We start from the raw sequence: 227,532 nt of genomic DNA, 5'->3' as shown, positions 1-227,532 counted from the left end.
CTTATAATGGCACTCATGGTGAAGCTAATGAAAGAAAAATCCTGGCCTGAAGAGAGTCTAGCTCTATCTTCCCAGTGGAATTAAGAGTTAACGTTGCCACTTCCAGGACCAGACTGAGCTTGAAGAATGTGTTGAGCACTAGTCTCTCACACTGTCCTCTACTTGGCCTGAGACTGACCCCGATTAGCCTACCATCCAAGTAAGGAAAGATCTGCACATGCCTCCTTCAAAGGAAAGCTGCCACCACGGACCTGCACTTTGTAAACACACAAGAGGCCGAGAGGCCAAAGGGGAGGTGTGTGAACTAGTGATTTGTCTTGCCCACTACAAACTGAAAAAAATTTCTGTGGTACAGGTTGATGTAAATATGAAAATAGGTCTCCTTCAAATCAAGAATGGCATACCAGTCTCCCAGATCCAAGAAACAGATAAGAGAGACTAGGGAAACAATAAGGAACATCAATTTCTTTATGAATATGCTGAGATTTCACAAATCTAGGATAGGTCTTGGGCCACTCTGGGTCTTGTGGATTAGGAAATAATGGGAGTAAAACCCCTTGCCCCTGAAGTCCAGAAGAATGTCCTCCACAGCTTTAAGTTGCAGGAGTGACAGTACCTCCTACATGAGGATATGCTCATAAGAAATACCCCTGAAGAGGGTCACAGAGAGTGCATGGAAAGGAACAGAATTGGAGAGAATATCCCATTCTACCATGTAAGCAGGGGCTGAACTGCTGCTTGCTATCAGCCAGCTAAAAGGAGAGGTGGGTATGCCCACTACAATTGTTTAGCTCTGCAAGGTAATTAACTGTTAACTGTTGATATGTAAATACAGCTCAGGAGAGAATACGAGGTGTGGCTATGTAAATCCCATTCAGCCAGGGCTGATGGAGGGTCAGTGTTGGAATGGAATATGGAGAATTGTAAATAATTTGGGACTGTTGTGGGGGTCACTAATCATGCTACCCCTAAATGTGGGAACTGTAAAACATGCCACCAGTGCTTGCAGGAGACACACCACCATCATGGTAAGAGGTCTCAGAGGAACAATCCTCCCCCCTTCCAGACTTGAGTGAGATGAGCTGGGGGGAAGGGTTAAAGGACTTGAGTCAGCCTGTTTTGCACCTGCCAGCTGTGAGACTGGCCCAACCTGCTCCTTTCCCCCTTTGTTTTAAGGACAGACCTAAAGCAGACTCCTTGGCTACGTCTAGACTGGCATGATTTTCCAGAAATGCTTTTAACAGAAAAGTTTTCCGTTAAAAGCATTTTTGGAACAGAGTGTCTAGATTGGCGCAGAGTTCGCGTTGTACTTTTGCGGAAAAGTCTCCGTGGCAATCTAGACACACTTTTCTGCAAAAAAGCCCCGATCGCCATTTTCATGACTAGGGCTTTTTTGCGGAAAACAAGTCTCAGCTGTCTACACTGGCCCTTTTGCGCAAAAGGACTTTTGCCTGAACAGGAGCAGCATAGTATTTCCACAAAAACACTGAGATCGTCAGTGCTTTTGCGGAAATTCAAGCGGCAAGTGTAGACAGCTGGCAAGTTTTTCTGGAAAAGCAGCTGATTTTCTGGAAAAACTGGCCAGTCAAGACACAGCCCTTGAGGAGTCTTTTCTTTTGCTAGTCCAATGGAAGCTGGATTCCTTGGCCAGTCCAGCTGGAGGCTAAAGAGTTTTTCATGGAGAGCTGAAATCACTGGTTTGGCTGAAAGCCAGACCTATTGCAGCTAGTGAAGTGGCGGCGACCAGCGGCATGGCGTGGAGTGGCGACCGGCGGCGTGGTGTGGAGCGGCAACTAGTGGCGGCAGCAGGCAAGGAGTGGCGGCAGGTACACAGCAGAGTGTCCAGTGGTGTGGGACAAGACAGCTGGTGGAGCATGGCGGAGTTTCGTATAAGGTGCCCCCTATATATTCCCCCACCCCCATTTCTACCCAGGTTGGGAGGTGAAACCCTGTGGGTGAACTTTGGAACTCTGGGTGGCACGGACCAGGGACAAAGACTTTTGGGGTCTCAGACTCTTTGGACTTTGGGTGATTCTTGGCTGGGAGGGGTGGGGAGGAGGCTTGGCTCATGTTTGGGTTATGAACTCTGTTTGTGGTGTGTGACGGACCCGGCAGGGTCCGCACTAGGGGCGGGGGAGGCCCCCCCGCTCCGGCAGAAAGTGGCGGCCAGGGACGGCCAGAAGCCGCTCGGCGCGGCGCCGCCGGCTCCGCCGCGGCTAAAGGCGGGGGCAGGCGCGCGCCAGAGGGGAACGGGGGAAACACCGGGGGCCCGGGAGGCGTCCGGCGCGGGCGCCCCGGTTCGCGCCCCAGGCGGAAGCCGCGGGCACGCTCCGGCCGGAGCCGCGCGGGGATCCGCTGGAGGGGGCGGGGCTGACGCCCCCGACGTCACCTGGCTGCGCCCATAACAGGGGCACTGGGACGCCCAAGGGGGGGGAAGCGAGCGGGCAGCCACCCTAGCTTCCCGGCACCCCAAGCACCCGGCTTTCCGGGCGACCAAGGGAGACGACCCCGGCAATTGGAGGCTCGCACTGGGACGAACCCGGCGTCTACGACGGGGTAAGTGACCCGACTCTGCACCGGCCCAGGGGGCCGGAGCAGCGGGGGTGGAAGGAGTCCGAGGCGGGGCCGTTCTGGCGCCCGTGGGCAAGCGAGTTTCGGGCGGCTGCCCCGCCTGCTGTGAGGGGAGCGCCTTAAAGCACCCATCTCACTTAGGGCCTCGGGCTGGGACCTGGTGGTGAGGGTGGGCCCGGGTCCCCCACTCCCCCACACCCCGACCTCAGCGCAAGCCCAAAAGGCGGCGAGGGTCGAACGCAGCACCCCCCCTTCCCCCGCAGAGAGGGGCAACGAGGCGAGGGGGCAAAGAATAGAGGGACGGCTCAAGAACCCCGGTCGGGCCCCCGACCGGGGGCCGCCCGGGAAGATACAGGTCCGGGTCCGCTGAGCCCCCTCGACCCCGCAAGGGGCGAGGGGTGATCGCACCCGGGGCCAGACTCGCCCGTGGACCCCGGAGGGCGGGGCAACTGGGCATTTGGAAGGCGGTGGGTACGCGGAGCCCCACCCCACCCCGCTGGCTCAGCCCGGGGGATTTCGGGGGTGCGGGGCTCGCACCCTTAAAACCCGCCACACTGGTGGAGAACATGGGCACCGAGGTAGTTCCCTCCCCACAGACGAACGTGAACAGGCCAACCGGCCGACAGAGCCCACGTGGGGCGAAGAAGGAACGGGCGACCCGATGGAGCCCCGACCGTTCCTCGAATGGTTCAGCGAGAACCAGCAGCAGCAACGCCAGGCCCAGCAAGAGCAACAGGCCCAACTAGTCCAACAGCTGACCACGCAGTTCCAGGAACATCAGAGGCTGCTGATCCAAGAATTAGCAGCCCAACAGGAGCGGTGGCGGCAGACAGTGGAGAGGCGATGGGGAACCCCGGTCGGAGCACCGGGGACATCGGGCGAAGGACCCAACTTACCCCTGCGCCTGACGAAGTTGGGACCTCAGGACGACCCAGAAGCATTTTTAACGACTTTTGAAAGGGTGGCGACGGCTGCCCGGTGGCCGCCGGACCAATGGGCGACACTGTTGGCCCCCTACTTAAGCGGACCCGCCCAACTCGCCTACGGCAGCCTGGCCGTAGCGGACGCCTTGAATTACCCGAAGGTCCGCGAGGCGATTCTAGATCAGGTGGGGCACTCCCCCGAGACTTGCAGGCAGAAGTTTCGGCAGGAGGTGTTTAGAGGGGGCGACCGGCCTCGGGCGGTAGCCCAGCGACTAAAAGAATGGGCCAACCGGTGGCTAGAGCCCGAGCACAAGACGGGCAGCCAGGTCTCAGAAATGGTGGTGATGGAGCAGTTCATCCACATTTTACCGAGGGACGGGCAAAGGTGGGTCCGCCGGAACCAGCCCGCAACGCTCAATGAGGCCGTCATGCTGATGGAAGCCCACCTCCTCGCGGAGAGGGAAGAGGGCGGCGCCGGACGGGCCACCCCGCCCGCCCCGAAGGTAGGGGGGTCCCGGCCCCAGGGGAAACCTCCAGGGGGAGAACCCTCATCAGGGGGGCGCAGGGGACGCGATACCCCCCCCCCGGTTGGCCCCGGTCTGGCCCCGGCCCCCGCCCGAGAGAACAGACGCTGAGCAACGACCCGAAGGCGGGCCACGGGAGGTCCGTCAAGGAGGAAGAGGGCCCTGCTTCCAGTGCGGGCAGGAGGGGCATTTTAAGCGGGAATGCCCCTTAATGGACTGCACCCTAAGCCAGGGGGCGGCAGCCGAGCCCCGGGAGGACGGGGGAACCAGAGGGGGTCCCTTGGTCCATCGAGTATGGCTCGAGGGCCGCCCCGTTCAAGCATTGGTGGATTCGGGCTCCACCGTCACCCTCGTGAGGGCCGACCTCGTCCCACCTGGGCACCCAGAAGGCGAGCCCGTGTGGATGAGGTGCGTCCACGGGGACGTGAAGGCATACCCCACGGTCCAACTCCGCCTGACCGGAGGGGGACAGGACCGGGTTTGGCCGATAGGGAAGGCCAAAACCTTGCCGTACCCCGTCCTCATCGGCCGTGACTGGCCCGGGTTCGAGCTGTTCCTAAAAGGACAGGACCCTCCGGCGGAGGAAGGAGGCCGAGGGGGGGTGGCTGGCGACTCGACGCCGGCAGCAGCAGAGAAGGAGAGAGCGATCTGCCTGGAGCTTGAGACGGCGCCAGACTTCCTGACCGAGCAACGGATGGACCCCACCCTCCAACATGCCTGGGACCAAGCGGGCACCCCTGACGAGCAAAGGCAGGGTGAAGAGAGGGCACCGCAGGGACCACAGTTCCAGGTATGGGGCGACCGCCTATACAGGGTCACGAGGGAGGCAGCAGGGGGGGTACGAAAACAACTCGTGGTCCCCACCCGCTTCCGTCGGGAAGTCCTGGAGTTGGGGCACGCCGTCCCCTGGGCAGGGCATCTCGGCCGGGAGAAAACCTTAGACCGGGTCCTGCAGCGGTTTTTCTGGCCCGGCGTTTTCAGGGCCGTGCGAGACTTTTGTGACTCCTGCCCGGAATGCCAGAGGACGGCGCCAGCCAGAGTACCAAAAGCTCCCCTTGTCCCCATGCCAATAGTGGCGGTGCCATTTGAACGGATTGCCATGGACCTGGTAGGGCCACTGGAACCCTCGGGGCGGGGGCACCGTTACATTATGGTAGTTGTCGATTATGCCACCCGGTACCCCGAGGCGATCCCGTTAAGGAACACAAAAGCCCCGACGCTAGCACGGGAACTGCTCCGGATCTTCTCTAGGGTAAGGCTACCCCAGGCCATCCTTACGGACCAGGGCCCGAATGTAACCTCCAGGGTCATTAAGGAGTTGTGCAAAATGTTAAAAATCCAGCGGCTGCGAACCTCAGTCTACCACCCCCAAACCGACGGATTAGTTGAGCGGTTCAACAAAACGCTCAAGGAAATGCTGCGACGATTCGTGCTGGAGGACCCCCGGGGGTGGGATTTGATGTTACCTAGCCTGATGTTTGCAGTGCGAGAGGTCCCGCAAGCCTCCACGGGTTTCTCCCCCTTTGAGCTGCTGTACGGCCGCCGGTGCCGTGGGATTCTGGACCTCCTGAAGGAAGGATGGGAGAAACAGGCTTCTACCGGACGAGGGACAGTGCAGTACATTACGCAGCTCCGGGAGAAGCTGAGCCGGCTGGGGGAGTACGCCCGACGGAATCTGGAAGACGCCCAACATCGCCAAGCCAGGTACTACGATGCTAACGCGCGACGTCGGGAGTTCCAACCGGGTGACCGGGTTATGCTACTCTTACCCACAAAAGAGTCGAAGCTCCTGGCGCAATGGCAAGGCCCCTTTGAGGTTATCAAGAAAGTGGGGGAGGTCGATTACGAGATCAGACTGTCGGGCCGGCGCCAGGGGACCCAACTCTTTCACGTTAATCTATTGAAGAAATGGGTACCCCGTGACACCCTGCTGATCGCACCCCCGTCCGAGGAGGAGGACCTAGGACCATGGAGAGGAACCGAGACGGGGCCCGTAGAGGCTAGCCTGAACCCCGAACTGACTCCTGCCCAGCAGGGGCAACTGCGGGGCCTCCTCCACCAGTACCAGGAGACACTCACGTCGCGCCCGGGCCGAACCACGATGGGGGTCCATCAGATCATCACAGAGGTAGGCCGAACCGTGCGGGAACCTCTGCGCCCCCTCCCCCGAAAAGCGTGGGACACCGTGAGGCGGGAAATTCAGTTAATGCGGCAATGGGGGGTTATAGAGGAATCGGTGAGCGAGTGGCGCAGCCCCATCGTACTAGTCCCCAAGGCGGACGGCTCCACACGCTTCTGCATAGACTTCCGGAAGGTCAACGCTATATCCCAGTTCGACGCTTACCCCATGCCAAGGGTGGACGAACTATTGGAACGGCTGGGACAAGCGGTCTATATATCGACATTGGACTTGTCCAAGGGGTATTGGCAAATTCCGTTAGACCCCCAGGCCCAAGAGAAGACCGCCTTTTCGACTCCGTTCGGCTTGTTCCAGTTCCGGACGATGCCGTTCGGACTCCACGGGGCAGCGGCGACCTTCCAAAGAGTGATGGACCGGGTGTTGGCCCCCTACGCCGAGTTCACCGCCGCCTACATCGACGATATCGTCATCTATAGCCGGACATGGGAAGAGCACCTGGGACATTTACGAACGGTATTATCAGCCTTACAGAAGGCCGGCCTCACTGCCAACCCAAAAAAATGCCGCTTCGCGCAGCATGAGGTTTCTTACCTGGGGTACACGGTGGGGAGGGGGAGGCTAAAACCTATTTTCAGCAAAGTGCAGGCACTGAGGGAATACCCCATCCCGGCGACCAAGAAACAGGTCCGCCAGTTCTTGGGACTCGCGGGGTATTACAGAAAGTTCGTACCTCAGTTCGCGTCGGTGGCGACCCCCCTAACTGAACTGATACGAAATTCAGAGCCCACCAAAGTACGTTGGAACCTGCAGGCGGAGCGGGCTTTTTATACGCTAAAAGAAAAACTAGCCGCCGCCCCCGTGTTAAGGCAGCCAAACTTTGATGAACCCTTCATTCTTTATACAGATGCCTCCGAGGTGGGACTTGGCGCCGTATTGACGCAGGAGGGACCAGATGGGGACCACCCCATCTTATACCTTAGCCGCAAGTTGCTGCCCCGGGAGCAAGCCTACGCAACTATTGTGAAGGAGGCATTGGCGGTAAAATGGGCGGTGGACTCCTTGCGATACTATTTGTGGGGGAATAAATTCAAATTGGTGACGGACCACGCTCCACTGGTCTGGCTTAACTCAATGAAAGAGACCAATGCGCGTATTATGTGGTGGTACCTGGCCCTGCAGCCCTATTGCTTTGAAATAGTGCACCGACCCGGGGCCACCCACCTTAACGCAGACTTCTTTTCCCGGATAGGAGGACCCCCCCCGGACGGCGACCTTTCCAAAGGGGGGAGGTGTGTGACGGACCCGGCAGGGTCCGCACTAGGGGCGGGGGAGGCCCCCCCGCTCCGGCAGAAAGCGGCGGCCAGGGACGGCCAGAAGCCGCTCGGCGCGGCGCCGCCGGCTCCGCCGCGGCTAAAGGCGGGGGCAGGCGCGCGCCAGAGGGGACGGGGGAAACACCGGGGGCCCGGGAGGCGTCCGGCGCGGGCGCCCCGGTTCGCGCCCCAGGCGGAAGCCGCGGGCACGCTCCGGCCGGAGCCGCGCAGGGATCCGCTGGAGGGGGCGGGGCTGACGCCTCCGACGTCACCCGGCTGCGCCCATAACAGGGGCACCGGGACGCCCAAGGGGGGGGAAGCGAGCGGGCAGCCACCCTGGCTTCCCGGCACCCCAAGCACCCGGCTTTCCGGGCGACCAAGGGAGACGACCCCGGCAATTGGAGGCTCGCACTGGGACGAACCCGGCGTCTACGACGGGGTAAGTGACCCGACTCTGCACCGGCCCAGGGGGCCGGAGCAGCGGGGGTGGAAGGAGTCCGAGGCGGGGCCGTTCTGGCGCCCGTGGGCAGGCGAGTTTCGGGCGGCTGCCCCGCCTGCCGTGAGGGGAGCGCCTTAAAGCACCCATCTCACTTAGGGCCTCGGGCTGGGACCCGGTGGTGAGGGCGGGCCCGGGTCCCCCACTCCCCCACACCCCGACCTCAGCGCAAGCCCAAAAGGCGGCGAGGGTCGAACGCAGCACCCCCCCTTCCCCCGCAGAGAGGGGCAACGAGGCGAGGGGGCAAAGAATAGAGGGACGGCTCAAGAACCCCGGTCGGGCCCCTGACCGGGGGCCGCCCGGGAAGATACAGGTCCGGGTCCGCTGAGCCCCCTCGACCCCGCAAGGGGCGAGGGGTGATCGCACCCGGGGCCAGACTCGCCCGTGGACCCCGGAGGGCGGGGCAACTGGGCATTTGGAAGGCGGTGGGTACGCGGAGCCCCACCCCACCCCGCTGGCTCAGCCCGGGGGATTTCGGGGGTGCGGGGCTCGCACCCTTAAAACCCGCCACATGGTGTTTTCCCCAAGTTAATGCCATATGACTTCTCTCTCTGTTTCATTAAATGTTTCTTTCCTACACTAAGATTCTGTGCTTGCGAGTGGGGAAGTATTGCCTTTCAGAGGCGCCCAGGGGTGTGTGAATTTCCCAGATTACTGGGTGAGGACTTGTCAGGGGGCAGCCTCTCCCTCGGGGCGGGCCGCCCGCCTCTGGGGCATAGTTCACTCTTCCCCGGCCTCATTTCAAAGGTCCACTGCCCCTGTATTAGGGGAACTACGGCCTTCAGGTCTAGTCCAAAAGCGCACTGCACCTGCATTAGGGGAACTACGACCTTCTGGCCTAGTCCTTCAGCCGAGCCCCCACTCATTGAGGGTCAGGGAAGGAGGAATAGGAGGGCCCAGGCCCTCCCTCTCCACTGGGCCCCAACCCAGGGCCCTATCAGTGGCGGGTGGCTCCCACCACTGGCTTGGCGGGGGTTCCTCCCTGCAACGCGCCGAGCCCTCATGGGCTTCTTCAGTTCCCTGCCCTGAGTCGCTTCCTACCCCCTTACGATAGCGGTCTCACCGGTCGGCGTGAGTCGGGTGGTTGTCACGGCACTTCCCAAGTTGGCATCGGGGTTGGGAGTGGCTGGTCCAGCACCTGAGTCACAGGGGGTTGGCCCGTGGCTCCATCGTTGGGGTCGAGCCTGGCTTGGGCCTGGTGGTGGCAGGTCCACCAGGCCTGGTGACTCCCTCTCTGGTGGTGCAGTCTGCGCCGCGGGCGGTTGGGCGCTAGCTCCAGCCTGCCCCCTCTGAGTAGGCCAGCAGCCTTTTATGCTTTGGCTCCCCAGGGAGCATGCCCAGTAGGGCTGTATGGGTGGGGCCCTCTCCGCCCCCGGCACCACGTGGTTTCCCTGGGCTTGAGTGCAGGGCGGGGCTGCCCCGTCACAGAGCTCGAGCCGGTTCTATGTGAGATGGATCCCAAGATATTGAACCCAGCCCTGGTTACTGCCAGGCCTTCCCGGCAGAAGGGTTACACTTAAAACATGGATCTGAGACAAGACATGGCTGATATCATATAAATCATATAAATGATTCACAAACATCAGGAAAAGAGCCAAAGTTTGAGCTGGTGCTTTGCCCACAGGACAACCTTCAAAAGTTCTTTTAGTGGATTGCCTGACTATTGGAGGGCCTCCTTCTGTTTTTGCGCCTTTCCAATTATAGTTAAGCCTCTTTTGGTAGAGTTGTCTCATCCATAGGATGGTTCAGGACAACTGCCCCAGACCACATCGTTTGGGTGGCCCTATGCTTTGGAGTCCCCAATGACAGCTGCCTCAACTGTCCTATGGATGGGACAGTCCCCCATGTTAGCTATGAGGCCCAGGGCAGATTGGGAGCCTGGTGCAGAGTGGCAAGAGGGGGTCAGTTCCATCTGCACTCACATTAGCAGCAGAGCCAGAGTGACCTGGTTGCCTGCTCTGCTCCAGTGTCCATCTCCCAGGCAACTATGTTTCACTTAACTGTGGTGGCAGTCCAACCCACACTGCTACCCCACTTAGGCCCCCAGTAGTCCCTGGACTCGTGTCACTTGGGGGACTTCAGGCAAGGGTTGCAATGGGTATTGGAAGAAATTGGGCTGGGGCAGAGCAAGGGTAGGATTTGGGGAAAGTGATGGAATAGGGGAAGGGCCGGGGTTACAGCAAGAGGATTGTGCCAAGTCCTGTGCCTATGCCATTGGAGGAGGGGTTGCCTTAGGCCCTGTGCCTCCCTAGGGATGGCCAAAAGCGAAGCAATGGCTGTAGCTCAAAAATCTTCCTCTGTGGGGCTGGTGTATGGAGGCCCAGAGATTTCCCTACTGTCCTTCAGGCTATGCAGCCTGGAATTGATCTAATCCACAAAGAGCCTCAAGCCACTGAAGGACAAGTCTTGAATGGTCTGCTGAACCTCTGGTGAGAGGTCAGACACCTGATGCCATGAGTTTCTGTGCATAACAACGCCTGTAGATATCATATGAGTGGCTGAGTCTGAATTCAACTAGGTTTATAAGGAGGTTCTCACAATAAGTTTTCCCTCCTCAATAAGAGCTCTGAACTCTGAACAAGAATCTGCCAGAAGGAGCTATTTAAATTTGGCCATAGAGGCCGAGGAATTGGAGATACAGAGGTTGAGTAAAGCTTGATGGTTTGAGATCGTAAGCTGGAGCCCCCTGCAGAGCAGACCTTATGGCCAAAAAGTTCCAACTTTTTTGCATCGTTCAATTTTGGAGTGGGGCCCTGCTGCCACACTGAAAGCCTTAGAGAGAGGCACAGGCAAACTACCATCACAGTTCTTTTTCCTCCACACCGACCTGAGACAGAATTTCATCAGTGTCTAAGCTGAGTTTACCTCAAGTTCTTCCTTTGCATAGCTTACTTAAGTTTTATTATAACAGTAGTTAGCAATTGTTAGTGTTAGTTAGATTCAAAATTAGTTTGTAAGAGCCATTGTTTTTTCAGTTGTTCCCTTCCTGCAACTGCCCTTGGCTGTAGATGATGAACTGGAGCCAATGGGAGCTGTGAGGATCTGTGGCTATGGATCCTTTAGGTAAACAAAGCAATGCAGGCTCACTAGCAGTTTTCCCAAAGAGAGCCCATGGCCCACTTTGAGAAACACTGATTTAGAAGCACATTTCTACTTTAGTAATTGCTATTTAAAATAGCTCAAACCAAAAGGATACAATAATAATTTCTAGAAAAGTAGTAGAAGTCTCCTTTTTTTCCCCCAAGAAAATCTATCAAGGATATTAAGTCTTAAAATTGCATTAGGGTTTTCCATATTGGAAGCCTTACCTTAGAGAGCAGTTTTACTTTGGAAAAGGAGACTATAAAATAGCATTACAAGGTTCTATGATTGCTATCAGAAGTAATGGTATGCACACTGATGATTTAGAAGCGAGTAGGAGAATGAAAACCATGAAGAGTGATGTTGAAGAGAAGAAAATGGAATTTAATGAATGTGTAGGAAGATGCAGAGAAAGGTTAGATTCAGCAAAGAACCTCTATTGTTAAGAGGCAAAATTGGTTTTGAAGAGGCAAAATTGGTTTTGAAGAAAGTGACAACATTCTGTGCAGAAGAGTCCACTGGATTTGGATGCATAAGAATCATATTAATGCAAAGCAGAACCAAGACAATACATAAGAAGGAGGAAAACAGTGTGTTCATGCTTTTGCCAAATAATGCTGCCAAACAAACAAACAGCAACAACATAACAGAATGGGGCAGGAATGTGGTAGGGGAAATTAGGGAAAGCAAATATTAAAAAATTAGAAAAAGTGGTTTGAGAAGCAAATGTAAGAGAGACAGAGATCTGAGATGGAGCTGAAAGGCCATGGTATTATAGGGGAGCATGTTTAGAAATGAAGAGAGGGATCTCCAACCAACGCAAAAAAAGTCAGAAGCTGACAAGGTAATGAAATAAGTGACAATGAAGATAATGTGTGATGTTTAAAACAGCCGAACAGATATAAGTGTGTTAATTTTGAGATAGAATACAATGAAAACAGTTTGGAAAATACTAGTCTACTTAACTAAAATGGTGAAAGGAAGAGTTATTTCCAAGTTGGACTACATATTAACAACATTCTTCAGCGAGAGGTTGTGGCATGTAGAATTTATGAATTATTTTCCACATCCATCACTTCTTTATGGCAAGATGGTTTATTAGGTGATGAGCTTTTGTGGGCCAGACCCACTTCCTCAGATCAAAAAAAGTGAACACATATAAGAAGGACAAATCAAATTTCAGAACAGAGGAGGGATGGGGGGGGGACTTTCCCATTACAAAGATAGCTTCCCCAATTATCACCTCTAATATCATTAACTCACAGACATTAACCTCTCCCCATCCCCCCGTTCTGAAATTTGATTTGTCCTTTTTATATGTGTTCACTTTTTTTGATTGTATCCCTTTGGTATATATGGTCATGCCAATTTTCTTCCACAATTTGATCTGAGGAAGTGGGTCTGGCCCATGAAAGCTCATCACCTAATAAAACAGGTTTGCTTAAGTGATACATATTGGGATGGCACCAAACTGATGTGACCATACTGAATGAACGATGTGACCATAACTTAAAAAATGGCCAAATACCAAAGTATTCTGGGAGCAGGTCCTCTCTAAGCAGAAGTGAGCTGAAATAAACGTAATAAGTCAACCCGGCAAGGATTGCAGCATGGACTGCATGGACAATCAATACTGGATCTATTTGTCAGTAAATATGGGACAATGCAAAAGTTAATATGCGAGGAAAAATCCAGTGTGGAACACAGGCTGAATTGATCATCATAACAGCAAAATGTCATGCATAAGCCAGGATAAATGACTGAGTGAGTGAAAGTGGGATGATTTTGGGTATTCCCACAGCCCCTTCTAAAATACTAATTAGGTAAAAATTAGTAAATACATGCCAACTGGACAGGCTTCTAAGATATGAAACTCCTTTGGAGAACGAGAGAATAAAGAAGAACTGGAAGTGCTAATAAATAAGTACAATTATGACATTGTTGGCATCACAGAAGCTTGGTGGGATAATACACATGATTGAAAAGTTTGTATAGAAGGGTACAGCTTGCTCAGGAAGGATAGACAGGGAAAAAAGGGAGGAGGTGTTAAAGGGATTAAAAACAAGGGTGATGTCATGCTAGGAGTCTACTACAGGACTCCTCTCCAGGTGGAAGAAGTGGATGAGGCTTTTTTTAAACAACTAACAATATCATCCAAAGCCCAAGATTTGGTGGTGCTGGGGGACTTCAACTATCCAGATATATGCTGGGACAGCGGGGCACAGACTTTTTATTTCAGAAGGTTGAAAAAGCTACTGAGGGTATGCTGTTCTAGATTTGATCCTAACAAACAGGGAGGAACTGGTTGAGAATTTGAAAGTGGCAGCTTGGGTGAAAGTGATCGTGAAATCATAGAGTTTATGATTCTAAGGAAGGGTAGAAGGGAGAACAGCAAAATAGAGACAATGATAGGCAAGATGATAGGGAACAGCCAGGATGGATTTGTAAAGAACAAATCATGTCAAACCAATCCAATAGCTTTATTTGATAGGCTAATGAGTCTTATGGATAAGGAAGAAACGGTGGATGTGGTATACCTAGACTTTAGTAAGGCGTTTGATATGGTCTTGCATGATATTCTTATCAATAAACTAGGCAAATACAACTTAGATGGGGCTACTATAAGGTGGGTGCATAACTGGCTGGATAACCGTACTCAGAGAGTAGTTATAAATGGTTCACAATCCTGCTGGAAAGGTATAACAAGTGGGGTTCGGTAGGGGTCTGCTTTGGGACAGGCTCTGTTCAATATCTTCATCAACGATTTAGATATGGGCATAGAAAGTACGCTTATTAAGTTTGCAGATGATACCACGCTGGGAGGGGTTGCAACTAATCTGGAGGATAGGGTCATAATTCAAAATGATCTGGACAAACTAGAGAAATGGTTTGAGGTAAACAGGATGAAGTTTAATAAAGACAAATGAAAAGTGCTCAATTAGGAAGGAACAATCCTAATATTGGGAAGCGACTGTCTAGAAAGGAGTATGGCAGAAAGGGATCTAGGGGTTATAGTGGACCACAAGCTGAATTTGAGTCAGGAGTGTGATGCTGTTGCAAAAAAAGCAAACATGATTCTGGGATGCATTAATAGGTGTATTGTGAGCAAGACATGAGAAGTCATTCTTCCGCTCTACTCTGCGCTAGTTAGGCCTCAGCTGGAGTATTGTGTCCAGTTACGAGCACTGCATTTCAAAAAAGATATGGAGAAATTGGAGAGGGTCCAGAGAAGAACAACAAGAACGATTAAAGGTCTAGAGAACATAACCTATGAAGGAAAGCTGAAAGAATTGGGTTTGTTTAGTTTAGAAAAGAGACAACTGAGGGGGGACATGATAGCAGTTTTCAGGTATCTAAAAGGGTGTCATAAGGAGGAGGGAGAAAACTTGTTCATCTTGGCTTCTGAGGATAGAATGAGATGCAATGGGCTTAAAGTGAAGCAAGGGAGGTTTAGTTTGGACATTAGGAAAAAGTTCCTAACTGTCAGGGTAGTCAAACACAGGAATAAATTGCTCAGGGAGGTTGTGGACTCTCCATCTCTGAAGATATTTAAAAGTTGGTTAGATAAATGTCTATCAGGGATGGTCTAGACAGTATTTGGTCCTGCCATGAGGGCAGAGGTCTGGACTCGATGACTTCTCAAGGTCCCTTCCAGTCCTAGTGTTCTGTGATATAAGAATCAAACACATTAGTTTATTTGGTGGTGGTGAGTTCTTAATTTGAGCAATTGAAGAAGCCAATGATGCTCTGTTTTGAGGATTATGGGACTGTGAACCAGAGGGCTTTCAAGGTGATCAAGACCTTGCTTTGGGAGATCAGACCAGAAAAGTGAAAATGGACAAGAAAAGGAGCTGTCTATAGACTGGTAACCACCTTTTCTGTTTGGCAGGGAGGCACTGTGTGGGATCAGCACAGGAACTATCTGTATGTTTGTGAAAGTGAGACTTATTTAAGGGCATGTATAGTTTCTAATGTATTGCTATGTCTAACATAGAAGCTATGTGCTTGATGTATCCCTTTCACTGCTGGTTTAATTTCATTTTTAATCTTGCCACACGTTTGGGTTAAATTCTCTGGTTTGACCTTTTTCACTGACAGCAAAGCATAACCAGCTCTTCTGGGAGCCGTTGAAGATCCAGGAGGCACACATGGGGGAGACACAGAGAGGAGGGCAGGGAACCGTTCACTGTTCAACTATTAGTTAATGTTTCTTGTTAAATTTAAAAGGAAAGAATTGGCTAAAAGTCTGTGGAAAAAAGGGAAAGTGTCCATGAACATCTGAAGAAGAACAGAGTTTGCGTGGCACATACATTCAGGGAGAATATTAAAGGAGAGTGGCAGAAAGATCAATTATAATCCATCATGATCTATGGAAACTTCTGAAATCTTTTTGCATGGCCATGCATCACTATTACAGAATGTATTTCTATACAAAGGGCAGATCAACCCAGACAATCTGTTTTAGAGAGCTTTATCAACCAGTGATTTCAGTTACACTGAGTTAAAAATGCCCTAAAATGAGCCAGTTTGCTTAGATCTTGTGATAGCTACAAATTTGTAAATATGGAAAAAAAAGATACAAAAATTTTTGGAAATGTTTAATATGGTTAAAACATATGTATATTTTTTACAAAACATTTTTAGTCAATGACAAATTCCAACTGAAAGCTAATACCATAACAAAAATGCCATTTGATCTCCTTTTAATGTTCTAAACAATGTATGGTCAAATTATATGTCCAGATGTATACAATAAAACTTCTATTCATTGCCATAGGAGTTCTAGGTGCACATACAAATCCAAAACATCACCCTTACTTCAGTTTTATTTGAAAATTACTCCTTTGTCTGTCAAACTTTTTATAATGACCTCTTTTTAATAAACATTCCTAATGTATTATGAGAAGATGTGTTAAAAATGCCATTTATTTAAAAAACTTTCAGTAAATATGCAATTGTACTCACTTCCCATTACTGAAAAGTAATTTTTATATAAACATACATTTTCAAAATATTTGAATTCATGGTATTAGAATTTTCTCCCTTCTGACAAAAAGAGTGTCTGCAATCCTCTGCGAACATTCAACAGCTCCTCTTCATGCTGTGGTAGAATGGTATCACATTTACTATACAATTTAAAACATATTTTAAAAATATCACAGAATTCACACAGATCTTGCAACATTAGAACATTTCTTTTCTTCTTGTGCTAATATAAACTCTATTAAAATTCAAATAAGGGCTACATAACCATAAAACTAAAAGAGTGTGTATATATACACACATACATACATATATATATTTTAATGTAATAAAAATATGCCTTGTTTTAATTCTATTATACTTTGTCTTTGTTTCCCTTTTACTTCAAATGATGGTGCATTAGAAACTGCATATTAAAAGGAACTTTTAAAAAAGTGTACAGATAACTAAATTCTTTTAGGAAAGCATAAACAGGCAAATAGACAAAATAAATGTATATACCATTTCTTTAAGAAGTTTCTCTTGAAGTCCTTTCATGTCTTCTCTCATTAGATGCATCTATAAAAATTGATACCACATTCCATGTACACATTTTTTCACAACTGACAGTACATTGTTAAGTAGACAATTATTATTTCAAAGTAAATGTAAAATCAGATTGTATTAATGCAGTTCATTACCATTGGTCAAAATAAGGTGGTCCAAGGTTACTGGTAGGAAATATTAATCTTTTTAGTGCAGAAGCAAATAACTACTATGGCATCCATTCCAAATTCTGACACTAAAATCACTTGGTGCCATCAGTATGTAAACAACATGATATTTTACATTTTTTTTATTGTGCTCAAACAATCGTTCCCCCCTTATATTAGCTGAGACAGGGGTTTAGGGACTGATCTTGCAAGGAGCAGGCCTTTATGTAACACAACTACTTATTTTTAAACTATTACAGTAGTTCCATTTACTATAATGAGACTACATAAATGTGTAAAGCAAAGCGCATGCTTTCAAGATCAGGGACCTAGATATGCTACAAGTGTCTGAGACTCAGTCTACAAATAGAAGATGTATCAGATAAAGGTAAACATCTAGGCTGTGTCTAGACTGCATCTTTTTTCTGGAAAAAGGTACACAAATTGTGAACCGCAATTTGCGTACTTTTTTCTGCTTCTTTTGTCGGAAGAGGCTTTTCCGACATTTGGCCCGTCTACATGACCAACCCCCTTTTTTTTGGCACATCTCTTTTTCCTCACGAAACAAAGTTTACAGGGATGTTGAAAAAACACGTATGCTCTTCCGAAAAATTTTTTGGAAGAGCAGATGCGTTCCTTGGATGCAGCAGAGTTTTTTCGGGATACCTCTGGTGTCCCGAAAAAACTCTGCAGTGTAGACATAGCTCTAGAGATCCCTCTCAATTGAGAAAGTATAGTTTCCCTTTTGTCAAAGGACTTAATAATTTAAACGAGTATCTGCAGCTTACAGATTTTTCAATATTTTTGAGACCTTGTGTGATCTTTGCAGTCATATTTTTTCTCATCTGTCTGTAAGTACTTCTTTCTCCCATGTATGGACATGGTCATTTATGATTTTCAGATTAGATTACTACAATGGTCTCTAAACAGACTTCAAGATTAGCCTGTTCCAGTCAGGAAACAGATATAGTGCACAATAAAGTGATCTGTTCACTAAGCAGTGTTAAAGGAACATATTACACCATTATTCCAAAGACTGCAATTACTTCATCATCACTCTCTTCTGTAATCAGGGATAATAATAATATTCTCCAAAGAACAACAAGTTGGATGTCTAAAAGAGGGTAATTATGACAGGAGTGTTTTCTTAATGATGCAGGAAAAAAATCTGGAGGAAGAGAAATCCTGAGAAGTTACTTGCCAAACTCTTTCTAACTGGTTCTTGACTGCATAACTGAAACACTGATAAACAAACTGCAAAATTGACTATATATTTGAGAGAGTTTGTGCATTTGCCTGTCTCTGTTCATTTGTCCAACTGTGAGTCCATTTGTTCAAGAACTCTTCTTAAATCAGGGGTGGCCAATAATTTTTGATGGGGGGAGAATCCAAGAATTTGGGAAGTGGTTGAGGGCCGCACTCTTCCATGATATTAATGGAGGAGATGTGGGGTCTGGGATGCAGGTTGGGTGTAGAAGGGAGCTTGGGTGAAGGAGGCAGTTGTGACCTGGGGCACTGGACTGTGGTACAGGGGATTGGATTGTTATCTAGGGAAAGGAACTGAGGTACAGGAGGGGGTGCAGAGATTTGGGTTATGAGCTAGGGCAGAAGGGGACTATGATCTGAGGCAGGAGTGCCAGATCTGGGAGGGGATATGGGTGCAGGAGGGGGACAAATTATTTGGATATGTGGAGTGGAGGGGGGGCAGAGGGTTGGGGAAGAGAGGGGTTGGAGTGCCAGGGACAACCTCTGGCCAGACTTACCAACCAGCAGCTGTTCCTGAATCAGCCTCCTTGCCTGCCAATGTTCCTGCTAAGCTGTGCAGCTTCACAGGTGATTAATCAGCCCTGCCTAGTCAGTCAGCTCCTTGTATGGAGCCCTGAGCCTCTGACAGGGCGGGGCTGATTAATCACCTGTGAAACTGCCCTGCTGTCCAATTTTGAGGGAACACTGCTACCTGTCCCACTCCCTCACAAGCTGCAGCCATGTACTCCGGAGCCCCTTGTGCTTCGTGGCTGACTGTTAGCCAGTTACTGTCCAGAAGTTGGCCAATGAAATTGTTCTGGAGCAACTCCTAAACCTCCCCCCATCCCTTCTGGACTCTCAGTTTTTAAAGAAAAAACACCCCGCAGCCGTGTTTCTGAGCTGTGTGCAGGTGAGGTGAGGTATGCGGGGAGCCTGCTTGGGCTCTCTGCAGCATCTGTGGAGATCTGGCTTGCGGGCAGTATTTTACACAGGCGTGCACTGCCTTGTCTCCTGCACCCCACACCCTGTTCTGAGTCCCCATCCCCCAAGCTCCCTAACACATCCAACCCCCTGCTCTAAGCCCCCCACCTCCTGCCCTGACTCCTGCACTTACCATCACCTCCTGAACCCCCCCCCCCCCACCTCCCAAATCTCTACTGTGATATAAACTATCCTGCCGGACCATGAAATTTCTACCACAATTATCAAATTACGTGTTCATTTCTTCTAAAGGGTAAAGTTAAGCCCTTAATGTTGCACAGTTATTGTCAAATTAAGGAAAAAGTTTTTTAAAAGTATCAAGAGAACATTAGTGAAATGCTGAAGGTCAAGAGCTGAAGAAAAGCATTAGGTAACAATGTAGGAATTAAAAAGAAAACTAAGGACGACAAATGCCATACCTCAGAAGTAAAAATATTTTCCTCATAGTTAACACTGTGGGAGATGTGCTTTTCAAATGAAGTTTTAAGAATCTGAATCCTAACAACAAAAAAAGAGGTAAAAGGAAGTTACTCACCCTGTGAAGTAACGATTGCTCTTCGAGATGTGCCCCATGGGTGCTCCACTCTATGTGTCGGGTCCCATCCCGGTGCCGCGGCTCAGAGATTTCTCATAGTCGTGCTTCGCTGGCTCGCGCATGCATGCTTCCCCAGAGAGGCGTTTGCGCCTTTGATCAGCTGCGCGCGAGCTGGCAACCGTCAGTTCCTCTCACCCGCTCATCTAAAAGAAACAAATAAACAATTCTGGAGCGGGGAGGAAGGGCGGGTTGTGGAGCACCCACGGGGCACATTTTGAAGAACAATCGTTACTTCACAGGGTGAGTAACTTCCTTTTCTTCTTTGAGTGGCCCCGTGGGTGCTCCACGCTAGGTGACTCTGGAGCAGTACCTAGAACAGAGTTAGAGCGCTCTTGAATCAAGACTACCAGCACGATTAAGTCCTGCTGTAGCTACAGAAGAGTCTGCAGCAAACTGATTGATTATAGCATAATGCTTCATAAGTCACATTAGAAGACCATGTTGCTGCTCTGCAAATGTCATGAAGAGACACTCCTCTCAGAAAAGCTGTGGTCGTAGCAACTGCTCTAGTAGAATGAGCCCTCGGAAGAGAAGTAAGAGGCTTCCCTCGTAGCGAGTGACACATGGATATGCATGAAACTATCAGCCTGGAGATGCGCTGAGAAGTTAGAGGTTGTCCCTTTGAACGGTGTGCTAATGATACTATTAAGCAGACTGCCTTTCTAAAAACCCGCGTTCTATCACCGTAAAACGCTAAGATTCTCCTCACATCCAACGTGTGTAGCAGTGCTGTTTGCGTTGAGGTATGGGGTTTAGGCGAGAAACATGGTAAAACCACCGGTTCATTTATATGGAATTCAGAAGAAACCTTCGGAATAAACGCCCAAGGTCCTCCACATCACCAAATCCTTGGAAAAAATTGTATATGGAGGTGAGGCCATAAAAGCTGCTATCTCACTCACTCTGCGAGCAGATGTGAGGGCTAGGAGGAAGAGAAGCTTGACAGTAAGTAAATGCAACGGTGCTGTAGCCAAGGGCTCAAAGGGAGGTCGAGTCAAAGTTTGTAGGACTAGATCCATGTCCCATAGAGGTGAAGGAGGTCTCCGTGGAGGATGAAGGTTCGAGAGCCCCTTCAAAAATCTTTTTGTAATGGGGTGCGCAAACAAGGAGACATCCCCATCCCTACAATGGAATGCATTAATTGCTGCCAAATGTACTTGCAGAGATGCGACTGCCAGGCCGTTGTCATGCAGTTGCAAGAGGTATTGTAATATACAGTGTAGAATTGCGTAACGAGGATCTACAGCATTATCCATGCACCATGCCTGGAACCTGGACCACTTAGCTGTATAAGCTGATCGGATAGATTATTTCCTACTATGCATTAAGACTTCCCTGACTCGCTGAGAACAGGACTGCTCAGAGTCGGTAAACCAACAAGCATCCGCGCAGTGAGGTGCAGAACTTCGGGTCTTGGGTGATTGAGAGATCTGTTGTCTTGGGTCGACAGTCGGAAGAGAAGGCAGAGGATACGGTGCTCTCACTGACATACGGTGGAGCATTGAAAACCAGGGCTGACGAGCCCACGCCAGAGCTAGAAGGATTACCCGGGCTCTGTCCATGTTGATCTTCTTGAGAACCTTGGAAATCAAGACTACTGGGGGAAAGGCATAGAGTAATGACCTTCCCCAGTGGAGAAGGAAGGCGTCCCCCAGAGAGTGACGTCCTATTCCGGCTCTTGAGCAATAGGTGGGACATTTCGCATTGCGTTCCATCGTGAATAAATCTGTTGCCGGAAACCCCCATTGGGCAAAAATACGAGTCAGTACATCCGTGTGAATCTCCCACTCGAGGTCATGAGGGAAACACCTGCTGAGAGAGTCCGCTATTAAGTTGTCAACACCTGGAAGATACGAAGCTGTTAGAATGGTGTTGTTGCTGATACACCAATTCCACAATCGAATGCTCTCCACACAAAGAGAATGAGACTAGGCACCTCCTTGTCTGTTGATATAAAACATGGTTGCCATATTGTCCGTCAAAATCCTGGTAGTTGTATTCTGAATCTGCAACCGAAAATGCTTGCAAGCATGGCGTATTGCTCTCAACTCAAGGACATTGATATGCAATAGCATTTCCTGTGTCGACCATTGTCCCTGGACTGTGCAACTGTCCATGTGAGCTCCCCGACCCATTAGGGAAGCATCTGTTATCTGTTTTGTAGGTTCTGGGCGATGAAACGGGACGCCCACAAAAAGATTGGCCGGGTTGACCCACCACTGTAGGGACTCCCAGACATACTGTGGCACCACTATTGTCCTGTGAACGCTGTGCTTCACTGGAACGCAAATGGTGACCAGACAGTGCCGGAGGCAACGAAAACGTAACCTTGCGTTGTGTACTACGACGGTGGCAGCAGCCATATGCCCCATCAACTGTAGATAGACGTGCGTGGGAATTGTTGGAGCATGTACTACGGTGTGCACCAGATCTTTGATTGCCGTAAAACATTCCGTTGGTAAGTATGCTCGTGCCATGGTGGAATCGAGTCGTGCGCCTATAAAGATGAGGTTCTGGGATGGAACTTGGGATGATTTCTTCACGTTTATGAGAAGGCCCAGAGCAGCAACTGTGTTGGACACTGTTCGAACCATATGACATGTTTCCAAAAATGTTGTGCCTCTGATGAGGCAATCGTCCAAATAGGGGAAAATTGTTACTCCCAATCTTCGCAGATGGGCCGCACATGCCAGACCAAAGGGCAGAACTTTGTATTGATAGTGCTCGTTCCCCAATTGAAAATGGAGGAAACGTCTGTGAGCCACGTGGATAGCTACGTGGAAATAAGCGTCTTGTAAATTGAGGACTGCAAGCTAATCCCCTTTGTTCAATGAGGGAATGATAGTTATTAAGGTTACCATCTTGAAACGAAACTTCCGAAGGTGTCGATTTAGCTTCGAAGGTCTAGAATAGGTCTCCAGCCTACCGACTTTTTTGGTGTGAGAAAATATCAGGAATAAAAGCCTTTTCCCAGAACTGCTTGGGAACTCTCTCTATTGCCCCAATGTCAAGCAAACATTGAACTTCCTGTTGTAGCAGTTGCTCGTGAGAGGGGTCCCTAGAAAAGGGATGGGGTAGGGGTAGCGGTAGGGGGAATAGAGAGAAAGAGGATGGAAAGGCCGGATTGCACTATTTCTAGTACCCATCTGTCTGTGGTGATGTCAGACCAACAATGGTAAAATGACCGTAGGCAATGATGAAAAAGATGGATAGTCTCATCTTCCATTTTGATTGTGGGTAGCTGGCTTGCATCCTCGACAGACAAGTCAAATTTGCTACTTAGTTGATGATTGATTAGTCAAACATCCCTGTTGGGGTCCTTTGCACTGAGGACGCTGTCTAAGGTGTTGATTGTCGAAGGGACGTGATTGTTGTCTGGAGAAATTAAAATCATATCTTCGTTGATAAGGAAAATAACATCTACATTTGAAGGAGGAAGTGTACATCCCAAGTGTACGTAGAGTGGTGTGTGAATCTTTTCCCGAGTGGAGGACTTCATCGGTGTTCGCCGCAAAAAGCTTAAGCTTGTCAAACAGTAGGTCCTCAACTGTGCTTTGCATCTCCTTTGGGGCTCCTGCAGATGACAGCCATGATGATCTCCTCATGGCAATACCTGTGGCAGTAGCTCTAGCCGCTGTGTCTGCAGTGCTGTACTACATGATGCGTACCCTTTTTGGACTATTGCCTTCAAGAGTGGCTTCTTGTTGTCCGGGAGATCATGAAGTAACCCACTAATTTGGAATAATTATCAAAATTATGTTTGATAGATGGGCTGCATAATTTGCGATGTGCAGTAGAAGTGTGGCTGAGGAGTAGACCTTCCTACCAAAAATGTCCAATTTTTTATTGTCCTTGTCCGGAAGCGTATTTTTGTACTGTGGCGCTTTAGCCCTATGTTGTGCTGCGTCCACTACTAACGAGTTAGGCTGAGGATGATTGAACAAGAAGTCCAATCCTTTCGCCGGTACAAAATATTTTGTCGGCCTTTTCACTCATAGCTGTAACCGATGTTGGGGTCTGCCATATCGCATCTACCACTTCCATGATCACATCATCAATAGGTAAGGCAATCTTTGCACATTGTTGTGGATGGAGGTTTTTCAAGAGACGGTGCTTTTTAACCGGAATATCCGTTAGCTGAATTTCCTGTGTGCCCGCCACACGTTTAAAGGGGTCTTGGAATGGTCTCAGATCATCCGGTAGAGAGACATCAGCTGGAAATATCGCCTCATCCGGAGATGACGAGGAGCAGTCTACTGGAGAAGTTTCCAGTTTGGGGTCTTCAACATTAGACAACTGCCCCTCTTCCGGCTTGGACTGGTCTAGTTGGATCATTAGACTCTTAGATGGAGAAGGTGAGTCTAGGTGCCGTGATTGATGAGGTAAGTATTTTTCACTCAATGGTTGACAAATGCAGGAGGATCCCCTATGGGAGGACGACATACGATCACACCAGGGACAATCATCATATGGTCTATGATAGCTGTCATAATAGCGCTCAGAATGCAACGGAGAGGAGTGGCGTGATGAGCGTGCACTACCATGCTGGATATAATAGATGTGGCATGGGGAGCGTCTACCAGGTTCGTATCTTGAGGATCGACCGGGTAAGCGGGACCGTGAACGGGACCGACATGTTTCTAGATACACTGCGTCCCTAAATTACGCTGTCCATATGTGACCTGTGTAGGAGAAACACTATAGTCACGATAGCGACCGTACCTTAGCGGTGAAAAACCTGGAGACAGGGATCCGTCTCTGTAATGAGTCTTTGATAATGCCTTCCTATGTAGGGAGGTGTCTTCCGCCCTAACAGCCACAGGACAGCCAGGCACCTAATAGCAGTGGAGCGGTGCCGGGGAAAGCAGCTGTTGATGTGTTGATGCCGGTGCCGGCAGAGTGCCTGGTTCTGGAGTCAGCAGCGGTGTTGGGGCTGATGCATCAAGACCTTCTGCCTTGGATCCCGGTGCCAGAGAAGATGGTGCTGTGGAGGACAGTGCCGCCGTAAGCGGGGCCAGTGAGGCAGGCGCTGTTATAGCTGGTGCCGCTGAAGCCGGTGCAGAGCAGCTCGTCAATTGCGGCACCAGCGTCAATTTCACAGAGCACACAGCTGAGGCTGGTGCAGACTTGCTGGCTAGCTGCAGCACGGCTCCCGATGCCGTCGCCGCTCTCGCTTTCAGCGGTGAGGGCTCTCTGATCGCCGCCCCAGCAGTTTGTCCAGACCCCATTTTGGATGCCCCTGAAGCCGTTGCAGCCGCTGAAGGGAGGGATAGTGCTGGGGACGGCTTAGATCGCTTCGAGCCGACTGGTTCCGGGGAAGCCGTCCTGCGTTTTCGTTCGGGGGCTTTTGTGGCTGCGGGAGGGATCGGGTCAGGCTGCAACGCCTTCCCGAACATCAGCATTCTTATCTTCATCTCCCGCTCCCTTCAGGCTCTCAATGTTAATTTTCTACAGTGAGAGCACTTCTCGGGGACATGAGCTTCCCCCAGGCACCTAATGCAGGTGTCAGGGCTATCAGCCGTTGGCATGGGCTCATGGCATGCCAAACACTTTTAAAACCAGTTGATCCAGGCATTTTCAAAACTAGTACAGAATAAATACTTGTATAAGCCCCACGTGAAACCTTGCCAATTTCACTTTTAGCGCTTTGCGCAGCGCTTTAAGAGAAGCGGCTTGAGGAAAAAAACTTCTTTTTCTTTTTTAACTTTCTTATGAACAGAAGAACAAACTAGCAGGAACACAACTAATACTAACAAATTTAACTATTTACAGATGCAAAAACTGACTGAAAAACATTCTGAAGAGAAATATTCAGGGAGCTCAGACCGCGACCTGAGGTGGTTAAGAGGAACTGACAGTTGCCGAATCACGCATGGCAGATCAAAGGCACGAACGCCACGCTGAGGAAACACGCATGCGCAAGTCGGCGGAGCACGGCTATGAGAAATCTCCGAGCCGCGGCGCCAGGACGGGACCCGACACCTAGAGTGGAGCACCCACGGGGCCACTCGAAGAAGAAATTAAAGATCTTTATTATACATGAAAATCCCACAAAGATCTTGAAGAGGGCAATATACTATTGAAAAACATTGATGACTATTATTATTCCTATTAGTATAATAATCCACTAGCCTCTGATATGAATAAGTAATGTTATCCACATAATTTTCTGTTTGACACAGACAGCACTTTTCATCTATAGATTTCAATATGTTTTACATATGTGTGTATATTATTTTCCTCATTTTACATATTAAGTTACTTGGCTCAAAATCATATATTAAGTTAATTGCAGGGTTATGAATAGAATCAAGGCCTCATAACAACATTAACAAACCCTACTAACCTCTGCTGTTCATTTTTCTTGCATACACTAAATGTATGTGCATGTTTTTTCCAAAAGTTCTGAAAAGAAATATAATAATTAACTGAATGAGTAAGAAGTTAATCCACAAAATGTAGGACTTAAAAATAGGTTTCTCCTGTTCTCAAATAACCTGGAACGACAGACGTAAAACTGAATGATTAGGTATTCTACGACAGCCCATATTCTCACATGCAATAAAAAAATTAAAAGGCTCAATGAGAGAAGATGAAACTGTCAAACAAACACTCACCTTTAACTCAACCAACGATATTTCCCCAAATATTTTCCATATTTCCCCAAATCTGTTTTGAATGGCTATTTCTACTGCTGGCAAATAAAAGACCTGAGACACAATGATTAGACATTCCAAGTAGGATTCAATATGGCTAAAATAAGACTACATTTGTTCTAATGTGTGATTTGAGTTTGATTTTAAGCTCTTTGCAGAGTAAAAACCTATTGTACTAATCCACTTTGTGTCTTCACCTGAATGTGAATATCCTTAATGTTAACTATCCATTATAGCTAGCAGCAGACTCACCAAGTCCAAAAATGAATAAACCATTTTGACACTAAATAAAAAGTTTACAGCTGAGTTAGCTAAGGCTAGGTGACTTATTTAGAATATACAGTAAACCAAGTTCAAAGGCTGGTTTTGTTTACCCGAACCATTCTAACCTCTTTGTCTTATTGATCATTCTGGGAAAGGGCTAACCTTACATAATGAATAGGGTGGCTTTTTTGTGGCTGTGCGAGTGGTTTTCTCGAGTCTAAAGAGTTCATCTGGAATAGGGACTGAGCAATTAAGTGCATAACAGTAGCCAAGCATGAAAAGCATTGAACTAAATTATTTGTAATTTGACTGTTAATTTCTCTGAAAATAAAGTCAAATGTCAGGAAGATTGTAAATTTTTTACTTTACATAAAATGCATGGCTCTTTTTAATAGCAAGTTACAAACATATTTCCTCAGAGTCAGTAGTAATGGTCCACAGTTAAACATCCTATAAATAAAAGAGAAAAAGTCAGTGTTTTTAGAAAACAGATTCTTTCATTAAATTATTTAAATACAAACCAATAAGTCTTTCTCCATATTTTTCAAGGATTGGGAATCTTTCTCAAAACTCTCAAGCTCCTCTATGACGGTGAAATGAAATTTGTCCAACTGCTTCATCCTACCAAAAAAGAAATAAACTACAAATTAAAAAAAGCATTTATGTCATTCAAATAAACTTTTGAATAAGTATTCTGTTACAGACCTGCAATCATGCAACTGACAATTCACTGTTGTCAAATGCTGATGAGCTGTTTTTAAAGATTGTTTGGTAAAGTGGTCCATTCTTCTTGAGCGGCTCTAGAAAGGCATGTTTTAAAATTACTGTCAGTTTATTCGACTGAGAAGAAAATGATAAAATATTGTATTATAAAGCATATCCATAGTAGTTACAGTACTTATATAAGATCATAGGTTACAGTAGACAAACATGAAATTAATTCTCATTTTCGGGGCATACTTTTTGCTTTCCTTGTGAAAATCCATCCAAATGTAACGAAAGTATAAGTCTCAGAAAAACCACTGCTTGCATGTACTTAGTAGAGGTTTATTAGAGACTATTAGCAAAATTCTACAAATGTTCTGTCTTTACTGAACATATTCCATCTCCAGAGAGCTTACTGAACCTGCTGTAGCCTGGGACTGAGCAGGTATTTTCTTCTGTTTGTTCATGTCAGAGGCTTCTGTGTACCAGGCTTAAGAACAGGGAAACTGCCTTTCCTGCATTCTGAATCCTCTCCTGTCAGTGCCCAAGCAAATGAAGAAAGAGGAAGTAGCATGACTTCAATGCAGAGAAGGGGCCACAGAGCAGGAGGAAGTTGGAATTGGAGAAGGAGGACAGGCTGGAAGGGGACAAGAGCAGACAGAAGCACAGACACATGGGACACAAGCTGGAGGAAGACATACTAGGGACACAGATAAAAGAATCTGTAACCAATGGAATATGCCCTTCCCTCTACAACTTGAAATGGAAGCCAAGATTCAGTTTCAACATTCCTTTTCTGTCAGCAAATACTGTGAAACCAACTGGTAAAGTGTCTCTCATTACCCTCTAGTAACTACCAGGAACCATAACTCACAGAGGCCTCTGCTGCGGATTTAAAAGTTCCAACTCTGCCGATGGATTAATTTGTAAACACAGTACTCACATGATGTAATTTTTTTATACTGTGTTTTTTAAAAACTAGGAAATTGTTTTATAATAGGTTTTTAAATGTAATGTTCAAGTTACTAAGTCACATCATGCCAGAATTGAGAGTTCTTGACCAACCATAATTTTTCTTCCCTGTTCATATAGTTTTTAATTACATGATCACGTAATTTTTTCCCACAGGATTCAGGCTTCTTTCAATGCAGAGGCTGAACAGAACTCAGGCAGTGAAACAGGGTTATCGTAACATATGACGTTATTGTCTATATGGAAAAATGTCCATTAGTCTCCCATCAGAATACTGGGAGCAACAACTACCTCAACCAGGTGTGTTGTTAAGATAAATTAATTAATATTTCTAAACCACTCACATACAGCAGTGATGAGTGCCAAAAAAAACCTGGGGGAAATTAATTCTGTATGCTGGGCAGGGTTTGAATGGTATGCAGTAAATAAAACATGGGGCCTCCTTTGAAGGACAAAAACAAATGGTGAAGAGTTGCCTCAGTCCTGGAGCAGAGTAGAGTCCATACTATGCTCTGAATGAGGGCGGGGTCAGGAGGAATAATCATGTAATTAAAAGAATGCATCATAATACATATGTAAAAAGGAAGCTCTTAATCTGGAATTTACTAACTTCTCTAGCTACATCTACATTGGCATGATCTTACGCAAATACTCTTTAACGCAAGAGTCCTTGCGTTAAAGTTTTTGCGCAAGAGAGCGTCTGCACTGGCAGGGGCTTTTGCGCCAGAGATGTGCTTTTGCGCCAGAGCATCCATGCCAGTGTAGACTCTCTCTTGCGCAAGAAAGCTCTGATGGCCATTTTAACCATAGGGCTTTCTTGAGCAAGAAATTCATGTTGCCTGTCTACAAGAACAGTTGCGCAAGACGGCTTCTTCCTGAGCGGAAGCATCATAGTACTTGAGCAAGAAGCACTGATTTCACACATCAGAATGTCAGTGTTCTTGCGCAAGAACTCGCGGCCAGTGTAGACAGGCAGCAAGTTTTTGCGCAAAAGCAGCTGCTTTTGCGCAAGATCGCACCAATGTAGACACAGCCTCTGTGTTTGACATAGCAGCCTCAATATTTTGTTCATATTTATTTTTGTATGCAATAATATATAATGTAGCTCTGTTAATGATGTTTCCAGCTGAACATGATTATATGAGGCAGAATTAATGAGAAAGAGAATATTTTTTCTATACACACATACATGGCTTACCTGAATTTTCCTAGTAAATTCCTTATGTAGCTTCTGACCTATCCCTACACTTGAATAACCAGCCTCCCAGACCTCTCCATCCAAAACAGACAGTTCATTTACAGACATAGTAGACACACTCTCGGACACTGAAAAATTGTAAAAATCACATGTAAAGTTAGAGAAGTAGGATCATATTAATGTATTGTATATATAGTAGAAGTTATTGCAATTCCGATGACTAAATTCATAAATCCTAAGACTAGAGCTCATGTCACCTTCTACTGCACCCAGTTTAAATTCAGGAATTAAATTATTCTCTATATTTTATTACCCCCTCTCTCACTTTAACTGTTTTAATTTGTATATGGTTGATCTGTTTCTTTCTAATGTTTTTAAACATGTTAAATGTTTTGCTTGAGCTATTATTTATAGAGATTTTAAATCTATAATTCTTAAATATACTATTTAGAAATGTGCTAAAAAGCCTATTATCTAGTCAATCACTGAAACATCTCCAGAGATTTATCAAGTACACATATATTATATACATACTCACTCTCTCTGCCTACCTCCTCAGTTTACTCTAAACACATAAATGAAATTATGTAAAAACCAAAGCCCATAGGTAAGTGAAAAATATGGAGACCTGGGAGACAGGTCAGAAATTGGGGGGTGGGGGAGCATGGGCTATAATATCAGGGATAAAGAGGAGATAAAGCAGAACGGGGTGAGGGAGCAAAATCAGATGAGTTTCTTAATTGTCTATGTACAACTACAAAAATTATGAGGAATGAACAGGAAGAACTTGAAATGCTAGTACATAAACACAACTATGAAATAGTTGGTATCACAGAGACTTAGTGGGATAATACACATGATTGGAATATTGGTATATAAGAGTACAGCTTGTTAAGGAAGGACAGGCAGGGAAAAAAGGAGGAGGTATTGCCTTATATATTATAAATGTATATACTTGGACTGAGGTTGAGATGGACATCGGAGATAGATTTGTTGAGTGTCTCTGGGTAAGGTTAAAAGGAGTAAAAAACAGGGATGATATCATGACAGGGGTCTACTGCAGACTACCTAACCAGGAAGAAGAGGCGGAAGAGGCTTTTTTAAACAACAAAATAACCCAAAACATGGGACTTGGTGGTGATGGGAGACTTCAACTATCCAAACTTTTGTTGGGAAAATAACATAGCAGGGCACAGATTATCCAACAAATTCTTGGAATGTATTTGAGACAAATTTTTATTTCAGAAGGTGGACAAAGCTACTGGGGGAGATTTTTAGAGATTCAGTTCATAGTCATGCTGGAAGAACATAGTGAATGGGGTTCTGCATGGGATCAGTTCTGTTAAATATTTTCATCAATGATTTAGATAACTGATGTGAAGTGCCGGCCCATTAATGAGGCATCCGTAGTAATCAGTTTGGACAGCTGCTCATGGTGGAAAGGCATCTTTTTGCATAGGTTCTACACCATCGGAGGTAAGGAACCATAGAGGAGGCAAGATGTGGCTGTGGATGTGGTGGCTGGCTGGAGTGTACACTGAAGAAATCCAGTGCTGGAAACATTGAAAGCGCAGCCTGGCATGTGGAACTACGTATGTGGTGGCCGCCATGTGTCCCATAAGCTTGAGACAAGTGAGGATGCATATGGTTGAGCTCGTGCTAAGGATAGGGATTGCATAGGGCATAGCATGGATTTCTGCTCATTAATAATGAAGCCTAGCGATTTAAGAAAGGCCTTTGTAAACCTGATCATGGCGTGTTGTGAGGGACCCTTGATTAGGCAGGAGGAGAGGGTTGAACTCCATCCGTACTGCAGGGCAGCAAAGGAGGAACTGAGGGAAAAGCAGGGGCTGCGAGTGCTACTTCAAAGGCAGGAATGCTGCTCTCCGCTTGCACATGCGCAGCCTGCCTGATGGCTGCTTGAAAGTCTCCGATCTGTGAAGCCGGGATGAGCCCAATACCAACAGTGGAGCACCCACAGGGACATCACTCGAAGAAAAATAAGGTGGTAAGTAACAATCAGCATGGTGTCAAGAACAAAATCAAACCAACCTGATAGCTTTCTTTAATAGGATAACAAGCCTTGTGGATAAGGGGAAAGTGGTATATGTGGTATATCTAGACTGTAGTAAAGCATTTGATACAGTCTCACATGATCTTATCAATAAACTAGGGAAATACAACACAGATGGGGCTACTGAAAGCTGAGTGCATAACTGGTTGGATAACCATTCTCAGAGAGTAGTTTATCAATGGTTCACAGTCATGCTGAAAGAGCATAGTGAATGGGGTTCTGCATGGGATCAGTTCTTTTCAATATTTTCATCAATGATTTAGATAATAGAGAGAGTATGCTTATAAAATTTGCAGATGACAATAAGCTGGGAGGGGTTGCAAGTACTTTGGAGGACAGGGTCATAATTCAAAAGGATCTGAACAAACTGGAGAAATGCTCTGAGGTAAACAGGATGAATTTCAAGAGGACAAATGCAAAGTACTCCAATTAGGGAGGAACAATCAGTTTCACACATGCAAAATGGGAAGTGGCTGTCTAGGAAAGAGTACTACAGAAAAGGATATAATGATCATAGTGGACAACACGCTAAATATGAATCAACCGTGTGACACTGTTGCAAAAAAAAGCAAACATGACTCTGGGATGCATTAAGAGGAGGGTTGTGAACAAGACACGAGAAGAGGAGGTTACTTACTTTGTGCAGTAACTGACATTCTTTAAGATAAGTGTCCCAGTGGGTGCCCCAGAATAGGTTTTGGTGCGCCCCTGTGCTGTGGATCTTCAGAGCAGTGTCCCCAAGGCCATACAGCCTGTACCACGTGCACTCAGTGTCCTGGTATTCTGCATGCATGAGTCCCCCGACCCCTTGCAGTTCCTTCTCTACCTCAGAGAAAAAACTCCCAGTGAGAAAAATCTCCCAAGTAGAGGGGAGGATAACAGGGACACTCATCTCGAAGAATGTCAGTTACTGCACCAAGGTGAGTAACCTCCTCTTTTTCATCAGGAGATGTCCCTGTGGGTATTCCACAATAATACATACAGCTTTACAGTCACATAAAGACGTAGGGGCTTCAAATCTAGTAAAAAGCCCATGAACAGGACAGCCTTGGCCATTCTGAGGTCAGATAGTGGGCCCTGTATTAGTGTGTAATGTTTGCCAAAGTCTAGCCTCAGGCCCATATGGCAGACTGACAAATGTCTGTGACTGGATCCTTGCGTAAAAAGGCTACTGAGACATGTACAGCCCTGGGGGAATGCACTCAAATGATTGTAGAGGGATTAGCACTGGCTGAATTGTAACTGAGTCAAATACAATTGGAGATCCAGTATGAAAGTCTCTGCCATGAGATACCTTGACCTTTGTTATGGTCCACGATAGAGACAAAGAACTTGATGGACGACCTGAATGGTTTCATTTGATGTATAGAAAAAGAGAGTGCTCTGCGTATGTTGAGTGTGTATATTGTTGACTCAGATGGGTTCGCATGGAGTTTGAGGAAAAAGGTAGGAAGGTATACTGTCTTGTTCAAAATGAAGAAAAACATGTATCTTAGGCAGGAATTTCAAGTAAGTATGTAATCACCTTGTCTCTGAAAAAGGTTGTATAAGGGGGATCCATCATGAGATCAGCGATTTCTCCCACTCTTCTAGTGGATAGGATAGCTCCAAGGAACACTGTTTTCATTGATAGGTGTAAAAGGGAGGATGTAGCCATTGGTTCGGAGGGTGGACATGTGAGTGCATTTAAGACTAGGTGAAGATCCCAGGGTTCGGGTGGTGAAATGACATCTGGGTAAATGACATCTGAAAGTCTTTAAGGAATCTTTTAGTAGCTGGGTGTTCCAAAAATTGATGAATCATCTATCTTTTGATGGAAGGTAGTTATAGCAGCAAGATATACCCTAATGGAGTTAAGGGCGAGGTTTGAGGCATAATAAGTATTCAAAGATCATAGGTAGGGATGCCGTAATTTTGGAGGCCTTGTTGGTCAGAGTACCAGAGTGAAAATCTCTTCATTTTTGCATATCTATTTTATGGGTGTTCTGAGTTCTGCTGTGAAGTAAAACTTGCTGGACAGATTCAGAACATTCTGATTCTTGTGGATTGAATCTCCTGTGGGAAGGAGGCAGAGTTAAACCACGAGGCACATCTTGCAATGACTGCTGTGGATCTCGCAGCTGTATCAGCTACATTGAGAGCTACCTGTACGGCTGTTTGGGAGATGGTATGATAGTCAGTAATCACAGCCTTGAATTGTTGCTTCTTTGCTTCTGGAATGTCACTAATAAAATTGTTGAACTTGGAATAGTTTCTGTGGTTGTATTCGCTTAGTGAGGCCACATAATTAGCTACATGAAATTGGAGTATGGATAACATGTATACTATATGGCCAAAAAGGTGAAGTCTCTTACTGTCACGTAGAAGACTGTTGCCCTGATGTGGTCTTTAGACTGGTGCCTATAGTGTGGAGCTCATGAGCTCCAGTATTGCCACTGTGGTAGGTGGGGCATTGGAGGGTGGCATCCATAGTTGTACATATTGTGGAGGAAGGTCTCTATGTTCGGTGCATCTCAGGCAAGTTCTGGCATAATAAATGAAATGATCAGTGGGAGGAGAATTCTGGGATGAGAAAACTACCTCCACATCATCGTCGTCTTCCTCACTTGAGACCTGTCCCTGAGATAGCAGATGGTGTGGTGCTGGAGTGTATGATGAATGGTCAGTTCCAAAGAAGGGTAAATTGAAAGTCAAGGAGACCACAAGGTCTCTATGATGGACAGTAGGCTGTACTGAAGCAATTTGTAACGCTATGGTTTGTATCTGTGCCGATCATGCTGTTGAATGCAGTGCTAGTGTTGAATGAAGCAGAAACAGTGGGTGCCAGAAGAAGTGCTAGCGCTGTTGGTGAGGCAGAATTGGTGCTGGGTGGTGTCGTGTGTTATGAGGCAGGCAACTTGAAGTCTATAGCCTCAGCACGGGGTTTGCATGCACTGGATTTTGTTGTGCCGGAGATGTCTGAGATGCTCGGAGCATCATGGGTCCTGAGACGTGACTCTGTGGACAATTTCAGCACTGAAGTTGCCAGGGACTGCTGTTTCAGTGGCGGAGCATTTCGTGGTACTGAAAAAGTGTGCTTTTTAGCGTTTTTTTTTAAATCTCTGGTGGCCTGGGGGGTTTCAGATACTATGAGCATGAGGCAAAAATCTCTGTACTAACAAGCTTGTGTTTTAAGTTTTGAGCAGTGGACATTTTTGGGAGACATGGGATTCCCCGAGGCAATGGATGCATTGCGAATGCCCATCCAAGACTGGGATTGGGTCATTGCAAGAAGTGCAATATTTAAAGCCTTCGGAACCAGGTATTCAATCTAACAGGGAAGGAAAAAGAAAAAACAATTTGGGGTGGGGGAGGGTGGAGAGAAGAAAAGGGAGAAAACCTGTAACTAGGAGGAAAAAAACAGTATTACTTATCCATCTACTGAAAATAGCAAAGAACCAGGTTAGCTGAGGAACATTGCAGAACTCGGTCTCTGAACTGATGGGGAGGGAGGCTCGCACATGCATGATACCAGGATACCATGCCTGGGCAGCCCAGGGGATACTGCTCTGAAAATTCTGACACATGGTGCAGGGGCTCACTGACACCTACTGTGGAACAACAAGAGAGACATCTCTGGAAGAATTCTTCCCCTCTACTCTGCGCTGATTAGGCCTCAACTGGTGCATTGTGTCCAGTTCTGGACACTTTCTGGACAACTTCAGGAAAGACATGGAAAAATTGGAGATGGTTCAGAGAAGAACAACAAAAATGACTGAAGGTCTAGAAAACATGACCTATGAGGTAAGACTGAAAGAATGGGGCTTGTGTAGTTTGGAAAAGAGAAGACTGAGAGGGGACATGATATCAGTTTTCAAGTACCTAAAATGGAGGGAAAAATTTATTTCCCTTAACCTCTGACTATAGAACAAGAAATAATGGACTTAAATTACAGCAAGGGAAGTTTAAGTTGGACGCTAGGAAAACATTAACTGTCAGGGGGATAAGTAGTGGAATAAATTGCATATGGGGTTGTAGAATCTCTATCTCTGGAGATATTCAAGTGCAGGTTGGACAGATATCTGCCAGGGATGATCTAGATGGCACTTGGTCTTGCTTTGAGGGCAGGGGACTGGATTTGATGACATCTCATTGTCCATTCCAGTTCTAGTATTCTATGATTCTATGAAAACTTTAAAAAGTTGTGCCTGAACAAAAGCAGGCCAATATTAGACCTTTTGGAAATCTGCTCAAAAAACACACACATTTGGCATGTATGTTTCATATTTGAACATTATGACCCAAATGGATAGATCTCTAAGAAGGCAGAGATCTTGTGTTCAAAGCAGGTAGCCCTCATAAGTACATAAGAATATGACCCAACCATACCTTGAATTTTCATAACACATTTCTACTAAAAGATTTCAAAATGGTTTAAAAATTTAAAGATATACCAATACTAACATAAAACAGGTATTGTCATGTCTAACAAAGAGACTGCAATAACTTCTTGAATGAAGTTAGCTACTATTATGCATCGTAAAACAAGAACAGGTAGCAATTTAGGATAGAAAGTGAAAATAAAAGATTGCTTACCCATTATTTCTGTTGTTGCAGCACACTTCTTCCCTTTTCTGGAAAAGGAATCAGTCCTTGCACACTGCATTAAGGATTTACCTAGCAAGAGGAAAGGACACAACAAATTCTATGACTCAACAGAGGTTTACAAAGTGCCCTCCCCAGCTCTAGGACTTTTTTGCCTCATTTTATTAAAAACATTGAATCCATGCTTCAGCTCACTCCCCCCTATTAATTTAACAGGAGAGGGACTTTAGGGAGTCCTCTCTAAGCCAGGAGAGAGGGAAGCATAAACAGAAACCCAGCACTCCTGCAAGGAGGTTTAACGGTAGTTCGAATTAGGAGCTTTAATTCGAACTACCTAGTCCGTGTAGCCACAGGCAGGGAGTTCGAACTATGGGGCATTTAAAAATGGCGGCGCCCAGGAACATGCAAACGAAGCCTGGGATATTTAAATCCCGGGCTTCATTTGCAAGTTCGAATGCCTACATTAGCTGCCATAATTTGAATTAGGGTAGCAGTGTAGACATACTCTTACTGTGTCTTTCTCCTGCACCTACCCTTGCTTCTGCACCCTCTCTCATGGCCACTCACTGTACCTTCCCTTGCTTTTGCCTCCTCCCTCTGGCCAGACACCCTGCTTCCAGCCTGCTCCTGCACTCTATATCACACCCTCTCCACTTCCTACCCAGATCCTGCATCCCCGTACTTTTCCCACTCACTGGCAGCCCTGTTCCATATACTGAACCCCTCAGTTTTGTCCCCATCTTAGAGCCTACTGGAGGTCCACAAAATTTACTAACCCTGGAATTTTGCTGTTTGTTCTAAATTTAAAAATTAACTTAAAATATGACTTTAATTAGTATTTGTTATATTTTTTCTTTATATAAGAATTAGTAACACTGTTTGTATCAGTTAATTTCTAAGTTATCACCTGCACACAAAAAATCATGAGTTTTTCAAGTGCCTAATTAGCTTCCGGAATGGAATCATGGGTTAAGCTGTCCACCTACCAAAATATGAAATGGCACCCCTGCATTTGAGAATAGGGGGCACTCATTTATCCAATATACCTCCAGTGACTCAGAATTATTTGCCCCCTTACTTCCTAATACATAGAGACATAACACGGTTTATGGAAAATGTGTTCCTATTTCAATAAGAAGTGATGTCATAGAATAATGTACTCAACTGATAAACTACTGCAAATTTAGTTAGGCAAAATATAAACATTCAAATTCCAATTTGGAGAGAATTCTTGGAAACATGAAAGTAGCCCTATATTGATCACAAGGGATAAAATTTCAGTTTCTTTTATTCATCTGAGTGATAATAAGCCAATTGCTATATTTCTTGAACATTTATGTTAAGGTAAGGAAAAAAAATTCCACAGCATTCTCAAAGAAAAATCAGGTGATGCTTTTTTCTTAAATGGCTGCAATAAAAATGGAGCTTATTAAGAGATCCTAAGCATTTTAATTAGAATTGCAATGTTATCTTCCATAGTTAATACTTTTAACAGTTTTCTGGTTTACATTTCTAGTATGACTATTGCTCCAACTAACCTTGATATGTAGTATCATCATCTGCTTTAAACAATTTTCTAGGGAGCAGCTTTGTTTTCTTTTCTTCTTCCTTCCTCATTTCTACTTCATCAGAATCACTTTCTGCATCATTGTGGTACATTCGTTTGAGATTCACTTGTACTGTAGGCCCTTCAAAGTATGAAAAAAAATTCTGAACTAGAGAGAAATAAATGAATGTTGCATTTGTAAGTGGACTTGTGCACAGCCCTGAATGATTGGTGCATGTCAATATAAGAAGCTGCAGCCCCACTTTCAGTATCTTTATTCCATATACCATGCAAGGACTCCAGTGAAGCAGAAAAAGATGAATGATATGGTTGATGTAGGTCTGCTGACATAATATACTTAGAAATCAGCTGTTAAAATAAGTAGTCTTCCTTTCTCTGCTGAGAATTGCTTCTTCATATCTTATTCCTGAAAGACTTATGGCAGAAAAACCCTCTGGAGAAAGACTGGGTACTTAATCAAATCAAAATGAAAGGACTATTCTCACAAAAAGCACAAAATTTGGCTGATAAATTAAGTGCAGCAGTAGGGCACCACAAGATGTAATAGCCTACACAGCCTTTGTGTAATGGTGGATCCATAGCTATACATATGCACCTTTACCCAATTACATTCCACAAATGGTCCAGTTTTTGTCCCTTATCTGTACATGTGTCTCTCATATAAACAGTCCAACAATCATAGAAGTGCTAAAAAAAAAGGTTACTCATCTTGTAACAGTTGTTCTTCAAGATGTATTGCTCATATTTATTCCAATTAGCGTATGCACACCATATGCACAACTGCTGGAAAGTTTTAACCCTAGCTGCTACTTGTTTGGTTGGCTGTGGAGTCCTTTATAGTTCCTTCTTGACAGCTACTCCAACAAAGGGGAAGGATGGGTAGATATGTAATAAATATGAGCAATACATCTCTAAGAACAACAGTTAAAGGTGAGTAACCATTTTTTCTTCTTAGAATACTTACTCATATGAATTCTAATGAGGTGATTCACAAGCCAATACCCAGCAGGAGAGGGAAAGAGTTACAGTCTGGCTGACTCCAAAACATTGATAGCAAAGGCCATGTCCTGACGTGACTTTTGCATGATAGCAGAATGCAAAGTAAAGCTAAAGATATGTACCAATGATACATGTTGAGGCTCTTCAAATTTCTTGGATGGCTATATAAACCAGGAATGCTTCCAAGGAAGCTTGTGCATGACTTGTGCATGATCTCTCCATTAAATGCAAGTGGAGGGATCTTGACCAGGTCACAAAATGTGCAGATACACGCAGTAATCCAGGATGAAATGTGTTGTGATGATCGGTTGTCCCTTCACTCAATCCACCTCTGCAAAGGCTTACAGAAGCGCTTGGTCCATCCAATGTAGAATGCCAATGCACTTCTTACATCAAGGGAGTACAAGCCTTGCTCCCTGGTGCTATGACATCCTGCCCTGTGTGGAAAGATATCCTACCTCGTGTGGAAACCAGAGATCACCTTCAGAAGGAAAGTCGGGTAAGGGCAAAGCTGGATTTTGTGCTTAAGAAAAAACACATTTGGGGGTTCTGACATTAGGGCATGGAGTTCCGAACACTGCAGGCGGAGGTGAGAGCCACCAGGAAGGCTACTTTCCAGGATAAACAGAGAAGAGAACATGTGGCTAACGACTTGAATGGTGGGCCCTTGAGAGCAGACAGGACAAGGCTGAGGTTCCAAATACAGGCAGGGCGATGGGTCGGAGGCTGGAGCCTGTCCATACCTTTGAGAAAGCGCCCTACAAGGAAGCTCAAAAAACATCCTGTGTGACCAGCTTCTCTGGGATAGAAGGCAGAGATAGCCATCAGAGGTACAGGAAGCAACAAGATCGCTAGGCCTTGTTGGTCCAGAGATACAAGATAATCCAGCACCTAAGGTATGGAGGCAGCTAAAAGGGTCATGGTCACACTCTAGGCGTGCTGTAGGCATGTGTCCATTTTGCCAGGTAAGTAAGCCTGGTAGGTGATTTTTGACTATTAAGAAAAAGTTGTTGAATCCTCTCTGAGCAGGTGTGCTTTGCGGAGTTTAACCATGGGGCTGCCATACTGTGAGATGGAGCAAGCACAGGTCTGGATGACACAAACGACTGTAGTCCTGTGCGATGAGACCATGTGGGAGACCACTGCTAATGGGCCCAGGCTAGGGCTATCAGGATGACATCTTCCCTGTCCCTGTGGATCTTGAGAAATACCTTTTTCTGTCAATGAGAACAGAGGAAAAGAGTACAGAAGGCCAGTGTGCCACAGAATCAGGAAGGCATCTACCACTGACCCAGGGCTGAGATTTCAGAAGGAGCATAAATGGTGGCATTTCTGGTTCTAATGAGTCATGAAAAGATGTAGCTGGGGAGACCTCCACCACTGGAGGATGTCCAGCCAAAGCAAACATTTGTGGGCAAAGAACAGCCGGTTGAGGAGGTCGCCAACTGCTTCTGGACCCCTGGGAGGTAAGAGGCCTCCAGGTGAATGGAATGGACTATGCAGCAGTCCCATAGACGAAGGGGTTCCTGGCAGAGCAGAGCTCTGTTTATTTATGTAATAGATGGCAGTCGTGTTGTCCAGCACGCACTAGCCATCAATATGGGGAAGGAAAGCCTGACACATCAGGTGAACTGCCCTGAGATTCCCACTCATTGATATGGAGGAAATGCTGCTCCCATGTCCACATGGCTTGCGTGGTAATGGTCCCCGGGTGTGCCCCCCAACCCAAATTTTATGTGGCTGTAACCAGCGACATCGTAGACTGCAGAGCATGGAACAGGATGCCAACAAGGACTGACGACAGGGGATTCAGCCAACACCAGAGACCATGGGTAACGTGCTGAAATCATGACCACTATGTTGAGATTGTCACGGCTCAGGCAAAACAATGATGTGAACCAAGACTGGAGAGTTTGCAGATGGAGCCTCACACACAGAACTGCATACATACATGTTGCCATGTGACCCAGAAGCTCAAAGTAAGTTCTGGCCATGGTGACCAAAAAGTCTGTGAGTGACTGCAGCACCTGGATCATTATTGAAAAGCAATGCTCCAGAAGGAAGGCCTGTGCCCGGTGGTGTCAAGAACCCCAGTGAATTCAGGGAGGGTTGCAACTCCCTCTGGAGCGTCTATGAAGTTGACATTGGCATCAAAATGAAGTTGGCGCTGGTATCACGGCTGTGCCGTCACTGATGTGGAGAACTTCAGAGTTGGTCATTATGGGAGCAGTTGGAACAAAAGGGGGGACATCTGGACAAGGGCTGGGATTGGGATGCCACAGATACGGGGGTTGACAACAGTGCCACCGACATAGATTTGGTTACTTTTGAGGGTCATGCTGGGGATCAAGAGCAGCACTGAGCTGTGGCCGTGAGGACTTCCCACTGCAAGAATCCTTTTTCGGTGCTAACACTGAGAATTGAGCACTGCGAGCAGAGGTGCTTAGTGCTGGATCTGGATGATGTGCATCCAGGGCAGATTCTACAAGGAGCAGTTTCAGATGAGTGTCCTGCTCTCTTTTAGTCTGAGACTTGAAGGCCTTGCAGATCTTGCACCGATCCAGTTGCTGAGCTGCCCCAAGACACAAGTTGTGGTGGTCACTGTTTGGCATATGTTTCAGGCAATCACTGCACTGATTGAAGCCCCGAGACTGCGGCATGCCCCAAGTTCCTGAAGGATAGGGGAGAGAAGGGAAGGCCCCTTCGTTCACACTTCTAAGTACTATCTAGCTAGCTAATAACTATTCAGGCCTGTATGTGGGGGAGAGGGGTACAAAGGCTGTGAATGCACATCCCACAGTCCCCCCATGGGGCCGATTATGGCCAGAATGGAGTGGTGCACTGCATCAGCCTCCCTCCCCCATGCTCTGGCCAGCTGCAGGAAGTAGGAGTGGCATGCTGCACCAGCCTCCCTCCTCTGTGCTCTGGCTGGCTGGAGGAAGGCTGGATAAGTCATCAGCCTCTGGAGCCTGGAATTGTGGGGTCAAGTCCCACCCCTTCTACCTGCCTCCACCCTGGGAGCAACCAGGTAGCCACCATCAGCGTCCCCAGGGCTGGAGCTGGTATCAACTGAAGGCATCCTCCCTCGGGATTCAAAGCTTTGACTTAGGGCTTTCAATTAGTAGGTGTTAACGAATGCGATTAACACAGGGCAGAATTAATGCGTTAAAAAAATTAACTTTCCTTAATCATAGAGGTCAGCAAACCAGCACGAGCTGCTTCAGAGACCATCTTCTGGTAAGGTGCAGTAATTCAAACTGCCACCACAGGGCGCACGGAAAAATAAAGCAACCAGAAAGGAGGAAAAAACCCCTGAAGCTGTTGTTCCAGCTTCAGGGAAGAAGTAAACAAGAAAAGTAAAGACACTGACACCCGTCCCTCTCCCCTCCCAGGAGACCATATATTTTAAAATAAAACAGCCCGGGGAGGGGGGCTTTCCCAAACCATTTCCCTCCTCCCCCTGGCAGGGCTCACCCAAGCCACCTTCTCTTTGCCTCCTGGGGCTGAGACTGACACTCTTGAACTCTGCACTACCCATGGTGGGCATCTAGCCCTCCCCCAGCCCAGGGGCTGACCCCTCCCCTGAGCTTGGTGGCTGACCCGACCCCCAAGCCCTATGCCACCTGCAGTTGGGGGCTGATCCCCCCTGAACTCTGCACTGCCTATGGCAGAGTCTACCCTCCTTCCGGCCCTGCAGCTGACGTAAAAAAGGACTCTTTGAATAGAACACAAATATATTGACTGTATAGAAGAATTTAAGTTCAGCTTTCATGATAGAATTTGCACTACAATATTTCAGTGAGGTGAACCAAAGTTTTTGTTTACAGTGTAAATGTTTTGTAATAAAACATAAATATAAAGTGAGCACTACACTTTGTATTCTGTGTTGTAAGTGAAATCAATATTTTAGAAAATGTAAAAAACATCCAAAAATATTTAAATAGATAGTATTTCTTATTGTTTTATGGTGCAATTCATCACAATTAATTTTTTTAATTGAGCGATTAATCTTTGTAATCGCTTGACAGCCCTACTGCAACTGTTCTGTGCTGATATAGCTACAGCCAGCGCTCTTCACTGAAAGTAAGGAACAGCTTTCCTGAGCTAGTCTGTCAGTGAAGGGCAGTGCACAAGAATGCCCATCCCACCTACTCACACACCATGTGACTTGGACCATCCTGTAGTTTGCACAGACATAACGTGGGCAGTAGTTTGGGCTTTTTAAAGATGTTTGTTATTTACAAACAATAATTTTACAGAAGTACAGTGCAGGTTGTCCTTACACAGACTAAATAAGGAACTACAGAAAACTATATATGCCTAATCATGTCTCCTTTCCAAATACTGGGGTCTTAGGGAGAGCGGTTTTGGAATGAATATTGGAGATAAGACTCTGTGAGCAGCTGGAGCATTGGGCATGGAAGATGCCATTTCAGTGTCTCTGCACAGGGTTGGGTTGTACAGCACAAGGACTTGTTAGCCACAGCAGCAGCTCACAACATTGTTTCAGAGACATGCTTTCTGCAGGAGGGGAGGGCAGGAAGACATACATCAAGGTTCATTAAACAGAGAAGCTTAATATTTACAGTACAGGCACACAATAATAACCAGGCACATCTATTAAATCCAGGGCCACATTCTCCTCCTCAACCTACCAAGTCAGTGGATTTACTATGATGATGACTTGCTGCTGAGAGAGGAAATCTGCCCAGGCGCCCTTTATGAGCCTGCTTTGCAGAGATGCTGATCAGAAGAAGAAGACAGAAAGTGATTTTTCATAAGAGAAACTTACCAGATTCATGTATGGCACCACAGGGTTCTTCACACCATGACCCTTCTCTGCTTCCTATAGAAGAGCATAACTGAGACGGAGGTACAGATTCCTAAAAACAATAAAAGTTACATATTAACAACCTCCAGGATTGTGAACCCATTTAGATGGTCTCCAGCATAAGTGAGCAGTTAGTGTGTTTATTGAAAACTAGAAATATGAAAATCAAAATATGAAGAGGAAGTTACTCACTTTGGTGCAGTAACAACAGTTTTTCCAGATGTGTGTCCCTGTGGGTGCTCCACTGTAGGTGTAGGGCTTGTCCCGGCACCGCAGATCGGAGATTTGTCAGCAGTGGTTTGTTGGACCGTGCATGTGCATTAGGTGCCTCATGCCATTCGCGTGATTTCTTGACGCGCGCGGTCCGGCTCCTGCCAGTTTCTCCTAAATGCCAAATATCTGAAAGATATAAAGGAGAAACTCCGAAGAGGAGAGGAGGGCGGGTAGTGAAGCACCCATGGGGACACACTTCTCAAAGAACCGCTGTTATTGCATCAAGGTGAGTAACTTCCTCTTCTTCGAGTGATGTCCCCGTGGGTGCTCCACTGTAGGTGACTTGGTAGCAGTACCCAGAAATAAAAAAGGCAGGATTCAAAGTCAAGGATTCACCACTGTGGATAACACTGTGGAGGTAACCCTCATGAGGATGTTGGAGATGGTGTAATACTTTGCAAAGATGCAGTTAGAGGACCATGTGGCTGCTTGACAAATGTCATGAAAAGACACTCCCTTGAGGAAGGCTGTAGAGGCTGCTACTGCGCTGGTAGAATGGGCTTTTGGGGATTCTGGCAGAGGTTTATTCTGTAATGAGTAGCGGCAAACTATACATGAAACAATGAGGTTGGAAATACATTGTGCAGAGAGGGGCTCACTCTTGGATGGGTTGGCCGTGAAATCAAGAACTGCTGAGACTTTCAGAAGTCCTTCGTCCGATCAATGTAGAAGGCCAATGCCCTGTGCATGGCTAGTGTGTGGAGCCTAGCATCATGTTGGGAGGAACGTGGCTTGGGGTAAAAGGTTGAGAGGATGATACATTCGTTGATATGGAACTCAGAGTTTATTTTTAGTAGGAAGGTCGATTGGGGGCGGAGTATGACCCCCTGACTTGTGAACACCATATAAGGGGGTATAGCAGAGAGGGCAGCGAGCTCTCCTACTCTCCGTGCTGATGTTATTGCTAGTAGGAAGGTGACCTTAATAGTTAGGAGAGAGAGTGTGAAGTCGCCAAGGGTTCAAAGGGTGGTCGTGTTAGGGCATCTAGGACCAACTCTAAGTCCTATGCTTGGGGCAGTGGTCTGCCAACCCTTTAGAAAACCTTCTAGTGATCGGGTGAGTGAACACTGAGTAGCCATCAACCATGTGTCGAAAGGCGGTGATCACAGCAAGGTGAACCCTGAGAGATGATAGAGCTAGACCAGCATGCTTCAGATGCAGAATATAGTCGAGAATGCAGTGGATCTGGGCAGAGATTGAGTGTAGACCATTAGTTGTGCACTAGGAGCAAAATCTGCGCAACTTATTTAAGTAAGTGGTTCAGGTGGTAGGTTTTCTGCTTTGTAGCAGGACCGATTTGACTTCTTGAGAACAGTTCATCTCCTTGCTCTTAAACCAGTTAGGAACCAGGCCGTGAGGCGGAAATAGTCGGGTTGAAAGTGCACTAGGGTCCCATGGTCCTGGGTGAACAGATCGTGGCATTTGGGTAGGGGATAAGGTGGGTAAGGAGACATGTGAAACAGACATGGGAGCCATGTCTGATGAGGCCAAAATGGAGCTATGAGGGTTACTGTTGCATTGTCCCTGGTGAACTTTTCTAAGACTCTCGGTATTGGGAGTCGGAAGGAAGGCATACAGTAATTGCTCGGTCCAGCGGATAAGAAAAGCATCTCATAGAGATTCCTGGAGCAGTAATATCGGCACTTCACGTTTCAATGCGTGGCTAACAGGTCTACGGTGGGGAAGTCCCAAAGACAAAAAATATCCTGTAGTATTCGATAATCTAGTTCCCACTCATAGTCCTTGACGAAGTACCTGCTGAGTGCCCAGAACATAAACTCTAATTACCCAGTGCTGGAGACAGCAGAGATGAAGTCATGCATGCGCTACGACACATGTGGTAGTCGCCATGTGTCCCATGAATTGAAGACAGATAAGTATGGGAACAGTAGGGCTTGTGGAGAGAATCTGTATAAGGTCCTGAAAGCCTGAAATCTGAGCAACAGTAAATATGCTTGGGCAGTAGTCGAGTCTAAACGTGCACCTATGAACTCCAGGGATTGCTGAGGCGACATTAAAGATTTTTGGAATCTTGATTATAAGCTCGAGAGCCTTGAAAACTGCCCTTGCTGTGATGGTGGATTGGAGAGTGTCCTCGAAGAACGGACCCCTGATCAAACAGTCGTTGAGGTAGGGGAAGATAATGATCCCAGCTCGACGGAGGTGCACGATGACCGCAAGTGTCTTCAAAAACACTCTGGGTGCTGAAGACAGACCGAGGGGCAAAACTCGGTATTGAAAGTGTTCAGTTCCGACTATGAATCTCAGGAAGCGCCTGTGCGCTGGATGAATTGTGACATGAAAGTAGGTGTCCTGCAGGTTGAGGGACGCAAATCAATCTCCACTGTCAAGAGCTGGGATAACAGATGCTAAGGTCACCATTTTGAAACTCTGTTTGCGAAGGTGTTGGTTGAGTCGACGGAAATCTAGGATTGGCCTCCATCCACCTGACTTTTTCTGGGTGAGAAAATAATGGGAATAAAAGCCCTTGCCCTTGTGCTCTTTGGGTACTCTTTCTACCACTCCAATGGTGAGGAGATGTAAGACCTCTTATCTCAGCAAAGACTTATGAGAAAGGCCCCTGAAGAGGGACTGGGAAGGTGGGAATGGGGGGGAAGGAGAGAGAAGAGAATTGAGTAGCCTGATGTTATTAGCTCAAGAACCCATTGATTAGTGGTGATGGTGGCCCACCATCTTTGGAATGGTCTTAGGCGGTGATGGAATAACCAAACCTCTTTGCATTGATGACCAGACAGTGGAACAGCTTGCAGACCCTCGGCCAACATGTCAAACTTGCTGCCGCTTATTCTTCTGGTTGGGCATCCTGATGATGTTCTGGGGACATTGTTTTTGTGGTCGCTGTCTAGGACGGTGTTGGTTGGTAGCCTTATGTTGAAGCACCGAGTAAGGCATCCTGCTCCTCAGCCTACAGCTCAGCCTGCACTAGCACAACCATCGGCGCCAACTAAAGCCCAGTGCAAGTGACACAGGGTTATTACTCCTTCACCCAATCCGAAGTCTATCACCTTTTCTCCTGAGCCTCTGTCTCCCTCACCCATGCCCACGGTCCCACCTGATGACCATTTGCGGCACCGTTCTATCACAGAACACTGCAGTCCTCCATCACCCCCTCACTATTATTGGCACCAACATATATCGACATCTCCTAGATCGCCAAGGCACGGATCCAGGTCGCCCAGATCACCTATGCATTCTCTGTATGTCTGCTATCATGATGATCGCACTGCTCAGTGCTTATCCCCTCTAGCCGGGCTGCATGCCTCAAGAAACCATGCAAACAACACGAGGCACCTAATGCACATGCGCAGTCCGACAGACTACTGCTGACAAATCTCTGATCTGCGGCATCAGGACAACCCCAACACCTACAGTGGAGCACCCATGGGGACATCATTTGAAGAAGAAGGAACAGTTACAACAAACAAATCAATTTGTAAATACCAGTTTTATCAATACCAGTTTTATTGGTCCAGTGGCAAAAAAAAAAAAAAAAATCTCTAGCCCTAATATGTTAAGCCTAAAAGTACAAGGAACTATCTAATTTTGTAAGTTTCTGCAGGTAAAAGAGACAAGACATTTTCTTTTTGACATTTCCCCCCAAAGGCACCATTTTGGGAGAGGGGGGGGGGGCGGAGGGGCAGCAGCTTTGCGTGCTGGGACGCAGCTTGTTTTTCTTCCCGTTCCCCCTGACTATTAGGGAATGAGGGGAAAGTACTTGGATTCAGTGCACGCCTCTCACTCCTGGCTAGTGAAGGATGGGGGCAAAGGAGTAATTTATGGAATCAAAGTACTTTCCCCTCACTCCCTGATAATCCAGGGAACAGGAAGAAAAGCAAGCCACATCCTGGTACACATGGCGGCTGCCCTTCCTGATCTTCTGAAATTACACCCTTATTTTTTCAATTTTAAAAATTCAAAGCGAAAGCAAGGGTGTATTTTGTATTCTTTGTTTTAAAAATACAAATTATCAGTGCTTTTGCTGGGATGAGAGATTATTTCTTTTCAATCATAACACAAGCAAAGTCTGATCATTTCTAACAATAACATCCCCCAAACGACACTGTTTTTATACTAAACTGAAATATGCAGGCAAGATCACAAGATTTGAAAACAATGATTAAAATGTAAAGCAATAAACATACATTTTCCCTAATGCTACCAACTGTAAAATAAACAAACATAAAGCTGCAGCTTTTCAAAAGGATAGATTGTTTATATCATACCTCTCCTTTATTTTGCATATTCTTAGTGAGATCTTGCAGTTCTGTTTCAATGGAGAGTTTGTCTGAAAGGTAATTTGTAACATTAACTGCCTCATTAATATCACATACTTCTGCTTCAGGTTCAGTAACTTCAATGTCTTTTCCACACACAACTTTGTCCGTAGTTACTGGAGTCAGGCTAGGCTACACAAAAGAAAACATTAAAACTATTACTGAAAATGGATATTCAAATATACTAATTTTACAGACCTTGTACACTCTATGGTCAAGTATTTTTCATTACAATAGATCAGAAGTAGTCACACTTAACTTACTGATATCCAACTAAAGACTGCAATGTGGAAAAAGAACACCTTCACATCCAGCAGGACCATAATAACATTCCTCACCACTGCTTGAAGTCTTGTAATCCCTTTTGGACTCATGCTTTTAACTTTCAGCATTCCAACTTCAACCCTGATGAAGCTTGGAAAGCTGAATGGAATTTACGAAATGTCACAAACACCACATGAAAGTTCAGATGCAGAAGATCCCTGGCTCTGATCACCCACAGAGACCATGAGCAATTGTAAACTGTATCTACACAAACCCTGGTAAATGTGATACTTGCGGCATAAATAGAAAATTAAAGACTCTTCAATGTGCGACTATGGTCACCCAGCACAGGTCATGGAGCATTTAACAACTTCCAAATAAGAAAGAAGGATCACAGCAATACCCTGTGTTACTCCTGATGAAATTATCTGGTTTACCCATCTAAATGTAACATTATAGTTGTTGCTCTACATTTACATCAGCCATATGAAGATGATTTTATCAATGTAAATAACAATATAGAAACCAAACAAGTTTTTTTTTTAAAACGTCAGCATGCCAGGATGAATAACTAGTGGCTGTAAACATGTTTATTATCCTATTAAAGTTTAAGATAAAGATGAGCCTGTTGTCTTTACTTTTCTAATCATTAAGAGACAGATCATAATTTCATGTCTATGAATGAAGAGGTCAGATAGCCAATAAGTCAGAAAGTCACATATGAGATGGGGATATAGACGCAGAAAATATCCACTCTATGATATTTTCACTTCCCCACCAAAACACCCATCTGAGACTATACTCCAGGGTCTGAAATCGATGACAAGGGAAACAGACTTTCTACACAGTTCACTCCACAAACCATGCAGGAATGCTCTGATCAAATTAGAATAATAGAATACTAGAACTGGAAGGGACATTGAGAAGTCATCGAGTCCAGTCCCCTGCCCTCATGGCAGGACCAAGCACTATCTAGATCATCTCTGATAGGTGACTTAATGCTGACTTAAGTTCTTTTGAAAATCCCACCGTAAGTGATTTAGAAACAGAGGTCTCATTGAAAATCATTGAGGTTTGTGTTTCTAAGTCATCATTTTTGAAAATTCCACCCACAGTCTATTAATTTAAATGTGTTTTCCCTCCAAATCCCTAAAGCAGAACTTGGAGAAAAAGGCTAGTGTGAGGTTCCTATGGGAACATAGAACCCTAAGCTTTGTTGCCATGAGGAAGGGAGAACAGCCAAGGAGTGGGAGGCAATTTGAAGGCACTTTCAGATACTCCCGGCCTCCACTAATTTAACATCAATTTAATTGATTCAAGAGTTATGTAGGCTTAGCCCAATGCCAAGTAAACAGGACTTCCAAAAGCTCTGTGAGTGCAAACTATTGCTCACACTTGTATATAACACCTACTGGTGAGAATCTAGCCAGCAATTCGGAATATGCATCTGCAGTTTAGGGAAAATCTCAATTCATGTCCCCAGCTGGAAATTCAGTAAAGTATACATACATAAGTATGTGTTCGCACCACTCTATTGAAATGAACATATGCAACTGAATAACCAATTAGCAGAAATGTATATAAATAGTGCTGGAAGATACTCAGTTTCATTTCTCTTGGGGACATTAGTGTTTGTTTCAACTGATCAATGAATAAACAGATGGAAGAGAGAGAAAGTATGGTCTTGTGGGTAAGGCACTAGCCTGGATTTCAGGAATTCTGAGTGCAGGTCCCAACTCTGCCACAGACTTCCTGTGTGACCTTGAGCTAGTAATTTAATTTCTCTCTGCTTCACTTCCTCATCCGTGAAATGGGAATAATATTTCTTTTCTCACTCCCTTTGCTTGGTCTATTTAGATGGCAAATTCTTTGAAGCAGGGACTACTAACTATGTATGCAGAGAGCACCTAAAAGAAGAGGGCCCCAATCTTGGTTGGAACCTCTTCTCAATACTACTATTTGTTTTACTGTACATTTTTATATATAATTTAGATAATTTCTCCGATGGCTGTTACACTTGTATTCCTGATTAGATCACTACTTGATTTTCTTGATTATGTACTTGTCCTACTCATGACACGAAAGATATGTCTAAACTACATCCCACTGTCAAAAGAGGGATGCAAATTAGGCAAATTGAAAGTGCAAATGAAGCGGAGATTTAAATATCCTGTGTTTCATTTGCATAATCGCATCATAGCACTTTTTCGAAAAAGGGTTTTTCGAAAGTGAAAGCGCCATCTATACGCGATTCTTTCAAAAAAACCAACAACCATTTTTTCAAAAGATCCTGTACTCCTCATTTTGAAAAAAAAGTTTTTTTCCTGAAAGAACCGCGTCTAGATGGTGCTTTCACTTTCGAAAAACCCTTTTTCAAAAAAGTGTGGTGATTCGATTATGCAAATGAAGTGCAGGGTATTTAAATCCCAACTTCATTTGCATTTTCAATTTGCCTAACTTACATCCCTCTTTTGACAGAGGGATGTAGTCTAGACATAATCCAAGTGAAAAGACACAATACAATAAACCTTAAAGTTAAATACTTCAATTGAATAAACATAAAAGAAGAGAAATGATATTAATCTTATCTCTGCTTTAAGGTTAAGAGTGCCTGGTTTAATACAATTTTACCACCTTTTATAGGACTAATTTCTTGTTAGAATCATCTATTAATTCTATTCCTATTAAACAGAAGTAATTTTTACTCACTATAAATTAAATAAGCTGTTCATAAAACATCACAATTAAGAAGCTGTTCCAATTAATTAAATTTTAATTGAATACTGTATACTTAAGATAGCAGACACAGAAATAATTATAAAGAGTTACTTTAAAGTTTTACCAAAGAAAGTGGACTTAAAACTGGTGATAAACTTTCATTTCCAAATACCAGCTGTTTGACATTTTCAGGGGATTGTTTTAGATGTGAACTTTGATTATTCTTTTTTGTTGCGTTAAGCTTGTTTGCTGAAATTCCTTTCACGCTGCTTAAAGATTCCCTCTTTTCTGGTGTGGAGTCCTGAAGATAGGATGATGTTGATCTTTTCAAGGAAACATGTTTCTGGGTAAATGCTTCCTCTGGCACTTTTTCAGAACCTAGTAAGTAGAAACACTTCATTGAGGCTATTAAGACTTAACACCTTCTTTTTCTTTTATAAATCATATAACAAGTCTTTTCTTTGTACACAATTCCCATTGATGTAATTGAGAGTTCCATGGAAGGATAGCCACAAAATCATGTTGCTAGCTTTTAAGGGGTTGTTTTAAATATCTTTGAGCACTTACAACTCCAGTTACCTTGAATAGGACCTGTGGGTTCTCAATGAATCAGATCTGACCTAAGTACTACAAACACTTATTAGAAAACACAGTGCATAGTGTTAGGAAAAAAGATCTGCAAACTGAATGGATTGGGATTTCCCCATGAAAATCCTATCCTTTAATAAGACATATTTCATATAAAAATTGCCTTTCAAACTTTAATAAGCAGTCAAGTAAATTATATGCTTGAACTTCCTTAATAATCATATAAAGAAGAAACAGCTATTTTCCCATGACTATATAATATTTGGGTTTTATAATACAATGCAAAACTTTTCCCAGGGCACATTTGGATATTCAGAAATATATTTTCATGTCACAATTGGGTTACTCTCATGCAAGTGTCTTGTCCTTAAAGCCAACACAATAAGAAATGAATTGCTTCTACTTACTATTGCTCATCATTATAGCATGTTTTAATAGCAAGAAGAATACCAACTGTTCTTTTTGCGGACATTGGATTTTTACTGCTCTCTGGTATGAAATACAGGTTAGACCTTCCTGGTCTGGCACTCTCAGGACCTGACCACTCCCAAATGAGGGAATTTGCCCGATCAGGGGAGGTCCACTGCCACTAGTTTCCCAGAATACTGCCCCTTCCTCTGGCTGGTTCTGTTCCAGCCCCACTACCACTGAGCTCCAGCCCTGCTGCTACAGGGCTTGGTCTCTGCACGCTGGCGCCAGCCGGCTGGGGCTATCTGAGGATGGAGCTCCTCCGCCACTGCGACCCCATTTCTACCCATGAAGTCAAGGCTTCTCAGGGAAAGGGCTCCGCAGCTGCCTCACTGCTGCTGTACCCCACCAGGGTTCCCCTGGGACAGGGTTCCATGGTTGCCCCATTGCTGCTGCGCCAGGATGGGGCTTCACGGAGACGGGGCTCACTGATCACACTGCTGCCCTTGGTGGCTGGGGCTCCCTGGGGATGGGGCTCCACAGCTGCTCTGCTGTTGCAGGACAGGGTTCCACAGGAATGGAGCTCACTGTTCCTGCTGCTGCCCTGTCTGCCTTAGGCTGTCTGAGGATGGGGCTTACCTTTCTGATGGTAGGGCTCCCCTCCACTGGACTCCCTGACTGGCTCGCATTCCTGGGCTCCAGGGCTCTCTGGTCCAGCAACATACATGATCCTGCCAAACCACAGATGTTGCCGGACCAGAGAGTCATGGATTTTAGAGGTTCAACCTGTACCAACCATAATACAGCTTGAACCTTTAGTTCAGCATCCTTGGGACCTGACTGGCGCCAAACCAGAGAATTCCATGGGAGATCAATATTGTCTAGCAGCATTACCAACACTTGCACTGCTTACTGGGCTCCTAGAAGTTATTTAGGGGTAAATTAGAGCTAATTAACAGCACAGAACACAGAGTCAGAACGGATGGCAGTAAATAAACTTTATGGGACCATGAAAATCTTGGCCACACTTATGATAGGTATCCATCCAGCTAACTAAAATCATGCTGGACCACGGATAGTGCCAGACTAGATAGTTCTAGACCAAAGAGGTTCAAATTGTGTCTCTAATGATGATGTATTTTCTTCATTTTAACATATAATGCTGTACATTAAATGGATATAAAGAGGATATTGTATGTTTCTTAAAGTAATAATTTGGAATGAAATGATATTACAGAGAAACATTCCATAATTCATATCCAAAACTTGAGCTGACAACCTTAAAAATGAAAATACAAAAAATACACACATCTCAATGTCTCAATAGATTCTGGGCTTTCAGGTGAGTATACTTGTGACATTTCCAATTTTCTTTGTTTTATAGGATCTTTTGGTTTACTAAATATTTTCTGTGGATTTCTTGATATTCTCTTTTTTGGCTCTGAAGAAATATTATCCTGTAGTTCCTTCCGTTGATTCACAGCTTTGTTTAGGCCATTTTTGTGCTCTTGCTAGAGGAACACAAATCTACGTAAGTATTACATTTAAACACACTAGGTATTTTACACACACACATGCACGTATGTACGTACGTACACAATGCAATATAGCTACTTGTCCAGTTAGACACGTGGTTAATCTGGAGAGGTGTTGAGTCCCTCCTTTGGTTCTAAGGACCAAAATTACAGTGGTATTTAGGTGCCTAAGGATGCAGACAAGCACCGAGTGGGATTTTAAAATGTGTCTAGGTGTCCTCAACTCCCAAAACTTCACTGCAAATTAAGCATGTTTGTCATGTCGCAGATTTAGTCCAGTATACAACCTTTACTTGATATAATTTTAAAATTATACAAAAAAGAGCGAAACATATCTTTTTAACATACCATTGGTTAATAGATCTGGAACTGGTTTAGGCATTCAACAAATTAATGTACACTTCTTTATTAAATCAACATATTTTCTGTTTTAAACAGAATAATGTTAAAATTTCAAAAGTGTCTAAGTCATTTTAAAGAACGTACTTAGGGACTTTTAGGTCCCAAAGAAGCTTAGGTGCTTTACAAAAAAAAAAAAGAAGGAAAATATACATTTTTGGACCACAGAAGATTCCACATATATAAAACTATGTACTACTTTAAAGGTAGAGGAAAAGAAATAGGAAGTAATTTCCAGAAGGTCTGAGCATCCACAATTCCAGTTAATGGAAAGTACAGGTGCTTCAGAAAAATCTAGCTCAAGGTTCTCTAACTTGGGAATTCAAAATGTGAGGCACCTAAAATTAGTAGAGATGTTAGTGGACAGCCATTTAAACAATTAACTGATAAATCTAGGCTCATCGGTTAATCCAAAAGACTACATGCAACCTCCCCCCTGTATCAGAGGCAGCAAGGGGCCAATCTGCACAGGGAGCTGATTTTTTAATAGGTTCTACCCTCGGGGAGTATTTTAGTAACTGTGTAACTACTTAAAATTGTTGCACCTACACAAGTACCAAAACACTCAATATCTAACATCCCTAAAAATCAGTGTCCACTTTTGAAAATTTTGACCCTACTTTCATGGAGATTATACAGAATATCAATAATACTGTTTACCTCTACTCTTAATTTTTCTTTCGTATATAAGTACTCTGAAGATTCCTCTTCACCCTCTGACTCTGAATTTGAGTAATCCTTATAACTTTTTTTTGTTAATGTTGCTTTTCGAGGCCATTTTGGTCTAATTGTCTGTTTTATATTCTCCTCGGCCTTTGCATTTTGTTTTTTAGTTACAGGTACCTTTGGACAAAATAAATGTACATCAATATCACAACTACAAGAATAATGTAAAAGAACAAATTACAGGGCACCGTGGCATATATAGCAGGAACCAAATACTTTGAAAAAAGAAAGCACATATAAGCATTCGAATTTTACCTGTTTCTTGTATAGAATATAGGGCTAATAATACCTCTGACGTAGTTCCACTGACCATAGTAGACTCACATTAGAGATGAATTTAGCAAGTAACTTTAATGGCAGTTTGCCAATGTTTAAACCTGAAAAGTTAACAAGCTGAATAATAATTACTTATCAAAAAGGTTCTCTCATCCCCATTCTCCTAGGTAGAGAAGGATCAAAATGTATTTATTGAACTGGACAACCTAGACATTCCATGGACTTGTAAATAGAACAGATGAAAATGTAAGTTGTAATAAATGAAGGTTAAAGATCTTCTGCTAGGTGTTATGAAAAAGAAAAAAGAAGAGCCCAGAAAAGCAACAGAAGACTTCAGGGTGAGGGCGAAGTGAACATTTCTCCATCCAACTTCTTATTTATGGCATGAGGAAAAACCAGTTACTTACCTTTCATAACTGTTGTTCTTCGAGATGTGTCACTCATGTCCATTCCATGTTGGTGTGTACACCGTGTGTATGCATAGTCAGAAGTTTTTCTCTTAACAGTACCTATTGGGCCAGCAGGGGAGCCCCCTGAAGTGGCACCATTATATCAGCTAATATATACCCCTGCTGGGATTTGGAATAGACATGAGGAACAAATCTTGAAGAACAACAGTTACGAAAGTTAAGTAACTGTTTTTGTCCTTCTTCTACTGTTTGCTCATGTCCATTCCATGTAGGTGACTCCAAATCAGAAACCCAAGAGGTGAGGTTCGAGTTCTAACCTATCACGGAGGGGAGAACAGACCTAACAAGAACTGTGTCCTCCCTCGCCTGGTGAGCCAGCACATAGTGGTTGGCAAAGGTCTGGATCAAAGACCATGTGGCAGCCTGTGACCGAGCCAGGGTGGACTTTCGGGTTGCCTTCTCCCCAGCCCGGCGGACTGTCCCACATGTCCCACCACCTCACCCGTAGTTTTGTTCTTGGCTGGCTTCCCCTGCCTGGCTGTCTATATTTTTCGCGATGCAACGTCCTTGCTTTTCAGGGGTGAGACTAGAGAGGGGGGCCCGGGCCCGCCCTCATTCACAGGCCCCAGCCCAGGGCCCTAAGGACTCGGACCTTCCAGGGTCCGGTCCGTCTGATGGGGGCTTCCCGCCGAAACTCATCAGCCCACAAACCTGGTATGGTCCTGTCCTGGGCTATTTCCTCTCTCTCTGTCTTCCCCACTGGTCTTCCCGTCCCCGCAAGGGGCCTACCTGAGCTCCAGCGGGCCGGCTGCTTGGCTTCCCTGTCGGGGCTCGGGCCCTCATTGCCTCACAGGGGACCTGATGGAGACACACTCACACCTACGTGCGCTGGGTTTGGATCCCCGTTGCTCCACGGGGGGTTCTGCTAACCCATGCCCGCCTTCATCCCTTCCCGGCGTGGCTCGGCATTTTAAATCTCCCGCTGCTTCCGGCGCAGGATGGGACATCATCCTGATGTCCTGGGGGCAGCTCCGCCCACCCTGTCACATCTGGGCAGCATCTCGGCTGCCATGCCTGGGGCTGCCAGATGCTCAGTGGCCCGCAAACACCCGGCACAATGCCAGTGCCCTGCTCCTCATGCCCCGAACAAGGCGCTTACGGCGGGAGCTTCAGTGTGGGGCTGCAGCGCCCTGTCACACAGCCCTACTGATATCCAGGATGGGGACCTGAGCCACAAAGGCCTGTGCTCTAGTGGAGTGGTAATCGTGGCCAGACCATAACACTCCTTGATGCAGGAAGTTATCTGTGAGGAAATCCTCTGAGCGGACACCGGCTGGCCCTTTAGCCTCTCCACGATTGCCACAAACAACTATGCGGACATACGAAAGGGCTTTGTCCTGTCTAAATAAAAGGCTAAGGCCCTCCTAACATCCAGTGTGTATAAAGCCTGTTCTTTGCCCAAGGCATGGGGCTTGGGTAAAAGACTGCGGAAAAAATGTCTTGAGAGACTTGAAACCAAGACACCACCCTCTTAAACAATTCCTGAAACTGTTGAAGGTCATCCATCTGTAAAGGCATCACTAGTATCACTGCGTCAACCAGAGACTAAAAGAAATTATGATGTGGGAAGGCTTCTTTGGCTTGTCTGTCTGAAGTGTCATCTTGGTCATGAATACCAGAAATGCATTTATAAGGGTAGGATGCTTGTAGCTCATGGAAGTGCCCATTTTGTTGGGATGGAAGGAGCTGTATATTGTTCCTTATAATTTGCCCATGGAGGACACTGCATGGAGTAAGATGAGGGTAGGTATATATCCACAGTAGAGCACTTGTGAACTATAGTGGGCTTTCACTCAGTATGCTTGCCATCAGGGTTGCCAATGTTTTGGGGAGGAATGTTGAGACAAGAATCTGCATCTATGCTCTTCTGTGACCCCCCTCACTATGGATGGAGTAGAGAGCAGGAGATAGTGGAGAGTAGTTTGAGGCTTCCTTTGGTGACTGTGTGTTTCCCTCAGGCAGCAGACATAAGACAAATGGCTGTTGGAGAACGACATCAGTTCGCAAGAAATGTTGTATTTCTTGAATCCCGGGGATCCTGCCATTGTTGAGAAAAGATTATTTTCAGTGAATTGGTGGAGTGCCCCAAACAAAAAGGGGGAAACAATCACAACTAAACTATTTTCTATGTGGGTGGAGGGAGTCAATCGGAACTACACTTGATGCAAAGGATTTTTTTCTTTTTTGATAGAAGAAACAGGTACTGGTTAAACACTATTTAAGGGATTTTCAACTACCTATCTCTAAATTTTTCTTTTAGATGCATGAGAACAGCACTCCATCTGCAGCTGAGGATGGTAAAGAAGGAATTGAGGAGGGTTGGGCCATGTGCAGTATGCTAAGGTGTGAATGCCACAAGACAGCTATGGTGCACAGCCTAACCAGCCACTGAGGGAAAAAATCTGTGATCTGTGGTGCCAGGATGACCTGACACCTACAGTACAGCACCAAGGTTCCCTCCAAGCTGCACAATAGTGTGCATAGTGTGGACATGCAGATACTTAATAAGCCCTACCCAGTGCTGGCCAGAACTCAATGACTAAAGAGTTAAATTCAGGTAGTTAAAGGTGTTGTTGGCAGGGAGCCAGAAGAACCAATGGGATATAGTGCTGAAATTTAAATTGTAAATATATACCTGCTGTGTTTTTCTTGGTGAGTTTTTTAAGCCTAAAATTGGGGGAAAGGGAATGATTTCAACCCAGGCAGGACTACCACGCCTCCAGGAATTCAGAGCATGGAAGTGGACTGAACCATAAAGGGATTATGAGTAAATAAGTGGAAAATATATATTTAGTCATGATCAGGATATTTTTCTTTGCTTTGGTCATTTGGTTAAACTACTCAGTGGAAATCCATGCCTTCCCTCCCCCACTCACCATATTTAAGCTTTAGCCCAGATATACCATTTTTTTCTGTTTTAATTTGTTCTTTTCTCAGGCGCTATGTAACACCTAGCATCCAAGAATGCTTTATCAAGTATCTCTTTTTTCTTTTGTTAATAAAATCCCCTCCTTTAAGATGATGATTTGATTCTTGTGTCCTGGAAGGTAAAAGGAGGTCTGTGTGGGCCTGCCTAGCCTGAGAGGTCAGCTATCAGGGACGCAGTTTGTTTTCGGGGGGGGGGGGGGAGGGGGGTTCAGAGTGTCAGAGTAGGGAACAGCCTTTCTGACTCCCATTGTTGACATTTCATAGCCACATTGCTGGCTCCCCTGTTGACAGAGAGTAAAAAAAATGCGGATAAGCACCCCATAGAGCAATGTTGTGAGGAGGTAGAATTGATCCCTGGGCTTCTTGGATTTCTCTTTAAGTTCTCCCACACCATTCTCAGATACTAGAGCAGCATCATGAGTAGTTCTGCGAAGTCTCTGTGCTAAAGTATGTCAAAGCAGCACAGCAGTCATTCCAGCCTTATCCCTGCAGCAGCAGTCTGTCTGTTGCTATGTTTCTAGCAGGACAGAATGAGAGAATTCCAATTATTTGCTCTTTTTGTTCCCCAAAGGTAACAGCTCACTCAGCGGTCAGACACTTCCTGGAGCTTTGAAAGAGGAGAGGTGCATGCCTGCAGGCAGCAGAGATCACAAAACAAATCAGCAGAGATCAAAAACACTGAGAACAGTCATCAGAGCAGGCGCTGTGGGATGCTAGTGGAAGTCAGTTCTCTCAACAAAACAGCAGAATCCACACTGGCTCTTTGTCAACAACAAAGGGAAGGGAAAAGAAATAAGTCTTTTGCAGGGCTGGAAGTTTGTCGCCAAAACTAGGTGTTTTTCCAACAAAAGTTGCATTGTAGTGTATATGTTCTCGGCGGTTTTTTGGCGACAAAACATGCCAGTGTAGACAAGGCCTCACAAATAATTCAGAGATACTATAATTCAGTGAATAATTCTGTGTTGAAAAGCTACCTTAACAAACCAACCACCAAAAAAGTAAATAATTTAAATACAATAGCTTATCTTGTCATTAACCAGTAACTAGTTATTACCAAAAAAGATATATAACACCTTAGAACACAAAATACAAGCATCAAAATGCCATAATCATTCCAACTCTCAGTATTATCAAGCATTAGGAATTGTAACCAGTGTTCCCTCTAAGTCACGCAAGAGCACAGCCCTGGAGCTGCTTAATGAGCCCCACCAAGCCAGGGACTCAAAATCGTGCACGGGGGGGGGGGGGGGGGGGTGAAAGCACTTCTCCTTCAGCAACAGCAGCAGCTCTCTACTGAGAAGAGAGCAGTGAGTTTCCCACCGCTGGTAGGGACACAAATCCTGAGCTCTTGGCTGGGCAGGGCTCATTAAGCAGCTGCAAGGAGTGCTACCTCACAGTTTAGAGGGAACTCTGATTATAACTGGCTCTATTGTATTACTGAAGCAGTCAGAACAACTTTTAATTACTATGATATGAAAGGATTTTGTTGAAAGTTAACAATGCAGTAATATAATATTTTTAAAAATTCCTATGGCCAGTTAAAATAGATTTAAAGTATCTATTAAAATTAAATGAAAAATTTACTTTACCTTTTTATGTATTATTTTTCTCCCTTCAGATTTCTCCATCAGACATGCAGAATCAGAGAAGACATCTGCTGTTAAAATCAGTAGCATTTAGAAAACTAGTTTTATATCCAAAAAAATGCTAACCTTCTACAATTTTTAGTTGACAGAATAGGATATCATTTATGTATCCACATATCTTTATCAATGCATTAAACTGCTTTTGGATTATTATTTGGACAGTAGTACAGTTTTTCAAAAAATTGTTTTGTCCAAAATAAATACTTTTTATTTTCAAAATTCAGAAATACTTCACAAATACTGAGGACAAGCACATTTCAAAGCCTATAATTGATAGAATATAGCAGAACAAAACATATTATATAATGTGTCCGACAGAAATGGCAATTTCCTGCTATATCTTCAGGAGATTTTATTTAATTAAGTTTAAATATCTTTTAGGTCTACTATTTTAACGTATTATTGTGGGCTAGGACTATGTGTCAGCTCTCAACCAAGGAAAAGAGACAGATGTGACACCTAGGGGTTCAAAATATTATCTTAAAGAAGGTGCCAGACAAGAATGGAGTTCTGGGACAAAACATGCTAAGTGGTTTTCCTGTGGAATATCTACGGGGAGGTGATGATATTCACCTCCAGTTATACAAAAAACACAGCCATTTGAAGCTACACCCTGAGAAGTAAGCCATTATCTGCTTATCCCCTGTTACATGAGACCAAGATCAAAAGCCCAAGCTATACTAAGGAAAGACTGAACTATTCATGATTGTTCTAGTTCTGAATCTGAGACAAATTATGTACTTTTAACCACAGGAAAACCCAGTAATGGGTTCTAAAGATTGGCATCCAGAAGAGCCTAATGTTGGAACTGGGTAACCCCTGATAAGCTTTTCAGCACACGTGCGTTTCTTGTATTGTTTTTATGTTTTCTCTGTAATGCTTTCACCTGAAGGAATATGCTCACTTATAAAGAGGTGTGCGGTAACTTATAAATGTGGGCAAAATACTGGGTAGACCATATGGAGAAAAAGCAAAGTACAGATGCTGACTTTTTAGGTAGTTTGTATTGCTGGGAATATCACAATGCAGGCAGGGAACTGTGCAGTCTTTAAAAATCCCCTTGATCAGGAAGGAGAAACTGTCAGTTTCTGCCCAAGAGAGTTTCAGAGGGGTAGCCATGTTAGTCTGTAACTGAAAAAAATATTAAAAACAACAAATAGTGTGGCAGCACCTTAAAGAATAACAAAATTTGTAGAAGTGGGTTGTGCCCATGTGTGACGTAGTGGGGGTACCTGGCTGGTTTCTATGCTGCTGGCTCTGGGGTAACCCCCACTGGCTGCCGTGGGTACCACGACCCAGCAAAACAGGATGAGTCACTATGCAAACGGGTATGGCCAGCCACCCCCCATGGAGAGGAACAAAGGAAGGTGGAATGCTGCCCTGGCTGGGGGGCAGGGCTGGAAGAGGGTGAGTGAGTTGGTGGCTGTCGGGGAGCATGGTGGAGACAGCCTAGGGAGAGGAGCTGGAGTTTAGGGGCCCAGTCTCCCCCCAACTCAAGGGGGCCTGAGGCATCCTAGCCCAGCTCTGTGACCAGACTACATCTGTGCTGTGCTGTACCCTGGAGAAGCAATAAACTTCCTCTACTCCACCGGCTGGTGCGGTCTGTTTGTGCCATTTCGGGGTGCAGGAGATGGGGGACCCCAACGCGCCGTCACACCATGAAAGCCCATGATGCCCTCTACAAATTTTGTTAGTCTCTAAGGCTATATCTAGACTACAGGCTTCTTGCACAATAAGTTTTTTTCCGAAAAAACTTCTTGCAAAAGAGATCATCCACACTGCAAACGTGCATTGAAAAAGTGATGCACTTTTTCACAAGATAGCATCCATCTCACATATAAGCAGTAATTGCTATGGACAAAATGGCCACCAGGGCACCTGTGGTTTTTCCTCTTCCCTCTTCTTCTGAAAAAACTCCCTCTTCCCCATCCACACACCCCTTTTTTCGATAGAGCTCTTTTGCAAAAAGGCGTTCTTCCTCATACAATGAGGATTACTAATACTGCAAAAACTCCTCGGTTCTTTCGATTTATTTACAAAAGAACGCAATTGCAGTGTTGACATTCCTCAAGTTTTGTCAGAAAAACGGCTGTTTTTCCGACAAAACTCTGTAGTGTAGACATACCCTAAGGTGTTACAAGACTATTTGTTATTTTTTAAGTTTTTTCCCAAGAGAGTTGACACCTGAGGAACTGAGAGGTAGTCAAGAGTGGTTGCCCTCAAGGGACAAGTGCATTTAACATGAACTGTGACTCACTGCAACACAAAAACCTTATGCATGGCAAATATAATTAAATAATTAAAAAACGATTTAAGTGAAACACCATTCCTAAATGTATAATCTGTTCAACAATTAGTTTCTTACTTGCTTCTACACTTTTGGATTTCTTCAGATTTTTAGTTCTGCTATACTCTATTAGTTGGGGTTTAGGTTTTCTGCTAGACTCTCGTAGCCAGCTGATATCTGTCTTGCTGTCATCACCTCTGAATTCTGTGTCAGTGTCACTAAAGAGATGCTTCTTATTTTTATTAGTTCTATTCTATAAAACAAAGAAACAAAATGCTTACAAGTCATTTATTCTATTTAGAATTATAATACATTTTTTCCCTAAATGTATGTGGTACTGCTTGAAGAAGCAATTTGAGCTACAAACCCAAGTGTAAAACTATCTTTACAGGGCTTTTCACTATTACATTCAATAACTTCAGGCTGCTTTATTTCAAGCATAGGACCATTGGAGTGGAAAGATGGCTTAGAATTTTTATAATACTTTGCATTGTTTTAAGGGGAAAAAAAGGAGTATTTTCCATGTTGAAAATTTGATCTTTCAAGTATCAGTTTCCCTCAGTTTTAAGAAACTTACTTTTTTATCTACTTTTTTCTGTATGGTACTTTCGCTTTCATCGGGATTCCTTAAACAAAGAGATATTCACATTAATAAATACATCCAAAACGGAAGACATCTGCTGGGGTTATTGGTATGTCTGTGTGTGGGAGGGGAATTATGAGGCACATGTATTCGAGCTCTTTTTAGCAAGTTTTTAGACCATAGTTCACTGTAATATCTAATGGGGCAGCCTCTGAGTTTGAGCCAAACAAGGACACACAACTAGAATTTTCTTGTAGCGATCTCTACTAATATGAGGATGACACACTGCAACTATTAGGTTGCCTTTCCAGAGTGCTTCATGAGGAGTGTTTTCTTCATTAGTAAACATCATATACTAAACTAGTAATCTGATGAAAAACGAAAGGATTACAGAGCATTTTGCCAAAGGAAAACAGTAAAAAAATGCAGCCGAGGAAGCCATTGGAGCTGTCTTTACCTGTTGCAGAAAGGAAAATAAATGATGAAGTTAAGACAGCTCACTTTACAGCGAAAGTGAGACAAGAGTGTTTTTTCCTGTCTATATCTATTAGAAGAATTTAAATTTGCTTTCTTCATTGGCAAAGAAGGATGTTGGAGAATGCAAACAGAACTATTCATTATGAGCATCCTTAATGACAATTTTTTTCTGATTATTTTAATATAGTGTAACATGCTTACATTTTTTCTGTTGGATTTGTACAAGCTTTCAGATTGGCAACATACAATTCTTGAACCTAAATGTAAGTACAAATGAATTAGAAATAACTGCAAATGTATCTTTATTTATATCTATCTATAAGCATAAAACTCCCAGGAAAATTCTGCATCATTGCACATGCACAAAATTCATGTCTCCATAGATTTTTTTTTTTTTTATTTCTCACAGAAAAATGGTTTCAGACAGGGAACCTAAGGGAAACTGCAAGAGCAGTCATGCAAGACACTGTCCCTCTCATTATTGTAGCATACTTGGCATGGAGAAGGGCTTCAGGGTGTTATTGAGGAGCTAGGTGTGAGGCAGGCTGCATATCTTCAGGTAGAGCACAGTAGCAGCTTGCCTGCTTAATGAATTGCTCCCACTGTCTTTGAGAATACCCTCAAGAGTATAAAACAGATAAAAGTTTGAAGGCTTTTTAATATTGCCAGAGTGGTATAAAGGAAATTTTTGGTTTATAAATGGTTATGATGCATTAGTGATTAGAACTAGCCTAGTTTTTTGGACTGAAATAATTTCTTATTAAAATTTGTTTCATGAACTGTTTGCTGCTGACCTTTCTGAAGATGCTCTGTAGCTAATATAAATTGCAAGTATGGTTCCCCAGCCCCCAATTGCTTGTCAGTTGGCTGTGATGCAGCACTGAGCATATGGCTGCATACATTTGTTGATTAACAACTAGAAATAAAGGGTCAAACCTAGCTATATTACTGTTAGGCAAAGAGGTTTGGGGATTTCCTCTAATGCTCTCCACTCCCATTCTCCATCCATTGTATTGCAGTTTAATTAAATTACTGAAATAATTGAAACCAGAGTGATATCTCATTAGATCACATTATTTTGACAAGTAAAGTGTAGCATTTTGCAGAAATTTAAAATATTGTGCCCAGAATTTTTATATTTTGCTACAACATTTTTATTTTTTGGCACAAAATACCCCTGGAGTTTTATTTATAAATAGATGGATAGCTAGATAGATATGCGCGCGCACGCACACACGCACACACAGTATTTACAATGGTTAATTTAGACAAAGAATATTTCACATAATCACTTTGAATAGTTTAGTGCAACCTTCCTAGATTTCACATAAATTATTACTCTTTTCACAGGCATAATTTAATCTTTTTCTTAAAAATTGGTCCATATTCTCCATTTTGCATTTGGAAATGTTTCAGATGTGTGGCTTGTATACTACTACTTCATAGTTTTTTCTTAAGATAGGGCTGGTAGCAGAGTAGAAAAGGCAGAGAATGGATCTGTCAGATTTCATGGACCTAAGGGAACCAATGCCTACTCTTCTCCCTTCCAAAAGGCTTAGAGTATGTCCAAACCCACAAAATATATACTGAGGATGAGGTGTTGCTCCCCCTTATAACTCTTGATGTCAAGAAAGCTAATCACATATTGAGTTGCATTAGTAGGTACACTGCCAGCAGTTCAAGGGAAGTGATTATTCCTCTCTATTTGGTGCTAGTGAGGCCACATCTGGAGTTTTGTATCAAGGTTTGGACCTCCCACTACAGAAGGGATGTGAACAAACTGGAGAGTGCGTAGTGGAGGGCAAAAAAAATCATTAGGGGGCTGGCGTGCATGACTTATTAGAAAAGGCTGAGGGATTGGGGCTTTTTTAGTTTGCATAACAGAAGGATGAGGGAGGATTTAATAGAAGACTTCAAAGAGGGTGGTACTAGTCTGTTCTCAGTGATGGCAGATGACAACAAGAAGCAATGGTCTCAAGTTGCATTGGGGAGATCTAGGTTGCATATTAGGAAAAACTATTCACTATGAGAGTGGTGAAGCTCTGGAACTGATTACCTTAGGAGGTGGTGGAATCTCCATCCTTACATGTTTTCAACAAAGCCTTAATTGGGATGATTTGTTGGGGATTGGTACTACTTTGAGCAGGGGTTGGACTAGATGACTTTCTGAAGCAACTTCCAACTCTAATCTTGCATGATTGTATGATTCTATGTTTAAGCATTAACCCAGAATGTGGGAGCAAAACTGTGTTATCGGGTATTCTAGGGAGAGTCTCTCAGGGTTTGTTTACATTGCCCTACAGTTTGGACTACAAAGATCAGAAAAGCAGTGTGAACCACAGTTCTGTGCTCTAACTCCTGCATGTGGATCCTGCAGACATGAATTAAAAGGTTCCTAAGTTTGCATAAACAAAAACTACCGGAATCTTACACCAAGCTTTATTGTAGGTTCATCAAATCCACTTAAGTTAAAATTGTAGACATCATCCCTGTCAAAGCAGATGGAGATAAAACTTCAGTTAGTGAATCATGAAATATTCTTAATATAGTTGAATAATTAAAACATTTTCAGATAAATTGACTAGATACTTACACTATATGTCCTGTAGTTATATTAAGCATAGCTGTAGTTTTTACATGTTTAAAGCTTGTATTCTGAACTTTTCCCTATACAAGAAGAATTAAACAAGTCATATTCAAAACATGTTCATCTATAGTCATCAATACATCAGGAAGCTCTTCAAGACAAGCAAAGGTGACAAATTAATTGCTTTTAACTCTAAATCTCAATAATAATAATTTACAATATTCAAATATGATATTAGAGATCAGGGGTTGCTGGAAATGTAAAACACAAGTTTTTATCATCTGTGGCCCTGAAAAATCTTGTGGTACTTATTCCAAAAAATGGAGGTTACTCACCTTGTGCAGTAACTGGTGTTCTTCGAGATGGATGTCCCTGTGGGTGCTCCACTGTAGGGCTATGTTTACATTCGTGGCTTCTTGTGCGAGAAATATGCAAATGAGGCTAAGTGTGGACTATCGCCAGCCTCATTTGCATACCTTATGAGCCACCATTTTTGCAGAACAGGCTCATCTGCCAGAAGGAGCTGTCTACACTGCCCCTTTTTGCGCAAGAAAAACCCTCTTGCGCAATGCCGTTATGCCGATTATTTTCAGGAATAACGGCATTGCGCAAGAGGGTTTTTCTTGCGCAAGAAGGGACAGTGTAGACAGCTCCTTCTTGAGCAGGAGCCTCTTCTGCAAAAATGGCGGCTCATGAGGTATGCAAATGAGGCTCGGCGATATTCCACGCTTAGCCTCATTTGCATATTTATCGTGCAAGAAGCTGTGAGTATAGACATAGCCTCCATGTCTCGGTGCTCCTGTGCTTGAAATCAGAACTTTTTAGCAGCAGTACCCTACCCCCCGTGTGCTGCAATTAATGTGCTGACGCACGTGTGCCATCAACTGTCCCTCAGTTCCTTCTTTATCATGGAGTGATGTTCCAGCTCCAAAACAGAGGGGAGGAGGGATGGTTGTGGAGTGCCAACAGGGACACCCATCTCAAAGAACAGCAGTTACTGCACAAGGTGAGTAACCTCCCTTTTCTTCTTTAAGGAGTGTCCCTGTAGGTGCTCCACTGTGGGTGATTATGGAGCAGTACTCTAAGCATCTGGAAAGAGGGGCTTCGGACCTGATTGGTGAATGGTGGCAAGGACCGCCTCCCCAAACGTGGTATGCTGTGAAGTGTAAGTGTCTATAGCATAACATTTTGTAAATGTGTGTTTAGAGGCCCATGTTGCTGCTCTACAAAAGTCCTTGAGGGACACGCTGTGTAGAAAGGCCGTAGAGGTGGTCATTGCTCTACTGGAGTGTGCCCACAACTGGGCTGGTAATGGCACTTATAGTAATTTTTAATACGATTTGTTATCCATTTTGAAAGTCTCTGTTTTGAGATTGCGTGGCCTTTGGAAAGATCTGCTATGGAAATGAATAGTCTGGGAGAACGCCTGAACTACTTTGTTCTATCTAGGTAAAAGGCAATCACCTGCCGAATGTCCAAGGAGTGGAGCCATATTGCACTGGTGTCCAGATGACACTTTTGGTGAAAAAAGCGAAGTTACTCACCTTGGTGCAGTAACTGTCGTTCTTCGAGATGGTGTCCCCGCGGGTGCTCCACTATGGGGGTATTGGGCTTGCCCCAGCGCCGCAGACGGAGGCTTGTCAAAAGTAGTATCCAGCCGGACCATGCATGTGCCGTGGGGCTCGCGGCATTTGCGCTCTTTTCTTGGCACACGGTCCAGCCTCCCGCCAGTTCCTCAAGATCGCCTCAGAGTCTGTAAGACACAGGAAAAAGCGGACTCCGAAGCGGGGAGGAGGGCGGGTAGTAGAGCACCCGCGGGGACACCATCTTGAAGAACGACGGTTACTGCACCAAGGTGAGTAACTTTGCTTTCTTCTTTGATGTCCCCACAGGTGCTCCACTATGGGTGACTGCGTAGCAGTGGTCGCCAGAACAGAAGGAGTCCCTATTTATCCGCTGTGGAGAGCACCGCAGTTGCCACCGCCCCATCCAGGTGAGTGCCCAGAGACAAGGAGTAATGCTTAGTGAAGGTCTCATGTGATGACCAGGTGGCCGTCCTACAAATGTCCTTGAGGGAGACCCCTTTAAGGAAGGCCATCGAAGCCGCCATGGCCCTGGTGGAGTGGGCAAATGGTTGGGCGGGAAGGGGTAACTGTTTCACTGCATAACATTGCATTATGCATGAGGTTATTAGGTTTGAAATCCTTAGGAAAATAACGGTTGTCCTTTTGATCTATGTGCCAAGGAGACAAAGAGGTGGTCCGTACATCTGAAGGGTCTGGTGTGATCTATATAGAAGACTAAGGCCCTTCGGGCATCTAGGGAATGCGGGGCCACTTCCTGTGGCGAGGCATAGGGTTTTGGATAAAATACTGGTAGAATTATTGGTTCGTTGACGTGGAAATGGGATACAATCATTGGAATGAATTTCGGGTGCAGCCTCAGCACTACCCCATCCTTTCGGAAAATTGTAAATGGTGGCGTAACCATCATGGCCTACCCTCCGTGCCGATGTTAAGGTGAGTAAGAAAATTGTTTTCATAGTCAGGAGGTGAATCTACGCCACTTAAAAACCACTTGTGGTTTGTCATCTACTGTGTATGAGGACATGCTGAACTGGTGCCAAACAGAGGGATTCGGATGGGTTCAACCAGTTAAGAACCATGCTGTGAGATTCAAAGTGTATATCTGGGGGTGTTCTAGGAGTCCTCGGTCCTGGGTGAGAAGGTTCGGGAGGGCCGGGAAGTGAATCAGTGGGCGTGCAGAGAGACTATGGAGAAAGGGGAACCAGTGCTGGTGCGGCCAATCCAGTACTATGAGGATGAGCCTCGCCCTGTCTGCCCTCACCTTCTGAAGAACCCTTGAGATCAGTGGTATGGGAGGGAAGGCATAGAGGAGGGGTCCATGCCAACTGATGAGAAAGGTGTCTCCCAGGGATGCATGGCCGAGGCCCGCCCTGATGCAGTACTTGTGGCATTTCACATTGCAGGAGGTTGCGAAGAGATCTACTCGGGGAGTCCCCCAGCGTCAGAAGAGGTCGAGTAGGACTCCCTCATGCATTTCCCACTTGTGTTTCACATAAAAGTGCCTGCTTAGGAAGTCTGCGGTCATGTTTGTGGTCCCAGATAAGTAAGATGCCGTAGGTGTTATTCCGTGGCGAATGCACCAATTCCAGAAAAGGATAGCTTCCATGCATAAGGAACGGGAGCGAGTGCCACCCTGGTGATTCACATAATACATGGCTGTGAAGTTGTCCATGAGTATCCTCACTGTGGTGTTCTGGATGTGGTTGAGGAAGCATTTGCAGGCATTGAAGATGGCGCATAGTTCTAAGAGGTTTATATGTAGTTGTGCTTCTTGTGGGGACCAAGGCCCGACTAAGGGGTGGGCTAGCCGGGCAGCTGCCCAGAGCTCCAACCTATGGGAGGAGCCTGGCTCCCGGTGGGCTGCAGCGGCTGCCCAGGGCAGGGGCCGTGTCAACCCCTGCAGCACTGGCCAGCAGCGCCCTTCCCCCCACGGCAGCAGGTCCTGCACGGCCAGGCACAGCCCGCCCCAGGTGGCCCCGGGCTGCGCGCCATCGGCGGTGGCTGGGCTGACAGGGCAGCGCATGCGCCCCGGGGATGGGCCCACGCATGCGCCGTGCACCCGGGAGGTGGGGCCAGGCGCCCCAGGGGTGGCGCTGCACGCCTGGGACTCGGGGTCCCAAAATCGCTCGAGCCGGCCCTGGTGGGGATCATTGGCCCTGCACTTGGAGAGACCCCATGTGTGCTCCCCATCCTAGCAGAGAAGTGTCTGTCGTAATTTGGTGGAAGGGCTGTTGTTGACGGAAAAGTACCCCGATAAGAGATTCTTGCGGCTGTTCCACCACAGGAGTGATTGCGTAATGGAAGGTGGAAGCGCTACTGACCTGTGGAGGTCGTATCTGATGTGGTTGTAGACCAGTGTCAGCCAGTATTGAAGGGCGCGAAAGTGTAGTCTGGCGTATTTGACCACATATGTTGTGGCAGCCATATATCCCATCAGTCTCAGGCGTGTTATGAGTGAGACAGTGGGACTGACGGTAATGGTGTGGATAAGGTCCTGGATAGCCTGAAATCTTTGCAGAGATAGAAAGGCTCTGCCTGCCAAAGAGTCCAGGCGGGCCCCTATGAACTCGACATTCTGGGTAGCGTGCAAAATGGACTTTTGGTCGTTGAGGAGGAGTCCGAGTGATAGGAAGGCTCGCCTGGTGAGTTGAACCATATGAGAGACCTCGAGTGCAGAAGGACCCTTGAGTAGGCAATCGTCCAGGTACAGGAAGGTGACTACTTCTTGTCATTGGAGGAAGGCCACAACTACCGCTAGCACTTTTGAAAATACCCTAGGGGCTGAGGAAAGCCCGAAGGGAAGGACTTTGTACTGGAAATTATCCTTTCCGACGACAAACTGTAAGAACCTTCTGTGGGCTGGATGGATAGGGACATGAAAGTAGGTGTCCTGGAGGTCGAGGGTGGCAAACCAGTCTTGTTGATCCAATGTAGGAATTGTGGCAGCTAAGGTGATCATTTCGAATAGTTGTTTCCGCAGGAATTTGTTCAGACAGCAGAGGTCCAGGATGGGATGTCAACCTCCGGACCTTTTCTGGGTGAGAAAATAGTGTGAATAGAAGCCCCTGTTCTTGTACTCATTTGGGATTGACTCTATGGCACCCAGAGAAAGAAAGCGGCCAACTTCTGCTTCTAGGAGGACCTCGTGAGAGGGGTCCCTGAAAAGGGACGGAGTGGGAGGGGTGGTGGGTGGAATGGAGGTGAAGGGAATGGGGTAGCCCGTTCAAACAATTTCCAGTACCCATCTGTCTGTGGTGATTTTGGCCCATTGGTGGAAGAAGGGCCTCAACCGGTGGTGAAAGAATTGGGTAAGATGATCCGCGGTGCTGCCTGTGACTATTTGCTCGTCCCTGACCAAGGCATCAAACTTGCTGCTTGTTGTTGGGAGCCATGTTTGTCCTGCCGTTTACAATGTAGAGAATCAAACTTGCTGCTTGTTACTGGGAGCCATGTTTGTCCTGATGTTTACATTGTGGAGTTGCTGGGGCCTCTGGCGTGAACGTTGGTTATCGAAACCCCTCTGCTGCTAGTGTTGCTGCTGCCATTGGTGTCTAATGTAGGAGTAGTTGTATCTACGTGTATACATCCCCAGTGTTCAGAGAATTGTTCTGGAGTCTTTAGAAGAGTGTAGGATTGTGTCCGTATTTTCCGTGAAAAGCTTGTCTTTGTTGAGAGTTAAGTCCTCGACCCTGCTCTGAAGCTCTTTTGGGACTCCCGCTGCTTGAAGGTAAGAGGCTCTCCACATAACGATGGCAGTAGAGTGTGCGGCAGTGTCAGCAACGTCCATGGCCATTTGAAGGGATGTTCTCGCTGATGTATAGCCCTGTTGGATGACTGATTTCAGAATAGATTTCTTTGAATCTAGTAAGAGGTCCATGAGAGGAGTCAGGCGTGAAAAAGTGTCGAAGATGTGATTGGATAGGTGCACCAAGTAATTGGCGATTGTAAGGAGCAGCGTTGCTGATGTGTAGACCTTCCTGCCCAGAAGGTCCAGCCTCTTCATCTTTTTGTCGGAGCCCTGTTGTTTAAAGTGTGGGGCTTTAGCTCTCTCTTGGGCTGCATCAACAATTTGGAATTTGGTTGGGGATGGGCAAAGTGGAATTCCATGCCCTTTAGGGGCACAAAATATTTTCTGTCGGCCCGTTTGTTCATCGGTAGAGTGGAGGCCGGAACATGCCATATTTCATCGGCAATTTCCAAGATGCCCTCATCGAGGGGAATGGCCAGGCGCGACCTGTGCTGCGGCTGGAGGTTTCTGAAGAGTTTGTGTTGCTTGTCCTTGAGTTCCTGCAATGGTATTTCCTGGGTGATCGCTACTCGTTCGAACAACTCCTGAAACTGACAGAGGTCATCTGCTGGAGAACTCTCGTCTGGAATGAATGCTTCGTCTGGCGGGGAGGAATCCATTGGGGAGACCCCAGTTGGCTGGTCCGCAAAGGGAGTGTGCTCTGGTTCCGATTGAGGCTGAAATGGAGAAGCTGAATGTTCTGGAGGGCTGAGGGGAGCTGGAGTTGGGGAGAGCCTAGATGAAACATAGTCGTAGGCAGACCATGAGCGGTAGGAGTACTTGCTGCGAAAGTCTCGTGAGTAGCGGTCATCGTGATGATATAGACCAGGAGTGTCCAAACTTTTTTCAAAGAGGGCCAGATTTGATGAAGTGAACATGCGTGAGGGCCGACCATTTTGCTGACATTCTTTGAACCATTAAAATTAAATGCAAATTAACTATTTTATGCAAAGTTTATTGCAAACGGCATACTTTTCATTTCGTCACATGGATGACAAATCTAAACAGGTGTTAAATCACTCTGCCTTTCATATCTGAAGGCCAGATGAAAAAAAATCCAGGAAGCTGAAATATATGTCAGGAACATTGTAAAGTACATTACATATTATTGGTAATAAAGGTTGTCTGTCAACTTTTAAGTTAAAAAAATAAGAACAGGAACATAACACCAAGTATACATGTTGTGTCCAAATATATTTATAACTGATTTAGACCAACTGACATTAACTGAGATTTTACAATGTATTCATCTCAATACATATGGATTCGTTGGGGGCCATAAAAGATAGATATTGCCAAATTACCTGTGGGGCTGTTTTAAACCGGAACACGGGCCGCAATTGGCCCGCGGGCCGGACTTTGGACATGCCTGATATAGACTGTCCAGAGGTGAGCGTCTGTCCGGACAGTAAGAATGCGAGCGGTATCGATGATGGTGTGGAGAGCAGGGCGAATGGAAGCGGTTGTATGATGCCCTGGAAGAGGCAGGAGCGGGAGAGAGTTGCCTGTAATTATGTCTTTGGTGAGAGGGTCCAGCAGCCAGGAATGAGGATGGCAGTCTGGAGGAAGGATGCGGAGACCTGAGGCGGCCAGAACAGTAGTGTGGGGAGCGCGATGCCGGAGGAGATGGTGACAGTGCCGGAGAGAAGAGAAGGGAGCGAGAGCAGCTCCGGTGCAGTGAGATAAGAGGAGCGGGGCTCGCTGCTCCCACTCTAGAGGTGCGAGCTGAAGCACTAGCTGGTGCTGGCAGCTCAGGCACCGCAGCAGTCGGTGACGTGGTGGTGGGGGTCGGTTGTGTCGGCACCGTGTGCTCCGGCACCACACAGTGATTTAAAGGTGGTGAGGGTGCCAGCGCCGCGATATCTGGCTCCGGGGAAGCCCTTACTGTTGGCTCAGAGCTCAGTGCCAGTGGCAGCAGTACAGGCGGAGCCAGTGCTACCTGGGATGCTGTGGTCTGTGCAGGCTCCCGTGGCCGTTTTGGCTTGTGTGCCACTGAGATTGTGGGATGTGGCTTTGTGATGCCAGACGTTCCCAGTCTGTCCCCCTGGCTCTCCCTGCCGTGTCAGGCAGTCGGCAGAGATCTGGTAGGGGAAAGCCTGGGTTTCTTATGCATGCCAGTAGTGGTGGATGAAGCCCATTGTTTGGAGGGCTGTTCCTCAGTCGCAGTACGTTGTGGCTGCAGGGCTTTATCGAAGAGGAGCATTTGGAGGCGCTTCTCTATCTTTCCTAGCACTGGAGGTAAGTTTAGTGCAATGAGCACATTTCTGGGAAACATGAGATTCACCCAGACATCTGATGCACTCAGAGTACCCATCAGAGGCTGGCATTGCCTCCCAGCAAGAGCCGCATTTCTTAAAGACGGTAGCCGCTGACATGGTAAGTTTATTCCGTGTGTAAGTGAGGTCTAAATCAGTTCTTTATATCAACAGAAAAAAAGTCTATTTCTCTGGTTTTCCTCTTTTCTTCTTTGTTTTGTTTTTAAAAGCTGCAACTATGTACAAGGAGCAGAATCGGGGAAAACAGCTGAGGGGGACGTAGGAGGGTAACAACTGTGTTAAGTCTCTCTCTTTTTTTTTGTTAAGAAAACTAACGGGGCGGAGTGTGGAAGGAACAGAAGGTTGGAATATATACAGAGGGTAACTAGAGCAAGTCTAGTCCCACAACTGAGGTGAAGAGCACAGTTCCAAGTGTCTGCAGCCTGAGGCGGTCTAGAGGAACTGGCAGGAGGCCGGACTGCGTGCCAAGAAAAGGGCATGAACGCCTACTCTATTCTAACAACTATGAACAAGAGATTTTTTTAAAAAAAATTTTAAACTAACAATTAATTTGGGGAAGGGAATCCATGAACAGGAATAGGAGCTAAACTATCGAACAGTAATTACTAGCAGAAGTACACTATCTAGGATCTAATAGAGAGCACTACTGTATTCTGACTAAAATGGGAGTGGTTGAGAAGATCTGAGACACGGTGGAAGTGTGTGTGCATCAGCACATGCGCAGCAGTGCAGGCAGTGCCGCATCTGTGCGCCAGCACCTGGAGAGAATACTGCTGCTAAAAAGTTGAAGTTTCAAGTGCAGGAGTGTCAAGACACCTACAGTGGATCGCCCACAAGAACACTCCTCGAAGAAGAATTACACTGTTGCTTCCTGTGTCATGGCCAAATTTCATTTGAGTAATGTGTTTTCCTACCTATTCTCACATACATTTAATAATACTTTGATCTAGATAATGTATCTTTTAGGGCTGCCAAGCAATTAAAAAACTTAATCACGACTAATCACCTGTGCCTCTCCTTTGCAACGCCACCACAGCGTTTCAATGGGGCAGCGCTGTATGGAGCCCAGGATCAGCTGCAGTCTCCAGCTGACCCCTGGCTCCATGTAGTGCTGCCCCTTTGAAGCGCAGGGGTGGTGTTTCTAAGGGGCAGCACAAGGCATTCCATGCTGCATTTCAGCAGAACCCGGGGTCAGCTGAAGACTCCCCAGCTGACCCCGGGCTCCATGGCAGCTGCCCTTTTAAAATGCAGCCTCCGCGGATTTCAAAGGGGCAGTGGAGCCCACGGTCAGCTGAGCACTCCCCAACTGACCCCAGGTTTTACTGCCGCACAGAGCCCAGGATCAGCTGGGCAGTCCCCAGCTGCCCCTTTGAAACACCAGAGATTGCATTTTAAAGGGGCAGCCACTCCACAGCTGATCCCGCGCTCCCCGCGACATTTCTCTAGAACCCAGGATCAGCTGGGGAGTCCCCAGTTAACTCCGTTTCCACATGGCACTTTCCCAGGGTCAGCTGGGGACTCCAGCTGTGAAATGCTTGCCCCTTTGAAACACTGCCTCCGAGCATTTCAAAGGGGCAGTGGAGCCCGAGGCCAGCTGTAGACTCCATGTTGTGCTTCACTTGGCACTTCAAAGGGGCAGTGTAGCATTAACATCTGTGATTAACATGTTAAAAAATTAACACATTAATCCTGCCCTGCATTAATTGTAGGCATTAACACATGTAAATTGGCAGCCCTAGTATATTTTAAACTGCTGAATAGTGTTGCTATGCATAGCATGGAAGAATGAACCTCAATCAATAATTAAATGATCCCATTTTATATATATACACAGGGCTTGACAAATTATGGAAAACTCTACTCACCAGACAAAAAAGGGACTAGCCACCCTCCCCCACCAAAAAGTGCTTTTTTAATGGCATAAATTCCTACTAAGAATAAGAACAGTAATTACTAATAAGTTATTAACAAATATCATCCAAGTTATTAATAAATAACTTATAAACCTCTACCTTTTCCCTCTGCTGCCATGTCTTCTCCCCTTGTTCCATCAGCTCCCCTGGTGCCTGCTGCCCCCCAACCCCTCACCTCCTCTGCTGTCCTGACTCCTGCCCTTCTCACTGCCCTCAGCCTTCCTGAGACCTGCCCCCCTCCACCAGCCCTTCTCTCCCCCATGCCCACTCCTCCAGTAGCCCCACTCTGATCATGTGAGCTACCTCTCTTCATCCCCTCTCCTAACACCTCCTTCTACACAACTGCCCTGCCTCTCTCCTCTGGTGCTGGTCCCTCACCTGCAGGTGTCTGCCCTTTTTTTCCCATAAAGGCAAAGGCGCTTCAAGTGAATTCCCCCTTTCACTCCCTGCTGGGTCACAATAGCCTTTTCCCTGCCCTGTCAAGCTCCGCCCTATGGACAAGCACCCCTCACTCCTGACCCACAGGGGGAGCAGGATGCAGGGACAGCACAGAGCCAGAGGGGTGCAGGGAACAGTGGGAGGGTACAAGGGTGGCGCGGGGAATAGGATGCACAGAACCAGAGGGACGAAGGGATCGGGGGGAGCAGGGTGTGGTGGAGGCACGGGGAATGGGATTCAGGGAATGGGAGGGGCAGAGGGATCGGAGTCTAGAGGAAGTTCGGGGAACAGGCAGCACAGAGCTGGGGGGGGCAGGAATTGGGGGGGAGCAGGGTGCAAGGGCAGCACAAAGCCAGAGAGTCGCAGGGAAGAGGGAGAGCAGGGGATCCGGGGTGCAGGGTGCGGGACACAGGGGCAGTGTGGGGAACAGGCGGCGCAGAGACAAAAGGCTGCGGGGTGGGCACAGCAAGCCGTGCGGTCGACAGGGAGCAGTCTCTCACCAGTGAGGGGGCTGTGGCTGTGGCAGGACTGGAGCTGGCGGGATGGGGCGGCGCCTGACTGCGCCGCAGCCAGCTCCCAGGGACACGCGGACAGAGCCAAGCTACCGTGGCCCCTTAAAATCGGCAGAGCCACATCATGCCAGCGTCCTGGCGTCTGCTGGCGTCCCGCCCTCTGGCTCACGCCCCGTCTCCTCATGCCAGAGCTGCACACAGGCAGCCTAGTGGCAAGAATCGCCGCACTTCCATGTCCCCGGCCGGCGGATCGGATGGGGCCACACCATCCATAGTGTGGGCTTTGGCCTGCCCCTGCACTTGCCAGCTGGTAAAATCTACTCGCCACGGGCGAGCGGGCGAGTGTGTTTGTTGAGCCCTGTATATATATATGCATATGCATATGCATGCCATGCTTTGACTTGTCTACATGACCATTTAGTTCACCGTGAGAAAGGTGTGATTCTACTCCACACTAGCCTGCTGCATACTAATTGATCATTAAGACCCTACTGATGCACTCTAATCATTCTTTAGTTGTTTTGAAAAGGGGGTGATCAAAACTAAGGCAGACCAAAGTACACTAAGAAACTTTTAGTCATAACTCCAGAGACAGTTTGCAACAGACTATCACAGGGTAGATTCACACCTCAGTTTGCTATATTCTGAATGTTCATGAACTTAGAAATTAGTTTGTAAAATTTGTCATGAGTTTTGAGAATTCTAACTAATGAGTGATGAGGAGTCCTGTGGCACCTTATAGACTAACTGAAGTGTAGGAGCATAAGCTTTCGTGGGCAAAGACCCACTTCGTCAGATGCATGTAGTGGAAATTTCCAGAGGCAGGAATAAATATGCAGGCCAGGATCAGGCTGGAGATGACCAGGTGGATCCAATCAAGGAGGATGAGGCCCACTTCTAGCAGCTGATCTGGAGGTGTGAATTCCAAGAGAATAGAAGCTGCTTTTGTAGTTAGCAAGCCATTCACAGTCTTTGTTTAATCCAGAGTTGATTGTGTCAAACTTAAAGATGAACTGTAGCTCAGCAGTTTCTCTTTGAAGTCTGGTCCTGAAGTTTTTTTGCTGCAGGATGGCTACTTTTAGATCTGCAATTGTGTGTCCAGGAAGATTCCTGCCTCTGGAAATTTCCACTACATGCATCTGACGAAGTGGGTCTTTGCCCACGAAAGCTTATGCTCCTACACTTCAGTTAGTCTATAAGGTGCCACAGGACTCCTCATCGCTTTTGCAGATTCAGACTAACACGGCTACCCCTCTGATACTTAACTAATGAGTGTTACATAAAATCAGTCATTATCTTAGAGGTGGTAACAGCATTACTGAATAGCTATAAAATCACACCCACACATAGCACTGCTGTGAAGAAATAAGGTGGGCACATGCTGCAATATACCAATTTTGGATGTGCCAGTCACTCTTGTATATCCAGACGGAATTGCAAATTAAACAGTACATGATCATTCTCAAAAATGGCTAGGAAAAAACCTTGCGATTTGGTTATCAGTCATTTTTAAATAAGAGCGATTTCATAAACAGGAATGCTTGTGATCTACTGCAGAGCATCTACCAAGTGCCATGTTTTTATATAATTGTACTTAATATTGTTTTCTAAAGTACATTAGGATATTTCAAGTATGAAAAGTGCTGTAATGAACAAAATGTATTGTAAATTCTAGTAGATTATATCACTCTTAAGGTGAAATTTCCATGCAAGAAATAGTAAGCATACCTTAGAGACCTTGGAGCCAGACTTATTTAAACATGACCTAAAAAAGGATTTATCAAATATCAAACAAAAGTATAACAAAAATGTGTTCAATATATCAGTAACATAGTTGAAAGCCTTACCGAGATAAGAAAATATCTGCTTGTATCATAGAGTTCAACAGATTCTAAAGTTAACATATGATTTTATATAGTAAAGTATGTTGTAATATTGTAGTAACTTAGAACTAAGTCTACAATCAATTGCACAATTATAAACCAACTAGAAGATTTACCTGGTTTTGCTTGGGTCCTTAACTCAAATAAGTTATGTCTTTCTTCATTAAATCATTGTTCTGGGTTGGGAATGAGGAGGTTCAATATGCAGGTTGCCCTGGGGAGAGAGGACAATTTCAGCCCTCTCTCAATGCAGCAGCTTGTGGGCCAGGTGAAAAACGCCTGTCCATGTCTTCTGCAGCAGGTCCAGCTGGGGGTCAGGTGCATGTCCCCTGGACTCCAAGCATCATTGCTGGCAGTTACAAGGAACTCAGAGGAGAGCTAGCAGCAGCAGACCGGTCCTGTCTGGTTTAGGATCCCCTTGGTTGGGAAGAGAGGAGCTTAAAATTTCTCTCTCCCAGCCTTGGGGACATACAACCCCAGGGCTTTTAGAGTGGTCCAGGAGTCCTTAAGCCCATGCAGTTTTGTGTCTGTGTGTTTTGCATACAGGGTCACCCCATAGAATGGGAGGTCCTGGATGAGATGCTGGGACTTCATGGACAAGCCTACAGGAGTAGCCATCTGGCCTGCACATGGACATTGCTGATGCCATAGAGCATGCTGCAGAGTACACCATATGAGAAGCTGCTTGCAGCACTGTCCTAGCCATTGAGACCCTCATTGGTAAGAGCCCAGAGCTCCTTTCTGGTGTTATCTGGCAATAAGAACTAAACCTTGGACATTGCCTGCCACATGTTTAAGTCATACCAAGAAATCAGAGCCTGGTGGTTGGCCACATGCAGTTAGAATCTTATGAAGGAATAAAGTCTATGTCCAAAAAGATTGAGGTGTCTCGAGTCTTAATTCCTCTGGATAAGAATGGGTTGACCCAGTCTCTCTCTCTGATTTATGAGTAAATTCAGGGCATGATGTCTATACAGATACATCCTCCCAGCCAAAAGCCATGAGTATTTGCATTCCGCTTTTTGAGATTGAGGGGATCGAGGAATGTGTCTGTCACAATGACTTGGCAATCTTGGCGATCCCCTCAGGCAGGAGTAAGGTGACCACAGCCATTTGGCCCAGTACCCCATATAGGGTATCCCTGGATGCCTCCACCTCTTCTGCTTGGAAGTGCAAGTTCATGGCCACCCTTTTAAAAAGACGTTGTGAGCTCTATTGTCATCCTGTGGGACCACTGGAAAAAGTGCCACTATGGCCTCTGGCAATGATGATGAAGAGGCCTGGGCAGAGTGTTCCTCCTCAAACAGTGGGGGCTGACCCTCTCTTCCTCCACCTTAGGGATGCCCAGCTTAACTGAATCAGGTACTGGAGGGTGGCTAGCAGAGGGGCCCAGCTGAGTCTCCAGTGCTCCAGCCACCAAGTGTATAACCTGAAACCACATGGGAAAACCCCATGGAGTCCAGGAGCATCATTGCCAACGGCATGGTACCAGAAGTCACAATGTAGGCTATGCAGTCATCTGTGGTGATGAAATGAGCGGCACAGGATGCAGAGCCAATGATTGCACAGGAAGGAGGAAGGCTCTGAAGGGACACTGGTCGATCTCTCACTGGCCAGTGCCCAGGATGGAGAGCAGGTGCTATGCTCTCTCCGCCGGCAGTAGCTACTGGATGAGGCCGATCTTGGAGACTGCAAAAAGCATCCATAGCGGTGGACTGGGGTCCTGTGGCAGTCTTTAGACCTACTCTGAGACCAGCAGCTGAGGGACAATGCCCTGCTCCAAGAGAAAGATCGGGACTCATGTCCTAGATAGCACAGTGCTGGCAGATAGTGGTGCTGTGGAGAACAGTGCCATCCATATGGGGATCTATCTCTAGAACAGTAACTCATGCATAACGAGCAGCCGGCTCCAACATGCCTCAGCTGCCAGGGCGGCATGCCTCCAAAGGTATCTGGAGACATTTGAGCTACAATATGCAGTCTGTGTCTCCCTGCAGTGATTATGCAGGATTGTGAGGGGTTCTTCCAACCAACCTTATGGGAGAGTGAGAGCACTGTGAGATTGGTGATTGAGCCACCAACTTGGCTTCCATCTATCAAGGCTCTGGTGCCAGCAGCATTGGCAGGACCAGCAGGCAAATGATGTCCAGTACCACCTGCAATGCCTCTGGGGTGGAAGGAAAGACTTCATGCAGTAATGATTGTTCTTTAAGATGCATGTCCCCGTGGGAGCTCCAAAGTTGGGGTCAGGCTCATCCTGACACCACAGATCGGAGGCTTTGAGAGCAGTGATCGCGCGGGTTGTGCATGCACAAGCAGCGCTCCTGCCTTTGAAGTAGCTCTGTTTTTTCTTTGTGGGCTGCTATTATTGCCCAAAGAAGTGGGGAGGAGGGTAGGTAGTGGAGCACCCACAGGGACACACGTGTTGAAGAACAATTGTTACTGCACAAAGTGAGTAAACTTATCTTTCTTCTTCGAGTGATGTCCGGGCAGGTGCTCCACATTTGGTGACTGTGTAACAGCGACCATTCAGATGGACAGTGGGCTTCGATCCATTGCTACAAATTGTGAAGAAAACCACAGTGGCTATTGCGGTATCTGTTGTGGAGCATGGCAGAATAGTGTAATGCTTTATGAACGTGTGATTAAATAACCATGTCGCTGCTCTGTGTATTTCCTGGAGTGAGACTCCCTTTAGGAAAGCAGCTGATGTTGCCATAACTCTGGTAGAGTGGGTCTTTGGATTCATTGGTAATGCCCTATTCTGGAGCGAGTAGCATATAGTAATGCATGATGTTATCAGCTTTGATATGCGCTGAGAAGACAGTGGTTTTCCCTTGGACCTTTCGGACAGGGATACCAGCAATCTCTGGGATGATCGACAAGATTTAATCATATCCATATAGAAAGCAATTTGCCTTTTAACATCCAGCGTGTGTAATATGGCTTCTTCCTTGGAATGATGTGGTTTTGGATAAAAAGTGGGAAGGGTTATCAGTTCATTGATATGGAGGTCACTTTGGGTAAGAAGGATGGGAGTGGTTGCAGAATGACCTTGTGAAAGGTTGTGTATGGAGGTGAGGCTGGGACAGCTGCAAGTTCACTGACCCTCCCTGCAGAAGTGGTTGCCAGAAGGAACAACGTTTTCATGGTAAGAAAGCTAAGTGGTGAGGTTGCTATTGGTTGGAAAGGTGGTCTTGTGAATGAGTGTTGGACCAGTTCTAAGTCCCACATGGGGGGAATGGGTTTTCGAGGTGGGTGAAGGTTCTGTAGACCCTTCAAGAATGTTTTAGAGATGGTGTGTACAAATACAGAAAACCCATGAACGGGAGGGTGTAATGACCACCATGTACACCCGGAATGAGGAAACTGACACATTTTGTTGTTTCAGGTGCATGATGTATTCCAGTACTTGGTGGACTGGTGCCCTGGATGGTTCGATTGCCCTATGCGCGCACCACTCTGTAAACTGCCACTTGTATAAGTAAGTCTTGTGTGTTGTTTGTCTCCTGCTATGCTATGTTTGGTGGTGAAGAGATCTATCTGTGGTAGCCCCCATCAGTGGAACAGCTTGTGGGTGATCTGGTTATTTAGTTCCCACTTGTGTTCTGTGAGGAAATTGTGGCTGAGGGTGTCCTCCATAATGTTGAGGAAAATTTCCACTTCATCTTTTAGTTCAAATAATCTCAAAAGCATGTTACCTTTGGAAAGCCATCGTATCTCCATGTGAAACAAAAGAGTTTTATGATCCATTCCCAAATCCATGCAAAGAGCATCAAAAAGTTTCGTATTTAAAGCACTGTTCTTCTCAAAATTGACAACTTTGATGGCCAAACTCAATGAGTCACGTAAGTCATCTGGAAAGGTTTTAGCAGCCAATGCTTGTCTGTATATGACACAGTGAGTTGTGGTTACGGCTGGATTTTTTTCTTTCACCAATGTCACAAATCCAGAGCAAAAGCCAAGCACTGCTGGAGTACCATCTGTGCATACACCAAACAGTTTTCCCCATGAAAGTCTATTTTCTTCAAAAAAGTCAGAAATCATTTTCATATCATCAGAAGCCTTTGATGTAGTCATCAATTCCTTTGAAAAAAGCAGTTCTTCTTTCACAGTTCCATTGTTAATTAATGGAACGTAGACAAGCAACTGACAGCATTGTGTTACATCACTGGCATCGTTGCACTGAATTGCAAAAAAAGGAGAAGCCCACACTGCCTCCACAACTTGAAGTTTAAGATCTTTCGCCAGCTCATCAATGCGACATTTCACGGAATTGTCAGAAAGAGAAATTTCCAATAGTTTTTTCTTGCTTTTAACACCAACCACAATATCAGCTGCTTTCAACAAGCAAGGCTTCACAAGAGTTTCTCCGATTATGTGCGCTTTCTTGGCTTTAGTGATGAGCAATGACAGTTCATAAGATGCTTCTACTGCTTTGGCCAACACTTGATGAAAAACTCCAGTAGTGTCCAGCTTCATGTGTTTCAAATTTTGAAGTTTAGCAACACGCTACTTCAAAGGCGGGAGCGCCTCTCTCCGTTCATGCATGCACAGCCCGCTCGATCACTGCTCTCAAAGTCTCTGATCTGTGGTGCCAGGATGAGCCCGACACCAACTGTGGAGCACCCATGGGGATATCACTTGAAGAAGAACCTAGATGCCTGGAGAAGGTGATAAGGAACAAGGAGCACTTCCCCATTCTACTTAAGGTGGTACTTTGTCTGGCACTCAGTCCTTGTCTGTTGGTTGTACGGACTTCTCCTTGCATGAAGGACTTGACCTTGCTTGCCTTCTAGGTCCTCTTTGCCCCATGCTGATTAGTCGATGGCACCGGAGGAGTGCTCCACAGCAAGGTGCTAGTGCTCAGCACTGAATCTGAGCACTGGTTCTGGGGAGCTAAGGTGGACTCCATAAGAAATGAAGATTTTCTGTCCTTTATGGTCCTAGTTCGAAAGGACTTTCAGATGTAGCATATGTTACTGATGTGGGACTCACCCAGACAATGAAGGCAGTTACAGTGTTGGTTTCCTAACTTTCATAGGCCTGCAACAGCTAGCACATGGTTTAAATGTGAGCGATCAGGGCATGCCGCATCCCCAGGCTGTGTCCCTGCAAAGGGACTATCTGCAAAGTTCTAACAACTGCTAAAGAACAAAAAATATTTACAATAAGAGGGAATTAACAGAAAAGAAGCTGCAGTTAAAGGCTGGAGCAACAGTTCCAAGCACCTCAAGATGAAACTGAGGGGAGGTTGGTTCCTGGCGGTGCACTATATAGTATGACACGTGTGCACAACTCCAGGGGGCTTTGGAGCCAGTCCCTGCAGATACTCCCGAGGGAAAATCTCCTGGCATCAATGGATGTGGCGAGCATGAATAGACATGAGAATTCTGCATAGCAGAAGAGAACCAATTCCAGAAAGAGTTGAGCAGGAACTGCCTGCAAAAAAATAGTCCTTAAAGTGAACTAAGTTACAATCCAAATAACTAAGTAACTGCCAAATATCATGAGTTAGGATACAAGCATAACTTCAAGATATGTTGTTTTACTGTTTTCATTTCTTGAAATACTTTTCATAACCAATTCTACATTTTTTCACAATTAGATCAATATAAAAATTATTTAAATTGTGATTCATGGCCTGATTCTCATAGGTGCTGAACAATAATTTCTCCCATTAAGCCAATTTAAGATGCAAGTATTAAGCATCTGTAAATATTGGACATTTGTATGAATACATTTAGAAATAAATAAATTATTGTAGGCTTTAAAGAAACTCAGACTTACAGTTCCTCTGCTAGTGCTCTAAAAATAGCAGAATGGGCAACATTTTAAAGCTGCAGTTAGGTTGTCTATAGTCATTTTGAGAGCACTAGAGCAAGCCCAAGTCTGTCAACCTGGGCTGAAAGGTTTGCTTCAAAATCCTTATTTACAAACTGAGAATAGCTCTGTTGCCCTCCACCTTCTCACAGATTTATGATCTGGACCAAACTCTATTGATTCTTTCTTTGCAAATGCACAAGAAAGTAACTATCAGGCTTTCAAACTATTATAAGAAAAAAAATGTGCACCATACCTGTTAGCTAAAAATTGTCCTGCTTTGCTTGCATGTTCATGATCATCCTTTTGTTTGTATCTGTCACTGATTTTATTTATCATTGATTCTGTTGTTTCTGCTACTTTTTGAGATTTTGCTTTCTGTAACAACAAACTTTGTAAATAACTTGCTAACTTTGGTAGTAAAACATTCAATAAAAGGGCAAAACTGCAGTATGGTGCTACCAAGACTCCATGCAGTTGGCATTCTATCTATGAATCCCTCTGGATTGACCAGGCTTGAGGGCAGTTTTTCCATATGAAGAAAATCAGACCTTTTTACTTGAGCAATGTAAGGAAGCCTTCACAGAAATTTCCCCACAAAATGACTACAGATTTTGATGCAAGTGGCAACAATGCAGACATTTTTATTAGCAAACCAGCTGCATTTAACAGTCAAAGCTTAAAATTCTGTGTCTGACCCGAGATTTAAAGACTTGGGCTTGCTTTGAGGTGTTTCATCAGGAATCTTGTTTTAAATTGTAATACAGTATTCAAAATCATGCCCAGAATAAAAGACTGGTTCATATTTTTAAACAAAAGTAACCCTGTGAAATCAAGATAAATATTTTTAAATTTTACCACAAACCATAAAAGAGTTACATTTGAAACTATGGTATACCCCTCATTCTTCTGCATAAGTATAAACCAAATAATGAACAAATTCAGAAATAAGTAGAATTAAAAGCATTCTACAAAGTTTATAGGGAAATTTTTAAAATATAAAACTATTCCCTTTATGTCAGAGGAACCAAGATGAGAATCTATCACCTTCTCAGATTTTTTCTGATTTGTAGTTCCTTTTCTAAAAGAAACATCAACTTCCTCCTTAGAATTTCTGGCCAACACTGATTGCGTGGAATATCCCAGAGATTTTTCAGTCATTTTAGTTAGATGAGCTGATTTAAAAGATGTTTCAGGTGCAGTGGACACTTCTTCTGTCTGTGTATTTAGTATTTTCTGTTCTAAATGCTTAGAACTATTTAACATTTGTCCTCTCTGTACCATGCAGTTTTCTTCCGGTTTAACAATTTCATTTTGTTTCTTCTTTGATATTTTTCTATTCTGAGCTTGTTGTTTTGGAGAAGTACTTTCAAATATTGAATAGAAAGCTTTTTGTTTGACAGCTCTTTCACTGAGAACTGGACCTAATGCAAACAAGAACATCTTTTTAAGATAAAAAGGTATTTTAAAACATTTGAATATACAAAAAATTATTTGCCATTCACAAATACTTATTACTAACAGGGCATAAGCTTAACCTTGTGGGAATGTATGTCCTGATGATGTACTTCTTTTCTGCTTGTCACACTTTGTTATAAGCGTCTCAGGTACTGAGCATGCCGGTTTTTTCCACATTTTATTTTCATCAGCAGAACTTTCCAAAAGACCAGGCAATCTACAAATATAATCCTATTTTATTTACACTAAATTGCTGTAATTTGGACATTATTGCTAAATTTAACAGATTTAGGTCAAAAATATTTAACAAATAAAAACACTGCTGATTAATAAATGTTAATATCACAGAAACATAGGGCTGGAAGAGCTCTCTGGAGATCATGTATCAAAATCTGAGAAATACTGTGTCTTTGGCAACACTTGAACATATTGCTTTCAAAAAATTGTTTAAATATTTATTTAGGGTTGTTTTATAATACTCACAAAGGGTTGTCATTTCTGCCTACTGGCTGAGAATCAGGAACAATATCTAGTAGTTCATCTAAATTAAACATATAACATTTAACATATTAAACATTAATTTTCTCAGTTTCTTCTGTAAAAATATGAAAACAGAATGATTTAAAAGGAGTATTGTCAAAAATTGCAGAAGTACATACGTAGTGTTGGTTTTTGGATGGTCTCACTATCAGCCTCATTTTGTATCATTTCCAAAACTTTTTCAGCTGACATGTGCTAATGAAAAATTACAAATATATATATATATATATATACACATATTGGTGTGAAGATCTACACTGTTACATACAAAAATACATTGTATTTATAATAGAAGGGTTTTTGGGTTAGAAAATAATGGCTCCCTAAACCTTTTCAGGTACTTTTACATCATTTATTATTCTTATTTTGTTAGAACTCTGCTGAGGGCCTGAACCGAAGTAAACAGGAGTGTTTCCACTGACCTCAATGGGCTTTGAGTCAGACCTTTGGTTTGCAGAAATGTCAGATACCATAATTTGAAGACAATGCCATTTGAGAGATGTAGATGATGGTATTGTTTGATCCATAACATATTTCAGTGTGCCAGGAGGAATTTTAATAAAAATCAAGCAGTTCAAAAGATGATTTTCCAGAGAGTTAGATGCACAATTAAATTACATAGTTGTCCAGAGAAGAGCAACGAGAATGATTAAAGGTCTCAAGAACATGACCTATGAGAGAAGGTTAAAGGAATTGGGTTTGTTTAGTTTAGAAAAGATAATATTGAGGGGGGACATGATAGCAGTTTTCAGATATCTAAAAGGGTGTCATAAGGAGGAAGGAGAAAACTTGTTCATCTTGGCCTCTGAGGATAGAACAAGCAGCAATGGGCTTAAACTGCAGCAAGGGAGGTTTAGATTGGACATTAGGAAAAAGTTCCTAACTGTCAGGGTAGTCAAACACTGGAATAAATTGCCCAGGGAGGTTGTGGAATCTCCATCTGTGAAGATATTTAAGAGTAGGTTAGATAAATGTCTACCAGGCATGGTCTAGACAGTATTTGGTCCTGCCATGAGGGCAGGGGACTGGACTCGATGACCTCTTGAGGTCCCTTCCAGTTCTAGTATTCTATGATTCTACATGCACAAAATACGCTCATGCAAACTGATTGCCTGTAGCAGTGGTTTTCAAAATGCGGGTTACAACCCAGTACTGGGTTGTGGAATATAAAACAGTGGGATTACTTGCTGAGCACCAAGGGACCCTGGTGCTAGACCACCAACCAGGCTGATAAAAGGCCTGTCAGCAATGCTGCTTGGCAAAGGCTGGGTCATGATCCACACTCTGAAAAAAATCCGGGTTAGTCCCTGTGTCAGGAGGCCATCTGCAGATGTTCTGGTTGGGCACATGTGCCAGGGAAGCTGCTGAGGATGCCTGGACCCTGGTAAAGTGGGTATGGACAACTGAAGGTGGGGATACCTGTGCCAAGTTGTAGCAGGTACATATATACACAGTAATCCAGTTAGAGATCTTCTGCAAGGAGGCCCTTAATGTGGGCCCCGGTGGCAACAAAGAGTTTTGTCAACTTCCAAAAGGGCTTGGTGTGCTCTAAGTAGAAGGACAGAGCTTTTCACATGTCCAGAGTATACAGGCATCTCTCTTCTGCCATCTTGTGAGGCTTGGGGTAGAGCCTGGATAGGAAAATATCTTGGCCCATGTGAAAAGAAGACATCACCTTCTGTAGGAAGGCCAGTGGGGCTGCAGTTACATAAGAACATAAGAATCTTGTACAACATAAGTTGTACCTTGTCCTTGTAAAAGAAGGTGTATGGTAGGTCTGAGGACAATGCCTTGAGCTCTGAGATGCTTCTTGCCAATGTTATCGCCACAAGAAATGTCAACTTCAAGGATAGGTGGTTCAAAGGGTTATGCAGTAAGTTTCGAAAGGACCAGAATAAGATCCCATTGTGAGACCAGGTCCTTTTCCTGGAGGTATAGCCATTCTAGCCCTTTCAGGAATGGGGCAGTCATATTGTAGGAAAAATTTCTGCCCCTGCACCAGCTCATGGAATGCGGAGATGGCTGCAATATGCATCTTGAAGGAGTGTACAAGACCTTCATTCCAGACGTGTACCAGGTATTCAAAAATGTCTTGTACTAGTGAGCATGATGGAGGAATGCTGTGCTCCAACACTACTGAGAGAAGTTCATCCACTTAGCCAACCTTGTGGATCGTTTCTGGCTCCCCAGAATGATCCACTGGACCGTCTCATCAGAGCGATGTCCAAAACGGCCTGCAAGGAAGCTCGGGAGATGGTCTTCTCCTTAATAAAGGAAGAGAATTCTACCTGTGGTCAGAGGGAAGCAGGTCTATAAATTTAGAGAGCAAGGTAAAGATATTGTAAGAGTATCTGCTGACCAGAGCCAGCTGGATGACTATGCAGTTTTAACTCCCTTTGTAATGGACAGGAGGCATGCTGACCAGCACCCAGTGACTAAGGGGTTAAACTCAGGTAGCTAGCAAAGGTGTTAGCCAGGGGCCGGGCGAACCAATTGAGATAGAGGGATGAAATTTGAATTGGATATAGATTTCTTGCCTGCTTTCTTTGTGTGGGAGAGAGAAAAAGAGGAGTTGAGACACAAAGAATGATTTAAACCCAGGCAGGACTACCACGTCTCCAAGGAATCTGGGGCATGGGAGTGGACTGAACAAAAAAAGAAAATTGGAAGTAAGTAAGGGGAAAAGTGAATCTAGTCACATTCAGGGTAATTTTTCTTTATTTTGTGATTTGGTTTGAACTGCTCTGTGTGAATCTATGCCTCCCCTCTCCGTTTACCATCGAGCACTGTGCCCAGAAACTTTTCTCTCTGTTTTAATTTGTTTTCCTTAGTTGCTCTGTAACATCTAGCAACCAAGTATGCTTTATCAAATTTATCTTTTGTTTTGTAATAAAAAAATCATTTTTAAGGTGATGATTTGATTCGTGTGTCCTGGTCAGTTTGTGTATCTGCATGCTTCAGACTGAGAGGTCAGCTACAAAAGACTATAATTTGTTTTCCTCTTTTCTTTTTTCAAGCTCTTTTAGGGCAAAAGAGCTTGAGGTATCCTTGGGGGTGGGTTCAAGTGTTCACCACTGATTTTTTAGGGATAAAAATCACTTGATTGTGGCAGCAATTCCCCAAAATCTGCGTATTGTGATTCTGAGGGGAAGTTTTTGTAACCAGTATCTGTAGAGGCAAAGGTGTTTTTTTCCTTTTTGAGCTTTGTGGGCCCTCACCTTCTGCACTCAGAGTGCCAGAGTGTGAAACAGCCCTGATACCTCTGTAGAGTACACTTTTCTACCAAAGATAACCAGTTGCTTAGCCTTCCTATTCTTAGATGAAGGCCCTTGAAACCCTTGTTCTCTATGGTTCATGATGTCCAAAATAAGCAAGTCTGGCAGGGTAAGTATAGAGTTGCTTGTATCACTTTGGAGAGCATGAAGTAGCATCACCTTGTATTGTGTTTCACAGTCAGTGTAATTAAGGCTACGGTCTCCTGTAACTGTTTTCAGTTATTGTCTTAATCAATGGTTAGAGGCTACCCTGGAGGAACCAGCAAGAGCAAAAAAGTCCACCAATGGGTCTGACTCCTCTGCCACTTTCTCTGCCTTAATGCCCAGATCCTGGGCCACCCCACAGATTAGTTGTTGTAGGTGTCATTGACATCTCAGGTTACGCCTTTTCTGGTAACGAGAAGGGCGAGGCTAGAACTGGGCTATGTCCCTCTCCATCTGATGCCATTGATCCCTAGGGTCAGTCGCTGATGGAAGAGTCGACAGTGCAGTTGCTGCAATCATGGAAACTGGTCCCAGTGCCAGGGAGGTCGATGGTGCCTGCAGTGGGTCATGAAGATACCGAGACACTGTTTATGCAGATTCCATTGGCATTGGTGCTGTGTCTATCGTGCCAGGCAGTGATAATGGTGCTGAAATCATTGGTAGAAGATGACCTCCTGTTGGTGCCTGAGCTGAGATCAGGTCAGTGCCTGGAATGATGCTGGACTGGATGGCATTGGACTAGGCACCATATCTGGCAGATGTGGTGCCATACAAGGAGACACAAATATGGCCAACGCCACTAAAGATGGTGTTGACCAATGCCTTGGGAACTCCCTTTGGATTTGACAAAATGCGTAGTGGGTCCAAAAAGGCCCTGTGACATTCTGCTACTGAGGTCACAGCACCTGTTACTGTAGGTGGTGGTCTCTTCTAGATTGAGACCTCTTCCTAGAACGGAAATGACTCTGATTATGAACCAGAAGTCGCCAATATTGTGGATCAAGGAAGCACCGAGCTGACTGATGGGAACTGAGCAATCGGCTAGGCTGTCTGGCAGAGATCAATGATGTCTGTGGGCTTGGCAAACAAGACTAAGACTGTCAGGACATCATTGCTGGCTTTCCAGTGGACTGCACCTGAGGACACGTCGTTGCTGTGGATGGTGGGACTTCTCTCCCCTAAGTGGGGATGACATACAGTGAAGTGCATTAAGTTGATTGCCGCCTCAAAAGCCTCTGGCACTGAGGGAAGTGGAAGGGGCTAATCCACCCGGCCCAGAGATCCCTGAAACTGTGGCCTCAACTTCTCTTCTCCTTTCCCCTGCAGGGACTTGGTCGGGCCTCCCAGGGTCACATTTCTTTGGACTTTGATGAAGTCCTGCCATCGGGATTCTTTCACTTCTGAGGCACAGGTGAGTGTGAACAGTGCCTTTCAGAAGGGCCTCTCTCAGACCCATGGTGATGCCAAGAGGAGTCCTTTTTCAGTGCTGAGGTAGACAGTGCTGGGGCACTCCATGCCAAAGAAAGAACGGTTACTTACCTCGTAACTGTTCTATGAGATGTGTTGCTCATTTCCATTTCATGTAGGTGTGCGCACACAGCGTGCACGCATTGTCAATTTTCCCCTCAGCAGTACCTGTTGGCCCAACAGGGAGCCCCCTGGAGTGGTGTTGATATATCGGCTGATATATACCCCTGCTGGCCCCCTGCCCTCTCAATTCCTTCTTACAGGAATACTCTGAAGAAAGGGAGGCAGGTGGGATTTGGAATGGACATGAACAACACATCTGGAAGAACAGCAGTTACAAGATAAGTAACCATTCTTTCTTTTTAGAGTGATTGCTCATGTCCATTCCATGTAAGTGACTCCAAAGTGGAACCTGAGGAGATGGGGTCGGAGTTTTAACCTTCCACGGAATGGAGGACTGCCCTGCCCAGGGTGGCGTCCTCTCAGGCCTGATGTGATAGTGCATAGTGGTTGGTGAAGGTAGTGCATAGTAGTTGGTGAAGGTGTGGACAGAGGACCAAGTGGCAGCCCTGCAGATGTCCAGGATCGGGACCTGTGCTGCGAAGGAAGCCATTGCCCTCACAGAGTGCACTCTGGGAGGGGGTGGGGGGGAAGGTTGGGACCCCGATAGAGCATAGCACTCTGATGCATGCAGTCATCCATGAGGATATCCTTTGTGTGGAGACCGGCTGTCCTCTTGAGCATTCTGCAACGGTCACGAAAAGTTGTGATGATTTGTGGAAGGGCTTTGTCCTGTCTAAATAAAATGCTACGGCCTGAAGTCTAGGGTGTGCAGTGCCTGCTCTTTCCCTGATGCATGAGGTTTGGGGTAAAACACTGATAGGAATATATCCTGAGACACATGAAAGGACACCACCACCGTGGGCAAGAACGAAGGGTGGGGTCATAGCCTCACTTTATCCTTAAAGAAAACCGTATAGGGGGGATCCGAAATGAGCGTTCTCAGTTTGGACACCCACCTAGCCGGTGTGATTGCTTGTAGGACAGGTGTATTAGTGAACATGTTGGCAGGGACTCAAACGGGGGCCCCATGAGTTTGGAAAGGACCAGACTGAGGTCCTACTGAGGGACAGGCTATCGTACATGTGGGTAAAGTCTATCTAATCCCTTCAGAAACCTGTTTACCATTGGATCAGCAAACAGAGTCTTTCCCCTGTCTCCCGGGTGGAAGGCAGAGCTGGACCCTAAGTGGACCTTAATCGAGGAAGAGGAGAGTCCCTGAAGCCTGAGATCTAAGAGGTAGTCCAAGATGAGGCGAATCGGGGCCTCCCTCAGGGAAACCCTTTTGTAGGAAGCCCAGATGTAGAACCGCTTCCACTTAGCCAGGTATGTAGCCCTAATGGAAGGTTTCCTACTCCCTAAGGGTGTGTCTACACTAGCCACCCTAGTTCGAACTAGGGCGGCTAATGTAGTCATTCGAACTTGCAAATGAAGCCCAGGATTAAAATATCCCGGGCTTGATTTGCATGTTCCCGGGTGCTTACCCTGCCTTCGAAGGATCTGCACCCTGGCTCTGGTGGAAGGCCCACAAGGTCCAGAATGGCCACTGACTCAAAAGTTGCAGGGGCCAGGTTTGTTGCATCATCGGCACCAGAACTGACTGTGCCCAATGCTGCTGATGGTGAGCAGAGGAGCTGCGGTGCCGCGATCAGCATTGCGAGTGGGACCGGTGCAGAGAGTGGGATCTGGAGCCTCTTGATGACCAAGTTGACTCTGCCTCAGAATCGGTTGAGTACTCTGAAGCAGACCAGGGTGGGGCCATTGGGGGTTCTGCCAAGGTTGCCGATGCCAGAGCGTGTCTGGCCATCGACTCAGGTTTGCTGCGGTGCCGGGGAGGTAGGGGTAGCATAGCCGGGCCCGGGGCTGGTAAGCTCTGGGCGGAGATAAGAGCCATGGAGCTGGGTGCCATGGACAATACCGCACAGTGGTATTGTGTTGGTGACAGGCCCGGTGCCATGTCCCGTTCCGCAGCCAGTACCGGGGTCAAGTCAGTTGTTGATGCCGCAGTCAGTGTCGGAGTTGTGGGCTGCACCGAGTGGTGTTTTCTGGCGTCCTTGACTACATCGTCAGACCCCCTCGAAGTTGGTCGGTGCCGGCTGCTCCCATGACCTCTGGTGGGGGTCGATGTCAGGGGAGGTGAGGACGACGACTCAATCAAGTCCCTGGCCGCTTCAAAGGCCTCTGGAATGTAGGGTTCTGGGAAGTCCCCCAGTGGGCTGGGCTCTCAGTGTGGAGATAAACATCCACCTGAATGAGATGGTCCAGGTTCGGCGCTTCATGGTGCCATGTGCCCTTCTGAAGGGCACATGAAGGGTACGCGCCTTGGAGGTGATCTATCTCTGTTAGGCCTCTTCTGCGGCACCAGGGACTGTGACCAATGCCGAGGCTGTTCAGTGCCAGGGAGGTGCGAGAGTGCGCCGAAGCTGCTATGGGAAAAATATTCCAACCACTGTGTTTACAAACCTGATTGGAATACACATGAACAAGCACTCAAAGAAGAACTTCAACTTTTGTAGATCACTGTTGAGGTTGTATAGGTCCATGATGATTGTACTATGCCTTTGGGATAAGGAAGCAGTGGGACTAGAAACCCTGGTTCTGAAAATTTGGCAGGACCTTTTCCACTGGATGGAGCCCTCTCTGCTGTCACAGGCCTGGATGACCACTCAATATGAGTCACTGCCCAGGATACTGACAAGGGTCAAGCTGTCCAACAAGAGTCGTGACTTTCCTCTGGCCTCTCTCAGTTTTTCCTAGCTTTCTTGGATTCGGCTGGTAAGGGAAACTAGAGCTGGTGTGCGCCAAAGCCACAGTGCTTGCTACCGAATTGGAACGATGCTCCAATGGCAAGGCCAACACTGATTCCATCAAGATAATGTGAAAATATGTGTCACTGTCCCATTTAGTCCTGGACTTGAATTATTTACAAATGTGACAGCTATTGCTAATGTGTCCTTCACCCAGACGCTGCAAGCAGCTGCTCTGTGGGTTGCTAATGGGCATAGAACACTTGTAGCGGTCACAAAACTCAAACCCAGGAGACTGAGGTATGCCCCATTTCAGGGTAAATAGTTCCCTCCAGGACTAACAACTAATGGTTACTACTAAGGGATCTGACTACTAGAACTATTGTCTATAGTGGAATAAAGAAGAAGAACACAAACCAGCTTGCACGTGACAACAGAAAGTTCCAGCAACATCACTTGCAGCAAGAAGGAGCTTAAGATGGGAGGAGCATGCAATGCCCCTTACACCGTGCCACAGAGGCTCCCCTCCAAGGGGCTCTAGGAGTGCTCCCCTATGGATACTATTAATGGCAAAACTTCCAGCACTGGTACATGTGGTGAGCATGCATATTCGGAATGGACTATATGTGGAACAGACATGAGCAAGCACTCGAGAACCAAATTTGCCAGAAGGTAAGAGAAGGTATAAAATAATTTTACAGAATGCAAGATGGGTGAGGTATTACCTCACACCCCTTTTCTCTAATATTTTGAGACCAACACAGATACAACTGCAAACATAATTTATAGGTATCCTTGTTTGTCAGTAGGAGTGCTACTTGGTTTAAGCCAGCTGAAAGTTTCAATCTGAAAAAAGGCAGGGAAGGGAATTAGAGAGAGAAAAAAACCCAAGGGGGATCTGCAAAACCACTTTTGTAGTGGCACAAAACCTAATGAGACCAATACATGTTATGAAGATGAATTACTCTTTTCTAAAATGCAAAGTATTAATTACAAACAAAAAGTACTAATTAGGAAGATTACATTGTATAAATAAAAATTAGTTACTTTTTCTGCTGGAACATTATGCCTTTTAATAAAGTCATCTATAGAAGATGTATATGATCCAGTCTGCTCTAGATCTAAATTCTTTGTTCCAATCTCAGGTGTTCTGGTAATTTTATTTTTTTCGGAAGAGCTCATCATTTGCAAAGGAAGTTTAAAACGGGTTTTTCGTGGAGTTGCTGAAAACAAACCGGAAACTTGTTACATCTTACTTTTTCCCATTAAAATTATTGTGAACCCAGTGGCATCACAACATTTAAAAGCTATTTCTCACCACTACCTTCATTCGATAAAGTTTAAAACAATTTAACCTAATTCTGATATCACATAAGTGCAAATAAAAATAATGCCAGTGAAATTAATGAAGCTCCATTATTGGGCTATATAAGAAGATGGAGAGGCTGTCTATGAACAAGGCATGAATCCTGTGACACAGCATGTGATCATGTAATTAAAGTCTGTATCATAATGCATATGAATAGATGAGTCAACTAAAGGTAGCACAGAGGCAACCGTCATTCTGGAATTTCCTAACTTGTGAATGCTTGACTTATTCTTTTGACTTAGCCTTGTATCTACTATATATTTGAGAGAGTTTGTCTGTCTATGCATCTGTCTGTTCAGGACCTCCTCCTAAATTATAAGAGCTAGGACCACCAAACTCAATATACAACTTCCTCCTACAATAATTTAAATCGAGGAAAGCATTTGGTTGTGCCAGGAAAAAAAGAGCTGTTCCTGGAATGGGATTGCTTCTCTTAAAATCATAGAGAAAAAAGACAGAATCACCAAGCAGGTGAAAGTGGCTGGCTGGGGGTGTGCACACCCCACCCCCAGTCCAGGACTTCCCAGCTCCAAACCTCCCACCACCCAGGTGCCCATTAGAAAGTGTAGGGAGGCTGAAGCTCCCCACCCCATCCGCAAATCATATGTGAACCTTGCTGGCTGTTCCCCTTCATCAGGTAGTGACAGGAAAGTGCAGTTTCATGCATTCTTCACTCTGGCTGGGGAGCAGGGCCATCCTGAAGTGAGCACAGGGTCTGGGGCAAATCCACCCATTCCCCAAGTCCTGCCCACCCCTGCTCCCTCCCCCAAGCAATGCAGCCCAAATGATTATGGGGGCCTGGCACGGCAGTAGCAGGAGCTCATTCTCCCCATTCACCACATGGGCACCTCTTGTCTGTAGGATTGTTGGGGTGGCCATTGTGAGGTCCCCAAAGCTTGGGGCCTGGACATCCACCACAATTCATCCTATGGATGAGATGGACCTGCTGGGGAGTGCAGGAGGCAGACGAACCTGGACCTGCCTGCCCCAGCCAGGGGACATACATCCCTCCCACAGCTGTGCCTGCTGCAACTGCAGCAAACAAACAAGCACTTCTCACCTGACCCCAAATGGCTGCGGTAAGAGAGGGATAGGAGTAGTCCTCTCTCCCCAGAGCAGCCTGCATACTGAAACTGCATACTTCTCCCCCACCCCTACCCTAGAGCAATGTTTCAAATGAAGCATGTACATTTTCATTTTATTTTCCAAGAAACAAAAATTGAGTTAAGGACTCAAGCAATGGCAGGTAAATCTTCTAGTGCTATATAAGGTGTGAGGATACTGTGCATTTGTGGGGATTCTGTGAGAAAGCTAAATCAATAAATGATTCTCTCCAGTTCCTTTCCTACCCCATTTGAGCTCTTACTGGCCTTTCTCCTACACAGTGTCTGTGTAATGGAAAAGAAGCAAGTGATGGAAGTCTGATAAATGGCTTTGCCAGTGGGAAGATGGTAGACCATTGTGGTGGGATACCGGGGAAAAGTTCTTTCCCACTTCCTTCTCTATCAGTGATTCTCTTCTGAAGAGAATATAAGCAACACTATACTTGCTTTCCTCTGCCCAGACCTGCAGTGCTCCTGCACCTCATCAGCCAGGAAAACAGATTGTTCTTGAAGAGACACACAAAAAGTGAAGCGATGCATTCCTTGTGTACTCAGAGAGAGAAGTGCTGCAGAATGACTAACAAAATGGATGATGCATCTTGTCATGACCACAAGCGTGAAATTTGATTGATGATAAGGATGTTAAAATGCGGAAAATCAGCTAATCGAGTAGTTGATGAAATTTCTATTGACTACTTGATTAAACAATAAGGAGGGGGCACTCGCTACCCCAGCTGTGGCTCTGCATTTTAAATGTAGTAGGAGCCAGGCTCCTATTACATTTAAATTGCAGAGCCGCAGTGGTGTTAGCTTCCTGGGGCGGCATGAGCTGGTACTAAGCAGTCTCCACACATGCCACCCCAGGAGCTAACCACTCTGAGGCTCTGCCTTTTAAATGTAGTAAAATTCACTTGGCTCTTACTACATTTAAAAGGCAAAGGTGCAGTGGGAAACCAGTCACGAGCCAAGAATCAGCTGATTCCCCTCTCGTACCTGGTCCCCCTCTGTGCCTCTGTTTCCCTTGCCCGCCACAGAGACTGTGCTAAGGAGAACCAACTTTTAAGCCAGCTGCCGCTGCACTGGCATCTGCTCCCCCCCCCCCTGCCTCTGACAAGCCTAGGCTTATCGGGTAGTCAACTATTCGACTAATCGCTTACATCCCTAATTGATGGATATACAAATGGAGAAGAACAGAAGCTTTACTGTGATTACTGTAGATATTGTAAACATCGTGATTCCTGAGAATGCTGCCCAATACTTTTTATGAGATGCCACTTTTTTATTTAAGCTTCCTGAAAATGATACTTGATATCATAATGAAGATGGAAGAGTTTTACAATTTTCACTTCGGAATCTCTTCAGGTCTTTAAGTAATATCCCACGAATAACATTTTAGACTAGTTTCAGCTCGACAAACATAATAGTTCATCCCTGATTTTGGTAACATAATGTGAGTTTTTCTCTAGGAAGTGCTAAATATAAGAACATTGTGCCTCAGCTAAAGAAATCAATTTAAATTACAAGTAAAGTATAAAAATTAATTTAAACATGTTTTTACTGTAAAAATAAATACCAGCTTACATGTATTGACAAATACCAATGGGCTCCTCAGAGGCAGCCTACCAGAACCTGGGACAATCAATGATGCTTCAGATACTTTCCTTTTAATAGGCGTAGTAATCTTGAAATACATAAAGTAAACAAATCATTTTAATACCAAACCTTAGGAAACCATTCTTTTAACATTTCTTAAAGTTAGTCAATATTTTAACCATTAGCACCTCAATTTTTTTCATCCCGCATGGATGGCAATGTTTAAAGTTTTACTTCAATACTAAGCAAATAATGTACATAAAATGATGAGTTTTAATTAGCGTGTAATTTGTAACTGAGATTGGGAGTTGGGATTTTCTGAAGTAATTCGGCAAGTGCCAAATCTTCTTAATGCATAGCACAAGAAACTGGATGACTAGAAGGAGTTCCACTGGTGTTAGAATCCATCAAGTAGGCCATGATGCAGCGATAGAGCAACTCAATTGCTAGAGTTGTAACTTTAAGGTGCAGAACTATTGTATGGCATGATGACTAGTGAACCCAAGTAGTCAAAGATTCACAAATTCTGTTTCTGCCATGGCCTAGCTTAAAGTATCCCCTATGCACAGGAAGATCAGCATCGAGCTGTGTTTTGAGTACACAAGGAATGCAGATTCTCTTTACAGCTTTCTCACATTCTCAGAGGTGCACTCTGTGCATGGGTGTTTGTGTGCACAAGTATATGCGTGTGTGTGAAAAATCTGTCTCTAATGAAAAATGTTAATACTGACGGTTAACAGCAGGCAAACAAGGGATTAAAATATACTACGATCATCTACCACAAGGTACACAAATATATAAAAAATAAGAGAACATTTTAAAGATACTTCTCAGAGTTGCAAGGGGCCTATTTAAAAATAACATTTTAATTTTATTTAATTTTTAAACCAACAAGCTAAAAATTCAGAAATAGTTAACTTTCAATTATATAACTTAGTGATAATTAGTATTAAACATCAATGTTGGCATGAGAACAAATAGATATAAACTGACACCAGCAAATATAGGCTTGAAATTAGATGACCGTTTCTAACCATTAAGGAATGAAGTTAGCAATGGGGGACAAAAAAAAAAAAAAAAAAAAAAAAAAAAAAAAAAACACTACACACTTAACTGATTTCAAGACTTAGCTTGATAAATTTATGAAGGTGCTGGTGTGATGAAGTTGCCTACAATGGTAATTCTGCAACTGCTAGTAGCAAATACTCTCAACAGCTGGAGATTGGACACTAGATGGGAAAGGCTCCAGAGCTGAAAATGGGCAAGTGCAGTGCACTTGCAAGAAATGGCTGCTAAGCCAGCCGCGCACAGCAGACTTTGGGCTCCCCTCCCCCATCAACCGCCCCCTTACAGCAGTGCTGCCGCAGCAGTGCTTCACTGCCCCCTTTGCCCAATGTTAAAGTGCCAGACTCTAACAGCAGGGCCACAAACGGGAGAGGTTTAAAGTAGAGTAAATTGAGGTGGATTCCCTTTAACTAAAATCCTTTAAATCATGATTTGAGGCTTTGTATAACAAAGCCAGAAGTTATGGGTCTATTATCTGAGTAGGTGGGTGACGTTCTCTGACAACTATGGGCAACCTAGGCTACCAAGTGGGCTGTATTAGTGACCTTCCTTTATGTCAGTGGACCACAAGATTGTCGTAACCAAGACTGTCTCCCAGGATGGGGTAGTTTTGCTAACTGTGCTTGCTTACCCAGAATTTGTGGGATGCAGAGTGAGCACACAGCTCTCACAGTCAATGTGTACAATCAGCACACACCTCACTTCAAATGCCCTTGCTCTATGTGTGTATCATTTAATAATACTGGTGGGAAAAAAATCTATGTGGACAAAAACTAGCAGAATCTGGCAATCCTGTGCATGGGCAACAGTTAAAAAAAAAAAAAAAAAAAAAGCCACACGTAGAACCCTAATGAACCGCATGCAGCCCCTGTGCTGGAGGTTGCCCACCACTGTTCTGACCTTAAAGTTTATGAACTGCAATGTAACTACAATATATTAGTCATTGCATTATAACCAATAATTTAATTTTTATTCAACTGTTTCTTTAACTATTTCTGTTTTGATAAACATACTTACCTTGGATTGGATATTTTTGCAGTTCTCTTCATTAGTTTTTTTATTCTGATTACTTTGTTGAACAGGAAGTTGTTCTTTTATAGACTTACTGGCTTTCCCTTCGATTCCTGATTTTTCTTTCAAGTAAGGTGACAATTGACTTTCTGGTACAAGAACCTACTCAGTATTTTGGGAAAAATGACATCCTATGTCATGTTTAATATACTATTTTAAAATAAATAATACACAATTCCACAAAATCTTAGATGAATTGTAGCTCTATTGACCTTAGACAGACTTTTCACATGCAGTATGATTAGACATTTGCAGGAGTTTGCAAGAACAAGCCCTAATACTGCTGGGTTCATCACAGCTTACAATCTTTTATGTAGGTCTCTGGTCCACCACTGCCACTTACCTCTCAGGACACATCTACACATCAGGGCTAAAGCTGAAACAAGCTACGCAACTTAAGTTACGCAATTGATTTAGCTCAAGTCAAAACAGCTTAATTTCGGCTTTTGGCGCTGTCTACACAGCAGGAAGTCTGAGAAAGAGCACTCTTCGTCCAACTTCCCTTATTCCTCATAAAATGAGGGTTACAGACTTCGGAGTAAGAAGTCCTCCAGATCAACATTATTTTGTCATTATGTCGAAATAACTGCTTGTAGTGTAGACGTGGACTATGTTATTTCAGAATAAGGTCAGTTATTCTGAAACAACAATGCTGTGTAGACGTACCCTGAGTGACTATCTTCCTACTTGGAAGGTGAGTATGGGATTTATATGAAATCTGGCAAAAAAAAATAGGTGAATGGAAAAATTCAGAATTATAGGAAGAAAATAGCCCTGTTGCAATGCAACCCGACCCAACTCCTGGTGGGCGCGGAGAGATAGCTGAGCCTGCCACAGCAAGGCCTCATCCCAGTCCAACCCCCTGGAGGCCCAGGGGACAGAGCCAGGCCAGCCTTGCCTTGCCTTGGCTTGGCCCAACCCCCTGGTGGCCGGGGCGAGAGAGCCAGGCCTGCCAATCCCCAGTGGCTGAGAAGGAGAGAGCCAGGCCTTCCACAGCCAGGCCTCAGTCTGGCCTAACCTCCTGATGTCTGGGGGGAGAGAGAGCAAGAAAGAGAGAGCGCAAGCCAGACCTGCCGGGGCCAGGCCTCGGCCTGTTCCAACCCCCCCGGTGGCTGAAGGGAGAGAGCTGGGCCTGCCACAGCCAAGTCTCAGCCTGGCCCAACTCCCTGGTAGTCAGGGGTGAGAACTGGGACTGGTGAAGTCTGGGTAACGGGAAGAAAGACAGAGCTGATGCAGCCTCGGTCCTGCCCAGCGGCCAGAGAGCAGAGCCAGGGATGGCCCAGCACAACAGCTAGGGGGAGAGCCGGGGCTGGCCAGGGCTGCCATCCCTCAGCTTGGCCCTCCCCGGTGGATGGTGGGAGAGACAGGACTGCCTACCCTAACGAGAGGGAGGTTGGCGAGTGTAACGAGCAGGGTGTGCAGTCCCCTAGAGATACTATATATATTTTTGTTACTCTCAAAGGGTATGTCTACACTACCCCGCTAGTTCAAATTAGCGGGGTAATGTAGGCATACCGCACTTGCAAATGAAGCCCGGGATTTGAATTTCCCGGGCTTCATTTGCATAAGTGGGGAGCCGCCATTTTTAAAACCCCGCTGATTCGAACCCCGTGCAGCGCGGCTACACGGGGCTCGAACTAGGTAGTTCGGACTAGGCTTCCTACGAGGTGTACCGGTAGTTCGGAATAGGAAGCCTAGTCCGAACTACCTAGTTCGAGCCCCGTGTAGCCGCGCTGTACGGGGTTCGAACCAGCGGGGTTTTAAAAATGGCAGCTCCCCGCTTATGCAAATGAAGCCCGGGAAATTCAAATCCCGGGCTTCATTTGCAAGTGCGGTATGCCTACATTACCCTCCTACTTCGAACTAGGAGGGTAGTGTAGACATACCCTATGGTGCTACAGACTACTTGTTTTATTCAGATTGGTTTGCTTTCAGAGTTTCTGACTCAAAGTTTTAATGCTTTCCTCATCCCACTTACTACTACTGTATATTTTGACCTTGTCTGTAGTACATTTTCCTCCTAAATTTTTCCAATGTTGCTTATAGTGGTAGAAGTCAACTTGTAATATCAACAACTAGAATGCTACTGCAAACAGTGCGCTGGTGTCTGCCAGAGTTACTCATTTGCCTACCCCTGCTATACAAGTATTAAACAACTTAGATGTTAAAATGCCAGCAGCTTCTTGGAGCCCCATTTATATCATAAGTCCCACAATTGCTGCCACTGGTGAGAAATTTAATGAATGTGGAAAAACTAGTGGCTCCAATTCTAACACTTAAATGTGTTCTTATGGTGATTTTATAACAACCAGATTGCTGGCTATTGGAGAATATCAACATATAAGAGAAATACCATGTTTTAAGTCTTTTGGTGGGATCCTGATGACTTCAACCAATAGAGAAATTCATCTAACACAATGAGCCCTTTATGACAGCCTCATTCCCCCCTCAATTGTTTAAATCCCCTGAAAACATACATGATTTGGGGCTGAAAATCCCCATGATTAAAATAATTTTCCAGTCAGAACTGTATAATGTACCTGTGATCCACTTTCATCAAAAATTATATGAACTGATGTTTTGGCAACTGATATAGCTTGCTTCTTGGTAAATCCCTAAAAAACAAGTACTTAATATACAACATACACTTACTCAACCTCCTAATTTTTTTCAATATGAATCACATATAAAACATTACGGTCATACAGTTATATAGTCCCCAACTCGATTACTCTCATTTAGGGAGAAAAAAAATCAACTTTGCACTAAATGAAGTTCTTATGAATTCTTCCATCAGATGGAACTTCGAGAACAGCAGTTTGCTAACCCACACAAGTAACAGGGAGTTACAGTCTTCAAACCAGAAAATCTTAGGCTCTCCAGAGGCACATGGCCATCAATGTGGAGTTCCACAATAGTTTTTGGTTAAAGAAACTTCTTGCTTCTTGGTAGCAAATGCTCTACTGTAGCTGTTGTCAGTGATTCCTCTGGAAGCCACTGGTACTATAATTCCCCTCACAGAATGTTCTGCATCATGTAGACAATGAGGTTAATTAATTTCTTCCTAAAGAATGCACTATTTTATTCACAGAAAGTCCACTACTTTATGGGAGAGGTAATGTAGATAACATCTGTTGTACTATTCTTTCCCTTCCCTAACTCATCCTATAGAGTAACTTTTTAAACGTTAAATAGTAATAGAGATGTAGCTGTGTTAGTCTGGTCTTGCTGAAACGAAAGACATGACTATGCAGCACTTTAAAGATTAACAAGATGGTCTGGCCCACGAAAGCTCATCACCTAATAAACCACCAAACTTTTCTTTTTGAAATGTTGAAAGTAAGCCACCAAAACAGCACTGTATCCTACTCAGACTGACTGATCCAGCCAGGATTTGATAACTTTCATTCCCTCCATATGCAGAGAAGGACAATTTATATGATTTGTATAGTAAGGTGGTCTACATTCATATGTACACTGAAATACATGACAATGAAAAGAAAAAGAATGAAATTCAGAAAGCATCTCTGGAATGTTCAGAAAGGCCTTTTCTTATCTAAGAAAGAATCAAAGAAAAATGGACTTTTTTTCCACCACAAGCACTCCAAACTGTTGTTTGTATTTAAAATAATCTGCATAGACTATGAACCCAACTGGACAATGTTAACATGTAACTGGGATGCTGTAAATACTTACAACTTTGCTACTGTATCATAAATCAGATATTTCTGGAAATATACTCTTCCATGCTGTCCTATGCACTTGAATTGAAAAATCAGCACAGAAAAATAAAGTTCCAGCTCTGAGTGGCAAAAAGGGATTAGTTATGTTTTTTTAATTCTGATCAGTGAAAAAAAATGAGGAATTTATGTTTATTAATAAGAAGCTCACTTCCTCATTAGTCCTTTTAGCCTGAAGTTCTAGAAGTGGAGGAAAACTTTTAGAAGACTTTCTTTAGAAATCTGCTTCCAGGTAGAGAGCTTGTGTATTCAATTTTAGTCTACAGTAAATTTTTATGGCAAGGCTGTAAACGCATGCGAGTAGGAAAAAGACCGGATGTGTGAGACACAGTTATCATAACATAAGATATCAGATGTAGGGCAGTCGTTGACTAAAAGTAGCTAGTATCTCTTTGTTCGTTTATAGCCTACATAAAATAAATTGAAGATCATAGGGTAATTCCTAGTAGATAGGCATCCACATAATAAAAAGAAAAGCATCATGATTAAGATAATTAATACTGGTCTTAGTAAACAGGCCAGAGACTGAAAGGTATGCAGAAGGAGCTAGACTTACACTTCCAGATCACACTGAGGCATATTAGCTGGACTGAATACAGTGGTTTATATTGTTTCGGATTTAAACTAATTCTTTGGTTTAACATTAATTCAGACTCAGATTAATAGAATGGAATAAGGTCCCTGTTCCAATACGCAGGCATTTGTGTATCTAATTGTTAGTTTCCATGCACAGTTACCAGGGTTGTGTTTGTTATAATGATAAATGCATGGCAAATACAGTTAATTATCTGTATGCATACATTTGCTGCTTTTGCATGCATCCTATAATCTCACATACTTTTTTCAGAAATGCAATACTATAAATCTTGGCCTCAATGTCTAGCATCTCCAATTAAACACCAATGATAGCTCACAAAATTCAGTTGTAGTATATTTTAAAAGTTATTAATCCCCAACAGAAAACAACTTACAATGGAAATGCTGGAGCATCCACTGTGAAAACATTAGTGAGCATCTTTATACATAAGTATCAGGAAAGAAGCCATCTTAAAATTACAGCTCCAGAGGAATGGGTTTTTTTGTTTGTTTCAATAGGACAGAAAATGCTGAAAAAGGAAGAGAATTTAAGTCTTACCTTAAATTTATTTGCACCATAAACCTTTCTGGCCACTTCCATGATTTCCAAGACAGGATCAAAATATAGGAAAAGCTGCTCGCCTTCTTGATTACCCATAGTTATTGGATTTTTTAGAATTATTGTTAGTAACTTCTTTGACTCCTTTTCTGCATAGAGATGAAGCATTCATTAGACTTCAAAACACTTCTTGTTTAGTATGTTAAAGAACATAAAACTCAGTTGAACCACAGAGTTCTCAATTTGCCCATCTGTTGCTCCCTAATCAAAGCTAAACTGCATTTATTTAAACTGAATGTTCATCTGTATAAATAGTTATTTTTCTAACACATAAAATACTTTATCATTCAAAAATTATTTGAAAAAATATGCTTTTTAGGCTAATTAGTAAGTACTGTAGAAAGTATGCTTTAATTCTTTACATTTTTTATAATTTTCTAGAAAAAGAGCAAGATTCTTTATTGCCTTGCACCTCATGTAGTTGCGCACAGCTGGGTGAAATGATACATGTGTATAAAATGCTGACAGTGTTATCCATGGTACAAAATTTCAATCTGATAACATTATGCACCTATTTTGTAAAAGTTTAAGTGATTACAAGGCATTGAATACATCAAGCCAAATTAATATTTATATTTCTTGTCACAATAATTATAATAGCAGAACAAGTTAATTGGATAACTTATTCTCCCAACTCTCCTTGCAATACCATTACATTTTCCAAAATTTTGCAATAATTTAATAAAACAGAATTCAAACAGCTTTATTATTTATAAGGCATCGCTCTTCCATGCCGTGGGCTTTTCCTAATACATATTTACAAATACTATTATAACATTTTGAAAAAAGTCAAAATTAGATATTTAATGTGCATGTCCAAATGTAATAATTATGCAAATCAGGTGATTTCAAAGAAATCACAATTAGCCACTTCTGGACATTCACCCAAAATATGTACGCAGCTGTAGTAAGTGCACAAGCAAATTAAGCTTGTATTTGACAGAACAATTGCACAACTAAAAGCAAATCAGATGGCATGCATTTGAAGTTGTTTAAAGCAATGGAAATTTTACTCATTTAAGAACTAAATAAGGACTTCAGGATTTCATCCAGAGTAATTCAGAATACCAAATTAATATATAGTTAGATAAACAGAATAATTGAAGAATAAAATTACATTAATAAATTTCAGTACCTTCAAGACTGTACATTTTTACCTCTTCTTCAGATATGCTAACTGTTTCCCATTGATGATCCTCAAACAAAAACAAGATATTTTGAAAATAAAAATGTGTATTAAATGTAACAATGCACATTTACATTGATTTATCAATTATTCTTTATCTATAATATCCTGGAACATCAAGACGCTTGTGACCAGCAGTGAAAATAACTAAACATTTCTTACAGGTACTGTCCTATCGCCAGCTTTTTAAATAGTTCCTTGCTGGCTTTTGCCACAGCTCAGCCAGAGCTTGTCAGAGGTGCGCACCAGGATGCACCCTTTTAGGGTACGTCTACACTGCATCCCTAGTTCAGACTAGGGATGCAAATGGAGACGACTGAAGTAGTTAATGAAGCGGGGATTTAAATATCCCATGCTTCATTAACATGATCTCGCCAGCGTGCTAGTTCAAATCACAGCTGATTCGAACCAGGAAGTGCGCGCTGGGACGTGTTAGTTCAGACTAAAGCCCTTAGTCCGAACTAACGTTACTCCTCAGCGTAACTACGCTTCATTAACTACTTCGGTCGTCTCCATTTGCATCTCTAGTCTGAACTAGGGATGCAGTGTAGACGTACCCTTACTTTCACCTCAGCTTGTGACATAATAGTTTTTCATCAATATTTCAAATCCACCAATTCAGAACAAAGTAGAATGGATAGAAAGAATGACTTCTGAACACAGGAGATGAAATGCAGAAACTAATTTTATCCAAGGAAAGATATTTCTCACATCTGTACTCTTAAGACTCACCAGTACAAGGACTGATGAAATCTGGCAACAGTGCGAGATAATATGGGGAAAAGGAAGATAAAAGAATAAATTCAGAAGAGTTCAAGTTCTAACAGTATCACATCCAGTGGCTGCCGAAAGAGAATAGCTAACCTCTAATAGGAAATAAATGAACAGATATCTAAAAAAGTACTGAGGATGACCTCTCCCTTTTCTGTCCATGAAGCTATCACATCCATACCTGTTGGGGGAAACCCTCTGCTTTGTAAGACTATCTCTTCATCCTCTGAAATGCTCACTCAGGCTACGTCTAGACTATGGGGTTTTTGCGGGATACCAGAAGTATCCCACAAAAACCCTGCCGTGTCCAAGGAACATGTTTGCTTTCCTGCTTTTTTGTGTGGAAGAGCAAATGTACTCTTTCGGGGAGCCCTGTATACCTCATTTCATAAGGCATAAAGGCTCTGCCAAAAGAGGAGGATGTTCTGCCATTTGGCCCTGTTGAGACGGAGCCAAATGGCAGAAAAGCCTCTTCTGAAAAAAAGTGGGAAAAGCTATGCAAAATGCAGAGCGCATTTTGTATAGCTTTTTCTGCAAAAATTTTGCAGTCTAGACCTAGCCCCAGTCTTCCTAGTGATGAAGTATTCCCACATTTTTCAAAAATTTTAATATAAATATATGTGACCTGCCAACAGTTACAAACCATTACAATAAAATGGAAACATCTAATATGAAAAGAATGTCATACATATAGGAAACACTCTCCTTCATCTGTGCATCATACAGTACAAGTATGCTAAGGGAATCAAAATGCATGCAGTCTTCCCTGAAGATCATTCATCTCTCAGTATTACTCTCAGCCTATGCCTTGTCGATAAAGCCAAAATGCCTATCCCCACAGTCCTTCCTGGAATAATGCAAGTGTGCAAAAGTAGCAATACAAAATTTAGGAAGCTCACAGAAAGAGGAGGTTACTCACCTGTGCATAACCGACATTTTTCGAGAAGAGTGTCGCTGTGGGTGCTCCACATCAGGTTGGCACTCCGCCACTGAGAATCAGAGTCTTCAGAGCAGTGTCCCTGGGGCACGCATGCAAGCATCTGTAGCTGCACACTCCTACTGTGCAGACACCACGCATGCGTGAGCCTCCCCTCCCCCCCGTGCCTCAGTTCCTTCTCTACCTTGGAAAGAGACCCCTTGAAGAGGCCAGAACTATGAAGTAAAGGGGAGGGAGGGTGGGTAGTGGATCACTCATGGGGACACTCATCCTGAGTTACTTACTGCACAGGTGAGTAACCTCCTCTTTGAGACAGATACTCCAAATCAGGTGACAACAAAACTGTATGATTCTAAGGAGGCAGGGACCTCAGATCTGGCATGAAGGTGATAGAACAGGGCTACTCAACATGCAGCCTGCGGGCCACTTGTGGCCCGTGGCCCATTTGTTTGCGGCCCGCGGTGTACGCAGTTTGGGTTTACACTGGGCTCAACACATGGCCCATGGGTGTGATCCTTTGAACATGGCCTCCACTGGGAGCCTGCTCCTCAATGGCGAGATGTCTCCCAGACAGGGGGAGCATTTAAAGATGCAAGCGGACGGGCTGGCTGGAACAGACGGGTGTCAGCGTTTCTAGCCCCCAGGGAGGGGGTGCAAGGAGCACAACACTGGGAAGTGCTGGCTGCTTAGCCTTGTGGGCAGAACCTGAAAGGTGCTGATGGGCTTACACTGGCCACGTTTGGGCCCAGCGCCGCAGTTTAAGGCTTAATCTTTGTTTTCATGCCCGTCAGTGTGAAAGAAGCTGCTTGCCTATATTTGCATGTATATGCAACCACACTTAAGTTGCAGTCCTCAGCATGTGCTGTGAGTATCACTGTGGCCACAAGGGCTTCCAAAGGTGAGTAGCCCTGTAATGTATTATAACTGATTAGTCAGTAATGACACTATCTGAAGGAAGACTCATACATAGGAAACTGTGTGTATAAACATATTATAAAATATGTTTATAATGCCATACATTTTCTCTTGATATTTATGTTTTAAGACAATAAGTGAGATGCCATTTGTGTATTTCCATTTAGCATTTATTTTAAAATAAACTGTACTGGTTTGCAATATACTCTCTAATTTCACTGCAGTGCTCAGAATGTTTCTTTTCTGATTGCTTTGTTTGAAAAAAATATTTTCAACTTGGTCATGAAAGGTCACTTACTTCATCATCTGCTGCAATATAGAAGGATATACTTTGGCTACCAATGTTAAAATCTATCCAAAATTCTTCAAGATTCTCATCCAAAGGTATCTGTAGCTAAAATATATTTAAAAAAATTAACTTAGAAGGAACAGGAGACTCAAAATAATTTTTATAACAATTGAACACAAAAGCAGGTAATTTAAACTATTTTTAAAAACACATACAAGATGCCTATATAGCACTTTAAAATAATCTTTGATTTACTCTATATATTCCCAGTTGTTCTCTACTTATAGACAGAACTATGCATTAGTTGTATTAACGTAAAATCTATATACTTCACAATGAAGTTGTAACTTACCTCATGTTTATCAAGGATTGCTGACAAACAAGGGTATGTAAAAACCCTGTAACAAAAATATGCAATATAGCTTGTTGCAAAATTATTTATATTAATTTATACCTAGCCTGGAACAGCATAAAATAGGTTAATTTCCCTCCCCTCTGAAAAAAAAATCCACTTCAAAGAAAAAGAGTTGAAAGGAATCAACAGGATAGTCAAGAAAAGTTGACTATCCAAAACTTACCCTCTAAAAATTTTAAAAATTACATTTATGCACACCAGAGTCCCCGGGTAGTACGTAGCTGCTGAGACCCTTTCTTTTCCAGTCCCTCAAGTGCATCTCTTAAGTGACAGGCTGGCGCCTCCACTTCTCTTTGGGATGGGTCCTCATGGCCTAGCCATTCTCCAACATGGCCTTTGGGTTAGCCCTTACTCACGGTTGCTAACCATATTACTTGGTTGGCCTAATAGGCTTGGCATCTGGAAAGGTTTTCCACTGGCAGCTTCTGGATAACTAGAACCCTACAAATCCACAGAAATATACTTTATGTCCATATGTGGATGTGGCTATCCAAGATTCATTTTTGCAGATGCAGATTCAAATGTGGATGCCAATTCTGTACCCATGCAGGGCTATATGGATAACGCTATTTAGGGGCACAGAAGGAGCTTCTAGAAAACAAAGTATGATTTATTTTCCCAAAAGATACGTAATGCCTAGAAAAAAGAGGATTAAAATAACAATAAACCCTATACACATATTATTTTATTCATGCTTAGCATTCCTCTTGAGCCCCTAAGTAGACATGACTTAGCATCAGTGTCTCCCATTCTCTTGGGGATCAAATTATGGCCTGTTTTCTATTTAGGAACAAGATGACCTCTTGAGGTCCCTTCCAGTGCTGTAGTTCTAAGAGTTAATTACCATGGCTCTCTGTCTCCACAAGCCTGCTGTACAGTCTGTGTGTGTCAACTTCATGGCACACAGAGCATTCCCCCAACCCTTTTCAAGTTGTCAGGTCTTTTGATCTTTTGAGGTCTTGGCCTTGGCAAACAGCTCAATCACCATGATTGGCTCTGAAAATTCTCTCTTTACAGTTATAAATCTCATACTGCATTTGAGGAGAGAAGGTTACTCACCCTCTGCAGTAACTGAGGTTCTTCAAGATGGGTGTCCCTGTGGGTGCTCCACCTTAGGTGATTACGAAGCAGTGTGTCTGCTGGAGGTAGGAGCTTCAGTCAGTGTAGTGTCCTTATGGACAACCATGAGGATGGAGTGACCAAATAGGGTTCCCCTAGAGGGATATGTGTTAAGGGTGTAATGGGTGGCAAAAGTATGGGCGGACGACCAGGTAGCTGATTTACAGATATCTGACAAGGGAATACCCTGGATATATGCACTTGATGCAGCCATGGCTCTGGCTAAGTGCACACAAAGTTGTGCAGGCGGTTCTTTGCCAAAGGCTGTATATGCTACTCTTATGCACTTCACTATCCATTTGGAGAGTCTTTGAGAGGAAATGGGGAGTACCAGAGATGGTTCAGCAGCTGAAATGAATAAACTGTTGGTTCTGCAGGTATGCGTGGTTCTAGCTATGCAGAACGTGATTGCCCTGCAGGGATCGAGGGTATGGAGCGTCGCTTGCGCCTCGTCTTGAGGTTTAGAAAAAGACAAGTAAGTTGATGGGTTCATTGCAATGGAACGCGGAAGGACCTTTGGCATGAACTTAGGATGAGGCCAAAGTACCACCGTGTCCTTGTGAAAGACGGTAAATGGTAGGTCCATCATGAGGGCCCCAATTTCTCCAAACCTTCTGGCGGATGTTATAGCCACAAGGAAGGCCACCTTCATGGAGAGGTGGAGCAATGAGCAGGTTGCCATTGGCTCAAAGGGCTTTCTCGTTAGGGCCCTCAGAACAAGACTGAAGTCCCAGGTGGGGACTGGTGGTTTGTTGGGCAGGTAGGTGTTTTGCACACCTTTAAGAAACCTTTATTTATCAGGTATATAAACACCAATATATTGGCCATGAGGAAATACCGGGAATAGAAGCCATTGTTACAGTACTGATGGGGAACATCTTCCACTGCTTTGATGGAGAGCAGGTGATCGATTTCTTGGCATAGGATATACTCATGAGCAGGGCTCAACAAATAATACAATCTACTCACCTGTGGCGAGTAAATTGTAACCTGGAAGAGCTGGGTTTGGGCGATCTGCACATGCGCAGAATGATCTGCGCATGCGCAGATCGCTGGACAGCACGGCTGGCGAGCGAGGCTTGCCGCGGTTCGGCGAGCCCTGCTCATGAGATGGGTCATTGAAGAGAGATAGGATGGGTGGTTGGGGTTTTGGGATGGACAGAAAAGGTATGCAGTACCCGTTCTTTATGATGTCCAGCACCCACGCAGCCTCAGCTTCACTACCTGCGGTCCTGCAATACATCGTCGAGCTTAAGAACTCGGGCCTTTCCCTGAACTCCCTTAAAATCCATCTCACTGCAATCACAGCTCTACACCAACCAATAGACAATGAGCGCAATGAATCATGTTGTGGTGCTCCCCCAGGCAGTGGAGATAAATGAACGCTCTTCTGGGCATGGAAGATACAAGAAGCAAATAGACGGCACTTGAACTCAGCCCACTTTGGTATATGAGCCTGATTGGGTGGGGGGGAGGGAAGGTTGTCAGGAGGTTTCTGAGGAAAATTTTCCTCAAAATGGAGTAAATAAAATAAAATGCAGAAGGAATTGAGGGGGAGAGTCCCTGTGGGGCGAGCCCCGCTAGGGGAAAGTGGGAGGTAGGGAGAAGGTTACCTACTTCTACAGTAACTGATGTTCTATAAGATGAGTGTCCCCATGAGTGCTCCACATTAGGTGCACCACTGCCGAGCCCAGTGATGGAGATTTTGACAGCAGTACCCCTGGGCCAGCATGCACCAGCCAAGACCATCACGCGCTCCCTAACTGCCTACACTGAGCATGCATGAACCTCCCTCCCCACCCCATTCCTTCTCTACCCCGGAGTCCACTGCCAGACAAGCATAACCCCAAAGTAGAGGGAAGGAAGGCAGAGTAGTGGAGCACCCACGGAGAAGCTCATATCAAAGAACATCAGCTGCTAGAAGTGGGCCTCACCCTCTCTGACTGAATTAACCTTGTTATCTCTAGCCTTATTCTGGCCTGCATATTTATACCTGCCTCTGGACATTTCTACTACATGCATCTGACGAAGTGGGTCTTTGCCCACAAAAGCTATGCTCCAATACATCTGTTAGTCTATAAGGTGCCAAAGGACTCCTTGTCACTTTTGCAGATCCAGACTAACAGAGCTACCCCTCTGATACTTATATAGGTAGGTAACCTCTTTTTCTTCTTCAAGAAATGTCCTCATGGGTGCTCCACATTAGGTGACTACAAGCCATGTCTCCTCAAGGAGGCAGGGACTATTGGTCAGGAAGGAAGGCAGTGGATAAGACAGATTTTGAGAATCTGAGATTTGATAGGGGGCCCTGTAAGAATGCAAATGTGGCCTGCATATTTATACCTGCCGGTCTGAGGACCATGGAGTGGCTAAGCATATGTCTGCTAGTGGGACCTTCCTGAGGAAAGCAATAAAAGTGGAAACAGCCCAGGTGGAATGAGTTCTTATTCTATCCGGAAGAGCCACTCAGGTTTGCTCATAGCAGAGTTTGATATAGTCTGCAATCCAATGCGAAGGTCTCTGCAAAGATAGTGAGCTGCCCTTATTAGAATTCTCTATGAAGTTAAAGAGTCTAGGAGAGGATTGGAAGGGCTTGGTGTGCTGCAGTAGAAAGAAAGAGCTCTATGGAGATCAAGGGTATGCATCCTGGTTTCAAAGTCATTCGCATGGGGCTTTGGAAAAATGGTAGGTAAGTGAACAGTCTGGCTGAGGTGAAATGAGGAATGTATCTTTGGGAGGAATCTGGGATGGGTGCGTAATGTGACCTTGTCCTTGAAGAAAATGGTATAGGGAGGATAGGCTATGAAAACTGCGATTTCTCCAACTCTTCTAGCTGAGGTAATGGCAATGAGGAATGCTGTCTTCATGGACAAGTGCAGCAAAGAGCACGAAGCCATGTGTTTGAAGGGAGCTGTCGTAAGCGCTTTTAGTACCAGATGGAGGTCCCATGGTTGCATAGGTGGAGCACGAAAGCTCTATGTCCAAGAGCCATCGAGGAGCCAAGCCGTGAGGTGGAGAGAGGCAAGGTTCAGGGGCTTAGTCTGTGATAACGGTGGAAGGAGGAGGTCCCGGAAGAGACGTAAGTGGATGGGTTCATTGAGGGACATCCTGGTCAAGAATGGGAACCACAGTTGTCAAGGCCATGCAGGCGCTATGAGGAGGAAGAGAGCTTTGATAGACCTGTTGGAGAGGCTGGTTTAACAGATAAATTAGTGTTGTCCAAAGTAGGAGAACTGAGTGTGTGTGGGGAGGGGTGGGAGGGGATCAGCAAGTTGCTCTACCGCATATATTGCTGTGGCAGCGTGGACGGTGCTGTGTGAGCAAAGCCCAGCAGTAGCATCAGAACTGCTTGAGGGAGTGGGCGGGGAGATGGTACAGAGCAGGATGCGCGTTCAATTGTGGTGCTGGCTTTGGAATGCAGAGTGACAGCTTTACTCCCCGATGTGCTGCTTTCGGCACGGGCTGGAAGCCTGAAGGCAAGAGGAGGATTCCTCAGCCCTTGCAAGCACCGTGCCGGTGGTGCTGGAGACGCTTGGGGAGTCAAAGGTGCTGAGGCATGGTGCCGCAGATATGACCGGCAGCACACGCTTCAGAGACAGCCTCTTTGCAGACGGGTTGCATTCGGCACGGAGGCGGACTGTTTCTTTGAGGGTGCCTTTTCTTTGTGTTTCTTGTATTCTGACTGGCCAGGGTCCGAGGCAGGTCTTAAAGAATTTTCAAGCATTATAAGCTTCAGCTTGAGATCTCTGTCACGTCTAGTTCTTGCCTTCATTTTGAACAGTGAGGACATTTGTTACAGGCATAAGTTTTACCTAGGCATCAGACACTTTCATCATATCCATCAGATACCTGTGGGGAGGCAATCCCAGTAACACAATGCTTAAACCCAGGGTGTCCTGGCATTGCTACCCCAAAACAAAGGCTCTGTTGTGACAGGTTCCCTTAAAGTTCTTTTACTCTGTTGTTTTTTCTTTCTTTCTTTCAGGGAATATAAAAACCCGGTTTGTGTTTGAATCTGGTGGCCTCATTGCTGAATTTGTCATCTTAAATCTTTAGTTTTTTATGTTAGTTGTAATTGTCAACTGTGGTTGACAATTACATTAACTGCCCAGCACATGAAGTGTGCTGTGCATGCACGAACTACCTATCACTAGCACTCCTATTGAAATCTTTCAGCCAGATGCACTGCAGTGCCCAAACACCTAAGGTGGAGCAATCACAGGGACACTCCTCGAAGAAGTAGAGCTTCTTATTAAGGCCAATGTTTTACGTTTCCTTAACAATGCCTTTCATCTAACTCCATTCAGGCAGAGCTACTTATATTTTTATAACTATTTTCCAGTTCTCTGCAATGCATTCTTATAGTTTAAGCAAAAACAGAATTTGGTTGCAATAATTTTAAAATACCTGTAGATTACCTGGAAGTTAGAAAAATACAATACTAGATTTAATAACACAATATCCCAGGGGTGGGCAATAATTTTTGATGCGGGGGCCACCCAAGAATTTGGAAAATGGTTGGGGACCACACTCTTCCATGATATTAATGGTGGAGGTGTGGGGTCTAGCATGGAGATTGGGTGCAGAAGGGAGCTTGGGGTAAGGGAGGGAGTTTGGGTAAAGGAGGCAGTTGTGACCTGGGACACTGGACTGGGGTGCAGGGGTTGGATTGTGACCTAGGGCAGGGAACTGGGGTACAGGGATTTTTGTTGTGAGCTAGGGCAAGAGGGGACTATGATCTGGGGCAGAAGTGCCCAATCTGGGAGGGGATATGGGTGCAGGAGGGGAAAAGGGAGTTACTCACCTCGTGCAGTAATGAGTGTTCTTCGAGATGTGTCCCCCCGTTGGTGCTCCGCTCTAGATGAAGTGTTGCCCTGAGCCGCAGATCGGAGCTTTGCAAAGCAGCTTCCCCTGTTGAGCCACGCATGCTCAGAAGGCGTCTCGAGCCCTTCCCGCCCTCTGTAGTGCGCGGCTCAACCCCCTCCCTTTTAGTTCCTCGTCTCCGCCCGAGTAATTTAGACTCCGAGCAGAGGGAAGGAAGGGAGGGTCGTGGAGCACCCAAGGGGAGACACATCTCGAAGAACACTCATTACTGCACGAGGTAACTCCCTTTTTTTCTTCGAGTAGTGTCCCCGTGGGTGCTCCACTCTAGGTGACTACAAAGCAGTACTCAACATATGGCTGGAGGGAGCTGGAGTCAGTGTTTAGCGGTGGTAGAGAGCACCCCTGTAGCAACTGCTGAGTCATCTTTAAGTTGTGGTAGGATAGCGTAATGTCTGGCAAAGGTATGGTCTGAAGACCACGTTGATGCTCGATAAATGTCTCTCAAGGGGACATTGTTCAAAAAGGCTGTAGAAGCAGCCGTGGCTCGACTGAAATGCGCTTGTGGTGGGCCCTGTAGTGGCTTATTGCCTAGGGTGTGGCACTTGACTATGCATGTCGAGATCCATTTTGAAATTCGTTGAGATGAGAGAGGTGTTCCTTAGGAACATTCAGCAATGGATATAAAAAGCCTTTCAGATTTACGAAATGGTTTTGTTCTTTCCAGGAAGAAGGCCAGAGCCCTCCGAATGTCCAGAATGTGCAGGGTGGCATCCTTCTGTGAAGCATGTGGTTTTGGGAAAAAAGTAGGTAATACGATCGGTTCGTTGACATGGAATTCTGTACAGACCTTTGGCAGGAATTTCGGGTGAGGTCTAAATATGACCCTGTCCTTCGTGAAAACTGTGTAGGAGGGTTCTGCCATTAATGTCCCGAGTTCACTCACCCGCCTGATCAACGTGACAGCTAATAGGAAGCAGACTTTCATAAAGAGAAACAGGAGTGGTACTGTATCCAGTGGCTCGAAAGGAGGTCTGGTGAGGTGGTGGAGAACAAGGTTTAGGTCCCATAAGGAGGGGTGGGGCCTTATAGAGCGGGTATACATTGTGGAGCCCTTTAAGGAATCTTTTAGTGATAGGATGGGCAAATACGGAGAAGCCGTCTACCGAGACATGGAATGCTACTATTGCAGAAAGTTGGACTTTTAAAGAAGAGATTGACAGTCCTGATACTTTAAGGTCTAGAATGTAGTCCAGGATGGTATTTAGTGGGGCGACACAGGGTTCTTCTTTGGCTCGCTGGCACCAGTGGGAGAATCGTGCCCATATTTGCAGGTAAGTTTTTCGAGTTGATTGTCTCCTACTATGGAGGAGAATGTCCTTCACTTACTGGGAACAGTGATTTTCTATCTCCGAGAACCAGAGAGAAGCCAAGCTCGAAGGTGTAGGGTATGGAGCTGTGGGTGTAGTATTGTGCCATTGTCCTGAGATAGCAGGTCTACACGGTGTGGTAGTAGATAAAGAGGGTGAACCGCTAGTCTGTGCAGGTATGGGTACCAAGTTTGGTGGGATCATGATGGAGCAATCAGGATGACTAGGGCTCTGTCCCTGCAGATCTTGCATAGGATTTTTGGGATGAGCGGTATGGGGAGGGAAGGCATAGTGTAGGGGGGCTGTCCATTTGATTAGAAAGGCATCCCCCAGGGAATGTTTGCCAAGTCCTGCACGTGAGCAGAAGTGGGGGCACTTGGCGTTCTGGGTAGACGCAAAGAGGTCTATAGATGGTCATTTCCATCGGTAGAAGACTGAGTTTGTGACCTCTGTGTGTAACTCCCACTTGTGGTCCGAGGTGAAGTTGCGGCTGAGGGAATCCGCTCTGGTGTTGCTCACCCCGGGCAGGTAGGATGCTATCAGGGTGACATGGTTGCGGATGCATGAGTTCCACAGGCGGATAGCTTTCATGCAGAGGGAGCAGGAGCGGGCTCCGCCCTGTCTGTTTATGTAGAACATTGTGCAGATGTTGTCCATTAGGATGCGGACTGTCTGATTGGTGATGCCGGAGGCAAAGTGTGCACAGGCATTCCTTACTGCCCGTAGTTCGAGGAGGTTGATGTGTAGTAGTGTCTCGGATGGGGACCATCTTCCTTGAACCCCTTGATCGTTCATATGTGCTCCCCAGCCAAGGAGGGAGGCATCCGTGGTAATCTGTATAGTGGGTTTGATTTGTTGGAATGGAACCCCTGCCAGAAGGTTGTTCGGTACCGTCCACCATCGTAAGGATGCAAGAACGTTTGGTGGAATGGTCACAGTCTTGTTGAGGGAGTGTCATGACGGAATGTAAACAATTGCTATCCAAAGTTGGAAACATCGAAAATGTAGACGAGCGTGGTGGACTATGTAGGTGGTGGAAGCCATGTGTCCCATTAGTCGGAGACAAGTAAGTACTGTGTGGCAGGAGTTGTAAACATCACGCTTATGATTTCTTGTATAGTTATGAAACGTTGTCGAGGTAGGTATGCCCAAGCTGTGATTGAATCCAGGCATGCGCCAATAAACTCTATATCTTGAACGGGGTGCAATGTTGATTTGTTTTCGTTGACTAGAAGACCTAGACGATTGAGGAGGGATGTGGTCGTACTTATCATGGAGGCAGTTTCGTCCCGTGTCGAGCCCTTTATAAGGCAGTCGTCTAGGTAGGGGAATATGATGACATTCTGCCGTCTGAGGTACGCAGCGACGACTGCTAGTACCTTTGAAAATACTCTTGGAGCTGATGAGAGGCCGAAGGGGAGAACATTGTATTGGAAATGTTCTGGGCCGAGCGTTAAATGTAGACAGTGTCTGTGGGCAGGATGGATAGTTACATGGAAATACGCATCTTGCAGGTCGAGGGCTGCGAACCAGTCCCCTTGATCTAGCGCAGGAACGATTGTTGTAAGTGTGACCATCTTGAAACGTTGTTTCCAGAGAAACCTGTTCAGCTTGCAGAGGTCTAATATAGGCCTCCAGCCTCCTGTTTTTTTCTCGATCAAGAAATAATTCGAGTAAAATCCTTTCCCGTGGAACTCTGCTGGTACTCTTTCTATGGCTCCGATTGAAAGGAGTCGATTGATCTCTTGTTTTAGTAGAGTCTTGTGAGAGTGGTCCCTGAAAAGGGACGGGGTAGGGGGAAGGATAGGTGGGATAGCGATAAATGGGATGGTGTAGCCTACTCAAATTATGTCTAGAACCCAGCGGTCCGATGTTATAGATTCCCACTGTGGAAGGAATGGACATAAACGGTGGGTAAAAAGATGGCCATGTTGCATTGTTGCTAGGTCGTGAGGGAGGTATTGCAGACCCTCGACCACATCAAATTCGTTGCTTGGAGGACTGAGCAGTTGGTGGGCGGCCCTGATTAGAGCGCCTCCTCTGAGGTCGTTGTCTTGGCCTAGTGTCTTCATAGGGCCTCTGTGGTCGGTTGTATTGCCCATATCTGTAGCAATTGTATGTGTTATATGGGGTGTACCGTCTGCGTTTGAAAGGCGGTGTGTACATGCCCAATGTGCGAAGTGTGGTTTTTGAAGTGTTGTGTAGCATTTCATCTGTAGAAGCTGCAAATAATTTTTGCTTGTCGAATGGTAAGTCTTCTACTTTGGGCTGAAGTTCTCGGGGAACTCCAGATGACTGTAGCCAGGAAGTTCTGCGCATGACTACCGCCGTAGCTGTAGTTCTGGCTGCGGTGTCAGCGACATCCATTGCCGTTTGGAGAGCGGTGCGAGCGATCGTATGGCCTTCATGGACTATTGCTTTCAAGATAGATCTTTTGGATTCAGGGAGATGTGGTATCAGTTCTCCTAACTTCGAATAATTATCAAAATCACGATTCGCTAAGAGGGCAGAATAATTTGATATTCTTAGTTGTAGGGTAGAAGAGGAGTATATCTTCTTGCCAAAGAAGTCTAGCTTTTTATGGTCCTTGTCCATATTGCCATTTTTGTATTGAGGCAATTTTGCTCTTTGCTGTGTAGATTCAACAACTAAGGAGTTTGCTTGTGGATGTGAAACAGGAAATCATTGTCTTTTGGTGGAACGAAGTATTTTCTGTCAATCTTCTTATTAGTTGTTTGGATGGATGCGGGTGTCTTCCACAGATCCTCAGAAGTTTCCATGATTGCCTCGTCAATTGGCAGGGCAATCTTACTATGCAATGTAGGATGCAGGTTCTTTAACAAGTGATGTTGTTTCTTTTGTACTTCTTGGAGGGAAACATGCTGACTTGTCACTATTCGCTTGAATAATTCTTGAAATTGTTTGAGGTCGTCAATCGCTACTGTATCTGATGGTATAACTGCATCGTCTTGTTGGGCACTTAGATCATCAGGATATGTGATGTTTATTGATTGAATATCCGATTCATTGTCCGAAATTCGTTCCTCCTCCTGTGTGTGTGTTGCGGGAGGTAGGGGCTGTGGATGAGGCAGGCTCCTTCGGGATGGTGTGGAGTGGACTGAGGACCGGCATCTGTATGGGTCCCACTAATCCCAGGACCCCCATTGCGGTGGGTAAGGTGGGGGTGGGTAAGGCCAATAGGGGTGCCATGGGCTTTGTTGTGGTCCAGCCCTATGATAGTAGGAGCGAGACCTCCTTGGCGAAGAGTGTTGCGAAGAATATGTCGTCTGTCGGTCATCATCAGGTAAGGGAGCATCTTGCAAAGACACTGGAGACATGGATCTGGGAGGGGAATGTCTTGCAAAGGATCTCCCAGGTGAGTAGTCAGTGGGAGGCAGGCTTGAATGTTGCTGCCTGCTTTGAGTGTCAGATGCTTCCTGGGGCTGTTCTGTAGCAGGCTCATGAGGATGTATCTCACTGTCTGCTGCCGATGCCAGTGTGGAGATCTGGTTTAGAGTCGCAGACGGTGCCAACTGTGTATGGGGTTTCTTGTGCTGCGGTGCCGAGGGTTTGAGCGGCGGCGCCACCTTAAGCGGCGCCGGAGTTTTCTACGGCGCCAGGGCTTGAAGCGGAGCCATGGCTTGGAGCGGCGCTGGCTTTTCTTTCCGCTGCGGGTGGTTAGAGCGTTCCCGGGACAGCTCGGAGGCAGCGCGCACCGGTCCCGGTGCCGAACGCTCCTTCAGGGCAGGGCACCAGGGATGTGTGTGTGGCATGTATGTGCACAGCGTGTATGTGTGCAGGAGGCTGGGGGCCAGGGGCATTTTCTCTTCCCCCTCAGATTATACCCTACAGCCCACCCAGGGCCTGTTCTCTGACCCCCCCGGCCACTCTCCCAACCTACCCAAGGGCCTGTTTCTCCCCCCCCCCCCACAGGCCAGCTCCACAGCCTGCCTGAAGCCTAATCCTCCTCCCCCCACCACCTTGCAGCCACCTCTCCAGCCTGCCCAGGGCCTGTCCTCCACCCCCCCCCCCCAGGGCCCTCCCATGGACCAGGGGCCTGTTCTTTCCTCCAGAATTGTGGACAAGGGTGGGGAAGTTAAGGGTTTGGGGTAGGCGGGCTACTTACTGTGTGCTGGCTGGCTGGCAAGATGGCAGATCCCCAGCCCTGCTGGCCATTCCCTTGGTGGTACAGCTGACCCCAGTGGACACTCTGCATGTAGTTCTCCCCAGCGAGCTCACTGCCCCCAGTGGCCACTCTCACTCCTGGGGCTTCCAATTGTCTTTACACAACCAAGCCTTGAGCATGCTTTAAGTTAGGAGAAGAGGAAGCTGCATACAAAATTTGGTCCACAACAAGGGAATTCAGCTGTGGATGACTGAACAAGAACTCCAGTCTTTTCGAAGGCACGAAGAATTTCTTGTCCACAAGTTTACTTGTTGGCGGTACTGAGGCTGGAGCTTGCCAAATTTCCTCCGCGGCTTCCATGATCACCTTGTCAATAGGAAGTGTGATCTTGGAGCGATGTTGAGGTTGTAAATTTTTCAATAATCAATACTGCTTAGTCTGCACTTCCGCCAGCCGGACCTCCTGGTTTTCCGCAACATGTTTAAACAGCTCCTGAAATTGCTTCAGGTTATCCGGAGTGGAAATATCTCCAGGAAAGACCGCTTCATCCGGGGAGGATGAGGACTGGTCTGTAGGTGAAGTGTCCAGTTGTTGGTCGTCTACTTTGGAACCAGAGGAGGAGCAGCTTTCTGATTGTTGGGCATGGATGGAAGGACTCTGTGGTGGAAAGACTGGCGGATGCTGTTCCTGTAGTTCAGTGGGAGGGCACTGATAACTGGGTGAATGGCAGCAACATGGAGACCAGTATGAATGTGACTGGTAATGATGTGAGGAGTAGTAAGGCCTATGGTGGTACCAATAGTAACGGTTGGAATGTGTACTGACATGTGATGGTCTGCTGGAAGACACAACACTAGTATGACACGCATGGTACAGGGAGCGTGGTGAGCGTGCAGGCGAATAGTAGAAATAGGGTCATACTCTTGAGGAAGATGGTAGAGAGAGAGAGAGAGAGAGAGAGAGAAAATGGTGCCTCCCATAGTATCTTGCATCTTCCAGGTGCAGTTCCCAATATGGAGACCAGGGCAGCGTTGAGGAGAGTGTGGCTGGACCCTGTGATGGTATTGTCGGGTACTCAGCATAGGAAAAGTTTGTGGTGGGGGTAAAGGAGACAGTGGTGGGGAAAAAAGTCAGAGAAGGTGAAATCAGGCTTCACCACACGCCTGACTTTTCCGTGGCTTTCTTTGGTGCCATTCCGGTGCTATCGCCTACCGTTAGCACTGAGGGAGTTGGCGCCTGAGGCGCCAAGGAAGCTGTCGGCGCTGGAAGTGTCATGGCTGTCGGTGCAGGAGGTGCTGATAGTGCCAATGCTGGAATAGGAGTCCGATCTGCCAGAATATGTAGTGTCGACGCCGACCTCGGTTTATCCCCTGTACTGACTCTGCTTGGCAGAGCAGCAGGCAGAGCGTGTTGGAGATGACCTTATCTTGTGGGCTGAGCCCATCTCAGGGGATGACGTTCTGCATTTTTGCAGCACTGTAGACTGCGGCTGTGATGTAATCTCAGGAGGTTGAAGCACCTTATCAAAAAGGATCATCATAAGGCACACATCCCTATCCCTTCACGTACTCACCATCAACTTAGAACAATGGGTGCATTTTTGTGGCACATGTGCCTCGCCCAGATAGCAAATATATGCCGCGTGGCCATCCGAGGCCAGCATGGCTTTGCAGTAAAGGCTACATTTCTTGAAAACTTGGGGATCCAGGCATTGTGGAAGTGGTTGAGACTCACACTGCTTCACTTTTTTTTTTTTTATGATTCTAATGAATACTAACTATCTAACTGTAAGCTAGCAGCTCTCTCTCTACTTTCAACTATTTACAGGTGAAATACAGTCACAAACAAGGAGAGTTGTAGGAGAGTTGAGGAGCACCGTCTCCAATCGAGGACAGTTTAGAGGAACCGGCAGGAGCTGGACTGTGCGCAACAGGCAGAAGGCGCGAACAGCGTGAGACTCCAACTGCACTTACGTGATCTGGCTGACTATAGCTACTAAAAATCTCTGATCTGTGGCACCAGGAGGAGCCCGACATTTACAGTGGAGCACCCACGGGGACACTACTCAAAGAAGAACAACGTGTTCTACAGATAAGGGAACGAATAGCTTAGGTCACCCCAAATGTACAGGAACATCTGGAGAAAGCACAGGAGACCCAGCAAGATCATTAAATTGCCAGGCCAAAGTTTGGCATTTCCAGCCTGGGGCTTGGGTGATGGTGTTAATACTTATTGAAGAAAGCAAACTTTTGACCCAATAGCAAGGGCCCTATCTGGTGCTTGAATCCATAGAGGAAGTGAATTTCAAGGTGTGATAGCCTGGACGCCAACAAGAAGAGCAAATTTACCACATGAATCTCCTGAAGCCATAGCACTCTCAAGAGGCATGTATAGTCATCCAAGAGGGCCCAACCCAGGAAGGCATCTCACCTAACCAGGTCAAAATAGCCCCTGACCGGATGCTGCACCAGAAAAATACAGTAGCTGAGATGATCAGCCAGTACTGGGACATTTTCTCCACTAAACCAGGCCAAATGACTGAGGTGTATCATTACAACAAACCCTGGAGTCAAGGTAAGACTCAGACCCTATCGGGTCCCAGTGTCCAAAAGAGAAGAAATTAAGTCTGAAGTAAAGAGGATGTTGGTGTTTGAAGTCATCAAGGAGTCCCACAGTGAATAGTTTAGCCCAAATTGTTTTGGTGCCAAAGCCAGGTTCTGTAATGACTTTAGGTGACTGAATGAGGTATCCAAATTTGATGCATACCCCACACTCCTCATTGACGAGCTGGTTGGCTGCCTGGGCGATGCCTGTTTTCTAACCATCCTTTATTTAACAAAGGGATATTGGCAGATCCCCCCAGCCAAGCATGCAAAAGAAAAAACTGTGTTTTCTATGCCCGAGCGTCTATTCCAATATACTGTTCTCCATTCAGACTGCATGGGGCACCTTTCACTTTCTAATATCTCATGGACAAGCTCCTACCTCACTATACCAGTTAAACAGCAGTGTAACTAGACTGTATGATTATCCATACCCCTGACTGGGAGAGTCACCTATAAAAGGTGGAAGCAGTATTGGATACCCTGGCAGTATTGGGCCAGCCAAGTGTGCTATAGCACTGGCCAAAGCTAAATACCTTGGCTATATAGTTGGAAGGGGCATGGTTAAATCCCAAATGAACAAGTTGGAGGCCATCCAAAATTGGCCCAACCCAAAGTAAGGCTGAGCATCCTTGGAGTTAGTGTGGTACTATTGATGATACATCCCCCATTTTGCCACCAGAGCAAGTCCCCTGACAGACCTGCTAAAAGCCTGAGGTCCTGTTATGATGAAGTGGACCAATACAGCAGAGAAAGCATTTGCGTATCTACAGCAGCTATCCAGTATTGATTGCTCCAGACTTTAATAAAGACTTCATCTTATAGATGGATGTATCCGAGACAGGCCTGTGAGCTACCCTATTGCAAATGCTTCAGAGGGGTAGCCAAGATAGTCTATAACAGGAAAAACTTAAAAAGCAACAAATAGTCTAGCAGCTCCTTAAAGATTAACAAAACATGTAGATGGTATTATGAGCTTTCATGGGCACTGCAGATGGTTGGAGATGAAAAACACCCAAATCTCTACCTTAGTAGAAAACTCCTACCAAGAAAGCAGAAATATGTGGTAGTTGAGAGGGACTGCCTTGCCATGAAGCGGGCTATGGAGGCACTCTAGGACTATCTACTGGGCCAATGATTTACCTTCATGACCAACCATGCATCCCTACAGTGGATGCAGTGCAACAAAGAGAAAAACGCAAGAGTGACCAGATGGTTTCTGTCCCTGCAACCCTTCCAATTCACCATACAATACCAGGCCAGGAGCCATAATGGCAATGCAGATGGTCTGTCACGATATCATTGCACAACAACCCAAGCTGCCCAAACCCATGGTATTGCGCGGGTAGGGGAGGTTGTATGACAGGGTCAGGCCAGATGGCTACAGGAAAGTACTCAAAGGGAGATATGTTAGCCCTAGATGATGTAGGTCTTTGTTCCCTGGGTAAACTGGCAGGGGCTGACCTGGAACCAGCAAGGACTTTCCAGAATCAATCTGGACAATCAGGCCAGATGGTACATCTGGAGCTAATTAGGAGCCTTCTGGAGCCAAGGGAGTCAAGCAACACTTGGGGCCAATCAAGATAGAGAGGCAGCAGTGCAAAGGGTGATGGGGACAGGCTGGAGCTAATATACACAGGCTTAAAAGCCAGCTCCTGATGAGTGCTGGCTCCATGGAACTGCCTGCCCCCACCTACTGCCTCCTTCAGGAGCAGCAGGGGGAGAAGGGGAGGCACTAGATCAGGGGTTCTTAACCTTTTTACCTTCACACTTCCCCCTGAAAGTGAATTTCATGTTCACACCCCCCTGGGAGCCATTTTGTGTACAGACTAGCCCCACCCCCTCACCTGACAGGAAGATAACGGGCATGGCTAGGACTATAAGAACTCTACCAGGGAGCTCAGTTGGGGCCCAGCCTCTGAGGGAGACAGAGGCCTGCCCAGAGCTCCTGGCTGACAAGGCTGAGACCTGGCCTGGGCCTCCCACAGTTGCCTTCTCTCAGGCCAGTGAAGGCTTCCCTGGCTGGGCCACTGAGGCTTGGCCAAGCTGGGCTACCCTCTGACCTAGAGGAACCCAAGGCTCTACTGGCGCCTGGTGATTCAGAGGACTGGCCTGAGCTGAAGGCCCGGCTCGAACCCCAAAGCCTGCCTGAACCCTGGGACCTGGAGAACCAGCTGGATGCAGCCATCCAAGCTAATTCCCAAGTCTGACAGCTGGTGGTGCTTTGGGGTGAGTGAACCCCATTACAATGCCTAAATGAATAATATGAGCTTTTTACTTTGAACCTTTTCCTAACACATTTATGTAATATTTGAAGATGAAAGTCAGCAATGCTCGCGTACTGTTATTGTAGTGTCATCACATAGGCCTGATTGATTTGCACTGCTATTGTAGTGTGCCGATCTCTAGAAGTTAATAAGAAATTAATGTTTATAATTTTAATTCATAATATTAATTATGAAGGAATCTAAACTTTAAAATTTTATCTAATGAGAAGGCAATTGTGATAAATTTTCTGGGAGACACCTCACACCTCCCCTGTATATCCCCTTCACACCTCCCCTGGGGAGGCGCACCTCACTGGTTAACAACTCCTGCACTAGATGGTGTGGTGGGAGTCGGCTTCAAAGTCTGTCCCCCCGCTCCCGCTGCCACTGCCCTCCTCCCTGTGCTGCTGCTTCTTTCAAACCCCCCACAGAGCAGCCTCTGTCCAGAGGGAGCTTGGACCCACCGCAAGCAACCAGTCTACATGGGAAGCTGGTTTTTAAACTGGCTCCCCTCATGGACCAGCTCCTATCTTCTACCCCACACTATTACCTCTGATAGAGGCAGCAGCACAGGATGGTAAGGGGCTCCCCGGGAGCGCACTAGCTGCTGGCCCCGCCCCAGGGACTATCGAATAGTCATGTAACTGCTAAGATTTCATGCACAATTATTCAATTACACAATATCTAACATCCCTAGAACAAACCCCATCTGTTGCCGTTGCCTTAAAATTCCTAGGCCGTAACCTAGAATAGTGGGCAGGCTCAGGTTCTCCCAACCCTTTCTATGCCCCTACAGAGTCTGTACCTGGATAGGGAGACAAGGACTATAAATGGGTTTCACCCATGCTATAGATTAGCCTTTGAGTATGGCTTAGCAGGCTGTGACCCTTGCCTCTTTAAAAAAAAAAAAAAAAAAAAAAAAAAAAAAAGGCTTAGTGGAGGGTCATGCAAGCCTCTAAGACTGAATATTGTCCGCCAGAAGCACACGACTCATGGGAAGAGTCAGAGCTCTGCCACAATATTTTGTGAATATATATCACCTTGCAGTTTTTGCACATAGCAGCATTCTATTCATTTGCTAGTGTTGTTATAGTTCAGAATTCATTTTAATTTTTTTTCTGACAAAACCAGAAAACAATTAGCAATACTCATTACCTCCTTTTGTCTCCAAGCATTCCATTCACTTGGTTAAGAAATTTTCTGCAGTCCTATTAAGAAGTAGAGCAATTTTAAGTAATGTGACATTTTCTCCCTCTGAAAATATTTAGTGTTTTTATACAACTTACTGTTTCAAACTCAGAGTCCTTAATTCCTTTAAATGCATTGGTCACAAACTCCATAGAAAACCACTGGCGTGCCAGTTCTCCTCTTTGTTTTTCTGATGTCATTCTGCATAAAGCTTCAGTAATGGCTACTTGCAAGTCATAGTCTATAAAATACATTTTAAGGGAACAGTATCATTGAATAGAATGCCCTTCTTAGAAGTTTATATGTAGGAAACAAACTAATATTGTTGAATAGAAGGGCGGATATAAAAAAATCAAAACTATTTCCACTTAAAAGATCATAAAGTACATTTTGATGTTCTCATATTGATATTAGATAGTATGCCATCATATAATGCACTGAGAAACTACTATTCAAAAAGAAGTATTACAGGCTATGTCCTCAGGTACTTCAGAACAGCACTCAAACATCTGGAAGGTGAGAAGATCATAGGTGGCTGTATATCACCTTATTGTCCACCAAAAGCTGTTGCAAGACAAACTGACCCTCAACCTTCTCTAACCTGAGCTGACAGATAATAGTCCTCAAAGGTCCACACTATTTCAATCTAAATACTGCATATGTTCCAATTTTAACTGCCATTCTGTAAATAACACATTTTTCAGATGACTGAATACAACTAATCTGCCTTTTCTTATTGCCAGGCTTTTTAATGAACATATAACATCAAAACAAAAGTTTAATAATGAACCTCTTAAGTGAGGTTCTTTGCTTACCTCCAGCATCTAAAATTCTTTTTCCCATGTCATTCCTGTGAATTAAACATGATATAGATGATTCCGTTCTACCCAAATAAAATAGTAATATAAAACTATATAAGAAAAGCTTGTATTGGTATCAGTGACTATAACCTTTAAAATATGGAGTGAAATCCTTGTCCCACTGAACTTATTGGTAGTCCTCCTATTGACTCCAAGGGGGCAATATATCACCTATGAAACAGCAGTGCTTTCAGTTCCAAACAAATTAGTAATTTTAAAATGTAGGAATTTACAGGCCAAATGTTCAGTGAGCACCCTTAATGCACCTGAAACACCAACAGAGGCATCTATTTTGTTCCAGAATCATACAAATGAACTCTCTATGTCTCTCATTTCTCACTCCACACATGATATTACTTGCTGCTCCAATTAAGAATCTGGACTGTATAGAAAATGTGTATTTTCAATCCAAACTTCTTCCTCTGCCACAGTTCCACTTTTGTTTCTGACCTGTCAGCCTGTCAATTTCTCTTTTGGCTATGCAGACCTTTCATCACATTTCCCTGGATGAACAATCACCATCCAATAAGTACACTTATAAAGATTCCTCAGAAGTGATTTTCAAAAACCACTTATTTTAAGACAATCAGGTGAGGTGGACTGAGAGAAGGTAAGATCGGAGCATCCGAAGATGAATTCCCTGCATGGACTATATTGGAATCTCCTTGTGCTATGAAGCAAGGAAGGCAACCATGGTTTGAATAGAGCTTATACTTGTACAGTTATAAATAGCCCCAAATAACAGTCAGGTGTAAACAAATTTCTTCAGTTATGTAAACAATACATTTATGTCAAAGTATAGTAAACATAAATTAATTACATGACAAGCAACATTTCCTTCGTGGAAATATTTTTTTTTCTGGTTTCTCGAGGCATGGTATCAAGCATTGAATTAAGTTTTCTTACAGCCTAGAGATAGGAAACAAAGAATATGTTTACAAAGAAACACACTATTAAACTTTTATAAAGGTTTGAAAATTATTCTCATTACATTATGGCCTTCAGTTATGTAGATTTGCAACATATTAAGTAGGAAAGAATATATTTCAATGACTAAGATTGTGATACAAAAGTGTCAGATTCCAATTTTAGCTATGCTAGTGTAAATCCAAAGTAACACAACTGCACTTCAATTAACTACATTAATAAGGACACTAATATAAGCACTTAAAAGGCCAACATTCTGACCTGTTGATGTAAACCAGGAAGATAGGTTTTTTCTAATATTTGTGTCTGCAATTCATTGCTCAAAAAAATAGTTACCTACCTCTCATAATTGCTGTTCTTTGAGATGTGTTGCTCATGTCCTTTCCAATTAGGTCCACATATGTTGCATGCATGATTGTCAGAAGATTATCCTCTAGTCATACCGGTTGGGTCAAGAGTGGAGCCCCCTGGAGTGATACACATGATAGTGTATATTGGTCCTGACAACCCACCACCTGCTCAGTTCTTTCTTGCCAAAATAACAGAGGAGAGGCAGTAGGATTTGGAACACATCTCAAAGAACAACAGTTACAAAAAATAGGTGTAAATTTTTTCAACTGCATGCTCAAGTCCATTCCAATTACGTAACTCCCAAGCAGTGTCTCAGAGGAGAGTTTGGAGTTCATCTGGACACGGATTGCAGTACTGCTTTACCAAAGGCTCCATAATCTCTAGACTGTTGCAAGACTGTATAATGTGAAGTGAAGGTATGCATAAGAGGACCTATAGCTGCCTGCATATGTTGTCAATGGGAACTTGTGCCAGGAAAATGATTCATGATGCTTTTGCTCTTGTAGATTGTGCCCTCAATGCCGGGGTCAGAACCTTGGCCAAGTCATAGCAAGACCTGTTACATGATGTGATCCAGGATGAGATGCAGTAGGAAGATATAGAATGCCCCTTCATTCTCTCTGTGACAGCAATGAAGAGCTGTGGGAAGGGCTTTGTGCACTCAGTGTTAAAAACTAAAGCATGCCTGATGTTTAGGGTATTAAGCATGCATTCACTATTACTTGCATGTGGCCTGGGGAAGAATGCTGAAAGGAAAATGTCCTGATTTACATGGAATTTACCTTGTCGTCATAAAAAAAAAAAACCCGTAAGGGGGATTAGATGACAGCACCTTGAGTTTGGAGACCCTTCTGGCTGAAGTGATGGACATAAGGCAGGCTACCTTCCAAGACAGGAACATGTTGCCATAGGCTCAAAGGGAGGGCCCGTAAGCCTGGCGAGGACTAAATTAAGGTCCCAAGTGGAGAGAGGCTGCCTCACCTGAAGATACAGTGTATCCAGTCCCTTAAAGAAGCAGCCTACCATCGGGTTTCCAAAGACCAATATCACCTCCACTACTAGGTGAAATGTAGAGATGGTGGCCAAAGAAACACAGATTGAAGAGATTGTCAATCCCTGCCATTTCAAATCAAGCATGTATTCCAAAATAAACAGGCTCAGGGTTTCTGGTACAGGAGTATCCTTCTGCATAGACCAAATTGTGAACTTCCACTTGGCCAGGTAAGTGATTCAAGTGGAGGGTTTCCTACTCCCCAGTAGGACTTCCTGAACTGATTCAGAGCATTGAAGCTCACACTGGGTTAACCAAGGAGCTTCTGTGCCATGAGGTAGAGGCACGTCCCAGGTTGGAATGCCACACCATCCATAGTCTTGTGCAAGGATGGGCAACATATATCTTGTGAGTCGAATCTGGCCCACCAAGGAACTGGATCCGGCCTGCAGATCACCCTACTGGGACCTTCAGGCACATAGCAGCCACTGTTTTAAGTGGAGGGTTGCTCCATGTGGCTCTCTGCTCTGGAGGGAAGGAGAGGCTTCATGTGATCTCTCCATCCCCAACCCAATCCTCAGTTCCTTTTGGCTAGAAACAACCAGCCAATAGGAACTGACCCCAGCCAATCTCTTAGCTCCTATTGGCCAGAAACAACCAGTCAATAGGAGCTGAGAGATTGACCTTGGGACAGGGGCAGCACAAGCCTCTCCCACCGCCTGGAGCTGAAAGCCACATAGAGGGAACAGCCTGCAGTTTTAAGCAGTTTGGGGCTGCAGCAAGCAGGGAGTCCAGCCTGCTTTGGGGTTGCTGCAGGACTGCTGGCCAGAGACACTTAGGTAAACCTCCCAGCCAAATCCTGCATCTGGCACATTTGCTCCTCCTGCACTCCAACTGCCTCCCTCAAGTCACCATCCAAACCCTTTGCACTCCCTTGCCCCAGGTCACAACTCCCTCCCAGACCCTCTACCGCCTCCTCTACCCCTCCCCCAGGCCAAAATCCTCTTCTGCACCCATACTCCCTCCCTGACCCTACACCCCAATCCCAATCCAGGTCACAACCACCTCCTCCACTCAAACTTCTTCTCAGACCTCACACCCTCCTACACTCCAGTCCCTTACCTTGTGCACCCTTCTGCACACACACTCCATCCTAAACCCTGCACCTCATCCACAGAAAAGTGCAGCCCTTGACCACTTTCCAAAATCTTGGAGAGGCCCCCACCAAAATTATTGCTCACCCCTGGTCTTGTGTGACTAAGTCTGGAAACAGGAGGAGGGCTATGGCTCTGTCACAGCAGTCTGGTCCAACAGTGTGAACTCATGTTGGTGGGGGTCATGCCAGTGTTATACGGATTAACAACATCCTGTGCTGGCATACTTGGAGGAGGACACTGCGTACGAGAGGAAAGAGTGGGAATGCAATAGAGCAGATGATTCACACACAACAAGTGAAACGCACTTGTGAGGGAAAACAGGTTGTGGTTCAGGAAAGAGCAGAACCACTAACAGTTTCTGTTGCTCTCAGGGTCCATTCGTGCCTATCGAATGAAAGAAGGAACTAGCAGACTGGGCCCAGTCAGAGATCCCAGCAGGTATGACACCTAGAGGTGGCTAGACTGTGAGACTGAAGTCTCACAGCATGACGGTTTCCTGATACAGGGGAGAGGAATGAACACCATCTTGTTTATCTAGAACATTCCTGTGGTATATTTGTTGGTACTCTCACATGCTTGCCATGAAGGTGAGCTTGGAACATCAGACAGACCACCCTCAGCTCTCTAACACTGATATGAAGTGACAGTCCTGCTTGGGTCCATATGTCCTGATGGTGCCAAGGTGTGCTCCCTACCCAAGGCATGTGCGACTAACCTCACAGAGGGTTGTAGTTTGGCAAAAAGTACTCTACTACAGACTACTCGTGCCTGCAATCACCAACCAAAGGAGTCTAGAATGTGGGGGAGTGACTATGATCATTCTATTTAATAAGACCCAAATGGGCCTGCACAAGTTGTTTGAAAGGGATGAATATGAAACCTGGCATGATGGACCACATAAGTGCATGCCACCATATGCCCCAGAAGTTTCATGCAATTTCTGGTGGTAGTTATGGGGAAACAATAATTACTCTGAGGGCCTGAAAGTGAGGCTCAGTTAGGGATGCCCTGGCTTGCATGAACACCTATTAATTCTGTTCTCTGCGCTTGCATTATAGTGGACTTGAGCACGTTCAGCATGAGACCCAACCTAAGAAAGACAGCACCAATGAGGGCCATATGTTCCTCTATTTTTATTTGCAATTTAGCCTTGATGAGCCAGTTGTCCAGGTACAGGAACATATGGACTTGATGTTTGCTGAGGAAGGCTGCCATAACTGCCATGCATTTGCTGAATATCTGAGAGGCCATCAAGAGCCCAAATGGGAGCACCACAAACTGGTAGCATTGGGCACCGACCAAAATACAGAAAAATCATCTGGGGACAAGAATAATGGAGATAAGGAACTATGTATCCTTCAAGCCAAGGGTGGTGTACCATTCCCCTTGATCCAGGGAAGGAATGATGGAGGTCAGGGTGACCATGCAAAATCTTGCTTTCATCATGAATGAGTTGAGGGCTCATAGATCTAGGATGGGCCTGAACCCACTTTTGAGGATGAGGAAGCATCGAGGGTAAAACTCTTTTCCATTGAATTCATGAGGAACCCCTTCTATTGCTCTGAGTGAAAAGTGCTTGCACCTCTTGTAAAATGAGTTGCTCATGAGAACGTCCCATGAAGAGGGACAGGGAAGAATAGGAGGCCTGGAGAAAACAGAATTGGATAGAATATCCCACCCCTACCATGCTCAGGACCCAGCAATCTGAGGTAAACTATGCCAAAGCACAGTAGAAATGGGATAGATGGTTTGTAAAAGGGGAGAAGGATGAGAGATGGACTGGTGTTCCATCCTTGGGTGCACTTTCAAAAGTTAGGTTTATGGTCAATGGCCTGTTTGGATGAGCTGTGGCTCTGGTCAGAGGAGGACTTGTCTCCTGTTATTCCTGGCACAGTTTCTGTTGAAGTCCTTCTCATGCCCCACGAGTAGAAGCATAGGGAATATTGGGGCTTGAAGGGCTTCCCTTGTGGAGTGGGAGATGGATTCCTAGGGACTCAAAGGTCACCCTAGAATCCTTCAGACTGTGCAACTGTGAGTCCTTCTGTTCTTCAAATAGACTAGCACAATCAAAAGGGAGGTCCTGAATGGTGTTCTGGACACCTGGAGCCACAAGCTTCTGTGTATAATAGTTGCAGTAGCTTTGATCAATGTAATGGAGTCTGCAGAGTCCAGGACCACTTGGAGAGAGGTCTGGACCACTACCTTATCCTCTAGGATCACAGAAAACTCTGAATAGGAGTCCACAGGCAACAACTCCTGAAACTTTGACAAGGAGGCCCAGGAGTTTTAGTAAGAATACCAGCTGATCACTAGATGTTGGTTGAAAATGTGAAGCTAGAGCACCCCAACTGAATATACCTTGTGACCAAAGAGATACAGCTTCTTAGCCTCCTTGGTCTTTGGACTGGGGACCTGGCTGCCCTTATTGCTCCTTTATGGTTGGTGGAGTCCACACATCCCCTGTCAGAAATATTGATGTTGAAGAGGTGCTCCTACCCCTTCAGTGAGACAAAATACCAAATTTCTGCTCTTTTTGCCATTGGTAGGATAGAGGCTAGTGTCTGCCAAAAGATCTTGGCCATATATATAATAATTTTTATTGGGGCAGAGCTTTTGAGGGACAGATTGAAGCCAGTATGTCAACCAGTGGGTCGAGTCCTCAGCCTGCATATTTAAGTTGTGCGCCACCCAACAAATGAGACCCTGCTGGGGCCTTGTGTCCATCATGGATAGAGTTGTCCATGTCACTGCCTTGATGGGCAAGGAAAAGGATGATTCCTAGGGGAGGATTGATTCCTCTTGCTCTTCTGGCTCCCTACTAGCCCCCAGGGCAGTTTGGGGTGCCTCCACATCAGTCTCTCCTCTCACAAGCACAGTAGATGCAACAGCAGAACCCATTTGTGGTACTGAATACCCCAGATCTGTTTCTTTGGAAGCAACCTCTGGATCTAGAGAGACCAATATAACAAATGGAATCCCAAAGAGTACTGAGGCTATCAAAGCCACCCTTGAGCCAGGTCTGATGTTAGGCCCCCAGGGTCCAGAAGTGCCAATGCACCAGCACCTGCCACTGTGGAGGCCAGGTTATCTGTGGCACTGGCTGGGGTGAGCTACTTCTGGAGCAGTGCCAGGATCTGGAGTAATAATGACTGCATGGATGTATAAGATTCTGACTCCAATTCATAATCCAACACAAACCAGAGTGGAACAGATCCCAATACTGGGGGAGGGGGGGAGCTGTGCTGTGGTGCAACAGCCAATCATCATAGCTAGCCCCATGTCTAATGGGGTACAGTGTCATCATCTGTGCCATAACAGAAGCAACCAATGATGCCGTGATAGCAGGCACTACCATGGGTCCATGGCCATTTGTAGGCCCAGATATTGAGCTGTCATGGTGATCAGATCTCATGCCACTTCAAATGCAACTGACGTGGAGGGAAGATTCAGGTTTTCTTCCTCCAAGTCCTTTGGCAACAGAGATTCTGCCCGTACCAGACTCAACTCCCCCCTCAAGATGGTCAAAGTCACCAGCTGTAGGACTTGTATGCTAGATTTGGAGTGTCCAGATTTAGGATGCCCCAACTGGTATGTTGCGATGGCAAACAATCCATATCTTATGCAGCTCCAACAATTGTGAATTGTGCCACAGATTAGTGCTGGGCCTTGGAGTGTGTGCCAGTGCTTCTTACCAGAGTCCGTCCTTGGTGCTGAGGCATCACATACTGATGCTAGTGCACTGATGCTGCATGTGCCAGCTCCAGCACTAACTGCAGATGAAGTATTGATCCCATTACTAGCAGCTTCATGTGAGCCCCTCTCCTCCTTTGTTCTAAAGCCCCTGAAATTTTTGCACTTGTCTGCCTGATGATCCTCCCTGAGGCACCTGAAGCAGGATCATGCAGACCACGATGTCGCATTGGCTTCAGGCACTTCTCACAGGGCTTAAATCCCTGGGACCAAGGCATGACCCAGTCTGCAGAAACAAACAAGGGAGAATTTCCCAGCTATTATTCAACTAACAAACTATGGAGAAAGACAGCTAGATAGACACTAGCAGTAACCAAGGCCTAGCTGCTCCAACAACCATCGCTGGCAGTAAGAAGTGAGCAGGCAGCAGGTGAACAAGGATCTATATACCATGAAGGTGCCACTCCAGAATGCTCCACAGCTGATCCAAAGGATACTCCTAGAGGAAAGCCTTATGACAGTGGTTCCCAATCTTTTTTAAAATGGGGACCAGTAAACCTATCTATTAGCTTTTGGAGGACCAGTAACATTTTTTGCATATTCATTAAGCAAAAGATGAATATGCAAATAAATTGTTTCTGGTGCTCCCAATACCAACAGGAGAGGGCCCAGTCGACTGCCCTGGGCGGTTTCCAAACCCCAACGTATCTACTTCACCCCCGTTTGGGACCGGTAAGGTTAGAAGGTCCCTCTCAGGCCTGCCAGATGACTCAGCTCATATGGGCCCTGGAGATCGGGTGAGTAGCCCCATGTCCTCTCGTCTAGTTGAACCTACATTCATGGGTGAAACTGCGGGCCGCACTCTGCCCCGGGGAGAGTCGCTGGCCCTACCTGTCCGGCGGGTTGTTCCGCCTCCCCTCCTGGCTGCTTTATCAGCCAGCGCCAGCTCCCCCAGCTGCGTCTGGCACTGGGCATTCTGCGTTGGTGTGCACGGCATCCGGCCTTCTACCTGGGTCCTAGTGCCTGCTGGATCTAGCCCTGCTGCCTGGGAGCAGGCCTTGCAGAGCCACAGCAGCAGCGGGCTCTTTCCCAACAATTGTGTACAAAAAATTTTCTGAGGACTGGTATTTTTTTATTTTTCCTTAAGGACCGGTACTGGGCCGTGGACCACACTTTGGGAAATGCTGCCTTATGACAATCATGCACATGGCACATACACATCTAATTGGAATGGACATGAGCAAGGTCTCACAGAACAAAAATTATGTGCATTTTAATAGATACAACAAACGTGGTCAATTTGTATCCATAAAAAAGACTGGGCTTTTGAAAATTTAATCCTTATGGACAGTGTCTTTCTATAAAATGTAGTAATGTTATAATAGTTTCATAATCAAGGAATGAAATCCTGGCCCTATTAAAGTCAATGGCAAAACTCCCACTGATTTCAACAGGGATATGATTTCACCAAAGACATCTTATTTACATGAAAGCATACTATATATTACAGATACAATTTATTTTCTTTTTTTTTAAAGATATTATTTCTGGTAATTACAATATAATGTACTATTTTATGTGTTTGCATTTGATACTTATAACTACAGTATTTGTATGACAAACACCACATACTTTAACTTTACTTGTGTAAGATTAAAATTTCTGTACATTTGTAGAGGCAGCAAGATCATTAAATATTTCTACAAAGTTCTCCTTTATACAACATCCATCTAGTTACATTATTAAGGACATTCACAAACTTATGTTAAATGCCTACTAATAAATAATGTTGCTTAAATTTTATTTTACCTCTTGCTGAATATAAATATTGATTCTTACATCAGCAACAAGGGTACATATTCTCAATATAAAGCTTTCTAACGTTTGTATTTTACCTAATCAATTAAGAAAAAAAAGTTAAAAAGCAGTTTATCCATTAACTAAGATTCTGCACACTTTAGTTCTTCAACAGCTTTCACAAGTCTAGCTTTATTATATATCCAAAATGTTTATTTACAAATTAAACAATCCATATTAATACTTCCTTTCCAAAGTCATACAAGACTGCTGATATTTAGTGGATAAGCATCCTAAATTTCATATATTGCAGTTAATATGCAAAAAGAACTACTTATCTTATAAGTGAGGTTCTTGAGATGTCGTGTGTGTGGATTCAACGATAGATATGCATGTGCTCAGAATCTCTTAAACAGCAGTAGGCCATGCCTGAACAGTGCATGACCACAATCCAAAATATTTTAACTACAGAATGTAGTCCAAGGTCTTTGGAATAAGAGCTTTCACCACGTCAATACTGTTAAGATGTCCAGACTATCTTTTCCATATACAGGAATAAGTTTTTCTTGTGGAAAACTTCCTACTTTGCAGTAGGATTTGTACTGCAAGTGGTATGGAGGACCGAATAGACACATGGAGAAAATAAATACCATTGTCTCAGTCAACAGGGAAACATGAGGATTTGCGTCACTGTATCTTGTGTGATCACATACATCACTCAAGGAATCAAGGGCACTGGAAAGGTGTACATGAGATCTTGATCTCATGGTATGAGGAAAGTTCTTTTGTTCTAGGGCAAGTGTGAGCCCTAGAAAACAAGGCTGGACATTTCACATTAGGTAGAAATGACAATCAGTCTATAACTGAATTATCCCACTGGTGAAATATTGACATGTGATGGAGCTTTTCAGATACTCTTTGTAAGTGATGATGGATGTTGCAGAGCAGGTCCTTTTGACCACGGCCTCGCGCGTGTATTGCCCATTCTGCCACACAAAGGCCCCTCACAGAAAATGTAGGCCGCTGACACACTCAGAGAGCATAACTTGTAAGCGCACAATGCAGCTTTCAGTGAACAGAATTTAACCTTGTAGGCATAAAAGAACAGGGAGGTGAGCATGAAAAGATAGAGCACAGCTGCAAGATCTAAGTAAAACTCTCTTGACCATTCCTTGGAGGTAGGCATACGGAGATTAGACGCAACTGCTATGCACACTGACCATGCCCGCACCCACGGGACCATCAGGTGGGCATCATGAAAAATCCTATAGGGCAATATTGCACATTACCTCATTACCAGCCTATCAGGCCCGGCCAGGGAACAGACCCTAATAAGGTACCGGATATCGGGTTATGTTATAAAAGACCCTCGACCCCTTTGTTCAGCGAGGTTCTGAGTATTGAGGGCACGTGTCTTTTTTTGCCCAGCTGAAGGATTGATCACCCTGAGGCTGCCTCCCCACCCTTCGAGTCAAAGATAGGGGTACGCGAGTCCTGAGCATGCTCCGAGTTCTAGTGTGTCTTTAGGCTGTTATCATTGCTGGATTTGTAAGTATTGCTTAAATATATTAGTTATTGGTTTAGTTAATATTTGAATCGTGTTAATTTCACTGTGTAATTCTGTAGAGTGTAACTGAGTTCTATTAACCACTCTGTGTAAATTGTATAATATTGTGTTGTGTAGTGGTGTTGTATTTAGGCCAAGCATAAGTGTTAGAAATAGAAACCTAGGAGTTAAGTTGTAGAGGTAGATTAATGACTAACTCCACCAGCTGCCTAAAATAACCATAGAGGGCTGGCTGTGGACAGAGTTTTTATTATTATACCCTAACCCTATTTTTTTGCTTGCATGCTGCGCTGCCTTAAGCGAATTAGAGATAGTGATTTAATATAATCAAATTATAATCACAAAGTTTGTAATCAGTTAAGTGCAGTTTGGTTCAGTTTTCCCCTCCTGTAAAAGCTCTAGGCAATTGCTTGTTTTAAAATTCATTTAAAAGTCACTTGATTTTAGATAAAAGAACCATTCTGTTTAATAAAAAATCATTTGTTTCCACCATCATCCAGTAGTTTTCACTGGGTAGTCGGCTTTAACCCCTGGGGGCTCCCATCACATCACCGAACCAAGCTGCGACAATGGATTGTCTATGTAGAGAGTCTGCGAGATTGTTAACTTCTGGGAGATGAAGAGTTGTTGGGTTATCCCATGTTGTTGACATCATATTCATAATCTGATAGACTGCTGACAGAGGTGATGAGCAGAGTACTCTGCAGATGAGTTATCTGTGAGAATCTGCATTGTCAAATTTCATAGGACAGAATACCATGCAAGCTAATCTAATCACTCTTATCTCAGAACATTTATGTTCCTTGTATTTAGACGTGGCAAGATATATGTCCCAATCTGTCCCCAATATTTCTGTGATTGATATCTTTATAGAAGAAAGACCTCTCTGAAATTTCTGGGGATCAGAGAGGAGTCTTCGGTACAGCAAAGAGACTACGTGATGAAACAATCTACACTGACTCTTGAAATCTCATGGGGCAATACTTCCAACCTTAAGTAGGCTTATAACATGCTGGTAAAATCTGGCAAGCAGCATCAAGTAAAAGCTGACAGGTGACCTAAAGATCTGAGACAGTTCCATACTAGAATTGCTGGATTCAATTTGATACTGGAGAATATTGATTAAAGAGATACATCTATAGTCAGAAAAATATGACTTTGCCAACTTAAAACTGATTACAATTTCTATGCATTCTATTGCCTATGAGGTAAATGAGAGATGATGGATTGTAATTAGGTATTAGGCCCAGCTCAGTGAATGACTGAAGGACAAAATGACTGAAGAGCAACAAAAATTATTAAAGGTCTAGAAAGCATGACCTATGAGGGAAGACTGAAAGAACTGGGCTTGTTTAGTTAAAAGAGACTGAGAAGACACGATAGCGGTTTTCAAAAATCTAAAAGCGTATTATAAGGAGGAAAGAGAAAAATTGTTCTCCTTGGCCTCTGAGGATCAGACAAATAGCAATGGGCTTAAATTGCAGCAAGGGAGGTTTAGATTGGACATTAGGAAAAACTTCCTGTCAGGGTGGTAAAACACTGGAATAAACTGCCTAGGGAGGGGTATAGAATCTCCATCACTGGAGATATTTAAGAGCAGGTTAGACAGACACCTGTCAGGGATGATCTAGACTAGGCATGTCAAACTTGAAGCCTACTGAGGGCTGCACAAACGAAAATGGATAGCTTTCAGGGCCACCAAAAAAAAAGTACTACTTTTGGAAAGCTGTAATTATTTATCATTATAGATTATGTTTTAGGTATATTTTATAAAAAATTTTCAGCTCGTTTGAATATAATAATTTGATGTGTAAAATTGTTATTTGATCATATAGAATAACCTGCTCTAACCCATTCGCCCTCCCGTCCCCCAGAGCCAGGCACCCCCAGCCCTCCTGCCGTAACCCAATGCCCTCTCTCTCCCGCAGAACTAGGCACCTCAGACAGCCCCCTCGCTCTAACCCAATGCCTGGATCCCAGAGCCACCACCATGCGCTTCTCCCTCCAGGCACTGGGGCACGTGCACAGAACAGTCGGCCGCAAGCAGGCACTGGGGTGTGTGCACAGAGTGGCCGGCCGCAGCAGGTGCTGGGGCACGGCTCAGAACTAGCAAGAGCTGCATTTCTTTAAGCAAAGAGCCACATGTGGCCTGAGAGCCATGGGTTAGCCACCCCTGTTATAATCAATGTAACCAGGTGGGCTGCACTTACTTTATAAATATGTAGTTGCGGGCTGCAAAAAATTAGATTGGGCTGCATGTTTGACATGCTTAATCTAGACAGTGCTTGATCCTGCTGAGAGTGCAGGGGACTCAATGACCTCGAGGTCCCTTCCAGTTTTATGATTCTATGACATACTTCAAGGCTGCAGCAGCTCCTGATGGGATCTGGGCTTTGATCAGCAATGAAAATTTTTAAAAACGAGGGGGAAAAGAGTTGGGGTTATTTTGCCTTTTTCATTTGAATCAGAAAAAAACAAAACAAATATTTAGGCAAATTTAATTGTAAGTAGCTAGCTAGTGGTAGCAGAAAAATCTTCTAAAATATAGCAATACACACTGCTATTCCCTCTCACTGCCATGGGTGGTAAAAGGAAACAAAGACTGTTATGTTCATTCTGCTCTTCATTACCTTAGTGGGGAAACGCACAAGAACACGCCTGGCACAGGGGTGGCCCAATGGACACTTATTTAAAAGATTTTGACCTCGCCCACATAATGTGATATCCGCATGGACAAATACTTGAAAAAGAACATGCTTATTAGTTGCTACAGAAATTTTAAAAATCACATGTTTAGCAAAACACAATTCAATGTGCACATGGTTCAGTCATGACCCCACCGGAGAAATGTTTCAACACCCTCTAGGAACACTTCCTGCTAGCTTCACACTGATATCAGCAAGCGACGAGCTTTAATTTCCCCAAAACTTAAAAGCACATTTGTTTGAGCTCTTGTGTTTGTAGGTAACTCCACAAATATCTGCTTGTTTGAGGGTTTCCATAGTAGACCAAATATCCAAGATCTTCCTAAAAAAATTATTCCGAAGATCATGGATATTGACTAGATCAGATCCTTTGGCAGTAATATAAAGAAACTATTTCATTAATGATCAATCAAAGTGGATATGATTAGCAAACTAATAGTATCTTAAATACTAATTATTATACTTACCTTCACTGTTGGTATCATGTATAAGCTACAATAAAATAACAATATGGATATATATTAACGCTTTACACATTATGATTCAGAATAATTTATTTTATGTCCACAGAAAAAATATTTGGCCAGTTTTCAGATTTTACAGCTCTCTCCCACAACTAAAACATTTATTTTAATTTAGTATATATGTCATAAGAACAGAATAACCATAGTGGCTCAGACCAAAAGTCCATCTAGCCCACGATCTTGTCTTCCATCATTGACCAATGCCAGGTGCCCCAGAGGGAATGAACAGTACAGGTAATCATCAAGTTATCCATCTCCAGTCACCCATTCACAGCTTCTGACACACAGACACTAGGGACAGCATTCCTGCCCATCCTGGCTAATAGCCACTGATGGATGTTATCCTCTTTTTTGAACCCTGTTATGGTCTTGGCCTTCATGACATCCTCTAGCAAACAGTACCAGAGACTGTGTGTTGTGTAAAAAATATTTCCTTTTGTGTTTAATATACTGCCTACTAATTTCTACTGATGATCCCAAGTTGTGTTATGAGAAGTAAATAACACTCCTTTATTTATCTCCTTCATACTAGTCATATCCCCACTTAGTTGTCTTTTTTCCAAGTTGAAAAATCAGTCTTATTAATCTCTCTTCACGTAGAAGCTGTTTGATACTCCAAATTTTTGTTGCCCTTTTCTGAAATATTCCTGCTGCTGATTTCTAATCCATCCAAGTGGTCACTTCAGTAACTGCATACCCTTTTGCATGATTTCTGAATCTTTTTCAATTCTGATGTAGAATATACATATAAATAATTAAATCCCTAATGGTGCAAACTTTTATGCATATACTTAATTTTATGAACATGAGTAGTCATCGGGACTACATAAAGTTATATGCAGTGATATTGTGCCTGTGTCAGTCCTAAGATATTAGAAAGACAAAGTGAAATATTATTGAAATTGCTCTTCTTCAGGTCTGGGGAAAGGTACACATGGTCGCAGCTTAAATGTGTGCTAATTGCTTATGTTAAAGCACCTTTTTGATCTTGTATTTACTTATGACTTTCCAAGGACTCATCTAGACTACACTAAAGTGTCGAAAGGGGATATGCAAATTCCCCGGGAATTTGTATATTTTCTTCCACTCTCACTTTCAAAAGCAGAGCTTTTGAACACGAAAGTAGTCTAGACATGGTTTTTTTTTTTCAGTAAACCCCACTCCCCTTTTTTGGAAAAGCCACATTTCCTTAAAAAAAAAAAAAAGGTTTAAGTGGCTTTTCGAAAGAGGGGAGAGGGTTGCTGGAAAAAAAGCATCTAGACTACTTTCACTTTCGAAAGCTCTGCTTTTGACACTTTAGCGTAGTCTAGATGAGCCCTAAGTTCCTTTCCCAGACCTGAGGAAGAGAGATCTGTGTAGCTGGAAAGCTTGTCTCTCTCACCAACAAAAGTTGGCCCAATATTCCTTCACTCACCTTGTGTCTCTGCATAAATGTAAGCATAAGTAAAATTGTTGCATGATCAGGGTTTCAGAGGTTTAACATGCACTGCTACTACCTTTTGGATAAAATACTAAGATAAGGTGGGAAATTTTGTACACTAAACGTGGTCAAGTGTTTTATTACTAGGTAGTATTTCCTATACAGACCAAGTAATGAAATAAAGTATAGTTCGTTTGTTTTTTACAAAATGAGCTTGTACTCTATTTTTGTAAAAAACCAAATGTGTACAACAGTAGCTGAAAAATTAAGTAGGAAAAGAATGCCTGACGATGTCTTTTGCTGTTAAATCACTTTCTTTTACAAATACATGCTTAATATTTTATAAAACTGTTTATGAAATATTTTTACCATCAAAACATCGAAGAAATCTTCAATTAAATTTGTAAGTGCTTCGTTTTTTTCATTTCCTCTAAATATCAGAATTTCTCTTGCCTTTTCAAACCAGCTAACCATGTAAAAGAGAGAAACATTACTTTTATTATAATAACGAGAAAGAAAAATCAACATTTTGAATTATACATTACCAGATTTTATTTAAACAAGTGTCGAGATATCTGAGATTAGAACTGGGGTGGACAAATACTGGACCATAAGCTAGATCCAATCCGCCAGGGCTAGCCCTGGCAAACCCCCATCTCACCATATTTACTTGTTCCTCTGCAGGTACAGGAGATTACAGTTCCCATTGGATGCAGATAACCATTACTGGTGAACAGGAGCTGTGACCTCCCTGTACCTGCAGAGGTGTGGTTAGATACAGTGGCAGCGCCCACTAGCGGCTAACCTTGATGAACCACTACCATTGCATTACCCACCCTGGATCAGAACTACAATGTGTAATTTTGCACAGATACTTAAGAAAATATAGCTGGTTTCTGCCCATTAAAATAACTTCTGTACTGCCTACTTTACTGCATGATTTGTACTTATACAGTAAACTTTCGATAATCCGGCACCTTTAGGACCCAGGGGGTGCCAGATTATCAAATATGCCGGACTATCGGAAGGGGGGGGTTATGAAGGGGGTGAGGTGGGGTGGGATGCCATCCCAGACTCCTCATAGCCCCCCCCCCCTTCCGATAGTCCGGCTCTGCCCCTGGCTTCCCCGATTCAGCTGCGGGTCAGTTTCAGCAGCAGCTGAATCGGGGAAGCCGGGCACAGAGCAGCTCCAATGGTCCGGCTGCCCGGAGCACTTCCGGATTCCTGATGGTGCCAGACCATCAGGAATGCTGGACATTGGATGCCGGACCAATGGAGTTTTACTGTAATAAGCATATGATCAGTTTTGTGACTGCTGCTGTTTACACAAAAAGTGGGAGAGAATATAAGGTTGGCTGAAAATGTATCTATTGATATAGAGTCATACCATTATCACTCATCTTGTAATTTTCCTCTTTTCTGAAAGCAACTGAAAAACAAGCTGGCAACAAAGATTTTCTAAGACTACAACCATTAATTCTATTCAGTGAAGCAGATACTGAATGTAAGTTGGAAGTGGTCCATATAATATAGTATGAATATACAGCTTTAAGCCATAGATGGGTGCACACATTGTGCAGGTTGATTTGGTAGTAATTAACAGAAATTTTATTTTAATCCCTTAAAGGTACAAGATCTGCAGCTCCTACTGCTTCGTCTAATGCAAAATGTATTACCATGTTGAACCCAGAAATTCCAGCTTTTACCACTAACGCAGTTTCTTAAAAGGTGTTATAAGGAGGAGGGAGACAAATTATTCTTAACCTCTGAGGATAGGACAAGAAGCAATGGTCTAACTTGCAGCAAGGGAGGTTTAGAATGGACATTAGAAAAATCCTGTCAGGGTGGTTAGGTACTGTAATAAATTGCCTAAGGTGGTTGTAGAGTCTCCATCACCGGCGATTTTAAGAGCAGATTAGACAAACACCTGTCAGAGGTGGTCTGGATCAGGGACGGGCAGATACCAGATTGCAAACCAGATCCAGTTCCCCAGGGTTAGCCCCTGTAGGCTGCCACAACTATATGTTCCTGTGCCCCTGCAAGTACGAGCAATCACAGCTCCCTTTAGCCGAGAATTGCTGTTCCTGGCCAATGGAAGCTGCGGGGAGTGGCACGGACCAGGATGCTGTTTCTCGCAGCTCCAATTGGCCGGGGAATGGCATCTGTAGCCAATGGGAGCTGCAAGTGCCCATACTTGTGGAGTTATAAGGAAATATAGAGGTGGCAGCCTGATGAACCGCCTCCATTTTATTATCCACCCCTGGTCTAGATGGTGCTTGGTCCTACTATGATGGGAATGGACATGATGCCCTCACATGGTTCCTTCCAGTTCTATGATTCTATCTTATGAAAACTTAAACCAAAAGTTGTTTTTTTTTGTTCGTTTCTTTTTTTAAAAAAAATATATAGGGTTCTTAATTTAGCTAGGACCAAACTCACATGAAATGTCAATCATTATTGTTATTACAGTAATTATTAGTATATTTAACTGTCACATCTTACATTATTTACAAAGACTTCACTGCTGCATCAGCATCATTTACAAAATATAATTTACTGTATAATATCTAGAATTGATAAATCAGTTATTCTGGTCTTTTAATTATTTATTAACAAAATTTCTGACAATCTTGACAAAATATTTGCTTATTAAACAACCCACAACATTACATATGCTTTATTACTAATGCAATGTGTATGCTTTTGTTATACTTATCTTTTCAACGAGACCATATTTTATCATTGCTGGAAGACCATCTCCACCTGGTATGATGATATTTTTACCATATTTATGAAGACAATTTAGCAAAGTTGAAACATTATTGACTTCCTGTTTGTCAAGTTCCTAAAATTGTAATACCAAAAGGAACTTCAGTGTATAGTATAAATCAATCTTTACTTCATTTACAAAAACAAATGTTTTTGTGTTCTCATAAACTGTTATATTTGGATAATATTTCTCTTTCAAGCAGCTGGAGGAGAGAAAAAATTGACGTTAAATGTTGGGCCGCTGCTCCTAAATGATTCAGTAGTAATCTATTACTTACTACTTTTTACCACTGGAGGTCATTAGAGATCTAATTCAGTGATATAGAAAATAAAACAAAATAATATCTAAGGGTAAACTACATATTTTCAAACAGTATGTTGAGGTTTGTTCTTGAATAATTAGAAGTCACTAATATTAATTTCTGCATATATTAAAAAGTTTAGAGATTTTTCTTCCTGGGAACAGAATCGCCTCACCTCAGGCACATGCACACAAAAACTAAAAATGAACAAGAAAAACCTTCACAAAGGTTCATTTGTTTGAAACACAATAATTGTTAAAACCCTTTAAGACATTTTAATAAGTCTGTTTTTCCTATAATTAGATTCCTGACGTTCTTCTAAATACCCTGAAATTCAATCAAAAGAAGTAGCATTATAATCACATTTTATGTTTAAATTTGTAAAATATGTAACACATTAAAATGAATTTTTTTTTCAAATTAGTGTTTCTAACACAGGACTAATAACTTTATATGAGGAATATTGACACTAATGTGATGCATACAAGTCAGCACTGCAATGCCATGGTAAACTCCTCTGAATGTAACACTATTTCTAAATAGAATGTAATATTAAAAGATGTGCTATAGAATTTATTTAGGGCTTTACAATTGCCAAGAAGCAGGCCATCATTATAGAAGAAACATAATATAACATAGCATGATCAATTCAAATTTCCAAAAGTAATACTCTGGTCATAAGGAAAGGTCTTTTTGAAGAAAAAATACTAATAGCACACAACAGTTTTTTGGGGGGGCGGGGCTAGGTTGCTGGATATACATAAACATAGCATTGTAGTTAAAAAACCTGCTACATTCTTATAGCACTACAGATCATATGGACAATTGTGAAATTTCTTCTCAATGGCTTTGACAAATATTTTATATAAATTATCTGAAAGGTTAATTAGTAGCTTTAGATGCAGTAGACTTCTTCTCTTGTAATTAATTGGTGTTAAATTGTGGCATTAAGCCAGTAACATGTTGGGGATGGTGTAGAATTATACAGTCCTTGAGTGAGATCAGGGAAATGCAATACCTTCTTGAGTTCGAGGAGGGCAGACACTGCAACATTTTTGAGGGTGAACTATGTGTTCCTTTCTGCACCACACTGTGCCCCAACATCCTCTCAGCCATCTCAGTATACTAGAGGCTGGATCCAAGAGAAGCACTAGCACTACCAATAAATGTGCAAGAGTTCTCATTGTGCTTGACCTCTACATAGCAATTATGATGGAGGAGGCACTCTCAATATCCTCTCTCTACACAAGCACACTAAGTTTTGGATGCAAAAGACTGCTCAGTCCAGCATTTAAGTGGCTTACTTAAGAGGCCAATTTTTTAAAAGAACTAACCATAAAATAGCTCCCATTTAGACACCTGAATAACTGGGCAGATTATTTAAAAATACTTCACACCAAGCTGTTCCCATTGTTGAATAAGTATATTCTGGGTGCCAAGCTCTTTTGGAATCTGGTTCTACCTCTAATGTCAAAGAGCTCTGAAAATCTGCCAATAGTCTTTTGTTTGTACTTTGAAAGGAACTGAAATGGGGATGAGAATGATCTCTGTGGCAGCTTGGGGTTCACAAAGAGCATAGGAATGTGACCTTAAATGAGTTGCGGTGGTGGAAGAATATTAATAGGTAAGTGTCACTTTTCTATCTATCAAATGTGAAAAACGGTAAGGCACCTAAGATCAATGTATCGAAATAACAGAAATTTGAGCAGTAGATAACAGTAGCTAAGAATAAATATTTCATTTTATGAAGGAAATTTTAATTTAAGAATGCTATCAAACCCTGAGTTTTGAGGTCTTTTTTATTTTTTAGCTCACCAGTGAACTGCTGATATAATCCAGAATATCCCACACAAATGTTTTTTCTGCAATACTCCACAATAATAGCCTAGAACTTTTTGAAATAAAAAGCAAATTACCCGGCATATAAGTTTGTCAAATTTGTTGAAAAACTGTTTGCTGCACTTATGAGAGATATTGTCAGAGTCTTCTGTTTGCACAAATTGTTCTAAAAGCTGGAAGTTATTTTTTCTTGTGGCATCATCTATGCATTTTTCCAGCTGACAAAGAAAACAAAAAATAACGACATCACTATATGTTGAGATTTTATATTACATTAACCAGCTTTGATTAAAAAACCAATACATTCCTTTTCAGGATTCTTAGTTAACAATGTGGTGCTTTTCCATATCAATATGACAATAATGAAACATGCCAAAGGACATTAAAGAACACTTTTGCAAAATCACATGCAGAAGTGAAGAGAAAACGACAACAGTTGATAGACGCTGGTCTTTGCCACTTATTATTAGACTAGCATCCAATACAAATCAAGTAAAAACTATTTTTTTTTAAATATGCAAGGGCCGATCCCGCTCCCATTGAAGTCAATGCTGGCAAACGTCCACTGATTTCCATTGCAGAAGACTAGGCCCCATCTTGTCCTTGAAAATGTAATCTAAAACTAAAACTGTTAATCATAATAACTGAACTTCAATGTATTGGTGTTAAAGTGCTACCATGCTAAAAATCTACCTCTCAGCATTATGCCATAGAACTAAATATTCAGTATTATTAATATCAAATATAGGGCCCAATACTGCTATCACCAGAACACATGAGCAATTTTACACATGTGAGTAATCTCACTGAGTTCTACTATGCCACTGTTTAAAAGAAAAGCTGAACATGTAAACAAAAATGCATTTTTCCTAGTACAGGTTGAAACTCTTAACCGAGATTCTCTAGTCTGGCAAGATCCATGGTCCGGCATGGATGCTGCAGGACCAGAGAGATCCAGTGGAGAGCCAGTAAAGATCCCTGGGGAGCTGGCAGGGCAGTGAGCTGCCGAAAGGGAGATGACCACAAGGTCACCAAGTGCGTGGCAGTGAGGAAACCCAATGGGATTGGGAGCCCTGGTGCACAGCACACATGCATCTACCCAGGGATCCCCAAAGCACAGTGCACGAAGCTGCCTGAAGCCCTAGCGCCGGGCTGCCCAGTAGAGCCATGGCAGCAATGGCTGCTCAGAGGATCAGCAGTGCAATGGGACCAACAGTAGGTGGGGAGCCAGCTGGGAGGCCAGCAGCCAGGCCAGGGTATAGCGCTGTTAAATTTAGATTAATCAACTAACCAAATAGTCGATGGAATTTCCATCAACTACTCAATTAGTCGATAAGGGTGCCTCTGCCTTTGAAGTGTAGCAAGAGCCGGCGAGGCTCTTGCTACATTTCAAAGGCAGAAGCACCTCGGGGTGCACAGGGTGAGAGGGGGACTCAAGCACTCTCCTGCTGGCCCCGTGCTCCCTGTGGCACTTTGCTTTTGAAATTTTGCTTGCTACATTTCAAAAGTGGAAGCGCCACCAGTTCTCTGCTGCGCCTCTGGCCTCCCCTACAGAGACAGTGCTTGGGGGGAGGGGGGAGAACAGCTTTTAAGCTGACTTCCCTCCTCCCCCGGATCAGCACAGGCTCCTGCTCTCCCCCACTTGATGCCTCTTTCTGATAGAGGCAGTGGAGCCGATAAGCATGTGCTTGTCAGACAGTCGACTAGTCGATTACAACCCTACTGGGGGGGAGAGACTAGTGGCAGGGGTCCAAAAATTACCTCCCCTGGTCTGGCAAAATCCCTCATCCAGGACCAGTCAGGTCCCCAGAGTGCTAGACCAGGAAGGGCCAACCTGTATTCCAAAAGTACATAAAATTTACTTCACTACTCAGATGACTAAAATACTTAAGTATTAGGGATGTAAATGTTTAATCAATGAACTGCTCCTCAGCCAGAACAAGTGTGTGTCTGTCTCCACCCTTCCAGAAGCCTTATTTATACAGTCTCAGGTGGGCCCTAATTGGCTCATACTGGCCATAGCAGCTAGCTCCACAGCTCTCCCAGAGCTGGGTTTTAACCATTAAAGGGCCACACTTCTGTGCTTTCCCACCCACAGACCCTGACTGGTCTGGGGATGGGGGAGCATGCAAAGACTGCCCCACAGAAAGAACCACCAACTGTTCTGCAGAGCAGACACTCCATCATATTCAGGAAACCTCTCTAACCCACCTTGTCTCTTTTTAAAACATTGACATTACAGCATCTTATACATTTCGAAATGTATACCTGTCTTTTAAAAAAAAAAACAATTTTTTTAAAGAAATATATCTTAATTCTATGGTATTTTCTTAATTTTCCAGTTTACGACATGGGTGGTCAGTGCAGCTGCGGGAGGCATGATCACAGCCCCACCTACAGCCCAGTCCCCCTACTGAAGTTCTGCCCCCACCACAGGGAGAGGAGAAAGCAGAGCAGCACATGCATGCCCTAGCTACTCCAAAGCACCAGGGAGGGAGGCGGCCACGTGGCTCCAGCCTCCATGGCCCCCGGAGCATCCAGAAGAAAGGAGACTGCGCAGCCCAAACTTCCTCAGCCCCTAGAGCGCAAGAGAGAGAGGAGGCTACACGGCCAATGCCTCCCCAGCTCCCAGAGCACTGGGGAGGAAGGAGGCTGCATGGCCCAGGCCTCCCCAGCCCCTGGGAAGGGAGGAGGCTGCGTGGCCTAAGTCTCCCTGGCCCTGGAGCACTAGGGAGGGAGGAGGCTGTATAGCCCGAGTCTCCCCTTCTCCTGTGGGAAGGGAGGAGGCCACACAGTTCCAGCCTCCCCAGCCATAGAGCACAGGGAAGGCAGGCACTAGGAGGCATGAACACTCCACCCCCAGAACGCTTACAGCAGGCGTTCTGGGGGCAAGGTAGGGCCATGCCTGGAAGTTTGGAAAGGCCAGGGTACCTGACACCCATGAGTTTACCTAATTAAAGGCCTGCAAATCCATGGATATCTATTTTACAGCCACAAATATCCACATCTGCAGATGATTTTTGCAGATCATGGATGAATACTGATCCAAATTTTATATCTAAGGCCCTGCAAATCTGCAGATATCCAGTTTATATCCATGGATCATTGTCGCAGATCATGAATCAGATATGGATATAAATATTGCATCCATGCATGGTCCTACTAGGAATACCAGTTAGTAGCTTTTAATAATAAAGTTATGAAATACGAGACAAATTACACAATATTTGAGTGAACATATGAATTGTACAAAGAAGACTGTCTGAAAAGGAACAAGAACCATGTATAGTGATGCAAGCTTTCTTCAACACCTCAGCTGTATACAAATACATGATTTTCTTACATTCTTCAATTCTCCAGTTTTTTCTTATTTTGTCACATTTTAAGATACTTGGGGAAAGGAACTAGAGTTCCTGACTTAGTATTCCTATATTTTTCTACATCAATAAGCAATCAATAGTGGAAAATTGTTAAGTAATAAAGCTGCATCAAAATATTAAAAATTTGGGAAATGTGGGGGTTAATCAGAGTTACATATTTAAATCTTTACTTGCAACTAGGAACTAGAAAAATGTAGTAAATTAATTTAAACCAATGACTAATAAATAATAAACACAATTTTCCAACATTACAAATACATACCTGCACCTCACGTCTAGCTGGCATTTTGGCAACTTCATAGAATCAGCTGTACAACAAAAGGAACAAAATATCACAGTAATTTGCAAATGATTAAAATTGATTTTCCAGTACAATTCACAATTAATTTGACAAGCATAGTTTAACTTTTAGTCAATAAGAAAATACATCAGCATTTCTAAAAAAAATGTGATGTCAAAGAGACCAACCAAGTGCCCAGTGAAGTCAGTAGCAAAAATCCTTTTGATGTCAATGGGCATAAAATCAAGTCATAACACAGCACCTAAAGCCTAGATTATTTTTAGCATTCAAACAATTCTTTGAATTATTTAATGAATTTTCTACTAGTTGCAACAGTTCAGGTTTTTTTAAATAGCTCACATTCAGTAAGAGGTCTTTATGAGCATGCAATTATGTGCTTGTGGAAAAGTCAACCTATTTGACACCAGAATGGGTCAGCCTAAGCAAGCAAAAAAGACCTGCCCCCTAGGTAGCATAGGGGTCACTAGCTCAAATACCAGTAGGTACGAGGAGACACTGAGCAGAGAACTTCACACAATGTGTTAGACTCCAAGGAATGTTTTAGCCTTCCACTTTTTTTTGCACCAGAACAGCACAAATAAAATCTTCCCTGACTAGGGCTATAAAAGCCAATTTAATTGATTACCTGGTTAAATGAGATGTTTAATCAGTTAACTGAGTAAAGGGGAAGCAGATGATTCCTGCCTGCCATGATTAGGCTGCACCGGGCCCCCAGCCAGAGGCAGTGGCTGCTCCAACCACAGCAAGTGGGGAGCTGCTTTAGCCCCCACTGGTTAACTGAAATTGATAAGCGTCACCCGTTTAGGGTTAAGCTTTCATGTCCCTACTGCTAACATGCCTCTAACATACCCTCTCCAAGGAGTCACACTCCTTCAGCAGGGGATACGGTCTCCAACCACTGAGGTATGGTTTTGAAGCAAAGGCGCAACACTGCATTAAAACAACCTATTCACCGAATCCTTCCGCTCTCTGCTGAGACTGTCAGAAATGGTGACAATTGGAGCAGAGCCACAACAAATTTATTTTGCACAGGAGCCACCTTCTGTGTTACCACAGTGAGCCCACGGCTCCACACGAGCTAGAGGAGAGGTGGGCGAGCTCAAATTCTCATGGCTCATGACAGACGTTTGATTGCTGCTGAGGCCTATGGATTCTCAAAGGAATCCCCACATTGCTCCTCAGGCTTAGCTACTGAAAGGGCCCCCTGCCTGCGGTCGCTGAGGGGCTACATATATTCCCTGGGAACACCTTCTCCCCCGCCCCATTCTCTGAAGTGAGAGATCCGATTCCTAGCCCATGGCCCACGCCTTGACTTTGAGCGACCTGCCCCTATCCGTCCAGTGACTGAGGTAAGTCTGCCCCTCGATTACCTGGCCAGTCCCCACCGTCAGGGAGGCCGTGAAGGGACGACGACAGACACCGCACCCCCCGGGGGCTCTTATGGGCTGACAGAACCGTCGCCACCACAGCAAAAAGGGCGCCAGATCCCCTCAGCCAATCACCTTCGCCAGCTGAGAGGACGGGCTCCTTCGCCAATCGCCCGCCGCGCTGCGTCCCGGCAGCCAATCACCTTCGACGTTGCGACGGGAGGGGCGGAGATGATTCTGCCACTCGCTGCGGGGTCGCGAGCCAATCTTCTGCGGTCCCCGTTGGGCGCCGCGGGGACGGAAACCTGCCTCAGAGCCCGAGCTACCCGCGTTCCCCTGACTCCAGCCTGCCCTGGCCCCTGCCCCCGAGACTCCTCTCCATCACCCCAGTGCTGCCCCTCAGGGTCTCTTTCCGCCTTCGCAGGCTCCTTTCCATGAGCCCCGCACGCTGCGGGTCCTAAGGCGCTCGCTGGCAGCAGCTGGGAGGGGTCTGTTTTGGTCCATCCATCGGGCACTCCCCGCGCCGCCTTCGAGACACTGCTCTGGCCACATGACCAGCAGAGACCCAGGACCTGGCCGCGATGCCTCCCTCTACATCATTGATTCCCAAACTGGGGGGGAAGGGGGAAATTCCAGGGGGGGGGGGCCGCAAGGCGACCCAGCCCCCCCCCCCCGATCAATTCTCCTCCCAAGTTTTGTTGCTATTTTTTTTCTGGGCTGGTCAGTTTCTTTTTTTCCCCCCTCAAGAAGTTTTACTGCTATTTGGGGGGGAGAGGAGAAGGATTTATCAAAAAGGTGGCATGATGTCAAAAAAATTGGGAACCACTGCTCTACACAATGGCAGTATCTAGACTGGAAAGTTTTTCCGCAAAAGCAGCTGCTTTTGCGGAAAAACTTGCCAGCTGTCTACGCTGGCCGCTTGAATTTCCACAAGAACACTGACTTCCTACTGTCTGAAATCAGTGCTTCTTGTGGAAATACTATGCTGCTCACGTTTGGGCAAAAGTCCTTTTGCGCAAAGCTTTTGCACAAAAGGGCCAGTGTAGATAGCTCAGATTTGTTTTGCGCAAAAAAGCCCCGATCGCGAAAATGGCGATCGAGGTTTTTTTGCACAAAAGCGCATCTAGATTGGCACGGACACTTTTCCGCAAAAAATGCTTTTGCGGAAAAGCGTCCGTGCCAATCTAGATGCTCTTTTCTGCAAATGCTTTTAACGGAAAACTTTTCCGTTAAAAGCGTTTGCGGAAAATCATGCCAATTTAGACTCAGCCAATGTGAGCCAAGGCAGCCGGGCAGGAGCAGCGACTTTAAAAGTAAGATTAACTTACCCAGCCATCCCATTCCTTTGATGCCTGGTTCTGTGGGAGGAGGAGGGGGATTTGATTGGGGCGGGGCGCTCCCGGCGCTGGGGATGCCTAGCTCGGGGGGAGGGGGGAGTGCACTGGGATGGAGGACGTTGCACGGGGCCTGGCTCTGAGGTAGGGGTGAATGCACTGGGATGGGGTATGCTGGGGAGGGGAGCCTGGGTCTGAGATAGGGGGGTGAGTGCATTGGGATGGGGGGGGTAGTGGAGCGCCTGGCTCTGGGGGAGGGGTGAGTACATTGGGGGTTAGTGTGTGGGCCCCAAACTGGAGGGAGTGGTACTTTTGCTTCAACAACTTTGGTTCCCCCCCCCTTTTTTTTTGCTTAACAACTTTGGTCTCTCCCCGTTTTTTTCCTGGGGTGGTGGTGTTTGGTGTTTTTTGTTAAACCATCTGGCAACCCTACTCCTTTTGTGCTCCCATGAATCCTGAATCTTATATGCTGTGACCCTGCCATGACAGCCTTTCTTCTTCTGCCCCCACTGTGATTTCCTCCTGGCCCCTCTGTATCACTGGTTTCTCCTTCTCATCTCTGAATCTAAAGCTGTGCTAGGCCACCTGCAGCCCTTTGGGATTCTGTGTGTGGCCCACAAGACATTTTGTTTACCGTTGCCCGTACACAGGGTTGCCAGATTCTGCTGGTTTTCCTCCATGTAGGTTTTTCTCCTACCAGTATTACAAAAATGACAAGCACTTAAAGCAAGGGAACATGAAGTGAAGTGCGTGCTGATTGCACACAACTTGAGAGCTGCGCAGTCCCTCTGCATTCAAACAAAGCACTGCTATGGTTCAATTGGTACACCTCACAAATTCTAGGTATGTAAGTGCAGTTAGCAAAACTACCTCATCCCAGAAGACTGTCTTGGATAAAACAATCTTGCAGCCCACTGAGATAAAGGAGGGCTATTCAGGTGGCTCACTCACTAGTCTAGATTGTCCCCACTGATCTAAAGGGATTAATATTTGTCTTGAAGATGCCACTCCACAAGCTACCAAAAGTTATGCACCGATTTGTTGCCCATCCTGAAGACAAAAGCAGGCACCTGTATGAAGTATAACAGCCTTTTGATACTGTCTGATTGCGGTGGGCCCTTTACCTTACAGAAATACATAGCTACCTAGTGTAAGTGAAAAATCAGATTACAGTGGTGTTCTACATAACATTGATTACATATCAGAATAAGTAGCATTTAAAGTCTATCTCCTCAGGGCTCAAACTGTCCTGTAAGAAGCTGGCTGGTTTCATTGTGCTGACTGATTTCCTTTGTTTTCAGGGGTTAAATAGCAACAAAGATTTCTAAAATATATTAAATACTTCCCTAGTATTTACCTTGCTGTTATAATTGCGATGTTATGTGATTATAATTGGGAAGGGAAGAGATCTGCATCATTGCAAAGAAGAGGGAAAATGCTCCATGGGATGATTTTATTAATACAGGCAGTCCCCGGGTTACGTACAAGATAGGGACTGTAGGTTTGTTCTTAAGTTGAATCTGTATGTAAGTCGGAACTGGCATCCAGATTCAGCCGCTGAATCTGGACACCAGTTCTGACTTACATACAGATTCGACTTAAGAACCCCAGGCGTCCCCAAGTCAGCTGCTGCTGAAACTGATCAGCAGCTGATTCCAGGAAGCCCGGGGCAGAGCAACTCTGCCTCGGGCTTCCTGTAGTCAGCCGCTGGTCAGTTTCAGCAGCGGCTAACTTGGGGACGCCTGGGGCAGAGCAGCTCGGGTGCTGCTGGGTTGGTCCAGTAGCGCGGCCGCTCCTCGGCGCTACTGGACCAACCCAGCAGCACCCCAGCTGCTCTGCCCCAGGCGTCCTGATTCAGCCACTGCTGAAACTGATCAGCAGCGGCTGAATCAGGACTCCTGGGGCAGAGTAGCTGGGGTGCTGCCGGGTTGGTCCAGTAGCGCCAAGGAGCGGTGCTGTGGGACCATCCGGCAGCACCCCACCTGCTCTACCACAGGCCCCGGGCTTTGCTCCACATCTCCCTGGTCTGCTGAGGGGGGCACTAGCTGCGTCCCCCCCAGCAGACCAGAGAGACGCGGAGCAAAGCAGCGGAGGACCCGGGCCGGACCCGCTGCGTTTCCAGATCAGCTGGAAGCGCCGCGGTCCGGCCCAGGTCCTGCGCCGCTTTGCTCAGCGTCTCCCTGGTCTAAAGACCAGGGAGACACTGAACAAAGCGGCAGAGGACCCGGGGCCGGACCCGCGGCCGCCTCCAGATCAGCTGGAAGCACCGGGTCCGGCCGGGTCCTGCGCGGCTTTGTTCAGCGTCTCCCTGGTCTGCAGACCAGGGAGACACTGAGCAAAGCGGCGCAGGACCCGGGGCCGGAGCTGCGGCGCTTCCAGCTGATCTGGAAGCGGCTGTGGGTCCGGCCCCGGGTCCTGCGCCGCTTTGCTCCCCGTCTCCCTGGTCTGCTGGCTCCCGCAGCAGACCAGGGAGACGGGGAGCAGCTTTTCTCGCCCCAGAGGAGGTGAGCGGCGGGACCAGGCGTCCCGCCGCTCCAGTCCTCCGGGACGAGAAAATCCCCGTTCGTATCTGCGGATCCGACATAAGTCGGATCCGCGTAACTCGGGGACTGCCTGTATGTAGTCCACACTGGGAAAAAGTTTGAAACGCTCATCTAATTGTCTCTAGTAGAAACCAGAATAGTCTAGGTCTAAACTCAAGAAAAGCCGTGTAGTCATACTGCACTGAAGAACAAAATACTAACATATCACAAAAAGTCTTAGCTGGCAAGGAACAAATGTTTGCAAAAATATTTTGCTTTCAATGTGTATATAAGTTAAGTGGACAGTCAGAAATTCATAACCCATTACACAGCCAATTAATAAATATAAATTCTAATTAATTCAAAAGACTATAATAATCAGAGATAATGAAAGTGCAGAGCACTCAGTTTGTAAATGGAAACAGAGTCTTCAGCCCTTTCCTGACCAGGAGCTATAACTGGCACTTACTGTCATATAATTCAAAGGAAATTGCATGGTGCCTCCATCCTGAGGCTATGGAGTCTCTGACTAGTGTGGTGCAATTACAAATATAAGAATAAAGCAATTTCTCACACAATCCTGCCTCTTGTATAGCACTTTTCTTCAGCAAATCTCAAAGTATTTTGCAAAGGGAGTAAGTATCCCCATTTAATACACGGAGAAACTGAGGCCCGGGGAGATAAACATTACTCAGCAGTCCTGCACCGAGACGAGAAGCCACATCTTCAGAAGTCCATTCCAGTGCTCAGTAGGCCACACAGCATACCACATCACACAATGCTAGTCTGATTACTACACTTCTTAAAAAGTATCAAATAGCTTTCATGTCTAAAGGATGCAGTAGTGCAGGAGTATCCACTAGGTGAAGAAGGGAGATTCATTAGTAGAAAATCACCTTTTACAGCAGGAAAGCATACAATAGTTGTATGAGGTCCTCCAAAGACATAAAATATAGAAATATATAAAATAAGAAGTGCCAGAGATTTACTAAAGGAATAAAAAAAAAGTAACATTGTGACCAATAAAATGTAAGAAGCAGAAAATATTTAAAATACCACCAGATGTCTCTACAATCCAACAAACTGAAAATCTACATTCTGAGATTCTGAGTGCCCCCTGTGAGGAGCAGACTTCAGTGGGAGTAGAGGGAATTCTACATATTGCAGGATGTGCTCACCATCTCATAGGATAAGGGATTACATTTCATCATCAACAAAGAGGATCTGTTTTTATGTATCTGCCCTGAAGAATAGGTAGCTTGTTTAAAGCATGTACAGTAAGTTCCCTCAAAGGGACAAAATGTTATTTCTTATAAAAAACCTGGAGTATAAAGAAAAAAAATTATAGCAAACCAAACACAATTGTACTTTAATCTACATTTGATGATTTCCCCTACCTGTTTCAGTACAATACTTGAGTGTTGTGAATATAACCAGACTAACCCAGCTTCTCTCAGTTCTTTTAGTGAAAAGGAACAATCATTTCAAGAACCAAGCAAATGCAGGCCAAAATATCAACATGCACTCTCTAAAGAAGGAATGGGGACAGGATGATGTCCCATCTGCTCCCCCATGATTTTTTTTTTAACTATTCTTATGTCCTCAGCATAGTTTTTGGACTACTGTACTTTCACTTCTTGCCCTCTCTAATATTTGTAAAGAGCTGCTCCACAATAAAAACAACTGGTCTGGTTGAAAGGGAATTGGGCAAGAGGTGAAACTTCTTGACCACAGAACATTAACGGAGTAGAATAAGTAGGAAAAGGAAACATCCTACGCAAATTGCATAGCTTATTCCAAGTCTAAGTTGAAAGCGCCTATTTTGAAATTTGGCGCTGTGTAGAAAGCACTAAATTTCAAAATAAGGCACTATTCCGACAAATCCCTTAACGTTACAGGGACAATGGAATAGCATGCCCACTATTTTGGGGAATAGCGGGCACTTTTAAAGACGTGGCATTGCTATTTTGAGATACTTTCGGAATCCCAAAATATCAATGCAGTCTAGACATACCTCAAGTTGTGGGGGTGCAGAGTGGGGTGCCTGGAAATACCCTTCTATCTCCATTTGCCTCTATAGTTATAGTGAAACCATGATCCTGACCATTCTGAGCAAAATGATACAATGATTTGTTGGAAAATCTACCACCTAACATTCACAGAGTTCACTGCAGTTATTTCCTGTGGAAAGGATGATTCGGGCCTCAGAAAGGACAGCTCTAATAGAAGATCCAAAAAAAGGTAGAAGCAAATATGTCCCAAGTTTGAGGTAATATATTACCTCTGTACATGTACCCCTTACTATCCTTTTCTTTTAATTTTCACAAAAGTTGTTGACAGCCCATTAGAGACATTGAGCAACCAAAATGTAAGTCATGTGGGACAATGAAATCAAATGTAGTTTAGCTGAGAAGTCGAAGTAGGTAATATTTTTTCAAAATTACCTAAGTGATTTAATAACCTATGCCCAACTGAAAGTCAAAGAGACATAGACCACTAAATTGCTAAGGCACTTTTGACAATTTTGCCTAGTATTAACCTGTAAGGGCATGTCTACACTACCCTCCTAGTTCGAACTAGGGGGGGGTAATGTAGTCATACGGAGTTGCAAATGAAGCCCGGGATTTGAATTTCCCGGGCTTCATTTGCATGAAGCCGGACGGCGCCATTTTTAAATGCCGGCTAGTTCGGACTGTGTGCCGCGCAGCTACACGCGGCACGAACTAGCCTGCATTTAAAAATGGCACTGGCCGGCTTCATGCAAATGAAGCCCAGGAAATTCAAATCCCGGGCTTCATTTGCAACTCCATATGACTACATTACCCCCTAGTTCGAACTACGGGGGTAGTGTAGACATACCCTAAATTATGTAGAAAAATCTCAGTCAGAGGCCAATTGCTGGTCAGAAGCAAAAAGACATAGGAATTTTTTAAAAATTATAAATATACATGTTTAGCCTTGTAGCTTTTATACAAATTTAAGGGATAATAAGATTTTAAAAACTGTGAATAAAGGTTTGACTATTTGACTATATAACAGAAAAGCCTTTGCAAAACAGATTGTTATTCAAAATAAAATGAGCTCTAAGTAGAATACTGTGGAAAAAAGGATGCGTGGATTTGGTTCTTCCTAGTGTAGTACTTCATGATCATAAGCATTCTAATGAGGAGTCAGATCTACTGATGTGGGAAGACCTTATGAAGGGTCAGAGGTGTTTATGCCAAAAAGCTCCAGTATCAGGTGACATACTGGATTACCTTAATAGAAATAGCTGTGGATCTGAGATCATAGGCAGAAAAGCTAACCAGAGAAGAAGAAGCTGGTTCTAACATTAGACTTGTGTTGACAAGTTTAGCCTTGCCCTTTTTTGTCTTTGTTTTTAACAAGTAAAGCTGGAGAGTATGAATAGTAAGATAAGACATCTGAGACACTGATTATGTTCTAAAATAAATATTGTAGATATAATTGTCTCTTTATAACTTACTACTAAAAGCTAACAATTTTATTTCTCTTGTAAAGAAAAACAAAGACAAATAAAAACAATGTGTTGGTAAAATAACAACAGGAATATATTTACAAATATAATAAAACTACCACTGAAATAAAGCAGAAGGCTAGATTTTCACTTATTGAAACATGAAATCAATGACTTAGAAAAACAGCTAATCTTAATTTTCTACATACCTTTATAGCTCATTAGCTGGAGCTATAAAATAATGAGACAACATAAATAGCATAGATCATTTTTTTTCAGTAAATGTAGTGCACAGAGGGCTGCAAAGGGATTGCAATCAATTGATCTTTCAGAGCCAAAACACAGAAGTAGATAGGTCCTCTCTGCTTAAACAAATATTGTCATTTTATCAGCAAAGAGATGCTGTTTGATCAGTCATTGACTGTATGCTGTCCTAAGACACAAAATGAAACCTGTGATCAATTTTACCATTGCTTATTACTTCTGCAAGTACTAGAATACATATGAAAAGTGCTTTATAAATTATATGAACAAAACTCTGTTGTTTGGAGTAACGTCATGGACAGTTCATGGACTTTAATAGCATTACTTTAGCTTTACACAAGGGAAAGGCCATGTCTACACTAGGAAATTATTTCAAAATTACTAAAATTGACCTAACTCCCAATTTAACAAAATTAAAATAGCATGTCCTCACTATGGGGAGCATCAAAATTTGTTAGAATTAGTCCAAAATAGCACATCTACACTGACTGGAGCCAGCCTTGGACTTAGAGCCCCTGGAACCACTCTGGGGAGGACACCAAGAGGGCAGATACTTCCTGTGGTTGCTTGATCAGGCAAGCTGCAACATGTGCTTTCAGGGGTTCTCTACAGCTGCATCTCACAAGCCACTCCTCCACTGCCTCCTTCACAGAACACAAAAGGGATGCAATGGGCAAGTGCCTTCTTGTCCTCTGGTTGCCCTTGTGGACACCACAGCACCCAGAGCATGGAGCCAGAGCTGCTGCAAAGCAGTGCCAGGCTCACAGGCCTTGTGCTACACCTCATAGCGCAGTATTTTCAGACTGCCCACATGTTGCTCCAGCAGAACGAGGACCTGCAGGACAAATTCCAGCATGGACCACAGGCCTTGGTCACCCAGGTCTTGGTGCTCCTGCTGCTGCGCATGCCCCTCGATCTACTGGACACAGCGGAATGGCACTTCTGGCGGTTAGAGACGAACTCAGATGGGTGGGACTGCATCATCTTGCCGGTATGGGGCAATCAGCAGTGGCTGCAGGACTTCCACATGAGGAAGGCCACTTTCCTGGAGCTCTGCTGAGTGCCTTGCCCCTGCCCTCAGGTGACTGGACACCCGTATGCAACTAGCCACCCAGTGCAGAAGCACGTGTCCATTGCCCTCTGGAAGCTTGCCACGCTGGACAGCTACTGCTTCATCGGGAACCAGTTCAGTGTGGTGAAATCCACAATCAGGGCCATGCTCCTGCAGATAGCGAAGGCCATTAACCATGTGCTGCTTCGGAGGGTCTTCACTCTGGAGAACATGGATAGCATTTGGATGGCTTTGCTTCCATGGGCTTCCCCAACTGCAGGAGGGAGCATAGACAGCATGCACATCCCCATCCCAGCCTCCAACCACTATGCCTCGGGCTTTATCAATAGGAAGGGGTACTTCTCCATGGTGCTACAGGTCCTCATGGGTCACAAGGGAGGCTTCACAGACATCAATGCTGGATGGTCAGGAAAGTGCACAATGCCCACATCTTCCAGAGCTCCTGTCTGTTCTGAAAGATACACACCAGCACTTTTTTCCCTGACTGCATCATCAGAGTCAGGGAGGTGGACATGCCCATGTGCATACTGGGCAATGCAGCCTACCCCTTGTTCCTCTGACTCATGAAGCCCTACTTGGGGAGCCTGGACCCTAGCAAGGAGCATTTCAACGTCAGGTTGAGCAGGTGTCGCGTGGTCATCGAATGTGTGTTCAGCCATTTAAAGGGGAGGTTGAGGAATTTCCTCATCCATCTGGACCTTAATGAATGCAACATCCCCTTTGTGATGGTGGACTGCTGTGTGCTCCACAACCTTTGTGAAAGCAAGAAGGAGGCTTTTCTGCCAGGGTGGGGGACTGAGGCTGAACATCTGGCCAGGGAATTCGAGCAGCCGGATACCAGTGCCATCAAGGGGCTGTGCTCATCAGAGAGGCCTTGAGGGAAAGTTTCATGCAAGGCCAATTGTGAGACTCTCCCCCGCCTTGTGCCTCTCCATAAAGGGCCCCTGCATTCCCTCTGTGCGCCTTTCATACCCCACCCATCCCTTCCCATCTTCCTCCCCTCCCCTGCAGAGCAATCAATAAAGCCATCTTTGTTGAAAAAACAGGACTTTTTATTGGGGAGACATAGAGCAGGGGAGGGTCTGGGAAAAGAACCTGGAATGGGAGAGGCAGGTTCAGCGACGAAGCTGAGAGCGGCACCTGCTTCTGGATGGTCAGGAGGCTTTGGCTGCCCAAGAGGTCTCACCGTCCCATGTTCTGGGGACCCAGAAGCCCTGGGGAGAGGAGGAGAAGCCATGTTGGGGGGCAGAGAGGTGGCTGGTGGCCTGCTCCATGCACAAAGCCATGCGCTTCATCACTGAGTTGTGCTGATGTGCCAGCTGGTCCAGGTGGCCTTCCTCTGCTCCTGATCAGCCCGGTGCTCCTCGCAGTCAGTGGCCCACTCCGGGCGCTCATCATTGAGTCCCTGGATGAGGGACTACAGGCAGGCCATCTGCTCCCGCATGAGGTTGTCCTGTGTGCATTTCTGTCTGTGGATCCCACAAAGTTGGGTAGATGCCATGGGAGGTGGGGGATACACGAAGCTCGCAGCTGGCCCAGCTGTGAAGAAAAGTTAAAAGGGCAGTCATCACAGGAGACACTGTGTATGAAGCCTAGTCCTAATCTCTGAGTTGACACTGAAAGTCTCAATTCAGATGATGGTGATGTGCTTGGATGAAGGCCGTATGTTGCTTAGACAGCAGGCATTTTCCAGTAGGGGCATAGACATCTCATGGAGAATCACAACACCCATGGAACAGGAACAAGCAGGCATAGGAAGGTGCTGGCCAAGCAGGAGCCTGTGGGTGGGAGGTGGGGACAGGGTGGCTTGGCTTCCTTTTGGGTCCAGCTCTGGCAGCATCCTGCAGAGAGAAAATTTCTATCCCTGCCCACTGGAGGAGAGGAGGGGCTGGAGGAGGTGTGTGTGAGCAGCAGACACTGCTTGACGGAAAGAATCATAGAGCTGGAAGAGACCTCAGGAGGTCATCAAGTCCACTCCCCTGCCCAAGGCAGGACCAATCCCAACTAAATCAACCCAGTCAGGGCTTTGTCAAGCTGAGATTTAAGAGCGCTATTCCTCCCCCTGACAGGTTGCCTTGCATGAGATCAGTCTCCTCTACATTGCCATGCTTGACCAGGAGCGGATGCTGCCTGAGTGTGGGTATGACCTTGTGTCGTGTGCAGCAGTTAAGTAGTTCCTTAGCCCCAGACTCCTTAGTGGTAGCTTGTTGTGGGAAGACCTGCCGGAGTAAGGCAGGCCTCTCCAGGGACCTTGTGAGAAGGACCAACCGGTTCCTGTGTGAGAACGTCATGGACCTGGGTGCTCCGGACTGGTGCTCCATGTACACTCATGTGAACAGGCTCTTGTGCAGCCCCCAGGCTGAGAGAGGAGTATGCAACCCCTTGTAACCCATAGCCTGTCATCACATGTAGCTAAGGAAAGTTATAGAACTCACCTGAAGTGCCCTCACTGGGTTTCTCTGAAGCTTGGGAAACATCCTGGGAGGGGGAGGAGGACATATTCCAGAGTGAGAAGCAGGTCCTGACTGACGGGCATGATCTTCTCCTCTACCACTCTGCCCTCTTGCAGGTTGGTTCCAGGTGTCTCCTGGCTGGACTCAGTGATGACGGGGGTGGGGAGGGAAGTGACCGGCCCACCACCCAGAATGGCATCCAGCTGGTCATAATTGCAGCAGGAGTGTGGTGCATCCCCAGAGTGTCCGCTCTGCACCCTGGCCTTATGGTAGGCCTGCCGCAGCTCCTTGATCTTTATACAGCACTGGGCCAGGGTCCTGATTTACACTTTGTCAGGTAGGCTGGTGGTGATCCGGCCGTAGATTTCAGCATCCTTTTCCTGGTGCAGAGATCCTGGAGGCTGGTCTCCCCCGCCCCAGACCTCAGTGAGGTCCAGGATCTCTGCACCAGTCCAAGCCAGAGCTCTCCTATGTCCCTGGGCAGTGGCAGCAGGAGTGCTGGCAGCCATGGAAGGGTCTGAGGGAGCATTGGGGTTGGTCATGCCTGCCTCAGATGATGCTGTCTCGCATGGGGCTTTCAAAGCTGGCCATGCGTGAGAAGCCCTTCTCCAACTGCTAGAATATTTAAGCTCCGCAGGAGGAGGGGAGCAGTGGTCAGAGCTGCAGCTGCGAGCGGCCTCTGAAGGCCAATTATTTTGAAATACCAGCACCGGACATCCACACTACTGCTATTTTGAAATAACTATTTCAAAATTAGCTTTATTCCTCGAGAAAAGCAGGAGTACAGACTTCAACTTAAGTGGATCGTTATTTCAAAATAACGAGCTTAGTAGTATGGATGCTCTGCTTATAAATTCGATCTAAGGGAGGTTACTTTGAAATAATGCCCTAGCGTAGACCAGGGCTAACAGTGCAGATGTTGGCCATATGTATAAGGTGATATTTGTCTGTGCAAACACCACATCCACTCCCATTTAATTTTATCCAACAGATTTGCAGTACAGGCAGTCCCCAGGTTACATGGATCCGACTTACATCAGATCCCTACTTACAAACGGGGTGAGGCAACCCCACACTAGCTGCTTCCCCTCAGCAGACCAGGGAGACGCTAAGCTAGCGCCCCCCCAGCAGACCTGGGAGACACGGAGTGGCTTTTCTCAGCAGACACCTCAGCTTGAGAATAAAGGACTGAGGGAAGTGAGGCGTGGGAGAATAAAACTGAGCTCTGGAGAAATGTTTGCCTAGAGTTTCCCCTACAATATGTACCAGTTCCAACTTACATACAAATTCAGCTTAAGAACAAACCTACAGTCCCTTTCTTGTACATAACCCGGGGACTGCCTGTATATGCATAATTTAAAGGAGATAAGAGAGAAAGGGGTAAAGTCTATTCTGAGTTCACGTGAGCACTACTTAATGAGCTATTTATTGAGCAACAGCATGGGAAAAGGGGAAGAGAAAAGTCTTACAGACAGCATTGTCACATTGTATTTCTAAAAGCGCCCCACCTCATACCTTTGTATGTCAATGCAAATGTTTATATCACAGTTGCAAAGTGAAACTGACATTCTTAAACTATAGCAGGAATGGGAAACCAAGAATAATGCATGGGCCACATGAGTGGCCCTCCTCCATCTCAGTAGGCTGCATGACTAGCAGCGGGCAATCTGCGGTCCACCAGGGTTCCATCAGTGACCTGCACTCTTCCTCTCTGCGCTGTCCTTCCTGTGCCTCTCACGCATTGAGGCACTGGAGCCCTGCACTTCCTATTCCTCCCACTCTCTCCCATCACTTTGAGAGCACCACAAATCCACTAATTCACACTCAGTCCCTGCGCTTTCCTCTCTTTTCCAGTGCTAAATAGCAGTGAGGGAAAAGTGAGGAGCAGGGATGGAGCGGATTCATGGCACTCCAAAAGTGCAAGAGGTACATGGGAGACAGGGACAGACAGGGAGTTTGCAGCTGCAAGTAGAACCCCAGTGAACTGCTTGTGGCTCATGGGACACAGGTTTCCCACCACTGAAGTAGAGTAATACAAATGCTATAATTTATTTAGTCTGTCATTTGCAATGTTATCTTCTCCAAATACATTTGACAATTCATCAGTTATTAATGCTGATTAGAATTTATATTGATGCTATACATCACAATTCATTATAGGTTGTTCTTTTGCATTACAAGCCCTGCAGTTGATGGCTCAAATATTTAGTTGTGTTCACCTATACACCTGATGTTCCTGAAATAAATGTTTGTTCACTGTTGAAGGAAAGGCACTTCAGTTAACAGAATCAATCTGAATTTAGATTTAATAATTATTACAATTTTAAAATAATTATTGTACATATTAAGAGTATCTTAACATACCCTGGGAAGCTAGATATTGAAGACCCACATGAGAGAAAACAATATATTAGGAGACGAGAAATACTGCAGCAGTGAAGACTGGAAAATTACAGAAAGAAGAGTAGAACAGAGAGGAGACACAGGTGGATATAAAACTGCAAAGACATGAGTTGATGGTGTTAGAACATGATTCAGTAAAAAAAATTGGGAGACAATGAAGAGAATAAAGTTGGATATGGGGAAAGCTGAATGTGATATATTTTCAATATAACCCAAGTTTTTAAGAGTCTCGGGCAAATTTAAATACTCACCTGACCTTAAAGATAAAAAAAGCCATTACACCAAATTTCCCCAAATTTTTTAATGTAGTACAACTTCATAAAACTGATGCAAAAAGTATGAAATTTATACAGGCTATATTCTGTTCTCAATGTCATGGTCTTCATTGGGACAGAAATTTGGCTCACTACATCTTGCTTCTATTATTTCACTGTTTTATTTTATCACAATGGGTATACCTGTTTATTAGTGTTGAAACAAATTGTGCCATCTATATAAGTTCTTATTCACAAGGACTGCATCAAATAATACTTAAGGCCTGGAATATAAACTAACATATGGAAATTGTTAATGACAGAATATCTTCTGATAGCTAGGCACAAAGATCACACCATGCAAGGTAAAACAGTTTAAGAAAATTAGTGTTATACTGAAATAAACAAGATATAGGCATGATATTCCTCAACAGCTATTAATCTTTTTTCTCATTGGCACCAATGGACAACATAAGCAGATTGTACAAGTAATGAAAAAGAGTGAGGTCTTGTCTACTTCCATATAGAACTTTAAGACAAATATAGTTGCTCTGTATATGGGATTCTCACTTGCTTTCTGTGAGGCCTGGCACATCTCAGGCACCCAATTCCCAGAGAGGGCTCCTTCCTGGTTATGAATCCTAAGAGGAAACAGGTACCTCCCTCCTGTCTAGGGTTGCCAAGTATCCAGTTTTGAACCAGACAGCCCAGTATTTGAGCTTTCTGTTTGGGAAACAAATGGAGAAAATATAAATGTCCAATATTTTCTAAATAAGATGTAATGTAGATTGTGATGTAATGTCAAGTGTGTCCGCTATTTTTGTTGAAATCATCTGGCAACCCTACATCCTGTTCACTTTTGAGAAATGAGGCTTAAACACCAACCCTCTTCTCAGCATTTCTTACTAGCTAGCTCACACAGCTACTCACTCAGCTTGCTGGCTTCTGTGAATCCCATGGTTAGGAGCCTAACTTCCTTCATGCATTGAAAAGAGAACCTGGAAATCTAACTCAGAGCGGAGGATTCAGCAGTGTGCCCAAAATAGGGCACTGGTATGCAGTGTTGTCTTCAAGTCGTCATTGTCAAGTTCAAGTTGAGTCTCAAGTCACTGTAGTTCAAGTCTCAAGTCAAGTCTCGAGTCCCTAAAGTCACTTTTGAGTCAAGTCCCAAGTCGAGTCTCAAGTCTTCATTTAAAAAATGTCAAGTCACTTTTGTACAAGCCATCAATATCTGCATTTTCGGACAATTTTTTCACCAAGTCTATTTAACAAAATTAGCAAGTCTCAAGTGGAGTCTCAAGTCACAAACAATGAACCTGAGTCGACTCTCAAGTTGAGTCACCTAAGTGACTTAAGTCAGACTCGAGTTCAATTCGTGGAACTCGAGTCAACAACTCTGCTGCTATGTTGAGCTTATGTCTCCTTAGTGGATTTTGTCCACTGTGTCTTAAATTTCCATTTCATTTGAACTGGTTGTATCAATCAATACCAATACCTAATCCTTCTCCTGAAGGAAACATTATCCCATGGAAAGTTTGGTTGCGGTAGGTCTTATAGTGTCCAAGTTATTAGAGCACAAGCATACAAACATTCTCCTTTATATATTAGACTAACGTGAATCTCTCACTCTTAATTACAACACAGTGCTAAACTGCTTAGTGAGGTTTCCAAACATGGTGTTTTTGTATTTGCATACAATAAAAGTATAATTGAACAACAGCATAAAATACTGAAAAAGGAATGCTTTATAATCATAATTTTATAGTAAAATTATAAATGTCAATGTATTTTAAATAGATAATGTATTTTGATTAATATGTGCTATGCACAAAACACTATTACATATACCAACCAAAGCAAAAGTATTTTTGTTTTAGTGCAGTGGTAAATTTATGCTCAATTTTATTGTGTACAGTATTATGAATCATTTGAATGACAATGACAATGCCTTTATTCTCTTCTCCTTGACACATATTCCACACATTTAATTAAAAAAGAAACATCCTTGCAAGATGTAAAGTAACTTTCAGTTACTGTGTGAACATTTTAAATATAATTCAATTTTTTTAAATGCATTAAGTGACAATCATCTGTCTGTGAAGAATTCACTCTTACAAAATTAATACTTCAAGAAGGGAAACACTGAATTTGAAGATAACACACGTAGACAAGTTTAATTGCCCTGTGAATTTACAAAGATGGTCACAAGTTTACCTCACAATGCAACAAGAGCTGCTATGTACTCACCACATACAGATCCTGGATTGGATAACTCAAAAAACCAGCAAATGATTAGCATTCATATGAAGAAAAATTATATAAAACCAAGAGTGTGCCATATATCATGTGACAGGAACCATTACTAGTATGTGAGTATTTTTCAGTTTAAAAGCATCTCAAAGTAAAGCCTGGTATATATCAAATTAAAAGCAAGATGGGGCAGGGTTCTACTTCATGCTGGGCCAACTCAACCCAAGTAGTCAGTAATGTTATACAGATAATGTAATAAGAGTTACTTTTAGCTCTTATTTCTCAGAAGTACAAGTTATGCAAACTAATACAGTAATAGGCAAAACTGGATATGCATATTTATGGACAAATCCTGAGGTTTTGCATGTATAAATTTCTTCAGTGCTGCAGAAGGGAAGAGACACAATAAAACTACCATATGTTGAAAGCCCATACAGCTTAGTCACTTAGGTCTGTGTTCTACCCTCTCCTCCTGACATTGCAATATATATGACATAACCTTTAAACTGAGAGTTTCAACTTTGCATAATCTGGCAACATCACTACTGTGTACTGCATGCACTCACATTAAGTTTTTTTTAAACATTTACCAACACTTAGCACACTATCTACCAGTGGAAGCCAGCAGAAGCGTGTTTCTGCCACAAACCAATGGTAACCAACAGGATTTAGTAGCATCCATGATACAAATGGTGTTTAACTGAAGATTTAAAAAAGAAAGGCAAGTCAGTGCTTCTTGCAAATGAAAGAAAAGCAGTTATGATTAGAAAAAATGACTATGTAAAAATGGCATGTTCTTGCTTAACAAGTGCTTCCTGTGTCTTTTCCATTTCACCTGCTTCCTTTTTCTGACAAAAAATAAAGGCTCAGATGAATAGTTCTTATCAAAGTTGGCAAACACATGAGTAGTCCAATTACTTTGATGGAACTACTCAAGTGAGAAAGTGTTTTGCATTGCAATGAATACACAGTTGGGTTGAAAGAGATCAGATGTAGTCTGGAGCTACTTGGAGACAATATGGTTTAGGATTAGATTGTGCTCCGCCCACAGTGCCTTCCACTCTTCCTGACATTACTGCAGGGGCTATATACAATCCCAGTCCTTGTAGAGCACAAGAGCTGCTACAGACTGTGTTAATATCCCACTCCTCTGTCCTATATCTGGAGGACAGTGAAAGTCGGGTGGGAAACATGCTGTACCCCTTCAAAGTGCATACATCTGAAATCCCAGGAGCACTGTGCTTGCTTCATATGATCCTGGCACTATGAGTTAAAGATCCAAGTTTAGGTATAAATTGTAACCTCAGAGTGGCATTTTTGCAAAATCATTTTTCAAAGTATTACTGCATTTCATCTTCTAATACCATACAGAATCTTTAAGGTTGTGCTATAATAAAGACTCATATAGAAATTATGAGTAAGGCTACCAATCTGTCATAGAGCTCACTGACCTCTGGAACAGACGATTATCAGCCAACTCCCCAGGTCCTTCGAACAGCTGACTGGCATCTAGCCCCTAGCCAGGAGCAGCAGCTAGGATTCAATCCCTGCCCTGGAGCAGATCTGAAAAGTCCAGCATTGTTCTGTTTCCACCTTCTCCCCTACCCCAGATAAAAGTTCAGGATGGATTGTGGGATTCAATGAATTTTTGCCCATGATCTGTCCGTGACTTTTTCTAAAAATACCAATGACCGAATCTTAACCTTAATTATGATTTTTACAACTAGAAGCTTTGTAATCTAACTCAGCATCCATGTAATTGGAAATAATTTACATATGCAATTTGTAGAAAACATTGTTAGTAGCTAAATCATTTATAATAAAGATCTACACTCAGGGCTGCTCTGACTTTTAGAGGTGATGAATAATTACAACCCAAGCTGAATTCAGTAGGAGGACAGATGCTTGGCATCTCTGATAGGCAGACAGACCCCCTCATTGTATAAAGTGCATGTTGTATTGAATAACACAGTACATTAGCAGAAACATTAAGTCATATTACTGGAGTCTTAGATTTGTGTTTGTTTTTCTTTGTTTACAAGAACAAAAGGCACATCAGCAGAGACTTCAGTTGTAGAGTTTGCCAAAGCAAACTATCTGAGAAGCACATTCAAATTATAGTATGAAATGCAATACAGGCTGCAAATTTTGGTGAATGATTGTTTTCTTTTTTCCCTACCAAAACAATGTGTAAGCATTCAACATGGGAATTTTAACTACCCTGTCAGCTTGCTTAAACACAACGTTAAATTTCATGAGGAGAACACTGATTTGAGAAATTTTAATTTTGCTTTGAAACTGAGATTGATTTTACAGTTATGTATTTGGGATTGTACCTTGCAATACTACAAACATTTTGCAATTCAAAATATAAAGAACAATACAAATGCATAGGCTCAACTTAACTGGTAATCAATGGGGTTTTGTCCTGCAAAGTGATAAACACACCAGAGTGGAGTCTTCTCAGAACTTTGCCTGAGGTGTTCAACAACTTACAGGAGTGGTCTCCATGACTTTAAACTAAGGGCGTGGAACCTCTAGCTTAGGGGCTAGTTCTGCTCTCCCCCCCCCCCCCAAGCTCAGGGCTTCCCCCAGCATCTTGGAGCCAGCGCTGGTGCTCCAACACTATGCCCCCTCCATCCTCGGCCCACTGCTGCAACCCGTCTCCATTCCTGCATCTTACTTCCAACCCAGCCCTCCCAGGCCCACCAACCCTGGCCCACTCCTGCACTTTCCCAGATCCATCAGCCTCCCACATCCCAAGCCTACTTCCTGGCAGCCCCCTCCCACCCTCTGAACCCCTCATTTTTGGCCCCACTCCAGAGTCCGGCGGGGGGTCCACAAAATTTATTAACTCTGCCCCCCCTAGATTGGATTCTACAGTGTGATGGGTATGTGAGGAATATCTTTCTGCTTCTCAGTTGGAGGCCATGACAGGGAGGCTTTATTGTTTGGGGGATTTTTGTTAGTTTGTTTCTCACTTTTGTGCGGCCCCCAAATGATTTTTCTGTGGGTCAGTGGCCCGTGACCCCTGCTTTAAGTTGTGATTTTCAAAGAAACCTAAGGGGTATGGACACCCAATTCTCTTATACTCCTTTGAGAATTCTAGCTTTGTTGTTAAATTGTTAAGTCCCCATTGTTAATTCTAAATCATTTGACCAGTTTTAGGCTACCACAATGGTTATGTTACCACTAATTCACGGTATAACAGACATGTTATAGCAAATACAGTATCTAGAAAATGTACACCTGTTTATATAGCCATATATTTTCTGTGTTTGTGTCAAAAACAAAAGCTATGTTAGCCAAGCCTGAATGGTTTGTTGTTATTGTGTAACCTGCACACCTAGTGGGTGTGATTCACTGTCCCATTTAGTGGCACTTAGACCACTTACAGTGAGGAATAAGAGTAAGGGAGCTCTACAGCCTGAGCTGAGAGCCAACTGGTTTTATAGCTCAAGCCTAGAGGCTCCTACACTAAGCTCCAGGGGTCCCACGTTTTAAAGTGCACCCTGGCTTTAGAAAGCTATTTTTACAAAATTATTTAAAACTTTTCCAAGTCTTTTTCAGCTACTATATGAACTTTGGGGCTGAGGTCTTTCCCCTTTCAGCATTACATTTTAGCCTGCAAGTCTAGGCTTTCAATAGCCCTTGCTAGCAATGGCATAGGCTTTTAACTTTAAGTTCCTGTAAAAGTTAGGTTTGCTATTAAGCTCAGATGTAATTCATTTTCCTCTGAAGGTTTCTCATGTTCCATCTCTAGCTTTTTTTTTTTTTAAACCACCTGGACAAACACGAGGTCCAACAAGTTTTCAGTTCTTGTCTCTGCAGAGGTTAACTGACATAGTTGGAGGAAGCTCTGTCTTGTCAGATCTGAAATCTGGCCAGGAAATGGATGCAAATCATCACTTTTACCAAGCACCAGGGAATCTTTAATGTCTACAAAGAGCAGATAGTTTTTCTTTTTTGAAAGCTGTATTCAAAAGCCCTACATGCATTAAACTACACAGCACTTAATAAAGCTACCTTACAGAGAAAATTGAATCAACTCAACTCTCTAGTTCAGCTTTCAACCCGTCAGTTAAGCAGGGGTGGGGAACCTTTTTTGGGTCGGGGGCCACTGAGCCCATAGAAAAATCAGTTGGAGGCCGCATACCAATGAGAAGAAAAACACAAAAACCCTCACTGAGGCGCCCCCTCACTGAGAAGCAGACACTCCCCCACATTCACCTCACACACCCGAGCGGGGGGGAGGAGGGGAGGAGCAGGCTAGTAGATTTTGTGTGCCCCAGCCTTGTGGTGGGGTAGCAGGGAGCCTTGAGCACCAGCGTGGGCTCCTCAATGTTGGGGGGGCGGGGGAGGCGGGAGCCCTGAGTCTCAGGGACCAGATCCAGGCAAGCTGGGGATTGCATCGACCCCTGGGCCTGAGGTTCCCCAACCCTGAGCTAAAGCATGCAGGACATTCCTTCTAGCATGATAGTGCATTGCGTTACTATAATGTCATTGGACCTGCCCTGTTGACTTTTTTTAAAAATAGACACAAAGATAAAAGCTGGTACAGTTCCAAAGACACTGGGCAGTGTGGATGTCTGACTGTAAAAGTCTGGCATACTTTGCTATTGCAGAGCTAGGAAAATCTAAAACAAGCAAGGGTTTAGGTTAGTTTTGGCCTGTTAACACAATGTCAAATAGGTACCCAGCAACTGAGTGTGAACTTTTATCAATTTCAGTTGTTAGCTGTCAGATGAGAAATTGTTTATTTGTAATTACTTACATATATTAGGACAGCACATTCCTAGGGATGTTTAATTGCAGCAAGTTCCTTTCTACACAGATGCAATAATGCAAAGGGGTCTTCAAGTGAGCAGAAAATCCTCCCGTCCTATATGGCCTACTTGCTCACTAAAGAGTTATCATAACAGCTCTACTCTGGCCCTCTTGCTCCTGGAGCTAAACTCAGGGCTAGTGTTGGGCGCACTACAGCTGTTTTTTGCTTTTCAGAACCCATAGGAGCAGAGCCTCAGCAAAACCAGGAATATAAGTAGTTCAAAGGTGGCCTAAAGGCACCTTTTTCACTTTCTCTCATTTACATTCTGGAATAACTGAGAATCATATTTCTTAAAGCTATGCTACCATATTATAAACTGAGATAAAACATTTCATTAAAGAAATATGCTTTATGATGTTTCCCCAATTGATCAAAATATAATTTCATAAAAGGAAAATTGTCTATTAGGTCTGACCTGTGCCATAATACTAGATGGTTTGGAATCTGTCAGCCATTTAGATGTATTAACTTTAATAATCAATCAAATCATATTGAAATGATATGTATTCTGTATGTGTTCTAATTATAGATTATAATACAGTTATTATAGATAGCACTTTCTATACAAGGATATCAACACTAGGGGTATAATAGTATAGTTGATTAATTGATAAGCAAAAGCTTTTAGGTTAATTTTTTAGCAGGCCAGCAGTTGGGTTCACTCCTGACTTGTGATGAATCTGGGACATACCCTGCTGCAGCTCTGCATTTAAAGTGTATTAGGAGCTGGGCAGACAGGCAGCTCAGCTCAGCCCTGGCTTACGCTGGGTTCGGGACCTACCCCCACTGTGACAACATTTGAACTGTATTAGGAGCCACAAGGGCAGGTAGCCAAGCTCATTTTCGGCTCATGACAGGGACTGCTGCTACCCTGTGCTGCTGCCTCTTTTTCAGAGGCAGCAGCATTGGGCGACAGGCAGCCAGTTCGCAAGGGGAGTTTGGCTCCTCAGGAGTGAGGCCAGAGTGCATTGGCTGCCGACCCTGCCCCCGAGGACCATATAGAATAGTCCACTAATGGATAAGAATTCATGAGGTTACTTAATTATTCAATTAACCAATATTTAACATCCCTGATCAACACCATTATAAAAAGTGGGTATTATTCCCAGTTTACATAAGAGAAGCGGATCATGAAAAAGTTGAATGACTTATCCAAAGTCATATAGAAAAATGTAGAAGAGTGGGGAACAGAACCAGATTTTCACATTGTCACACTGCTCTTTTGACCAGTCCAATCTATCTCCTAACAGTATTGATTGGGATAGCTCCCCTCTATAGGATTTTGTATTTTAAAAATGTACTTAATATTTGGGAACCCACAGAGGAGCGTGAAAATGTCATTTGTCAGTTTCAGATGGTGGTTTACAGCTGAAACATGAAAATGAGGAATTTTAAGAGTAACCTACAGACTTTTAAGTACCAGATCAATGGTCCCCAACCTTTTGGGGCTGCTGGGCACCTGGGGTGCAGGCCGCACACGGACCCCGCGCCCGGGACCTGAGGTGCAAGAAAGGCTCAGGCTGGCCCTGGTCACTAGGCAGGTGCACATAAATGCCACGGCGGGTGTCATGGCAACCGCAGGCACTGCTCTGGGGATCACTGTACCAGATGGTACATTTAAAAGAGCAGATTTTAATTTCTTTGACCTCTAAAATGTGTCCACTGTCCCACTTTGTTAAAAATCAATGTTAGGACAGGATTTTAAAAGTGTTTAATTTAAAAATCCAAAAGCTTATTAAGGCTGGATCCAGTTCAATTTTTTTTATGTATGCACTTTTAAAAAAGTAATTGTTTCTTATTTCTTTAATTAACTTTTTCAAAACAAAGGGCAGTAACATTTAAGTTGCACAGGAGTTGGATACCAATCACTTCTTAGGTACTTAACAACGTAAGGCCACAGTGGATAACACAGGTATTTGCATATTGTACTAGGATACACCTGGCTGCATGTGTGGCTTATGCCTCAATTTTCAGAAGGGATTAGTGATTCTTTTGCCTGAATGTTTCATATCTAATTTGAGAATTTTTCATGTCCAATCTTAAAGAGGACCTGATTTTCAGAAAGTGCTGCTGATGATCTTTCTGAAAATCAGTCCTCTTCAAGGAGTCTTTTGCTGAGCAGTCCATATTCATACATCCAACACCACTAACTAGGCAGTTTTTAATATTTAGGATACATTAACAAGATATCTAGCTATCTGAATTTTCCCAAATATTTTCATAACTGCAGATGCAATTTCCTATTTTTCAAAATTAAGCTTGCACATATCACAAAATATTTATAGGATCAACTCCAACAAAGAGACAGAGCAATAGGCTAAGTACTAAGAAAGTCATTTTTTCCAAGTGGCTGCTGTGTTCCCACTCTGACAGAGGGGAAAGTTCTGCCTATGGTTCCAAGCAGACATTGATTTACACCTCCTTAAAGCCTCAGTTTTTGCTAGAGAAGAAGGAGCCCATAACTTCTTGTTCCACTGATAAAAAAAATAAGACGTAGCTAATTTTAGGATTCAAAATGCTATGGTAATAGGGTAGTGGAACAGAGGGCTAGGAATCACAACTCCTGGGCTCAGTTCCATAGTTCTGTAACTGATTCACCCTGTGGCCCTCGCACTCACCCTCTTGTGTCTGTTTCCCCATTTGTAAATAGGCACAATTTGCTGTCTTACAGAGGTGTAGTGTGGCTTTTTTCATTAACACTTGGATTGGGTTCGGAGATCCTCATATGGAAGATGCAATTAAAAGTGCAAAACTGCTTTGGTGTAATGTAGTGAATATAGTTATGCAAGAAAGAAGCGAGTTTCTATTTTAAAACTTTATCCAAAGAACTGCTTGAACCTCGCCTTGAAAATATCAGGCTTTTCCCCAACCAGGCCAGCCTTATGGCTTAAGAAACACAATTTAGCAAGAATCACTCTGACTCTATCAATGGCAAGCACAGTAAATAAAAAAATGAGAGAGAGAGAGAGAGAGAGAGAAAGAGAGAATCAGGTTAAAACCTTATTTACGGGGACACCATCAGGTAGCTTCTGATCAATAGTTAGGTTTTGTTAAATAATACTGAAACCAAATATCAATAGAAATATGCATGTATTTAAACAAGAATACAAATAATTTGCCTATAAACATTGTCCTGCAGTGTTTGCAGCATTGGAATTATGCTCAATAACCAGTGTAATACTACAAACGACACTATAACAAAAAAGTAAAGCTAACCTATTTTCCATTAAGTGCAAAAAAATTAAACAGTATAAAACAGTGAAAAATAAGTTGGAATTTTGAACTTTTTTGTTTAAGTATTATTAGTAACAAACAATTTTCTTTTTGAGATATTAACCTGACAATGCCCCTTTGAGCAAATTCTGCCCCCATTTGCATTCTATGAAATCTCCTTGAACCCCATGAAGTCTCATGGGATGTAAATCCATGCAGGTTTGGCCCCTTATCCTTTCCAAAGCTCTTTTGAAACATCATTGCCTCTTGAAGGATTTCTGGTGCCAGAGAAGCAGAGAGGAACGCCAAAGCAGCAACAGCAATTGCAGCCACTCTATATCCATATCTTGTCTTCTTCCTCAGATGAAATGGATCCAGCTCTTCTCACATTCCCTAGGCATTTTGAGAGGGTGGCTCCTGCAGGTGAAGCTGTAGTTCTTACCTTGGTTGTTATCCCAGTACTCCTGCCCATTGACTCGATATCTCACTGCAAACTGGACCACAGAGCACAACTGGAGGAGGAAAGGAGGCATGGGGAGAAAGAAAGTGAAGACATCAGCTTGACCTATCCCATTCTTGTCAAGGTTGCTGCTGTGCCAATGAGCACACACTTCATGCACGCTCTTCCACTGGTTGAAGGTGTAGCGCACAGACACTTGCTTCTCAAAGGCCACATTGAGAACTTGGATAGTGCCACTGATCCCCAGGTCAGAGCTGGTTACACATTCTAGAGATACCAGCTGCTGCTGAAGGCGGGTGGCGAAATCTGCACAGTCCACAGGCTGCTGGAAGTCAGGCACCAAGCACTGCATGATGATCTCCATATCTACCTGGCTACAGCAAAGATCTGAATTGATGGAAAGCCTGGAGAGGACATGCAAGGGGATGGATGGGTCCTCCCCAACCTGAAAGACTTTCACTTCAGCCAGCTCCAAGCCCAACGCATCAGCAAATCTCACCCGGTTTATGCGGTTTCTGCTGCAACCAGGAACACGGCATTGCACTGCTGTACTCTTCAGCCTCTCAGGGGAGGTGGGCAAAGACCTGGCTCGTCGGCGTATGATAGGCCGCAGGTGTGGGTCACAACTGTTAGTAGTGCTGCTCTGAAGGAAACCTGGTTGTGGCTCGCTCTTCAATGGAGTGCTCAGACTAGTGCTGCTTCTAGGTGGTTGGTGGTGCTCCTGCCACCACCGGCCTGGACCCAGTTCTTCTTCAGCCTTCAGCATGTTCTGATGCAGATCAGAGAGGTAACTTGAGCTCTTCCGAGGAGCACGTAGCTCCATTTTTCCTGAAGGTAAAGTAATAAGGTTCACGCCACAGCTACTGAGAACTGCCTCGTTTGTGATAAGACTCCAGAATGAAAGCAGTCACGGACACAGTGACAGAGTTGTGAGGCTATTGCACTAGATGGTGCAAGAATTGGTTCACTAGCGTTGGCTGAAGCAGTACAAGCTGTTGCAATAGATGACAGAAATCTGGAAGCTACCGTGCTAGCCAGAAGCAAAGTTGAGGCTAATGCGCTGGATGGAAAGAAATACGTTGTCTCTCTAGGTGGAGAATTCAAGGATAACAGGCTATTAAGCTGAATGGTGGAGCACTCAAAGCTGTTGCACAGGTTTAGGAGGGATTCAAGGTTATCAAACTAGATGCTGGTAGATTTGATGCTGATGAAAGATGAAGACAGTTGTGCTAGATGCTGGCAGATTCAAGGCTGTTGCAGTGTTGAAGGCAGACTGCAAGCTGCTGTGATAGGCACTAAGGGGTCTGAGGCTGTTGCACAGACTCAAGGGGGATTGCAGGCTGTTCTGATGGATTTTATAGGATCCAAGACTGACAAGAGCAGGGTTCCAGATTGTCACACTTGATGCTGGCTGATTTAGGACTTCTGCACAGATTGGATGGTCTTGCAGTCACTGGTCTGCAAAGAGGCAGAAAGGAAGCTGTTGCATAGGCTGGAGGGTCTCAGGACGCCTGCTGGAGGAATCGATGCTGTAGCACTGGTTTGAGAACGAATTCAGGTCTGAGGGGGCGCTGCAGCCCACCTCCCACTCCGTCCCTCCCACTGCTCTGCAACGGCGCCCCTCCGCTCCAGGGTGGTAGCCAGAATTCAGCCCCACCTCCCTGCAGCCCGGTCCCAGGGCGCTCAGGGCTGCAACCGCCCTGCGCATCAGCTGACAGATAGTTGCAAACCAAACCACCCTTGCAGCACTTTGCAACAGGGGCACGCGAGCCACGCCCCCTCCGGCGTTCCAACTCTGCGGCAACGCCCACCCCGTCTCCCTCAGCTTGGTAGCGAGCGCCTCCTCCGCTCTCGCGCACTTTCCTTCCCGGCCAGCCATACGACAAGGCGCTCTTCCCCGCCCCCTCCTGCGCGCATGCGCATTAGCACAAACGAAGCCGCGTGGGTTGCCCTCAGGCCTTGGCGGAATCTGCTGGCGAGGAGCTGTGAGGGAAGCGGTGCGGGAGGGGGATGGAGCAACGCGGGCGAGTTCTCGTGCCGCCGCGCGCCAGATCGTTGTGAGGCGCCGGGCCCGCACTTCCTTGCCTGGATGTGGCTCCTGGCGGGCCCCGCCCACTTCCCTCAGTGGGGCTCGGACGGGCTGGAACGGTGCTGCGGCCGCCCGGCTCCGCTGTTGAGCGGACCCCCGCGGGCAGGGCGCGCGAGCACGTGGCGCCTTAGCTGGCTGGGGTGGGGGCCGCGGGGCAGAGGCAGCTGCGGGAGGGAGAGGGCGGGAAGGGGGCCGGCCGGACGGGCAGAGCGGGAAGGGGGCCGGGAGCCTTTCTACTCGGGCACTTTTCAGTTGTCTGTGCAAATTTGAGTGTGTGTGTGGGGGGGGGGGGGTGTCTAGGAAACGGTTGCGGGGAAGGGGGGGGCGCAACTAAACGTGGCTGGATTTGTTGCCTAGTCACTTCCCCAGCTCTTATTTGATAAGAAAAGATTCTCTCCCTCCCCCCCCCCCCCCATCAAACATAATTTTCTGTTCGGTAGATTTTTTTCTTCCCGGATTAGGCTTCCATACCTCTTTAAAACGATTGGAGTGTTTTCTATGCTCCAGGGAGCCCAGCATGGCCACTGTCATCTCCCCAGCACCATGTCCTGCTGGACCAGATGTGCTGATTTTCCCCAGCAAATGCACAGGGTTGGGAAAATAGCCCCCACAGCAGAGTAACAGACGCTGGTAATCACAGTGGGAGGGCTCAAGTACAGGGACTTGACAGCATCCAGGACAGCCCTCAAAAGGGACCAAAACCCCTGATAAATCTATCTTACTCCATTTAAAAGTTTTACACCGAGAAAGCTCAGAGTTTTCTCTCTTTATCAATGAAAGAGATATGCACAGTTGGGATGTAATAGTGTAGTCGATTAACTGATAAGTTAATACTATAGATTACATGCATTTCCCTCCCACACTTGCCAGTAAATATTTTAGCTGGCTGGCAGCCTGGCTTGTGATGGGTCTGGGACCTACCCCCGCTGTAGCTCTGCATTTAAAATGCATTAGAAGCTGGGAGGGCAGGCAGTCCAGCTCAGTTTTAGCTTACGCCGTGTCCCATGAAGGAAGCTGGGTTTTAAACTGGCTCCCCTCACAGACCAGCTCTCGCCTGGAACCCCATGCTGCTGCCTTTATATCAGAGGCAGCAGCGCGAAGCGGCAGGGGGCTCCTCTGGAGTGGGGCCGGAATTCATGAGGTTACTTAACTATTCAATTAACCAATATTTAATATCCCTAATGCACAGTTATTGCTTCCCCCTAATTATTTACACTGGGTTTGATAAAGAAAAGTATAAAAAGGTGGATTTAAGTGATTAGAAGTGAAAACCAATCAAAGTTACTAATCTAAAATGAAACAATCCAACTAAGCCTAATAAACTAAGAAAGATTGTTACAGTTCATATTTCTCTGTCTAGCCTTTATTTCAGGTAAAATTCTTCAAATTGGAGCTGATCTTTTCTGTGGCCTGGATCTAACAAAAAAGAGGGAAGCTGGTATCCTACACAAAAAAAAGGAGAGGACACAGTTTCAAAAGACGGTTAAAGACTCATTGATTGCTTCCCATTCCTTAAATAGAATTTCCCCAGGGCAGGAAGTCGTTGTTCCATTCCTCGCATCCCAGTGGAAAAATACCAAGTACAGGATGGATTCCAAGAGTCGTTTAATACATGATTAACTGAAAAGCCCAGGCTTATTGGTTAATCTTATTGATTACGCACATTCTTTCCCCCCCTTAGTTGCCTCTGTATCAGAGATAGCAAGGGGGAGGCGGGAGTTGGTGCTGGCTTCCCCTGAGCTGATACAGAAGCAGCAGCGTGGAGTGCTAAGGGGCTTCCCCAAGAGTGGGGCCAAGAGTGCTCTGGCTGCCAGCCTTACCCCCAGGGACTATAGAATAGTTGTATATTAATGTGGCATGGTTACATGTTTTTGTAGGATCCACTACAGTTTAGGCTTAAAGGAAAAGCAAAAATCATTTACAGATCATTGGCCTGAGCAGCAGGCCATTAAGTTCCTTAAATGCCACTAATGACTTTCACTAGAAATGTTAGCTGCTGAAGCAGGTTTGCACTTCATATTTCTAACTTCACAAGAATGATACATGTACACAAATAGAATATATGTAGTTGGGATAACAGGCTTTGGAATGATAACTCACTTGTCCTGTTTTGCATAAAGCATATTTGAGTTATGCATATTCAAAAAAAATTCATAAAAATATGGAGGCTCAGAGTCAGAGGAAAATATTAGTCATTACGATCAAAGTCCTGTTGCCATCTTAGAACTGCATGATATCTTGTTCAATATAACTGGGTCACTTGCCATTAGTCTTGGTGGGATTATCTTGTCAACATCAAGCCAGCTTCAGTTACACCGTGTTAATATTGCAGCCCAAAAAGCCTCTCAGTACCATGTGTGCCTTTATAAATTACCATAAAACTTCTTTTCCCTTGTGGGTCGGCGTTTAATGGAGGATACCAAAATAAAGTAGCAAGTGAGACGTGTATTTCTCCCCCTCCCCAATCTTACAGTGTCTTTCCCTGTAAGCCTGAATAGAGTCAGTTGAGGGACAAGCAAAAATCATGTGTCTGCGTGTATGTTACCCTTGTGTAGGTGCGGGGTCACGTTTCTCACAGCTAGAAGGTTAAATGCACACTGGGACTCAGAAGGGTGTGGAGGGAGGGAGCTGAATGCTAAACTGTCATATCTGTGGACTTAGAAGCCTTTATACTATTCATCAGTGTCAGAACCTCTGAAATAAACTGATGCAGTGTTAGTAAAGGGGTGTATAATGCTCCAGTCACAAGTATGTGTAGAAAGAATGGGAGAAAAGTGAATCTGAATGTCAAGTAAAAGACATGAAATGTTCAGTAAAAAGAAAACTCTTTCATCCATCTCTCAATACACCACAATAATAAGGGACGCTCAAGCAAAGTTAATTCTTTTCTGGTAATGTTCCTGTATGATAAGGTTTGTATTTTTGAGTAAAGTACGATGGACAGTTCCTGAAAATTTAAATTGCTACAATACAAATGAGCTGTGTCCAGACTGCAAGTTTTTCCGCAAAAGCAGCTGCCAGCTGTCTACACTGGCCGCTTGAATTTCCGCAAGAACACTGACGATCTCATGTAACAAATCAGAGCTTCTTGCGGAAATGCTATGCTGCTCCTGTTTGGGCAAAAGTCCTTTTGCGTAAAAGGGCCAGTGTAGACAGATTTGTTTTGCACAAAAAAGCCGCGATCGCGAAAATGGCGATCGGGGCTTTTTTGCGCAAAAGCACATCTAGATTGGCACAGACGCTTTTCCACAAAAAGTGCTTTTCTGTTAAAAGCATTTGTGGAAAATCATGCCAGTCTAGACGTAGCCATGCTGTTTGACTAGAGCAAAAAAAAGTTGGCTTTTAACTTTTAGTATGAACATCCTCCAGTAGTAGTAGTAATAAATAATCATAAACTGGGTAACATCTTGATCTCCCTTCTCTTTTTGACAGAGGGTGCCTGCCAACCTATTTCTGACATATCTATTTATTTAAATCTAATAGCTTAGCAGCAGGGTGGTGCCTTTGCAGCAGAACTATGGGAAGCAGGTGAGCTATGAGAAAAGATTGTGATCTAAAGACTGTTTCCCAATGGGGGTATTTGGGTTTTTTTCAAATACGGTAGACGTACTTGCTAAACAATCAATATTAGTTTGAATAATGATTCTGTAAATTAAATGTATTGAAAGTTTTCATATTTTTAAATCTTCCCCAATTTCATACAGAAATTGAATCCAAGACCTGGTAGTTCATATGTGAAGGGTGAGACCATGAGTTTCTCTCTTGGTGATGGTGGGGAGGACATGGCTGGTGTTTGGGCCAGCTTTGGCTTTAAATTGATTTTTACTCACTGATTTATTTTTTTTCTTTTATTTATTTTATGTATTTGTATGGGCGGGTTTTGCCCTAGGGTTATCATGGTTGATAACGTAGTGGCAGCCACCTTTATCTACAACTTAAACTTGCAAATCAAACCTGTGCAACTGTGCACCACATCAGAGACAACACCTTTGTTGTTTGCCTATCTTTTACAATTGTTCCTTATGGGGGAATGTAAATATGTTTGGCGCCAGGCTCACAAAAATTTAATCCAACCTTAGATGACTTTGTGGTAATCCCAGGAAGTGCACTGCCACCACGTGCTCCTGCCAAAATTTTGATTGCTAGATTAGGGTTACCGTATTTGAACTTTCAAAAAAGAGGACACACCTGAGAGGGAGTGTATCTGTATCAGTATCTACCAACTCACATATTAATAGAGATTAATACTACATGGCTACGTCTACACTGACATGATTTTCCGAAAATGCTTTTAACAGAAAAGATTTCCGTTAAAAGCATTTTTGGAAAAGCACGTCTAGATTGGCAGGATGCTTTTCCGCAAAAGCACTTTTTGCGGAAAAGTGTCCGTGGCCAATCTAGACGCGGTTTTCCGCAAAAAAGCCCCGATCATCATTTTCGCGATCGGGGCTTTTTTGCGGAAAACAGTACTGTGCTGTCTACACTGGCCCTTTTGCACAAAAGTCTTTCGGAAAAAGACTTTTGTCCGAACGGGAGCAGCATAGTATTTCCGCAAAAGCACTTACATGAGATCGTCAGTCAGAGATCTTACATGAGATCGTCAGTGCTTTTGTGGAAATTCAAGTGGCCAGTGTAGACAGCTGGCAAGTTTTTCCGCAAAATTGGATGATTTTGCGGAAAAACTTGCCAGTCTAGACACAGCCCATGTGTTGGTAGATACTGATACAGATACACTCCCTCTCAGGAATGTCCTCTTTTTTGAAAGTTCAGATATGGTAACCCTAATGGAGTGCTCCCTCATGCCCCCTTCCTGTTCTCTCTTTGCCCCCTCCCCTCACAGGCACGAGTCACCTGTTAATCTGATCTTGTACTTTGTTAGCATTGAGAGTTCTAGTCATAGAATCGTAGGGCTGGAAGAGACCTTAGGAGGTCATTCAGTCCAGCCCTCTATCCAAGGCAGGACCATTCCCAACTGGCCCATTGCACAAGGAAGTCTACAAACACATTAAAAAGACTGGCCCTGCCCTACCTCTGAGAATTTAGCATTTGTTCATTGACAGATTCTTACAATAACGATTTCAAAGCAACAAGAGGAACATAGATATTACTTTGTAGTCATTTTAATGCCTCCAGATTATCACGGTAGTGAAGATCTTGCCATCATTTATTAAATGTTATGCTGGTGTTCAGAGGTGCCCATTAACATTTGTGATTCCTTCATTCTAGATGTTTCACAAACACAAAGTAATTCATAGCCTTTGCCCCGAAGAGCTAACAGGGGCTGTTTCTGTATTGGCACGATCTTGCGCCGAAACTTGCTGCCTGTCTACACTGGCTGCGAGTTCTTGCGCAGGAACACTGATGTTCTAATGTATGAAATCAGTGCTTCTTGCGCAAGAACTATGATGCTCCCGCTCAGGAATAAGCCCTCTTGCGCAACTGTTCTTGTGCAAGAGGCCAGTGTAGACAGGCAGCATGAATTTCTTGCGCAAGAAAGCCCTATGGTTAAAATGGCCATTAGAGCTTTTTTGTGCAAGAGAGCGTCTACACTGGCACAGATGCTCTTGCGCAAAAGCACATCTCTTGTGCAAAGGCACATGCCAGTGTAGGCGCTCTCTTCTGGAAGAGTTTTTGCACAAGAACTCTTCCGCAAAAGAGTTCTTGTGCAAAATCATGCCAATGTAGACGTAGCCTGAATGTATGTAACACTTGAAAGCCATGTATACATTTACTCACAAGTTAAAATAATAAAATATTGCAAACAAAACTTGGTTTCAGACATCACAGAACACTATACATATCAAGTAGTTATAAAACAAATTATTTGTATTAAACTGACAGGTATTAAGCACTAACGGTCTAGGAGTTACACATGAAAGCAAAGGAGGGAGAGAACAAATAATTGCATAGGGTTGGCAAACTTTGGCACGTGACCAATCAGGGTACTCTGTTGATAAGTCGTGAGACATATTGCTTATGTTAATGTCCACAGGTTCCCCTCACCCCCACAGTTCCCTGTGGTCCACGCCATTCCCACAACTCCCATTGGCCAAGAACTGTGAACCGCATCTCTGGTAGCTGTGGTGGTTTGTGCCTGCAGACAATCAACATAAAATGATTCCCAGACTGCCAGCCAATTACCCTGATGGGCCATGCTGAAGGCTGCCAACTCCTGTGATAGCAGAGGGGTGGAAATGGACAAGTTTAAATACATGTGATCATTTAACTCAGTTGATGCATAGTTCTTAGCAAACTTTTTCAGGCTTTGTGGCAAAAGAGAATTTTTGGGAGAGAGCTAGACCAAGTGTTTCAAAAGTGATTTGATTTTCCATTGCTTAGTTTTTGGTTGGCCAACCTAAGTTTGATTTTAAGAAGTGCATTTATCAGGCCCCTTAAAGGTGTCTCAGTTTAGGCATTCAAAAAATTAAGCACCGCAAATCACTAGTCCCTTAGGAAAATTTGCCCATGGTGACTTGAGAAATAGTATGTAGGGGAGTGTTCTTTAGAGACAGTGCAGAGCTGTTTGTGCACGCAGATGAAGGGATATCAATGGTGTCACCAGCAAGGAAAATGTATAGAGAAAATGTGACAGACTGGTTAACGATATTATTGACTGCCAACAAAATTGGCATGAATTAACAAGGGGATAAAAATCCCAAGTTATCATTGCTACATTAGCCTTATGGCACTGGAAATTCTGTATTCTAGTGGGAGAATCCGCAGTTGATCACTTAGACCAGTTTTAAGGCTGCTTCGTGTAGCTGGAACGCCACAAAGAAATCTTACTGGGAGCAAGGATCTGGTGCTAATTTTTTTGTAATTAGAGTAATTCAGTTTTTCTGGTGGGAGAGCTATGGGAAAGGGACAGACACAGAAATCAAGGCAAGAATACTACTTTATTTGAGCACACTTTCCATCAGAATGCACATCATTATACGTTAAAAATCCCATTTGGAATAATTACAATTACTAAGACATTCCACGTAAAATGTATTTGTTTATGTAATATTTACTAAAAATAACCCCAAAAATCTTATGTTTAAAGCAAACAAGTGAGGCAAAATTCTGTAAAGCATAGGACAGATTTGTCAGAATTCGGTCCCCGTGGAATAGGGCTAAAAATAGGTGCGAATGCAAATTCTGAGATGTTTTGTTCCATCAGAAATTACATTCCTTGGCAGGGCTGGGGACAGGTGGTTAAAGCAATTCCTGAAGGGTGGCAGACAAACGTGAGAAGTCCCATCTCCCATCTGTCCTGATCCGGGGGATGAGATTTCAGATGAAGCAGAGAGCAATGTCTAAGAAACTATTTTTTGCTAGACCGGACCTAAGGATACGTGAGGGGATGGAATTTTGGAATCTGTTGTCACCTTTTGGAAATGACACCATCACCTTCCTATCTTTCTCCTTGGTCCAGAGAATACAATTTCAAGGGAATAAGAGAGAGAGCACCCCCTAGGCTGCTGAAATCCAGGCATTTTCAACAGAGAACTCAGACTTTATTTAGGATTGTAATTTTTTTCTGGAGCCAAAAATGAAATGCATGTATTATTAACATTTGCTAGGGCCTACAAGTAAATACAAGGTCTATGCATTTTTTTATATATTTTTTTTACACAAGGGCTGCTGTGCATTTAAAGGAAGTCCTCTTGCCTTTACAAATGAATGTTCAGAGCAATGTTTGGCTACACACTCCCCAGGGGCACTCATGCTTTGGGATGGTACTAGCACAGCTTCCCCTAATCCAGGGTGAGGCTGTGCCTGATAAATATTGCAGCAACGGAGCTTCCTGCAGTAAAGTATGCGTATCTCCCTGCTGTCCTTGCCCCACAATGCTTTGCAAAGCTAATAGCTAACCTCAGGGAAGGGGCACTATGCTGCTCCGCATTCAATAGCCCTGCTGATAACAGCTCAACAAAGATTAGCAATGAGAAGATGAATAATGCAGCTGCTCCTTCAGCATGCATTGAGGATGGGAAATAAACGTTTCCCACTACGGCTCGCTGAGCATTTCTACCCTACTGTTATAAAAGATTAAGTCACGTGTCTGTGTGTTCAGGGGAAGGGAGGGGATTGCATGGTGTTTGTTTACTGCATCCATAGGATATGGTGATATTTGTATCCGCTCCACTGTTTTAGAGGCAGAAAAAGCCGGAGCCCTTTGTCTATGATTGTGTAAAATAATGTGAAAAAAGGTGCACGTACTCTTTAAAGGCAGTAATGATGGGACCAGGCATTCAAGATTACCCTTTGCTACTGCAACGACGGACGCTGAAAAAGGACAGTCAACTCCATGAAACCCACAAAGGAATGGTAATGTAAGGGAATTATTTTCTCTCTTTGCTAGGTAAATACGTAATTATTGCAGATTAGTGGCTAACGGATTGTGTGATTCAGTGGACTAGCCAGGTGGTACTTTATTTCCTTTCAGTGTATCCATTTGTTTATTCACAACGACACAGATGATCAAAGAGTTTATGGGTCACAGAGTTACGAGGTGATTGATTCCATACTAGAGGGACGAGGACTTGCTTTCATAATTTTATAAGCCATAAAGTGACAAAATGTTTTTCAAACAAGATACACTCCTGATTTCAAATAAAAATGAGTACTATGTATTGACAAATAGGTGGGTTGTAGTAAAATTAACTTGAAAGCAAACGTGAAGGATAGTTTCAGAAGGGTAGCACTGATAGTCTGCAACTGAAAAAAAACCTTGAAAAACAATGAATAGTCCTGCAATACCTTAGAGCCTAACAAAAAATGTAGATAGTATCATAAGCTTTTGTGGGTATGACCCACTTCTTCAGATGAAATATGCTTGTTGTTCTAAAGTGACATGTTAAAGCTTTTTTAAAAAGGCATATTGCTTGTATACAGTGAAATGCAAATTTTCTTATTCTTAGATTGTGTTACTTAAAATATTAAAATATTTTGTTTGTCCTAATGTACTCCCTAGAGAGAGCATCTGATTTATTTAGGGGAGTGCTGTCTGGTTTATAATGTCAGATTAGTAGTGCATATCATTTATATTGAACATGTGTGGGATTTTTGCTCTTGATTTAAGCACCAACCTGTGATAAAACTGTGAATTTTTCTTTGGTTACTCTTGTGAAAATAGCTTCTATTAATATCATAATAGATGTTACATTTTGAGCCAAATTCTACTTACATTCTCATGAGTAATTGTTTGAGCATCTTTGGCCCTGTGCACATAAAACAAGGCAAGCAGGATTACCTGCTAAATGCATATCATTATTTAATTGTGCTGTGGAACCACTTTGTCTAAGTCATGTCCTCATTGTACTATGCACTGTGCAAATGAATTGTAATATGGAAAATTACTGATGTTTGTAAATTGCTTTGAGATCCTCAGAGAGATGGTGTTATAAAAGTTTGAGGTCATTTGTGGGTAAAGCATTTATGTAGTATGTAAATTAAAAGGGACCTCTAAATATACATGAAAATGTTTTTGTGCCAGATAAATGAGAAATCCCTTAAATCTAAGGAACAATTAAGTATAATTATGAACATCTCTTTCTGCCCTTCCCCATTCTTCTCAAGATTAATCTGCATTGAAAAATCAATACTGAAGCAATGATTGTCAAGCATATTGTTATTTAAGGACAATATCCTGTTTGTTCATTGCTAGTTCCAGTGGTGGAAAGGGACTTTCAAGTACCAAAGGACTAAAGAAACCACTCCCCTCTGTGATACCTTCTCCCAGCCGATTAGGCAAAAGTATTTTAAATACCACCGAAAAGGTAAATCAATTCAAATTTCTTTGCATGTATAAAAATGTATTTAAAACTGTAATAAAGAAAAATCTGACATAATATTTAAGTACACATTTACATGTGTTTTCTAGACTTTCCATTGCACCCAGGGTAATAGTCAAGCAGGTTCTCTTTACAAGGAAAGAAACAGGCTAGATGAGACTCATCAGCAAAACAGGTAAAGTTTTTTGTATTGTCACTGTCTGATGTCCAGAGATTTTTTTCAAAGTTTCAGATAAGGCCTTGTCTACACTACAAAGTTTTGTCACCCAAAACTGCTTTTCGGTGACAAAGCAGTGAAGCTATGTCTACGCACGTGGCATCTTGTGCAAGAAGTATGCAAATGAGGCTGTGTGGAATATTGCCAAACCTCGTTTGGATATCTGAGCCGCCATTTTGCAGAAGAGGCTCTTGCGCCAGAAGGAGCTGTCTACACTGCTCATTCTTGTGCAAGAAAACCCTCTTGTGCAATGCCACTACGCTGATTATTTTCAGGAATAATGCCATTGCGCAAGAGGGTTTTTCGAAGGGGTAGTATAGATAGCTCCTTCTGGCACAAGAGCCTCTTCTGCAAAAATGGCGGCTCATTAGGTTTGCAAATGAGGCTTGGCAATATTCCACGCTTAGTCTCATTTGCATATTTCTCGCACAAGAAGCCGCGAGTGTAGACAGCCTGAGACTGTACACACTGAAATGCAACGTTTGTCAGGAAAAACACCCGAGTTTCAGTAACAAAAAACTTCCATCCCAAGGAGAGACTTTTTTTTCTTTTCCTCTCCCTTTCTGGACAAAGAACCAGGGCATGTCTAAACTGCATTCCTCTGTTCAAAGAGGAATGTAAATGAAGTAAATCAAAAGTGCAATTTAAATATTGCGTGCATCATTTGCATATTCGCGTCTGAGCGCTTTTTTCCCCTCATTTTTTCAGGATTACGGGTTCTTTTGAAAAAGGGATTTGTTTTTTTCAAAAGAACCCGGTCTAGACTTTGCTTTCACTTTCGAAAAAGCGCTCGGACGCGAATATGCAAATGAAGCATGGAATATTTAAATCAGCGCTTCATTTGCACTTTCGATTTGCCTCATTTATATTCCTCATTCAAAAGAGAAATGTAGTCTAGACATAGCTACAGCTCGTTTTGTCCACAGAACTGGCTTTTGTCGGTATCCCAGAGTGCCTGCTCTGATCACTTTGCTTAGTGTTTTGATCTCTGCTGTCCTGCAGGCATGTGCTTATCCCCTTTCAAAGCTCTGAGAAGTATTTCAGCTGTGTGCTGCTCCATTTGGAGAACAAACAAAGAACAAATCATTGGAATGCTCCTGTTCTGCCCTGCACTGAGAACACAGCAGAAGGGAGATTGCTGCTGTAGGGAAGGGGACAGATGCTGTACTACTTTGACATTCTTCAGCAGGGAGAGCTCACAGCTATTTTGGATACAGTTCCCGGGAGCTAAGGAGGTTGTGGGAGAACTCAGAAGAATCCCAAGATGTACAGTGATCAACTCTGCCTTCCCACAACACTGCACTATGGGATACATACCCACAGTGCATTGCTCACACTGTTACTGATGGTGCCTCCAGTGTGGACATGATTTATTGACAGAGGGAGCAAATGTGAACATCTTTTGGTGATTTGTTGACTTTTGGGGATAGTTGTAATTTTATTTGTCGGTCGACAAGACCTCAGTCTTCAGGTAAAATACTGACTTTGAAGTCAATGGAAGTTTTGCTTTTGACTTAATTGGGGGCATGATTTCACCCTTCATGTTCAATTACTAGGAACACAAATTTAACGTACCATTATGGAAACTTGCTGTTCTGCCTCAAAGAGCATACAGTGCCAGCTGGAGCACAGGGTGGGAGAGTGGATAGCATGTGGCCCCAGCCTTCCCTGGAGCATGGGAAGAGTGGGCCCCCAGCCCTGGAGGGCACACAGCAGGTGGCCCTGGAGCACGGATGGTGCCCAACCCCAGCCTTTCCAGCCCCAGGCCTCCACAGGGCTGAAGCCCAGCCAGCGCCTGGAGATTGGGGATGGTGCCCTGAAGTGAGCTGGGGGCAGAGTGAGGGCAAGGCCAGGCTGGCAGTTTGGAAAGGTATTGCCTTCCCCCGCCTTGTATACCCACTGCCCATGCCAAAGAGGTTACAGGATCTAATTGTAAATGATCTTTCTTTCCATGTAGAATAAGTGTTTGTACATCACTACACAAAGCACGAAGGGCAAAGGAGGACCTCTCAGAAAGAAAGCAAAGTGAATGTGGATTACACAGAATCTCTCCCAATTTGAAGGAGATTTCACAAAGTGGCTCCAGTAGGGCAGAAGATGTGTGGATGCAGAGATGTTATTCCAATCAAAAAGGAGACTCTCAAAGCAATCTTGGAGAGCATGTGACTGAAGCTACTGCTTGTACTTCCAGATATCAAGGGACCTCTGTGAATGAAATGTTTCTTGACTTTGAATCAGTGAGAATTATTCAAGAGGATGCTGCTGAGGACAGTGCCAGTGACCTTTCTGACTCAGAAAGAATTCCCATCCCTCCTTCCCCCTGCACACCGCCAGAACTCAACCTCCGAGCTGAAGAAATTGACCCAGTGTGTTTTGAACAACTCTTTGATTCAGGGTATAAAGAATCAGTGTACTATTATCCTGACTTCCTCCCACCCCCTTTCAACTCCTGGGACCTACAGCAGCTGGCAATGTTTGTTAACACAGACTGTAAATCTGAATCTCGACCACAGCCAATAGGATTTCTTGAGAAATATATCGATCGGCTTTTGCAGCTGGAGTGGCTGCAGGTGCAAACTATACAGAATGAGAAAGGAAAGACTGCCAAAGCTAGGCCTCAGACTGCTCCTAGTACCACACGGACCCTAAAAAGCCCTTGCAAAGGCAAATCATTGCATAGCCCTTTGTCTAACAAGCAGTTAACTCCCCAAGAAAGTGTTATAAAGCTCCCCACCAGCCTTTCAGGTTGCAGAAGAAATGTACACTCTGAAGAAAATAGCCAGTTAAGTGCATATCCAAGTCATTCAAAAATTACTGAGGTGATGGGTGGCACATCGTCCCCACAGAGACAAGCCTGTGAAATGAGGAGTGAAGTGAGAAAGAGGCCAACCACCAAGCAGCAACTTCTCAGCAGCCCTAAGATTCAAGATGTTGGAAACATTAGACCCCCCAAGCAATGCCCCAAAGTTCATAGTTCAGCTACCCCCATCCAAGGGAGAAAAACACAAGTGGATTCAAATATGAAGACAAATGGAAGTGCTAATAATTATGTTCCTTCCAAGAAACCATCGGGGGATAGGAAGCTAAAAACAAATGGCATGAAACAAACATTCACATTTAAATAATGAAGAATTCATTAGTGCATTGTCAATGCAATGCTGACTGCTGGACAGTGGAGAGGCCCTGGTTTTTCCATCAAGAAATCCTGTAGAAAATTGTTCTTTCTGAAGATTTCTGGGCTTAGCATAGCACGTTTAAATAGGTTGGATCTGAAACCAGCAGGGCCAGCAGAGAATAATTTTCTCTGAAGGCAAATGTCTTCCACTGGTATTTACTCAAAGGGTTTACACTTGCTTATGCAAGAGGATTCTAGCTAATAAGGTTAGAAAATCATGAAACTCCATCAAAGTCAACGAAGTTTCTCTTGATTTACATTGGTATACGTGAGGAGCATCAAATCCATCTTTTCTCTATTGAGCAGACACGTGTGTCATATAGGGTGAGACAGGTTTGCTTTTCTTTCTAATGGAAAAGAGCTTAGTTGATTTTTATTTTGATAGATTTGGCCAGACTCATCTATTCAAAGTCAAAGTCTCTGATTCTTGAGGGAAGACCATCAAAATTGGTCTGTTTGAGGAGCAGAGAGCAAAGAATGTTTTGAAGTAATCTGAGTCATAAAAGATTCTACTGGTTAAAATCATATCACTTCTGTAAAGGACTGATGTCTGCTCGACTGGTGACAGGCCAAAAATATGGCCTGAATATTTTTATACAGCTATCTTTCTTGTATTTTGAGACCATTTTCCTTAAAAGTCCACCTTCTGGTAGGTCTTGCTGGTTTGTGTCATTTAGAAGGCGAATCTCTAAGGCTGCGTCTAGACTGGCAAGTTTTTCCGCAAAAGTGATTACTTTTGCGAAAAAACTTGCCAGCTGTCTACACTGTCTGCTTTGAATTTGCGCAAGAACACTGACAATCTAATGTAAGATTGTCAGTGTTCTTCCGCAAATACAATGACTCTCCCGTTCGGGAAAAAGCTGTGTAGACAGCTGAGAACTGTTTTGCGCAAAAAAGCCCCGATGGCGAAAATGGCGATAGGGGCTTTCTTGCACAAAACCGTGTCTAGATTGGCACGGACGCTTTTCCGCAAAAAGTGCTTTTGCACAAAAGCATCTGTGCCAATCTAGACGCTCTTTTCCACAAATGCTTTTAACAGGAAAACTTTTCCGTTAAAAGCATTTGCGGAAAATCATGCCAGTTTAGACGTAGCCTAAATGTTTTTAGCTGCTGCTAGTCAAGAAAGAGATTGAGACATCCTGGTTACTTCTCTGAAAACAACTGTTTGGTGTGTACTGGCAATCAAACTAATAAAATTAAAAAAAAGTCTTGGCGGGGTAGCCATATTACTCTGTAACTTAAAAAAACTTAGTGACGTGTGGTCCTGTAGCACCTTAGAGATTAATAAACACATACAGGGCTTGATGAATGGTGGTGAAAACCGCTCGCCAGCCCCGTACTGCGCAGGCACAAGTGCTGCAATGTGCATGCGTGCACCACGAATGAATGGGGCATGCAGCTGAAATCTGCTCGCCACAGGTGAGTAGATTGTATTGTTTGTCGAGTCCTGAACATATGTCGAGCCCTGAACATATATCATATATACTTGAACTTAAGCCCGTTTGTTTATAAGCTGACCCCCCCCAAACTTACAGCGAAAAAATGGTGAAAAGTCACTGACTCGATTATAAGCCAACTCCAGAATACAGCAGTCTGGGACCTTATAAGCAGGCCAGTGACTTTTTAACATTTTTTTCCTCTGTAAATTTGGAAGGTCAGGTTCCAGACTGCTGTGACTCTGCTTTTTAAATGTACATTTAAAAGGCAGAGTGGCAACGGGGGACCCGGTGCGAGCCGGGACTACTTTGTCCCAACTTGTGCCAGGTCCCAGGCACCGCCGCACTGCCTTTTTAGAACCCGTTCATAAGCCAATCCCACTCTTTACAGTGGGATTTTTTTTCCAAAAAAGTCAGGTTATGAACGAGTATATACAGTATATACTATCATGAGCTTTCATGGGCAGAACACACTTCTTCAGATGAGCGGACCAAGAGGCACAGAAACCCGAAAGTTTTCTGCTTTAAATTGCCTCTTGCTCCATTCATCTGAAGAAGTGGATTTTGCCCACGAAAGCTCATGATACTAACATATATATTGTTAGTCTCTAAAGTGTTACAGGACCACTAGTTTTTAAAGTGTTTTTTTTTTTTTTAAATAGAATGTTAGAAATTGTTTGGAGGAAAACAGATAAGAGACAGAAAATGTCATGATGCACTAAACAAATCCATGGTACCCCCATAGCTTCATGCAGTTCTGATCACCTGTACAGAGGTCCCAGGTTCTGTTCAATACACTCACCTCTCATGAGTGCTCCCTTGGCTGAGTGCACACTCTCTCTGATTGTCCCTCTTCTGGGATAGAGCATCACCCCAGGAGTCCCTCCCTGGAGATAATGTCTTTATCTTCTTGGGGCTTCCTAGCTACAGCTCTCAACCTGCATCATGATAGTTCAGTTCTCTTCTAGGGTGCCATTTCCTGCCCTTTTCCTCCCCCCTCCCCCCATGGCTAATGTGTGTGTCTGGGGAGGGGGGCGGGATGGGACCTGGGTTTGCTTACTATAGGGCTATGTCTACATTACAAAGAAAAGTCGGAAAAAGATACACATATTGCTGCTCACAATTTGCGTATCTTTCTGCTTTTCTTCCAAAAGAGGCTTTTCCGACATTTGGCCCGTCTACACGGGTCAAATGTCAGGAAAAAAACCCTCTTTTGGAACATCCCTTCTTCCTCATAAAACAAGATTCACAGGGATGCCAAAAAACACGTCTGCTTTTCTGAATTTTTTTTTTCGTAAAAGCAGACACGTTCCTTGGATGTGGCAGAGCTTTTCTGGGATACCTCCACATGCCAATCACATTCCTACAGCTCCAACAAGGGACTGAACTCCTTTTGGCCCTGTGGCTCCACTTATACTAGGCTGATGGGCCCTGATTGACTGTGTCCCATGTAGCCACTCTAGGAAGCTTGGAGGACCCTCTCCACTTTCCTTTTTGGGGGTGGGACATAGTATGGCCACAGGGCCTCCAGTAGGGGGCCTCAGATGGTCTGGTATACCAGTGGTTCCCAACCTCTTTAATGCCACAGACTGACAAACCCATTCACAAACTTTTGGTGGATCGGTAACATTTTATTTGCATATTCATTATACAAATAATTAATATGCAAATACAATGTTACCTGTCCGCTTAGCTCCAACCCAGCTCCCCAGTGTCTAGTGTCCTTTGATCTCCACTCTTATACCCCATTCCCTTTGACCCTTTAACCTCTTACCTCTACAGCCTATGCCAATACTCTCATATGCCATGACACCACTACGCCCTCATCAACACCCTTTACCCCCCACCATAGCTCTTCACTTCTCAGAGAGGCTGTCCCCCTAGGGAGTGTGGCTGTTACTGTGCGCAGGCGGGGGAGCAGCTGTTGGTGTTGCACGCGCTCCCTCCTTCTTCATGCCCTCTCCTTCCCCAAGCATGTTTCATGCCCCCATGGGAGGGAGGAGAGCACGGAGCCCCGGTCAGCCACCATTACCAAGGTGTTTGTGGGGCGGCGGGAGGTGCCTGCTTTGCCTCCTACTGCCACCGCCTCAGCCCCAGTGCCACTGCTGGCAAAAGCAGCCACGGAGGCAGGTGGGAAGCGCGGAGCTCCAGCCAGCTGCCATTACCAAAGGAGGGGAGGGGAAGGGAGAGGGTCATGCCTCCTGCTCCATCTCCTCCTCCTGCTACCTCAGCACCAGGGCTGAAGCCAGCAAAATTGGCTGTGCAGGCAGGGGGAGTGGCCATTGGCGGCACGTGTGCTTCTTCCCTCCCCAAGTGTGTCTTCCCAAGTGCAGAGGAGGGAGAAGGCAGACACCTCCTGCCACTGCTTCAGTCACCACTGTTCCCGGAACTGAGCTGCCATGAACAACCAGCTTGAGTTCTGACAGCTGCTGTGGCCAGGCAGCCAGCAGTATGTGGACCGGCACTGGTCTGCGGACTGTTGGTTGGGAACCGCTGTGGTATACCCCATCATATCACCCTAAAATAGAACTGAAAAAAGTACAAAGAAGGATAAGAATGATTAAGGGTATGGGACAACTTGCATATCAGAAGAGACTAAAAAGACTGGGACAATTCAGCTTAGAAAAGAGATGACGGAGCGGGGGAGAGAAGATAAACTTTATAAAATCATAAATCGTGTGGCGAAAATGCATAAAGAAATTTTATTTGCCCTTTTAAATACAAGAACTAAGGGTCACCTAATGAAATTAACAGGCCACAGATTTAAAACAAACACAAGGAAGTACTTCTTCCTACAGTGCACAGTGTACTTGTGGATCTTCTTGTCAGGGAATGCTGTGACGGCCAAAAGAATAACTGGGTTCAAAAAATAAGTAAGTTCATGGCACAGACCCATCAATGGCTACTAGCAAAGATGGTCAGAGACACAACCCCATGCTTAATCCTCTTCCTGTCAGGAGCTGGGACTGGATGACAGGGTATAGAACCCTTGATAATTGCCCTGTACCATTCATTCCTTCTGAAGCATCTGGCAGTAGCCTCTGTCAGGAGACAGAATATGGGATTAGATGGAATGACTGGCCTGACCCAGTATGACCATTCTTATGTTTACTCTTTTATGATAAGGGGCCCAATCTTTGAAGCTCCTGTTCATTCTCAGCTCCTGGTGATGGCAGTGGAGGTTGAAGTTACTGTATAGTGTACAGGATTGGGCTCATGGTGGCTTAGAGAAAAGATTAATCTCTTTCCAGTAAAGATAAACTTAAAAAACAACAAATGGTCTGGTAGTACTTTATAGAATAACCATCTACATGTTTTGTTAGTCTATAAAGTGCTACCAGATCATTTGTTGTTTTTTAAGTTTATCCTGTAAACTTGGCTACCCCCTGAAACAGTAAAGATAATTTTGTCATGGGACAACAGCCTGGACTTGTCTACATAAAATCACACTGTTACAAGAGGCAATAATTGGATTCAAACAACCCCTGAAAATATTTTCTCCCCAAATTTTGGAAGCAAAATTAAGCTCAGTAATGTTTCTATTTTCTAGAAACAGGAAAGAGTTAGATTGCAACTAATCCAAATTTACTTCAATCAGCTCCTCTTTCATAGCTTTAAAAAGATGATGTGACTGTCATGCTGTGAACAGACAGCTCTAGGGAACAAAGCTGTTTGTCCAGGAGCACTGACAGTTTGTGTGGGCTACTGGGCAAGGGGGAGGCTCTGTGCCCCTGGAAGGGGTGGGGCCAGAGCAGTCAGCACGCCACACTGGAACGTGTGGAATGGTGCTCCTGGCAGTGATTTAAAGGGCCCAGGGCTCTAGCTGCTACCGCAGCAGTGGCAGTGGCCAGGAGCCACGGCCCCCTTTGAATTGCAGTGTCCCAGGGCAACTATGCCCCCTGCCAGCTCCCATCCTGGGCTGTGAGAGTGGGAACATTTCCTTTTCCACTCTCATCTCCCGGTCTGTCTCAGATGTGGCAGTAATTAAGTTTCAGACCATTTTTCCCACTGCTGGAGCTACCATTTGTGGCAGTGACTTTCGTGATATGGACACCTGTCCCTGGAAACTGGAGTCTGTCTTTTTCATATCTTCCTTTAATTTAATTTCTCCTAACTGATGAACAGGAAGAGATGAGAGTCATCAGGGGCAAGATAGCCCAAGAATGATGGTAATTACACATTTATTTCAATTTCTAAACCAAAGACACAGAAGTAACCATTGTACCTTTGAAGTTCCTATGTCTTGCGGCATTGCTTTCTCTAAATCTAAAGAATTTCTCTGACTTAAACAAACTCATCGGTATAGAGAAAAGATGAAGGGTTTGGTGTAGCATTTTTCTAATCAGTCTGAGGCAGCTGTAGATTGATTTTACACTGTCAAATGTAAAAGGAAATGGGGGAGGTCTAAAGAGGATGGAGCTAGGCAGTTCTCAGTTGTGGCAGATGAGGGTGGTGAAGCAATGGAATGGGTTATGTAGAGAGGAGGTCATTCTCATAGGATTTTAAGGCCTGGCTTGACAAAACCCTGGCTGGGATGACTTAGTTGGGTTTGGTCCTGCTTTGAGCCAGAGGTTTGGACTCGATGACCTCCTGAGGTCTCTTCCAGTCCTAATCTTCTATGATCTTTTAAGCCTTTTGTATTGCCTGAACCTTTTCCCTCTCCACCAATAATTTATATTCCAGGCCCTTTTTCCAGCCTACTCAGAAAATGTCTGAGAAGCCTGTCAAATGTCTTATTGCTCATTTGCAATTTCCTCTCCCTTTTCACACAAATTCTAAATGAAACTTCTGTGCTTTCTGATTAGTTCCATATCTCCTATGAGGTTTCAACAACAAGGAAAAATTATAGATTCCATTAGATTGTGGCCTCATTTGCAAATCTGCTGAGCTCTGTAGCTCCCTTTGAAAAGCAGTTCACGGTGAGGAGGGTTTACACAGTGTGTTCTACCTCAAGCGTCAATACGTCTTATTATAAAGACAGCCCCCTTTCAGTCATTTACATGCTTCATCTACAGTCCCAAGAAATGGCCCGTAGTCCACTCTACTTCACCTTCTTTGGGTTCCAATTTCAGAAGTGGGTGAAATCACTCCATATAGGGAAAACTTCTATACTTTAGTGCAGGAAGTCACTCTACAGCTAGGATTTGGCACTGTTTCAGGGCTATGTTTATTTTGTGAGAGTGGAATTCTATAAAAGACAGAAAAGTAGAGAGATGAGCATAAAAGAATTCAAGGATGAGATCATTCTCTGGTGTTACTCTAAGTCAATGGAATTACATGAATTTATGATGGCTGAATATATGCCTCCTCCTTTTCAAAACAAAGGGAAAAACCAGAAAAAGTTTTATACTTATTTTTAAAGAATAAAATGTTTATATTGCAGATGCTAAACTTCTCCAGAGACCAACATGAGACCTGTACTTGACCTATGACTAAGTTATGCCTCTTTGGTAATTCTTGCCTGTTATGATTTATGTTAAGAAGCTGTAAATACAAGAGAACAAATTAAGCTATTTAAATTATATTACTATTGGCTGAACCTGCCTTATAAAATGCAGAGTTGTTTCTTTTTGGTCATTGTATGTTGCCTGATGCTAGCTCCATTTTTATAGCATGTATTTATATATTTTTTGAAATATGGATGTTCAGAAAAGTAGTTATAAAATAGAATATTTTACTGTACATTCAAAATGAAGTCATATGCTCAGGAATAGTTTGATTTTTAATGTTGTCTTCCTTGTCAACTCTAGACCAACCATGTGCACCTTCGCTAGAATGATGGAAGAAAATCATTTTAATATATTGTGTGCTTTTCGGTCTTCAATAAGCCAAGTTGCAATTATTTTAAAACTGTAGTTGCACGACATGACTGCATGTAATCAGCTAAGGCAAAGTTCAACTGTCTGTGGACACAGATCAAATAAATTGGCTTTATTAGAGGGCGTGGGGACTGCCAGTAAGCTGCAGTACAGTCCTTGTGGCTGCTAGTCCATCTCTTTTCAGAGCCAGCATGAATCTCCACCTTTTGGTCCAATGGGTCTTGAGTCCAATGGGCAAATTTTATCCTTTGGGCCCAATCTTGGAAACTTTCATTCATGTGAGTACTCCTTTACTCACATCAATAATGCCGTGGAGGTCAGTGAAAGTGCTCAAGAGTATGGATTATACACATGAGTGACGGTGTGCAGAAGACTTATCATTAAAAGCCAAATTCCAGTAAAACCAAGAATCTGTTATGCAATGTATTGAGTATTGCCTGAAGCAAGATTCTCCCCTGAAAAGTGACTATATCAACTGCCCTTATTTGATCATTTGCATGCACAGTTACCACAAGTTAAATATCTAGATATATCCACATTTTGTATAGCCAGCTGGTGACTACATTTTTAAAAGAAAATTTGTCATTAAAGAGTCATTAAGTTTCAGCATTGAAATCACTGTGGCAGTCTACATCATAAGAACTGTTTTGATTTGCTTTAGATCGAGCCATGGAAGTTTATAGGAGGAGGACTAGAAAGCTTTGTTTTTAAATGAAAGTTTGTATTTCATAGTATCTTAATCTGTTGCTGAGGGCCAAATAAATTCATCAATCAGTTAAGACTGGTGATGCCACTGGTGTACAAGTCATGAGTTCCAGTTATGGAACACCAGTCTGGCCTGATAAACGCACAAGTTTGGACTTCTGTTACTCCTAACAAAGCCTCCTTTTCCCACTTGCGGAACTAAACTGTTGTGTTTTCCTAACAATCTTAACAGAGTTCATAAGATCCTTACCTAAGATCCCTGGTTCAGAGCCTCCAAAATGAGTAAGCCAACAAAATCTGTGGTCCTGCCATAAAAGAGCACTCAGACAACAGCCTATATAGCTTCTAACACTCTTCACCCTGTTACACTTCCTTTTCCTGTATAAATAACTCATTCCCAGGATGGGGGGGGGGGGGGGGGAGTACTTGATTACAAGCAAACAAGTTTGTTTGTAGGCTCCAGCTTGCTTCTTAAAAGCATAATGCCTCCTCCACACTCCAGTAGACTCTGAAATGTGGACTTTATTCTCTAGACAAATTCTCTTGAATTTGATACAGAATCTATCTATTTGTCTTCCAACTCTACCTCCATTTTAGCTGGTGCACATGCTGGGCCTACAGATGAATGCAGTTATTTATGCACAGGATTAAAGTACATGCTTCTCTCATTTTGTACATATTTTCTGGACTTTTCATTCATGGATACACAGTCTGTAAGATGACGTGCAAAAGGAACAGTTTTTATTCAACTGAATTTACTGTATTTGATTTAAAGTTATTCCTGTTTTTGTTGTTACATTATGCCTATGTTAATTTCAAGAATATCTTATGCAGATAATCATAAAATTCAAGGATTTTTTTAACATCTAATGTATTGTGCTTTGTTTGGACTATTTTGCTATTGTGATTTATTGCAAGTTTAGGTTATCTAAGGTTCTACCTGTTTATGGTCTACTGAAATGAATACTTTGACATTGTAAAATTGACATTGTAAATATAGGCAGGGTGGAGGGAGGACATTGATTCTGCTTCCAGGTAAATTGGTGTAAACCTAAAACAACTTCATTATCTTCATTGGAGTTACTCTTGAGTTCAAACCACCAAATATTTGAGTTTGGGCATCAAATATTTTTAAGCACAAACATTCTCTTCACTGCATTCCTAATAATACCTCAAATGATTAACGTTTAAAAATGTACATTCAGGTACTGGAACACACACTAGTCCCTGCTTTTTATTGCACTAGTAAATTAAAAGTCTAACCTCTTTGTACAAATATGATAGCCCAGCTGAGCCACTGTTATTCCTCTCCCATCACTTGGGTGTGCTAACCAGCAATGGACGTCTGGCATTTGAAGTACGCTTGAGTCTAATGGGCATTGCAGGTTAGAGGGCACACAGCTGACTAGGAGAGGGCAGAGGCAGTGCTCACTACAAAGCCTGGAGATTCTCTTTAAAATTGACAGGGAAAATTGATGGTCATAGGTGTAGGGAGAAGATGAAACTGCTAACTGGTACAATGGAACTATTTGGTAAATACGTACAAAATATAACCACCATTTGTTGCCACAATTGCCACAAAATGTTGGGAACCACGGCTCTAGAGCACAGCTAACAATGATAAATTGTAATTGTGTATCCTGTATCCAGCATCATCTTTTAGTCCCCTAATTATTGTCCGCCACATAGGAATTACACGACATGGCCTTGATCCAGGGCCCACTGAAGTCAATAGAAAAAATCCCATTGGGTTGAATTGGCTTTGGATCAAGCCTTATATCATAAAGACTACTCTCATAGAGTCATAGACTTTAAGGTCAGAAGGGACCATTATGATCATCCAGTCTGACCCCCTGCACAATGCAAGCCACAGAATCTCACCCACCCCCTCCTAGAATCATACTCTCAAAAATATAGCCTCAGTCCTAGAAGGTGTTGAATACTTGCTACAAGGTGCTGAGTGCCTTCTATTCTTGTTGACTTCAGAGGGACCTGAAGGCACGTAACACCTCACCAGACTGCCTTAAGGGCAGAATAGTCACACCAGATCATGTCAACAGCCTGTGAAAAGGCCAGAACATTTCATGAGGATCTATACAGAATGAAAATCCTCTATGTGTGGATCGCCTCCTTCTCGAGGACGTCAAATGTCTTATCACCATTCTTCCACCCCCGCTTTCTAGGCTCCTGCACAGTTCGTTTGTTTTGTGTTGTGAGAATCTGTGTGAATGTCCCTCTGCCTCCATTATGTTCAATTTGGGGATACATACAGGAGCCTTGAGATAATCCCATCCTCCTCAGCAGAATGATCTCATTAATGCTTTCTTCCCTTTGACTCGACATCATGGGAATTCTTTTTTCTAAGTTAGAGGAATGAGTTGGTTCATAAATAGAGGGTTGAGCATCATGGGCTAGATCCAGCTTGCAGAAGGAGGAATTGACTTCATGCACTGCTGTTCCTTCTGTCCTGGTTGGGGCAGAATTCACTGGAGGCTTTTCCCTCTGCTCCCATTGGCTGGAATCACAGGCAATGGGAGCAGTGAGGGCCATGGAGCCATTACCCTTATGCCCAGACCTTGCACCACCATCCCTGACATGCTCCCCCTCCCACTGAGACCCTACACTCCTATCCCACTCTTCCCCCCCTTCCAGAACCCTCATCAGCCTTCTCCTGCAAGTAACTTCCCAACCAGACTCCCACCCTCAACTCACTCCTACATCCTACCCTCCCAGCCAGATCCTGTACCCCCACCTCCTCCTGCACCCATTTTGTCATCATGTGTTGGTGGTCTGCAGAAAAGTCTGCTTTGAATAGGATGGGCTGTGGGCCAGAAAATTTGAGAGCCACTGCTCTAGTACCAACTACAGAACATTTTCAGATTTTGGGTTTTTTTCTGAGAGGTTTGTAATATTCAGTGTATTGTGCCTTTGAGTTAAAATATGTCATGAAAAAATGCCTTAGATGTAGTTTAATGTCCTGTTTTTTCAAAGGTGCTGAACATTTGCAGCTTCCATAGACATCAGAGGGATGTTTGGGTACTTGGGCCCTCTGAAAATCAAGCCATGAATGTGATGTATCTGAGACAATAGTAATATATTTACTCTGTCAGCTTTGTAGCCTAGCTTCCTCCATTTATTCAATGTTTGTTTTTGTTTTGCTTTTCTTAGTAATATCAATAGGCAAATGATTTTACTAATTCAATATATACTAATAATTTATATAAAGGTGTGATACAGCATCTTTGTCATTCTCTTCGAGTGATTGCTCATGTGCATTCCAATATAGGTGTGCGCGCGCAGCGTGCATGCATTGTCGGAAGTTTTTCCCTTAGCAGTACCCTTAGGGCCAGCAGAGAGACCACTGGAGTGGCGCCGGTATAATGGTGCATATATACTCCTGCTGGCCTCCCTACCCACTGAGTTCCCTCTTACCACCATTATGGTCATTGGAACAACCCTCCGCTCCTACTTGAGTTGTTTTTCTTGCTCTTCATTGTTATCAGCTTCTAGTTAAGTACCTGCAATTTAAAGACTTTCTTTGTGTGAATGTTTCCCACCCTGCTGCCTGCGGCAGGGCATGCCCGGCCTACAAGGGTTCAAGCCCTGTAGGAAGTGTACTAAGCCTATGCCCTGCAGTGACCCGCACTCCAAGTGTTTAAAGTGCCTGGGGAAATTTCATATCACAGAAGCGTGTAAGATCTGCAAAGCCTTTAAGCCCCAGACTAAGCGGAAGCGCGAATCGCGGCTTAAGGCTATCCTTATGGAGGCAGCGCTCTGGCCGGCACCAGCATCAACACCGGCATCGGATTCAGCACCAGGCACCAGTAGTGCACCGGCCTCGGTGTGGGACAGCTCTGGGCACCGGGCTTCCACAGTGCTGCGTAGAACCAGACGCTGCTCTCAGTCACTGGCCCCGCTCAGGAAGAAGCGACCTGACAGGGGCCGGTCTCCCTCCAGGCACATGCCCTCCATGCGCTCTCCAGCGGGGCATGTGGTGCCGACCAGCCCTTGGCCTGGACCTTCTAGGCTGGCCAACTATCCTCCTTTCTGCAGGGATGTTAGCCCCCTGGAGGATTTCCTGAACCCTTCAACTCCGGAGGCTCTGGAAGCTGCCAGAGTCCTTATTGACTTGTCGCCCTCCCCTCTGCCGGCCCCAGCGCCCTCCTGATGGCACGGGGATGTCCAACGGCACCCGAACCATGAAGCTGGGCATCCACGGCACTGACCGCGGCCAGCCAAGTGCCACTAACACCGGCACCAGGCCCAGTGCCAACAGTGGCAAACCCAGCACCAGATGCGGTGCGGTTACCCCGCATGATCCCTACCCCAGGACCCGGCACCGAGGCTCCTACTCACATGGGGGCCCTCACCTCAACCATGCCGCTGCCTCCACCTTCACCTTGGCACTATGGTAAACTGGAGGCCATGTCCCAGAATACCACGGAGCAGTCAACTTCGGCTCCGCCATGGTCCACTGCAGAGTAATCGTCCGAGGCGGAGGCAGTGTGGTCATTCAGGGGCTCCCAATCCTGCTTATGGCACCGCTCCCGGTCCTGGCACCGGCCCCAGCACCGATCCGCCTCACAGCGCTTCCAACAACAGCGGGCCCAGCTGATGCCTACTCCAGTCCTGCACCGGACATGGCCTCCTCAACCGCCTGGGCAATGGCCTTTCTGGATGCCCTGGGCTTACCACCAGAGCCACGGAACTGACCCCCCCCCCCCCCCCAGACTGGCCTCAGTTGACTTGGGGCTGCGAGTTCCACCGTCGGCAACCCCTTTAACCCAGTCACCCACCTTGACTTGTTAGCTGCCTCCAGGATAGTCGTCCCCAGGCCTGGAGGGAAACGCAGCTCCAGCAAGCCATCCTCCTCCTTCCTCCCACTCGGTAGCCACCTCAGGTAGTGCAGGCCCAACAGATGTCCAGGAGGGTGTCCTGGCGAAGGGGTCATCATTTTCATTGCCAGATGAGGCATTGGCTGACTCTGCGCTGCTTATGCCCTCGATGGACACTAGGGCTCATCAAGACCTTCTCCGCCGTCTGGCCCAAGGTCCTGGAGGACTTGGACTCAACCGTGGACATTCTGCACACAGACATTCCCTCTAGGGTAGCGTTGCCAATTAATAAAACGGTTGCCAAAATTTTGGCAACAGTGTGGCAAACATCGGTGTCCATCCCGCCAACAGATAAGTGCACAGAACACCGGTATTTCGTCCCTCAGGAGGGGAACGAACATCTCATCCCACCCTCTCCCAGGGTCCCTTGTAGTTCAGGCACTCAACGAAAGGGAGAGGCAGGGACAGCCTGCGGCCACCCTGAGAAGCAGGGAGGCCAAAAAGTCCGACCTGCTGGGTAGGAATGTCTACGCCTCCGGGGGCATCCAGTACCGGATTGCGAACCAACAGGTCCTCCTATCCAGATACGCTTTTAATACCTGGGCGTCAATGGACAAATTTACTGATATGCTCCCCAGAGACTCTTGAGCAGAGTACAGGCCCTTCCAGGAAGAGAGAAGAGCCATTTCTCGAGCGGCACTCCAGGCAGCACTTGATGTGGCGGATGCGTCGGCCCAGGCGATGGCCACCAAGGTGGTCCTATGCCGCACCTCGTGACTCCAAGGGTCAGGGGTGCCGCCGGAGGTCCAGAACACCCTGCAGGACCTCCCCTTTGAGGGCACCTCGTTCTTTCTGAAGCAAACGGATCAGCGACTGCACGAACTAAAGGACACAAGGGCCACCCTAAAGTCCCTGGGCCTACTTACACCTGCCATCCAGAGGCGCTCCTATACCAACAGGAGCGTCCCAAGAATACCCCCGCAGAACCCCCACCTTGATTTCTCCCACTGCAGGGGTAGAGGCAATAATGGCAGAAATAACAGACGGTGCTCCCGTCCACCCCCAGACACGAATCAAGGGCCTAATAACAAGCCTCATGGGCCCCGACAGGAGTTTTGATAAGACCTTCAAGGGCCCCTTACCAGTCTCCCAGTTATCTTTCTGAAACCATTTATCTCACTTCCTCCAGGACTGGCAGCTGATTACATCAGACCGCTGGGTATTGCAGATAGTGGATATGGGATATGTAATCCCCTTCCATTCCACCCCACCCTTTCAGCCCTCTACCCTGTCCCTTTTCAGGGACCCCTCTCACAAGCCTCTGCTATGGGGGGAAGTGACCCATCTCCTCTCACTAGGGGCAGTGGAACTTGTCCCACATGAGTTCTGGAACAAGGGGTTTTACTCCTATTACTTCCTGGTCCTGAAAGCCAAAGGGGGCCTCCGCCCAATCCTGGACCTCGGGGCCCTAAACCTCTTCATCATCAATACAAGGTTCAAAATGGTCACTCTGGTGTCCATCATCCCCTCCCTAGCTCTCGGAGATTGGTATGCTGCCCTCTATTTAAAAGATGCTTATTTGCACATTTCAATCACCCGCTTCCACCAAAAGTTCCTTCGTTTCACTGTGGGCCAGGACTATTATCAATTTATGGCCCTTCTCTTTGGTATCTCTACGGCCCCCAGAGTTTTCACCAAATGCATGGCGGTGGTGGCTGCCACACTCAGAAAGCAAGGCGTCCAAGTGTTCCCGTACCTAGACGATTGGCTCCTAAGAGGGAGGTCAGAATCCCAGGTGAAAGATCACATCACCATAGTTTGTGAACTGTTTCAGGAACTCGGCCTCCTTCTGAACCTGGACAAGTCCACCCTGACCCCCACTCAGTCAATAGAGTTCGTGGGCACCATGCTGGACTCTCGCTCCCAGAGAGCCTTTCTGCCCAGCTTCAGGTTCCTCATGCTGCAATCGGCGGTACTGTCCCTTCAGAGTTTCCCGATGACTACCACCCAGGCCTGCATGTGCCTGCTGGGCCTAATGGCCACCTGCACGTACATAGTGCAGCATGCTAGGCTGTGTATGCACCCGTTACAAATGTGGTTGGCACAGGTTCACAGACCGACTATCCACTCATGGGACAGGATGATCACCGTCCCCTCCCCGTCCTCCTCGCGCTGGAATGGTAGACCAATCAAGAGGAGATCTGCACAGGGGTCCTGTTCTCCCAACTGGTCCCGTCCATCTGACTGTTCACAGATGCGTCAGACACGGGCTGGGGAGTACACCTGGGAGAGCTGCACACCCAAGGTACGTGGTCTCCCTGCAAAACCTCCCTGCATATCAATGTCAGGGAACTCAGAGCAGTCCATTTGGCTTGTGCGGTTTTCCTTCCCCATTTAAGGGGCAGGTCTGTGCTCATTCTATTGGACAACACGACTGCAGTGGTATACATAAACAAGCAGGGCGGAGCCCGCTCACCCCAGCTCTGCTTGGAAGCCACCCGCTTGTGGGAACTCTGCATCGGAGCAGATATCCACCCGGTGCTCTCATAGCTCACGGGCTCTCAGAACATCCTAGTGGACAAGCTGAGCAGGTAGTTTGCAACTCACGAGTGATCCCTGCATTGGGATGTAGCCCAGTCCATTTTCCGCATGTGGGGGTTTCCCCTCCTGGACCTGTTTGCCACAGGGCAGAATGTGAAGAGCCCTCGCTACTGCATCATCATGGGCCAGGGTTGGGACTCCCTAGGGGACGCGCTTCTTCTTCACTGGCCTCAGGGCCTGCTTTACGCCTTCCCACCATTCCCCCTAGCGCACAAGGTCCTGCTGAAAGTTCAGGAGTTCAGGGCGTTGCTGATCCTTATCGCCCCAGCGTGACCCAGGCATCATTGGTTCTCGACCCTTCTCGACCTCTCATGCGAGAAGCCCATACCCCTCCTGCTGTTCCCAGACCTGATATTGCTGGACTCGGGCAGGCTTCACCACCCAGACCTGCAATCCCTCCATCTGATGGCATGGAAGCTCCGTGGCTAACAGCAGCAGAGCTCCAGTTCTCCCAGCGGGTTCAGGTGGTTTTACTGGGCAGCAGGAAACCCTCTACGAGAGCCACATACCTGGCTAAGTGGAAACTGTTTTGTTGTTGGGCTTCCCAGAAAGGGATACCCCCAAGATGGGCAACAGTCCCCTTGATCACCTGCTGGAACTTAGATTCTAGCAACTCTCTTCCTCCTCAGTTAAAGTCCACCTGGCGGCCATCTCGGTCTTTCACCCAGGGGAGGGGGGAAAAACGCTATTTGCCAACCCACTGGTTAATAGGTTCTTGAAAGGCATGGTCAGACTCTACCTGCCTGTCCGGCAACCCATTCCTCAGTGGGATTTTAACCTGGTTCTGTCCAAACTTAGGGGGGCCCTGTCTGAGCCACTAGCCATGTGCTCACTCCTTCACCTATCTTATAAGGTATCCCTCCTAGTGGCAATTGCATCCTTAGATGGATGTCTGAGCTCAAGGCGCTGACATCTGATCCCTCTTATATCGTGTTTTTCAAAGACAAAGTTAGTCTCCGACCCCACCCGGCCTTCTTGCCGAAGGTGGTCTCCTCATTTCATACCTCTCAGGACAGAAAACCTTCTGCGGGTTTTCTACCCAAAGCCCCATGCATTTGGGAAAGAACAGGCGTTACACACACTGGACGTACGTAGGGCATTATCCTTTTATTTGGAAAGGACTAAACCAGTCTGAAAATCACCACAACTTTTTGTAGCCGTTGCGGAGCACATGAGAGGCCAGCCCGTATCCACATAGTGAATCACCTTGTGTATAGCCATCTGCATCAGGGAGTGCTATTCCCAGCTCTGTCCCTTAGAGCACATTCCCCGTGAGCAGTGGCAGCGTCTACCGCCTCCGTGGCACAGGTCCCCATCCTGGACATCTGCAGGGCGGCCACATGGTCCTCAGTCCACACGTTTGCGAACCATTATGCACTTTCACCATCAGGCCAGAGATGATGCTGCCTTAGGTAGGGCAGTCTTTAACTCCTGTGTAGTCTCCTCATCCGGCCCTCCACCTAGTTAGGTTCTGCTTTGGAGTCACCTATATTGGAATGCACATCACTTGAAGAAAGAACGGTTACTTACCTCATAACTGTTATTCTTCGATATGTGTTGCTCATGTCCATTCCAAATCTCTGCCCACTGCCCTCTACTGGGAGCATACCAGTAAGAAGGAACTGAGTGGGTAGGGGAACCAGCAGGGGTATATATGCACTGTTATACCGGCGCCACTCCAGGGGGCTCTCTGCTGGCCCTAAGGATACTGCTGAGAGAAAAACTTCTGACAACACGTGCACGCTGCGTATGCACACCTATATTGGAAAGGACATGAGCAACACGTCTAGAAGAATCACAGTTACGAGGTAAGTAACAGTTCTTTGTGTTTTTTTTCCATCATCCACAAGGTAGTGAGTACAAGTTAATCTTTTATTGATCTTCCATCTGCAGATACTCCAAAATCAGTGGGAAGAATTTAATTACAATATTTTGAAAATATGTTGATTGAACTTGGAAAAATAAACTACCCACTGCAATGGACTTGACACTCTGATACGCTCACTGATGTTTAGATCCTGATCCTGCAATCAAGTTGGATAAATGGGTAAGTGTTCGCAGGGCATTAGAAAGCTGTTTTTTTGGTGCCACTGGTAGGTGTTAACACTTATTTGACTTAATTTCAAACCCATTCAAGCATTGTGGGTTCAAAACTTCTGCTCAGACTATCATTCTTTGTGTAAAAGAGAAAAATTACAATGAAAAAATAATTCACTGAGCCCGATTATTCACTTACGTCAGTTTACACTGAAGAGTTATTATTGAACATATGCAAGCGAATTGAAAGTAGAATCAGGCCCAGCAAGTGTATCGATTTTCGGTATGTGCTTTGTATAGTCCATTTACAGCAGCCTAGGTTGCTTTGAGGAGAGGTATTCATATACAGCTCAAGCTTCATCAAGGTAGGAAAAATGTTTTGTCTCTTAAAACAGTCATTTTTGAAGTGTAGGGAAACCCTGAGGGTTAAACCTAAAACATTTTTTCACATCCTTAAAGCAGCTTGAGCTGTTTGGGAAAAGTCCACACGTTTTACCCAATTCTTGTTCTTTGTACTGTTAGAAGTAGAATGACGAGTCATTTGTTCTTGGTCTCAAGCTCAGAAGCATACTAGGCTTGAGCCCATGCTGAGGGAAGCACTGGGGGGAGAGGTGATTTTTAGTATAATTTGCCCAAGAGTGTAAAACCCCATTGTGTGTGTGCGAGGTAATAAATGCTTGCTACAACGTAACATCCCCTTTTCTGACCCGCACACTACACAAACTGTCAGCCTAATCCCAATCTGAATTGAGGATGAGATCACATAGCAGGAATGGCACAATGCAATTTTTGCCCCATTAGCAGACATTTTAAATAAGATGCAAAAAACTCATGACTGTAAATCTTAGCAAAGTGTCTGCTGATTGCAACCCAACATCGCCAACTAGTGTCCAAATGGACAAACATCCAAAATGAGAGAGACCAAAGAAACAGGAAGATTTAAATGTCAAGGAATTAATTTCTTAATAAAGAACAATAGGCCAACATTTGTGTTCATTTACCTTTTGTATTGTCCTACAGAAGTCACATAAGCCAGGGCATACAAAAGGAGTTAGGTGTTTTGACACTGAGCATCACAGCACCTAATGTTTAGGTGCCTAGAAAATTATTATGAATCACAACAACTGAGTCATAGAGATAGAAATGTAGCCGTGTTAGTCTGGTGTAGCTGAAACAAAGTACAGGACTATGTAGCACTTTAAAGACTAACAAGATGGTTTATTAGATGATGAGCTTTCGTCGGTCAGACCCACTTCCTCAGATCAAATAGTGGAAGAAAATAGTCACAACCATATATACCAAAGGATACAGTTAAAAAAAAATGAACACATATGAAAAGGACAAATCACATTTCAGAACAGAAGCGGGATGCAAGGGGGGGGGGGGAAGGAAGGTAATTGTCTGTGAGTTAATGATATTAGAGGTGGGGAAAGGTAGATGTCTGTGAGTTAATGGTATTAGAAGTGATAATTGGGGAAGCTATCTTTGTAATGGGTAAGGTAGTTGGGGTCTTTGTTCAATCCCCCCGGAGAGTGTTGAATTTTAGCATGCATGCCAGTTCAGAGGATTCCCTTTCAAGTGCAGATTTGAAAGTCTTCTGGTGTAGGATGCATGTGATTAGGTCATTGAGACAGTGTCCTTTCTGGTTGAAATGGCAATAAACTGTTTTTTCTTTGTGATCCTGTCTAATGTCTGTTTTGTGGGCATTGATTCTTTGGCGAAGTGTCTGAGACATTTGTCCAATGTACATAGCAGACGGACACTTTCGGCACATGATAGCATAAATTATATTTTTGGATGCGCAGGAATATGTATTCTTGATCTTATAACTCACTTGGTTAAGCCCAATAATGGTGTCAGCAGAGTGAATATGTGGACAAAGCTGGCAACGGGGTTTGTTGCAAGGGAAAGTACCAGGGTTTGTATTTGTGTGGTATGTCCTGTGGTTGTTGGTAAGAATCGTCTTGAGGTTAGGTGGTTGTCTATAGGAGACTATGGGTCTGTCTCCCAGAGCTTCTTGGAGTTTAGTGTCCTGTTCCAGTATAGGCTATAGTTTATTGATAATGTGTTGGACAGGTTTAAGTTGGGAGCTGTAAGTGATGACAAGTGGTGTTCTATTGTTGGTTTTCTTAGGTGTGTCTTGTAGTAGATGGTTTCTAGGTATTCGTTTGGCTCTTTCAATTTGCTTTTTTATTTCTCCGGGTGGGTAGTTGAGGTTTATAAATGCTTGGTAGAGATCCTGAAGTTTCTGGTCTCTGTCAGTGGGATTAGAGCAGATGCGGTTGTATCGAAGGGCTTGGCTATCGATGATGGATCGTATGGTGTGTGTTGAATGGGAGCTGGAAACATGTAGGTAACTGAGTCAGTGGGTTTTCTGTAGAGGGTGGTGTCTAATTTTCCATTCTTGATTTGTACTGTGGTATCCAGGAAATGGATCTCTCGTGTGGAATGGTCCAGGCTGAGGTTAATGGTGGGGTGTAGGTTGTTGAAATCTCTGTGGAATTTCTCCAGTGTTTCTTGGCCATGCGTCCAAATCATACAGATGTCATCGATGTAGCGTAAGTAGAGAAGGGGTAAAAGGGGACGGGAGTTGTTGTTCTAGGTCAGCCATAAAGATATTAGCATACTGTGGCACCATGTGTGTACCGATGGCTGTGCCGCTTATCTGGAGGTATAAGTTGTTCTCAAACTGCAAATAATTGTGGGTGAGAACAAAGTTACATAGGTCTGCTATCAGGTTGGCAGTGGTGTCCTCTGGGATAGTGTTTCTAATTGCTTGTAATCCGTCTTCATGTGGGATGTTGGTGTATAGTGCTTCTACATCTATGGTGGCAAGGATGGTGTTATTGGGGAGGTTATCGATGTTTTGTAGTTTCCTTAGGAAGTCAGTAGTGTCTCGGAGATAGCTGGGGGTGTTGGTTGCGTAGGGTTTGAGGAGAGAGTCTACATAGCTGGATAGACCAGTAGTGAGTGTGCCAATGCCAGAGATGATGGGGCGTCCAGGGTGTCCAGGTTTATGGATCTTGGGAAGCAGATAGAAAAATCCTGGTCGGGGGTCAGAAGGTGTTTCTGTGTGGATTTGTTCCCGAGTAGCTGTAGGGAGGCTTTTAAGGAGACAGAGTAATTTCTTTTGGTATTCCGAGGTGGGATCAGAGGAGAGAGGTTTGTAAAATGTGGTGTTGGAGAGTTGTCTGGTTGCCTCTTGGTTATAGTCGGCCTTATTCATAATGTCCACAGCACCTTTGTCAGCTGGTTTGATGTCTAGGTTGTTTTTTAGACTCTGGACGGCATGTTGTTCAGTGTGGCTGAGATTGTGTGTCGCTTGTTGTTGTTTGCGAATAATGTCAGTCTGTGCGTTGTTGCGGAAGCTTTGTATATAGAAATCCAGATTGTAATTCCGACCGTCAGGGGGAGTCCATATAGAATTATTCTTCCTTTTGTGTTGATAGGGGGGATCTGGTAGGTCAGATTGGTGTTCATTGGTGGTTTGGAAATATTCTCGGAGGTGGAGGCGGCGAAAAAAAGCTTCAAGGTCACCACAAAATTGTATCCAGTTTGTGGGGGACGTGGGGCAGAAAGAAAGACCCCTGGACAAGACAGACTCTTCTGCTGGATTGAGTTTGTAGCTGGAGAGGTTAACAATATTATCCGGTGGGTTGAGGTTGTTGCTGTTGTAGCCTGTGGTGTGTAGCAATTTGGAAAATTTATTGTCTTTTCTTTGTTGTAGGGAATAGAAGTGTGTATAGTAGATTTCTTGTCTGGTGGAACAGAAGTCTTGCAAGGTGTTAGTTGGTGTGGATGTTTGTCTTGAGATGAGACTCTCTAAGTTAGAAATGTCATTCTTGATGTTTTTCTGTTTCTTGTATAAAATACTTATCAAGTGATTCCTTAATTTCTTGGATAGTGTGAGGCAGAGTCTTTCACTGTAGTCAGTATAGTATGTTGATCTTAATGGATTGTTCACTTTCAGTCCTTTGGGTATGATGTCCATCTTCTTGCACTTGTATAGAAAGATGATGTCTGTCTGTATCTGAGTCAGTCACCTGAATCAGTCACGTAGACATGTAGGCTGTGTCTAGACTGGCAAATTTTTCTGCAAAAGCAGCTGCTTTTGCGGAAAAGCTTGCCAGCTGTCTACATTGGCCACTTGAATTTCCGCAAGAACACTGACTTCCTACTGTCTGAAATCAGTGCTTCTTGCAGAAATACTATGCTGCTTCCATTCGGGCAAAAGTCCTTTTGTGCAAAAGGGCCAGTGTAGACAGCTCAGATTTGTTTTGCCATTTTTGCGATCGGGGCCTTTTGCGCAAAAGCTCGTTTAGATTGGCACGGACGCTTTTCTGCAAAGAGTGCTTTTGTGGAAAAGCATCCATGCCAATCTAGACGCTCTTTTCCGCAAATGCTTTTAATGGAAAACTTTTCCTTTAAAAGCATTTGCGGTAAATCATGCTAGTCTAGACGTAGCCACACAGTACAATGAATGTGCAGAGATAGATGCTTTATATAGTGATTGACAAAAGCCACTATACTAGGCAGGGAGCTGTCTAAGGTAGCCAATGGGATAGATCAAGTTCAAGTCCCCCACCACTTCTGGGGAGAAAGGATTTGAATTGGGCTTTATCCTCTATCGTGTCAGCAACCAAAACATTAGGTGATAGAATATCCTGATAGGGAGGGGCACCCTGAATATCTCTAATTGAAGCTGTTACATTGTGGATAAATACTTGGCATCATCTGGGCCAGAGAGTGAGTGAGAGCACAGCATGAGACTAACTCTGCAACCTAGCAGCTATAATGCTCACACAAAATTTTGGGGGAGAGGAGGGATGACCCAGGATCAATGTTCCCTGTAATAATTTCCATCGGAGGATTTTTCTGTCCATGTGTAGAATAATGTTTTTAGGTGCTCCGAGGCACATGCATGTGTAAAATCAAAAAACTAACTGTAAGAGCTCTGCTAAGCAGCAGGGCAGCATCTGAATCTCTCCTGAGCAGCTGCACAAGCACTCAGCTTACAGGGAATATTGCCCAGGGTCCAATACCCTGCTTCACAATGATTTCAGTATTTATGTACTGGAACAGCTTCAAGAGGAGAAAGTGAGACAGCCCCAAATCAGACTTATACCAGTGGGTAGAACGCTCACCTGAGAAGTAGCAGATCCCTGTTCAAACAGAGGATCCTGTTTGACCCAGGCAGGTTTCCCATATCCCACGTGAGTACCTTTCCACTAGACTAAAAGTTATGAGGGAGAATCTGCTGGTTCTGCCATATGGTGTGACTTTCCTTGAGGGGCCTGATCCAGCAGGCATGCTCAGAGGACACCTACTGGATTGAGTCCCACACACGGCTTTGGCAGCTGAACACCTATCTTCCCCCAGTTTGTGAATTACTCTAGGACTTGGCTGGGAGATAAGCATCCAGGTACTAGCATCAGGCAGCAGCACACATGTCCAAAGGCTGGAACATTGGCACCTACAGAAATGTAGGTGCCTAAATGGCTACAGAATTCAGCAGGAGTTTTGTGAACTAAAATAGTCTCGAAACTGAGACATAGCCAATGTGGCAAGGGCAATTCCCCAAGCCACCACTGAGTAGGTCTCTTCCTTCTAGCCCCAGGGGTTGGGGTTTTGCAGCAGGTCTCAATGGTAGGGAGCCTGGCCATGTGCCCTCAGGCTCCCTCCCTAGCTGCATTTACCTAGTGCTGATCCAGATTGTTCTCTCCAATTTCTTCCTCTCTGTCTCTCCACCACCTTCCTTTCGTCCTCTCACACTCTCCCCCAGCTTCCAACTGCTGAGGCTTTTAAAGGCCCTCAGCCAGCAGAGAAGTCAGCTGGCCCCAATGTGCTTGAGCCAGCTCCCTCCCTGCTGCATCTAATTGGGCTGCAGTTCTCTGCTTCTTCTTACAGGGGTTTTTACCCTTTTGGACTGACTTTTCCCCTCTCTGCAGAAGCTCCCTGGCCTGACCCTGTCACACTCCCTTCCTCCTTTTGGGCATCCAGGCCACAGTACCACAAGTCAGCCACATCAAAGTCACTGGGGTAGCATGGGTGTGAAATCGACAGGAAATCTTCCTATAACATCAACCTCATGATTCAGTATTTGGGATGTAAATAACTGAATTATAAAAGCAAACAAATACCAGATTTGCACGAGGTTGAGAAAAATTAGGCCTAACACAGATGTGCTTCTTGATGACAAGATGAGGTTGACAATCCTACAGAAAAAGAATTCATAACACTTGTGCAAGTTCTGATCTCACACCATATGAATTCATTGCCCTCAGTGGTTTGATACTGAGGTAGCCAATGGAAAAAAAATCTACTTTCTTCATGATCGAAAGATTTTCTTGTACAATAATCATGTGGGGCCAACTTCTGTAAGCAGGTGTGTGTGTGTGGGGAAAGCCCAAGTCTGTGAGAGATCTGAACACAGCACCAGGCTATGTGATAATCTCCCCTGCTCTTTCAGGATGGGAGTTTCAAGACGTCAAAGAGTTACGCATTCAACTCCTATTTTTGCCTTTGAAAAATCCTTCCCCTTCAGCTTCATACTGAAGCCAGCACTGCTTCTGTCTCCTCCACCTGTGCCTCTAGCTGGACAGACCACCTGGCCATGGATGCCTCTACCCAGATCCTGGTGTGGTTTTGCAGGACTATGACTTGCAGTTCCCTCTTACAGAAATTCAGGCTGGAGAGACCATCCAATGTGAAAGGTGCATGCTGGTGAAATCTCTCAGGAAGCAGGCGGAGAACTACAGGAGGAGGTGGCTAGGATGAGGAGCATCTGAGCCCATGAGGAATTCCTAGAGAGTATTCCTGTGAAGAAAACTAAGGCCGAGGAAGCTATCCAGCGACAAAAGACTGCTGGCACGCCACTGGTGGAGGAGGAGATGGCTCTGTCTTGAGGGGGACCCTGGCAGCTGGTCTCTTCTGGCAGCAGGTAGTGCTCCATCTCTGCTTCCAATCCTTCTACAGTGGTTCTGGAGAACAGTTATGCTGGATATTGGAGATAAGGAATCACCTGCTAAGGCAAAAGAGGAGAAGCCTTGTGCCCCCAAGACTGGGAGGTCTGCAGACACCACTCTGAGGAGGAAGTGTAAGTTAGTAGTGGGTGGAGACTCTCTTCTGAGGGGGATGGAGGCACCCATCTGTTGCCCTGACATGTCATCTAGGGAAGTATGCTTCCTGCCAGAGGCTAGTATCTGAGACATTATAGAGAGATTGTCAAGGATTATCCGGCCCTCACATGGGCACTAATTATACTGCAAGGGGTGACCTTGAGGAGATCAAGAGTGACTACAGGGCTCTGGGCATGTGGATGAAGGAGTTAGGAGCACAGGTGATATTCTCTTCAGTCCTTCATGTCACAGGTAAGGGCCCAGGCAGGGACAGGTGCATCCTGGAGGTGACTGCCTTGCTGCGAAGATGGTGTTGCCAGAAGGGCTTCGGCTTCATTGACCACGGATGCTGTTCCAAGAAGAAGGACTGCTAAGCAGGGATGGGGTTCACCTTTTCAGGAAGGGGAAGAGAGTATTTGGATACAGACTGGTAACCTAGTGAGGTTTGATGGGGGCAGGTGACCGAAGGCCACAAGTAAGTGAAAATCATGGAGACCTGAAAGATGTGTCAGAAATGGGACAGGGCATGGGCTATAATAGCAGAGATAAAGGAGGAACAAGGCAGAACTGGGGGGCAAAATCAAATAAGTATCTTAGGGTACGTCTAGACTACATGCCTCTGTCGCCAGAGGCATGTAGATTAGGCTACCCGACACAGTAAAATGAAGCGGTGATTTAAATAATCGCCGCTTCATTTAAATTTACATGGCTGCCGTGCTGAGCTGACAAACAGCTGATCAACTGTTTGTCGGCTCAGCACGATAGTCTGGACGCGCAGGTGTCAACATCAAAGGTATTTGTCGATCACCCAGGTATGCCTCCTGGGATGAGGTTTACCTGGGTGGTCGACAAATACCTTTGATGTCGCCATCCGCGCGTCCAGACTTTCGCGCTGAGCCAACAAACAGCTGATCAGCTGTTTGTCGGCTCAGTGCAGCAGCCATGTAAATTTAAATGAAGCGGCGATTATTTAAATCACCGCTTCATTTTACTATGTCTGGTAGCCTAATCTACATGCCTCTGACGACAGAGGCATGTAGTCTAGATGTACCCTTAGGGTATGTCTACACTACAGCGTTATTTCTAAATATCTTATTTTGAAATAGTTAATTCAAAATAAGTTATTTCGAAATAACACGTCTACACACAAAATGCATTTCGAAATACAGTCCACTGAGTGGATGCTGAATTGCATTTAAGACCGGCTGGAACCAGGTGCGGCAGGGCATCAGGTCAGGAGTGTCTTTGTGTGGCTGCTGCCTGAGGCTATCTTAGGCTTGTGCTTAAAGGGATACCACTCCCCTCCCCCCAGGCAGCTGGTTCTCCGGTTTTCCTGCTTGCTTGCCTACCTCGATGAGCGATAGCACAGCATTTTGTCTCTGTGTGCTCTGCTTGCCCTCACTCGGGACACCACAGCACTCTGCAACTGGGTACTCTGGTGCTTCTCTTGGACATGTTGCTGCAAGCCTGGCTGCACTTTCTGCAGTCTGCCATCCGGGAAGTCCATCGGGGGGCTGTCAGGATCCAAGGGGCCCTGCGGGAGAGCTTCCACCCTGAGGAGCACTAAGAGCCTCCCTGGTTTGCCCCACTGGGGGCTTGTGCCTCATTCCTCCCTCACATCCTTCCACTTACCCCTCCCAAGCCCCTCTTCCTGATATAAAATAAAATACACATTTTTTCATAAACACGAACTGTCTTTATTTAACAAAACTGGGGGGGGGGGAGGAAATGAACTCTGGTGAGACTGGGGAAAGGAGGTGGGAGAAGAGAGGGGAAGCTCAGGGGTCAGGGTCTCGCCAGACCAACTGTCTCCCAGCACCGCGGATGTGGGGGCCTTGGCATCCCCGGGGGGATGGAGGGTGAGGAGGGAAAAGCAGGAGCGGGGAGAAGGAGAGGGAGGAGGAGCGGTAGCTGGGGAGGCAGCAGGCGCTGGAGCATCAAGAGGCAGCACGCTCTGCACCAGGGTCTGCAGGTGTTGGCAGATGGCATGGCCCTGGGCAAGCTGCTCCTGCTGGAGCTCCAGGTCTTCTTGCACCCAGTTCTGGAGGGTGCGGTTCAGGGCTCGCAGTGCCCCCTGGTGCTGTTGCTGGTACCCCTCCACTGCACAGGTGGTCCTGCGGAGCCCTCGGGTGCAGGAGCATGTCCTGGGTAGGTGGTGCGCCCTGGACGCACAGCTGGTGCGGCTGTGGAGAAACAAGAGAAGTGGTCACTTCTCCCTGGGGATACAGTGGGGGAAGCCCATCCCCCCTCTGCAAGGTGAGGATGACCATTCCCTGCACCATCAGAGCCGATGTGCTTGCACACAGGCCATGTTTGGAATGTCCTGCTATCCCTGGGAGTGGGAGCTGCCCTAAGACCTCACTTGACCCTGTGCTGTGTATAGTGTGGGTGAGGTGGGGGGGAGATGTCCCCTGCCTCTGTGTAGAATGGCCTTATGGAGAGAGGGCATCCTGCTGTGTCCCACCCCGGGGTCAGGAGCAAGTCATGTATCTTCACACACGCGTGTGGCTAACAGGCCAAGGCCTCTGTGTGGCAGCCAGCTGGGGCCACGTGCCCAGGGGTGGCATGGCACATGCTCGCACGTGCACAGGTTGCTGCGTGATCCATGGTAAGCAAGGCCCATGCGCGCGGTCCCTGGTCTCCCTTCCCACCTCCCCAATCAGGGGACAGTGATGGCACTCACATGTTGTTGCCTCCCCGGATGACACTGGTGATGGGTCTGCTGGGATGGCTCAGGGGTCCTGGCTGCGTGGCATGCTCCCTCTGGGCTCCTGCAGCTCTTGGCGCTCCTCCTTCATGCTCCAGGATCGATGACCCCCAGACTGTCCCGCTCCCCAGGATGTGGTCCTGAGCGTCAAAATAGGGGCAGGTGTCTGCCCCTGTTTGGGAGCTGCCCCCTGTGGTCCTGGCATAGGCCTGCTGAAGCTCCTTAATTTTAATGCGCATCTGCTCCTGGGTGCGCATGTGGCCTTTGGTGGCCAGGCTGTCAGCCATCTGCCTGTAGACGGCCGCGTTCCTGCATCTAGTCTGGAGATCGTGGACATTGGAGGCCTCCCTCAAACCTCAATGTGGTCCACAATCTCCGCACTAGACCAGGAAGACACCTGCCTTCTCTGGCCCCTGGCAGGCTCCTGGGAGCTGGGGGACTGGGCCCGGGGAGCAGTGGAGGGCTGGCTGGCACTGGCTGCCTGGCACATGGTGGGGCCACTGGGTCAGGGGCAGTGACTGCTGGCTGGGTGCTAGTAGGCATGGAGCTGGCACAGGCACTGTGGCCAGAGTCTACCCCTTTTAGGGCTCCAGAGCTGGAGTAGAGGAGAGGAAGTTTTCCTGGTTGTGCCCAGAGTGGCCACCAGGACACCCTGGGAAGGGCTGGAGACCCCCTATTTCAAAATAAGCATCTACACAGCGCTTATTTCGAATTAGCTATTTCGAATTTGGCGTTTTTCCTCATAGAATGAGGTTTACCAAATTTGAAATAAGCGTGCCACTATTTCGAATTAATTTTGAAATAGCGGTTTGGCTGTGTAGACACTAGGAAAGTTATTTTGAAATAATGGCTGTTATTTCAAAATAACTTTGCGGTGTGGACATACTCTTAGATGCCTAAATACAAATGCAAGAAGTATGGAGAATAAGCAGGAAGAACTTAAAGCGCTAATAAATAAACACAACTATGACATAATTGGTATCGCAGAGACTTGGTGGGACAATACACACTGCTGGAATATTGGTATTGAAGGATACAGCTTGATCAGGATGGATAGGCAGGGAAAATAGGGAGGAAGTGTTGCCTTATATATTAAAAAATATAAACTTGAACTGAGGTTGAGACATAGGAGACAGACTTGTTGAGAGTTTCTGTGTTAAATTTAAAAGGGGTAAAAAACAAGGGCAATGTCATGCTAGGGGTCTACTACAAACCACCTACCCAGGCAGAAGAGGTGGATGAACCTTTTTTTTAAATAACTCACAAAATCATCGTAAGAGCAGGATTTGGTGGTAATGGGGGACTTCAACTATCCAGACGTATGTTGGGAAACTAACACAGCAGAGCAGATTCTTTTTCGTAATTTGAGGTTTACCAATGTTGAAAAAACACCTGCGTTCTTTCGATTTAATTTAGAAAGAACATGATTGCAGTGTGGACGCAGGTGAAGTTTTTTCGAAAAAACAATGTAGTCTAGACATACCCTTAGAAAAGTTAGATGTCTTCAAGCCACCAGGGCCTGATGTAATGCATCCTAGAATACTCAAGGAGCTGATAGAGGAGGTATCTGAGCCTTTAGTTATCATCTTTGAAAAATCATGGAAGACAGGAGAGATTCCAGAAGACTGGAAAAGGGCAAATATAGTGCCCATCTATAAAAAGGGAAATAAGAACAACCCAGGAAACTACAGACCAGTCAATTTAACGTCAGTGCCAGGAAAGATAATGGAGAAAGTAATTAAGGAATTAATCTACAAACCCCTGGAAGATAATATGGTGATAGGAAATAGCCAGCATGGATTTGTAAAGAACAAATCATATGAAACCAATCTGATAGCTTTCTTTGATAAGATAACAAGTTTTGTGGATAAGGGAGAAGCAGCGGGCATGGTATACCTAGATTTTAGTAAAGCATTTGATACAGTCTCATAAGACCTTATCAATAAAGTAGGGAAATACAACCTAGACGGGACTACTATAAGTGGGTGCACAACTGGCTGGATAACCATTCTCAGACAGTAGTTATTAATGGTTCACAATCATGCTGGAAGGGCATAACAAATGGGGTTCCACACGGGTCTGTTTTGGTATCTGTTCTGTTCAATACCTTCAACGATTTAGATATTGGCATAGAAAGTACGCTTATTACGTTTGCAGATGATACCAAGCTGGGAGGAGTTGCAAGTGCTTTGGAGGACAGGGTCATAATTCAAAATGATCTGGACAAACTGGAGAAGTCATCTGAGGTAAATAGGATGAAGTTTAATAAGGATGAATGCAAAGTGCTCCACTTAGGAAGGAACAGTCAAGTTCACACATTCAGAATGGGAAGCTATTGTCTAGGAAGGAGTACTGCAGAAACAGATCTAGGGGGAGTCATAGTGGACCACAAGCTAAATATTAGTCAACAGTGAGAGACTTGCAAAAAAACCAAACATGATTCTGAGATGCATTAACAGGAGTGTTATGAACAAGACATGAGAAGTAATTCTTTCACTCTACTCTGCACTGATTAGGCCTCAGTTGGAGTATTGTGTCCAGTTCTGGGCACCACAATTCAAGAAAGATGTGGAGAAATTGGAGAAGGTCCAGAGAAGAGCTACAAAAATGATTAGAGATCTAGAAATTACCTGTGAGGGAAGATTGAACGAATTGGGCTTGTTCAGTTTAGAAAAGAGAAGACTGGGAGGGGACATGATAGCAGTTTTCAAGCATCTAAAAGGGTGTCACAAGGAAATCTTAATTTGGGCCACATGCTGCATTCCCTGATTCCTGCTGAAATTTTTATTCTTTGGCTAGAATGAAGGCCAATCCTACTGATTCTTACTCTCATAAAGTTGAAGGGACTGTTTTATGTGAGTCCATTTAAGGATTTGTAGAATCAGTCTCGAGATTTGCAAAAGAAATGGCTTATGTGAAGTCCAGTTAATTAATAATAAGTTGCAGTGTGATGCATACACGGATAAGAGAGGTTCACTCACGGCCATCCGTGTAACTGGACATAAAAAATGCCACATTGAAATTTCTGCTGAATTGGCAAGCAACACCTACTATATTTCAAACTTTTGTATGCTATGAAGGCCATTTGACATTTCTATTTAATAGCAAAGCAAAATAATTTCAATTAACCTGTCCTATAATTTTTTTGTCAAATGAAGGAAACAAACTTCATCATGAGATATCAGGTGAGAACACAATGCTAAATAGATGTAAGTTGAATGCATTATCTTTTGCTCCAGGGATACAAGTGTATTCCTAAATTTACTCATTTTTCTTATTAATGTTGCAGTTTTTCATTTCCCACGTACTGCTGAGTTGCTTAAATGGGTTTTATTATAATAAAGTATTCTGCATGAGTGCTATAATCTAATTACTAAGCTCTCTCCCTCTTTTCCTCCCCATGATACAAAAAAGTACTGTTGATTTTGTCACGAAAGAAAGAAAAGCAAACATTACCCAGAACTGTGCTCTTGCAAGCCAGGACAAGTATTTGTGAGCTGAAATAATGCTTGTCTTAATGGCATTTTAAGATTTTTAGAAGACCTGAATATCCAGCTACGTGTTTAAGGGCAGTTGGCCCCTTCAGAAGGGAACATTTGCTGTCTGAAGGGCAGGATTGTAATAGCTTTTAATTGATGTAACTCTTTCACATTTTGTTTTCTGGACAGGTGTACCCCACCCATTCTTTTGGTCCCAACACTGATCTCATGTTCCAGCTAAACTCCAGACACCAATTAATCTAACTAATGGCCACCCCAGGGCTTTTAGATACAATGATTCTTGGTAGCTGATGCTCTATGTATCTTTCTCCCCAGACTGACACTTGATGCATATCCCCATCCCAGCGGTGGCCTCCTTTCACTTTAACAAGCCAAAGAAAGTCAAAATGCTAGATAATCCTTGTTATTTACTAATAAGTAGCTATTGACTTCTGTTGAAGTAATTATTAGTATTTATTCATACAAGAGAATAAATAAAAATGTCAAATATAGCAAGAGGAAGCTGAAAACAATATTTACCTCAAGGAAAATGAATTGTGTTCTGTTGCTTAAACAAGAAGTCTTTCAAGGTACTGTTAAATATGTAGGTTTGTTAGAAATAACAGAAAAAAGGTTTGAAAAGTCACGCTATTGTTGAGATTTGGAAAAGCTTGCCCACACATTCCCTTTTACCAGTGTTAAAAATGTAATTGATTTTCCATGGAAATTAGCAATCTTAAAGAGGACATGAAAATCTAGAAATTTTATGATTTATTTGTGGGGTAGCCAAAAAATCTTTTTTACAGGGCATGTTGCAGTCAGGGTGTTATTTATTAACCATCTATGTGACCTACTTTATCTTACAGGTTAGTATTATTTATATCAAGGAAGTAAATCATAGAAAAATAATGACTCTCTTTCCTAGGAAGAGGAACTTTTTATGGGTTTGTACTGTGCTTAGCACAATGGAGCTCTAGTTCTGTTTATGATCACCATGGTCATAAAACAAATAATAGTTGTTTTCAATAAATCACATAAGATGTTTTCTTACCTTACTCAGCCATCACATTTTGAGTTTCTTTGGCAAAAATCATAATGAGCTGGAATAAATGGCAGGGCGCATCACTATGTTTGTTAAAAATTCAAATAGTATTGTTTGAACCCCCCCCCCCCCTCAGGCCTCCTCACTCACCAGGGGTCTGTTCTCTCCCACCTCAGGCTTCCCCCAACCTACGAGGGACCTATTCTTTCCCCCTCAGCCTCCAGGAGTCTGTTCCCAATCCTTCTCCCCCAAGCCGGCACAACCACCAAGGGCCTTTTTATCCCTCCCTCCAGGGCTGCAGCCAAGGGGCAGGGGGCAGGGGGACTACTTACTTGGTGTGCCGTGTGCTGGCAGGTAGGATGTCAGAGCCCCAGTTCTACTGGCCATTCTCTTGGTGATATGGCTACTCCCCACCCGCCGTAAATTGACACTGTATATTTCCCTTGTGGGCTTGCCCCCAGTGGCCACTCTCATATCATGTCCCTCCAAACAGCAGCCCCATCCCTTTGTGTGTTATGGAAAACTGTCCTTTTCCTGGGGTTCCTGGTTGTCCTGGCATAACCAAACTCTGCCCTTGCTTTAAGTTAATAGAAGAGGAAGCTGCATACCAAATATGGTGACCCTAGTTCTTACTATTTAGGAGGAATTCTTGAACAAATTTTATATCTATCTATCTATCTGTCTGTCTGTCTGTTCAGATTTCCTCCTGTATTTTATGTAATTGTGACAGAGTGCAGACAGTGAGTAGGAAGTAGGGCTCTGATCACTCTGATGATAATTTGTGCCCCAGGCAAAGCTGATTGGGGGTAATAATCTGATCAGACTGGTGGGCTAGGTGGGGGAAAATCTTCATTGGCTCCATCAGCACCAGACGGATTAAAAAAGGCACAGGAAGGAAATGCAGTGGGAGAGGTCAGCAAATATAGTAAACAGATGGGAGCAAGGGGGCTTGTGGTGATACTTGTGAAGGAGAACAGAAATACAGTTTCATGTAGAGCACATCTAGGGGAGTCCATGCAGTTTCTGTATGGAAGAGGTTATGAGGAGTGTAGAGCCCCCATTACAGTGATGTTACAAAAATGTTTTATTTCCTGTTTCACTATGTTGACAGTTGAGTTAAAGTATTTCAAAAGTCTAAGCATCAAGGACTTCTTCATTATTTTTGTTGGTGAATTACTGAGTTTCATTGAAGTCCAACATAAGTCTTGTGTTGCTTACACACATATGCTGAATAAATTCATGAAGTCATCATGTGAGCAGATGAAGTAGCCTTTTATAGGGGCAGCTAAAAATTGGGTTAGGCATAGTCCAAGAGAAACCATTTACTTAAAATACTTAAATAAACTTTTGACTATTTTTTACAAGGGTGGGTAATAAAATGACAGTAATTCACCAGGGTTAGCAGGCCTCCACCACTATATTTAACTGTGCCTCTTCAGATACAGGTGATCCCAGTTTCGAAGCAAAAAAACGCTCCTCTCTGTTTAGGCAGCTAACAAACAGCTTTATTAATTAATAAAGCACAGCATGAGCCAAACGTGGTCCCAGCAGAGCCGGGCCCAGTAAGGCTGGCTAATACAATCAATCCTAGTATCTTTATACCCTTAGCCAAACAGTCTGACGTCAGGGCATCCAATTATAGAAATCCTCAATTAAACTTGGAAAAATAAAGCTTTATCAGCAAGATGGCGGACAGGTACGAGGGAGTGCATCTCCTGTCCCAACCAGCCCAATTAACACATACCAATAGCCCATCCTGTAGGCCTCTTCTCACGGGGTGACAGAAAGTTCACTCTGGTCTACGTGCTTGAGAGAAAAGCTGAAATGGTTTCTGATATACAAGATGGCTTCTAGCTAAATATGAAATGGTTTCTACAGCTTCTATGCCAGCTCCAACTGGCTACAGATCGTCATTCCTGGCCAATGCATGGTGTGGACCAGGACACCACTTCCCACAGCTCCCAGGGGCCAGTGATCACTGGTGCATGAACAGGCGCAGGTAAATATAGCAGTGCGAACCTTGGTGGACTTGTTCTGGCCTATGGGCCGGTATTATCTTACCCTGTTTTATAACATGTTTGTGCAATGATTTAGAAATCAAATTTCCTAAGAACTCTGTGGAGGAAGCTACCTATTTCTTTATTCATTGACATATGTAAAATATGCAATAAAGTACATAAACATGACACCAGCCATTACTAGACATTGTGATTTGTTTTTTTAAATCCATTTCCATTTAACCATACCTCTATCACTGTTCAATGAATGAGAAGAAATCTGCCCAGACAGGAATGTCTGCTCACTTCCTGAAATAGTGGTAATGACTGTGGAACTGTGGTGTACTAGTTATTCTGAAGAACTATCTGCCCCTTATGAGTTATTGTGTAATCTTCTTGAGATCAGTCCAATTGCTGTGTAACTGCTGAAAGCCTGAGTTTGTGTCTTCTAGATTAGCAGGGTGTGAAATCCTTCCTCCATGCACAAATCTCCTATCGTTCGGGGAGAAAAGGACGCTCAAACACCTTGACAACATCATTCCCCACTCTCCTTTCATCTCAGTGGAACCCAGAGTCTGCAACGAAGGGGAACAGGTGGTGAGTGGACAAAGAGAAGTTGGCAGCAGTAGAGGGCCCTCTGCAGCCCCATAGATAGTCCCTGGAAAACATAATACAGCCTTTTCCCACAGTCTTCTCCATGTCTTGGGGTAAGTCATAGCCGGGGGAGTCCTTGTTAATACAGCTCTAACAAAGCTACACTGCCAGGGAGTTTTTTAATTAACAAACTATATTTTTGCCCAAGGAAATATGGATTTGAGGAGCTGCCAACTACTGGCATTGGAAGGCTAACAACACTACCTTTGTGCTGAAATGCAGAAATTTTTGAAATCTTCTCTCAGATGGCTTCTGTACCAATTTTTCTTCCTTTGATAATAGTCCTTTGAACTTACACTGTGCCTTCCACTTATGGACTGAAAGTAGGGCAGAAAGGTTTTTTTTATGGTTGTTAAGTAACTATTTCAACAATTACTAATTTAATAATCTATCGAAACAGAAAATGGTCAAACCAAATAACTGTCTTTGTGATAAATCAAGACTGAGATTCCCACTACTTTAGTCATAAATGCTTCTTGCCATACTTTAGGGGGACACTATAAGAAAAAGAAGCAAAATAATCACAATTATTAACTAGTTTAAGAATGGTAGCCATGTGTGACATAGTGGGGGTACTTGCTGGGCTGTGGTGACCTCTGCTGTCTGGAGCAAAACCCACCAGG

The 227,532-nt window shown here is 44.7% G+C and overlaps 3 protein-coding genes across 5 annotated transcripts; 1 reads left to right on the top strand and 2 right to left on the bottom strand.

Moving 5' to 3' along the window:
- Positions 1-15,640: 15,640 nt before the first annotated feature.
- On the bottom strand, positions 15,641-152,814 carry SYCP2 (synaptonemal complex protein 2). 2 transcript variants are annotated; one of them, XM_075901108.2, is made up of 45 exons: positions 152,695-152,814; positions 151,286-151,331; positions 147,721-147,861; positions 145,450-145,578; positions 143,103-143,207; positions 141,257-141,281; positions 136,530-136,615; positions 128,425-128,513; positions 127,560-127,594; positions 126,843-126,985; positions 126,712-126,764; positions 109,188-109,233; positions 108,845-108,940; positions 105,873-105,933; positions 104,678-104,826; positions 102,343-102,417; positions 99,749-99,904; positions 97,655-97,754; positions 94,649-94,824; positions 86,187-86,262; positions 86,011-86,068; positions 85,608-85,744; positions 85,117-85,493; positions 84,326-84,447; positions 78,092-78,128; positions 65,858-65,931; positions 65,696-65,753; positions 63,466-63,521; positions 62,782-62,830; positions 62,283-62,457; positions 59,861-59,928; positions 54,532-54,714; positions 53,247-53,448; positions 51,066-51,319; positions 47,909-48,091; positions 43,353-43,443; positions 37,533-37,682; positions 35,986-36,066; positions 29,337-29,464; positions 27,167-27,261; positions 26,983-27,082; positions 25,888-25,946; positions 19,366-19,444; positions 16,530-16,586; positions 15,641-16,146 (listed from the first exon to the last, which is right to left on the bottom strand). In XM_075901108.2, the coding sequence occupies exons 2-45, from the start codon at positions 151,307-151,309 to the stop codon at positions 16,075-16,077; spliced, it is 4,710 nt and encodes a 1,569-aa protein (XP_075757223.2). In that variant the 5' UTR covers positions 151,310-151,331; positions 152,695-152,814; the 3' UTR covers positions 15,641-16,074. The 2 variants fall into 2 exon arrangements, with proteins under 2 accessions (XP_075757223.2, XP_075757224.2); XM_075901109.2 differs by having other exon boundaries at positions 59,861-59,925.
- Positions 152,815-176,617: 23,803 nt separating this feature from the next.
- On the bottom strand, positions 176,618-179,317 carry PPP1R3D (protein phosphatase 1 regulatory subunit 3D). Its single transcript, XM_006126160.4, has one exon. The coding sequence runs from the start codon at positions 178,040-178,042 to the stop codon at positions 177,119-177,121; it is 924 nt and encodes a 307-aa protein (XP_006126222.3). The 5' UTR covers positions 178,043-179,317; the 3' UTR covers positions 176,618-177,118.
- Positions 179,318-179,589: 272 nt separating this feature from the next.
- On the top strand, positions 179,590-193,688 carry FAM217B (family with sequence similarity 217 member B). 2 transcript variants are annotated; one of them, XM_006126161.5, is made up of 5 exons: positions 179,590-182,836; positions 187,448-187,626; positions 188,961-189,072; positions 189,177-189,262; positions 191,262-193,688. In XM_006126161.5, the coding sequence occupies exons 2-5, from the start codon at positions 187,529-187,531 to the stop codon at positions 192,427-192,429; spliced, it is 1,464 nt and encodes a 487-aa protein (XP_006126223.3). In that variant the 5' UTR covers positions 179,590-182,836; positions 187,448-187,528; the 3' UTR covers positions 192,430-193,688. The 2 variants fall into 2 exon arrangements, with proteins under 2 accessions (XP_006126223.3, XP_006126224.3); XM_006126162.5 differs by lacking the exon at positions 179,590-182,836 and having other exon boundaries at positions 187,125-187,621.
- The last annotated feature ends 33,844 nt before the right edge of the window (positions 193,689-227,532 follow it).

The sequence above is a fragment of the Pelodiscus sinensis genome, chromosome 17 (genome assembly GCF_052426305.1).
Source record: "Pelodiscus sinensis isolate ZL-2025 chromosome 17, ASM5242630v1, whole genome shotgun sequence".
In the NCBI taxonomy this organism is placed as follows: Eukaryota; Metazoa; Chordata; order Testudines; family Trionychidae; genus Pelodiscus; species Pelodiscus sinensis.
Note: the sequence above shows the minus strand (reverse complement) of the source record. Positions and strands in the feature narration are given on the sequence as shown.

Coding starts and splice junctions, on each gene's coding strand:
- SYCP2 (XM_075901108.2), bottom strand. CDS start 151,309: ATGCCAGCTAGACGTGAGGTGCAG. Junction 94,825..97,654: donor ATTGGTATTTGTCAATACAT/GTAAGCTGGTAT, acceptor GTTTGTTTTCAG/CAACTCCACGAAAAACCCGT. Junction 85,745..86,010: donor GGCAGAAATGACAACCCTTT/GTGAGTATTATA, acceptor TTATATTTGTAG/ATTGCCTGGTCTTTTGGAAA.
- PPP1R3D (XM_006126160.4), bottom strand. CDS start 178,042: ATGGAGCTACGTGCTCCTCGGAAGAGCTCAAGTTACCTCTCTGATCTG.
- FAM217B (XM_006126161.5), top strand. CDS start 187,529: ATGATGGGACCAGGCATTCAAGATTACCCTTTGCTACTGCAACGACGG. Junction 189,073..189,176: donor TTTTAAATACCACCGAAAAG/GTAAATCAATTC, acceptor TGTGTTTTCTAG/ACTTTCCATTGCACCCAGGG. Junction 189,263..191,261: donor GAGACTCATCAGCAAAACAG/GTAAAGTTTTTT, acceptor CTTTCCATGTAG/AATAAGTGTTTGTACATCAC.